The sequence below is a fragment of the Molossus molossus genome, unplaced genomic scaffold, assembly GCF_014108415.1.
Source record: "Molossus molossus isolate mMolMol1 unplaced genomic scaffold, mMolMol1.p scaffold_m16_p_6, whole genome shotgun sequence".
Taxonomy (NCBI): domain Eukaryota; kingdom Metazoa; phylum Chordata; class Mammalia; order Chiroptera; family Molossidae; genus Molossus; species Molossus molossus.
In genome coordinates this window covers 36,980,143-37,268,500 of record NW_023425399.1, presented here as the reverse complement: position 1 = coordinate 37,268,500, position 288,358 = coordinate 36,980,143, and the positions used below count along the sequence as shown (strand labels likewise).

Sequence of the window (288,358 nt, the reverse complement as noted above, 5' to 3'; positions counted from 1 at the left end):
CCTTCTGTTGTAATTGAGTCTTGGTTGCTGTTGGCACATCAATAGGAGGGATTTATTCAGGCTGATCAGCTGCAAGGACTGGCTCTGCCCACTGACCACTAACCTCTGATCAGCTGTTCAGGGGCCCACCACACAGAGCAAGACTTACTTTAGCAGAGCTCTGGTACTCACTGAGTCCATCCTTGATTGTGTGATGTGGTTGTGTGGTGGTGCTTTGATGTGGTCTGAAGTTGTTCACTGGGTGTGCTGGCTCTGGGGCAAGATCAGCCACAGCCTGTGTCCTACCTGGTACCACCAGGCATAAGCTACAAAGAAATATGTAGATGACTCCTTCTTGTGCTGACCTTGGAGGTGCCCAGGCAAAGCCAAGCTGTAAACCAAGTCTGGCTGCTTTTAGTGCCAGGCCTGGGGCCACTTAGTGAGAGAAGTATGTGGCTTGCTGAGGCCAGATGCTGTTTGTTTCAGATAATTTAGGGAAATCTGAAGCAGGAGCCCAGACAGACCAATACTATGGTAAAGCCACTGGAAACAGCTTAGGTGGGCTGAAAGTTGAGTGGGACAGGGCCTCAGGGAATCACCAGGGTGGGGCAAACAGTGTGAGCCAGGTTTCTGGAGTCCCAGATAGGATACCTGTCTGCCAGCCCCTTGGCAGAAGGGCTCACCAAAGGAACAACGGCCTCTACCAGCACATCTGCCCATGAGAAAGCTCCCTCTCTGGCTCTTGCCCCAGTGCAAAAAAACTCAGTTCTTCGTATGTCTCTAGTGCCTTTCAAGTTGCCTCCCCAGTGCTTGAGACTGGAGGGAGCAAGTCAGAGTAAGTCTGTGTGCAGGGCTTTTAAGAAGACCTGCCTGGGACTCCAGATGCCTCAGCCTCCCTCAGCCTCAATTCCCCGCTGGTTTTTATAGCCAGAAGTTATGGGGACTTCTCTTCCTGGCACTGGAACCCTGAGCTGGGGAGCTGGTATGGAAGGCTCACTCCTCAGGGAAGACCTTCACAGCTGAGGTATCCCACCCTGATTTTTATCCCCTACATGTTGGTGTGGGACCAGCCTGTCCACACCTCCACCCCTCCTACCAGTCTCAATGTGGCTTTTTCTTTTTGTAGTGGTAGGATTTACATTCTCCTCTATTTCAGGCAGATCTGAATGATGGTTGTTCTGTAGTTTAGTTATAATTTTGATGTGCTTGTGAGAGGAGGCAAATATCATGTTTACCTACACTACTATCTTGACCAGAAGTCAGAAACAGTGACTTGAAACCACACACTGGGTAAAATGGATTCAACTGATAGTGATAGAATATTTTATCCCAAGCTTCAGAATATACATTCTTTTCAAGTGCACATGGAACAGTCTCAAAGATAGACTACATGTTAGGACACAAAATAAGTCTTAGCAAATTCAAGAAGACTGGTATCATATCAAGCCTCTTATCTAGTCACAATGGCATAAAACTATAAATCAACTACAACAACAAAAAATATATATTCAAACACATAGAGGCTAACTAGCATACTATTAAACAATGAATGGGTTACCAAGGAGATCAAGCAAGAAATCAAAAATTCACCTGGAAACAAGTGAAAATGAATACTCAACAAGCCATAAACTATGGGACACAGCAAAAGTGGTCTTAAGAGGGTAGTTCATAGTATTAGAGGCCTAACCTCAAAAAGCAAGAAAAATCTCATATAAACAATCTAACCCTACACCTTAAAGAAACAGGAAAAGCCCTGGCTGGTTTGGCTCAGTGGTTAGAGTGCTGGCCCATGTCCCAGAGAGACCCGAATTCGGTTCCTGCTAAGGGCACGTACCTTGGTTGCATTTTGTCCCTGGCCCCGATTGGGATCGTGTGGGTGTTAGCCAGTTGATGTGTTTCTCTTGCATCAATGTTTTCTCTCTCTCTTTCTCCCTCTCTCCCTCTCGCTCTATCTGAATATGAATGCAAAAAAATTATCCTCAGGTGAGGATAAAAAAAAAAAAAAAAGAAGTAGGAAAAAATAACAAACAACACCCAGATAAGTAGAAGGAAAGAAATACTAAAGATCTGAGTAGAAATAAATGACATAAAAACTGAAGAAAAAAAAATACAAAAGTCAGTGAAACCAAGAGCTGGTTGTTCGAAAATATAAACAAGATGGATGAAACTTTAGCCAGACTCATCAAGAAACAAAGACAGTATACCCAAATAAAGAAAATCAGAAATGAATGAGGCAAAGTAAGAACTAACACCACAGAAATACAAAAGATAGTAAGAAAATACTATGAACAACCATATGCCAACAAATTGTACAACCTGGAGAAATGGGCAAATTACTAGAAATATACAATTTTCCAAAACTGATTATGGAAGAATCAGAAAAAAAGAATAAACCAAATACTACTGATCAAATTGAAGCAGCAATAAAAATTTTTTTAAAAAGCAATTCCTAGCAATTAGAAGTCCTTTACTGATGGCTTCACAGGTAAAATGTATCATTCAAATAAGAACTAGCACCTATGTGAGGAATAGTTTGAGGAATGCTCAAACTATTCCAAAAAAAAAAAAAAAAAAGAAGAAGAAGAAGAGGAAAAACTCCAAAGCTCTTTATATGAGGCCAGCATTATCCAAATTCCAAAACCAGATAAAGATACTAGAAAGAAAGAAAATTATAGGCCAATATCCCAGATGAACATAGATGCTAAGATCATCAACAAAATATTAGCAAATCAGATCCTGCAATATATTAAAAAGTTCATATATCATGACCAAGTAGGATTTATTCTGGAGATGCAAGGTTGTCACAATATTCACATATCAATAAATGTGATACATCATATAAGAAAATGAAAGGTAAAAATCACATGATAATATAAATAGATGTAGAAAAGGCATCTGATAAAATTCAGTACCAATATTAAAAACTCTCAGCAAAGGGTGAATAAAGGAATCATACCTCAACATAAAAAAAGCCACATATGAAAAACCTATAGCCAACATCGTACTCAATGAGCAAAAACTAAAAGTGTTTCCCTTAAGATCAGGAACAACACAGGTATGTCTGCCTTCACCACTGTTATTCCACATAGTACTGGAAGTCCTAACCACTGTGATCATATAAGAGGAAGAAATAAAAGGCATCCAAATTAAAAAGGAGGAAGTAAAGCTGTCATTCAGAAATGACATGATATTATACAAAGAAAACCTAAAGAACCCACCAAAAGACTACTAGATCTAATAAATAAATTCAGCAAAGTAGCAGGATACAAAATTAATACACAGAAATCAATAGCATTTTAATACACCAATAATGACCTATCAGAAAAAGAGAGCTAGACCCAAAGCAACATGAGAAGGGAGATGTTTCCAGAACATGAAAGACTGAATCATATCGAGCAGGCCACTCTAAGAGGAATGAGTATGTAGTGAATTTCCAAAAATGCAACAGACAACCATAGGAAGGTAACCTTTCAGGAGAAAGCCTGGGGAATAAATATACTGACCTCATTCTCTTCTCATCCTGCATTTCCTCTCTATGGTTCCTCCCCACTAGCCAAACTCAGTTGGAAGCCTGAGAGCACTGACCCCATTGATGTACTCCTCGCCCTTAGACTCCAGGACAGAGAGGAGGTTGAGAGTGGCCTTGGAGGAGCAAAAGAAAGACAATCAGCACAGAGGTGCCATGGAAAAGATGGTAATCATAGCTTCAGAGAGCAGACTAAAATTCACTTTTTAAATATAAATAAAAGTGCTTGACTTTGGGACATTAGCTAAGAAAACTGGAGATATTCTGAGATGTGATAAGATTCTAGAATAATTAGTTTTACAATCAATCTTTTATCTTTGTCTTGTGTATTTTGACTTGAACAAATACTTGATCATAACTGGTGGCATAAACTTTGATATTTGGTCTGCATTCATGTAAATAATTTATTTTTTATTTCTCTGTTTACATCCATGTTGTGTGAGCTACACATCTTGTAATATGAATGGTATCTTTCAACTGATATTGTGTTTTTTGTCAGAGAACTTCTGTCTTGTTTTTACAACTTGGAAGCTTCTAACTAAGCAGACAACAACAGCATTGTATGGAAGAAGAGAAAACCTTGGTTACAATATGTACTGTGTGCATAAACAGAGGATGTATTTTGTTACCTATAGAATCACTATTTGCAATTATTTATTTGTATCTTACTACACATATGAGCTTATGTTTCCAGATCTAATGAATTTGTTCTGCATAGGACAAATTTGTCTTTACTGAGTCTCACATCTCTAAGCTCTGGCCTACCAATACTTTGACATCTATATTGACTAGATTAACACAGATCCTAAATAGTACCCCCCAAAAAAACAAACAAAAAAAAAACCAAAATAGAAAAGATATAAAAAAAATTTTTTTAAAGAGAAAGAAAACAGTCCCATTTACCATTGCAACAACAACAAAATAAGGTACCTAGGAATAAACTTAACCTGTAAGAAATCTATACTCAGAACACCATAGGACATTGAAGAAAGAAATAGAGGAAGATACAAACAAGTGGAAACATATACCATGTTTATGGACTGGAAAAATTAACATACAAATGTCCATACTACTCAAGGCAATCTATAAATTCAACATAATTCCTATTTAAAATACCAATGGAATATTTCACAGATCTAGAAAAAATATTCCAAAATGTATATGGAACTAAAATAGACCCTGAATAGCCTCAACATTCTTGAGAAAGAAAAACAAAATTGGAGACATCACCATGCTGGATATCAAACTATACTACAAAGCCACTGTAATCAAAACAGCCTGGTACTGCCACAAGAAGAGGCATATAAGTCAATGGAATAGAACAGAGATCCCAGAAATTAACCCACACCTTTATGGTCAATTAATGATGTTCAACAAGGGAGGCATGAACATATAATGGAGTAAAAGCAGTCACTTTAATAAATGGTATTAGAAAATTGGACAGGTACATGAAAAAAAAAAAATGCAACTACACCATCAACTTATACCACACACTAGAATAAACTCTAAATAAATTAAAGACTTAAATGTAAGTCATGAAACCATAAAAATTCTAGATGAAAACACAGGCAATGAAATCTCAGACATCTTGCATAGCAATATTTTTACTGATATATCTCCTAGGGCAAGGGAAACAAAGACAAAAATAAACAAACGAGACTACATCAAACTAAAAAGCTTCTGTACAGCAAAAGAAACCAACAAAATGAAAAGGGCACCCTTTGTATGCAAGAACATATTTGCCAATGATACATCTGATAAGGAGTTAATTTCAAAAATATATAAAGAACTTAATACAATTGAACACCAGGAAGACAAACAGTTCGATTTTTAAAAAATGGGCAATGGACCTAAATAGACACTTCTCTAAAGAAGACATACAGATGGCCAATAGACCTGAAAAAATGCTCAACATCACTAATAATCAGAGAAATGCAAAGTAAAACTACCATGATGTTATCACCTCACACCTGCTACAATGGCTACCATCAACAAATCAACAAACAAGTGCTGACGAAAATGCAGAGAAAAGGGAACCCTCGTGTACTGTTGGTGGGAATACAGACTGGTAGAGCCACTGTGGAAAACAGTATGGAGTTTCCTCAAAAAAGTGAAAATGAAACTGTTTTTTGACCTAGCAATCACACTTCTGGGCATATATCTTAAGAATCCCAAAACACCAATCAGAAAGAATATATAGATTTTTTTATCCTCACCCGAGGACATTTTTGCATTCATCTTCAGATAGAGCGAGAGGGAGAAAGAAAGGGAGAGAGAAACATCAATGCAAGAGAGACACATCGACTGGCTGCCACCCAGATGACCCGAATCGGGGCCTTGGGGCCAGGGACAATCTGCAACAGAGGTATGTGCCCTTAGCGGGAACCAAACCCAGGTCTCTCTGGACTGTGGGCCAACACTCTAACCACTGAGCCAAACCAGCCAAGGCCAGAAAGAATATATTTATGCACCTCTATGTTCATAGCAGCATTGTTTACAATAGCAAAGATCTGAAAACAGCTTAAGGGCCCATCAGTAAATGAATGGATAAAAAAAGCTGTGGTATATTTATACAACGGAATACCACACAGCTATGAGAAAGAAGGACGTCAGCATGGATGGACCTGGAGATCATATGCTAAGCAAAATAAGTCAGTCTGAGAAAGACAAATACCATATGATCTCACTTTTATATGGAAACTAATAAGCAAAATAAACTGATGAACAAAATAGAACCAGAGGCATGGATACATGGAATGGTTTGACAAAGGTCAAAATGAAGTGGGGGTGGAGGTACTGGATAAAAGATGAAGAGTAGCCAAAGAACATATATACATATTCTATAGACACAGACAACAGAGTGGTGAAGGCCAGTGGTGGTGTGGTGGGACTGGGTGGAGGTGAACAAAGGTGTGGGGTGGGAGAAATGGAGGACATCTCTAATCATGTCAACAATAAAATAAATTAATAAAATTTTAAAATCCTACTTTGCAGGACTATTTTTGCATCTAAGTTCAGCAAAATGATAGATTTTGTGGGATATCTCATCTGTGTAGAGACCTTAGGTCACTTTTTATTGACATTGCTTTTTTTCCCCAAATGTAGGTTTGAGACTGTCATTTCTAAAACTGTTTTCTATGTTTTTGGTCTTCCTAAAGGAACTGTGGTAGTAATAATAGTAGTAGTAGTAGTAGTTTTATAGTATGATAGTTTATTTGTTCCTAAATGCTGCTATCTATGGGAGAAAAATGTATTACATTTATATTTTTATAATCCCAATTAAAAACTAGATAAAACAACCCTACTTTCTCATCCTCAGATACAGGAAAACCACATTTACATTTTTAACTTTATTATTTCTTCACTTTCACAAGCCTTAAGATTGATTGTTCACTACAAAATGCTATAAAATTTTATTTTTTATAGTATATCTTATACATTAATTAAACTATTACTACTTGATCTGATTAAACACAATGTAAATGTACCTGTCCTTGCCATGTTGGGATGGATACAGGAACAATTAAAATAAACAAATAAACTTTTTACTTTCCACTTTAAAATCATTTTTTGTTTGTTTTTAAATATGTTTTTATTGATTTTTTTAAAGAAAGACAGAAAGAAAGAGAGAGAAACATTGTTGTGAGAGCGAAACATCTATGGGCTTCCTCCTGCATGCCCCCTACTGGGGATTGAGCCTGCAACCCAGGCATGTGCCCTGACTGGGAATTGAACTGGGACCTCTCAGTCCATGGGAGGATGGTCAATCCACTAAGTCACATCAGCCTGGCCACTTTAAAATCCTTTTCATGGCAAATTGAATTAATCTTTAGCCAAAGCCCACCCATTAGATTTGGAAAGTTAACTGCTTTTTCATTACACCACCCATAATTCACAAATGAATAAAAATTATATCTCCTACAAAATATTTTTTTGTGATTGTTATACAAGTGAAAGTGTCTCTAAGAATATAATACTGAATTATAAATTATATTGATGTATTTTCTCCCAAGTTTTAGCAAAAAACAAAATTATTTTATCAATAGGCTTTATACAAAATAATACAAGAACCTAATCATAGTAAACAGATCATCCTATCTGGTACTACATATAAAAACCTGTCTGTACACGAATCTTTATAGCAACATTATTAGATAGCAAAATACTGAAGAGACCCAAATGTCCTTCAATGTATGAATGGCTGAACAAACTTTGGTATACCCCTGCAATGGACTGCTACTCAGAATAGAAAGGAATGAACTGCTGATACATGTCACAATCTGAATGGGCCTCAAGAGCTTTATGACTAGTAAAAAATCAATCTCAAAGTTTACATGCTGTATGATTCCATTTATATAAAATGTTCAAAGTGACAAACTATAGAGATAAAGAACAGGAGGAGGGTAGAGAGGTGGGTGACAGCATGAGAAAGTTCTTTTATAATGGAGCAATTCTGTGTCTTTTTGGTGGTAGTAGTTACATGAATCTATATATGGAATAAAACGATACACACAAATGCAAATTAACACTGGTGAAAACTAAATAAGGTCTATAGTCTACTTAATATTAATACACATATGTCAATGTCAATTTCCTAGGTTTGATATTGTATTATAGCTATATCATATCAACATTGGGGAAGGCTTACACAGGTGAAGGTAAAGGGTAGAAAGGATCCTCTGTACTAATTTTGCAACTTTCTATAATTATTTCAACATAAAAGTTTAAAACAAAAATTGGCCATTGGTATGAGAACCTGAATTCAAACCAGGGTCTGTCTGACTCTAAAACTTGTGCTACTTGCCCTGTGTACCCTACTGCCTACAAAATGTTTTATTAAAATACACCAAATATTCATTATTTTCTACAGAGAAGAGTATAATATATAGAAGGCTCATCTGGATCACATTTTTTTAAAAATCTAAGAAAATGCAAAGCACATTTTATTAAGAAAAAATTAAGACATTGAATCATTTCATTCATACCAACTAAGCCCAAGCATTCCAGTGTACTAATATGGACATAGAAAGAAAACTTTATAAGTCTGATAGAAGGTGATGCCTGGGCTGCTTTGGCACCTTGACTATAGCACTGCCTCTCTTCCCTTCTCACTTGAGGCAGCCCCAAAGTTTCCTGCCGTGTTGTCTTGTTCACTGGAAAGGTTAACAGCTGTTCCTCTCCTTACACACCAGGCAACCAAACTGCACAGCAGAAAACTATAAATAGTCATTATACTTTACATTTAAAATCTCTTTTTCATCTACCCGGGAACTTCCTAATGAGGTTTCCTTGTGAGATATAGAACATGGCCAAATTGTAATCATCTCAGCCAGAGAAGTGAGCTAAAGGTGCCAAATGGTTTTTGAGAGTAAGTGAAAGTTGCTTCCTGCCTTCATATTGATTTATCAAACCCTTGTACACTATATGGCAACTAGGAAAAAATTATACATACGGGCAATGACAAAGAATCAAAATAGTAATGAAATGTTTTGATATTAGTAATGTTTTCCTATTCCACATCATTTTATTTTATTTTGATAAAAATATCACTAAAAAGTATTTTTTTATTTTTATTTATAGATCAAATTTTAAAAATCAGAGCCAATATAGTTCATTGTATCAAGTCCCCAATGCTGAATGTACTACAAACAAATTAAATCTACAAATTCAGAGGTACTACAAATTCAATCGTATGTAGTTCATTTTAACAAATATACAGTATCAAGTGTTTATTAAGAACATAAGGGCAGGACATTGCTGTAGGAGGTAACAAAAATGAAAGACACTAGCTTATAGCCTCAAGAGGGAGATAAACAGATATATGTATAACAAACCCAAGAAAAACTGTAATTACTACTATTATTAAGTGTGCTAACATGGCAATTCAATATTATCCTAATAATAAGAAAGAAACAACTCATGAAAGTGGTATTTAAAAAGAAAATAAGTGTCATCAGTTGTGTTCCACAGGAAAAAATTAGGATCAATAGCTAAAAATTACAAGACTATACAAAAGTTGGTTACACACACACACACACACACACACACACACACACGTAAGAGCTTTTAACGATCTTGAGAATATCATACTAAATGAGATAAGTCAGACAAAAAATGGTGATGTACACACAATACAGTATTCAGATGATGTGTTGTAAATGGTGTATCTGAAACGTATAATTTTGATAATTGGTGGTCACCCTAATAAATTCAATAAAAAGGGGGAAAAAGAAATAAGTCAGACAGAAAAAGTCAAGAACCATATAATTTCACTCATGTGGAATATAAAACTGAAAGCAACAAATGAACAAATAAGAACAAGCAAAACTCATAGACACAGACAACTGCATGGTGGTTACCACAGAAAAGGGGGTGAGTACTAAAGGGTAAAAGGGAATCAAATATATGGTAACAGAAGATTTTGACTTTGGGTGGTAAATACACAATGCAATATACAGATGACATAACAGAAATATACACATGAAACCATAGAATATCTTTTTTATAAATCCTCCCTCGAGGATATGTTTATTAATTTTTAGAGAGAGAAGAAGGGAGAGAGAGAAAAACATCGATGTTAGAGAGAAGCATCAATCCATCACTTCTCACATGCATCCTCACTGGGGATCAAACCCACAACCTAGGTATGTATTCTGACCAGGAATCGAACCTGCAACCTTTTTGGTGTATGGGATAATGCTCCAACCAGTTGAACCATCTGGCCAAGGCAAAATCTATATAATCTTATTAATCAATAAATTTTTTAAAAATATAAAAATAAATAAATAAATGAATAATTTTTAAAAATTAAACTTCACATGTTTACAGAATTAATGGCATAATAAATCATTGATAACTTAATAACTACAGTGATATCTGGTTAAACCTCTGTACTGGAGAGAAGTTTATGACACTTTCCAAGGACCTGCCTCTTCCAGAGCCCCACACATCAGAGAAAAGCATCTAGATACCTAGGCAACAAATGAACAGTCTGTAGAGACTAGATATAGATATAAGGGAGACCTGTAGCCTGTTAGTTGAGTTAATCTGAAGCTGAAATTCTATCCAAAAGAAGTGATTCATTAATCACCAGAAAGATCCTCTCTCTTAAACAGTTTTACATTTTAGAGAGGTAGCAGAGGAAAAAGGAAGTACAGAGGTATCAGAAGAGAAGCAAAAAACTGAACTCTGATCATGACAAAGCAGATACAGTATAAAGCAACTGATAACCAATTCCGAGGGAAGAAAAACCTGACTAGACTTTCAGACTTCCTGCTAAGTTGCCAGAACTATGCTTTATCATGAACAATATTCCAGTTCTTCGTGATACCCTTCTGTTTACCTACCAATGCATGTTCTTACTATCCTGTGTAAATTTAATCATCACCAGGGAGAACTTTAAGACGAACGTGAACTTTACCTGAATCCTGTACCCCTGGAAAACAGAAATATTCAAGAAATTAGCCCCCACCATTCTTCCCCATATGACTTAGATAAAACTCACAGACAACCCCTTCCTTGTAAATTATGACAAAGCCAAAGCACAGACCTACAAATTCCCATTCTTTGACTCATAAATGATTAACTGAACTATTTGTCCCCATCAACCATTCTGGTTGGTAAATGCCTGGACTTGATCAAGTTTTAGTCAGGTTTCCCTCCTTCTTCCAAGCTTCTGAGCTTTGACCCATCTTTGAGAATGGACTATGAACAATCCCTCCTTAATGACCCCTATCAAGAATCAATTGACCTCAGGAAAAAACATTCCCTGATCAACTGTCTGACCATGCCGTCCAATCATCCAAATGCCCCACACCTAATTCTGTCTAGCCTTTTTTCTCTTCTCTGTAAAAGAAAAGCCCTATTTTGCTTGACCTTTGAAATGCTTATAGAGCTCATAGTTGAAGTGGTTCTTCCTATTGCAACATTCTTCCTTCTCTTATTGTGATAGTCCTCTTCCCCTTATTGAAACAATCTTTTTAAATAAAGCCAATATTCATTTTAAAGAATCACAACTATTAAATATTTCTTCAAATACAGCTACATAGTAAAATATATAGGAGATCAAGACCATCATAACTAACACTGTTATTTTTCCATGTTCAAACATGAAAATGACTTAGATACTTAATAAGTAAAGCATTTCATAACTAACATAAAAAGTTGAAACAAAACAAGTGAGGCTGCAAAAATCACAGAAAAAAATTTCTTTACATTTTACATCTCTTGGGTGTAATTCAATCATCTCTTTATGACCTATTCTAAAGAAAAGAGTTTGCTGAACTTGTTTTTATGTTGGTCAATTGTTACCTCAAGCATAAACCAGCAGCAATATTGCTGCTAAATTTCTTTCCAAAAAACTTTTTGCACAATCTGTCACTTCTCCAATGGTCAAGTATCTTAGTCTCAACTTGGCATAGATATGATACAGAGTTAGCACATTAACTGTGGCAGATACACAAAAATAAATCCTCAATGTTTTTAATCAGGAAGGGAAATGCATGACATTTCTATACCAGGAATGATATATTTTTCTAAAATACTCATATTCCTCTTTATGAAAAAAGATTTTTAAATAAGAAATATAACATCACAAAAAGATCAATTACTTACCCGCATTGACTATAGCATCTACCTCTAGCAATGTGATGTCACCTCTATAGAGAGAAACTTTTTCATTCAAATTTTTCTTCATCTGTGATGTTTCCTGAGTATTTTCTTCTGTAACAAGAAAGCAATATATATTAATAGTAATATTCTTAATTAATTTAATAAAGACAATTTTGATACAAAAGCCAATGAGTCACACTCTGATACATTAGACAAGTGGAAGTAAATATGTAAGCATCAGAGGTGTGGCTTCTTCTCTGCATATTGTGTATTCCTAAATACAAATGCAGTATCACATATATAATAAGCTTTAAATAAATGTAGGCATGTTATATTGGTCAACAAAAAATTCAATGTTTATTAATATCATTAAAATATCAATTTCTTTTCTTTTTTTATTTTTTTCTTTATTGATTTTTAGACAGAGGAAAGAAGAGGGAGAGATAGAAACATCAATAGGATCGGGCCCACAACCTTGGCATGTACCCTGACTGGGAATTGAATCAGTGACCTCCTGATTCATGGGTCGATGCTCAACCACTGAGCCACACAGGCCAGGCTAAAATATCAATTTCAAATTAAAATTATGTAGCACCAGTTTCACAAGGAAAAAAAAAAAGATGTACAAATACCAAGACAAAATAAATTTTCACAGTGAATGAGCTTATTTCTATTTTGTCACAGTCACCTAAAAGACATTATTGAAAAGAATATTTACTCAGAACAAAAACATTTAGGTTCGGCTCTGCTACTTCTAACTAACAGACTGTCCTTCAGAATAAAATGGATTAATAATATTTGAATATGTGAAACTACTCATTTATTAACAAATTATATTAACTTTTCACTCTAGAATGCACTGTTACATTTAAAAGAGAAGTAGCTGTCACACACACAACAGCCAGCAAGGTAGTATAATTAAAACAAACCAAACATTACATTCTATAACCTGACATATTTTTAATATTTTAAAATATATTAAAAAGCTATGTTTAAAAAGCTTTTTAATATATCTCTAGAAAAACTGATTTATGAACTCCAATTTTTAAAGTATTTATGATCTATGCAAATCTTTCAATGGAGAAGATAATACTATTAATTCACTAAGACACTCTCAGATGAGCATGAAATTTTGAGGTGTCTGGGTAATTAGAGGTGATAGGTTACAAGTCACTGTAATTATCTTTGGGCCCCAGTATCTAAAGAAAATGTATTTTTCAATCAAGTATCAATATATTTTTTATTATTTATTATTATCATCATCATCATTTTCTATCAGTGAAAAAGATTGAATTTTTAAAATCTTCATTATTGAAAGTATTACAGATGTCCCCCTCATTCCCCCCATTCACCCCTCCTCCCCAAAACTGCCCCTCTTCTGCCTTCCCCACACTATTGTCTGTGTCCATTGGTTATGCATATATACATATAAGTTATTTTCTTAATCTCTTCCCAACACACCCCCTTCTCTCTGAGGTTCATCAGTTTAACAACCAACAAAATGTTCTCCGTATCTATGAGCCTGTTTCTGTTCTGCTTGTTCATTTGGTTTGTAGATTCAATTGTTTATAGATATGCATTTATTGCTCTTTTATTGTTTATATTTTTTTATCTTCTTCAAGAAGACTCTTCAACATTTCATATAATATTGGTTTGGTCGTGATGAACTCCTTTCGCTTTTTCTTCTCTGGGAAACTCTTTATATGTCCATCAATTCTAAATGATAGCTTTGCAGTGTAGAGTAATCTTGGTTGTAGTTCCCTGCTTTTCATCACTTTGAATATTTCTTGCCACTCCTTTCTGGTCTGCAAAGTTTCTTCTGAGAAATCAGCTGACAGTCTTATAGATGCTCCCTTGTAGGTAACTAACTGCTTTTGTCTTGTTGCTTTTAAGATTTTCTGTTTGTCTTTAACCTTCTTCATTTTAATTATGATGTGTCTTGGTGTTGGCCTCTTTGAATTCATCTTGTTTGTGACTCTCTGTGCTTCCTGGACTTGTATGTATGTTTTCTTCACCAAATTGGGGAAGTTTTCTGTCATTTTCCAAATAGGTTTTCAATTTCTTGTTTTCTTTCTTCTTCCTCCAGCACTCCTATTATGTGAATGTTGATACACTTGAAATTGTTCCAGAGGCTCCTTACACTATTCTCTCTCTCTCTCTCTCTTTTTTTTTTTTTTTTAATTCTTTTTTCTTTTTGCTGTTCTGATTGGGTGTTTTTGCTTCCTTATAGAGAGTGGATTTTTTTTGTGCTCTTACCAGCTGCCAATGACTGGCCCAATGATAAAGACTTTGAGCCAGAGAATCTTGAATTTCACATCCAATCAGTTTCCATTCTTACTACATTTACCAAATTAGAAAGTCCTGTATCCAATTACAGATTGTTGGATGACAACAAATATTTGGTGGCTTTGTCAAAAATTTCTAAATATTTGAACAATTTTTATCTAGAAATTTAAACTAAAGAACATATATGCATACCCCATGAACACAGACAATAATTTGGTAAAGGCCAAGGAAGGGTAGGTGGGGGAGGGTAGAGGTGAGCAAAGGTGGTGAGGGCAGGTGGACTCCTGTAATAATGTCAACATTAAAAATGTTTTAATAAATAAATATATAAATTCTGGATATTTGGACTGTTTGATCCTAGAAATTTAAAGACCTCTCACTGATGATGAGTTTCAAAACTCCATCGGGCATTAAATTGATACACATATCACAAATGAAAGCGAAAGGTTAATTGTTTCAACTTGGGTAAAAAAGTTGAGAATTCCTAATCCATCCTCTAGTTTCATTTATTTTATTTATTTATTTATTTATTTATTTATTTATTTATTTATTTATTCATGTATGTATTTTAGAGAGAAAAAGGAAGGGGGGAAAGAGACAGAAACATCGATTTGTTGTTCCCATTATTTACGTATTCATTGGGTGATTCTTGTATGAGCTCTTGTTATCAGTGGTGAGCTCTCTGTGTTCCAATCTGTTGTGGATAGAAGTGGGCTTCCTGCAATGTCATGAAAAAAATAATTTTCTGAGACTTGCATGAGAGAATGAGGTATTGTAGAAAGCTTTATTTCTGTGGAATCAAACTCTTTAGTTTCCAAGGTCCCATTTCCCTCTGTCCTGACAAGGAAAAATTACCATTTTGCTTTCAGCAGAGCTAGGATTAAAGCCGTTGCCCAGCGTTTCCATTACATGTCTGCACAGTCTAATCTAGCATCAGGCTAGCTTAGTTTGTGTTCCCAGCTCTAGTCCATCAGTCCACTGCATGTGGGGTCCACAGGGCCAGATGGCTATGGAGAGAACATGGGTAGGATCAGGCCAGAGAAACAAGAGAGCCAAGAGAGAGAGCTCCTTTGCCTGGGGTATTATGTACTTCCAAGTTTTCACAGGCTTGCAGATGCCCCACCCCCTCTGGCCAATGATTTCTGTTCCCGGTTAGACTGACAGACACCTTCCCTATATAAACCTGACTTTACTGTGAATACATAAATTTTCCCCTTCCCCTAGTGATCTCCAGGGATAGGACCAGTGTTTCCCTGGGGAGTATGAAATTACAGCTTCCTGGTGAAGCTGCCCAGATGGCCATGCTTATAAAGTCTGGCCTCCCTTTTACTCTTTTCCTATTATTAATAACAAGCTAATTACAATGATATCACCCTGACCAGGGATTGAACCTGCGACCTTGGCCTATCAGAGGGACACGCTTACCCACTGAGCTACGTTACCTGGCCAAAGCTTCTGGTTGCATTTTGTTCTGAAAAGTATTTCTTCATTTTTTTCATGAAGCATAATGTATGTATTATTGCTTTAGGAGTAATGACTTCTAAACATATGTGACAATAAACCATGTATTTCTTTCTGCAAAGTTAAATAAATGTATTGGAAAACATCAGAGTTTAAACTATTTATACCACAGTTCAGTTTTCTTAAAACAAATCCTAATTTCTCATCTGTACATTTTAAAAAATGGAATATTTTGAACCTAAATAAAGGTTCAAGTAATTGAACATGTTAAATAAATATACTGCTGTGACATGTCAGTCAAGGAAGTTACTTAAACTGTTCTTATTAAATTATCAGCATCATGAAGAAATATATATATATTTTTAATCTTCAAATACAGCAGGAGGGAGAGTGGGAGGAAGAGAGAGAGAGAGAGAGAAACATTTATGTGAGAGACACACAATGAGTGGTTGCTACCCACATGACCCTAACCAGGGCCATGGACAAACTTCATCTGAGGTACGTGCCCTTAGCGGGAACCGAACCCAGGACTCTCTGGTTCACAGACTGATGCTCTAACCACTGAGCAAAACCAGCCAGGGCATAAAAAATATTTTTATCTTGCTCTTATTTTTAAAATTCACATGGCATCCTTGTTTCTTATAACCAGACTTCTACTTGTTCAACTCTTTACATGGTTTATCAAAAAGGCAGAAACATACCCAAAAAGTACAATTAATAATATTAATAATTATCAGTATTTCCTTCAACAGTAAACTAAAAAACAAATGGCAAATTTTTGACCACCATCTGTTTTCTGCAAATACAACAAGGTAAATTACCACCAGAGGCTCCCTCTTTTATTTGAATAGCAATGCTCTACCTTCCTTTTCACACATTTATGTTCCATCAATCCTGATCCCAATCTCTTTCCCATACCCTGGGTTTTCAATAATAAATAAGACAGAACACTGTCAAGTATCCCTTTCTCAGGGCATTCTATCGTACACAAAGCAGCAATTCATATTCTATATATCACTGGCTTTATACAACTGCAAGCGGAAATATCTGTCAGTGTGCATATGTGATAGTAATTGTTCTTCCATGTTGTATACCATTGATATTATATAAAAACAAAAACAAAGATAGTAAAGTGGTAAAAACAAATTTTATTCACAAATGGCTGCAATAGGAGAAAAGAGACCTCAGTAAAAAAAAAAAAAAAAAAAAACTGGGCTGAATAACAAATACAGTAAGAACAAGTGGAGATTTATAGCCAAGGAACAAAGTGGGAATCAATGGAAGCAAAATTACTGAGTCAACACTGGGGGTAGAGGTAAATTGTGGACAAACAGCCTCAGGATTCTTGCTGCAGGCAGGCCAGGGTGATCAGATATAACCTGGAGAACAGAGCAGGGTGGGGGATGTGGAATTTGATTGGATATTCAGGGTGAATAGATAGTACGGGTAGGGAATTCTCTCTAAACTGATTAGGCAGGATTCTTGCTAAAACTAGTCTATGCAGGTCTGGCAAGAATGGGGCCAAGTTGAGAAAAGAGCTTAGTGGAATCTCACTAAAGTTTAGTTAAGTAGAGAGTCTTTGTCAGTCTGTCTTCTCATTAAAGGAAAAAAGACATTCTCCTTTCCTTTGATCAATGTAAGACCATTTCTCATTAGGTTGCCTATTGTTCATTAAGGACCAAGTGAACCAACAATTAAGACTTGGTAGTAAAGTATATTGGCTAGGTGGTGTGAACAGTTAGGCATTTAGTGAGGGTAGTTCTATGAAAATAAGAAGAAAAATAAATATTAATGGATGGAGCTGCCTATAACCCCAGCTATGAGTCCAGAGGGCAGACAGTTGAAAAGATATCTTTATGTTGGGCTAGAAGCATCTTTTGCAGTTTTAATGCCCTTGATGATGGCATCAGGTGTTTCACTGAATTTTTCTGAAGAGCCCACACAACAGCAGGCATGAAGGTTGACCATACATGATCTGTTGTGATGATTTCTTTAAAGTTTATATCAGTTCATCCAGCTTCAGCTTGCAGGGCTTCAGAAAAAGGGCAGGTTCAATTCTCAGTGATGCCAAATCGAATGAGAGAAGAAAAATTCAAAACATTTCTATAGTTGTAGCCAAATATTGGAGAAAACTAGAATTAAAAGAAAAAATGTTCAAGACAATGAATAGGAGCAGAATTTAATAACCCACAGGGGTACACTATAGTTTTTCACTGAAACATAAAATGTCTCTCTAGAGCAGGGGGCGGGGAACACCTGACCCTCTGGCAGAATAAGGCCCTCAAAATCAATACCAGCAAAATCACATGCCTCACCAAATTAGCCTGACCAATTATAGCAGGCTAATTTATAAATTGATAATGTCATATGGCCTGCAAATGATGTTATAAATATCCAAATGGCCCTTAGCAGAAAAAGGTTCTGCTAAGGTGAAGCAAGAATGGTAATTGATCACTAAGGTATTTGGGTTTGCTTTCCTGGAACTTTTAATAAATAATTTCATATTAGACTTTTTAAAACTTCTCAAGGCTGGGAAGCCAAACCAAGCACTTACCACTAGATTAAGCCTGCAATACTATAATTTGGTGAATTCTTCTATCCTCAAGTTTTCCAAAATATCCTAAAGTTCCTGGGCTTGGCAGAAAGTGACTGTACTTACTTATCTGTAAGAAGGTAACCCTGTAAACCAAGTACAAGATTGATTTTTCCAAAAGGGCTTTGTGAAAATCATCAGGGAAAACAAACCTAAAAGTAACTGGAGAGATCCCTTATAACCAGGGACAGAAAGAGTACGCCAAATCAAGCCTGGTAGTAATGGCATCCCCACGCACCAGCGGGGGCTGTTTTAGCTGTGAGCAGTTCCCTCTGAGAAGACAGGGGTTAAAACCCCAATCCAGGTCCACAGCACAGAGTACAGGACAGGGAAAGGCGCCTGCATAACACCTGACTGAGATCACCAGAGATAAGGCTTTGTCCAGCAAAAAGAGGCGCAGGGAAAAATGGCACCTCCCTGAAGGGCAAGAGCACTAAGTCAGCTATAGCCACTCAACCTGGGCTCTAGCAGAGGAAGAATGGACTGGACTGGAACTTGTGAAGACAGTTGGGGGTTTGAGGCGCAGGGGAGAGAACTTGGAGTTATATGCTGAATCACTCCCCTCATAGGACAGTAGCCATATTACTCAAAGGGCCCCTTTCCAGATCCCTGGGGAGAATCAACAGCACCTCCCTCAGGAATTTAACAGCAACCAGCTGGAGAAATGCAAACTGAGGCTCATTAATAACTAGAGATTATCAACAAGCAAGGGGGGGACCTCCAAAAGATCTAAAATTTGGACCAGCTCTCAGTGTTGGGAGTCCTGTCAGTCTTGGGGGTCCTGGTTCTGAGTACTAAGCAATGAAGGATGAGACCTAGGTTCCTATGCTGAGCTCCTCCTCACAGGGCTTCAGTAGCCATCTCTATCAAGTAGCCATCTGTTTTAGCCCAGGAAAGAAGAAACTTCCCCTCCCAAGGGAATTTAGTACCACCCTGTGGCTCTTGGAACTAAGGTATGAAGTCAGAGGCCAATAATCCACACTGATGAAACCACTTTCTTATCAAGGCAACTTTAACCCAGGGGAAAGCAATTGCCCCACAAGCTGAAAATCCTCTTACCCTATACACCTGAGGGATTTCTCATTCAGATAAGGGCTACAACCAGAGGCTCATCAAGTAATTGAGACTAATAGCCTGCAGGCAAGAGCTAGAGGATTACTGAACCTTTGCTTGTCCAACAAATCCACCCAGGAAAGTAAGACATGACAGTGGTGTTTAACGTGGGTCCTCCCATACTCATCCAAACCTAGTATAGGTAGTCACAATCAGTGGAACACCAACACCCACAGAAAAAATTTGGTAGGATCAAAAACCCACTGAGAAAGCCAAAATGGTGAAACATAATGGTTAAACAAAGAAACAAATCCCAAATGAAATAACAAGAGAATTCTACAGATAATTAGATAAATAAAATGAAATTAAGAAAGTTATCAAAGATAGAGTTGAGAGTAATGATTATGAGGAAGCTCAACAGCATGAATGAAGAGCTCAACAGCATGAGTAAAGATATAGAAACAATGAAAATCAACCAATTGGAAATAAAAAAATAACCAGGAAGAAATGAAGAATGACATAGCAGAAATAAGGAACATATTAAAAGGAATAACCTGCAGAGTAGAGGAAGCTGAGGATCAGATCAGTGAATTAGAAGACAGGGTAGAAGAAAATCACCCAATCAGAGAACCAAAAAGAAAAAACAATTAAAACACAGAAAAACAGCTTAAGAGAACTGTGGGACAAATGAAATGCAACAACATCCACAGCATAGGAGTTCCAGAAGACGAAAATGAGCAAGGGTTAGAAAATATATTTGAAGAAATAGTGACAGAAAATTTCCCTAACTTGGTGAAGAATAAAGGCATACATGTTCAACAAGCACAGAAAGCCCCAAGTAAGAAGAACCCAAAGTGCCCACACAAAGACACATAACAACTAAAATGCCAAAAATTAAAGACAAGAGAGAATCCTAAAGACAGCAAGCAACAAGCAGCAGGTTACCTACAAAGGAATCCCCATAGGTTTCAGCATACTTTTCTACAGAAACACAACAAGCCAGAAGGAAGTAGCATGAAGTAAGGTAATGAAAAACAAGGATCTTAATCCAAAACTACTCTATCCAGCAAGGCTATCTTTCAAAATAGAAGGTGAAATGAAAAGTTTCCCAGACAAAAAAATATAAAAAGGCTAAGGGAAAATATTAGCACCAAACTAGCACTCCAAGAAATGCTATAAGGACTGCCATAATAAGGAGGAAAAAAAAGAAAAAGAAAATAATAATAATAAACAAAAATGGCAATAAGTAAGTACATATTAATAATCACCTTAAATGTGAAAGGTTTGAATGCTCCAATAAAAAGACACAGAGTAGCTGACTGGATAAGAAAGCATGACTCACATATATGTTGTTTACAAGAGACCCACCTCACAACAAAAGACTCACATAGGATGAAAGTGAAAGGATGGAGGAAAAAAACAACAACCATCAATATGAAAGAGAATCCACTACATGGGAAAGCATAATTGCCAACAATATATCAGATAGGGGGTTAATTTCCAAAAAGTATAGAGTACTCATACAACTCAACAAAAAGGAAGACAAAGAATCCAACTAAAACATGGGCAGAGGACCTAACTAGACGCCTCTCCAAACAAGACATACAAATGGCCAAGAGACATATGAAAAAATGTTCAACGTCACTAATCATCAGAGAAATGCAAATGAAAACAACTATAAAGTATCACCTCACACCTGACAGAACGCTGCCATCAACAAATCATCAAACAAGTGCTGACAAGGGTGTGGAGAAAAGGGGACTCTAGTACACTGCTGGTGGGAATTCATACAGGTGCAACCACTATGGAAATCAATATAGTGTTTCCTCAAAAAATTAAACAATGGAACTGATATTTGACCAAGTGATCCTACTTCTTGGAATATATCCTAAGAAGCCTGAAACACCAATCAGAAAGAATAGATGTACCCCTATGTTCATCGCAGCACTATTTACAATTGCTAAGATCTGGAAACAGCCCAAGTGTCCATCAGTAGATGTGTGGATGAAAAAGCTGTTGTACATACACACAATGGAATACTTTGCATGTGTGAAAAAGAAAGATTGCTTATCCTTTGAGATTACATGAAAAAACCTGAAGGATATGATGCAAAGCAAAATACAGTAAGCCAATCAGAGAAAGACAAACATCAGATGATCTCACTTATTTGTGGAATATATAAAATAAGCAGATGAACAAAATAGACCCAGACACATAGAAGTAGGGTTCAGACTGACAAACCTCGGGGGGTGGGGGTGAGAGATAAACCAAAAGAATTTATATGCATATATGCATAACCAATAGATATAGATAACAATACTGTGAAGGGGGGATGAGATCTGGAGAAGGGTGTCAATGAGGGAAAAAGGAGAAAAAGCACTAACAAAATTAAATTAATTTAAAAAATGGGGGGGAGTGTCCAAAATGGGGGGTGGTGGAGTGAATGGAAGCTACACAGACCATCTCCCAAAACCAAACTGGAATTACAACTAAAATAAAGACAAATCAACAGGAAAAAGCAAGAGAAAAGCAGCTTGCAAGGATCATATAACCAGGGACACTGACTCAATCCTGGTAGGATTGCGGAGGCAAGAGAGGGGAGCTGGGAGCCCACAGACAACAGTGGCCTTAGCTGTGAGTAGCTCCCTCAGGTTAAACTCCCAAGCAGCTCCACAGTGCAGAGTCAGGACCGATGCTAAAATAGCCACAGCCACTCACCTTGGGCTCTGGCAGAGGAACAGCAGACTGGACTGGAACTGTGTGGGGACACTCGGGATTTAGAGGGGGCTCAGAGCTTTTGCTGAGTTGCAGCCGGGCAGGATGGTGGCAATCTTACTCCTTCCCAGGGCTCTTGAGAGAGGCGGCAGCCCCTCCCTAGGAGATTCAACCCCACCCAGGTGGGCCATTGAAATGCAAATTGAGGCTCACCAACAACCGGCATCTGCCCCACCCTGGGGAAATCCCCTTATGTTGAGCACCAGAGGCAGTGTTTCATTCAACTGTGAACCCAAGGCTCTTCAAGTAACCACTACTGATAGCCTCCAGGCAAAAAGCCAGAGGATAACAGAACCATTCCTGGGCTAGCAACTCTAACCAGGAAAGTAAGACTTGACAGTGGTGTTTAATGTGGGTCCTCCCTCACTCATCCAAACCCAGGAGAGAAAGCCACAAACAGCAGAACACCAACACCCACAGGAAAAATTTGGCAGGCTCCAAAGCCAACTATGATAGCCAAAATGGTGAAACACAGAAACAAAAGCCAAATGAAAGAACAAGAGACCTCTCTTGGAGATGAGATAAATGTGGAGCAGTTAAGCAAGTTAACAGAGCTAGAATTCAGAGCCATGATCTTGAGGAAGCTCAACAGCATGGGTAAGAACATAGAGATGTTGAAAATCAACCAATTAGAAATTAAAAACCACCAAGAAGATATGAAGAATAATATATCAAAAACAAAGAACACATTGGAAGGACTAAACAGCAGAGTAGATGAAGCTGAGGACTGGATCAGTGAATTAGAAGACAGGGTAGGAAAAAATCAGCCAATCAGAAAACCAAAAGGAAAAAAAAATGATTAAAAAACAGGAAGACAGCTTAAGAAAACTGTGGGACAACTGGAAACGTAATAACATTTGCATCATAGGAGTCCTCAAAGAAAAAGAAAATGAGCAAGGGTTAAAGAATGTATTCAAAGAAATAGTGACAGAAAACTTCCCTAATTTGCTGAAGGAAGAAGGCATTCAAGTTCAAGAAGCACAGAGAGCCCCAAGTAAAAAGAACCCTAACAGGCCCACATCAAGACACATAATAATTAAAATGCCAAAAATTAAAGACAAAGAGAGAATCCTAAAAGCAGCAAGAGATAAGCAACAGGTTACCTACAAAGGAAACCCCATAAGGCTCTCAGCTGACTTCTCACAAGAAACACTACAGGCCAGAAGGGAATGGCATGAAGTAATCAAGGTCATAAAAAACAAGGATCTGAATCAAGACTACTCTATCCAGCAAGGCTATCATTGAAAATGGAAGGTCAAATAAAGAGCTTCCCAGACAAAAAAAAAAAAGGCTAAGGAGATACATTAGCACCAAACCAGCACTGCAAGATATGCTAAAAGGACTGCTGTAATTAGTAGAAGAAATAGGAAGAAAAATACAACCACACTACACAAAAATGGCAATAAGTAAGTACATATCAATAATCACCTTAAATGTGACTGGTTTAAATGCTCCAATAAAAAGACACAGAGTAGCTGACTGGATAAGAAGGCATGACTCACATATATGTTGTTTACAAGAGACCCACCTCACAACAAAAGGCTCACATAGGTTGAAAGTAAAGGGATGAAAAAAAATATTTTAAGCAAACGGAAAGCAAAAAAAAGCTGGGGTAGCAATACTCATATCTGATAGAGTAGATTTCAAAATGAAGGCCATAAAAAGAGAAAAAGAAAACCATTACATAATATTGAAAGGATCTATCCAACAGGAAGATATTACCTTGGTAAACATATATGCACCAAATATAGGGGGACCAAATATATTAAAAATCTTTCTTTCTTACAGCTGCATAGTATTCCATTGTGTAAATGTACCACAGCTTTTTTATCCACTCATCTACTGATGGGTACATGGGCTGTTCCCAGATCTTAGCTATTGTAAATGTGCTGCTAGGAACATAGGGGTGCATATATATTTTCTGATAGGTGTTTCAGAATTCTTAGGATATATTCCAAGAAGTGGGATCACTGGCTAAAGTGGCAGTTCCATGTTTATTTTTTTGAGGAAACACCATATTGTTTTCTATAGTGGCTGCACCAGTCTGCATTCCTACCAGCAGTGTACTAGTGTCCCCTTTTCTCCACATCCTTGCCAGCACTTGTTGTTTGATGATTTGTTGATGGTGCTAATCTGGCAGATGTGAGGTGATACCTCATAGTCCTTTTAATTTGCATCTTTCTGATGATTAGTGATGATGTTCATTTTTTAATATGTCTCTTGGCCTAAATTCTTGCGACACACCAGTGTGCCACGGCACACTGGTTGAAAATCACTATTTTACAGAGAAGACTAAAAAGTAAACATTTGTAAATTATTTGTCACATACCAGCATTCTGTAGCAGACTAGCTAATTGTATGATTATATCACCTCAATTTCTAGAAATGTTTCTATATAGCATAATTTTTCAATATGGCCAAAGAATACGTTCATTATCAAACTCAAATATATTTAGTTTCTCTATACCATATAAAAATTAAAAACCAAGAATATATAAATGTAAACTTATGTTCAGTAATGAGTGTTTCAGTAATTTAACTTAGAAATAATTTAATTCTTAATAGATATCTATTACTTTAATTTAATATAAGGTACTAAAATATTTTGGAACTATAAGCAGACATATTATAACATTAAACAAAGCTATGCATCAAGTTATTTTCCTGTTAACTATTTTTATAGCACACATTAGGCAAGCATCATAAAAACAAAAAGAGAGTTAAATACATGAATGTTTCTTTTATGGCTATGCTTAATACACAAGAAGTCATGTACATTAAACAATTAATTTTTACTGTATCTTTACTTATACATTTGGTCTTAGTTTATATTTTTTATTAATCTTAAATATATAATAGATATAAGATTATTTGGCTAGTAAACCCAATTACAACAAAAATGTATGCTCATACTTACTGCTAATAACTCAAAAGATATATGTATTTTTATTAAAACAATGATATTAAACTAATCTAATTTACCAAAAATTTAACCAAGCCATGTGGACTTGAAAAGTGTCAGGTTAGTTTCCACACTTCTGGGAGTTTTAGGAATACTTTATGGGATTTTATGGATTAATTTGGTAATAGCATCCAAAAGTAGAAAAATATTACATATTTATAACATACATTCATATATAAACACAGACATATGCAAACAGAGATCTTAAAGCTGTCAATCTAAAATTTAGGCATGAGTCAAATACACATAGTAATGCATTCTGGTCTTTTTTCCCCCTGATATTTTTATCCAAATTATATTTCTGGCAGAAGGTACAAGCTAAAGTTACTTGTTTGATATAGGTTAAATGTTTTTACTAATATTTTGGAGAAGACTGTCAAGATTTTTCATTTTCTTTGATATGTAATCCTATGGAGGCTGTGGACTAAATTTTAGGTGAGAAACTGACTAGGACACAAAGCAGCTGTCTGAATATCTTCAAAGCTTATTTGAGTAGATAAAACATCCAGTCTGTTTCCAATTAACTTTTATTCCTTTCAGCCTCAAGTAGTTTCTTTGGGGCTGGGGAGGCGGTGTCCCTGGTTGGGGGAGGGAGTGCCCTGTTTGTGGGAGGGGAAGGGTCTAAAGTGAAAGTGATTATAGGGAGTTGAAGAGCAAGGTGGGAAAGAAAAGTCTTGCAGAGGGGCAGAGGGATGGAGAAGGCAGAGGTTTGAAAAGGGAAGTGTAAAAGGATTCAAAGAAACTGAAGGAAACTGGTAAGAGGAGGAAGGAGGATTGGAACTAATGTAAGGGAGATTAGAGGAGTCAGTTTAGGGAGATCTTAAGTTTTCCAAAGAAGCCAATGAAGTTCTAAATTATTCTTAGTTAAAAGCATGCCAACAAGAAAGGAAGTAGACAGAGTTGGCAGAGCAGGGTCTTGAGAAGGGGGTTTTGGTGAACTGAGATGTTCCCATATGAGAAGGAGGGTCAAATAAATAAGAGACAACAGAGAGAGCTTACAAAGAACCAGGAAGAAAGACTTCCAGCCCATTAAGTACCTTTCAAACAAGAAAAGCCTGGACCTCTAACTCAGCTACATAGGGTATATTTAGAATCTTCAAGTTAAATATCTGTCTCTACTGTGCTTCAACTGTTATTCAGGGCACTGACTCTAGAGTCCTACTCAACAGTGAATCCCTAGTCAGTCAGGAGTGAAGAGAAAGGTTTCCAAGATCACATACAGAAGGTGTCCAGATAGCCAGGGTAAAAAAATTCTCTCTAAGCTGATTTAGCAGAACTTTCCCTAAAACTGGGTTATGCAGGTCTCACAAGGAAAGGGCTTAGAGAAATCTGACTAAAATTTTTTTTGTTTTGTTTTGTTTTAAGATAGTCTTTGTTAATTATCATATGTCATTCAAAAGTGATTAAAAAACTAATTGTTCCTTCTATTTCCTAGTCTGTGAATAATATGTTATTAACTATGCATTGGTTTTATAATTGTTTGTAATAATTTGACATGTAAAAAATGTGAAAGATATGGGGGAAAAATTATTACTGGGTATTCTGTCTAGCTTATCCATCAGTGTGCTCTCTACCTTTCATTGTTTGTGAGCTATTTTACCTTTCTGTAAATTGTAGAAAGCAAATAACAGTGAAAATGATTCCTGTCCATGGAAATGCAAATAAATTATTTCCCCTGAATGGAACTGATATTGTCCTGTGGATAATTTGCATTTATTTATAAATTTCTTTTCAGAGTTTCTTACTGCCTATAAATGTGTGGTTCTTTAAATGTTCCTATAAACCAGAGTTAAATAAAATTGTTGTGTTCATTTTATATTTGTATGAGTCATAACCTTATCTTTATAAAGACATTCCCTCTAATAGACATTTTTTAGTTCTAGTTTATTTATTTAACTAATAATTGTTAAATAAATACTTACTATGTACCAGATGCTGTTCTAAGGCTTAAATGTATTAGCTCCTATAGTCCTCATACCAAATCTATGTAGTACATATTACTAGTATCCCTCTATGTAGATAAAGAAGCTGAGGCATACAGAAATTAGGTGGTTTGACCAAGTACACATAGCTAGCTGGTAAGTACAAGGCTGGGATTTGAACCCAGACAGCCCATGCTCTTTCCTAACAAGCTATGCAGGCTCTCATTTACCTATTTTTTATTTCAAAGAGTCTAACTCCAAATGAGTTATCTGTTGTTTAGGTCCAATCTGTCCTTTTAGTTGTAAAATATAGCAATCTCACCCCCCTAAAAAACCATTATTTGGTTTTGCCTTAGAAAAAATTGTAATTCGTTTACCAGACTGGTTACCATACTCTGAAAATATTGCAAAAGCCTCAGCAGTCTTTTGCTACTACTTGACAAAGTTCCATAACATACCACACACTAGGAATTAGAGGACTACATAATAAAATCAAATAAGCAGATATCTTCTATTTGCATTTTCTCTTTTTCTATACAAAATCATCAAACTTACAGATCCATGTGCTCCAATACATCCTCTATTTACGCTGGGACTCTTTATTATTTACATTTATTTTGAGTTCTGGTATTTAAGTCGCTATGGTTACTATTTTACCTCTTTTTTAGGCATAGATAAACAACTTTAGAGATACTGGTCTATTTTATGAGGTAGAAAAACAATACATGCTATAATAACAACAACAAAATAAAGTTTAACCAAACATACATTAACACTCGAATACCATGAAGACATATAAGGAGAAACAAACTTTTAACTAAGATGAACTGACCAACATTCTTCCTTTTTTAAAAGCATAATTTTTAAGGCTTTAATAATTATTGGCTTATAGAATTTTCCAAAAAGTCATAAGTATTTAATTCTCTCTCAGGATTCTTTGAACATTATGGTAATAATTACTTAATTAATATAATTACTAATCTTAGTTTGTCTCTATTCACAAACTCCTTTCATGTAACTATCATTAGTATAATTGAGTTAACAGCTGAATTGCACTTGACACTGTGCCAGATATTATACAATTTAAACACCAAGCTGCTGCCCACCAAATACTAGAGAAAAAAAAAGTGATATATTTAATCAATAAGCAGAATTGGAAGGGAGCCTAAATAGAAACATAGATCTACCAGGAAATCCTTAAAATAGTTTTGGCTTGAACTAAAACTGTGGAAATGAAGACAGGAAAGGGCATATGCCAACAAAAATACTCAAGAGGAATATTTAACAGAGTGTTAAGGTTCTCACTGGAGGATTAAGGATAGGAAATTGCTGAGGTTGACTCCCTGGTTTCCGATTTGATGGCTATGAGAGGCAATGCAGTGGGAAAGAAAGTTTAGTCAGTTTTGGATATCTTAAATTTGAACTTCCTGCAGAATATTTAAGTAAAGGTGCTATACGTACTAGTGCTCAAAAGAAAGGTTTTCAGGCTAGAAATGTAGATTTTGGAGACATCATCATATGTAAGGTCACTGGCTGAGATCGTCATGGGTAGACATGAAATGAAAATGAGTCCAAAACAGAACATGAGAATGCCAACCTTTACAGATAAGGCAAAGGGAAAGAACATGAAAGAAGCACAAAAACAAATACAGAGACAGAAGAGAAATCAACAGAAGCCTATGGAGGAGAAAGTTTAATAAACAAGTTACCAGCACCTTCAAATGCCACAGAGAAGAAATAGAGGACTAAAAACATCTCATTAGCTATAACAATTATGTCACCACTGGTGACCTTAGCAATTACAGTTTCAAGAAAGTCAAAATATGGATGTGCCTACAACCGGGCTTAGACCATAATGCCCCACAAGATGGTGAAGAAATAAGCCAGAAAGAATCTCTGTCCCTGATGACCACATGGAGTAGAACTTCCAGATAACCTGAAAATTCTGCTTTGAAGTAAGAAATAAAGTTCAATCTTCATTACACCATGAAATCATTAATAGCTCTCCTTGTTACAACAGCTCAACCTTTCCTTAACTTACCCATCCAACAAAGAGATATTCCATAATTTGTCTAAGCAATCCCTTTGTGAGAACATTTACATCATTTCCCATTTTTGTTAAAAATAATATAATCTGAAGATTTGATTTATATATTAATCTTTGAATTCATCTCTGATTATTTCTTTGTTTTCAACTCCTAAAACAGAATTACCAAGTCACACACAGGCTTTTGGTGCAGACTGCCAAGATCACACTGCCTTGTTTGCATAAGGGTGAGGGGAAAACACAAACACGCATGGCTGTAGACTGAGAGAAGAGAGAAGTGCTCATATACTGAGTGACTTCAAAAAGCATAAGGCAATTGAGGGAATCCTTTCATAATGTGTACCTATATTAGCATGTTGTACACTTTAAATAACTTACTATTTTATTTGTCAATTATACATCGATAAAACTCTAAAAAATAAGCAAAAAAGATAACACCTGAAAGAAAGTCATTGGATTAGAGGTTCCCTGTTTATCCAAACATGGTTGAGAATTTTAGAAACTAGATTTCTTTGATTCTGCATTGTCATCAACTCTTCCAATTAGTTATCCTAAGTCCTCTAATTTTAGTTCAATTTTAAGTCTGTAACACATGTCCAATTAGTCTTAAATATTATCAATTCTACTCTTAAAATATCCCAAATTCATTTTCTCCTCTTGACATTTACTGCAACTGGCTGGGTGTATTAAGTTAAACATTAAAATAAATTAAATCCAAATATAATATCTCTTGTCCTAATCTATCTTATCAACCTCATTTTCCACGGATATCACTCTGCTCTCTAATCAAACCAGCCTCTTTAATGCTTCTATGTCTTTGCAAACATTGTTCTCACTAACCCGAATGTTATTCCCTTTCATCCCCTTGACAAACTCCTACTCACATCTTAAGAGCTACTACAAATGTCACATTTTATGAGTTCTTCTCCACTATTCTAAATGACTTAGTCATTCAATATATTATACAGTTATCAATTATTTTATTATTCTCAGTCTCAGAAATGACAATATCAAGGCTAGATTCATGTCTTTTGCATATTTGAGGCCTTCAGATTCTTAGCACAATGACTGACACAAATGATATTTTCAAATGCAAAGCTAATCGCTGTAAATACTTTGGTGAACAATAACAAAAAAGCTTATATTACAGTAATGTAAGCTTCTAAGTAAAAATGGTAATGACTTGAATATGGTATTTTAATTTCTCGCTTCACAAATCACTAACTTCCAAAACTTCTACTTTTTCATTCTTTAGTCTTCAAGGTAGTTTCACAAAGTATGTTCCACAGAACAAGGCAAAATCCCCGAGAAAAGTACTAAAGACATCTTTTTAGCAAGCTTCAAGATGATTCTTAAGTACATTAAAGTTGGAGAACCACTGCTCTAAATTATTATTTTATATATAAAACCACTGACACAATTTTAAAAATAATATAGGGAGCCCAACATACTTTTAAAAACTGTACATAACATTCAGAGAAGGTCAAAGCTGTTAACTTACGCTGTGTTCCTGAGCTTCTCCGTGTTGTGACAAATCTGGAAGAATATCTAAACTCCTAGCTATGCTTCAGATGCTGATAATGATAAATTCTATTACTATACGCACGATCATTATTTTTGAGGTCATAAATTTTCAGAATTTAAGGAAAATTATGAAGTCTGCAATTCAAGACTACATAAGGAAAATAAACACCCGAAACTCTGGGCTAGCACCCTCTCAACCTTTTCCTTCAGCACAGATATGTAAAATCATACGCACATCTGCATAATCACCAACTTGTACTAGAAGTGTCAGCCCAAATGGAGAAAAAAACATATAACAAAATTCAAACTTAAAAAACTGTATTATTTTTTAAAGTTATCTTGACAAAATATTGACCCGGCCCGCGGGTCAATCAACGAGGACTCTAGAGGGGGAGTGAGGATGAGGAGGGACAAGAGACACGAGAAATGGAGACAAGACAGGGCTCTGATCAAGTCTCGTTTATTCTGGGGAGATCCACAGTATATATAGGGCAAGGAGCAGAAAAACAAGAACATTTGTTGCCAAGCATGTCTGTGGTGACCACCCCAAAGCAATTTCAAGTAAATATCACATAAATATCACAGGTGGAACAAAAGACAAACAGCATAACTGGCTGAGTAAATGGTTACTTAAAGGAATGCAGAAACATTGTATGCAGAGATGCAGACAGAGATATCCTGCCTTGAGGCAGGTGATGGCAGAGCAGATTTTTGCAAAATGGATGCCATGCAAACAGTCTCCCACAAAATATATTACACATCACTTTTAAATCTTTTCATGCAATTTTTTAAAAGAATTTTTTAAAATCATCAATTCAAATAACTAATAAAAATTGAAAGAATGTTTCAACAACAGACTTTGCATCCAATTTCCTTCAGTGGAATCTTCTAAATCATGAAATCTAGATGCAAAAATATTTTTAAAAATAAATGTAGCAACTTTTTAAATGTGAGAGAACATAAAATTCATACATCAATGGTGTATATAAATATGTAAATAATGAGCTGAAACAGTGTAATAGCTTTAAGGAAATTGATGCATGTAAAATGTATAATTTCCCCTCTTTCTTTTTAGTCCTTTTTATTTATTTATAAGGATTGCAAATGATAATAATATTTTCTATATTATGAAGATACCAGGCACCTAAATAAGAATGTAAATCTTGAATAGTTAAAACTCTGTCAACTAATTCAAATATTAAAGTCAGTGAAACAGGGTTATTGAATTTTCAAGAACATGGACTCTATGCAATGAATTCATTAGCTGACAAGAGACACAAAGGCTCAACAGGTATACAACTCCTATACACATCCTAAAACACTACTAAAAGAAATGGTAAAGCCAATCTATATATACATGTCATAATAACTAAGAGGAAGAACACCATGGTATAAATGGGCTGGTAGGGAGCACTGAAACCATTTTTTAAAAAGTATGCAGATTCTCCTTAGTACATGGATGATTACACTTCCCTCATCCTCCAGCACAGATCTCAAATATTCCCACTGTGCACGTCTTCTGGAACTCCTACTCAGAGATAAGTCTCAACTACATCCTTAGCCTAGTTGCTAAATGTTCCCTTGACTTTCTGGACATCACTGAAACTTAGCTATCCCTCAAGAATAGCAATTCATTTCAAATGGAGGTTGTTTGTTTGTTTGAACTCTAACTACACATTCTTCCTAACTTTTGTGTTGGTGACTCCCTTTGGAGTAATGGCTCCCAAAATGATTATCAACAGCCCACATGTCCCAAGATCTTTCCTTCCACAGCAAATCCTTTTACTTCTAAAATATAACTCGAATCCACTTACTTCTCTACATTTCCCTTGCCTCCACCTAGACTAGGTCATCATAAACCACTCACCTGAACTATCTAGTCCTCATTTTCATTTGTTATCCTCCCCACTTCCCACAATAGTCTCTTAGCAAGCAATCTTTTTAAAAAATGAATGTTTACTCCACTGTTGAAAACACAGCAATGGCTTTGTGACAGAAATGACTAATTGTCCCTCAATATCTATTATCAATTTCTTCTGTTTAGTAATAACCCACACAAGTTTTAACAATGTAGGAGGCCAACCAGCTAGGGACTATACCTTCAAACCTCCAGGTTACTAAGGTTGACTAGGTGACTAAGTGATGACTAATGAAATAAAAGTGGATGCTACACTTAAAAAGAAAGTTGCCAGCTCTTTTCCTCTTTCCAAAGTTAGAAACATGGACATGTAGATGGTAATGTGGCTTGGACCACGTAGACAAGGGTAACACTTTATCTGATGGTTAAAAACTCAGAAAGAACCAGGGTTCTTAGACAACTTTGTGGAATAGTCAGCTATCGACTATGGACTAAGTTGTTACATGAGGGGGAAACTTCATTTTTATTTGAAGCCCTGTACTTGGGCGTCTTTTGTTACAGCAATTCAACCTATAGTTTCTCACTGTACTTGAAATAAAGTGTAAGCTCCTTACCATAGCATGTAAGGTCCTATACAATTTGACTTTAGTTGTCTTCTTCCTCCTAATAACTTTGCTCCAACCCAACTGAAATTCTGCCCTACATGCTCTTCCCCCTAGATTTTCATAATAAAAAATTAAAAACATTTATGAATATGAATGAAAATGAGTCAAAATTCCCCTGTAAAAGATACTCTTACAATGGGTGAAAATTTTACAAGTGGAAAATAATAAAAGAAAAAAGATATAACTGGCAAATAAAAATAAAAACAAATTTAGAATAGAATTCCTGGAGGAAAAAAGTTTTATTTTGTTTTGTTTTTTTGTGTGTTTTTTTTTTGTGAATGTACCCTGTAATATAGAGCAGGAAAGAGGAAGAGTTGGGATTGGATGAAAAAACACATAGGCAGAGGATGTTATTTATTTTAATTATTCAAAAAGTCAGTATATCCATGTAACCACCACACATGTCAAGAAACAGAACATTATTAACACCTACAAGTCCCCTTAATATCACTTTCCAATTAGTATCCCTTCTTCCTCTGCAAAAGTAATCACTATCCTGAGGTCCAATCCCTAGGTTAGTCTTGACTACTTTTGAATCTAATGTATATGGAATCATATACAATATGTATTCTTTTATACCTGGCTTCCTTCAATGAACATTATTATTTGTGTGATTTGTTGTTACATGAAGCTATAATTTATTAATTTTCATTGCTCTACTCATTACTGTATAATATTGGATTGATTATACCAATTTATTGCTGATGAACATTTTGTTTCCAGGTCTTTTTCTCTTTCTTTCTTTTGTTTTTGGTATGTGCCCCTAGTGGGAACCAAACCCAGGACTCTCTGGTCCGCGGGCCGACACTCCAACCGCTGAACCAAATCGGCCAGTGCTTGTTTCCAGGTCTTAACTAAGACAAATAATGTTGTTTTGAACATGACTGTACTTGTCTTTTAGTGAATATCTGCCTAAATACCTATTGAAATTGCTGGGATATATAGGTACCTATGAACCTATGTACAGGATAGTGCAAAAGGAGGTTTACAGTTGTGAATATACAAAACACAGAGTATATACTTTGTATTATTTATTAATTATTGTATTATTTTCCATTCGAAAAACTGTAAACCTACTTTTGTCCCACCCTGTATATCTGTGTAGACAGAGCTTTAATAAATGCTGTTAGAATTTTCCAAAGTGATTTTCTCAATTTATACTCCCAGCAGCAGTGAGTTTCATTGCTATCCACATTCTGACACTTGATATTGTCAATCTTTTTTAGTTTTAGCCATTCTAGTGAGTGTCACAATAGTATCTTTTTATGGTTTTAGTTAGCATTTCTCTGGTAAATAATAAGTTGAGCAGTTTTTCACATATTTATTAGCCATCTAAGTATCCTCTTTTACAAAATGCCTATTCAAGTGTCTCCCATTTTCCTAATGGATTGTCTGTCTTTTTCATATTGGTTTATAGGATTTCTGTACTCAATATGAATACAAGCCTTTTATTAGGTATAGGTACAGCAAGTATCTTCTCTCGTCTTTTGGTTTTACTTTTTATATTCTTTTGGCATCATTGATGACAAAAATTCTTACCTTGCCCAACTTAATTTGTCAGCTTATCAATCCTTTATTTTACTAAGTTGTGTGTCCAAAGAAATATTTTCCTACCTTAAGATAATAAAGATATTGTCTTATATTGTCCTCTAGAGGCTTCATTGTTTTACTTTTCACACGTAGATCTTTAATCAAATGTGTATGGTGGAAAGCAAAGATCAAGTTTCATTTTTTTCCCCATTTGGGTATCCAAATGGCCAGCAACATTTTATTTAAAAGATTAATTATTTTTAACTGATGAAAAGTAAAACCATCATGAAGATATCAATGACAAACTTTTAAGCATCAACTAACATAGCAATGAAATATGATGGTAACAATGAGAAAAAAAGATAAACATACAACAGTAATGCAAAACTTAATATAATTCTCATAATTATATGATGTTGAAGCAGTCAAAATATAAAGGTATCTGAATATATGTAATAATACCAATAAATATATAGAACTGTAAAGCCTGCAGAAAACTCACCTTCTTTCTCAGTGCCTATACTTTAAATATTGCTCTCATATGTATCACATGAACAAAATCTCAAAAAGTAGAAATTGTAAGTGCCTATTCTCTGATCACATTATAATAAAACCAGCAAGAAGTTAATATTTTAAACACACACACACATTTCTTAATTTAAAAACACCTGCCCAAATAACTCTTATGTCAAGAAGGAAATCACAGCTGCATTTATTGAATACTTAGAAAATAACAAAACCAGTGTATATCAAACTATATGGGACTTGGTCACAGATATAATTAGAAAAAAAAATTTTGAGTAATAAAAAATTTCACACAAAAAATAATGGGAGCATTAAATCATAAGAAAAACTTAGAAAAGAAAATAAAGATAATGTATTTTTTTTAGAGAGTAGAAAAACAGAAGAATTCAAAATAATCCCAGTGCTTCAAAAATACCAATAGTGATCCCAGCCTCAGGGCTACCAATGTGCAGGACTGTGAGCATGCAGAATGGTACATCAACACCTCACACTGCTGTTGGTGGACAGAGGAGGAGATGGGAGGGTCCCATAGGACATATGTGAGAGGGCTCATCACCACCCAGTAAAAGAGTTCTGTTACAACCCAGAGCTAGACTTGAGGTGAAACTGCAGAACATTCTACTTTAAAAACTACCTGAAAATGGTTTATTGGAAATACTGTGACCGGGGAACATGGAGAGGGGACAGAAAATGTGGAATGGGTCAGACAACTCACACAGCTACACAGCGCTGCTGGGAAGCCAGAGGGAAGGTGCAGCAGCGCAACTTCTGCCCCCAGGGAGCAGGGGGACTCAGCCCCACACAGAGAACCCCAGATGAGAGCAACAGAGAAGGGAAGGGGAACCCATGTAGCATCAGACAGTAGGAATTAGAGGTGACTCAGCCCACCGAGGGTGACTCAGACAGCACTATCCCAGGCTAAAAGCGAGTGCTTGGTTATACCACCAGCCTGAGAAGCTTGCCCTGATTGTGGTCAATGGGAAGGGCCACAAAGCAGAACTGTGAACCTGAGGAGGGATCTGAACAGATCACCCAGCAGTGAGTCTGAGGGGCCAATTATTCGCTGAAAGAACTTTGATGGGGGCAAGTCACAGTGTTGTGGGGGGTGGCGGTGGAAGAGATGCAATCCTCCCCACCTCCAGTGAAGAGGTGTCCCTTTCCCCTCCCATGGAACAGCTCTGGGCTGTGTCCCATAGAGTTTGTGTTGTCATGTGTTCATTTTCATTTGTTTCCAGGAAGTTTTTGGTTTCTTCCTTGATCTCATTGGTAACCCATCATGGTGTGATAACATGCTACTTAGCCTCCATGTGTTTGAATGTTTTTGAGTGTTTTTATTGTAAGTGATTTACAGTTTTATGTCATTGTGATCTGAGAGGGTGCTTGATATGATTTCAGTCTTCTTGAAATTGTAGAGACTTAGTTTGTGTTCTAACATGTGGTCTATCTTTGAGAATGTCCTGTATTCACTTGAAGAGAATGTATATTCTGCAGTTTTGGGGTATTATATTCTGTGAATATCAATTAAATCCATCAGATCTAGTCATCACTTAGCAGCGGTTCTCAACCTGTGGGTTGCGACCCCTTTAGGGGTTGAACAACCCTTTCACAGGTGTTGCCTAAGAAATAACAGTAGCAAAATTACAGTTATGAAGTAGCAACAAAAATAATTTTATGGTTGGGGGGACACCACAACATGAGGAACTGTATTAAAGGGTTGCAGCATTAGGAAGGTTGAGAAGCACTGATTTAGAGTTTCTGTTTCCTTGTTAATTTTTTGTTTAGGAGATCTATCCAGTGATATCAGTGGGGAGTTCAAGTCCCCTACTATGATAGTATTGCTGTCGATCTCTCCCTTGAAGTTCTCCAGAAGTTTTTAAACATATTTTGGTGCTCCTATATTGGGTGCATATATATTTACCAGGGTTATAGCCCCTTGTTGGATTGATCCCTTTAATATATGTAGGGACCTTCTCTGTCTCTTATTGTGGCGTTCATTATAAAGTCTATTTGATCGGATATGACTATTGTAACCACTGCTTTTTTTCATTTCCATTTGCATTGAAATTATTTTTCCTTAAAAAAAGTTTTTTTCACTGGTGATTTAGAGAGAGAGGAAGGGAGAGGGAAAGAGAGAAACATCAATGAGAGAAAACATCAATTGACCACCTCCTGCATGTCCCCAACAGGGGATTTGGCCCACAATCTGGTCATGTGCCCTGACCAAGAATCAAACCGGTGACCTCTTGGTGTATGGGTCGACACTCAACCACTGAGCCACAATGGCCGGGATGAAATTATTTTTCACTTTCATCCTGTGTGAGTGTTTTTTTCTGAGGTGGATCTTTTGTAGACAGCATATATATGGGTCATGTTTTCTTATCCATTCAGCTACCCTATGTGTTTTTATTGGAGCATTTAAGCCATTTACATTTAAGATTATCATTGATAGGTACTTTTTTTTGGTCACTTTTATTCTTTATTCTTTATGTCACTTTTATTCCCCTCTTTCTAGTTCTTCTTCTTCTTACAACAGTCCTTTTAGCAGTTCTTGCAGTGTTGGTTTGGTGGTAGTTAACTCCTTTAACCTTTATTTGTTGTTGTTTGGGAAGCTCTTTATTTCACCTTCAATTTTGAATGATTGCCTTACTGGATAGAGTAGTCTTGGATTCAGTCTGTTGCTCTTCATTATTTTAGATACTTCATGCCACTCCGTTCTGTTTCTATTGAGGAATCAGCTGACAGTCTAATGAGAGCTCTCTTGTAGGTAACGTTCTGTCTCTCTCTTGCTGCCTTTAAGATTCTTTCTTTGTTTTTAACATTTGCCATTTTAATTATAATGTGTGGGTCTTTTTGCGTTCATAGCATTACAGACTACCTCAAGGATCAAGAAAATATTTCTAATAAGCTACGTAACACTACAACTTAAAGAATTAGACAGAGAAAAGGAAAAACCCAGGGTAAGTAGAAAGAAGGAAATAATAAATAACAGAACAGAAATAAATGACCTAGAGACTAAATAAATAAATAAATAAGATCAATGAAACTGAGAGTTGGTTATTTTAAAAGTTAAAGCAAGACTGATAAACTTCTAGCCAGACTCACCAAGAAACAAAGAGAAAGGCCTCAAATAAATAAATTTAGGAATGAAAGAAGTGAAGTAACAACTGATATCACAGAAATACAAAGGATTATAAGAAAATACTATGAACAATTACATGCCAACAAATTCAAAATGTACAAATTCCTAGAATCATGCAGAGTCAAAAAACCTGAACAGAGCAATAACAACTAAGGAAATTGAAGCTATAATAAATAAACTCCCAGCAAACAAAAGCCCTGCTCCGAACACCTTCACAAGGGAGTTTTACCAAACATTCTATTCTCTGCAAACCATTACAAAAAATTCAAGAGGAAGGAAGAATTTCAAGCTCTTTTATGAGGCCAACATCATCCTAATTTCAAAACCAGATAAAGACACTACAAAGGAAAAAAATTACAAGCCAATATTAAAACCCTCAACAAAATATTTGCAAATTGAATCCAGCACTATATCAAAAAAATTATTCACCATGACTAAGTGGGATTTATCCCAGGGATGCAAGCCTGGTACAATATTTGCAAATCAACAAATGTGATACACCACATAAACAAGGTGAAAGATATAAATCATATGATCATATCAATAGATGCTGAAAAAGCATTTGACAAAATCCAACACCCGTTTTTGATAAAAAAAACTCTCAGCAAAGTAGTAATAGAAGGATCATATCTCAACATAATAAAGGCCATATATGACAAACCTATAGCCAATATCATAATCAATGGGAAAAACCTCAAACCATTTCCTTTAAGAACAGGAACAAGACAGGGATGTCCACTATTGCTACTGTTATTCAACACAGTACTGAAGTCTTAGCCACTGACTAAGACGAAAAAAAAAAGGCATCCAAATTGGAATGAAGGAAGTAAAACTGTCATTATTCGCTAATGACATGATATTGTACATAGAAAGCCCTCAATTCCACACACAAAAAACCTACTGGATTTAATACATTAATTTGGCTAAGTAGCAGGATACAAAATTAACATCCAGAAAGTGATGGCATTTTTATATACCAAAAATTAACATTCAGAAAGGGAAACTTAAAAAAATCCTATTTATCATTGCAGCAAAATAATTAAGATACCTACTAATAAACTTAACCAAGGAGGTAAAGATCTATTCTCAGAAAACAACAGGACATTGAAAAAAGAAATAGAGGAAGATATTAAAAAGTGGAAGCACATACCTTGTTCATGGATTGGAAGAATTAACATCATTAAAATGTCCATACTACCCAAAGCAATCTATAGATTCAATGCAATCCCTATTAAATAAACAACGGCATATTTTACAAATCCAGGACAAATACCCTACAAGTGTATTTGGAACCAAATAACAAAGTTGGAGTGATCAAAATTCTGCATATCAGGTTACACTACAAAGCCACACTAATCAAACAGCCTGATACTGACACAAGAACAGGCATATAGATTAATGGAACAGAACAGAGAACCCAGAAATTGACCCAAGACATTAGGCTCAATAAATATTTGACAAAGATGGCAAGAGCATACAATGGTGTAAAGACAGTCCCTTCAGTAAATGGTGTTAAAAATTGGACAGGTACATGCAAAGAAAATGAAACTAGACCACAAACTTATACCGTACAAAAGAATAAACTCAAAATGGATAAAAGATTTAAATGTAACTGGTCAAACTATAAAAATTCTAGAATAAAATGTAGGCAACAAAATCTCAGACATTACACATAGCAGCATTTTCACTGATATATCATCTAATGCAAGAGAAACAAAGGAAAAATTAATAAGCGGGACTACATCAAACTAAAAAGCTACCCAGCAAAAGAAACCAGCATCAAAATGAAAAAAGAACCCACTGTATGGGAGAATATATTTGCCAATAATATAATGGATAAGGGGTTAATTTCCAAAATATATAAAGTGCTCATACAATTCAACAAAAAGAAGGCAAACAACCCGATTAAAAAATGGGCAGAGGAACTGAACAGACACTTCTCCAAAGAGGACATACGCATATGAAAAAAATGCACATCATCACTAATCATCAGAGAGATACAAATTAAAATGACTATGAGCTATCACCTCACACCTTCCAGAATGGCTACCATCAACAAATTGTCATCAAACAAATGCTGGCAAGGATGTGGACAAAAGGGTACTCTAGTACACTGCTGTGGGGAATGCAGACTGGTGCAGCCACTATGGAAAACAGTATGGAGTTTTCTCAAAAATTAAAAATGGAATTGCCATTTGACCCAGTGATCCCACTTCTAGAAGCCAGAAACACCAATTAGAAAGAATATATGCTCCCTTATGTTCATAGCAATGCTATTTACAATAGCTAAGATCTGGGAACAGCCCATGTGTCCATCAGTAGATGAGTAGATAACAAAGCTGTGGTACATTTACACATAGTGGAATACTATATTACATAGTGGAATACTATGAAGCTGTAAGAAAGATCTCTTACCCTTTGAGACAACATGGCAGGACCTGGAGAATATTATGCTAAGCAAAATAAGCCAGTCAGAGAAAGATAAGTATAACATGATCTCACTTATTTGTGAAACATAATGAACAAAATAAGCTGATGAACAAAATAGATCCAGTGATATGGAAGTAGGGAACAGACTGACAGATCTCTGAGGGAAGGTAGGTAGGGGGGCAGGAAGAGGTAAACCAAAGAACTTATACGCATATCTGCATAACCAATGGCAAAGACAATAGTATGGTGAAGAGGGGATGGGAGCAGGGAGAAAGGTGTCAATGGGGGACAAATGGAGGGACATCTGTAATATTTTCAACAATAAAGATAAATTTTAAAAAATACCAGCCCTGGCCAGTGTGGCTCAGCAATTAGAGCATCATGCAGCAGTTCTCAACCTGTGGGTCACGACCCCTTTGGGGGTCGAACAACCCTTTCACAGGGGCCGCCTAAGACCATCAGAAAACACATATTTCCGATGGTCATAGGAATTGAGACACTGCTCCTCTATACATCTCCAGGCGGGTCGGCCCACATGCAGATAGGCCTACATACAAGAGGAACTGTATTAAAGGGTTGCAGCACTAAGAAGGTTGAGAATCACTGGAAAGGGTTATGGGTTTGACTCCCAGTCAAGTCAGGTACCTAAGGTTACAGGTTCATTCCTGGACCTGGTCCAGGCACAAGCAGGAAGCAACCAATGATGTGTCTCTCTCAAATCCATGTTTCTCTTTCTATCTCTTTCTCTCTTTCCTTCTTTCCCCCTTCTCTCCCTCCCTTCCACTCTCTCTAAAAGCAATGGAGATAATATGTTTGGGTGAAGATTTTTAAAAATACCAATGAAATATCCATGCCTCTAATCTAATTAAATATTTCTCAAAGGAAAATATAAGTCATAAAATTGGTAATAATAGGATTTATTTTTATTTTATTTTTTTATTTTTATTTATTTTTAATAACTTTTTATTAATTTATATTTGTTACAGATTTTTTTTTACAGATGTCCCCTTTTATCCCCATTGACACCCTCCTTTCCATCCCCCCACCCCATACCCAGCTTTGTTGTCCATGTCCATTGGTTATGTATACATGCATATAAGTTCTGTGGTTTATCTCTCCCCTCTTCCCCCAATCCCCTCTTTTGAGGGTTGTCAGTTTGTACCCTACTTCCATGTCTCTGGGTCTACCCAATTCCTCAGACTGTTATGTTCGTTATATTCCACAAATAAGTGATATCACGTGGTATTTGTCTTTCTCTGCTTGGCTTGTTTTGCTTAGGATAATACTTTCCAGATCCCTCCATGTCATCTCAAAGGATAAGAGATCTTACTTTCTTACAGCTGCATAGTACCCCAGTGTGTATATGTACCAAAGCTTTTTTATCCATTCGTCTACTGATGGACACTTGGGCTGTTTCCAGATCTTAGCTATTGTAAATAGTGCTTCTATGAACATGGGGGTACACATATTCTTTCTGATTGGTGTTTCAGGCTTCTTGGGGTATATTCCTAGAAGAGAGACCACTGGATCAAATGTCAATTCAATTTTTAATTTTTTGAGGTAACACCATATTGTTTTCCATAGTGGCCACACCAGTCTGCATTCCCACCAGCAGTATACTAGAGTCCCCTTTTCTCCACACCCTCGCCAACATTTGTTGTTTGATGATTTGTTGATGGCGGCCATTCTGACAGGTGTGAGGTGATACCTCATTGTTTTTTTAATTTGCATCTCTCCAACGTTTAGGGATATTGAGCATTTCTTCATATGTCTCTTGGCCATTTGTATGTCCTGTTTTGAGAGGTGTTTATTTAGCTCCTCTGCCCATTTTTTAATTGGGTTCTTTGCCTTCCTTTTGTTGATTTGTATGAGTACTCTATATATTTTGGAAATTGACCCCTTATCTGATGTATCATTGGTAATTATGCTCTCCCATACAGTGGGTTGCCTTTAAATTTTGGTGGTTGTTTCTTTTGCTGCGTAGAAGCTTTTTAGTTTGATATAGTGCCATGTGTTCATTTTTCCTTTGTTTCTGTTGCCTTAGGTGATGTATAATAATTTTTTTTTTTTTTTGGTACGTGTCCCTAGCGGGAACCGAACCTGATACTCTCTGGTCTGCAGGCCGACACTCCAACCGCTGAGCCAAACCAGCCAGGGCCTAATAGAAGCACTTTAATCAAATATGGGAGAGATCAAGTTTTATAAGACCATACTTGCTTGCTAATACTTATTTAAACTAGATAAAATTGACAACTTTCAGGAGAACACAAGTGATCATATTATCAAATACCTGAAGAGGCCAAAACTACAGAAGGAATTGGAAAAGTTATCAAATAAATACCTCTATGAAAGGTAAGGGTTAAAATCTAATTATGTCATGTAGTATTCATTTGCAATCTCTATAATACCAGAGAAACTTCTAAAATATACACCAGGATTTGTATTAAAAAGTGGTATCCATTTTTCAATCATTAATTCATTTAGTCATTCAACAAATCCTAATGTGGATCCTGTGTGTATTGGAGTGTGTGCTAAATACTAAATACAAACTTGCACAAGTCAAATATGATCCCTGGCCTCTAGAAATTACAAGTAAATAGGCAATTACAATATAGTGAGATGCTTTATAACAACAGAAAATGGGGGTGGAGAGAGAGAACTGACCCCAAGCTTCGTCACTGAGGATGGGGAGAAGAGAGTTGGAAGAGTGATCTGGCACATGTCAAATGCCTACTTTTTGCTGTGTTGGGTGCTTTAAAGAGACATTCTCCTCAGGACAACTCTAGATAAATAACTTGCCCTACCTGCAGTCTGATAAATGGAGCTATAATAATCACATGCACATTTTTTGGCTCCAAAGTTCCTGATCTTTCTTTAATGCCATTACAAGGAAATAGGAAGTCTAACTGGCTAAAAAAAAAAAAAAAACACGGCCCTGGCCGGTTTGGCTCAGCGGTTAGAGCGTCGGCCTGTGGTCCAGAGAGACCCAGGTTCGGTTCCCGCTAAGGGCACATACGTCAGTTGCAGTTTGTCCCCGGCCCTGGTCGGTCGTGCAGGTGGCAGCCACTCGATGTGTCCCTTTCACATCGATGTTTCTCTCTCTCTCTCTCTCTCTGTTCCTCTCTCTCCCTCCCACTCTACCTAAACAAAAAATGTCCTCGGGTGAGGATAAAAAAAAAAAAAACAACAACAAAAAAAACGTACATACATCTCAACTGATATGCAATAAAAGCAGACACCAAACAATACATGCTGTGGCAAAGGACCCATAGAATCAAAAAAACAGATTGGACAGTCTTGCAAGTTAATCAGTGCATTTGAGAAAGCTATCACTTGAGGGCAGCATTGCAAAGACTATGAATAACAAGTCAATGGGGAAAAAAAGGTCCAGGGTAAAACTAAAAGCACTTCAATGTTTCAGCCCATTTTTAAAGTACTGAAAAGGAAATGTTTTCCTGTACTCAGATCATTTTTAGAACGTTTAAAGCATGTATAAATCAATCAATCAATCAATCAATCAATCAATGCACAGTTTTATTTTTTTACCTAAAATGTGTAGAAAACATTCCCTTGGAGTTTCACAAAGATTACTATAACATTAATGTGGATAAATAATCCTATAAATATAAAAACTTATTTTCTAAATTAGTTTTGTTATAGCAGCTTTTCAGTTTAAACATAATCATATCTACCTTTACAGTCTTAGGATTTTTGTCAGCATATTTATATTAATAAATTAATTTATTCCATATAGAACTATTTTCATTCAGATAGGCAGCCTATAACTAGATCATTTAGTCATTAACTTAAACTTTGAGACAGTCCCTTTAAAAAACAGCTAAAGGAGAGTAAGAATTTTTCTGAAGGAAAATAGTTGTCTGGGCTTTCTCATCTCTCAGTCACTTCCATAACTCAGTTTTCTAGGGCTGGCCCCACTGAAATTGTTCTGGACAAATCTGCCAGTGGTTGCTCTGTAACAAACCTGAGTGACTCTTCGAATGCTTTGTTTCTGCACCTCTCTGTGGCAACTATCACAACCGAACAATCTTCTTTTCTGAAACACTGATTGCTATCTCTAGCAGTCAAATCACCAGACTCTGTTGGTTCTCTCACTGGTCATTGTTAAAGTTTAGAATTTGGGTTTCCATCCTCAGCTCTCTTCTCTTCCCATGACTTTTTTCCTCAGAGAATCTTCACTCTACTATATAGAGGACTTTTCAAATCTCATTATCTGTTCTTGTTCTGACAGTTGTATACTAGTTATCTTTACTTGGATAGTAATAAGCATCTTAAATCCAACATGTCCAAACTTAACTCCTTACTTTTCACCAAAAGTGTGCGATTCCTCCTACATCTTCTTGCCATAAGTAGGAAATATAACTGTCCAGTCACTCAAGATAGAAATTCTACTTCCCATTTTTTATTTCTGCCACCACTGAAACCACCTAGATTTTAACCAGAAATTAGTTTTAATGGTGCTTTATTCGGTATTTAAATATTTGAATGTGGGTTCGTTGGCGGGGAAAAGGGAATCCATGCTGCGTTTCCTTTCACCTCAGAACCTGCCCCTTTCTACGCCTCCCACTACTACCCACTTCCCAAATCCATCTTTCCCGCCTGACCCTATAAAGAATTTGAATTTGGGGCTTAATTTTATGAACTTAAACCACCACCTCAGACTTCTCTACCTGGGATTCAAGTCCCACATTTACCTCTCTCCAATTCGTCCTTCACATTGATACTAGAATTTTCCCTCTAAAATACAAAATGCAAAACTAACCACTTCAAATGCCCCTCCCCTCATTATCTACAGGTGAAGGGACTACAGGACTGCTTATAATCATACCCCTGCTTTTCCCTATAGCCTTCTCTCCCACCATCCTGCCTTCTACTTTGAATTGTTACAGAAAATGGTCTGCAACTTGCACTCAAAAGGTAACTTCCTATTCTGAGCATCTGGGGTATTCATCTCACCTCTCACTCTCCTATTCACCTTCTTGTGCTGGATTCAATTTGCTAATATTTTGCTTCACATCATAAAAAAACATTGATCTATGAGACCTTTCATTAAATGGTCACTGACTCCCTCTGCCACTGCCTCACTGGCCACTCTTCATTGACAGAGAGCTCTCTAAGTTTATAAACAAAATGGCTAAGAAGACTCTAGAATTCAGTAGTTCTTTAAGTCTTCCATCTTTTTTATCTACTTCCTGTTCCTCCTCCACCTACTCCTAAACTGATTCTCCTCTTTTAGGTCTTAGTTTTATCAAGGTTCTCCTAACCATATACCCTTCTCTTTTGTCCCTTTAGTCCCATAAAATATTATATTTTGGTCTGTAATTTAAAGAATCTTAAGGCATCAGAATTTTTATTTCATTCAACTTTGTATTCCAAGTACCTGAAACAAAGCTAGGAGGGCTTTAAAAATGTTAATTGAATTAAACTATAAATGAGGGCTCAACAGTCTTGATAAAATAGGTTGGTGTTTTCTGTTCTTTGCAGGTCAGTTTCTTCATACAGACAATAAGCACACACTTTTTCCTTTACTGCAATAATAAAAATAAATTGAAGTAAACAAATGAAAACTAAACACAGACCTCCTATTTCAAGAAATAATCTGGTGGTGACTCTGGCAATTTTATTTGAAGAAAGATTAATTCAACTAAAAAGCACTACTGAGTGGAAGAGTCGCCTGGAAATATTTCCGAAAAAAATAACTCATTGTAAAAAGGAATCATTAGACCAGATAAGTTTATACAAGTTTCAAAGTGGGAAGAAATTGCTATCTTGGATAATGATTTTGAGTGCCTGATTATGCACGCATTTGTGGAGGTAGGAGTGGGAGTAAGGGATTAAAATCTTTGCCCTTGTGAGCAGTTACTTTCAAAGTAGGATCTGCACAATGACCATGTAGTAATCTAGAAACCAAAGTTATCTCTATGGGTGAGAAAGTAGTAGAAGTACTACTGAAAGATTATTTAACTCTTTCAGAGAAAAAAAAAGTCACGTATTAATTCTCTACCTGCAAAACGATGAAAAGGAGGAACAGCTTTTAAGTGTTCAATTGGCTAATCTTGAAAAATTAATTTGTAGATAATATAGTTTCACTAAATCCCGTATCTTAATTTCAAAGCAAAATGTGCCTGAATGGAAGAAAGACTTTACCTTAAGGTTTATGAAATTGTTTCTCCTTATTTTTAAGAGCTATCAAGATATAATTTACATATCAATTGCACTTATTTTATTGATTAAATGAGGGACAAAGTGAATCTTGAATAATTCATGATATTCAAAATTAGTACCAACTGTAAACAGGAAAAGCATCTACAAACAGTGGTTAATAACTTTTCAAGTTTTTCAATAATCAAATCCCAGAGACTAATTCAATCTAAAATGTATCTAATACTCAGCCTAGTCAGAGAATCTAACAATTAGGTGTGACAAGTAATAGGCAATTTGAAAAATCAGCTATTGAAAAATAATGTATGCCTTTTACACATAGAAAGGAAGAGAAGCTTCTTTGTTCCTTTTCAGTGATTCACCTTGTCTACTTTAGATCTCCTCAGCTGAACAATGGCTCAAGTCATTTCACAGAGAAAGTACCCCTAAGCCACCTTTTATATTGGCTACGGGAAGAGACCAAAATGAAAGTTTACTGAGGAAAGCACACAAAAAAGAAGAACCAAAATAAAAACAGCAAAAAAGACCCTCATCTAAATGCTTACAAAAGAAACTGCCAGCCTCAGATGTGCAGTATATAATTTCCTTCTTCTCAACTATAGTAAAAACGGAATATGAAAAGTGATGGCATCTCCACCAAAACTACTATGTCCCATACCCACTGTGTATTCCATAATAAGACTCCAATTTTTATTTTAAATTTATTAATTCAATATTTATTGTGCACTTTACTAATTGGCAAGCACTATGCTAGGTGAAATAGAGACAACAGTCAATAAAAAAAACAGTGCTTATGCCCTGGCTGGTGTGGTTAACTGGTCAGAACACGGGGCTGTACTCCCAGAGGTCACCGGTTTGATTCCCATCTGAGGGCATGTGCTTGGGTTGTGGGTTTGTTCCCAGGGGTAGTGTATGGGAGGCAACCAACAGATGTGGCTTAGATGTTCCTCTCTCTCCCCTTCCCTTCCTCCTTTCCACTCTCTAAAGATCAATGGACAAAGATGTCCTCGGGTGAGGATTAACAACAAAAACAAAAAACAGTGTTTACAAAAGTTATTTAGGAAACCAAGTTACAGAATAATTTTTTACTATATATCGTATACTTCTCCAATCTCTCAGGATTTACAGGATTAATTCTTTCTGCCAATATTTAATGAGGACATACACGATACCAGGTGATACAAAGCATAGGGACTATAATAAAAAATAAGGCAGCTCATCTACCCTAAATAAGCTTTGAATGTAGTGGTAGAGACAGAAAAGTAAACAACCAATTACAATAAAGTACAAGAAATACTTTGGGTTAAATAAGCCAGGCAAAGAAAGACAAGTACCATATAATTTCACTCACATGTGGAATCTAATGAACAAAATTAACTAACAAGCAAAACAAAGACAGAATCACAGGTAGACAGCAGGCTGACAGCAGGGGGTAGGGGCTGGGGACAGAGGGATTGAGTAAAAAAGAAAAAAAGGGGGAGAAAAAACTCATGGACACCAACAACAATGTGGTGATTGCTTGGGGTGGGTAATAGAGGAAACAAATGGTGATAGAGACTTAACTTGGGGCAATGAACACATACAGTGTACAGATGATGTCTTGTAGAACTGTGCACCTGAAACCTGCATAATTTTGTTAACTGGTGTCACCTCAAAAAAAAAATGACCTTTAAAAAATTCATTCATTCATTCACTCATTTTTTTTTTAAAGAAGTAGTTTGGATAATACTATATACAGAGGAAGGCTAGAAAAGTAATCACAATAGCAGGTAACAACACTATGTGCCAACCAAAATACTAAGCACTTCCAAATATATAAAATCCCCACAGTAATCCTACAAGGGAGGTGATTATGATCAACCTCCTTTTATAAACTGAGAAATCTAAGGAAGTCTAAACTTAATAGAGGTCACAGTAAAAGGGTGAAGCAGGGATCTGAACCAGTTATGTGCTTCCAAAGATCTTGCAGGGTCATAAGAAGCCTTTTATATGAGTTCAGTCCTTTGTCAAAGAAGGACTTTTAAAGGTTAGTATGCCAAAAGAGCAATTTAATCAGATTTGCCTTTAAAAAGATGGCTTTGTGAAGGTATGGATAGAATGCAGCAAGACTTTAAAGACAGACAGATTAGTTATGAGGGTGCCATTATAATCCAAATAAAAGAATGTTTAGTCTGATCTCAGGGGTGACAGAAATAGAGGCATAAAAAAAAACGGTATTTGAAAGAAGAAATTTTAATAATTTAGGACCTGCTAGAAGTAGTTGTTACTAGAGAGTAGTATATGATACATTGAAACAACTCCAAAATAAGGGTAAAGATGAACAGGTTTATAGAAACCAAGATAGCAAGTTTAGTTTTGGCCAAGATAAGTTAGAAACAAAAGAGTAATAAATTTTCATACCTTATGGTCAAACACTGAAGTCTCAACTTTGAAATGATGTTGGGTATTTTTAGAGCCACTTTAGTTAACAAAAGTTTTAACTACTTGTGAAAGTCTATTGATTGAATTTGAAATTTTTCATATTTTTCTTAAATATTTTACATCTTATATATTTCCACATCTCACCATATAGGATTGATAGAGTCAGCTAATCATCTAGTAAAATCGTCTCAATTTTTCTCTCAGTAAAACAGGAATAGTGCTATTCATAAAACTGTACCATAAAACCACACCTAAGATAATTGATTTGCAAAGGATTTTCAACCCATAAGAACATATTTATAGGCCCTCTAATCTTTTTAAACCACTGAATAAAATAATAATTTGTTTGTATAATCTTGCTCATTTTCAAAGTGTTTCTATCCATAGTCTTTCAATTGTTATATTAATCCTATAAACTATAATAAAAGCAAAATAGCAGACAAGTCTTTTGAAATATATAGATATGATATACAGAGCCACAATTCATAAATCAGTTTATGGTTCATGCTGTATACAAATACATACTACAGACTTGATTATAATATTTTATAAAAGTGTTTGAAATTTGGAAATAACTGGGTTTCACAATCCTTTGATAATAATTGAAAGAAAAACATGATAATACAACTTATTTAAGTTCATAACAAGTAATAAGATAACTAGAGGAATTTATAATCAAGCTGGAAAGAGTTGGTAGAGACAAAAATGAAAAGCAAATACAGTTTCTGCCTGTGAATACTGGACATGAGAAGTTTAAGAGTAAAATTCATCTCTACACCACAGATATAAAATGTTTCTTCCTCAAGTAAACTATGATTAATTTTTTTAAAGTCAAATACAAAATTCCATGGCTACAATACAAAATAAATGTAAGGCTTTTGTTTCTTTCAATATTACAATAGCTGACTGCTTCCTAACACTTGCATATCTATTCCTGTCACTTTACTATATTTTAAATTGTTATATTTAAAAACACACCCTTTAAACTCACGATGATAACTGCACAAGCCTAAGATAGCCATAGACATTTGCTATTGTAATGATTTTCCTTATGTAGCAGTAAGCAGGTCTTAAAGAAAAAATATTCTAATATTCTAGTAGTTCAAAGTAATGCCCAATTTCACATCCACATGTATCACTATATGAACTCCGTTCCCCCAAAAAGGTAAAGCTCTTCAAATATCACATATGCAAAGATTCTTTATTAATGTAATCATATTTCCAGGAAAGCCCTCTGAATTTATGTGTCCAATTTCCTTATCTTACAGCTGAGTAAATAGAGGCCCAGAAAACTTTTGATCAGAACAGGTCCACAATACCTAATCAGTGTGTTCTCTAGAACAGTATTCAAATACCATTCATCTTTTTCCTCTGTATATAGCTGAGTGCTCCCCATTTGCCTGCTCCTTTCTAAGAAGGGGTACAGAGAAAGGATACAAGTAAATTCAATTTTGAGGGGCTACTTAGTGCCTCAAATGTAAAAGTATTGAGGTTAAGAAAGCAGGTTAAACTGAAACTAGTCCCTATAATAAGAATTTGGACCTCATTTCAAATGTGCACACTAACCCTGACTCATTATCTCCTATAGGTAAAGATGGCTTCTATCTCAGTGTTCTCATTGATCATAATCGATGCTGCATTCCTTAATTCATTTCACAGTAATGGCAGATTATGTATATCACTGACCACAATAAGTATTTTTATCTATCTCTATTAAATTATTCTATAAAGTTGTAAGATACAGTAAGATTGCATTTTTCCATAATTCTTAAACTGGTCCTCAAAAATTATAAGAGTAACACTTTCATTGAAACCAATATGATAATATAAAAATATGAAAAGGAAAAAAAAAGATCATCCCTATTCCTTCTTTATTTTCCATCCCACATATCAAGCTAATTAGACCCTTTTTATTTCAAATATATACAACATGTTTTATAAAAACAAGTTTATAAAAATAAGATTCTCTGAGTTATAATTAGCTTTCCTCACTTATTAAAACATCAGACATTCTTTTAAAAATGAACACACAGGCCCTGGCTGGCTGGCTCAGTTGGTTGGAGTGTTATTCCATACACCTAAAAGCTTGCAGGTTTGATTCCTGGCCAGAGCACATATCTAGATTTCAGGTTCAATGCCCAGTCAAGGCACGGGTTTGATTTGCAGTCGAGGTGCATACAGGAAGCAACCAATCGATGTTTCTCTCATATCAATGTTTGTTTCTCTCTCCCACTTCCTCTCTCTCTAAAACTCAACAAAACATATACTCAGGTGAGGATGAAAAAAAAAAAAAAGAACACACAGCACCCATTTTTTTTGTTATGAGCCCCTAGCAGAAACCAAACCCGGGACTTTCTGGTCCACAGGCCAATGCTCCAACAACTGCTGAGCCAAACCGGCCAGGGCATAGCACCCATTTTTTAAGAGCACCCCACTATTCCTGCTTTGCCAACCATTCTCCCTCTTGATGTACACTGATGTTATGTCAAACCTTTTGTCACTACCAGCAATGCAGTGATAAACATGTCTGTATAATTGTGTCATGTTGAAACAAATACATATATACATATAATCACTGAATTAACAATAGGGCACTCAGAAGACAACCCACTGTATAAGAAGGGCTTTCAATCAAGAACCCTCTTTGGAGAAAGGCTCAGGAGAACACGTTCTTGACAACTGAGATATTATATTCAAACTGTACTACAACCTGTTCTAAAAGTCCTTTAAATAAGGAAAGACTGAAGAATTAGGAACAAGGTTCAGAGTTCATATTATTAGCCTGGAGAACTGAAACAACCAATTATAGGTTCAAAAACAAAGTCCTCTTGTCTCCCAAAGAGAAGCTGCCTAAAACTATTATTACATAATTTAAAAAAGAATTATAAACAAATAAAATTTAAATACACACAAACAAAACAAATCCATAAGATGTTTCCTATATAACATAGATAAACACTTAATTTCCAATAATTGAAATAAATTCGTCATTTAGGATCAGGATTTATACCAAAGCCAAACATTTACTAGAAAATTAATATGCATATTCATATTACAACATATTTACTATTTTAAAATTTTCATTTTGTTATATACAGTAAAATAAGATCAGTTAAAATCTCAACAAAAACAGAAAATCATATTATTGCACACCATAAATAGCACAATTATTTAAGTGCAAATAATAAAACCTGTTTATCAAGCTCTCTATAGATATTAAATTGAAGAAAACTGACCAGAATATTTCATATTTCATCTTGAAAATATAATATTTATTGATCAAAAAAACCCCTACAATGGTTAGTTTTGAGCTCTACTGAGTTTTAAAAACAAAAGGGGTAACTTGTAAACTTCTAGTGATAAATAAATTTACTTTTTAGGTTTGGGTAGACACGATACATTTTTATTCATCCTTGGAAACACTGTTGGAACATTAGCAAGAGTGCCATCTCTCTCAGACAGTAAGGAGTGGTTCTGAAAGTAAAAAGAGTTTATGATACATGCACACAGCAGAGACAGAGAATCCTGGGACTGAAGTATCAACTGTCTTTCCGCATTAGTAGATGGCCAATGTTTTTCCATTGGGATCCACAAAATTCAGTCATTTCTTAATGTTCTTCCTTCTCAGCACTCCATGAAGTCATATTGGTGTTAAACACACAACAAAAGTACATGTTTCTATCACCCTTTTGGTCTGTTTGCCTTCTTGTCTGAACAGTTATTTCCTTTTCCTTCTTCAAAATAGATTCTTCTCAAAGGAGTCTTCAATGAATCTTTCTTGATAAAAAATGGATTGGAAGACAAGATGGGAGAAAAGAACTCTTTTCATTGTGACCAACCTAGAGGGGAAAAAAAAAAGAAGAGAAAATGATACAAAATTATCCAATAACACTTCTGATTTTCATTGGGGGAAAAAAAAAAAATCACTTGGTCAATTGTATTGGCATATCTTTGTTCATATCCTCTTAATATGTTCCAACTGCTCCAAGTTTTCAAAAACAACTTCCCCCCACATACTCATACATACTTCTTATATTATCACATAAAAAGCACAACACAATGCTCAATTATCAGAAATATAACTGAAAATACCATTTCAAAAACCTCAAGGAGTATGTATCTAGAAAATCTCTATGAAATTCCCTGACATATGGTTTGAAGAGGAGTATCTTTGAGCCATATTTCTAAGCCACACTGACACTAGAGCTATCTTGGAAGCCATTCACTGAGCTCTTGACACTTAAGTCTTAAAAAGCTCCAGTTAATTAACAATCTAACTGCTAGCAGTGTTAAACATTTTCATGCCTGAGAAGTCAGTATTAAATGGTTAAATAACCAAAGAAGAGGTCATCAAATTAATTACAAATAATAGGTTCAAACATAACCTCAAAATATTTAAAATTAAATACAGTTCACGGATCTAAAAAATTTCCGTTGGTTTCTAAAAGTTGCTGATAGCCCTGGCCAGTTTGGCTCAGTGATTAGAGTGTTGGCCTGTGTCCCAAAGGGTCATGGGTTTGATTTCCAGTCAAAGGCATGTACCTAGGTTGCAGGTTCAATCCCCAGCCCTGGTCGGAGCATGTGCAAGAGATGACCAGTTAATTGACTGTCTCTCTCACATCAATGTTTTTCTCTCTCTCTCCCTCGCCTCCCCTCCCTCTCTCTCCTCCTCCTCCCTCTCTTCTACTCTCTCTTTTAAAAAATCCATGGAAAAAAATATCCTCAAGTGAGGATTAACAACAACAACAAAAAGTTGCTGCTAGCTAATACTATTAGGTCATCATGCTATGTACCTAAGTGTTCCTGGTAAATCTTATTACCACAGAAGTGAGTCTACATACAACTTTCTTTATTGTGAAGCAAAAGCTGTACAAGAGCAGAAAAAGAAATACAAAAAGATGCTAGTATTCTTTTCTAATTATTTTATCACCCTTACAAAAGATACTTCCCATTTCCCCAACTAGCCACTCCCACTCCCTTCCAGAAAAATAATTATTTTATCTAACCAAAACACAGCAACTAAATAAAATACAAAAGAAGAAGAATACCTGTAAGATTTTTGTTCCCATGTATTGTCCCAGGCAAGGATCCTCAGGCACTCTCTCCATGTTATCCTCCACCACTTCTTCAACCATTAGAGATGCATCCTGAATGATGGTGGAGGGTTCAGATGTGGCATATTGAGATCAAGGATCATATCCATCTCCTCACAAAAAGGGATGGGCCTTTCAGGTGGTCCAGAATACCACTTCACACCTCAGTAATTATATTACATATTACTATTCTGATATTGAGCAATTTCTACTCTCAACTCAAAAAATCCCATCAGTATATACTTCAAAATCTTGAATATATCATGCTCCTTATTTTTCCCTTTGCTGTTATTATTTTAATTTATTTACATCCTGGCTCATTCAACAAAAGATGTTGGGTTAATATTATCCTTTATTAATAAAGCAACACCTAGAAGATATCTTTACTTTAAGGTATTCTCTACATATCTGACCACTCTCATAAAACTCATATGCAATGAAGGAATTAGCCACTCCTACTCCCGATATTCTGAGTAAAAAAGGTTAAAAGCAGTGTGTGAAAATACACTTCTGTGACAGCATAGGAATAGTGAATGGAGGAGATGATGTCTAAGAAATAAAAGAAAAGTATATGTTACAAAGAAAACTAGACTTGAGACTCTGTGCAAATTAAAGTGTCTTAGGTAACCACTGCTACCCTCATGCTGCTCTCCTCCCTTCCTCTCCAACATAACTTTAAATGCTTCGTTTTTAAATAAAAATAGACTCCATATAAAACATTGTTTTAAGAAAACCATATTAATATATCATGTCCTTTCATCTTTCTTGTGCATATCTGAACATGCATATATTTCTGACCACAAATAACACCCTGTTCTTACAATTTGCTTTTTTTATCTTGACCATTTTTTCACGTAATACATATCGATCTCACTCGTCTTTTCAAATATTCATATAATATTCCCTTGCATCTTGGCATTGTGCTCTACTATTTCTTTGATTATTCTCTCCCCTCCTACCTCCTCTGAAAATGGAAATACTTGACCTGTGAACAAATAGGGGCCTGCTAACCTTACAAGCTCAGGGAAGGCCTGCGCAGCAGCCTTGCAAACAATGATCTAAAATAATCACAAAGGATGATCTAAAATTAAAACTTTTTTTTAAAAAAAGCAATTTATGGTATCTATCATTTTACTTTTTATCCAATCCCAGCGGTTTCCCCACTTTGCTTTCCCCAGCCTCCGTAATCTATCACCAATGAATTTTATGTAACCCACTTATGTCTCTTCTTCTGATTGTAATGTATAAAATAAGGCACAAAACTGCCATTCTCTGAAGCATTATCTCAATCCACTGAGATTTTGCTTTCTGACAAGTGTCAGTTTGACTCAAATAAACTCACAAAAATTCTTCACAGGTTTGAATGTTTCTTAGGTTGACAATTCCATGCCCATGTCATTTAAACATTTACTCATATTTTCTATCTCGGCTTTTTTATCTTTAGGTTATAGGATGTTTCCCCAACTTTCCTTTTAAATCATTAATTCAGCTGAATTTCAGCCTCTTTTAATGTTTTTAAATTTTAACAATCAGATTTTTGTTTCTGAAAACGCTGTAGATTACTTTTTTCAGAGCAGCCTGATTTATTTTAGCTGTTTTATCCTCTTAAATCTCTCTGAAAATACAAATTACACTTATGAGAAAGTATTGGTTTCCTCACCATTACCATCTATTATTAAACTGCTTATTCTTTAAAAAAAAATGGCATCTTTTTGTAGTTTAAAATTAAATTTCTTTTATGAGTGAATCTGAGCATATGTTTATATTTTCAAAGACATTTATATTTCATTTCTAAGTCAATAAACACTTAACAATGGCCTACCATAAACAAAAATATTTATGTTACAACTACTGCCTGAATTATTCCCCTTCTCCAGGGATCAGTTTTTCTCTTCATATTCTATTTGTATTGTTGGTTTTCTGATGATCCTTGGTATCCCAAATTTGTGAGTGGTGTTCTAGAGCTAGGTAACTGGCCTAGTTTTCTCTAGTAGATAAGACTGTCCCTCTCTGAAGGCAACTTCCTGAATGAGAGCTGATTTCAGGATGAATGTGAGTGGGTAGAGCAAATCAAGAGGCATGTTTTATTTAATAATGTGTGGTCATAAAGCAGGTTGTAGGCTGGAAGCCCCAAGATTGCCAATATCAGGAAAACTCTACTTTTCAGGTGGAGTATTAATGCATTTTGCATATGTGGAACCATTTTCTCTTTCCCTTTCCTTCACCTCTACTCTGTCTTGGTAGAGTTCTTAGGCTCTGCTCTGTTACTCTCTTCAACCCCACTTACCAGAAGCCTTCTTCAGAATCATTATCTGTAGAACAGAAGCCACAACTCTATCTTAGACACAAATACTCTTCCCAGCTGGCAACCATTCTGTACAAATGAAAAAGGGGAAACCCAGCTGGTACAGTTTTTAAATTAACTGCTCTGATGATTACCCCACAGACTACTCCAAATCTTTGAAAATGTAACAACACAAATGGAGTTTCCTGAGGTCCACTGAGGAAAAACTTTCAGTTGTGGTTTGTTCTGCTCTGTTTCTGTGCTCCTTTCATCCCATCTGTTTTCTATACTCATGGAATCTCACCCCCCTCCCACAAATGTGCTACACCAATGTTACCCTTTCTTGCTGCCCAATGCTATTACAGGCCTAGGTTTGTTTGTTTTTTTGCTTGTTTTTTTAACAGAAATACATTTTTAGTTATTTCAAACACACCTGGAGAGTTGGGAGAGCTAACCTTTTTGCCATCTTTTAATAAAAGTCTCTTCACATTTTTTTTTTTTTTAATTCTCACCCAAGGACATTTTTTTTGTTGTTGTTGTTGTTGTTCAGATAGATTGGGAGGGAGAGAGAGGAAGAGAGAGAGAAACATCAATGCGAAAGGGACACATCAAGTGGTTGCCACCACATGACCCAACCAGGGCCAGGGATAAACTGCAACCGAGGTACATGCCCTTAGTGGGAACCGAACCCTAGTCTCTCTGGATCACAGGCCAACGCTCTAACCGCTGAGCCAAACCGGCCAGGGCTCTCTTCACATTTTTAACATGTATTTCCACCTATATACCTTCAAATATATCAACAAGTAAAAAGTATCCACTCCTATAATTCTGTAAGTAGAAATCTTTGCATAGCATAGTATGTGTGTTTCTCCCTGTGGTAAAGCTTGGGTCCTTATTTATTTATGTACGTATTTATTTAGTTATTATTACTGACAGTAATACAGATGTCCCCTATTTGTCCCCTCTTTACCCCTCTCCACCCAGCTCCCACACTACTCCAGGCCTTTGCCACACTACTGTTTCCATGGGCTATGTATATATGCATATAAGTTCTTTGGTTAATTTCTTCCTGTTACCACCCCTCTCTGCTCTGAGATATGTCAGTCTTTTCCATGCACATATGCCTCTGGATCTACTTTGTTCGTGAGCATTTTGTTTATTAGATTCCACATATAAGTGAGATCATACCATATGTCTTCCTGTGACTGGCTTATTTTGCTTAGCATAATAATCTCCAGATCCATTCATGCTGTCACAAAAAGTAAGAAATCCTTTTTTATAGCTGCATAGTATTCCACTGTGTAAATGTACCACAGCTTTTATATCCACTCATTTACTGATGGGCACTTTAGCTGTTTCCAAATATTAGCTATTGTAAATAACACTGCTTTGAACAAAGGGGTGCATATATTCTTTCTGATTGGTGTTTTGGGATTCTTAGGATATATTCCCAGAAATGGAATCACTGGGTCAAACAACAGTTCCATTTTTAATTTTTTTTTTTTTAATCCTCACCTGCAGATATTTTTTCCATTGATTTTTAAAGACAGTGGGAGGAAGGGGGAGAAAACAAGAAAGAGAAAGAAATATCAATGTGAGAGAAACACACTGATTGGTTGCCTCCCGCACCCACCATGACCAGGACAGGGATTGAATTTACAACCAAGGCACATGCTCTTGATCAGGAATTGAACCTTTGATGCTTGGGCTAAAGCTCTAACCATTGAGTCATACCAGCCAGGACTCCCATTTTTAATTTTTTTTAAAGACTCCACAGTTTTCCATAGTGGCTAAACCACTCTGCATTCCCAACAGCAGTGTACTAGGGTTTTCTCCCCATCCTCACCATCACTTCTTGTTTTATTGATGGTAGTCATTCTGGCAAGGGTGAGATAACTCATATAGTTTTAATTTGCATCTCTCTGATGATCAGTGATGTTAAGCATTTTTTTATATGTGTACAGGCCACATGCATGTCCTCATTGGAAAAGTATTCAAGTCCTTTGCCCATTTTTAAATTGGATTGTCTCCCTTGTTGAGTTGTATGAATTCTTTACATATTTTGGGAATTAACCCCTTATGAGATGTATCACTAGTGAATATATTTCCCCATAAGGTGGAATCCATTTTCATTTTTGAGGATGGTTTCTTTTGCTGTGCAGGAACTTTTTAGTTTGAAGTAGTCCCATTTGTTTATGTTTTCCTTTGTTTCTCTTGCCCTAGGAGATATATCAGTGAAAATTTTGCTCCGTGATATGACTGAAATTTTGCTGCCTATGTTTTTTAGTAAAATTTTTATGGTTTCACGACTTACATTAAGTATTTCATCTATTTTGAGTTTAATCTTGTGTTATGTTGTAAATTGGTGGTCTAGTTGCTTTTTCTTTAATGTACCTGTCCAATTCTCCCAAAACCATTTATTGAAGAGACTGTCTTGACTTCACTGTATTCTCTTGCCACCTTTGTCAAATATTAATTGAGCATGTTTTGGGTGAGTTTCTGGGGTCTCTGTTCTGTTCCTTTGCTTTATATGCCTGTTCTGTGCAGTACCAGGCTGTTTTGATTGCAATGTGTTTGTCGTATGGTTTGATATCTGGTACTTTCATCACTCCTACTTTGTTCTTCTTTCTCAAAATTGCAGGGCTTTTTGGTTCCATATAAATTTTGGGAATATTATTCTAGATCTGTAAAATATGCTACTATTTTAATAGGGATGGCATTGAACCTAGATTGCTTCGGGAAGTATGGACCATTTTTAAAAATGTTTTTATTGATTTTTAGAGACTGAGAAAGGGAGAGGAAGAGATAAAAACATTGATGAGAGAGAAACATCAATCAGCTGCCTCCTGCACACCCCCTACTAGGGATCAAGCCCACAACCCAGGCATGCTCCCTGACCGGGAATTGAACTGGTGACCTCTTGGTGCATGGATCAATGCTCAACCATTAAGCCACACTGGCTGGGCTGTATGGACATTTTAATGATGTTAATTATTCTAATCTATGAGAATTGTATGTACTTCCGTTTGTTTGCATCTTCCTCTATTTCTTTATTCAATGTTCTATAGTTTTCCAAGTTCTGGTCTTTTACCTCTTTGGTTAAGTTTATTAGTAGGTATCTTAATATTTTTGTTGCAATGTTAAATGGGATTTTTTTTAGTTCCTCTTTCTTCGTGTTCATTATTAGTGTATAAAAAATGCCATCAATTTCTGGATGTTAACTTTGTATTCTGCTACTTTGCTGAATTCATTTATTAAGTCAGTAGTTTTTTGGTGGAGTCTTTAGGGTTTTCTATGTACAATATCATGTCACCTAGGAATAATAACAGTTTCACTTCCTTGTTCATAGTGTATGATCTTTTTTAAAGTATTTCAGGATCCCATATGCTAATCTTCTGTTGAAGATTTCAGCATCTAAGTTTATCAGGGATATTGGCCTGTAATGTTCTTTCATTGTATTGTCTTTATATAGTTTGATATTAGGAAAATGCTGGCCTCATAAAAAGAGCTTGGAAGTGTTACTTCCTCTTGAAGTTTCTGGAATAGTTTCCAGAGGATAGAGGTTAGTTCTTTGAATGTTTGGTAAAACTCACCTGTGAAGGACTGTCAAACTGTCTGGATCAGGGCTTTTGTTTGGCCAGAGTTTACTGATTACGGCTTCAATTCCATTAGTAGTTATTAGTCTACTCAAGTTTCTCTGATTTTTCCTATTTGAGTTTTGTAAGATTGTATGTTTCTAGGAATTTGTCCACTTTGACTAGGTTGTCTAATTTTTTGTCATATAGTTGTCCATAGTATTTTCTTAACAATAGTTTGTATTTCTGTGGTGTTAGTTGTTGCTTCTCTTTCATTTCTGATTTTGTTTATTTGGGTCCTCTCTCGCTGTTTCTTGGTGAATCAGGCTAAAGGTCCATCAATCTTGATTATATTTTCAAAAAACCAGATCTTAGTTTAATTGATCCTTTGTACTAATTTTTTTAGTCTGTATCATTCCACTCTGATCTTTACTATCTCTTTCCTTCTTACTTACTTGGGATTTTCTTGTTGCTCTCCTTCTAGTTCTTTGAGTTGTGGGGTTAGATCATTTAAGATGTTGCTTGTTTCTTGAAGTCAGCCTGTAATGCTATAAACTTCCCTCTCAAGACTGCTTTCACTGTTACCTATAGATTTTCAGTTCTCGTGTGTTCATTTTCATTTGTTTCCAAGAAGTGTTTTATCTCTTGCTTGAATTCACTGATAACTCATTCATTGTTTAATAACATGCTATTTAGCCTCCGAGAGTTTGAATGTTTCAAGTGTTTTTATTATAGTTGATTTCTAGTTTAATGCCACTGTAATCCAAGAAGACGGTTGACATGATTTCAATCTTCTTAAACTTGTAAAAATTTATTTTGTGTCGAACATGTGGCCTATTTTTGAGAATATTCCATGTGCCCTTGAGAAGAATGTATATTCTATTGCTTTAGGATAAAAGTTTCTGTAAATATCAATTAAATCCATCTTATGTGTTGTTTATGGTCACTGTTTCCTTGTTGATTTTTTTGTCTGCAAGATCTATCCAGTGATGTGAGTGAGATGTTCAAGTTATCTACAAGGACTGTACTGGTGTTGATCTCTCCCTTAAAGTCCTCCAAGAGTTTGTTTGTTTGTTTGTTTGTTTTCATATATTTTGATGCTCCTTTATTGAGTTCATATATGTTTACCAGGGTTATAGTCATTTCTTGGATCAGTATCTTTATAATGTTGTGACCTTCTTTGTCTCTTGCTATGGCCTTTGTTGTGAAGTCTATTTAGTCAGATATAAGTACGGTTACCCCTACTTTTTTTCTCAATTCCATTTGCGTGCAAAAAGTTTTTCCATTCCTTCACTTTCATCCTGTGTGAGTCTTTAGTTCTGAGGTGGGTCTTTTATAGACAGCATGTATGAGTCATATTTTCTTATCCATTCAGCTACCCTGTATCTTTTGACTAGAGGACTTATTCCATTTACATGTAAGATTATTATTAATAAGGTCTTATTTATTGCCATTTTTTAATACCTGTGTTCCTCTTTCTATAGATTTTTATTCTTCTTACAGCAGTCCCTTTTAACATTTCTTGCGATGCTGGTTTGGTGGTAATAAAATCCTTTAGCCTTTTTTTGTCTGTAAAGTTCTTTATTAAACTTTCAATTCTGAATGATAGCATTGCTGGACAGAGTAGTCTTGGTTTCAGATCTTGCTTTTCATTACTTTACTTCATGTCATTCTCTCTGGCCTGTAGCGTTTATGTTGATAAATTAGCTGACACTCTTATGGGAGCTTCCTTGTAAGTAACTGATAAATCTGTCTCTTGCTGCCCTTAAGTTTCTCTCTTTGTCTGTAACGTTTGCCATTTTAATTATGATGTGTCTTGATGTGGGTCTCTTTGTGTTCATCTTAATTGGGACTGTCCATGCTTTCTGAATTTGTGTGACTTTTTCTTTCACCAGGTTAGGGAAATGTCTTCTCATTTCTTCAAAAAGTTTGTCTATTCCTGCTCACTGTCTTCTCCCTCTGGTACCTCTACGATGCAGATGTTGTTCTGTTTCATATTGTGCCAAGGTCCCCTTAACATGTCCTCATGTTTTTAAAGCATTTTTTCTTTTGAAAGTCTAATTGAGTGATTTTTTTTTACCTTGTCTTCTAATTCACTGACTGAATTATCTGCTTCTTTTAATCTACTGCTAATTTCATCCAGTATCTTCTTTATTTTAGCTATGTCATTCTTCATGGTTTCTAAGTGCTTTTTCATGCTGTTGCACATTCTAAAAACCATTACTTTATACTCTGTTTCTGATAAACTGCTTGCCTCCATTTCATTTACCTTTTTCTGTAGATTCCTCCTGTTGTTTCATTTGGGACCTGTTTCTTTGTTTCCCCATTTTTGCTGTTTCTTTGTGTTTGTTTCTGTGTATTGGGTAAGACAACTATGCCTACCATTCTTGGTGCAGTGGCCTTCTTCTTGGAACCGCTGATGTAGTTTCCTTGATCTTCTGAGCTGGGTGCTCTAGGAATGCCACTTGTGTTTGTTATATGGGCCCTCCTGTTGTATTTGGATCTTGACTGCTATTGTCCCATTCATGGATGGTCTCAACTCTCAAGTATGCTGACTGTGAGGCTCTACCCTGACCACGTTGTGCCAACTGTTATCCAGGTACTGACAGAATAAAACAAGACAAATCAAAACCAAACCGAAAACAACACACACAAAACCTACAACAATAACAAACAACCACCAAGAAAATTACTGGAAAAAAAAGAAAAAAATATGAAAAGACATGAGACCAGCCTTGCTGGTGTGGTTCAGTGGATTGCGCACCATCCCATGGACTGAGAGGTCCTGGTTGGAGCACATGCCCAGGCTGCAGGCTCAATCCCCAGTAGGGCCATGCAGGAGGCAGCTGATCGATGTTTCTCTCTCCCACCCTTCCTTTCTTTCTAAAAAAATAAACGAAAACATATTTTCTAATAAAGACACAAGACCAAAAGAATTAGAGAAGAAAAATAAAAACAAAAAAAGAGAATTTGAAAGAAAAAAAAAGAAAAGAAATAGAATAAGAGTAAAACAATATACATATAAAATGATTTTTAAAATAGTAATTTTTAAAAGTAATAATGAACCCAGCCAGTGTGGCTCAGTGGCTGAGTGTCGGCCCATGAATCAAGAGGTCACCAGGTCTATTCCCAGTCAGGGCACTTGCCCAAGTTGTGGGCCAAATCCCCAGTGGGGTCATGCAGGAGGTAGCCAACTGATGTTCTCTCTCATCAATATTTCTCTCTCTCTCTCCCTCTCTTCCTCTTTCTCTAAAAATCATTAAAAAATTTTAAGTAATAATAATAAATAAAATAAAATAAAATATAGAAGAGGAAAAGAAAAAGATTAAATAAATTAAAAATAAAAATAAAGCCCTGGCCGGCTTTGCTCAGCAGTTAGAGCACTGGCCTGCAGTCCAGAGAGACCTGGGCTCAGTTCCCACTAAAGGGCATGTACCTCAGCTGCAGTTTATCCACAGCTCTGCTAGGGTCATGTCGGTGGCAGCCTGTTGATGTGTCTCTCTCACATTGATGTTTCACTCTCTCTCTTCCTCCCTCTCTCCCTCTCACTCTACCTAAAGATGAATTCAAAAAGTGTCTTTGGGTGAGGATAAAAAAATAAAATAAAAATTTTAAAAAGAGGAGAAAGAGAATAAAAGAATAGATAAAAGGAAAAAAGAAAGGAAAGAAAGAAAGAAAGAAAGAAAGAAAGAAAGAAAGAAAGAAAGAAAGAAAGAAAGAAAGAAAGAGGGAGAGAGAAAAGGTATAAAAAAATAAAAGAAAAAAAATTTGGATTTGCTACTTGTGGAGTTTGCTAGATTTTGCTCTGACGTTAGTGAATCTGGTCCCTTGGTGTGAGTCCCAGGTCTCCCATGAGGTTCTCTAGTGCAAGCCAATGTGCATCATTGTCCTTGCCTGGCCCTCGGCAACCTTACTGAAGCACGGCAGGGCAGAGCCACAAGTAGTCTGGTGGGTGGGGCCTCCATAGCCCAGAGGCTAGGTCACCCTTGGGTCTTGTACCATGAATGCCCCTGTTCTGAATTGCTCTCCCTTCCCTCACAAACCTGCACTCTACTAGGGTATCTGGGTCCTGGCCAGGATGGTTTAAACAGCTTCCCATTGGTGGTGGTGCCTGTAATTTGTACCAGGCGGAATGGGTAATTCCTCTCCTTCTAATGCCTCAGCTCTGTGTGGCTTGCTGGCACCACCTCACCATTACCCCAAGCAGGAGGGGATTAAAAAAATACATCAGCCCTATTTGGCACTCTAATTTTTCAACATGGCTGGACCCCACTGGGCAGGGCCTCCATCTGGGCTCCAACCAAGCCAACTGTCCAAGAGTCCTTTGCCACCTGACCCAGCTACACAGCCTCAGATCACCACCCCAAAGCTGTTCCTCCTTGCCTCAGGTAACAGCAGGGTGGGGCAGAAACAGCCATTCTACAGGTGAGGAAAGGAGCAATCCCCTCTGCTTGAGGTGTGCAGGACCAGTCCTCTTTCCCTGGCTGCACTGTCTAGCCACCATCCTGCTCTGTGCCAAAAGTTCTTCTAGATAATAAAGGGTCCCTCAGATTCATTGTTGGGAGTACCAGTCAGACTCCTCCCTGACCCCAACGTCCTCTGCATGGTCCTTCCCTCAGACATAGAAGGGGGCAAACTTCCTAGGCTGGTGTTATAACAAAGCAATCACTCTTTGCCTGGGATGGTGCAGTCTGATTCTCCCAGGTGGACCAATTCATTACTGATTCCCACCAACCAATGCTACATGGCTTCCCTTCCCTTCCCTTCCCTGATCTAGATTAGGGATTCCTGTGTGGGTCTGAAACCCCATGCTCCCAGGGGGCTGGGGCTGTACTGCCACTCCTTCCCTCTGGCTTCCCAGCCAGGCAGCTGCTGCACAGCTGCTCAAGTTGGCTCACCCTCTCCAGTCTCTTCCAGTCACATCACCATGCACCCAGCTCATAATATTTCTGATCAGCTATACTTCAACTGGTTTTTCAAGCTGAATGTTCGGCAGTTTAGCCATAAGTCCAGTCCAGTGCTGGGAGCAAGTGATAGAGCTTTACGCTACCTTGCAGCCATCTTGGAATCTCCTGGTTTTGCATTTTATGCTTCATATACGTATCATACTTTATATATTCTTTTGTACCTTGATTTCTATACAAGGATTATATCTTTAAGTGTATCCACTGAATATGGGTATTATAATTCACTGATTAACTGTGATTCATAGTTAAAAGTCCTGCCATGGCAGGTTGCTCAATGGTTAGGGCATTGGCCCGCAGTCCAAAGGGTTTTGGATTTGATTCCCATTCAAGGGCACATATAGTCGTCCCTTGCCACTTCACACTTTGATTTTCACAGCTTCACTCTAACCACGACAGAGTGAAGCCTCGAAAGTCAAAGCACAAAGTGGCAAGGGACAACTATAAAGAATCCTACTTCGGGGAAATCCATTTATCGCGGTAGGGTCTGGATTTGATTAACCGTGGTAAATGAGGGCTGACTGTACTTGGTTTGCAAGTTCAATTCCCAGTCCTGATCAGCACTGTGCTGGAGGCAATCAATTGTTGTGTCTCTCTCACATCAATGTTTCTCCCTCTCTCTCCCCCCCCCCTTCCACTCTATCAAAAGTCAATGGAAAAATATCCTTTGGTATTAAACAACAACAAAAAAAGTACTTACATGAATATACTAGTTGATTTATCCTGTTCCCATCTATTATTGCTTAAAATTGCTTTCAATTTTTCACTGTTACAAATGATATTGTTGTGAACATCCTTATCCTTATCTCTTCACACTTATGTGTGAGTTTAAGGCAGTGTTTTTCAAACTAGTTTATAACTCAATAAAAGCACATTAGTGAGTCAAGGCCACAAACAGCTTTTTAAAAAGAGAGACAGTGAGTGGTAAGGAGTGAAAGGAAGAAAATGAACAAAGTGTTAAGGCACAAAAATAGATCAAAGTGTACTGTATACAGTAAGGGTAAATTTTATTTCCTGAAAGTTTGATTTCAGTTATGTCATGGTCAAAACAGATCAACAATGCTAAGGTATATATGTTTCCACACAAACATATATATACACACAGCATTCCTAGGTCATTGGGGAAATGAACATTCAAACTTAGTATATATTGACATATTATTCTTGAAAATTGGTTTATACTTTTACAAGCTAAGAGGTCTCACTATTACACATGCTGACTAACAATAATATAGCCAGACTTTAAATTTTTTATCAATCTCATGTTCGCCTAAAAATACATTTCAAAACCCTTTTTTGAGTGACTTTGCTAGTTATCATTTGTAGGATGACATTTAATTTCTTTTATTTAGTATTTGAAGACTGAATTCTGACTTTGGCATTCATTTTTGTAGTTTAGGAGTCTGCTGCCATTCTAATCTTTTTATTTCAGTAAATAATCTACTTCTGGCTACTTTCAGTTCTCTTTGTCTTCTGTATTACCCAGTTTATTTTCTTCCTCTAAATTTACTGTTTTATCAAGCTAATGATTCATATTTTTTAATTCTGAAAAATTCTCAGTCATTCCTTCTTTGGATATAGACTGTCATCAGTCTCTTCATTCTCCTCTGGAACTCCAACTTCACATATGTTAGACATATGTTTCTGCTTCTAAATATTGCTTTCAAAATTCCTTATCAGCAGGTTTTATTCTTTCAGATCTAACTTCAAGTTCATCAAATCTGTCTTCTGCTGGGTTTAATCTATTTAAGCCATTCAATGTTTTTCTGTTTCAATTACTGTATTTTTAATTTCTGAAAATTCTATTATTTTCCAAATCTTCCTGGTATTTCTTGACAATATTTCATTCCTTGCTCACATTTTTTAAAAAAATTTGTTTTCTTTATTGATTTTAGACAGAAAGGAAGGGAGAGGAAAAGAGAGATAGAAACATCAACGAGAGAGAACACTGACTGTCCACCTCCTGCATTCCCCCCACTGGGCATTTGGCACACAACCTGGACATGTGCTCTGACCAGGAATCAAACTGGTGACCTCTTGGTGCATGGGTCGACGCTCAACCACTGAGCCATACTCGCTGGGCTCCTTGCTCATATTTTTAATCCACCATTTTATTTCTTTAAACATTACATTTATACACCTATATTATTCCATACTCTTATCTACGAATTTCAATGTCTGATATTCACAACAGTCTAATTCTGCTGTTTGTTTTACCTGCTTACTCTTTGCTCATGATTGATAATTTTCTTCAAAGCATTTCATTCAGGCTCCACCAATGGGCATACTAAAGGGCTTATTGTGAAGGTGCAATCCCCTAAAGAGTATTAACTTTTGTTTCTGTTAGGTGTTTTGTAGCAATACCAACATTTAACTATTTTCAAATAATTTTCTCTGCCTACAGTTTGCTGAACTAGTCAGGAATTAGAAGCTCACGCCCAACATGCAGACAGACTTGAGCTCACAAAATTTTAGAGAAGACTTTTCAGTCACACACAAACATGCCGAGAAGAAAACTCTGATGTTCTCTGCTGAAAGTTAAATTTGATTTCTAATATCTCTTTCACTGTAGCATGATCTTGAAGAGTCTTGGCCTTATACAGAGGACTCAATTTCAACAGCCCATCTAGTGGAGGAGCTAAAATCTATCCCCTCAAACTGATGTGAACTTTCAATACAAACCTCTAGGCCAGTTAATGTTCTATGAACACCTTTGGAGTCAATTTAGCACTCTGAATTCTAGCATATTCAATAGTTTTTGGCCTCTAGGGATTTTAGTTAGCAATCATGTTTTTAATAATCTACAACATTTTTCACTGTTCCTTCCCAATACAATATTTCCTCAATTGTAACCAGAAATTTTCAGTTTGCTTTTTTCATATATATTAACTATGATTTCTCGGTTATTTGCTTTTAGTATGAGTCTTCTTTTTAGCACTATTAATTTTCTTCAAATATCCAGTCCCTCGCCACTTTGTGCTTCAACTCTCACAGCTTCACTCTATCACAGTTTTTTCAAATATAGTATAGTACGCTTTCTACTCAGAAATCCAGATATCTTCTTTATGTTAAGTTACAGATAGTTCAGTACTAGTGGTTTTTATAACCTGATCTTGTCAGACTTTTATCTTCCAGAAATCCCCCACATTTTCCTGTTCTCCAAAGCAGCTATAGATTTTTTCTTATTCTTTATATTTATCTTGTGATTGTAATTTGGACTCGCCTTGCTATCCCCACAATTGCAACCACAACAAAAAACTGAGGGGGGTATGTCCTCAGAAAAGTCTCAAACATTTACTATCACATATCTAGAAGCCTCAGTATATAGTTTCTTCTTTCTCCAACATTTTAGTAATATTCTTGTATCCTATCAGCAAGCCCCAAACCCCCCACCAACTCTTTAATTCCTACTTCTAGTTCACCTTACTAAGGCATAAGAAATTTGAATATAGAAGTTAAAATTTTTTTCTTTTATCGTGCACAATTAACTTTATTAATCATATTCTTTATTATGAAAGCAATTAGTCAAATTATAAAAAATTTGCAAGCTATACAGTTTTAAAGATGAGGTGAAGTAAACATGCTTGAATGACCAAATATAGAGTGATAAATCAAGAAACTCAGACTAAGGACATGAAAACCTGAGAATTATGCCAATTCTAACAATTGTTATTTTTCTTCTTCAGTCAAGTGTAAATGGCATAAAACCAAAAGAACAAAGTTATGCTTTTTTTTCTGATTTAATTTTCTAAACAGAGAACATACTTTACACTCCTCTCTGCTGTAGGACAAAAAAATTCCACACAGAAAATATACTCCAGGCAGCATGCAAACTATTTAATTTGCTGTCCTCATAATTACCCTATTAAAAGGTTCCCTGACACCCACAATTTCCATCTGGATACTCTAAAAATGCATTAATTTCACTCTAAGTCAAATGATTACTGTTTTAATGGTCACACTTTTTTTTTCTTGAGACCAAATACGCTTTTTAATTTTCTGCTTCAGAGAGGAAAAATAGGGGTAAAAATGTTTGGTAGGAGAGCAGCCACAAGCCTGAAAGTGACAGGTTTGAACTGCTCAGGCCAACTCATGCATCCGTCCTGCCCAGCCTCAGCAATTTGCATAGCAAGTACTTGGAAAACAGCCGTGTGGTTTCAGGTTAGGAATCACACGCTAGTCCCTATGGCCCATCTCATAAAAAGCTGCTGCTGAAGGTCATTAATCTATCCACAAAAATAAAACTTTCCATGATTCTTAAAAATGGGAAGAAAACCCACAGTGAATTCCCTGATCTTGTGAAATAGAAGAAAACGTCACCTCCTCCCCCTTTTCTTTTCCTTTTGTAAAAGAAAAAAAAATTTTTTTAATTTACATCATTTTATTATTAGTTATAAAAATAATGTATGCTATTATAAACCTTTAAATACTGCAGATATCTATAAAGTAACACATGAAAAGCTGGGGTAATTCCATTCTCTAGAAGCCAACCACTGTTGACAGTTTAGCGCCCACAAGTTCTTTTTTTTATATTATTAATTTATTTTTGTTACAGATGTTTCTCCGTTTTCCCCATTGACACCATCCTCCCTATCCTGCCCTCCTCCCCCCAGCACTGTTGTCTATGTCCATTGGTTATGCATGCATGCATATAAATCCTTTGGTTTATCTCTTCCTTCCCTCCACACCACCATTTCTGAGGTTTGTCAGTCTGTACCCTACTTCTATATCTCTGGATCTATTATGTTCTTCAGCTTATTTTGTTCATTATATTCCACAAATAAGTGAGATCATCTGGTATTTGTCTTTCTCTGATTGGTTTATTTCGCTTAGCATAATACTCTCCAGGTCCCTCCATGTTGTCTCAAAAAGATCTTTCTTAGAGCTGCATAGTATTCCATTGTGTATATGTACCACAGTTTTTTTTATCCATTCATCTTTTGATGGACACTTGGGCTGTTTCCAGATCTTAGCAATTGTAAATAGTGGCTGCTATGAACATAGGGGTACATACATTCTTTCTGACTAAAATTTCAGGCTTCTTAGGATATAGTCCTAGAAGTGGGGTCACTGGGTCAAATGGCAGATCAATTTTTACTTTTTGAGGAAACACCGTATTGTTTTCCACAGAGGATGCACCAGTCTGTATTCCCACCAGCAGTATAGTAGAGTCCCCTTTTCTCCACACCCTCGCCAGCACTTGTTGGTGATGGCAGCCATTCTGATAGGTGTGAGGTGATACCTCATAGTCGTCTTAATTTACATCTCTCTGATGGTTAGTGACTTTGAGCATTTTTTCATATGTCTCCTGGTAATGATCACATTTAATAATAAAAAATAAGTGGCACATTCAAGCCCTAATCTCAGTGTGGCTCAGTGGATTTAGCATTGTCCCATGGACTGAGAAGTCCTGGTTTGATTCCAGGTCAGGGCACATGCCCGGGTTGTGGGCTCGATACCAGTGGGGGGGCGGGGTGCAGGAGACAGCTGATTGATGTTTCTCTCTTACATCAATGTTTCTCTCCCTCTCTCCCTTTATCTCTCAAAAAAAAAAATCAATAAAAACACATTTTTAAAAAAAATCATTTCTCACAGCTCATGGCAATAGATTAGAGTCAAAATTTATTAAAAAAAAATAAAATAAAAGAGTAATGCTTTTATTGTAGAGCATTACTTGTAAAGACCCACAGATACCTTAGTGATCTGGTCTCAAAAGCAAGTTCATAGAGATATGGCTAAAAGTTACAAAATGTAGCCCTGGCTGGATTGGCTCAGCAGTTAGAGCGTTGGCCTGCGGTCCAGAGAGACCTGGGTTTGGTTCCCATTAAGGGCATGTACCTCTGTTGCAGTTTGTCCCCGTCCCTGGTTGTAATGTGGGTGGCAACCACTCAATGTGTCCCTTTCACATCGACGTTTCTCTCTTTCTCTTCCTCTCTCTCCCTCCCACTCTCCCTGAACAAAAAATGGAAAAATGTCCTAGGATAAAAAAAAAGTTACAAAACGTAGTTTATGTGCAATATGCAGTCCACCCTACTTAAAAAATGGGACTGGTTAAAAAATAATTAAAGAAACAGATTTTTTAAACTGTCAATATATTGTACATGCAAATTTGGAACACAGATGGAATTTTCAAAGAAATAATTTTTTTAAATGGTATAAAGTGGTATTTGTTACACATCTACTTGAGGAGACAAAGCGTTTCACCTCACAATATTCAGTGATTAGTGCCAATTTTACTTTCTACAATTTTACCTTTTTTAATGGTTGTTTATGTTTTTAATTAAAAATAAACATCTTGGCACTATAAATAATAATCTATAAAAAATTGTATAACGCATAGCATAAAATACATCTTTCCAAAAATCAAATATAATTAATAGTAAACACATAAACATATCAACAATGTTTTTAGAAAACAAAGGCATCTTAATCTCTTATAATATTTCTATAAAAATCCTACAGTAAAATTTTATTTCAGCAAATATTTTTATTGGTAAATAGAATCAGTTTTTTTGTATTTGCTTTTGTCTTGCTCATTTTTCTTCCATTGCATTTCTGTTATTTTAGAATGTAAATTTAAAAAATGTTAGTTGTAAGAGTTAAAAAAATATTTTCATAAAGTCCTATTTAGTAATTAATAAAAGCTCCTTTCATGTAATTATAAAACTGATACCAAATGTATTTCATCATGATGGGCATGTAAAATTTTATTTGTTAATTTTAATAAGAAATATATATTTTATTGATTGATAGTTTAACTGAGCTTTACTCAGCTTAAAAGAATCGATATTTCATTTCTGAATTTATGTAAGTGATGTTGCTAATCTGTGATCAAACCACCTGTGTTTGTCTGTGTGTGTGGAGATGAGATGTGAAAGTTAGTGATGATAGACTAAGAATTATTTAAAGTTACTGATAAGGGAAACAAATATTCCCTTGGAATTATGAAAGGTTCTTTCTTTTTAAAAACAGATACTTTTAAAGTGCTGAACATGTGTCAGATATAGTTCTAAGTGCTTTACAAATGTTAACATATGTAAAGCTTTTTTATTTTGGCCAAATCAATGAATCCAAAATTAGTAAATTCTACACACTTACAATCATGTTTCTATTGGCATGATTTGTTTATGTCTTTTAGTGTACATACAACAATATAAAAAAGGATATAACACATCTCAAGCAACTCATGTGCAATACTCTTTAAAATAAAGGTTAGATTTTTGTCATTTAAAAAATATATTAGGACCCGGCCAGGTAGCTCAGTTGGTTGGAGTGTCAGTCCCTGTACTAAAAAGGCTGCAGGTTCAATTCCTGGTCAAGGCATATACCTAGGTTGCAGGTTCGATTCCTGGTTCATGCGCATAAAGGAAGCCGTCTATCAATGTTTCTCTTCCATATCAATGTTTCTCTTTCCTGCTCTCTCTCTCTCCCCCACTCCCTTCCTCTCTTCCTCTATAAAATCACTAAACATATGTTGCATGAGGATTAAATACACACTGTCACACACATATGTGTGTATATGTGTGTGTGTGTGTGTATATACACCCGCATGTGAAATGCATAACTTTTTCAAGCTCTATGCACCTAGGCCATAATAAAGATCTCAGGGAAGATATGTACTAAATGGATACCAAGAGTCCACCCAGATTACTCTAAAATGAAAAGCTTAAAGTCTAAAGTGAAAGGTAAATTTATATTACTAAAGCATGGAAGATGACAGTGAGTGAACCTCTCTCTCCAAAATTTATTTTGTATGAGATACAATGGAAAATCTCTATTCAGAAAAAAATTTTGTACTTATGGGGAGTAATCACAGGAAAAAAAAAACAAAAAACCCTAAGATAGACTTGTTAATAATAGGTACAGGCTCCTGGGCCCTAAACATATCAAATGAATCAGAATCTGTATTCTAATCTGAATCAGATACTGAATACATTTCATAAATAGTAAATATAGTAAGCAAAATTATACTGAAAACTGAACAGATTCCAGTCATTGTGCCAGGAACTGAACATTATTAAAATATTAGTCTGAGTAAAGCTCGGCTGAGAAGACAAGTAAAGACTACTAAACATCATATAGAATTCAAAAGGCAGAAACTGTGTCTTATACACTATTGAATTCCTGTCAAATGTCTGATTTCAAAAATGGGTATTATATGCTAACCATTTTTTGTTACGACTTTACCCCTGTTTTCCTAAATAATGGATTTAAGATCTGACAGGAAAAAAAAAAAGTTTGAATAAGCTTTCACTCTATTATCTAATAAAAAATACAAATTACTTTTAAGATCAACAATATAGTGACTAAAATTTCAGAGCAAAAATTTTTGGTAATTCAGAATTATGCCCTATGTGTGAAGTATCAATATGTATTTGAAAAGAACTCAATAAATGGCAACCTGTCATATAATGATCCTTTTAGGTTTGCTACAATTATATTTTATATTTAGTAACTTCCTTATAGGAATTTTACATTACAGATTAATAATTATCCTCATTATACAAATAGAAGAGTTTAAGAATAAAATGTTTACACAAGCACAAATACTAAAAGTAAATGTTAGATTTCTTAACCTTCACAGTAATGTCCATTTATTAGATAGACTGCTTTCCTCAAAATAAGTGCCCCTAAAAGATGAGGTTATTATCCTATTAATTAATACATAAATAAATATTATTAAAGTCAAGAACATGCCTGCTATGAGCTCTATTAATTAACTCTGTAATGGTGACCTTAGGTCAAAGGAAAAGAAGAAAGAAATAAGAGGCACAAATATTAAGAAGCTACAAGAATATCATTTGAAGAAGGCTTTAATGTCTATCTAGAAAATCCAAGAGTATCTCTTAAAAGACTGTGATTAATAACAAAATTCCAGATCAGTATTAAAAAATCAACACTCCCTGATACCTCATCAATAACGAATTAGACAATTAAATGGGCATAAAGATCCCATTTGTACATTTTTAGTGTATAAATAAATATCTAGTAATAAGCCTGACCAAAACTAACAAAATAAGGTGAAGAATATTATAAAACATCGCCTGACCAAATAAGAATGTAAAATTGCGTATAAAATATATACATACACAATCATTAAAAACAGACAATAGGTAAAACAAAAAAAATCTGCAATACATATAACTAAAAGTAATTTCCTGCCCTGGCCGGTTTGGCTCAGCGGTTGGAGCGTCGGCCTGCGGTACAGAGAGACCCGGGTTCAGTTCCCACTAAGGGCACGTAGCTCGGTTGCAGTTTGTCCCCGGCCCTGGTTGGTTGTGCGGGTGGCAGCCACTCAATGTGTCTCTTCACATCGATGTTTCTCTCTCTCTCTTCCTCTCTCTCCCTCCCACTCTACCTGAACAAAAAATGGAAAAATGTCCTCGGGTGAGGATAAAAAAAAAAAAGTAATTTCCTTACTGTAAAATAAACTCTTAGGAAATTCATAAGAAAAAAATATCATTTTGTAAAATAAGCAAATGATATTAGAAAAGAATTCATTAAATAAATATGCAGTCTACTTAAAACAGTGCTTGGCCCATAGTAGGTGCATAAACAGAAAAACAAATGGCTAATAAACTTATTAAAATATTATTTAAATAATATTTTAAATTATTTAAATTTTTTGAACATAATTTAAATCATTCGTGGGAATATAATAATGGTTCAATACTTTTAAATTGGAAACTAAAAATGTATATCAAATGAAAATCTTGACCCTTCTGACAAAGAAATTTCATGGCTAGAAAATATTCTCATGAGATAAACATACACAAGAATACAAAAATAAATATACAAAGACATTCTGTAAATTAATAGTTATACTAGCTAAAACAAAAATTGACATAATCAAAATGCCCATCAATAAGGGAATAATTAAATAAAACCCAATACATCCATACAATATAGACTATGAAGCCTTTAAAAATAAAATCAAGTAAATCAGTAGATTTTCTTATGGGAAGATTTCCATAATAGATTATGAGGTGAAAAAATATACAAAAATTAACAGTATTAGAGTATGTAAAAAAGGATAGAAGAGTTCTAAACACAAATTTATATAAAGATTTTCTACAGCATAATCATGAACATGTACTGACCCAACAATTCTACTATTTTTATTCTATCTTTTAGAAATCCTAAAGCATATACACAAGGATTACAAACATATTCATGATAACCTTGTTTGCAATAGCAAAAAAAATGTTTCCATTAAGGATAAAATAATTTATGTAAATAAATTTAAGTAAATTATGGTAAAACATAAAGCCATTTGAAAGAAAACAAAACAAAACAAGGAAATGTCAAAATATAGTGTAAAATGGGAAAGCAAGCTCCAAAGCATCATGTATATGTAAAGTTACTTTCTATACTAAAACTACCAAAATATTATATATGAGTAACAAATAAAATAGTAAAGTATTTATAAAAACGTAAGAGGCAGCAGGATTAAGAAAACAGATACTACTACCAGATTTACTGGGTTGACCATTACATTTAACCTCTCAGCCTCAGTTTCCAATACTTATTACTTACTTCCTAGGGTTTTTAGGTCTTCATAAAAACTCCTTTTTATTTGTAAATGCTTAGAATAATGCCTGACACATTGTTGCATTCAATAAACTAAAAACACATAAACATCTAGAAAGATAATTATCTAAATACTATAATTACTTACCAGTTTGAAATTCTGTGTTTGGGGAAAGGAAAACTATAATTTTTTTAACTCTATAAGTTTTTATATCTTTTTAGTGTTTTTCAATGACCATGATTTAATGTATTCCCTTGATTTATAAAAATATAAATATACAGATATATAAATGTATAGTAGTGACTAACTCTAATAAAGTAATGCCTAGAATAAAAATTTGATTTATCATTAGTTTTAATATATTTTTAAATAATTATTTAATTAATATAAACATTTAAAGGAAAGTTACAAGTTATTTATTTTTTTTGTTTGTTTTTTTTTCCACATCTTTATTGTTGGATGTAAAATGTATTACAGATGTTCCACATTTTTCCCCCATTGAACCCCTCCTCCCCCCTCCCGCCCCCCTCCCACCTTTTCCCAAACTATTGTCTGTGTCCATGGTTATGCATAGAAGTTCTTTGGTTTATTTCTTCCCACCCCCCCAACCCCTTTCCCTTTGAGGTTTGTCAGTCTAGCAATGAATTTGTGCTTCTTAATCCCTTCACCTTTTTCATCCATTCCCCCAACCCCTTTCCCAACTGGCAACCAACAAAATGTTCTCTGTATCTATGAGAATGTTTCTGTTCTACCTGTTCATTTTGTTTGTAGATTCCATTGTTGATAGATATGTATTCATTGCCATTTTGTTTGTTCATATATTTTATCTTTTTCTTTAAAAAGACCCTTCATCATTTCATATAATAACGGTTTGGTAGTGATGAACTCCTTTAACTTTTTCTTGTCTGGGAAAGTTTTTATATGTCCATCGATTCTAAATGACAGCTTTGCAGGATAGAGTAATTTTGGTTGTAGGTTCTTGGTTTTCATCACTCTGAATATTTCTTGCCACTCCCTTCTGGCCTGCAAAGTTTCTTTTGAGAAATCAGCTGACAGCCTAATGGGAACTCCCTTGTAGGTAACTAGCTGCCTTTCTCTTGCTGCTTTTAGGATTCTCTCTTTGTCTTGAACCTTTTGCATTTTGATGATGATGTGTCTTGGTGTGGGCCTCTTGGGGTTCATCTTGTTTGGGACTCTCTGTGCTTCCTGGACTTGTATGTCTGTTTCCTTCACCAAGTTAGGAAAGTTTTCTGCCATTATTGTTTCAAACAGGTTTTCGATTTCTTGTTCTCTCTCTTCTCCTTCCGGCACCCCCAAGATGCGAATGTTGGCACGCTTGAAGTTGTCCCAGAGGCTCCTTACACTATCCTCATTTTTTTGGATTCTTTTTTCTTTTTGCTGTTCTGGTTGGGCGTTTTTTGCTTCCTTGTATTCCAAATCGATGCTTTGCTCCTTGGATTTACGTACTCTGTTATTGAAGCTATGTAAATTATTCTTTATTTCAGTTAAAGCCTCCTTTGTTTCTAACTGTGCAGCGATCATTTCTGACTGGTACTTTTTTATGCTCTTGAGGCCCTCACTGAGTTCATTGAGCATCCTTATAAGCAGTATTTTGAACTCAGCATCTGTTAGGTTGCTTATCTCCATTTCGCTTAGTTCTTTTCTTGGGGTTTTGTTCTGTTCTTTCATTTGGGACCTGTTTCTTTGTATCCTCATTTTGGCTGCCTCCCTGTGTTTGTTTCTGTGTATTACTTAATGAGAGGTATGGGGCTCGCTGAGACCAGATGCTGCTCGTTTGAAAGAATTTAGGAAAAACCTGAAGCAGGATCCAAGACAGGCCAATCCTATGGTTAAGCAAGTACAACAGCTTGGGTGGGCTTGAAAGTTGTGTGGGGCGGGGCGGGGCGGGGCCTCAGGGAGTCAGCAGGGCGGGGCTACCAGTGTGAGCCAGGTTGCTGGAGTCCCAGATATGGCGACTGCCGCCCCAGGGAAGGGCTCACCAAAGGAACAAAGGCCTCTGACAGCACGTTTGTCCCCGAGAAAGCCCCCTCTCCAGCCCTCGCTCCAGTGCCAAGCAGCTCAGTTCTTCCCTGTATGTCCCCTCGAGCTGCCTCCCCTCCGAGCTTAGAGGGAGAGAGTCCGATAAGTCCGTGCGTGGGCCCTTTAGGGAGCTGCCTGTGGCTCCAGCCAGGTCAGCTTCCCTGAGCCTCAGTTTCTGCTGTTTTTTTCAGCCAGAAGTTATGTGGACTTCTCTTCCTGGCACTGGAAACCTGAGCGGGGCACCCCTCAGTCCTCAGGAAGGACCTTCCCAGCCGCGGGAGCCTCCTGATTTTTATCCGCCACACTTGGGTGTGGGACCAGCCCTTCGCGCCGCTGCGCTGCTGCTGCCACCCCTCGCGCCGCCGCCCCTCCTACCGGTCTGGATGTAGCTGCTTTTTTTTTTTAATTCCGTAGTTGTAGGACTTCCGTTCAGCTTGATTTCAGGCGGTTTTGGATGATGGTTGTTCTGTAGTTTTGTTGTAACTTGGATGTGGTTGTGGGAGAACGCGATACTGCATTTCCCTACGCCGCCATCTTGACCGGAAGTCTCCAAGTTATTTATTTATAACTAATTAGAACTCATTTTTAGAAGTAATTACAAGCCTTAAATAAGTGCTAATGTCAACTTGTAGGCTCATTTCAGATATTAGAGCATTTAAATAATTTGTTATCAAAGAAATAGAGTTCAATCTATATGCACACTGAGATATTACACATTTACTTGTTTTTTACTTTTTTTTTCTTTATTGACTTGAGAGAGAGAGGAAGGGAGAGGGAGAGAGAGACAGAAACATCAATGAGAGAGAACATGTATTTGCCACCTCCTGCATGGCCTACACAAGATTTGGCCCACAACCTGACCAGGAATCGAACTGGCGACCTCCTGGTGCATGGGTCAATGTTCAACCACTGAGCCACACTGATCAGCACACACATTTACTTTTAAATAAAAACTACTTCATTTCATACCAGAGAAATCTAGAGAGGTCTCTCTCACAGAGAAAGGCACATATTTAGAGTAACAGTACAACCTACCTAGAAAAAAAGACATTTTTATCCCATTGTTCCCATTATCATGAAAAAGATATGTTTACCAAATATAACATTCCATGAGCACAGTTAAATAGTCTTTAAAATTCCACCCTGGAGCTATTAGAAAACTATGAATGGTTAAAACTAAACTGAGAGTATTATATCAATTATGTCACTTTTCAGTAAAAGTAAATCTCAGATAACTTGACATCTAGATTTGAGTATATGGAAGAAAATAAGAAAAAGAAGGAACTATGTCTATCTCTCTTTCTAAAAGCTGGCTGTTCTTCATCTATTTAATTTGCTCCTCAAAGGTATATAGCATTCCTGATAATGACCATTTAGGCCTCTAATGGGAAAGGTCACAAGATTCCTTATTTAGCTGTTTAACTACTAATAATTCCAAAGAGTTTGGCCACAAGTACTATCCTAACAATAAAAACAAAGAAAGGAGAAATGGAGAATTATTTTCATAAGCCTTTCCTTTAAATTAAAAATAAATTTCATAGTGGCCCCTTTCAGCAACTAAACCCTGAGAGAATCAACAATCAGAATTTTCCTGTGCCTCCAGGAAAATCAGGTAAATACATAAATTTTTTTTAAATCCTCACTAAGGATATTTTTCCATTTATCATCAGATAGAGTGGGAGGGAGAGAGAGAGAGAAGAGAAAGAAACATCAATGTGAGAGAAACACACTGACTGGTTGCCTCCCATTCGACCAGACCAGGGCTGGGACGAACCGCAACCAAGGTAACATGCCCTTGACTGGAATCAAACCCACAACTCAATGGTTCATGCCTGATGCTCTAACTGCTGAGCAACCGGCCAGGGCAAGGTAACAATATTTTGCAATGAAATCTGCAAAATAAAAAAGTACTAGTCCTTGAACCCATGCTCTCACTATGCCAATTAGGGCTTCAAAGTGATTAATCACTTAATTAGAAAAAGAATGTGATCTGCATTTAGTTCTATCTTACATTAAAAAAAAAAAAAAAATACAGTGGTTCTCCAATCACCAGCTGAAAGTACTGATAAATTACATTGTCAAGGATCAGAAAAGGAAAGACAACTTACACAAGATTACATTATTTTAGAGTAAGAATCTCACCCTGGCTGGTTTGGTTCCGAGGTTAGAGCACTCACTGACCCTCGGATAGAAGGGTCTCAGGTTCAATTCTCAGTCAAGGGCATGTACCTGGGTTGGAGGTTTGATTCTGGTCCTCATCAGGGTCATGCTAGAGACAACCAATGGATATGTCTCTCTCACATGATGTTTCTCTCTCTCTCTCCCTCCCTCCCCTCCACTCCATTTATAAAGCTAAATAAATGAGAATCTCAACGGTCAGAAAGACACATTAGAAAACCTTGTTCAATTACCACCCAGTAAAGAAAGTGCTTTTACTAAGTTTGACTGATTTTCATCCAAAATCTTTCTAAACACTTCCGATGGAAAAAAGAAAAAACTACTATGTCAGAGTTCTTTCCATTCAGAAGCAACTAATAGTGCTTATATGTTTTTTTTTTTACTCCAATAGAATCATTAATACAAGAGAATTATAAAATTTGGAAAATCTCTGTTATTTTCATATGGCAGACACAATCTCAAATCAAGTTTGATGACTACCTCTTTATTGAGGTAGTCTAGATTCTTGAAACACTGAATATACCTGAATCCTGTCTCTAGGGAACAATTAGCAATCTGAAATCCATGGCTTTCCCTAGAGATAAACCACACTAAACTTCACAATTACCAAACCTCCAAAGGCACATATATCTTCTGCCATGGCATGCACATTTCATGGAGCTCTATTATATATGTTTTAGTACTTGTTTCATCAGTAATCTTCAACTTGGTTCCAAATCCAAGACTTAGGTAAATAGTAAATTGTATTTTAATCCTTGTTTTGAATACTTACATGAAAATTCAATAACTATTTCAGAAAAGAAGACAAAGATTTTATGAAGATTCTTTCATATACAGGACAATGAGAGAGGGGAAAAAGAAAAAAAAAGGAAAAGGGGTTGGCTTTGGCTGCTACTAGTCTGTAACCTATCTCAAAGTATCTGTCTACAATGACCAAAATGTATTTAAGTAAAATCCATATTTATTAGTATTATTAATGTAATGCATTAAAAAGAAAACTGGTAGAATCTGTGGTGAAATTACAGTCTTAAAATACACAGTAAGAACTTCTCATCTTTTGGTCTCCACGCCAAGTCATGTTTATATATATAAAAAGATGTGTGGGTTCTTTTCCATTTCTGATACATTATTTTAAAAACAAGTTTAAATAGAAGGACAATTTACACAGCACTTAATAGTACACACCACAATGCACAACAAAACTTATTAATGGGTTGTTAAAATAATATTGGAAAGCACTTAAAAAGACTAAGAGTGAAATAAAAGCAGAGGGCAAACAAAGCTATGGAGTGAATCTTGCATTCTTCATTTTAGAAGTTAACCTTACTTCACAAATGCTTGACTAAACCAGTGCTCACACCTTCACACAGAATATCATTACACAAACCTTTTTCAATGGTACAGTAAATGCCAATTATTCTCAAAATTTTTATGTTATTTAGCCTATTAGCTTAATTCTTCCATGAGAAAACAAATTCTTTGTAGCCAAGTTCTTTTTTGAAGCAAACTGACTACACCTCAGCAGTAAAGGGCTTCAAAATGATATAATATTAAAATAATTTCTTACAGTTGCTTTACGTATCAAGAGACAATAATGCCAAAGTAAATGCACTCAGAATGGCAATACTTTAAGATTTTTCAACACTTCAAAATATTACTATATAACAGGCATAAATTTTTACATTTACACTCATTTAACTTAAGCTGTTGACATTTAAGCTCACAGAAATTGAAGTCATGAAATTTAGTTACTAAATATTATCAATAATATACGATACTGATGAATACACATAACACTTGAATGCTCGTCTTTGTCTCAATTTACCTATGTGATAGTTCAGTTGTCTTTATTGAAATTTATCACCAAGCTATCTAGTTTTTAAAACTTATTAAAATCTACCTTATATTACAGAGATGTAAAGCATTTGTTACCTACATTAAAAAGCATCTGGCTACATATTGCCACCAGCACTGTATGAGGGTTCCAGTGTCTCTATATCCTCACCAAAACTTGTTTTTATGTCTTTTTGATTCCAGCCACCTTAGTGGATGTGAAATGGTATCTCACTGTGATTTTGATTTGTATTTCTCTAATGGCTAATAACGTTGAGTTGTGTTTCATGTGCCTCATAGCCATTTGTATACCTTCTTTAGAGAAATGTCTATTCAGATCCTTTGCCCTGTGCACATGTTATTTTAACCTAAAAAATAGTATGAAATGTTTTAAAGCTTAATAAGTAAATACCATGTTGAGGATGGTAACCTGACTTAATTTGTAACCCTGTCACTTTCAATGAATCTTTAAAATACAATAAAGAAAAGGTAGGAAGAAAGGAAATAATGCATATATATATCATCAGGCAAATAATTCATCATTTGTTCAAGTCACACAGCAAATATTTCCTGAATATCTACTGTGCATCAAGCACAATGCTAGATGCCAGGAATATAAAGAAGAATTGAAACAACACCATTCCTATTTTCATGGTAATTACAATCTTACAAGGATATTGGCCATGATCAGATAATCCTAAAATTGAGTACATAAAAATAAATTGATATAAATGTTCTATGAAAAGGAACATAGCTCTATGAAAGCATATAACAAAGGAATCTGTTTCAGAGTAAGAGTGCACGGAAGACTTCAGAGAGAATAGAAGAACTATAAACTGAGAACTGAAAGCTGAGAAAAATCAGGAAGGTAGGAGAAGTAGTGAAAAAACTCAGAAAAAGACCCAGTAGTAGGAGGCAGCATAGTACATTTAAGAAAGAGAAAGGATAGTGTGGCTGGATGCACAGACCAAGAAAGGAAATGGTATAATAACAGGCCAAAGAAGAGAGGAACCAGATTAATTGTTCAAAGAAGTCAGAGTGGTCTCAGTTACTTGAGGCTAAATATCTTGTTTTTTTTATTAAATTAATTTTAAGATCATGTAAGAGGAGGGAAAAATCATTAACCACCCAAGATAAAAGATTTGTATCTAAAAAGGTGGGGTGTTTTGCTCTGAGTCTTCTGCTTCTGCAGATAATTTTACTTTTAAATTATAGTGTTGAAAACTGAGTATGAAAGTATAAAAAGGAATCAATTCAAATGATTAAATAAGAACCATTCCTTGCCAATATTTTTATCCCTACTGAGTTCCATCCTGTTTTAAATACCATTTTTCTAACTGTTCAGTCATTTTAATTTCAAATAACTCACTCTATCTGAAAACTGGTAAGAAGAAATCTAGCATTTCTGCCTTTTCTGTATAAATGTACTGCATGAAAGCAAAGTTGATTCAAAAAAATTTATTTACAGAAGTCCAACTAATAAATGAAGAATGAATGATAATATTAAAATAACACTATTTTATAACCTTAAAAAATAATTTATCTAAATTATTTAGGTGAAAAACTGATAGCAAACTTTGCAATGGATACATAGCCTGATAATACTTCAACTACTGATCAGTTTTATTAACACAGAGAGAAACAGACATTACATGCCTCCTAATATTATGCAAAAGTACAATAATCTATAAAGTATTCTTTTTTTTTTTTATCCTCACCCGAAGACATTTTTCCATTTTTTGTACAGATAGAGTGGGAGGGAGAGAGAGGAAGAGATAGAGAGAGAGAAACATCGATGTGAAAGGGACACATCGAGTGGCTGCCACCGCACGACCAACCAGGGCCGGGGACAAACTGCAACCGAAGTACGTGCCCTTAGCGGGAACCAAAACTGGGTCTCTCCGGCCCGCAGGCCGACGCTCTAACCGCTGAGCCAAACCGGCCAGGGCTATAAAGTATTCTTTTAAAAAAGTTAAATCCGCCCTGGCCGGTTTGGCTCAGCGGTTAGAGCGTCGCCCGGGTTCGGTTCCCGCTAAGGGCACGTACCTCGGTTGCAGTTTGTCCCCGGCCCTGGTCGGTTGTGTGGGTGGCAGCCACTCGATGTGTTCCTTTCGCGTCGATGTTTCTCTCTCTCTCTCTGTTCCTCTCTCTCCCTCCCACTCTACCTGAACAAAAGATGGAAAGGTGTCCTCGGGTGAGGATAAAAAAAAGAAAAAAAAAAGTTAAATCCAAGTCTGATCCAGCCTCTGTATTTACCAGCTCATAACAAACACAGGAAATAAACATGTTAAATGACACCACAAAGATGCAGTCAGCAAAATGTAAAAAATTCTATAAGACCAACGACATACTTTATTCATCAAATAAATTACAAAGCAGGGAAAGGACAGAGAAAAAATAAATTACAGATTAAAAGAGACTTAGGAAATATATCAATTAAAAGCTATATGTGGACCATTAGATTTTTTTTTTTTTAATCCTCACCGGAGGACATTCTTTCATTTTGTTGTTGTTGTTGTTGTTCAGATAGAGTGGGAGGGAGGGAGGGAGGGAGGGAGGGAGAGAAACATCAACATGAAAGGGACACATCGAGTAGCTGCCACCCGCACGACCCAACCAGGGCGGGGGACAAACTGCAACCAACCGAGGTACATGCCCTTAGCGGGAACTGAACCTGGGTCTCTCTGGACCGCAGGCCAATGCTCTAACCGCTGAGCCAAACTGGCCAAGGCGGATCATTAGATTTTGACTCAAGCAAACCAACTGTATAAAAAAAGCAAAACCCTTTATGACACAATGGGAAAAATATGAATGCTAATTGGATATTTAATTATATTAAAGAATTATTGATTTTTAGGTGTCATGATAGTATTGGGGTTATATTAAAACGACCAAAATGTGTCCCTATCTTTTAGAAATACATATATATATACATACTTACATATATTTACAGATTGATGTGATGTGCAAGAATTGCTTGAAAATTTTCTGGGAGAAAGGTACAGAGGGCTCTGGTCCAGATGAAATAAAACTGGTCACGTATTAACTGTTGAAACTGAGTAATGGATGCATAAAGCTTCAAATACACTCTATTTTTATATGTTTTTAAATGCTGATTTTAAAGTTTGAAAAAAAAATTAAAAATCAAGAATGCCCTCAGTAGACTGTAAACCTCTGAGGCATTCTTATTTAACACACTGATTGAGCCTACCTATGCATGAGCATTATTCAAGGTGCTAGAGACACAGTGTAATAAGAGAGACAAGTATTTTTAAATTCCTTACAACAAAGTACCCTACAAATAAAACAGAATTATGACATAATTGCTAATACAGAGGAAGAAGTAATTAGAAGCATATAATTCCAGAGATTTACTAATAGTATTTGATAAATATTAACATGAATAATAAACAAATGGAATTCTGTTTTGGCAGTTATCTCCCATTCTTTTCCACTTCTAATCCATAGCTTTCCAATACTATCAAAATAATAAGTCAAAATAAAAATACAGGATGTGGCAAACGTAGGTTTACAGTTGTTCATATGGAAAATATTAATAATACAAGAATAAACTGTTTTGCATACTCACAACTGTAAACCTACTTTTGTCCCACCCTGTATTAAATACTTTCTCCTTTCTACACAAACATTGATTTTATATGTTTGGAAAGTCAAAATATGACTAACACATTCAGGATCTTGTTAGGGAACAACAATGTCAGACGTTACTCAGTGTATCTTATCTGATCTAGGGGACACATTTTGGTGTATAGTATCTCTAAAAACATCTAACATTAGGTCTTAAAATCCCAATTCAAACCTACACTATTAAATGCTGAACGTTCAAATAAAAGCAGCCAACATAAAGGCCAAGGCTCTATGCAGAGGTGAGCTAACCCAACATTGGGCAATGCAGCCTAGGTATCACTACTACTTTGTTAATTGTTGTGGCAGCAACAGGAATCTATCCCTATATCTCAGGAAGCAATTTAAAAGAAAAAAAAAAGAATACCATGTACTGCATCCTTAGAAAACTGACCAGCTAAAACCATGACCAAGAAAGAAACCCAGATGAATGAAGCACTTGAAAAAGAGAGGTTTAGCAGCATAAAAAGTGAAGCTGAAGTATTCAATATCAATGTCTCAGAAACAAAAGAAGAAATAACTGATACCCAAACATTAAGAGGCACATAGCTCTAGGTCAGACAAGGCCCATAATCCCATCCTTTTGATCTCTAGCTCTGTATTCTTTTCATTACACAGCACTACCTACTCTTTCAATAATCTTAATTAGATCATTATTAAAACAACTTGTGTTTAGTTAAGACACTGGACAAACAGGTCAGATGTGTACATCTCAATCAGCTAATGACCCCATTAGAACTCGGGGGTAAACCCACTACCCCACTTGCCCAGGGGCACATGTTTCCAGGCAGAGAAAGGTCTAAAAGAACCCACATGATTTGCTTTCCCAGAAAAAATTCTGTTTAAAGCCCAAAATTCTCAGATAAATGTGTTTTCTTCACAGATACTAAAGTTCATTTGGCTGCTATTTTCCACAGATTTTATCCATGCTAATCTTCTTGTTCTGGGCCATAATACCCTGGATAGTTCCATCAAAGACCACATCCTGTGAAATCAGCATGTTCCAAATCCCTTTCTTTCTTAACTGTTAAGTATCCTAAAAATCACCCTATTTCTTCTAAACTTGACATTCAGAACATAAACACTAATAAATGTTAACTCAGAGATAAACACATTAAACATACATTAAATTTATTATGTTGTTTCTTAGAATTTTCTTCTATGAACCTTTATAATATTTTAAATTTCGCTTACATTCTAATATATGTATTTTCCTTCAAATAATCCTGACTCTCATTAAATCATAACAAGTTTGAGAGTAAATTTGTCATACAAACACTTTATATGTACACATAATACCAGACCACACAAAATATATACTCATCTCTAGAATTATGTGAAATATTATTTGGTTTTTCTCTATTCTTTTTGATGCACCGTCTTTGAACGATAAAAAATCCAATAGAAATAAACCAATTCAAAACAAACTCTAAGGTCCACACCACCAAAGCAGCAATCTCTAATGCCATTTGTTCTAAAAACTACTGCAAAGTAGTTTATTAAAAGTACCTATAAAAGAGTACCATAATATAACTGTGGTGTATTTCAGAATGTTTAGGATTAGAATAAAAATAAATAAGTAAAGAAATAATTTTCTAAGTTAAAATAATACATAATAGATTGCTAAAAACAACTAATTACAACCAGCAATGATTTCAAGTAGCAAAAAAAAAATGGCAACAGACCTGAAAAATATTCTGAGAAACTTACCATCATTTTGGCTCTTGCCCTTTACCTCCTCCTTCCACGATAGGATAGTGATCAGGGGAACATAATCCCTCATGTATTCTTTGCGTCTTTCCTCTAGGGTCATCTTCAATAAGCGCTCTTGCAAAATAAAAGCAGAATTTCCATTTGTACTTAACTTTTGAAATCAGAGATTATTTTATAATTTAAATATTAACCATGTTAAACCACCAAAAAAAAAACACCAATGTGGGCTTGAGAAACACCAAAATGCAAATCTAATGCTCTATATAAGTATTAAAAGGTGTCAAATTAATACTATATTAACAGGGGTTAACAAGGAAATTCTTTCAGTCAACATTTTTGACAGTCTACTGTGTATCAGGTGATATGTTTATACATTGCAACAACAAAGGAGATCCTTGAGAAGTTCACAAGACAAAAGAGGAAATGAATAAGAGACAAAATAACAGCTACATAAATAAAACACTAAATCCTAAAGCAGGTATGTAAAATACTAAGAGCACAAGAAAAGCAGCCACCAAGATATTTTAATTTGAAGATGCCATCAACAATAAAAGTGCACTTTTAACTTAACACCTTTGTGGAAGTGTAAAGAATACTTTAAATATACATCTCATCTTGATTATAAGATTAAAATATTTTTAAATGCATCTTAGAATTGTTAATAATTGGTGTCATTTATAAAAAATTCACTGTGTGCCAGGTACTTCACATGTATAATTTTATTGAAATAATCTTCCCCAAAACTCAGCAAATAGATAGTTTTAGTATCCTTATTTTGCAGATAGGGAAATAAATCACATCAAAATTCAGTAGCATATACAAAGAGAGCTTTCCATGAAAATCCAGTCAGATATCTCGATTAGAAACTATAGCCTATACAATTAGCCACTATACTGTAGTACCTTCTTAAGAAAAGTTCCCCAAAAGAGGTATTGTGTATGCTCGTTCCTAACAGGTAGAATTTTGCCATGAAGACTTAAGAAGTAAGGATATTTCAGACTAATAGAGCAATGTAAACACAGATAATGAGATACAAATATTTTAATGAAGCTGTAAAATATGCTATGAAAAGGGAAGTAGCCACAGAAGTGAAAAGGAGCTTGAAACAGAAGTTAAAACATAAAATGTATAGGAACTTGTACACCATACAGTTTGACCTTTATCCAGTAATGTATAACACTAATATTCAAAGTTGATCATGAACATCCCAGAAGGCATATAAAATGACCCACTAGGATATAAGGGGAAAGTTTATAAAATTATATTTATATTTTTAATCTGAAAAATAAGATATTAAAAATTACTAATATTCAATATATAAACTGACACAGGCATCCTCATTAATTCTGTATGTCAGCTCTCGTCTATTACATACTTTACCAAAGATTGTATTCTCACTCTCAAGTTCTCTCTCAGTATATTATAAGGTATTTAAGTTTGGGTGAATGGATTTAAAGATAGTACATAGTTTTAGGTAAACTAACACTCACAAAATAATCAATTTAAAAGACCCCTCCAGAGACATAAACTTCAGAAAGTATTAATGTAAGCAAAAGTGAACAAGAAATGGAGCCAATATTTCTTCCACCCCCACCCCCTAGAACTGGCTTTTCTTCAGCCACAGAAACAGACAGAACAACAACAAAAAGCCATGTTTTAATCCAATGTGATATATTCAAATCACAATACTACAATACTCAAGGGTTAACACCATACTAAAATCAAGATGCATACAAGGCATTCAAGTTGAAATCAAGAATCTGGAACTCATGGGTGAGGTCTTGCCCAGAGATTTTTTAAAGTATAACCTAAACTTCTGGTCCTATACTTCTGGCCCTATAGGAAGTTCACAAGGAAGGGTAAAGGAGGAGACCAAATCTCAAAAAACAACATTTAGGGAGTGGACACAAAGAAGGGAAAAATGAAATAACACTTAGATGTCACTGGGGACACAAAGTTAATCAAGGTCCCAGTGATGTGGAAACCAGCAGAAAGAAGAGTTTTAATATGTAGAAGAGGAGAGATATTACCAATTGCTTCAAGAAGATCAAGAAGAATAAAAATTAAGAAGTTATTGGTTTTATCAATTGGGTCATCAAAAGCACTGAATAGGGAGCAAAGTGGTTAACAAAATTGTATGGGTTCTCATTCCAAATCTGGCAAATCTATGTGATCTTGGATTACTTAAGGTTGTTATGTCTCAGTTTCATTTAAAGATAGGTTGGTAGGAACTATTATCAACTTATAGATGAGGCAACTAAAACAAAGAAGTTAAATAATTTGCCTAAGATTCTACAGATAGTAAGCAGTACAACAAGGATTCAAATCCATGCAAATGGTGTCCAATGCTCTTGATCCTAGAATATACTACCTCAGAGGGTAGTTGTAATTAAATGAGATCCCATGTAAAGTACCTAGAAAGTGCTGAGCAGGACTTAAATCGTAACTATTTTATACTAGTACCATCACTACTGTTATTACTGAATGACTTCAGAAACATTCGTTTTATTAGAGTGTAACTAAGATCCAGGAGGCTATGAGAAACTGACATAAAGAAAGTGAGAACAGCAAACTCCAAGGTGAAGCCCTGTGGAAGGCTACTTTAGGGTAGAAGTGATTTGAGCATTCTTATAGGCTGAGGAGAGAGGAACCTGAAAACACTCAGAAACTAAACATACCCAAAAGGGAATAAATGATATCACAAGATCTCAAAGAATTCAGAAGATGAGATAAATAGCACAAACTGAGAGGTTATTCTTAGAAACTCAGAAGAAAAGTGCTTTCTTTAAGCTAGAGAAACAAACCTGAAAAGACAAAGGACCTTTGAAGAAACAGACAAATAAGACCATGCAGTTGTTCATGTTATGACATGTATTTTTTCTCCATGAATTAAAAGGCAGTATCTGGCAGTTCTATGGAGCAAAACCATGCCTTTCCCCACCCCCTTCTTTCCCAGGGCACCATGCTCTCTCATTCTCATTCTCTCTTTCCCTCTCCTCCTCTCCCTCTATCTCTATTCAAATCTCTCCTCCCCATTTTGTCTCCAAAGGCACAATATATGTCTCTCTATCTCAGTATCACACAAACGAGGAAAAGGGATGACTAGCACTTACCAAAGCACTACTAAAAAAAACTCAGATCACTAATATGGAATTATTGCAACATCAATGATCAGGTTGAAATATATGAAGTAACTATAGTTTTAATAAATGTCATAAGATTCAAATGGGAATGCAAACTGGCCTCTGTCACTACATTTATTTAAAAGTTTAGGTGTGGTCACTTAGAACCAAACAAGACCAATAATAAGACAATAAGGTAAAATAATGAGATCATTTAAGTTTCAGTACTTGAAATGATAATACACACTAAGTAGTTTTGAATTAGGGCTGAAAATACTAGATCAATAACATCTAATTAACATATGTGGACTCGAGAACTCTTTATTTGTTTAAACAATAAGACATACTGAGTGCTACATACATATACTATACAGTTTATTTGGTATTACACAAAACTTTTCCTTAAAGAATGCTTCACCTTTGCAATAAATCCTTTATTTGTTAACCAAGCATATAAGTAGGCAGACCTACTTACTAGATGGTATACTGAGTTAAAATGTTTATACAATGCCTTGAAATTTCAATGAGATGCATATTTAGATTTAAATAACACTTGCAAAAATATGATGTCATCCTCTCCAGTGCAATAAAAGGAAAAAGGTCATGAATTCCATCAGCTTCTTTAATACTAGCTACTGTGCTGAAAATCCTTAGCTCCTTCTTGATGATATATATATTTTCTAAAAATATTAACTATTCCAAACATAGGCATCCTGATAAGACATAGACATATATTAAAGTCTTCAAGTCTCAATAACTTTTCTCTTTAACATTAAACTTCAGCCAAAATAGGTAAGTTTAGGACAAGAGAAATGTATTTTGTTAAATGCCTTCCTTAATTGTGCATTTGCTCTTTTATTTAAAAAATATTAATTTAGTTATATTTCCCCTATTATTAGAAGCAAAAAAAAAATATGTAAGACATTGAAGATTTTAAAATGCCTGCTTATCACAGTTCAACTGTGTAAGATGTTAAATGAAAGAAGCATTGTAACATCGTTACTCAGGAACATTATCTATTATGGCAGAAAAAAAAAACAGTTCTTAAGTAACCACTATAATTTCATCAATCATTCATGTATTAAAATCAATCTCCATGTCACTATTTCTCCTTCATTATCATCAATAATACAAAGCTAACATTTCAAGATCATCAATAAATATGAGCATAAATTATTTTTAAATGCTTACAAGGTAAATCCTTGTTGAAAGTAAACTGCTACTGCAAAAAAACAAAAAGTTATTTCACACTACTTTCTATATCAGACTATTATTTTCAACAAAATTTGCTGTGACACAAATATTAGTTCTATGTATAACTATAATCATTAAAACATAATTAAATGACATGCAACCTACTCTTTCAATATTTTAAAGACCATTTTAATCAGTTATTCAGTTATTACATTAAATCTTCCCAGTTGTTAATTATTTTTAAAAATTCCTTCTCATCCCTTTCCTTGTACATTTTTTAAAGTAGCTCCTATAGAGAGGATTCTTTTTCCATATTTAATTTATTTTCCACTATTTGCCTACTTGTTTACAAAGGCCAGGACTTGCAATAAAAATCTACAGGTTCTGGAGAGCTATTATCAAGGAAATCAACTTTCAACCTAGTCACTCCTTCATCCTTCTTCTATAAAGATGGGATACTTAGGAGAGATTTGTACTACCCTCACTGGACCTCAAGCCATACACAAGCTTAGTATATCTTAAATAGCAATGCGAGTAGTTTTTGTTCCATTTATGTAAAAAAGCTAAAGAAGAAAAAGGAGTGAAAGAAGAAAGAAAAAAAACCCAGAGTCAAATTTTATCTTAGAATATTATCTAACTATAATGCCAGAGAGAGAAGAGAAAAGAGGGTTGGATCACACACTTCTGAGTCTTACAGAAAATCAGTGCCACTTTCACTAATTTGGTTAAGCCTAGGAATGCACAAAAGTCGGGTGGGTTCATTAAGAGAGAGAGTGACATGAGTCTCACAAGCTTACTCTGAGCAACTTCAGACTATGAATGGGGATGGAATGTTGAGAAACACTGCAGAGAGAAAAGCCCATTTAGATTTCTCTGAAGGCACCTATCCTCACGGACAAGACGCTTGTTTTAGGTTTCCCCTAGAGTTCCATGTTTCAAGTCACACTGCGGAGCAAAAGTGGGGGACCAAGAGAAGGGTAAACACCCGAAGATGGGGACAGACTGCATGCTGGAGGAGTGGGGGGACAGAGGCTAAAAGTGAATGAATGAGGGGCGGCGGGGCGCCCAGGCGTGTCAGCTGCTGCGGGTGTGTCCGCAGGCAGGCATGTGTCCCTGGGACACGCTGGCCAGGCGAGCGAAAGTCCCAGCAGGAGTACGGAGACCAGGCGGGGAGACAGAGAAGTTGTGCGGGGCCCGGAGACTGCACGCGAGTGTCCACGCCACGAGTGAGGCTAAAGCAGCCCCGCCCGGGGAGGTGACCCGACGCGGCGGGCGGCAGAGAGGGGCGTGCGCCCACACGTGCGCGAGCTGCAGGTACCTACCCGGGGGCGGCGCGTGCACGCCGGTGGGAGCGCGCGTGTGCGCGCGTGTACACACGGACACACGAGGGAGGCAGCACTGGTCGAGCGGTCTCGAGGCGGGAGCTGGTGCGGGGGGCGCCGCGGCACACACAGCCCGAACCCCACCCCCACCCCACATTCACCCCCCACCCGCACCCCCGGGACTCGACAGGCCGGTTACCTTTCTCCTCTCTCCACACCTTTTTCTTCTTGTTGCTGGGGTACATGTTGCCGTGGGGGTGGCTGGCTTTAAGCTGCAAGTTCCCCAGGCTCACGGGCAAACAGGGAGGTGTGGAGTGGGAGGGGTAGGAGGGGGCACTCGGGAGGGAAAAAGTCAAAAAGGCTCCGCGTCCCACGCTGTTCGCAGCTCTCCAGTCGCCACCCTCCTCCCTCAGCCCGCGCTCGGCTTCGGCTCCCACCCGCCTCAGCCCCGCGGACGCCGCCACAGCAGCACCTCAGAGCCTGTCAACTAGGTCACGCCTCGCGCTAACCTAACACCCGCGCAGGCCCCGCCTCCCAGCCGCTAGCCATCGCCGCCTCCCATTGGCTGCACTGCCCGCCGCTCTCCGCGTTCCAGCCACCGCGCGCCCCAACTTCGGCCCTAGGGCGCACGCGCAGGCGCAGGCTTGAGCCCGACGCCGAGGACGTTGGGGAGGTGGAGGGGGCGGAGCCAGGGCGTGAGGGTGTTGGAAATGTCCTCGCGACGAGAGCGGGACGAGGAGCAAAAACCTGGGAGGGTTGTGAAGTGGTAGATGCGTCCCCCAGGCTTCGTGGAACAAGATGCACCCGAGGGCGTGGCCAGGTGCTTCCTGAGACTAAGGAGTGACCTGGGGATCCCCGCCTTAGGGACTGGAAGATGTAGAAGTGGGGGATGTGAGTCAACACACATTGTTCATGCTCACTCTAACTGCGAAGAATGTACCAGATAATCTGAAGCTTTCTTCTTCGTGGGCAAATACTTTATAACCGAAAGAAATGAAAAGATTGGGAAATGGTTCCAGATCATATACAATGGGTTCCCCTGTCTTGTAATAAAAATTACAAATTTCACTGGAGTTCGGTGACATTTGGAAAGAACAAAGGTAAATTGGACTACTCAAGTGTTTTAAGAACTAGTAAATAGTGTGCAACCAAACTGTTATATTGGAAACAGAAGCCTTACATTAAAGCAAATTCAAATAGGTGTTAACCAAGGTCCAGTCATTTTATTCCTCTACCAATTAATTGCTTCTGGTCAAGGTGCTGGTCCAAAGGACTGGCTTGATTTTGAGTAATACTAAAATCCAGTTCCAGTAGAGTCCGTCACACAAGTAGAATGACCTAGAATTTGGAACAAGTTTGGAAACCTTCCAAATTTATTGCATTTCTAAATATCAGACAGTCCACAGGACTGATTTCGTGATGCATTGAATCGGTATTTATTTGACAACTAGGGTGCTTTGTTATATGTGTTCTACTTAAGCAAGCTGTGTAACACCAAATGATTACTTGTAACACTTTTTTTTAATAATAAGAGAAAAAAGAAAGAAAGGGGCAGGCCCCATTAAAAATGATAAAGAATGAACTGTTTTGAGTAACAGGACACTCAAGTGAGAATAATTCATAACATGGTGAGGTATTAATTTTTATTTTGACATTGTTCTTCCTTCTGTTTTTCTTTTAATGCTAAGTACATAAAAATTTATTTTTCTGAGAGAAACAGGGAAAGCTTCAAGAAGTGACATTTGAGCTAGTAATAAAAATATGCTCTCATTTATTGGCAATAAAAAACAAAAGAGGGCTCTGTTTTAAGTTACATTACCAAGGTAAAATCAATAAAAATTGGTAATGGAATAGATTTTGTGAAGAGGTTAAGGATGAGAAAGATGATAAGGATTTCATGGGCTAGTTAAGGTGAACAGCAATATTAATATTAGGCAATACGGAAGCAATTACAGATTTTGTGGGGAATATATTCTCTTACTTAGAAATGCTAAATGTAAGGTATCTGTAGGAAAGTGAATCATACTGGACACTTCCCCTTCAGTTATAACGAACACTGTTTCCACACAACCTAGGTCCAATCCTTCTACCTGTGCTTTCTTAGGAACATTACACTATTGATTATTCTTTGCCACATGTCAATTCAAAGAACTAGAACCAGCCATCAACTTTTAAACTTTCTCAAGTCTCTGTGAGGTTTAAAAAAATCTTCCTCTGATCCAAAAACCCCCTTCAGCTACTGTTTCTTCCTTTACAAAAGGTTGACAATACCTACTGTATCAATTTCCTTACATGCCACTTTATGCTGTTCACTCCACTCTAATCTGAGTTCTATCCTATCATCTACTGTAGTAAGCTCTTACTAAGGTCACCAATGACCTTCTTGTGCTATTTAACTGATATTTGTCCATCTTTCTTTTACAAGATCTCTCAGTAGCATTTACACTATTAACCCATTGGTCCTCGCAGTATTCTTTAACTTTCTTATCATTTTAAATTTCCACCTCTCTGGCCATTCTTTCTTAGTTCCCTTAGCCAGCCCATCTTCCTTTTCAGCCATTATATTTTGAAGTTTGTTAAAACTCAGTACTACCCCCATGTCTCTTTTCAGTTTATATTTTTTCTTTTAATAATTTCATACATACTCATGGTTTTCAATGATTCTCAACCAGGGACAGTTCTGCTCCCCCCCCCCCATGAGACATTGCAATGTCTGGAAATAGTTTTGGTTGTCACAACTGGAGGAATAATGCTACTGGTATCTAGTGGGTAGAGGCCAAGGATGCTGCTAAGCATCCTACATTGTATAGGACAGCCCCCAACAACAAAGAATTATCAATCCCAAAATATTAATACTGCTGAGGTCGGAAAGCCCTGAGTTACACCTGTGATTCCCAAATTTGTTATCTCCAGAAAAAAATTTCTTCTTGAGCTTTAAACATATACATGCTACCATATACTGCATCTCAACTTGAAGAAGTTGCTGTTCTGTACATACTAAAAGGCATCTGGAGCCAGATTCCCTGGATTCAAATCATAAGTTACCCTTATTGACTATGTAACCCTTTGCAAGTTTCTCAAAGTCTCTGTACCTTGTTTGTTTTTTAAATATGTTATATGGAGATGATAATATAGTATATACCATATAAGATTGATGTGAGGAATAAGTAAGTTAAAACATATAAAGAATTTAGAACAGTAACTAGCACATGGTAAATGTGGCAGAGATGCTAACTAATGCAGTTTCCTCTCTCTTGGTCCATAGGAACTATATTTCCCAGCATCCCTTAAAATAGTTAGGATTTGTGACTACATTCTGACTGGTTTGTGGGATAAAAATTTTGCATGGCACTTCCAAGCCTGAATAGTATTTCCCCTATGTGCTCATTTATATTTTCCCTTTCCTTTCCACAGTGTTCTCAGAAGCATCACCTCAAGAAGGAAATTAGCTTGTATTTCTTTTTTTGTTTTTTATCCTCACCCAAGGATATGTTTTTATTGATTTGAGAGAGAGAGAAACATTGATGTGAGAGGTGGAGATCAAACCCCCAACCTGAGTATGTGCCCTGACCAGGAATCAAACCCATAACCCTTCGGTGCATGGGGCAACACTCTAACCACTGAGCAACACTGGCCAAGGCCAGCTTAGATTTCTGAGTCACTACTTGGTGGAGTATCTTAGGGATCTAAGGAGTACCAACCACATCAGGCTATGATATAAATAAAAAACTCTTATTGTATTAAGGCATTGATACTTAGAGGGTATTTGTTTCAGCATTTAGTATTATTCTGACAAAATAATATTTGATGTATCAAATACTTAAATATACCACATACCACCCTGAACTAATGATCTTTCCCCCACACTTAGACCTCTTTCATTGTTCCATATCTCATTAAATGGCTCCATCGCCCATTCAGCTGAGCAATCTAGAAACCCAAGCACCATCCTTAGTTCCTTTCGTAACTTGTCTCATTTTAAATGAATTGCTATCTATATCTTCTCAATGTTTTCTCCTGTATAACGCTTAAATCTCTCTCCTTTCCAATAGCACTTCAGTAAACTCAGTCTGAATTTAACTGAACTACTGCAGAATACTTCCTACCTGGATTTCATGTTAACTTTTGCCCCTCTTCTGTCCATTCTCTACCCTGCATCTAGAGATATCTTGTTAAATATGATCATGTCTCACTGTTGTAAATTATTCAATGACTTTCTGGTGGTTTTTGCTATGGACTGAATTGTGTTCCCTCAACATTTATGTTGGAGCACTAGCCCCAAATATGATTATATCTGTAGATGTGGTCTTTCGGAGGTAATGAAGGTTAATTAGCACATAAAGGTGGGATCCTAATTCAGAAGTACTGTGGCCAAAAAAAAAAAAAAAAAAAAGGAAGAGAGCTCTGTCTTCTTTGCTCAGACCCTCTAGATGTGAAGACACAGTGGAAAGGTAGTCATCTACAAGCCAGGGAGAGAGCCTTCACCAGAAGCAGACCATGCTGGAACCCTGGACTTAGATTTTCAGCCTCCAGAACTGTGAAAAAATTAATTTCTGTTCTTTAAGCCACCCAGATTATGGCATTTCCTTATGGCAGCCTGAGCTAACTAATATAATTTAATTATAAAAACTAAATCATTAAGAATAGAGTGAATGCCCTGGCCAGTTTGGCTGAGTGATTGGAGCATCGGTCCATGGACCAAAGAGTCGCCGGTTCAATTCCAATCAAGGGCACCTACCTTGGTTACAGTTCAGTCCCCTGCCCCTGGTTGGAATCATGCAGGAGGCAACCAATTGATGTGTCTCTTTCACATCAATGTTTTTCTCTCTCTCCCTCTCCTACTCTGTCTGAAAATAAATGGAAAAAATATTCTTGGGTGAGGAATTTAAAAAAGAATAGAGTAAATATCCCTAGCAATTCTGCTGTATCTTATACAACCCATTCTCTAGTTCCAATCATAGCAACCCTTAGAACTTTTCATTTTCTTGAACACATCTTATTCTTACTACATGGCCTTTTTACATGTTTTGGCCATTCCTGGGACATGATTTGTTTAGTTGACCCATTCTTCACAGTTCAACTTAAATATTAATTTCTGACAGAGCCTGTCCTGACTCTGATCCCACTTGACTTCTACCCACAGCTTTCCTTCATGTGCCTTCAGTGCTCATTTATTTTTCTGTAAAGTACTTTTTATGGCTTATAGCTATACATTTATTTTTGTGATTAATTTGTTAATATTTATCTTTCACTCTGGACTTATAAACTCTCTCAGGATAGGAAATAATATATTTTTGTTCACCATCACAGAGAATAGCACAATGTCTAGCACATACTGGACTTTGATAAATATTTATTCAATGAATAAAATAATAAATGAAAGTTAAATTAGGAGCCATAAAGAGATGTTGGCAAAACTAAGGAAGAGCACATGAAATCAAAGAGGTTACCATGAGGAGACTAAGATAAACTAAGAACTAAAATTAATGAACACCTCAAAGAGAATTACCATTCATATTTAGCATCTAGTAGGAATTCAATATATGAATTAAGGAGAAGGAGTAATAGAATAAGAATAAAAAATGTTCAAGACTATAAAAAAGAATTGCAATTCAGTTTTAGAGAAACCGATAATATATTTTCAAAAAGATGTTTTTGGTCAGAAATGTCAGATTTTTCACAGAAATCAGTAGGATGAGAACTGAGAAAAGATAATTAATTGGACTTATAGTCTATGTAAATTATTAAAAATAAAATCAAGTAGTTAAAGAATAAGTAGGAGGCCACAAGCCAGAAGCAGTGATTATGGACTATCCTTTTGAGATGTTTAGAAGCTAAAGGATAAATTGAGGAGATAGTAGTTGAAAGGATGCCAGAGTCAAAGGAATTTTTTTCTAGGAGAGGTGGAGTGAAGAATTTTTAAATTAAGAAGAAAGTTGGTGACAAAATGATTGAAACAGAGAGAGAGAGACAGAAGACAAATTATTGATAGACTGAAATACCAAAGAAAATAAATATGGATAGAAGGAAAAGCAAGAGTAGAAAGCTTGAACTCAGATGCTGAATATATCCAAAGAAACCCAAAACACCAATTCAAAAGAATATATGCACTCCTGTGTTCATTGCAGTGTTATTTACAATACCCAAGATTGGGAAGCAGCCCAAGTGTCCATGAGTAGAAGAGTGGTACATTTATATACAATGGAATACTACTCAGCTGTGAAGAAGAAGGAAATCTTACCTCTTGTGACAGCATGGATGCACCTGAAGAGCATTATGCTAAGTGAAATAAGCCAGTCAGAGAAAAACAAGTACCATATGATTTCACTCCTATGTGGAATCTAATGAACAAAATTAACTAATAAGCAAAATAGAGACAGACTCATAGAGAGTAGCCCGTCAGCTGTTGTGAGGGTTGGGGGCTGGAGTATGGAAGGATTGAGCAAAAAAGAAAAACCACATGAAAAACATTTCAAATCAAAAGGAAGAAAGTCGAGGGAAAATGGGTCAAATGACCTCACAGTCAGTAAAAGTAGAGGCATATCATCTTCTGAAAGATACCGAAAGATCCAAATGGGAACTGAAAAAAATATATATATTATTTGGAGAATGTGTAATGAATTATATTTAAAAGTTTAAATAAATTATATTTAGGCAATTTTTTAAAGTGCAGAAGTTAGGAAAGTTCCATTTTCAAGTCATTTGGTAAAAGGAAAAGACATTACGGACTCTGGTAGGTTGAACAGTGGTCCCAAAGATTTCCAGAACCTAATCCCTGGAAACTATGAATGTTATACTTCATTTGGCAAAAATCACATATCACTTTGCAGATGTGATTGAGGATCTTAAGATGGAAAGATTATACTGTGTTATCTTGGTGGGCCCTGAACATAATCATGTATCCTTATAAGAGGGAGACAGAGGGAAGTTAGAACATAGAAGAGGAGAAGGCAGAGTGATAACTGAGCAGAGATTAGAATGAAATGGCCACAAGTTGAGGAATGTGGGCAGCCACTAGGAGCTTGGAAGCTACCAGGTAAGGAATGGATTATCCCCTGAAGCCTCTAGAAGGAACTAGACCTGCCCTTGATTTTAGTCCTGTAAGAATTATTTGGACTTCTGACCTCCAAAACTATGAAAGAATACCTTTATATTATTTTATCCCACTATATTGATAATAATTTGTCACAGTAGCAATGGGAAGCTAATAAAGGTAGTAAACCTGTAAATTCAAGACAATTTCTGAAGTAATTACCTGGATACATGGTAAAAGTTGAATATATATATTTTAGGTTTAATTTCTCAACTACTTCCATTTTTGGGGTTTATGCTTAATATTACTGTGCTTTTACCTAAATATTAATTTTACTTTCAGGCCCTGCCTTGAGAGAACTCATTAGTGAAATGCCCATATTGTTTAGTATAAAATTCCTTTTAATGAAAGTTTTATGAAACACCATTTTTTAAAAGTCATAGATGACATAGGTATGTTTGTCTTTCTCCCAGTGATAGCTCAACAGTTCCTTACCTGAACAAAGGATGAATGTTTTCACCCAGATGAAGACCAAAGATTTGGTCCATATGTTTTGTGTCCACCATAGCCTTGAGATATTAAAGGAAGATGTCAGATCAGCTCATGTATTTAATTGTGTTTTCAAACGAGTGTAGCTTGCACTTCTGGAGGTAACATAAAAAGAACTTTCAAGCCCTAGCCGGTTTGGCTCAGCGGTTAGAGCGTCGGCCTGCGGTCCAGAGAGACCCAAGTTTGGTTCCCGCTAAGGGCACGTACCTCCGTTGCAGTTTGTCCCCAGCCCTGGTTGGGTTGTGTGGGTGGCAACCACTCAATGTGTCCCTTTCACATCGATGTTTCTCTCTCTCTCTCTCCCTCCCACTCTATCTGAACAAAAAATGGAGGAAAAAAAATGTCCTCAGGTGAGGATAAAAAAAAAGAACTTTCAACAACTCTGAACATTTTTTATTTTTATTTATTTATTTATTTACTTATTTATTGGTACCTCCCCCTAGCGGGAACTGAACCGGGGCCTCTCTGGTCTGCAGGAGGATGCTCCAACCACTAAGCCAAACCGGCCAGGGCTCTGAACATTTTTTAAACATTACTGTGAACATGTACAAATTGGACTTATGTGCCTTCCTTCAGTTTCAAAGAGCAACTCCTATCTATTTCAAGCCTACCCCTTATCTCCTGCCAAAGGAGTAGCAGACTAGATATGATTCCTTTCCACAGCCTGCTCTTCCAGAAGTTCCCTTTATTCCAGGTTGAAAGAAACTTCCTGGCAGCTCATTGGCCAAAGAGTAAGAAAATGGTTGCTTAGCAACCGGGTCCTGACACCACCACCCCTTTCAAACCTGAAAAGAAGAAGCTTGTGGGCCAGCCACATAGTTCTTACCTGTGTTACAGTGAGGAGGAGCTGCTTAGAAGATGAAGCTCTTGTCCCTGTTAATAGAGACACTGATAATACTTGGGGTCACAATTAAAAGTAAGTTTTTCTGTCCTTACTGTTCTATATGAGGTTCTTTTCTCCTTAATAGTACTAAGGCTATTTAAATCAGAAATAACCTTACTATATGCCCAATAAATAACATTTTGGGATATTCAATAAGGGTAGACAGTAATTATATTCTTATTAAGGATAATGGTTGGAAAGGATATTTGTGTGAGTGAGTGAGTGAGTAGGGAAGGGAAAGGAGAAAGAAATTGGGAGAACAGATTAAGCAAATATATGATGAAAGCATTAAAATAATTTTTATAGTGTAGGGATATTTGAAACAGTTAAGTTTTATTAAACCCAAAATACCATGAAGATCTAGTTCCAAGACTGTAAAGAAAAAATATAGGACTCAAAGAGTGGTAAATGTAGTAAGTCTATATTCTGATAATTTTTTTATTTTCTACAATAATAATTCTACTTCAAAAGTTTTCATGTTTCCTAACTAGTTACTGTCTTGAAATGAAAATTAGTTTTCAATCTTGTTTCTGTGGCCATTTATTGAGTTAACTTTTACCCAATCCTCAGATAATTTAATTGTCATTAATTCAATGTAGGAAGTATTTATTTGTATTAAACCCAGGAAACAAAGATTGGTGTAACATCCAAAAATTAATTACTATAACACACCACATCAATAGAATAAAAGACAAAGACTAGATGATTATCTCAATTGATAACAGAAGAAAAAGCTTTTGACAAAATTTAACATTCCTTTGATATATAAAAAAAAAAAAACACTCAACAGACTAGAAATAGAAATTTCCTCAGCCTTATAAAGGGCATCCTCAAAAAACCACACCTAATATATTTAATGGTGAGAGACTGAATGCTTACCCGCTAAGATCAGAAACAAAACAAGGATGTCCACTCTTGCCATTTCTATTCAATATTGTATTGGAGGTTCTAGGCAGGCAATTGGATAAGGAAAAGAAAAAAAAGACATCAATATTAGAAAGAAAGAAGTAAAATTATCTCTTTTCATTAATGATATGATCTTATATACAGAAAATCCTAAGGAATCTACTGAAAACTATTAGAACTAATAAACGAGTTCAGCAAGGTTACAGGATAAAAGATCAATATATAAAAATCAATTCATTTCTATATAGTCTCATTGAACAAACCAAAAATGCAGTTAACTATTCTATGTACAATAGCACTCCAAAGAATAATGTACTTAGGAATAATTTTAACAAAAGAATTGCAAAGTTCATATGCTAATGACTACAAAATTATTTAAAGAAGTTAAAGCCACAGTAAATAAAAATATTTCCCATGTTCATGGATTAAAAAACAATAGTAAGATGTTAATACTCTCCAAATTGATCTACAGATTCAATACAATCCTTATCAAAATCCCAGTTTACTTCTTTGCAGAAATTTTTTAATGATATGATATGAAAAGAAAAGAACAAAGAGGACTCATGTTTCCCCATTTCAAAACTTACTACAAAGCTAGAGTAATCAAGACAGTGTAGAACATGCATAAGGATACATATGTAGATCAGTGGAATATCATTGAGAGTTCAGAGATAAACCCTCACATTCATGATCTATTGACTTTTTGGCAAGGATGCCAAGTAAACTCAGTGGGGAGGGGAAAAAAATAATCTCTTCAACAAATAGTGAGGACTACAGGAGAGCCAAGTGCAAAAAAATAAATTTGGATGCAAACCTGACGCCATATACAAAAATTGATTCGAATAGATGAAAGATTTTAAATAAACTTGCTAAAGCTTGAAAAACTTTTAGAAGAAAACATAGGCATAAATCTTTGTGACCTAGAATTAGATGTGCTAACAAGGCATAAAGAAATATACAAAAAAAGAAAAAAAAACAGATAAACTGAGTATCATCAATATTTAGGACTTTTATGCTTCAAAGAAACTGAAAAGACAACCCAGTAAATGGGAGAAAAAATTTGCAAATCAAATATCCTATAAGGGTGTAGTATTCAGAATATATAAATAACTCTTACAACTCATCAACAAAATAACAAACAACTCAATTTTTAAAATAACCAAGGAAATTGCACAGATATTTCTCCAAAGAAGATGTATTAGTACATGAGAAGATATTAAAAGCCATTAGTCATTAAAAAATGAGAATCAAAACCACAATAAGATACCACATCACACCCATTAAATGGGTATAATTTAAAAAGTGCAAAATAACAAGTTTTGGCAAGGATATGGAGAAACAGGAATGCTCATCATTGCTAATTGGAATGTAAAATGATACAGCCACTGTGGAAACATTTTGGCAGTTCCTCAAAAAAGTACAATATAAAATAATCATATGACCCGTCAATCCCACTTTCATAGAAATGACTGCATGTGTCCAAACAGAAAACATGTACACAAATGTTTATAAAAACATTATTCATTATACTTAAAAGGTTTAAACAACCTAAATATACAGCAGCAAGTGAGTGGATAAACAAATTGTGATGGATATATATCCAATGGAATATTATTCAGCCATAAAAAGGAACAAAATACTGATACAGGTTGGATAGACCTCAAAATATTGTTAAGTGAAAAAATCCAGACACAAAAAGCCACATGTAATATAATTCTTATTATATGAAATATAATATAAAATTCTAGACTAGACCAATCCATACAGGCAGAAAACAGATTAATGCTTACCATAGGTGGGAGGAGGAAATGGGGGTTATTTAATGAGTACAGAGTGTACTTCTGGGATAATGAAAAAGTATTCAAACTAGTGAGAGATGGTGGTTGCACAACATTGTGAATGCACTTTTAAATGTCAATTGCACACTTGGTTTGTGTTTTTTTTTTTCTTTTTTAAATGTATCTTTATTGTTGAATGTATTACAGATGTCCCGCATTTTTGCCCCCATTGACCCCCTACTCCCCACTCCCACCCCTCTCTTGCCTTCCCCACACTATTGTCTATGTCCACTGGTTATGTAAATATGCATATAAGTTCTTTGATATATCTATTCCTGCCCCCCATCCCTTTGAGGTTCATCAGTCTAATACCAATTTGCACTTCTCAATCCCTCACCTTTTTCAGCCATCCCCCATACCCCCTTCAATCTGGCAACCAAAAAAAATTCTTTGTATCTGTGAATCTGTTTTCTGTTTTGCTTGTTCATGGTTTGTAGATTCAATTGTTGATTAATATGTATTTATTGCCATTTTATTGTTAATATTTTTTATCTTCTTCAAGAAGACCCATCAACATTTCATATAATACTGGTTTGGTGGTGATTCTAAATGATAGCTTTGCAGGATAGAGTAATCTTCATTGTAGGTCCTTTGCTTTCCATCACTTTGAATATTTCTTGCCACTCCCTTCTGACCTGCAAAGTTTGTTTGGAGAAATCAGCTGACAGTCTTATGGGAGCTCCCATGTAGCTTTTCTCTTGCTGCTTTTAAAATTCTCTCTTTGGCCCAGCTGGTCAAAGTGGATTAAGCATTGTCCCATGGACTGAGAGGTCCTGGTGGGTTCCTGGTCAGGGCACATGCCCGGATTTCGGGCTCAATCCCCAGTAGGGGGTGTGCAGGAGGCAGTCAATTGATGTTTCTCTCTCACATCAATACTTCTATCTCTCTCTCCATTCCTCTCCTTCTAAAAAAAATCAATAAAAACATATTTTTAAAAAAGATTATCTCTTTGTCTTTAATTTTTTGCATTTTGATGATGTGTCTTAGTGTGGGCCTCTTGGGGTTCATCTTGTTTGGGACTCTCTGTGCTTCCTGGACTTGTATGTCTGTTTCCTTCACCAAGTTAGGAAAGTTTTCTGTCATTATTTTTTCAAATAGGTTTTCAATTTCTTGTTCTTTCTCTCCTCCTTCTGTCACCCTCAAGATACGAATCTTGGTATGCTTGAAGTTGTCCCAGAGGCTCCTTACACTATCCTCATTTTTTTTTTTTTTATTCTTTTTTCTTTTTGCTGTTCTGATTGGGTGTTTTATGCTTCCTTATATTCCAAATCGACGATTTGCTTCTTGGCTTCACCTGCTCTACTATTGATTCCCTGTAAATTATTCTTTATTTCAGTTAGTGCATCCTTCATTTCTGACTGGTCCTTTTTTATGTTGTTGATGTTCTCATTAAGTTCCTTGGAGTTCTAAGTTCTTTGAGCATCCTTATAACCAGAGTTTTGAACTCTGTATCTGATTGATTGTTTATCTCCATTTTGTTTAGTTATTTTCTTGGAGTTTTGTTCTGTTCTTTCTTTTGGGACATGTTTTTTTGTCCCATCTTGGCTGCCTCCCTGTGTTTGTTTCTATGTATTAGGTAAAGTTGCTGTATATCTTAGACTTCCTAGGGTGGCCTATTGTAGTAGGTGTCCTGAAGGGTCCAGTGGCACAGCCTCCCTGATCACCCCCAGCTGGGCCCTTGAGGTACACCCTTCTGCTGTAATTGAGTCTTGAGTGCTGTTGGCATGTCAATGGGAGGGATTTACTCAGGCTGATCAGCTGTACCTACTGACCACTGGCCTCTGACTACCTTGGAGGATCACCTGTGGAGAGGCCCACCACACAGAGCAAGACTTACTTCAGCAGGGCTCTGGTACCTACTGAATTCACTCCTTCAGTGTGTCACTTGTGGTGGTGGGTGGGTGGTGGTGTTTTGATGTGGTCTGAAGCTGTCTACTGAGTATGCTCGTTCTGGGGCAAGGTCAGCCACTGGCTATGTTCTACATGGGGCCACCGGCATAAGCTACAAAGTGATCTGCAGATGGCTGTTTCTTGTGCTGGCCTTGGAGGTACCCAGAAAAAGCCAAGTTGTGAACCAAGATGGCTACTTCCAGTGCAAGGCCTGGGGCCACTTAATGAGAGCTACGCAGCTGTCTGAGACCAGATGCTGCTTGTTTGAGAGATTTTAGGAAAATCTGAAGCAGGATCCAAGACAGGCCAATCCTATAGTAAAGCCTTTGGAAACAGCTTGGGTGGGCCTGAAAGATGGATGGAGCAGGGCCTCATAAATCACCAGGGCAGGGCAAACAGTGTGAGCCATGTTGCTGGAGTCCCAGATATAGCGGCTGTCTGCCACTCCAGGGAACAGCTGCCACCGACAGCAAGTCTGTCCAGGAGAAAGTTGCCCCTCCAGCTCTCATTGTGATGCCAAAAAATTCAGTTCTTCCTGGTTCATCTCTTGCGCCTTTCAAATTGCCTTCCCAGTGCTGGAGCCTGGAGGGAGCAGGTCGGAGTAAGTCTATTTGCAGGCGCTTTAAGAGGAACTGCCTGGGACTCTAGAAGCCTCAACCACCCTCAGCTTCAATTCCCACTAGTTTTTACAACCAGAAGTTCTGGGGACTTCTCTTCCTGGCACTGGATCCCTGAACTGGGAGCCTTGTGTAGAATGGGAACCCCTCACTCCTCAGGGAGGGTCTTCAAGCCGAAGTATCCCTCCTGATTTTTATCTACTCCACATGGGTGTAGGACCATCCGGTCCACACCTCTGACCCTCCTAACAGTTTTGATGTGTCTTCTTTAATTTCATAATTGTAGGACTTCCATTTAGCTCTGTTTTAGCAATTCTGAATGGTTGTTCTGTAGTTTAATTGCAATTTTGATGTGGTTGTGGGAGGAGGTGATACTGCATTTACCTATGCCGCCATCTTGACTGGAAGTTTGAATCTAATTGTGCACTTTAAAATGGTTAATTGTATGCTATGTATTTCACCTCAACTTTATTTTTTTTAAATATGTATTGACTTTTTAGAGAGAGGTAGGAAGAGAGATACAGAAACATCGATATGAGAGAGGAATATTGATAGGCTGCCCCCTGCACGCCTCCTACTGGGGATCAAGCCCAAAACCCAAGCATGTGCCCTGCCTGGGATTTGAACTGGGACCTCTCAGTTCATGGGACGATGCTCAATCTACTAAGCCATACTGGCCAGGCTCAACTCAACTTTTATAAATAGTGCAATACTTTGGAAAATAATCTGGCAGTTCCTCAAAAGATTAAACCTAGAATTACCATATGATGCAGAAATACCACTTCTAGCTATATATCCAAGAAAATTGAAAACTTATTTTCACACAGAAACTTGTACACAAATGGCAGCAATATTTATAGTAGCCAAAAAGTAAGAGAAAACCAAATGTACAGGAACTGATGAATTGATAAATAAAATTGGATATATCTGAATGATGGAATATTATTCAGCTAAAAAAAGAAACAAAGTACAATAATGGATGAACATTAACATTATGCTGAGCAAAAGAAACCACACATAAAAAGTCACATATTGTATGATTTCATATATATGAAATGTCCTAAATAAGCAAATCCAAAAGAGAAATTTAATTACTGGTTACCTAGGGCTCGGAGTTATAGAGAAATGGAGGAGATGATGGCTAAGGGATACAACATTTCTTTGGGAGTAATGAAAATGTTCTAAGGTTGTGGTGATGATTGCACATTGAATTGTTCGGAAAAAAAATAATTAATAGAAGTTATGTGGCCATGTGTATTGGGGATACAAGGCTATCAATGATACAGTTTTTATCCTTGAGAACCTTAGAGTCTAGTTGAGAAAAACAAGTTAACAAGTTTTATTAATTGTAAAGTTTTATAAATATTAAAATAGAAGCATTTAGAGAGTACTGTAGGTTACAAATGAGGGAATGACCAATTGATCATAAAGACTTTATAAAGGAAATAGCACAAGTTGAATCTTGATATTTATTTATTTATTTTTCTATCCTCACCCAAGGATACTTTTACATTTATCTTCAGATAGAGTGAGAGGGAGGGAAGAAGAGAGACAGAAAGAAACATCAATGTGAGATTTGCCACCCGCACAACCCTAATGAGGGCTGGGGACAAACTGCAACCAAGATACATGACCTTGGCCCGAATCGAACCCGGGACTCTTTGGTCTGTGCCAACACTCTAAACGCTGAGCCAAATTGGCCAGGGCAATGAGTTGAATCTTGAAAAATTAGTGTTCACCAAGCAGAGAAAGGAGAACAAGAACATTTCACACAAAGTAAAGGGAACAAAGAGGAGAAAAAAGAGCATGATCTGTAAATAAGTATATCAGATTTTTGTGGTGTAGGATATAATAAGGACCACAGCAATTAGTGAGGCCGGAGTGGTAGGCAGAGACTTTATGTAATGGGCTATAGAGTTTGGACTTTATCCTGTTAGCAATGGAGAGTCATTTAAGGGTTTACTCATTGAAGAACATGAATAGAATTATGCTTTGACTTTGGCTGTAGAGAGGTGAATGGACTCTAGCTGTATAACTCTGGTGACCATATAACCAGTAGCGGACTATTAAATGGCTCAAACAAGAACAATGAGGACTTAAAATACAGCAATAGCAGTGAGAACTGACAAGAGTGGATGAATAACACGGCTACAGAGAATAGTGTCACTAGAGTCCAGGATGAGAATGTACCAAGAAGATGGGAATGGCCAATAGTGCTAAATGCCAGAGAGAGTGAGGATGTAAGGGCCAACAAGTGACCACTGGATTTAATAGCTGGGGAATCTGCATTTCCAGGACAGTTGTATGGGAGAAACAGGAACAAAACCAGATTTTAGTTCATAAGAATGAACAGGAAGGGAGAAAGTAGAGATAGTGATGATGACTACAGAGTTCTTCTTGGATTATGGTGATTTGCAGCATCAGACATGAGTTTTCAAAAGATCATTAATTGATTGCAGTTCTACAGAGTCCCATGGAAGTAGTAATGGAGGAGAATACAGTTGCTTTTCAAGCTAATGCTAAAACACCTAAGAAATATATATAAAATCAGCCTTTAAACCCCATTCTTTTTCTCTCTCTCTGGCCTTCCAACTCTCAAGGCAGAACAGACAAGTCTGCCCTATTCCACTTAACTATACCTCAAGCTTGCTTATTGCCTTTTTATGCATTTTTTCACTTGATGTTCAATATACTTTGATTTCACCTATATAAAAACATTAAGAGAAGGATGATGCAATAACTGCATGATTGTCTCTTACTGCATTCATCTAGGGAAAGGTTTTAAAAAGTTACTGACTTTTTTTTTGTAAATCCTCAGAATAAAGTAGTTGATAATGATGGAAAGAATAAGTAATGTGCCCCACAGTGTGGCTTAGAAAATGGAAGTAGAACTAATAGTGTATTTTTGCTCTGTCACCCTACCAACTCAGCTGCTGATTGAAGGTAGTGTAAGATGATATAACTGAAGCAGTGAAAAGATATTGCCAGGAATTTTTGGCTCTAGATCATCCAAGGTTTCTCTATCCTGACTTTATCTTTATAGTAGTAATTCCTCACTATCATACACTTCTACAATTAAAATTAATTAAATTAAATTTTAAAAAAAATCATGGCAACTCTCTCCCCTGACACTAAACCACCCAGCAACTCTATCTTGACAGAAAAAAGCAAGTAGCTCACCAGTCTCACACTAATCAGAGGTCAGAAAGCAATTTCCTAGCAATCATGTTTAGGTCCCTGTCATGTTCAGAGAGGCGCCTCATAAAGAATATTGCAGAAGACGCTGAGCTTAAGCAATACAAGCAGACAACATCCTACTTTAAAAATGTTCTTGTGCCCTGGCTGGTTTGGCTCAGTGGTTGGAGCGTCGGCCTGTGGTACAGAGAGACCCGGGTTCGGTTTCTGCTAAGGGCACATACCTCGGATGCAGTTTGTCCCCGGCCCTGGTTGGTCGTGCGGGTGGCAGCCACTCAATGTGTCCCTTCACATCGATGTTTCTCTCTCTCTCTCTACCTCTCTCTCCCTCCCGCTCTATCTGAACAAAACATGGAAAAATGTCCTCGGGTGAGGATTAAAAAAAAAAAAAAGTTCTTGCTATTACCAGTGATATTTTGAATAACTTGTGAAATCAAGGAGCTCTATGTTACCTTTGCTTTTTTTAACATTATACCTCCACATAGGGAAAGAATAAATTACAAATGTCTGGAGCAGAGGAGCAGCAGAGAGTAAGTGCTTTGTGGTGGGATTGTTGACTGCTGAAGAAGAGTTTGATTGCTGTATATTAGGGATTAATAAGGAAGTTAGCTCATTTCTCTATTATAAATTGTCCTGAAAGATGTAAGGCTTTTTCTTGTGTTCATATTCTAGATTTACCTGAAAAGTTTCTATATTAACCAGTTATTACTATTCTTTGGAATCATCCAGTAGCAGCCCTCAACTGTGGGAAAAGATCTAGGGAAACAGAACCCCCTGCTGAATCCATTAATGCCCATGTATCAGCTTCATTTTAGGTTACTCAGGCCGCTTCGAGGAACAGCTGTCTTCTGACATGTCCCTTTTTTTTTTTTGACATGTAATTACTCCTATGAATTCTACTCCATTTCTCCATTAAGGGCTCATATGTTTCTCTTATCACATATCCACCCCAAGTATTCTCTCTGCCAGAGATAGCCCACTTCTAGTTTCTAAATGATCCCAAGATCTACTCTTCATCTATTGAGACAGCTTTCTTAGAGAACACCAGTAAGCCATTGCTTACCAAGTCAGTGGTCTTTTACTGTTCTTGCTACTTACACTCTATGCAGCATTTGACACCACTCACTATCTTTTTTTGCTTTTTACCTCTGTAGAAACCTCAAAATTGTATAATCATATTAATGCCTAAGTGCCTTTTAATATAATGTTTTTGTAGATGATAGGACTGGGGCCCAGAGTATAAAATTGATTCCCCATGGTCACTCTGCAAAGCCAGATCTGGAGCCAGAATCTCCTAACCCTTTCGACTATTCATTCCTTTATTTCTTCACCAGATCCTGTCAATTCCACAGTGTTTCTCCCATCTATGCATTTTCATTGTCTCAACTTATTCTCATTTTTAGTATCTTTTAACTACATTACTAAACTTTTAACTCTCCCCTCTTATTCACAGTACAATACTGCCAGAAATAATATTCCTAAACCCCAGATCTGATTTTGATTTTTCTCCTGTTCAAGAACCTACTTTATACAGAATAAAGTTTTAGCATCTTTCCAGCCATCAAATCCTATGCAATTAGATCCCAACTTCCTTTCTGTTTTGTCTCTGCTATACACACATTTTATTTCAACTCTTTCAAATTATCAGCTACTCAGTATACCTACCTAACCCACTTCCATATCTTTCTCACTCTGTTCTGCAGATGGACTGTCTGCAATGATGGGCTGTCATCCCATCTTCTTTCCCATCACCACAATAAATCTACAGCAAAACATCTTGCTTATCTTTTAAGGTCCATCTCAAGTTCTACGTACTCCAGAACTTTCACAAGACCTTTGTCATAGCACTTTGTGCCTTTATTTTCTTATGCATCATAGTCTCAAAATTGAGTTTGTTTTAACTCTCTCATTAGATTGTTAACTACCTGAATGCAGAGACTGTGTTTTACTTACCTTTTCTATTTCCTATAATTCATTGCAGAACTTGGTACATAGTAGATGCTCAATTAGCACTTTTAAGATAGAATAATAGCTAAATAACATCTATATAAAATACATTCTGTAATCCTATGGAGTAGGTCATGCAGACATTTTTATTATTCCAAATTTAAAGAATTTTAAATTGCTGAAGTGTAGAATTTAGTAAGACCTGAATCCTCTAATGGAAAACAAGTTGTGCTTTGTTCTTTTTTTAACTCCATATCACCTGTTTGTTATTCTAAGTCTGAATTCCCCACAGTGAACTTCTCTGAGTATTTGCCTCATATTTAGTTACCTCAGGCTGTTTTTACATGCTATCAAACAGCCAGATGTAAAATAAAAATTAAATGAATCATGTAAATATTGTAAACTGTAATATTTGTATGTTTGCTTTTGTATAGAACAACAGCTAGGTATTTGATTAAGTTATTTACTTTTCAACCAGTTGTTTGGGCAGTATGATGATTATATAAACTCCAACAGTGGTTTTTTATTAGTTTTTCATTGATTTTGTAATTTTCCTGGCATCTGCAATTTATTTACTGTGTCTATCTAATTTTATCAGACAATGAGATGTGATAGATAAGAAAAACTTGTTTCTTAAGGTCTCTTTTTAAGTCTTCCCCACAGACTTGGAGCCAAGGTTACAGTGCTGGGATTAAAGAGAATATTCCCAGATTAGACAAAGTGATGTATATTCTGGAGCTTTCCTGATAGAAGAAATGTCTTTCTTTAAAAAAAGAAAATCAAGATTCTTCAGCCCTGGAGAATAAGCAAGAATGCCCTTGATAAAAAAGAAATTACAAATACTTAAAAGACAAAATAAGAGATGAAAATGGATTAAAATAAGGAAATTTTTACTCCAAAATGTGCAAAACAGTATATGGCTAGAAAAGATGTACAAATGGGTTCAGGAAAAAGAGAAGGAGTCCTTGAGGACCAAGCAAGAAGATGAAGAAAAGACCCCTCCTAGTTCATATGATCTCACTTATTTGTGGAATATAATGAACATAACAGTCTGAGGAATGGGGTAGTCCCAGAGACGCGGAAGTGGGATACAGACTGACAATCCCCTAAATAGGGGGATGGTGGCAAAGAGATAATCCACAAAATTTATATGCATGTATGCATGAACAGTGGACATGGACAACAGACTGGGGAAGGGGCAGGGAGGGAGGGGGAGGGGGGAATCAGTGGGGGGAAAAGGAGAAACATCTGTAACAAAAATTAATTAATAAAAATAAATAAATTTTAAAAAAAAGACCCCTCCTAAAAATAATGGTAAAATTTTAGAACTTCACTGATGAAAAAATTCTAAAAGCTTCTAAAGAAGAAAAATATATTATTTACAGAGAAAAATGTCACCGTATTAACTTCAAATTCATTAGCAACATTGGGTACAAGAAGACACTGGAGAAAATTTTTTTAAGTATTGACGTGAAATGATTTTAAATATAGAATTATATAATTTGACCAACTATCAGATAAGTAATGGCAAAATAAAACATTTCAAACATGAGGATTCAGAAAATGTATCACCCACAAATCCTAGCTGAAATATTGACCAGAAGATATGTTCCAGCAAAACAAAACACAATTTTAATATTAAGACCAAAAATCAATGGTAAGCAAAGAAATCATTAAGAGTTATGATAAATCCAGATACATATTTTTAATTTTTAAAAATGTAACACTAACAAAAATTTATTTTTCAAAACCCCTTTCACAATAACAACATAAATTATAAAATAGCTAGGAATAAATTTAATGAAATTGGAGCAAGACATATATAAATAATAAAAATGAAAATTTTCTGAAGAGCATTAAACAGATAACCTGAATAAATTAAAGATATACACCAAATGGATCTCAATACTGTATACATGCCAGGTCATTGTAAGTTAACATGTAAATCCAATGCAATCCCAGTGCAAATATCAACACGTTTTTTAAAATATCAACTTCAAGGATAGGACTACTTAATTCAAAGTTGTTACAGTGATGAAAGCATAGCAGTAACCAAAAATATATTTTGAAGAGGAATATGTACCTGTGTGTGTGTATATCTGAACAGATTCTTGCTCCATCAGATGGTAACACATGCAATTATAAATCTGCAATAGTTAGGATATTGGCAGAAGAAAAGACAAATAGATTAAGAAAAGTAGGACAGAGAGTTTAAAAATGGACCAATGTATGAATGAGAATTTATTCCCTGAAAGAATACTTTTCAATGCTATGAGCAAAATATGAACTATAATGAATACTATTGACAAATTGCCCATTCATTTAGGGGGAAAATGTCTGACTCCACTTCATTTCAATAACAATAATTGACTTCAGCTGGATTAAAAACAAAATTCCCAGACAAGGATACATACCTGGGTGGCAGGTTCGATCCCCAGCACTGGTTGGGGCACATGTGGGAGGCAACCAATCAATGTGTCTCACATCAATGTTTCTCTTTCTTTCTCTGTCTCTCCCTCCCTTTCCCTCTCTCTCTCTGTTTCTCTCTCTCTCTCTTTTCTCTCTTCCTCTCCCTCCCTCCCTTTCACTCTCTCTAAAACTCAGTGAAGAAATAAAAAAGAGAGTGACACCATAATCCCAGTTGGTATAGACTTTTCATAAACTGTAGTCTAGTGATAGAACTAGGATAGATCTAAGCATCAAGGGGTGATTTAGAACTGGAACATGTAAGGCTATATTAGAATTTTGGAGTCATGCCATAAAGTCCTAGCCTAGGTTAGTAGCAATAATAATGGACCAGAAGTTATCATTCAGTAACAAAACAAAGTTTTGTTTGGTCATGGGGACATCTGCATGAGGTGAATAAAAAATTATCCATGATTTTGAGCTTGGAAATTTGAGGGTCCCCCTGACAAGAACGAAAAATTAGAAAGGGGAAGCTGACTTAGCGTGGGACCACATGAGCAATAATGATTTAGTTTAGGGACATTGGGTCTTAGAGGTGATAGCAACATATCCAGGTCACCTTGCTTTCTATTTAATCATATTTCAGCCACTTCAATACTAATTTGTGACAACTAAACAAGTAGTTTGTTTCCACTTAAAAAAAAAAAACAAAAACAAAAACAAAAACCCTACTGGAAATTCTATTAATAGAAAAATTTCAGACTTTCAACCAAAGTTACTCAGTGTGTGACTCTAAGCTTAAAAGCTTTATTGTCCTATTTCTAAAGGACAAATCACATTTTACACTCATCATTAACAAAGGCATCATATGTTATGTGCATATAAATAATTTATCCATTATAAATTTTAGTGTACAAACTCAAGTGTGCAAGAAATACAATTTTCTTAATTTTTCAATAATGGAATTTAATTTCTGTTTCAAGATATCATACTGGAAACTTATCTTTGCTATCCCTCCAACTCTTTTCTTCCTCCTACTCCAGGGAATGGTTTCTTATTTTGGGAAGAAGGCACAGTAGGCCTTACTATTACCTTGATGTTATATATCAGGTATTCTACATCTATTCTGTTTTCTAGGTTGTAAGCTCTTTCTTTTTTCCTCACCCAAGGACACCTTCCCATTTTTTTGTTGACAAAGAGTGGGAGGGAAAGAGAGGAAGAGAGAAAGAAACATCGACCTGAAAGGGACACATCAAGTGGCTGCCTCCTGCACGACCCAACCAAGGCCGGGACAAACTGCAACCAAAGTACATGCCTTTAGTGGGAACCGAACCCAGGTCTTTCTGGACCACAGGTTGATGCTCCAACCACTGAGCCAAACAAGCCAGGGCTGTAAGCTCTTTCTTTACCCTCTAAAAGCCAAGAAATTCTTTTAATTCTGCCACATCATTCTGTTTTTCTGAAGCAATGAGGAATTTACTGGTTGAATGAGAAAAAGGACACAGGGTACAAGAAAATACCAGGAAGCATTATAAGTTAACATCACCAAATATGCTCTACTCTATTTTCCCATTTGTAATTTGCATTCCTCCCAAATTACTTCTTATCAAATCAAGAATTAATAAGAAAAATAACATTATGCACTTTCCTTGTGCTAGGGCACTATGCTAGACACATTGCATGAATTATCCAACTATCCTTCAAGGTTGCTGCTAAGCTCTACTTGGACACTATAGGAGGTAATTAGAAGACTTCTGGGAGGAACACTCTCAGCAATGCTGAGAGTTATTCAACTTTCTCTGCTCAATTAAAACTCATAGAAATAAAAATAAATAAAAGAACTATTCACTCACTACTTGCCTAGTGCCCCATAACTTCAGTATTATGGAAATGTTACCATTCTTGCACTTGAATAAGAAAGTTGAGGATGAGGAAAGAATAGAAAGTTATAAAATAATTATCCTTTTCAAGACATTGACATTAAACTATAGACTTTCAAAATATGTACTATTTTACTATATTAACTAAGTCATTAGTCTATTACCAAAATACAGTAATTCATCAAAATGTATTTATTGGTCAATTAAGTTACTACAGTATACTAACATTTTTATCATTTACTACAGTCCTCATTTTATAAATCTCAATTTCCTTTATATCTGTATTTAGAGACTGATAAAGTCCAAATCTGGTCTAATTATATAGAAATAATAATTGTAAATTATTCCTGTTGAGAAAGGAAAGGAATAGTTCCCTTTTACATAAAAAAAAAAAAAAAAAAAAATGCCCTAGCCGGTTTGGCTCAGCGGTTAGAGCGTCGGCCTGCGGTCCTGAGAGACCCGGGTTCGGTTCCCGCTAAAGGCGCGTACCTCGGTTGCAGTTTGTCCCCGGCCCTGGTCGGTCGTGCGGGTGGCAGCCACTCAATGTGTCCCTTCACATCGATGTTTCTCTCTCTCTCTGTTCCTCTCTCTCCCTCCCACTCTACCTGAACAAAAAATGGAAAAATGTCCTCGGGTGAGGATAAAAAATAAATAAATAAATAAAATAAAATTCTTCCTGTATTGATGTTACAATTTTATGATTGAAATGGGTCTTTGGGGGATTGAGCTACTCTCAGTACATAGAAGATGGAGTCTTATTTGAGGAATAACAATATGTAAATCACCTCAATCCTGTCAAGGATCAGAGGAAGAGAACTGAATTCCTCAGAATGGGAAGGCCTTAGGTGAGTGGCAGAATTAGAAGTTGTGTTCTTGCCCTTGATAACAAAGAAAACAAGGTATTAGGGAGAATATCCCTCACAGGGTAAAATGTAAGATGACACCTTTCCCAGGTAGCCAGGAAAGGTTCTCTTGACATTCTCCCAGAAACAGGAATGAGACAGAACCAGGGAAGAGTTAGTAGGGGTATTATAGAACTGAAGATTTGTCAGTTTACAAGGGTGGGCAAAATTAGGTTTCAGTTGTAATACAAATAATACAATAATTAATAAATAATAAAAAAATAAACTTTTGCATACTCACAACCATAAACCTGCTTTTGCCCCCATATGCTAGACTGTGTCTATGCCTTTTATATTTTCTTGTTCTTTCTTGAGATACTTAGCTTTATTTTGAAAATGCCAGACTGGTGTAGATGTGCTAAGAGCAACCAAGAGAAGGAATTTGAAAGGAAATGTAGCTGCATCAGTTACCAGAGTGAGAAAAGCTAAAGAGATGCTTCTTCTAGTACTTATATTTTATTTCAATAAGGGAAGTACTTTCCTCATAGATGCTAATATCACTTGCTTTGAAAAAGATAGGCCTTAGGAAAAGGAGAAAGAGAAGAGAACTAATATTTATTATTTAGCTACATGTATTCAATAAAATACCAACACTTTACACTTTAATTCTATTCTGTCTCCATATATATTTTGGGTTTCTTGTTTGTTTGTTTTTAAACTTATCTTTATTTATGAATGTATTATTGATGTCCCCTCCTCTTTCCCCAGATTGATCCCCTCCTCCCCAATCCGGACCCCCTCCTGCCTTCTCCACACTATTGTCTGTGTCCACTGGCTATGCATATATGCATAGAAGGTCTTTGGTTTATCTCTTTCCACCCCACCCCTCCCCTTCCCTTTGAGGTTCTTAATTCCTTCATCTTTTTTCACCCATCCTATGGCCCCCTCCCACCTGGCAAGCAACAAAAAGTTCTCTGTATCTATGAGCCTATTTCTGTTCTGCTTGCTCATTTTATTTGTATATTCAATTGTCGATAAATATGTATCAATTGCCATTTTATTGTTCATATTTTTGTTCTTCTTCTCCTTCAAGAAGACCTTTCAACATTTCATATAATACTGATTTGGTGGTGATGAACTCCTTTCTCTTTTTCTTGTCTGGGAAACTCTTTATATGTCTATCTATTCTAAACGATAGCTTTGCAGGATAGAAAAATCTTCGTTGTAGGTCCTTGCTTTTCATTACTTTGAATATCTCTTGCCACTTCTTTCTAGCCTGCTGTCCCTATTGGGTGTTTTATGCTTTCTTATATTCTAAATTGACGGTTTGCTTCTTGGCTTCACCTACTCTACTATTGATTCCCTATAAAATTATTATTTATTTCAGTTAGTATATCCTTCATTTCTGACTGGTCCTTTTTAATGTTGTTGATGTTCTCACTAAGTTCCTTGGGGTTCTCATTAAGTTCCTTGGGCATCCTTATAACCAGTGTTTTGAACTCTGCATCTAATTGATTGCTTATCTCCATTTTGTTTAGTTATTTTCCTGGAGTTCTGTTCTGTTCTTTCATTTGGGACAGGTTTCTTTGTCTGCTCATTTTGGCTGCTTCCCTGTGTTTGTTTCTATGTATTAGGTAGAGTTGCTATGTCTCCTAGGCTTCGTAGGGTCGCCTATTATAGTAGGTGTCCTGTAGGGTCCAGTAGCACAGCCTCCCTGGTCACCCCAGTTTGGCCCTCGAGGTATACCCCTGGTGTAGAATGTACACCATTCTGTAGTAACTGCGTCTTGATTGCTGTTGGAACATCAATGGGAGGGATTTATTCAGGCTGGTCAGATGCACGGACTGGCTGTGCCCACTGACCACTGGCCTCTGACTACCTTGAAGGATCACCTGTGTAGGGGTCCAACACACAGAGCAAGACTTACTTCAGCAGGGGTCTTGTGCCCAGAGTTCATTCACTGAGTGTGTCACTTGTGGCAGGGTTGGGTGGTGGTGCTTTGACAAGGTCTGAAGCTGTCCATTGGGTGTGCTGGCTCTAGAGCAAGGTCAGTCACTGCCTGTGTTCTAACTTGAGCCACCAGGCCTAAGCTACAAAGTGATCTGCTGACTGCTTCTAGTGCCAGTCCTGGGGCCACTTAATGAGAGGTATGGGGCTCACTGAGACCAGATGCTGCTTGTTTGAGAGATTTTAGGAAAATCTAAAGCAAGATCAAGACAGGCCTATTCTATGGTAAAGCCACTGGAAACAGCTTGGGTGGGCCCAAAATTTGGGTGGGGCAGAGCCTCAGGGAATCACCAGGGCAGGGCAAACAGTGTGAGCCAGGTTGCTGGAATTCCAGATATGGCAGCTGTCTGCCACCCCTGGAAGAGCTCACCAAAGGAACAAAGGCCTCCACCAGCACATCTGTCCAAGAGAAAGCTGTCTCTCCAGCCCTCGTCCAGAGGTTAATCAGCTCAGTTTTTTCCCTTATGTCTCGGATGCCTTTCAAGCTGCCTCCCCCACACTGGAGCCCAGAGGAAGCGAGTCGGAGTAAGTTCATGCACAGGCCCTTTAAGAGGAACTGCCTGGGGCTCCAGCAGCCTCAGTCTCAGTTCTGCTGGTTTTTACAGCCAAAAGTTATGGGGACTTCTCTTCCTGGCACTGGAATCCTGAGCTGGGAGACTAGTGTGGGATTTTTATCTTCCACATGTGGGTGTGGGACCAGCCCCTCTGCACCACAGCCACTCCTAAGTCTCAATGTGGCTTCTTCTTTAATGTTGTAGCTGTAGGACTTCCATTCAGCTCAGTTTCAGGCGATTCTGAATGATGGTTGTTCTGTTGTTTAGTTTTAATTTTGATGTGGTTGTGGGAAGAGGTGAGTACCATGTTTACCTATGACACCATCTTGACCTGAAGTCTCTATGATTTTCATATAGATTTTGAAATGTACAATATTACTATTCTCATTTTTATAGAAAACTGAGGCTCAGGGAGTTTAAATAATGTATCCAAGTCACATGGCTAAGTAAAAAGATATGAGATGTTATATTTTTTATTATAGCTAATGTTCCTGTTCTATTTTTTCATTTTAGTTTTCAATTACAGTTTAAATTCAATACTATTTTGTATTAGTTTCAGGGGTACAACATAGTGGTTAGGCAATCATATATTTTACAGAGTGATCCCTCGATATTTCAAGTATTCATCTGGCACCATACATAGTATATTAATGACTATGTTTCTATACTTTACATAATTGTGACTATTTTATAACTACCAATTTCTACTTCTTAATCTCTTCACCTTTTCACCTAGCCCCCCAACAGCCCTCCCCTCTGGCAATCATCAGTCTGTTCTCTGTATCTAAAAGTTTGTTTCTATTTTGTTTGTTTGTTTATTTTGTTCTTAATATTCAATATATAAGTGAAATCATATGGTATTTGTCTTTCTCTGTCTGACTTACATTGCTTAGCATAATACCCTCTATATCTGTCCGTGCTGTTGCAAATCATAAGATTTCATTCTTTTGTATGTCTGCGTAATATTCCACTGAATAAATGCACCACTTCTTCTGTATCCATGCATCCATAGATGAGCATGTGGGTTGTTTTCATATCCTAGTTATTGTAAATAATACTGCAATGAACATAGGAATACATATATTCTTTCAAATTAGTATTTTGAGTTTTTTGGCTATATCCCCATAAGTGGAATCATTGGGTTATAAGGAAGTTCCATTTTTAATTTTTTGAAGAACTCCATATTGTTTTTCATAGTGGTTGCACCAGTCTATATTCCCACCAACAGTGCATGAGGGTCCCTTTTTCCCACTCTTGCCAACACTTGTTTGTGGATTTATTGATGATAGGTGTGAGGTGATATCTTACTGTGATTTTAATTTGCATTTATCTGATGATTAATGACATTGAGCATCTTCTTACATGTCTATTGGAGAAGTGTCTATTCAGGCTCTCTGCCTATTTTTAAAACTTTTAAAAAATGTTAATTGATTGTAGAGAAATAGAAAGAGAGAGATTGATATGAAAGAGAAACATCAATCACCCACCCCACCTACACTCCCAAACTCGAAATTGCTGAGGCTGGAAATCAAACCAACAACCTGGTTATGTGCCCTGTCCAGGAATCGAACCACAACCCTTCAGTGCACTGGACAAAGCTCCAACCAATTGAGCCACACTGGCCAGAGCACTCTCTGCCTATTTCTTAATTGGATTGTTTGGGAGTTTTGGTATTGAGTTATATGAGTTCTTTACAAATTTTGGATAGTGACCTCTTAGCAGATGTATCACTGGCAAATACCTTCTCCCACTTTGTAGGGTTTTTTTTGTTGTTGTTCATTTCATTGGTGGTTTTCTTTGCTGTGTGAAACTTTTTAATTTGATGTAGTCCCATTTGTTTATTTTTTCTTTTGTTTTCTCTTGCCCAAAGAAATATATCAGAAAAAATATTTCTAAGAGAAGTGTCAGAGAGTTTACTGCCTATGTCTTCTAGGAAATTCATGGTTTCACTCTTACATTTCAGTCTTTAATCCATTTGGAGTATATTCTTGAATATGGTGTAAGAAGGTGGACTAGTTTCATATTTTTACATGTATCTGTCCAATTTTTCCAACATCAATTATTGAACAGACTATCTTTACCCAATTGTATGTTCTTGCCTTTTTTCTCATATATTAATGGACCATATGGGCATGGGTTTATTTCTAGGCTCTTTATTCTATTCCATTTATCTATGTGTCTGTTTTTGTACCAGTACTATGCTGTTTTGATTACTATAGTCTTGAAGTATAGTTTGATATCAGTAAATGTGATTTGCAAGAATTATTCTTGGTGTTGTCCAAAGCTAAGAATCTCACCAAACTAATGAAGGACCTAAAATTATATTTGTTTTCTACTGGAAAATTTAACACATAATATTATTATATTTTTAATTAATTAATTAATTAATTTTTGTTACAGATGTTTCTCCTTTTCTCCAAACTGATTCCCCCTCCCCCACCCTCACTGTCCTGTTTCATCTTTGTTGTCTATGTCCATTGTTCATGCACACATGCATATAAGATCTGTGGTTTATCTCTCCCCCACCTCCCCCTTTTTTGGGGATTATCAGTCTGTACCCCACTTCCATATCTCTGGGACTACCCCATTCCTCAGACTGTTATGTTCATTAAATTCCACAAAAAAGTGAGATCATATGATACTTGTCTTTCTCTGTTTGGCTTGTTTCACTTAAGATGATACTTTCCAGCTTCCTCCATGTTGTCTCAAAGGATAAGAGATCTTTCTTTCTTATAGCTGCGTAGTACTCCACTGTGTATATGTACCACTGCTTTTTTTATCCATTCATCTACTGATGGACATTTGGGCTGTTTCCAGATCTTAGCTATTGTAAATAGTGCTGCTACAAACATGGGGGTACATATATTCTTTCCGATTGGTGTTTCAGATTTCTTAGGGTATATGCCTAGAAGTGGGATCACTGGGTCAAATGGGAATTCCATTTTGAATTTTTTGAGGTAACACCATATTGTTTTCCATAGTGACTGCACTAGTCTGCATTCCCACCAACAGTGTACTAGAGTCCCCTTTTCTCCACACCCTCGCCAACACTTGTTAGATTATTTCTTGATGGCGGCCATTCTGACAGGTGTGAGGTGATACCTCATTGTTGTTTTAATTTGCATCTCTCTGATGATTAATGATGTTGGGCATTTCTTCATATGTCTCTCAGCCATTTGTATGTCCTGTTTGGGGAGGTGTCTATTTAGTTCCTCTGACCATTTTTTAATTGGGTTTTTTGTCTTCCTTTTGTTGAGTTGTATGAGTACTCTATATATATTGGAAATTAACCCCTTATCTGATATATTATTGGCAATTATGCTCTCCCATAGAGTGAGTTGCCTTTCCATTTTGATGATTGTATGTTTCGCTGTGCAGAAGCCTTTGAGTTTGATGTAGTCGCATGCATTCATTTTCTCCTTTGTTTCTGGAAACTTAGGTGATCTTTACGTGAAAAATCTGCTGTGTATGACGTCTGAAATTTTGTAGCCTACATTTTCTACTAGGATTTTTATGGATTCATGAGTCACATTTAAGTCTTTTATCCATTTTGAGTTTATTCTTGTGTATGATGTAAGTTGATGGTCTAGTTTCATTTTTTGCACTTATTAAAGATGCTGTCTTTACTCCACTGTATGCTCTTGCCACCTTTGTCAAATATTATTTGAGCATATTGCCTTGGGTCCATTTCTGGGTTCTCTGTTCTGTTGCACTGGTCCCTATGCCTGTTCTAGTGCCAGTACCAGGCTGTTTTGATTATAGTGGCTTTGTAGTATAACCTGAAATCTGGGAATGTGATGCCTCCGACTTTGTTCTTTTTTTCAAGATTGCTGTGGTATTCGAGGTCTTTTTTGGTTCCATATGGACTTTTAAAGTATTTGTTCTAGTTCTGTGAAGTATGTTGTTGGTATTTTGATGGGGATTGCATTGAAACTATAGATTGCTTTGGGTAGTATGGACATTTTAATGATGTTAATTCTTCTGATCTATGAACAAGGTACGTGCTTCCACTTTTTTATATCTTGCTCTGTTTCTTTTTTCAATGACCTGTAGTTCTCTGCGAATAAATCCTATATTTCTTTGGTTAAGTTTATTCCTATGTAACTTAATTTTTTTTTTCACAATGGTAAATGGGATTGTTTTCTTAGTTTCTCTTTCTGTGAGTTCATCATTGGTGTATAAAAATGCCGTCAATTTCTTGACATTAATTTTGTATCCTGCTACTTTGCCAAATTAATTTAAGTCTAGTAGATTTTTAATGGAGTCTTTCGGGTGTTCTACGTATAGTACCATGTCATCTGCGAATAATGACAGTTTCACTGCCTCCTTTCCAATTTGGATCCCTTTTATTTTTAATTCCTGTCTGATTGACCTGGCTAAGACTTCCAGTACTATGTTAAATAAGAGTGGTGAAAGTGGGCATCCCTGTCTTGTCCCTGTTCTTAAGGGAAATGCTTTTAGTTTTTGCTCATTGAGTATGATGTTGGCTGTATGCCTTTCATATATGGCCTTAATTATGTCAAAATATGATCCCTCTATTTCCACATTTCTGAGTGTTTTTATCAGAAATGGGTGCTGGATTTTGTCGAAGGCATCTATTGATATGATCATGTGGTTTTTATTCTTCATTTTGTTTATGTGGTGTATCACATTTATTGATTTGCGAATATTATACTAGCTTTGCATCCCTGAAATGAATCCCACTTGGTCATGGTGAATAATTTTTTGATGTGTTGCTGGATGCGATTTGCTAGTATTTTGTTCAGGATTTTGGCGTCTATGTTCATATAGTCCTGTAGTTTTCTTTCTTTGTAATGTCTTTTTGTGATTTTGGAATTAGAATTATGCTGGCCTCATAAAACGAGTTTGGAAGTCTTCCTTCTTCTTGAATTTTTTGAAATAGTTTGAGGAGAATGGGTGTTAGTTCTTTTTTGAATGTTTGGTAAAACTCCCCCGTGAAGCCATCCGGGCCTGGGATTTTAGTTGCTGGGAGAATCTTGGTTGCATCTTCAATTTCTTTGTTGTTATTGGTCTGTTCAAGTTTTCTCTCTCTTCCCGGTCCAGTTTTGGGAGACTATGTGTTTCTAGACATTTGTCCATTTTGCTTAGATTCTCAAATTTGTTGCCATATAATTGTTCATAGTAGTTTTAAACGATCTTCTGTATTTCTGTGGTATCAGTTGTTACTTCTCCTCTTTCATTTCTGATTTTGTGTATTTGGGTTATCTCTCTTTGTTTCTTGGTGAGTCTAGCTAAGGGTCCATCAATCTTGTTTATCTTTTCGAAAAACCAGCTCTTTGTTTTATTGATCCTTTGAATTGTTTTTTAGTCTCCATGTCATTTATTTCTGCTCTGATCTTTACTATTTTTTTTCTTCTACTTGCTCTGGGGAATTCTTTTTGTTTCCTTTCTAGTTCTTTAAATTGTGTGGTTAGATACTCTATTACAAATTTTTCTTGCTTCTTGAGGTAGGCCTGTAGTGCTATGAACTCCCTCTCAGAGCTGCTTTCGCTGCATCCCATAGGTTTTGTGTTGTTGTATATTCCTTTTCATTGGATTCCAGGAAGTTTTCAATTTCTTCCTTGATCTTCTCCTTGAACCATTTGTTGTTTAATAACCTGGTATTTAGCTTCCATGTGTTCAAATGTCTTTGCATGTTCTTGTTGCAGTTGATTTCTAGTTTCATGCCATTGTGATCTGAGAAGATCCTTGATATGATTTCAATCTTCTTGAATTTGTAGAGACTTCGTTTGGGTCCTAACATGTGGTCTATCTTTGAGAATGTCCCATGTGTGCTTGAGAAGAATGTGAATTCTGTAGTTTTGGGGTATAATTCTTTGTAGATATCTATTAAAGCCATTTGGTCTAGAGCTTCATTTAGAGTCTCTGTTTCCTTGCTAATTTTTTGTCTAGAGGATCTATCCAGTGATGACAGTGGGGTGTTGAAGTCCCCTGCTATGATTGTATTGGGATCAATTTCTCCTTTGATATCTTCGGGAAGATTTTTAATATATTTTGGTGCTCCTATATTGGGTGTATATATGTTTATCAAGGTTATATCATCCTGTTGGATAGATCCTTTCAATATTATGTAGTGGCCTTCTTTGTCTCTAGTTATGGCCTTCATTTTGAAATCTATTTTATCAGATATGAGTATTGCTACCCCAGCATTTTTTCCTTTCGATTTGCTTGGAAGGTTTTTTCTATCCCTTCACTTTCAACCCATGTGAGTCTTTTGTTGTGAGGTGAGTCTCTTGTAAACAACATATAGATGAATCATGCTTTCTTATCCAATCAGCTACTCTGTGTCTTTTTATGGGAGCATTCAGTCCATTTACATTTAAGGTGATTATTGATATGTACTTATTTATTGCCATTTTTGTTTATTGTGGTTATATTTTTCTTCCTAATTCTCCTGCTAATTACAACAGTTTTTTTTTTAACATTTCTTGCAGTGCTGGTTTGGTGCTAATGTATTCCCTTAGCCTTTTTTTGTCTGGGAAGCTATTTGACCTTCTATTTTGAATGGTAGCCTTGCTGGGTACAGTAGTCTTGAATTCAGATCCTTGTTTTTCATGACCTTGATTACGTCATGCCATTCCCTTCTGGCCTATAGTGTTTCTGTTGAGAAGTCAGCTGAGAGTTTTATGGGGCTTCCTTTGTAGATAACCTTTTGCTTATCTGTTGCTGCTTTTAGGATTCTCTGTCTTTACTTTTTGGCATTTTGATTACTATGTGTCTTGGATGGGCCTGTTTGGGTTCTTCTTACTTGGGGCTCTCTGTGCTTCTTGAACTTGACTGCCTTCTTTTTTCACCAAGTTAGGAATGTTTTCTGTCACTATTTCTTCAAATATATTCTCTAACCCTTGCTCAGTTTCTTCCTCTTCGGTGACTCCTATGATGCGAATATTATTACATTTTCAGTTGTTCCATGGTTCTCTTAAGCTGTCTTCCTGTTTTTTCATTGTTTTTTCCTTTTGGTTTTCTGATTGGTTGATTTTTTCTATCCTGTCTTCTAATTCATTGATCCAGTCCTCAGCTTCCTCTACTGTGCTGTTTAGACCATTCAATGAGTTCTTTATTTCTGATATGTCATTCTTCATTTCTTCTTCGTGGTTTTTACTTTCAACATTTTCATGTTTTTACTCATTGTGCTCATGTCCTTACACATGCTGTTGAGCTTCCTTAAGATCATGGCTCTGAATTCTATTTCTGTTAACTTACTTAACTGCACCTCATTTATCTCATCTTCGATAGAGGACTCTTGTTCTCTCATTTGGCTTTTGTTTTTCTGTTTCACCATTTTGGCTATCACTGTGGCTTTGGAGCTGGCCAAATTTTTCCTGTGGGTGTTGGTGTTCTGCTGTTTGTGGCTCCCTCTCCTGGGTTTGGATGAGACAGGGAGGACCCACGTTACACACCACTGTCAAGTCTTACTTTCCTGGTTAGAGTTGCTAGCCCAGGGATGGTACAGCTTTTTGCCTGGAAGTTATCAGTAGCAGTTACTTGAAGCGCCTTGGCTTCTCAGTTGAGTGAAAAACTCCCTCAGGTGTTCAGCATTTCCTGAGGGTGGAGCAGATGCTGGTGGTTATTGGGCCTCAATTTGCATTTCAATGGCCACCAGGTGGTGTTGAATATCTTAGGGAGGGGCCGCCCCCTCTCCCCAGAGCCCTGTGAAGGAGCAAGATGGCCACCTGGCCACCTTCCTATGTGGCTACAACTCAGTAAAAGCTCTGAGTACCGTCCAAATCCCGAGTATACCCAAACAGTTTCAGTCCAGTTTGTCATCTCTGTGCCGAAGCCCAAGGTGAGTGGCTGTGGCTATTTTAGTGTCTGTCCCAGCTCTGGGCTGTTGAGCTGCTTGGGAGTTTAACCCAAGGGCGTGCTGCTCACAGCTAAGGCCACTGCTCCCAGCTCCCCTCTCGCACCTCCACAAACCTACCAGTATTGTGTCAGGGTCCCTGGTTATATGGTCCTCGCAAACTGCTGTTCTGTTCCTTTTTTCCTGATGATTTCCCTTTATTTTCATTATAATTCCAATTTGGTCCTGGGAGATGGTATGTATAGCTTCTATTCACTCTGCCGCCATTTTTGTGTGTCTTAACACATAATTTTAATATAAAAATAGGATTTATTACAGAAAGTAAAGAAGAAACCTTTCAAAGTAATAATCAGTAACTAATGAAACAGATTATTTGGATTTGAAACAAATTTTTGTAAGTATAGTGTTAAACCTGATAATGGAGGGAACTGGAAGTTGACATAGGAAGATCGTCTTTGTGCAGTAAGCGACAGGGACTTAGAGGTTTTAAAGCAGATATGCGTCTTCCTGGAAATAGCAGTATGGTAAAATTATTCTGATGGTTAATATAAGCTAGGTTAAAATTAGAATAATCATGATTAAATCTGTTAGGAAATTTTTGTAAGAAAGCAGGTATGAAAAAAAAGATGGCGGAAGACAGGACTGGAGGGAGGGTGAGTGTGTGAGAGTGTGGATGGACGTGAAGGTGGACGACCAAACCTCTGCAGTGCAGAGACACAGAGCAGAAAATTCCTGTGCTGTGGACAGAGCAGCCGGCTACCACGGTAATCGGCCCTTCAGGGTACTTCTCCCTGCACCGAGGGGAGATTGCACCATTTTGGAAGATCCTGGGTCTTCCCTGGGAAAAGGCAGTGGGAGCAGCTAGGGCTCAGCAACCTGAGCGCATCAGCACACCTGGCACTATCGAACCAGTAGACACTCTGTGTCAACACAGACCAGTGCACAGTAGTGGAGTTCCCAAGATGCTGGTCACAGAAGCTGTGGATATCCAGGAGCCCAGCACCATCCCCCATAGTAGCAGCCCGATCAGAGTTCGGATATACCCCCAGCAACAGAGGCTGGGGAGCAGAAATCCATCCCCAGGCAACAGAAGCACAGACCAGCAGATGAGATCCATCCCCAAAATCTACAGCAAAAGCTGAGCAGGAGTTGAGCCCCATAGGGCAGCAGCACTTCCCAGCCACCAGTGGCAGGACCTGGGGCCAATGCACACCACAGAGGACTATATGGTCCAGTAGCTCACAAGTGCAGTGGCAAGCCTGAGCCCCAGAGAGACTGCTGCAGCTGTCCACGCCCGGAAACTGCAGGGTGCAGGGGCTCCAGAGAGGTCTGTGCCACCCAGCAGGACTGTGATCCAGTTACCTGCAGGACCTGTGTAGTGCTGAAGCACCAGAGGGTCCTGTGAGACCCAGCAGGAACTATGCTATTCAGTTACCCATGGGTCCTGCTGGGTGCTGAAGCACCTGAGAGGCCTGTGCGACCAAGCAGCCAATAACATAGGCATAGAGCCAGGTCCCCAGAGGGACAGTACGATCCAGTTACCCACAGAACTTGCAGGATGCGGAGGTACCAGAAAGGCCTGTGTGACCCAGCTGCACACAAGATAGGCTTAGAGGATTAGGAAAAGGAGGAGGAGTGAATAGAAGCCATGCAAATGATCTCCCAGGACCAAACAAGAATTACAACTAAAATAAAGACAAATCCTCAGAAAAAAGCAACAGATAAGCAGCAGGACAGGACCATATAACCAGGGACACTGGTAGGATCTGTGGAGGTGCAAGAGGGTGGCAGGCTGGGAGCCCACGGACAGCAGCAGTATAGCTATGTGCAGCGCCCATAAGGAATAAAGACCAAGCCCGCTCCACAGTGCAGAGAGCCAAAACAGAGTGCTAAAATTACCACAGCCACTCACCTGTTGGCTATGGCAGAGGGAGAGCAGACTGGGCTGGAACTCTGTGGGGACTCCCGGGATTTGGAGGGCACTCAGAGTTTTTGCTGAGTTGCGGCCACAAAGGACAGTGGCCAGTGTCCTCCTTCCCAGAGCTATGGGGAAAAGCAGCAGCCCTCCCCCTCGAAGATTCAGCCTTTCCCAGGTGAGGCAAAGAAATGAAAATTGAGGCTCATTAACAACCAGCATGTATCCTATTCTCTGGAAATCCTCTTATGCAGAACACCAGGGCTACATTTCAAGGCACTGAGTAACTGAGACTACTAGCCACCAGGAAAAAGCTAGAGGATAACTGAACCTTTCCTGGGCTTGGAAATCTACCCAGGAAAGTAAGACTTGACAGTGGTGTTTAACGTGGGCCCACCCAGGCTCATCCAAACCCACTAGAGGAAGCCACAAACTGAAAAACACCAACACCCACAGGGAAAATTTGGCAGGCTCCAATACACACTGAGATGGCCAAAATGGTGAAACAAAGAAACAAATTCCAAAGGAAAGAACAAGAGAACTCTATCGAAGATGAGATCAATCAAATGCAGCTAAATAAATTATCAGAGGTAGAGTTGAGAGCCATGATCTTGAGGAAGCTCAACAGCATGAGTAAGGACATCAGCACCATGAGTAAATATATAGAAACACTGAAAACCAACCAAGTGAAAATGAAGAATGACATAGCAGAAATAAAGAACACATTGGAAGGACTAAACAGCAGAGTAGAGGAAGCTGAGGACCGGATCAGTGAATTAGAAGACAGAGTAGAAAAAAAATCAACCAATCAGAAAACCAAATGGAAAAAATGATTAAAAAACAGCAAGACAGCTTAAGAGAACTGTGGACAACTGGAAACATAATAACATTTGCATCATAGGAGTCCCCTAAGAGGAAGAAAATGGGCAAGGGCTGGAGAATATATTTGAAGAAATAGTGACAGAAAACTTTCCTAACTTGGTGAAGCAAGAAGGCCTTCAAGTTCAAGAAGCACAGAGAGCCCCAAGTAAGAAGAACCCAAACAGGCCCACTCCAAGACACATAGTAATCAAAATGCCAAAAATTAAAGACAAAGAGAGAATCCTAAAGGCAGCAAGAGATAAGCAACAGGTTACCTACATAAACAACCCCATAAGGCTCTCTGCCGTCATCTCAACAGAAACACTACAGGCCAGAAGGGAGTGCCAAGAAGTAATCAAGGTCATGAAAAATAAGAATCTGAATCTAAGACTACTCTATCCAGCAAGGCTATCATTCAAAATAGAAGCTCAAATAAAGAGCTTTCCAGAAAGAAAAAGGCTAAGAAAATATATTAACACCAAATCAGCACTGCAAGATATGCTAAAAGGACTGCTGTAATTAGTAGAAGAAATAGGGAAAAAAAATGGAACCACATTAAACAAAATGGCAATAAATAATTACATATCAATTATCACCTTAAATGTGAATGGTTTGAATGCTCCGATAAAAAAACAGAGTAGCTGATTGGATAAGAAAGCAACACTCATTTATATGTTGTTTACACGGGACCCACCTCACAACAAAAGACTGACATAGGTTGAAAGTGAAGGGATGGAAAAAATCTTTCAAGCAAATGGAAAGCAAAAAAAAGCTGGGATAGCAATACTCATATTTAATAAAGTAAATTTCTAAATGAAGACCATAACTAGAGACAAAGAAGGCCACTACGTAATATTGAAAGGATCTATCCAAAAGGAATATGTAATGTTGGTAAACATATATGCACTCAACATAGGAGCACCAACGTATATTAAAAATATTTTGGAGGACTTCAAAGGAGAAATTGACAGCAATACAGTCATAGAAGGGGATTTCAACACCCCGCTGACATCATTGGATAGATCTTCTAGAGAACAAATTAACAAGGAAACACAGACTCTAAACGAAGTGCTAGATCAAATGGATTTAATAGATATCTAAAGAGAATTACACCCCAAAATTGGAGAATTCACATTCTTCTCACATGGGACATTCTCAAAATCAGACCACATGTTAGGACACAAACTAAGTCTCCACATGTTCAAGAAAATTGAAATCATATCAAGCATTTTCTCAGATCACAATGGCATAAAACTAGAAATCAATTGCAACAAGAACATGCAAAGACATTTGCAAACATGGAGACTAAATAGCATGTTACTGAACAAAGAATGGGTTACCATGGAGATCAAGGAAGAAATTAAAAACTTCCTGGAAACCAATGAACATGAACACACAACAACACAAAATCTATGAGATGTAGCAAAAGCAGTTTTGAGAGGGAAGTTCATAGCACTACAGGCCTACCTCAAGAAGCAAAAAAAAATTCTAACAGAATATTTAACCTCAGAAATTAAAGAACTAGAAAGCAAAAAAAAAAGGAAAACCCCAGAGCAAGTAGAAGGAAGGAAATAGTAAACATCAGAGCAGAAATAAATGACATGGAGTCCAAAAAAACAATTCAAAGGATCAATGAAACAAAGAGCTGGTACTTTGAAACGATAAACAAGATTGATGGACCCTTAGCTAGACTCACCAAGAAACAAAGAGAGAGAACCCAAATACACAAAATCAGAAATGAAAGAGAAGAAATAATAACTGACACCACAGAAATACAACGGATTGTTAACAAATATTAAGAACAATTATACGGCAACAAATTCGACAATCTAATTGAAATGAACCAATTTAGAAACACATAGTCCCCCAAAACTGAACCAGAAAGAGATAGAAAACTTGAAAAGACCGACAACAACAGAAGAAATTGAACATGTAATCAAGATTCTCCCAGCAAACAAAAGCCCAGTCTGGCTTCACAGGGGAATTTTATTGAACATTCAAAGAACTAATACCCATTCTTCTCAAACTATTTCAAAAAATTCAAGAAGAAGGAAGACTTCCAAACTCGTTTTATGAGGCCAGCATAATTCTAATTCCAAAACCACAAAAAGACACTACAAAGAAAGAAAACTACAGACCAATAACCCTGATGAACATAGATGCCAAAATTCTGAACAAAATACTACCAAATCAAATCCAGCAATACATCAAAAAAAGTATTCACCATGACCAAGTGGGATTCATCCCAGGGATGCAAGGCTGGTACAATATTCCCAAATCAATAAATGTGATACACCACATATACAAAATAAAAAATAAAAATCATTTGATCATATCAATAGACGCTGAAAAAGCTTTCAATAAAATCCAACGCCCATTTCTGATAAAAATGCTCAGCAATGTGGGAATATAGGGATCATATCTTGACATAATAAAGGCCATATATGAAAGACTTACAGCCAACATCATACTCAATAGGCAAAAATTAAAAGCATTTCCCTTAAGAAAAGGAACAAGGCAAGGATGCCCACTTTCACCACTCTTACTTAACATAGTACTGGAAGTCTTAGCCACAGCAATCAGACAGGAGGAAAAAATAAAACAGATCCAAATTGGAAAGGAGGAAGTGAAACTGTCATTATTCACAGATGACATCTTACTATATGTAGAAAAACCCCAAAGACTCCATCAAAAATTTCCTAGACTTAATAAATGAATTTGGCAAAATAGCGGGATACAAAATTAACATAAAAAAATCGATGGCACACTTATACACCAATGATAAAGACACAGAAAAAGAAACAACAACAAAAATCCCATTTACCATCGCAGCAAAAAAATTAAGATACCTAAAAATAAACTTAACCAAAGAAATAAAAGACCTATTCACAGAAAACTACAGACCATTGAAAAAGAAATAGAGGAAGATATAAAAAAGTGGAAGCACATACCTTGTTCATGGATTGGAAGAATCAACATCATTAAAATGTCCATACTACCCAAAGCAATCTATAGATTCAATGCAATCCCCATCAAAATACTGACGACATACTTCACAGAACTAGAACAAATACTTCAAAAGTTCATATGGAACCAAAAAAGACCTCAAATAGTCACAGCAATCTTGAAAAAGAAGAACAATGATGGAGGAATCACATTACCAGATATCAGGTTATACTACAAAGTCACTATAATCAAAACAGCCTAGTACTGGCATAAGAGCAGACATATAGACCAGTGGAACAGAACAGAAAACCCGGAAATGAACCCAAGGCAATATGCTCAATTAATATCTGACAAAGGTGCAAGAGCATACAGTGGAGTAAAGACAGCCTCTTTAATAAATGGTGTTGGAAAAATTGGACAGCTACTTGCAAAAAAATGAAACTAGACCATCAACTTACATCATACACAAGAATAAACTCAAAATGGATAAAAGACTTAAATGTACTCATGAATTCATAAAAATCCTAGAAGAAAATGTAGGCAACAAAATTTCCGACATTATACGCAGCAGAATTTTCACTGATACATCACCTAGGGCAACAGAAACTAAGAAGAAAATGAACACATGGGACTACATCAAACTAAAAAGCTTCTGCACAGCTAAAGATACAATCATCAAAATAGAAAGGCAACCCACTGTATGGGAGAACATCATTGCCAATGATGTATCAGATAAGGGGTTAATTTCCAAAATATATAGAGTGCTCATACAACTCAAGAAAAGGAAGACAAAGAACCCAATTAAAAATTTGCAGATGATCTAAATAGACACCTCTCCAAAAGGATATACAAATGGCCAAGAGACATATGAAGAAATACTCAACATCACTAATCATCAGAGAGATGCAAATTAAAACAACAATGAGGTATCACCTCACACCTGTCAGAATGGCCGCCATCAACAAATCATCAAACAACAAGTATAGGCAAGGGTGTGGAGGAAAGGGGACTTTAGTACACTGCTGGTGGGAATGCAGACTGGTGCAGCCACTATGAAAAACAATATGGTGTTACCTCAAAAAATTCAAAATGGAATTCCCATTTGACCCAGTGATCCTACTTCTAGGCATAAACCCTAAGAAGCCTGAAACACCAATTAGAAAGAATATATGTACCCCCATGTTTATAGCATCACTATTTACACTAGCTAAAATCGGGAAACAGCCCAAATGTCCATCAGTAGACGAATGGATAAAAAAGCAGTGGTACATATACACAGTGGAGTACTATGCAGGTGTAAGAAAGAAAGATCTCTTATCCTTTGAGACAACACAGAGCAACCTGGAATGGATTATCCTAAGTGAAACAAGGCAAGCAGAGAAAGACAAATATCATGTGATCTCACTTATTTGTGGAATATAATCAACACAATAGTCTGGGGAACGGGGAAATCCCAGAGATGTGGAAGTGTGATACAGACTGACAATCCCCTGGACAGGGAGGCGCAGGGGAGAGATAAACCACAGAACTTTTACGCATGTATGTATGAACATTGGACATGGACAACAAAGGTGGGGACAGGGTGAGGAAGGCGGAGAGGGGGAAATCAGTGGGGGTAAAAGGAGAACCATCTGTAACAAAAATAAATTAATTAATTAGAATGAAAAAAAAAAAAAAAAGGCCTTCTGGTCAAGATGGCAGTGTAGGTAACCACAGTATCACGTCCTCCCACAACCACATCAAAGTTACAACTAAACTATAGAACAACCATCATTCAAAACCGCCTGATAAAGCTGAATGAAAGTCCTACAACTACGGAATTAAGAAGCAGCCACATCGACACTGGTAGGAGGAGCAGAGGCGGACGGGCTGGTCCCACATCTATGTGTGGTGGATAAAAATCAGGAAGATACCTCGGCTGGGAAGGTCCTCCCTCAAGACTGAGGGGTCCTCATCCCATACCAGACGCCCCGCTCAGGGTTCCAGTGCCAGGAAGAGAAGTCCCCATAACTTCTGGGTGGAAAAACCCGTGGGGCCCTGGCCGGTTTGGCTCAGCAGTTGGAGCATCGGCCTGCAGTACAGAGAGACCCAGGTTCGGTTCCAGCTAAGGGCACGTACCTCGGTTGCAGTTTGTCCCTAGCCCTGGTTGGTCGTGCGGGTGACAGCCACTCGATGTGTCCCTTTCACATCGATGCTTCTCTCTCTCTCTCTTCCTCTCTCTCCCTCCCCCTCTATCTGAACAAAAAATGGAAAAATGTTGTCTCGTGAGGATAAAAAAAACAAAACAAAACCGTGGGAACTAAGGCTTAGGGAAGCTGAGGTGGCTGGTGCCCCTGGCAGCTCCTTAAAGGGCCCGCTCACGGACTTATCAGACTCACTCCCTCTGAGCTTGGAGGGGAGGCAGCTCGAGGGGCACCAGAGACATATAGGGAAGAACTGAGCTGTTTGGTATTGGAGCGAGGGCTGGAAAGGGGGCTTTCTCCAGGACAAACGTGCTGTCAGAGGCCTTTGTTCCTTTGGAGAGCGCTTCCTGTTGGGGTGGCCAACAGCTGCCATATCTGGGACTCCAGCAACCTAGCTCACACTGGTAGCCCTGCCCTGGTGATTCTCTGAGGCCCTGCCCCATCCAACTTTCAGGCCCACCCAAGCTGTTGCCAATGGCTTAACGATAGGATTGGCCTGTCTTGGATCCTGCTTCAAGTTTTTCCTAAATTCTTTCAAACGAGCAGTATCTGGTCACAGCTAGCCCCATACCTCTCGTTAAGTAATACACTGAAACAAACACAGGGAGGCAGCCAAAATGAGGAGACAAAGAAACAAGTCCCAAATGAAAGAACAGAACAAAACCCCAAGCAAAAAACTAAGCAAAAAGGAGATAAACAACCTAACAGATGCTGAGTTCAAAATACTGCTTATAAGGATGTTCAATGAGCTTAATGAGAACCTCAGTGAACTTAGTGAGGGCCTCAAGAGCATAAAAAAGGACCAGTCAGAAATGATGGATGCACAGGCAGAAATGAAGGAGGCATTAACTGAAAAAAAGAATAATTTACACAGATTCAATAGTAGAGTACATAAATCCAAGAAGCAAACCCTATTTGGAATATAATGAAGCAAAAAACACCCAATCAGAACAGCGAAAAAAAAAAAAGAATCCAAAAAAATGAGGATAGTGTAAGGAGCCTCTGGGACAACTTCAAGCATGCCAACATTCGCATCTTGGGGGTGCCAGAAGGAGAGGAGGGAGAACAAGAAATTGAAAACCTGTTTGAAACAATAATGGCAGAAAACTTTCCTAACTTGGTGAAGGAAACAGACATACAAGTCCAGGAAGCACAGAGAGTCCCAAACAAGATGAACCCCAGAGGCCCACACCAAGACACATCATCATCAAAATGTAAAAGGTTCAAGACAAAGAGAGAATCTTAAAAGCAGCAAGAGAAAAGCAGTTAGGTACCTACAAGGGAGTTCCCATTAGGCTGTCAGCTGATTTCTCAAAAGAAACTTTGCAGGCCAGAAGGGAGTGGCAAGAAATATTCAGAGTGATGAAAGGCAAGAACCTACAACCAAGATTACTCTATCCTGCAAAGCTGTCATTTAGAATGGATGGCCATATAAAGAGTTTCTCAGACAAGAAAAAGTTAAAGGAGTTCATCACCACCAAACCGTTATTATATGAAATGATGAAAGGTCTCTTTGAAGATAAAGATAAAATATATGAACAAACAAAATGGCAATGAATACATAGCTATCGACAATGGAATCTGCAAACAAAATGAACAGGCAGAATAGAAACATTGTCATAGATACAGAGAACATTTTGTTGGTTGCTAGATGGGAGGGGGTTGGGGGAACGGGTGAAAAAGATGAAGGGATTAAGAGGTACAAATTCATTGCTAGACTGACAAACCTCAAAGGGAAGGGGTTTGGGGGTTGGGAAGAAATAAACCAAAGAACTTATATGCATAACCAATGGACACAGACAATAGTGTGGGAAAAGGCGGGAGGGGGGAAGAGGGGATCAATGGGAGGAAAATGAAGAACATTTGTAATACATTCAACAATAAAGATTTAAAAAATAAAATAAAAATAAAAAAAAGAAAAAAGAAAAGAATGCAGGCATGACAAGATGAGGGTCTGATTTCCTTTGGCAGAATTTTCAAGTCCTTTGTAGGTGCTAACCCTCACTCTTACTCCTGCATTTCCCCGGTTGTCTACCCATTTCTGCTATCTTAGATTCATCTGCATACTTTCCAGCCTGGCCTGCTCCCTTAAATTTAGTCCTAGGTTTTGGAACTATCCTTGTTGCCAGGTTTGTCTCTAATCACTTGTCTCACTTCTGTCATATTGGATTTTTTTGGATGCTCCTGTGATTTGTGTTTTTCTGCTTTCAGTTTTTTGATTCTCAGGGTTCCACGTTGTAAGTATAGCTGCCTGTCCTGTAATCAGCATGTTATCCTTTCCTAGTTCCTGACCTCCTGCATTCACTGTTTACTCCAAAGCTCTTGCTGACCCAGCTCAACCCTTAGATCATGCCAGAGAGAAGAGGTAAGGACTGAGCATTGAGAAATACATGCTAATTAGATGATACAAAACCAAAGAGGAACTGTAGAATAGAGGCTTGAAAGAAAGAAAGACATCCAGTTTAGTGTAGTCACAGAAGCCAGTGAACTACACAGAGACTAAGAGAAAGGTTAGAAAGGATTTGGTAGTTCATATTTTTATACTTTTAATACATCTGATGGTCAAAACATATGAATCAGGTGAAGCCCTAAGTGAGTCATGAAGCACTATTTTGAAGAACTAAGATAGGAGAATCAATAAAAAACTTCTATTTAACTTTTTTAATAAATGTTTTGTGAACAAATAAACAAATGCATCTTCTTATTTGCCCATAGCTTCCTAGGCATATTCACCCATAAAGTAAGGTGTGTTTTTTTTTTTCAGAACCACAGTCAATAAAGGAACAGTCACATTACTCAGTGTCCCAATGTCCATTCAAATAAAAATGAAGCATGTCCTTGAAAAAAAGGAGGTGGGCTGCATTGGGGAAATGAATGGTAAAGTCAGGAGTTCATGTATATCAAGTCTTTCATGAGAACATGGATCTGAAAAGAACTGTGATCAAGGCAATTTTTTTAGATACTACTTTCTTCTAATCTTTTTAAAAATTCTATGAATATATTTCATATGATTTATTTTGGCATTATGTATTGATCTAACATAGCTTCTGAGAATTGAGAATTCTGTCTACGGAATTCTAGTAGGCTGATGAAAAGACTTGTTTAAGTTATCAATTGCTGCAAAACAAACAACCCAAAACTTAGTTATTTGAATTGACAATAATTTACTATTTCTCATTATTCTCTGTGGGTTGACTGGGTGATACTTTTACTGGTCTCACTGGGCCCACTCATGTAGCTTCACTCAGCTGGTGGTCAGCTGAAACAGCTGGGCCTCTCTCTCCCATGGTCTATTATCCCTGGCTCCTTCAGGGCTTGCTGATCTTAGGGCATTAGTCCAAGAGGGTAAAAGAGGCTGAAAGGCCTAAGGACTAGCCTTGGAAGTTAAGCAGTGTCACCTGCCACATTTCTGTTGGTCAAGGCAAGTCACAAGGGCAGCTCATTCTAAGAGAGGGGAAAATAGTCTCATCTCTTGATAAGAGATATGAGCACAGGAAGTTTTGATTCATTAGGGCCATTGTTGTAACATTTTAAAAGTCTATTTTTAGGGAAACTTTTCATTTTTTATTTTGAACTGTCTCAATCTCTTTTAGTCCAAGCTAGTGGTATTTTTGGGGTTCACTCTATGAACCTAAAACTGCATGGATAATTCTTTTGGAAGCAGTGGACTGTAGTGCTAGTTTCCTTCTCACTATGTCAAAATTATTCTCTCTCAGTAGGGGTTAGTAATTTAAAACTCTAGTGTATATAAAATAGTGTTTCACATTATGCAAATAAATGTGTTTCATAAAATTTTGCACAGAAGTCATTTTTTGTAAAGACAATGGAGTTTATGTCATTGTAGAAGCTTGCCATTTAAAACCAATCTATTATGAATCCTTTGGTAAAGTTTGGAGAGACAGTGGCATAGAAAGAGGGATAGCTCTGAAGTCAGATCTGCATTTGAATCTCACTGTGTCATATGATCTTGAACAAGTTATTCATTCTCATTTGGTGTTAGTTTCCTCATCAGTAAAATAGGAATACAAATATTCTGTGCTTGCAGTCTTGATGGTTGTTATGGAGAATGGAGATGAAGTATGTAAAACAACTGGCATATAAGGAATTATAGCTAGAGCTACAATTCTAGAGCTGAATAAAACCTGCCCAAGGCTAACTTCATATCAATCCTTTCTGATGAGATACTCTATTATATGTATATTCATTTATTCATTATGATGATGTATTGCTGATCTTATAAAAACAGACCCCAAAAGTAGAAATTTTAAAGGAGATTTCTTAAACTTCACATAAGTAGATTAATATTTTCTTCCTGTACTAGTGGCTTGTATTTTTCACAGGGAGTTCTGGAATTTATGGTTTTTCAGTATTCATACAGAGGGAAGTAATGAAACAGTGGAACAGGCCCCCAGCAATCATCAGTGTTTCTCAACTGATATAGAAAGCACTATACAATTTTGTAGCAGAATTTTTTTTCCAGTCGCCAATTAAAATGTTTTTATTAGATGAAAACCTAAAAGCCTGAAATTTAGAAAAGCAACACTATTTAAATGTTTTAAAACAGTGAGGTGTGTTTTTTGGTAATTGTGTATCTTCTGCAGAAGTGATGACCAGCTATCTTTATCTTCTTTCTATGTTTTAAGCTATTAGTTTGTTCCTTCAGTTAGATTCTTATACCTCCTCCCATTTTACTAATTCTTTGATCTAAATTTATCCCACATTTGATAATTGCTTTTAACCTTGTAATTTTCATGCTAATATTTGGCCACTGACAGCTTAATTTTGTGGTCCAGTGTATAATACAAACTTTATTCCATTTGACATCCATAATTTTTACCTCTTGCTGTAATACAATTGACACTTTATACTTCTTATTCTATGTGTATACATTCTATGCATACTAACTCTAATTTTATTCTGTATACTTTAGAAAATATAATAATGGGAATATAGAAAATATAATAATGGGAATATAGAAAATCACATTGCTTTTTCTACTTTACTTTTTCTAGTTGTGATAATGGAGTTTAAAAATTACTAAACATTTACTATGACTATAATTTCAGTCACACTGTCTGATTTCTAATGCACATATAATTAGGATAAGTAATTTGTTTTGAACAAAATACTTTAATTGAGAAAGAAGTCTTTTTATAGGCAAAGTATTAATAACTTTTAACATATGAAGTCTCTAATAATGCCTTATTTGCCATAGTCCTTTCAAAGTACTAATTTACATACATTATTATCTTGAAGGCATCTTAAACTTTTTAACAAAGTAGGCCTCATATAATCATAATAATATATATAGCTAATATATATTAAAAACTGAATATGTGTTAAGTACTGACTAAATACTTTACATGGATTACCTCATTTGATTAATGGAATAGTTACAAAATCAGGACTAGAACACAGGCCTATTTGACTCAAAGGCCACATGATGAATCATGATGCTATGTTGCCTCTTATAATGAGCATCCATGGCTCCAAAATGATCATTTGGCAAATGTGGGACAGAGTTTCATTTGTAATAACATTCTTATTCTGGCGTAATTTATTTTACATTCTGAAATTAAAGAGCAATTCTAATGAACATAACAGTATGAAATGTATATAATCTTTTTAAATTTTTCATATGCTTTATATTAATGTGTTTATCAACTTGCAGTTACTCAATTTTTATTTAGAATTCTCCAATTGTTTCTCTAATTTGAAAAATGACTAAATATCAAACAATCTGGGGCCAGTTTCTATAGAGTCTGACTTACAAAGTAAACAGGAAAGAATTGTGAGGACAAGTACTAAATTTTACCAGTCACAAAGAGAATAAAACATATTACATTAGTAAATACAATGTAGAGATAATATTTGAACATTTATAACCTGATCTTAAAGTACAAATTCATGATTTTTGGAAACACAAAATTTTGACTACCCCATATTTGTCTTGAATCAAATTCTTCAGTCTGTAAAATGTGAACATATCATGTTCATTCATGTTTTACTTCAGGAAAGTTTACTGTGCATCAAATAATTTTTTAGTCATTAAAAATTATCAATCCTAATAATGTAATTAAGTTGACATGCTATGATGTGTCACCCTGTTATATAGGTTTTCAGAGACTTATTTTTCTAAATATGTAAGTTAAGAAATTTTAAGTACTATATAGAAATGATATATACCAATGATTACATATGTGTTCTATATGGTAGATCTGTGCTATTCTTTATAAAAAGATTCATTAAAATTGCTTATGAAAATTTGATCAAATTTGGAAGCCTAATGTAATTATTCTAGTCTATATCTCTCAGATATTTATATCATCCAACTACATATATTAATTTTTAGTATTTCTCTGACATATGAATGAGTCTATGAAATATAAAAAGACTACATTCCATCTTCTCTATTTTAATATTCTCTACTAATAGATGGCATTTATTTACATAGATACATTTAAATTAAGTTCTAGCTCAAAAAGTTTTCCACTATTATAATTAACTATTATTTATAGAATTTTCATGTTAATTCAATTTCAAAATGCTTGATTAAAGTATTTAGATTATCATTGTGTCATTAACAAATAGCTTATCAGTAAAGGAATTGTTTTGTAACACACTATTAGTAACTTCAAATTACACATTATTTTCAACTATTATTCTTAGAGATCTAAAAATTAGCTAGAAAGTTTTTAACAAGAAATTGTACTTAGTGACATTTTTAAAAATGTTTTCAAATTTTATAGAAATGTTTTCTATGTTGTAGATATTGAAGCAGAAAGACATAATAAAAAGCAAAAACAAAGAAATGTCACCATACAGGTAAATATTTTGCTACATCATTATATTTTCCAATACAAAATTTAGGCTATAGGCACTATTAGTAGTATTGATTTGGCCTGCTCAGAATTCTTATACAAGTAAATATTGACTATTGTTTTTATTCTTATGTTTTTCATTCTCAATCCATATTTTTTATTCATTCATTAAACAAATATTGACTCATTCCATTGTGAAAAGATAAGACTGTTGTGAAGCCCAAGCACTCTCATGAGCCATGACCTATCTGAGGTCCTAAATCTTACAACAAAAAGGACAGAGGCTAGTCTAGCTTATAGAGTCACAGATGCTTATTAAACTTTATATACCTCATGATGTCTTCTGACATTTTGGAAGTAGGGGATTCAACATTTTCAGTCTATTCTCAGTTCAGCACCCAACATAATTCTGTAAATGTAAGTAATTTCAAATTGCTCCTGTACTTGAAACCCTTTAGTGGCTTCCCATCTCATTTAGAGTAAAACCAGTGTCCTGCTTATTACTCTGGTCTGCACCAGTTTTTATTTTATTTTATTTATTTTTATTTTTTTATTTTTATGGTATGTGCCCCTAGTGGAAATCAAACCCGGGACTCTCTGGTCTGCAGGCCGACACTCCAACCACTGAGCCAAACCGGCCAGAGCTGCACCAGTTTTTATCTCTGACCTCCTCTTACTACTATCTCCTTTACTCATACCATTCTAGACACACTGGCTCTACACTGTTCCTCAGAAACCCCAGGCATGTGCTCACCTTTCTGTTCTTTCTACTTGGAATGCTCTTGAACCCAGATATTCATGTAGCTCCCTTCCCTCACCTCATGAAGGTCTTTGCTCAAATGTTATCTTTTTGGAGGGTTTTTCCCTGGACACACTGTAAAATTTGCAATCACTCTTCTCAAATTTCAAACTCTATCACAGCACCTTCTGTCTCCCTTCCCTGCTATATTTTTTCTCTCAGAATTGTTACTGTGTACATATCATATTTTGATGTTTCTTGTCACTCCCCTTCCATTAGAATATAAACTTATAAGAGTAGGGGTTTTGTCTGTGTTGTTTACTTCAGTTATCCCAGCAACTAGAACAGTACTTAGCAACAAATGTTTATTCAATTAATGAATAAATCTAAATCAAGATTAAAGGAGTAAACTTTGGGAACAAAAAGTTTATATAAATCAAAAACTCCTTTCTACATTGCAGCATTTTCTAAATCACTCCAAATTTGTCTTCTTTACCATAACCATCACATTTCATAATTAACATAGATTATTATCTACAGAAATACAAGTGACCTTGGCATAAAGTTCACAGTTTGTCCTTAGGCAGGTGGAGATTAAAGGAACATGAGCTTTATCAGGTCATCTTGGTTTCCCTTGTGGGCTCTTAATGTCTTGTCATATATAATACCTGCCCCATAACATCTGAAAGATATAGTGAAGGCTTAAAGATTTAATTATGTGTGCTACTATCATTTACTCAAGATGTGGTTATATAATGGGTAGATTCTCCATCCTCTGAAATCTTTTTTTTTATAATCACTTATCTTGGTATCAACCTTCTCCAAATGTTTTTTGCCTTCATTTTTAACTGAAATCTAGTAAATCTAGTTGTCTCCTGAAAACTTTCCCTGTTACTCTCTCAAACATTTTTTCCCACATCCCAGTAATGTTGGTCCTAGTTGGGGTAGTAATTATCCTTCTCCCTTCTTATTGCCACAGTCTCATTGGGAGAGTAATAGGAAATAAGTAATTTATAGTCTTTCTCCCCAATTCTGTTATCTGTTTCTCTCTGTTTCCTGTTATCATTCCTGAAAATTTTGGTATCCGTGAATCCTAGCCTCTCATTTCCTATTCCTTTTTTCTTTTCTTTTTTTAAAATTGATATGAGAGAGAGAGAGAGAGAGAGAGAGAGAGAGAGAGAGAGAGAGAGAATTGTTGTTTCACTTATTTATGCATTCATTGGTTGATTTTTGTATGTGCCCTGACCAGGGATCAAACCTTCAACTTTGGTGTGTCAAGACGATGCTGTAACCAAGTGAGCTACCTGGCTAGGGCTTCCTATTTTCATTGTTTAAATCTTTTTGCTCTAATAATTTTACTCTCCTCTCTACTTTCCTGGTGATAACCTAGACTGTGTCTTTTCTAAATTAAAATTTCAAGTTTCCAAGTCTCTAATGGCCACTTGGTGCTTTCCAGAATACTCCATCACAGGATCTTAAATCCATTTACTTCTTTTACTGCTCATCATTCCCCTCAGAGAGTCACTTTTCTTCTTACTTGGCTTAGAGTTGCTGGTTCATTAATACAGGACCACAATCTCTTATCCAAAACCCTAGTGGACAATGGTGTTTCAAACTTCAAGGTTGGATTGTTTTTTAATGTAGTTAAAATATATATAATGTAAAATTTACCCTCATAACCATTATTAACTCTATAGTTTATTAAGGTTAAAAGTACATTTACATTGCTGAACAACCAATCTCCAGAATTCTTTCCATCTTGTAAAAGCGAAACTCTATATCTGTAAAACAATAACTCTTAAATTCTCCCCTCCTCCTAGCCCCTGGCAACCACCATTATAGTTTATATCTCTATGAATCTGATCACTCTAAGTACCTTACATAAGTGAAATCGTACAATATTTTTCTTTTTGTAACTGGCATGATGTCCTTAAACATATTACAGCATGTGTCAGAATTTTTCTCTTTTTTGAGGTCTGAATAATTTTCAGCTGTATGTGTATAACCTCATTTTGTTTTATCCAATCATCTGTGGATGGATGGATATAAGGGTTGCTTACAACTTTTGGCTGTTGTGAATAATGCTGCTATGAACAGGGTGTACAAATATCTCTTTGATATTCTGCTTTTGATTCTTTGGGATGTATACCTTAAAGTAGAATTGCTGGATCATATGGTAATTCTAATTTTAATTTTTTGAGGAACTATTATATTGGTTTCCACAGCAACTACATCCCTACCAACAGTGCACAAGGGTTCCAATTTCTCTATATCTGTGCTAACACTTGTTATTTTCTTTTTTAATATACTAACCATGCTAATGGAGGCAAGGTGGTATATCATTGTGGTTTTGATTAGCATTTCTCTAATGGTTAGTGACATTGAGGATCTTTTCATGTTCTTGTTGGCCATTTGTGTATCTTTAAGGAAATGGCTATTCAATTCATTTACCCATCTTTTTTATAGGGTTGTTTGGGATTTTTGTTGTTGTTAAGTTATAAGAATTCTTTATGTGCTCTGGATATTAACCACTTATCATATATATGATTTTTAAATATTTACTCCCATTCCATCAATTGCTTTTTTACTTTGTTGATAGTGTTTTTTGATGAACAGAGGTTTGAATTTTGATGTTTTCCAATTTATTTAGTTTTACTTTTATTGCCTGTGCTTTTGATGTCATGTACCAAATACAATGTCATAATGCTCTTCCCTAGGTTTTCTTCTAGGAGATTTATAGTTTCAGGTCTTATATATATATATATATATATATATATATAAGGTAAGAGAAAAACTTCATTCCTTTGTACATAGATGTCCAATTTTCCCAGCACAGTTTGTTGCAAAGACTCTTATTTCTCTATTGTATGGTCTTGACACTCTTGTTGAAGATCATTTGACCATATTTGAGAGGGTTTATCTCTTAGCTTTCTATTCTACTCCATGTCTCTCTTTATGCTATTTTTTAATTTGTTTGTTTGTTTATTATAGTTACAGATGTTTCTCCTTTTTCCCCCAATTACACACTCCTCCCCCTCCCTCCCCGTTCTGTCCCCAGCTTTGTAGTCCATGTCCATTGTTCATACACATGCATGAACAATGCATGTTCTATGGTTTATCTCTTTCCTCCCCCACCCTCTCTATTGGAGATTGTCAGTCTGTACCCTTCTTCCACGTCTTTGGGACTACCCAGTTCTTCAGACTGTTATGTTCATTATATTCCACAAATAAATAACATCATATGATATTTGTCTTTCGCTGCTTGGCTTGTTTCACTTAAAATAATACTTTCCAGGTCCCTCTGTGTTGTCTCAAAGGATAAGAGATCTTTATTTCTTATAGCTGCATAGTACTCCATTGTGTATATGTACCACTGTTTTTTTATCCATTCGTCTACTGATGGACACTTGGGCTGTTTCCAGATCTTAGCTATTGTAAACAGTGCTGCTATGAACATGGTGGTACATATATTCTCTCTGATTGGTGTTTCACGCTTCTTAGGCTATATTCCTAGAAGTGGGATCACTGGGTCAAATGGAAGTTCCATTTTGAATTTTTTGAGGTAACATCATATTGTTTCCATAGTGGCTGCACCAGTGTGCATTCCCACCAGCAGTGTACTAGAGTCTCCTTTTCTCCACACCCTCGCCAACACTTGTTGTTTGATACTTTGTTGATACTTTGCGGCCATTCTGACAGGTGTGAGGTGATACCTCATTGTTGTTTTAATTTGCATCTCTCTGATGATTAGTGATGTTGAGCATTTCTTCATATGTCTCTTGGCCATTTGTATGTCCTGTTTGGAGAGATGTCTATTTAGATCATCTGCAAATTTTTAATTGGGTTCTTTGTCTTCCTTTTGTTGAGTTGTATGAGCACTCTATATATTTTGGAAATTAACCCCTTATCTGATGTATCACTGGCAATTATGCTCTCCCATACAGTGGGTTACCTTTAAATTTTGATGGTTGTTTCTTTTGCTGTGCAGAGCTTTTGAGTTTGATGTACTCCCATGTGTTCATTTTTTCCCTCTGTTCCTATTGCCTTAGGTGATGTATCAGTGAAAATTCTGCTGCGTATAATGTCGGAAATTTTGTTGCCTACATTTTCTTCTAGGATTTTTATGAATTCATGAGTCACATTTAAGTCTTTTATCCATTTTGAGTTTATTCTTGCATATGGTTTAAGTTGATGGTCTCGTTTCATTTTATTGCATGTAGCTGTCCAGTTTTCCCAACACCATTTATTAGAGAGGCTGTCTTTACTCCACTGTATGCTCTTGCCACCTTTGTCAAATATTAAAGGAGCATATTGCCTTGGGTCCATTTCTGGGTTCTCTGTTTTATTCTATTGATCTGTGTGACTGTTCTTGTGCCAGTACCAGGCTGTTTTGATTACAGTAGCTTTGCAGTATAACCTGATGTCTGATATTGTGATCCCACCTACTTTGTCCTTCTTTTTCAAGATTGCTGTGGCTATTCGGGGTCTTTTTTGGTTCCATATGAACTTTTGAAGTATTTGTTCTAGTTCTGTGAAGCATGTCATTGGTATTTTGATGGGGATTGCATTGAATGTATACATGGCTTTAGGTAGTATGGACATTTTAATGGTGTTAATTCTTCTAATCCATGAACAAGGTATGTGCTTCCACGTTTTTATATCTTCCTCTATTTCTTTTCTCAATGTACTATAGTTTTCTACAAATAGATCCTTTACTTCTTTGGCTAAGTTTATTCCTAGGTATCTTAATTTTCGTGCCACGATGGTAAAGGGGATTGTTTTTTCAGTTTCTCTTTCTGTGAGTTGATCATTGGTGTATAAAAATGCTGTCAATTTCTTACGTTAATTTTGTATCCTGCTACTTTGCCAAATTCATTTATTAAGTCTAGTAGATTTTCAATGGAGCGTTAGGGTTTTCTATGTATGATATCATGTCATATTCGAATAATGACAGTTTCACTTCCTCCTTTTCCATTTGGATCCCTTTTATATTTTCTTCCTGTCTGATTGCTGTGGCTAAGTCTTTCAGTACTAAATTAAATAACAGTGGTGAAAGTGGGCATCCTTGTCTTATTCCTGTTCTTAAGGGAAATGCTTTTAATTTTTTCACATTGAGTATGATGTTGACTATAGGTCTTTCATATATGGTCTTTATTATGTCGAGATATGATCCCTCTATTCCCACATTGCTGAGTGTTTTTATCAGAAATGGATGCTGGATTTTGTTGAATGCTTTTTCAGCATCTATTGATATGATCATATGATTTTTATTTTTCATTTTGTTTATGTGGTGTATCACATTTATTGATTTGGGAATATTGTACCAGCCTTGCATCCCTGGGATGAATACCACTTGGTCATGGTGAATAATTTCTTTGATGTATTACTGGATTTGATTTGTTAGTACTTTATTCAGGATTTTGGCATCTGTGCTCATCAGGGATATTGACCTGAAGATTTCCTTCTCTGTAGTGCCTTTTTTTTCTGGTTTTGGAATTAGAATTATGTTGGCATCATAAAACGAGTTTGGAAGTCTTCCTTCTTATTGAATTTTTAGGAATAGATTGAGGAGAATGGGTGTTAGTGCTTTGAATGCTCAGTAAAACTCCCTCTTGAAGCCATCCGGGCCTGCTCTTTTGTTTCCTGGGAGAGTCTTCATTGCATCTTCAATTTTATTAGTTGTTATTGGTCTGTACAAGTTTTCTATCTCTTCCCAGTTCAGTTTTGGGAGACTATGTGTTTCTACAAATTTGTCCATTTTTACTTAGATTGTCCAATTTGTTGCTGTATAATTGTTCATAATATTTGTTAACAATCCTTTGTATTTCTTTGGTGTCAATTATTATTTTTCCTCTTTCATTTCTGATTTTGTGTATTTGAGTTCTCTCTCTTTATTTTTTGGTGAGTATAGCTAAGAGTCCATTAATCTTGTTTATCTTTTCCAAAAACTAGCTCTTTGTCAGCCTGTGGTCCAGCAAGACCCAGCCAGGTTGGGTTCCCGCTAAGGGCATGTTTGTCCCCGGCCCTGGTTGGGTCATGCGGGTGGCAACCACTCGATGTGTCCCTTTCACATCAATGTTTCTCTCTCTCTCTCTTCCTTTCTCTCCCTCCCACTCTATCTGAACAAAAAAAAATGTCCTCAGGTGAGGATAAAAAATAAATAAAGAAAGAAAAATAAAGAAAAAAACAAAAACCAGCTCTTTGTTTCATTGATCCTTTGAATTCTTCTTTTGGTCTCCATGTCGTTTATTTCTGCTCTGATCTTTACTATTTCCTTCCTTCTACTTGCTCTGGGGGTTTCTTTTTGTTTGCTTTCTAGTTCTTTAAGTTGTGAGGTTAAGTAGTCAATTAAATTTTTTTCTTGTTTCCTGAGGTGGGCCTGTAGTGCTATGAACTTTCCTCTCAGAACTGCTTCGCTGCATCCTATGTTTTCAAATGTCTTCACATGTTCTTATTGCATTTGATTTCTAGTTTCATGCCATTGTGATCTGAGAAGATGCTTGATATGATTTCAGTCTTCTTGAACTTGTAGAGACTTAGTTTGTGCCCTAACATGTGGTCTATCTTTGAGAATGTCCCATGTGCGCTTGAGAAGAATGTGAATTCTGCAGTTTTGGGGTGTGATTCTCTGTAAATATCTATTAAATTTATTTAACCTAGAGCTTAATTTAGAGTCTCTGTTTCCTCTGTTAAATTTTTTGTCTAGAGGATCTATCCAGTGATGTCAGTGGGGTGTTGAAGTCCCCTGCTATAAATATTGCTGTCGATTTCTCCATTGAAGTTCTCCAGAAGATTTTTAATATATGTTGGTGCTCCTATATTGGGTGCATATATGTTTACCAAGGTTATATCTTCCTGCTGGATAGATCCTTTCAATATTATGTAGTGGCTTTCTTTGTCTCTAGATATGGCCTTCATTTTGAAATCTACTTTATAAGATATGAATATTGCAACCACAGCTTGTTTTTTTCTTTCCATTTGCTTGGAAGATTTTTTTCCATCCTTTTATTTTCAAACTATGTTAGTCTTTTGTTGTGAGGTGGATCTCTTGTAAACAACATATAGATGAGTCATGCTTTCTTATCCAGTCAGCTACTCTATGCCATTTTATTAGAGCATTCAAAACATTTACATTTAAGGTGATTATTGGAATGTACTTATTTATTGTCATTTTTGTTTAGTGTGGTTATATTTTTCTTCCTATTTCTTCTACTAATTATAGCAGTCCTTTTAGCATATCTTGCAGTGCTGATTTGATGTTATTATATTACCTTACCCTTTTTTTTTTGTCTGGAAGCTCTTTATTTGACCTCCTATTTTGAATGATAGGCTTGCTGGGTAGAGTAGTCTTGGATTCAGATCCTTGTTTTTCATGACCTTGATTACTTCATGGCACTCCCTTCTGGCCTGTAGTATTTCTGTTGAGAAGTCAGCTGAGAGCCTTATGGGGGTTCTTTGGTTAGGTAACCTCTTGCTTATCTCTTGCTGCCTTTAGGATTCTCTCTTTGTCTTTAATTTTTTGCATTTTAATTACTATGTGTCTTGGTGTGGCCTGTTTGGGTTCTTCTTACTTGGAGCACTCTGTGCTTCTTGAACTTGAATGCCTTCTTCCTTCATCAAGTTAGGAAAGTTTTCTGTCACTATTTTTTCAAATATATTCTCTAACATTTGCTCATTTTCTTTTTGTTTGGGGACTCCTATGATATTTATGTTATTATGTTTATAGTTGTCCCACAATTCTCTTAAGCCTCCTCCCGTTTTTTAATTGTATTTTCTTTGGTTTTCTTATGGATTAATTTTTTTCTACCCTGTCTTCTAATTCACTGATCCGGTCCTCAGCTTCCTCGACTCTGCTGTTTAGTCCTTCCAATGTATTCTTTATTTCTGCTATGTCATTCTTCATTTTCACTTTTTTGGTTTTCCGTGTTTCTATATCTTTACTCATGGTGCTGATGTCCTTACTCATGCTGTTGAGCTTCCTCAAGATCATGGCTCTCAACTCTACCTCTGATAATTTGCTTAGCTGCATTTGATTGATCTTATCTTCGATAGAGTTCTCTTGTTCTTTCATTTGGGATTTGTTTCTCCATTTTGGCTATCTCAGTGGGTTTTGGAGCTTGCCAAATTTTCTCTGTGGGTGTTGGTTTTCTGCTGTTTGAGGTTCCCTCTACTGGGTTTGGATGAGCCTGGGTGGGCCCACTTTAAACACCACTGTCAAGTCTTACTTTCCTGGGTAGATTTGCAAGCCCATAAAAGGTTCAGTTATCCTCTAGCTTTTTCCTGGTGGCTAGTAGTCTCAGTTACTCAGTGCCTTGGAATGTAACTGTGGTGTTCTGCCTAAGAGGATTTCCAGAGGGTGGGATAGATGCTGGTTATTAATGAGCCTCAATTTTCATTTCTTTGCCTCACCTGGGAAAGGCTGAATCTCTGACTGGAGCCAGGCAGCTGCTTTTTCCAATAGCTTGGGGAAGGAGCACACTGGCCACTGTTCTTTGTGGCTGCAACTCAGCAAAAACTCTGAGTGCCCTCAAAATCCCGGGTGTCCCCACAGAGTTCCATTCCAGTCTGCCCTCCCTCTGCCACAGCCCCCAGGTGAGTGGCTGTGGCTATTTTACTGCTCTGTCCTGGCTCTCTGGGCTGTGGAGCCGGCTTGGTCTATTCCCCAAGGGTGCTGCTCACATCTAAGACTGCTGCTGTCCTTGGGCTCCCAGCCCGTCACCCTCTTGAGCCTTCGCAGATCCTACCTGTGTCACTGGTTATATGGTCCTGCCCTGCTGATTATCTGTTGCTTTTTTCCGAGGTTTTGTCATTATTTTAGTTGTAATTCCCGTTTGGCCCTGGGAGATAGTCTGCATGGCTTCTATTCACACCGCCTCCTTTTTCCCATCCTCTAAGCCTATCTTGTGCACAGCTAGGTGGCACAGGCCTTTCTAGTGCCCCTGCACCATGCAGGTCCTGTGGGTAATTGGATGGCACAGTCCCTCTGGGGACCAGGCTCTATGTCTATGTTAGGGGCTGCTGGGACGCACAGGCCTCTCTGGTGCTTCAGCACCCCACAGGTCCCATGGGTACTAACTGGGTGGCACAGACCTTGCTGGGTCGCACAGTCCTCTTTGTTGCTTTTGCACCTCACAGGCCCTGTAGGTTACTAGATTGCGAAGGCCCTGCTGGGTGGCGCAGGCCTCTCTGGTGCTTTAGCACCCCACAGGCCCTTTGGGTAACTAGGTCGTGCAGTCCCTTCTGGGTCACAGGGGCCTCTCTGGAGCTTTAGCACCCTGCAGGACCCATGGGTAACTGGATCGCACAGTCCCTGCTGGGTGGCACAGGCCTTTCTGGTGCCCCTGCACCCTGCAGGTCCCACGGGCAGGCAGCTGGATGGCACCAGTGTCTCTAGGGCTCAGGCTTCCCACTGCACTTGTGAGCTACTGGACCACTGAGGTGTCTGTGGAGCCCCAGGTCCTGCTGCTGGTGGCTGGGGAGTGCTGCTGCCCTGTGAGGCTCAACTCCTGCTCAGCTTTAACTGTAGTTTTTGGGGATGGGTCTCAGCTGCTGGTCTGTGCTTCTGTTGCCTGGGGATGGATGTCTGCTCCCCAGCCTTTGTTGCTGGGGGTATATCTCAAGTCTGATCGGGCTGCTACTGTGGGAGATAGTGCTGGGCTCTGGGCTGTTCATGGCTTCCATGACCAGCACCTTGGGAGCTCTACTTCTGTGCACCGGTCTGTGTTGACATAGGGTGTCCACTGGTTCGATGTTGCCAGGTGCGCTTGTGGGCTCAGGTCGCTGGGCCCTAGCCGCTCCCACTACCTCCTCCCAAAATGGTGGGACCTCCCCTCGGTGCAGGGAGAAGAGCCCTGAAGGGCCGCTTGGTCGCCGGCTGCTCATGTCACAGTACAGGAACCTTCTGCTCCGTGTCTGCACTGCTCCAGTTTGGTCATCCACCTTCATGTCTACTCACACTCTCTCATACACTCGCTCACTCTCTCACATACTCACCCTCCCTCTGGTCCTGCCTGCTGCCATCTTTTTTCTCTGTTGCTTTTTTCTGACAGTTTGTCTTTATTTTAGTTGTAATTCTTTATTTTATTATTATTTTTTTCTTTATTGTTTTTTAGAGAGAGAAAGGGAGAGGGAGAAAGAGATAGAAACATCGATGAGAAAGAACATTGATTGGTTGCCTCCTGCATGCCCCCCACTGGGGATTGGGCCCACAACCTGGGCATGTGTCCTGACTGGGAATCGAACTGGGGACCTCTTGGTGCGTGGGTCGATGTTCAACCACTGAGCCACACCGGCCAGACTTAGTTGTAATTCTTGTTCGGTCCTGGGAGATCATCTGTGTAGCTTCCGTTCACTCCGCCGCCATTCCCCTTCTCTCTATGCTATTTTAATTACTGTAGCTTTGTAAAAAATTTTGATATCAGAGAATGTGAGACATATAACATGTTTCTCAAGATTGTTTTGGCTATTCAGGGCTCCTTCAAACTCCATATACATTTTAGAATGGCTGTTTCTATTTCTGAAAAAATAGTGCCATTGGAATTTTGATAGGGATTGCATGAAATCTGTAATCAGTTTGGGTATCACTGACATTTTCAATATTAAATCTTCTACTTTGTGAGCATATGGTGCCTTTCCATTTATTTTTGTCTTCTTTAATTTCTTTCAGCAATGTTATATAGTTTATAATGTGTATATATATCTTTCACTTCCTTGACTAAGTTTATTCCTAAGTACTTTATTCTTTTTGATACTGTTATAAATGGAATTGTTTCCTTAATTTCTTTTTATGATTGTTCATTGTTAGTGTGTAGAAATGCAACTGATTTTTATGTGTTGATTTTATATGTTGCAATTTTGCTAAATTTATTTATTAGTTCCAACAGACTTTTTGTGGAATCTTTAGGTTTTTCTACATATAAGATCATGTCATAAGTGAACAGAGATCATTTTACCTCTCCTTTCCAATTAAGATGCTTTTATTTATTTTTCTTGCCTGGTTGCTCAGGCTAGGACTTACAGCTGTGTTGAATAGAAGTTGTGAGAGTGGGCATCCTTGACTTGTTCCTAATCTTAAATAAAAAGCTTTCAGTCTTTCACCACAGTGAATGATTGAGTATGTTAGGTGTGGGTGTTTCATACATAGCTTTTGTTATGTTGAGGTTGTTTCCTTCTATTGTTAGTTTATTGAGTGTTTTGATTATGAAAGGTTGTTGAATTCCAGAAAGAAATCCCACTTGGTAATGGCATATAATCCTTTTAATGTACTGCTGAATTCTATTTGTTAGTATTTTGTTGAAGATTTTTGCATCAGTATGCATCTGGATTATTGGTCTGTAGTTTTTTTATAGTGTACTTGTCTAGCTTTGGTATTAGGGTAATGCTGGCCTCAGAATGAGTGTGGAAGTGTTCTCTCCAATTCAATTTTTTGGAAGAGTATTCAGGTTTTTTTAGATGTAGTAATTTAATACTATACACACAGAGAGAGACATTATACATATTTATAGAATATCTCCAGCAGAGACTGGGAAAATAGGTTGATTTCAAACATATTAACATTTATGCAGTAAAACACAAATATTCACATTAAATCAGAAAAATAAAGAACATAACCTCACGTAAGGTACAGGCAAATTTTTCCACCAACTGAATGTGAACACCAAACTATTTAAAAGTTTTCAGTTTTTAGATATTTTTGGATTTTGCAATTGCAGATAAGTATTGATGGTCCTATGATTCTCTCTCTTGCAATAGAACCTCCATTTATTTACTCCTCTTTATTGGTAAAACCTCCACTTTCTTGGTAAAACATCAATCCTAATTGAATGCAATTCTCCACATATCAATTCCTGCACCTGAGTAGCTGAATGTGGCTGGAAATAACAATCAGGCAACCAGTCTCATTTCAATTTTATGACCACAAGCCTCAAGTAGGCCTTCAATGTGTTCCTCAAACCTTAACATTTCCCTAGTCAAATTTATTTTTCTCCATCTCTAATGCTACTGTTTCATATATTCTCCTTTATTCTCAAAATTCAGTACATCTCTTCTGCACTCTCAGCTAATTACTTTGCTGGTTTTTTTTTTTTTTTTCCTCATTGGAAAAATAGACACAGTCTAATGAGCAATTCTACATCCTCCCACACCAACCACTCTATCAATCTATCAGCATCTATAACCATCCACAGTGCCTCAACCTCAGTCACAAACTCACATCTCTAGTGGGATGTCTAAAAATCAACACATTTGATGTGTTGATTACTGAGCTTTTGATTTTTCTCAACCCCAAACCTGTTCCTTCCCGAGCATCTAGTCATACCAGTAAATGGCTCCTTCATCCACCAGATGCTTGAGATAAAAATCTTAACTCCTTTCTCTCATGATCAATACAACAGCTAGTTTGGTCTTTAAAATATCTTCTGAATCCCATCACCTAACTACTCCACCACCAGCCACCGGAATCATCCACCGGCATCACCCACCTAGATTCTGTGTTAGTCAACTCCCTGGTTCCCTGCCTATATTCTTGCCCTTCAAAGTATATGTTCTATTACACAGAGAATGTAAAGTCTTTATCATGTCCCACAGAGTCACACATGACCCGGTCTTTGTTGTTTATCTGAGCTTTGATCACGCTTCCAATTACTCGCTGCATTCCAGCCATCTTGGCTTTCATCCTATGTTTGGAATACCAAGGATACCCCTACTTCAGTGCCTACTGTTTCGTCTGCCTGGGATGATCTGCTAAACAATCACATGGCTTTTTTGTCCTCAATACACTATGTATTTGAGTATCTACTGGTATGTTTACCCCTCGAAAGTTTTTTATTTTTTCAAAAAATTAAAACTTTTTTTTGATTAACTGATTTTACTTATTTTTTATCCTCACCCAAGGACATTTTTGCATTTATCTTCAGATAGAGCATGAGGGAGAGAGGGAGAAAGAGAGAGAGAGAGAAACATTGAGTGGCTGCCACCCACACGACCCCAACCAGGGCCAGGGACAAACTGTAACCGAGGTACATGCTCTTAGTGGGAACTGAACCCAGGATTCTCTGGTCCATGGGCTGACGCTCTAACTGCTGAGCCAAACCAGCTAGGGCTGCTTATTAACTGATTTTAATAAAGTGACATAAAACCTCTACACTTGATATAATTGCTATACAAAATACATCGGTGAATGCTGTCTTCTTTTAAAAATATAAAATAAATGATGTAAAAATAGACAAGATTCTATTAAAAAATGAAAAATGTTTGTATTTACTGTTGACACTATTGCAGATGCCCCCATTCCCGCTCTCTCCTTTGACCACCATCACCCACTTCCCACAAGCCCTCGCCTGTCCTTCACCACACTGTTGTCTGTGTTCATGGGCTGTGTATATATATGTTCTTTGGCTACTCTCATCACCTTCTTTTACCCAGTCCTCCCAACCCCCTCCTCCCTGACATCTATCAGTCTGTTCCATTTATCCATGCCTCTGGTTCTATGTTGTTTGTTAGTTTATTTTGTTATTAGATTCCACATATATTTATTATCATATGGTATTTATCTTTCTCCAATTGCCTTATTTCACTTAGCATAATAATCTCCAGGTCCATCCATGCTGTTGCAAAGGGTAAGAGTTGTTTCCTTTTTATGGTTGCATAGTATTCCATTTTGTAAATGTACCACAACTTTTTTATGATAGGCACTTAGGCTGTTTCCAGATCTTAGTTATTATAAATAATGCTGCTATGAACATATTCTTTACCCAGATTGGATTTTCATGCTTTATCACCATGTGCTAAAATATGTAATTGTTCATCTTTCATTCCCATACAGCTCTTTAATTTTTTTGTTCACTTCTATATCACAGAGCCCATTTCAAAAATATAGTGATTAATAAATATTTGTAAATGAAAGAATATCATTGTTTAGCAATGTTTGTCTCAGGGACAGAACAAAAACTGTCAGTAACGCTAATGAAAGTAATGGAAAAAAATGTGCTTAAATTTATGACAAAAACCAGGTTTCTTGGGTTACATTTTTATTTTTATAACCCACTTATTCCCAATGACATAAATAATTAATATATCTATATGTTTAACAATGATTTTCTGCTTCTTGCCTGTAAAAATGCAGAATATAAATATCCCAGTATATAATGTTCACTAAATTTCAGAAAGCTACCATTATAATGCACTTAGCAATGAAATGTTATATTAACATTATGTTATTAGTATCACTAATGCTGTTTTATTTTATCTTCTACTTCACCATTTTCACACTGTTAAGAAGTTATCCTTGAATAGCTGTCTACTATAGTTATTTGGTGACTTTAGAAGGTAGATGTACAAATACACAATAAAATAATTAGCTTTGTCTTTGCCAAGAGAATGATATATATTTTTTACTGATGAATATGTTATTTCTTCTCTGTAACAGGTGCTATTCTTTTAAGTTAGGGGTGGCTATTGCCATACTTGACTTGTCTTTTAGAATCTTAGGCATGTTGGAAAAAGTATTCTAATTGTTTTATATTCTTACCTGAAAATAGTCTAGGAAAAATGAAAAACACTAAGACCATTACCAAAAATACTTTTCCTTAAATTTAAGCATCTAATAACAAAATTTTAGTTTAAGGGAGAATCACTATTAAAGATACTAAGTGAGATTTTCAAATTCAAAAGTTCCAGTCCTTGCCCTGGCTTGTTTGGCTCAGCAGTTAGAGCATCGGCCTGCGGACTGGAGAGTCCCAGGTTCAGTTCTCACTAAGGGCACATACCTCAGTTGTAGTTTGTCCCCGCCCTGGGGTTGGTTGGGGTCGTGTGGGTGGCAACCAGTCACAGTGATGTTTCTCTCTCTCTCTCTCTTCACTCACGCCCCTCCCTCCCACTCTATCTGAAGATAAATGCAAAAATATCCTTGGGTGAGGATTAAAAAAAAAAGTTCCAGTCCTTTTTTCCCACAAATATATATATACATTATTTAAGGCCTAAACAAGCTTGAGCAATTTGATATCTCTTAAATTCCCAATTAAAACAATAATTCAAACAACATCCTCTTCAATGTGAATATTGTCTGTATGTGTACTATTTTATTTGTGTACTTTAATTCTACATCAGTTTGCTGGCTACCTTCTTCAATATGATCCAGGGCAGAGGTTCCCAAACTTTAGCATTCATCAGAATTACCTGGATAACTTGTTAAAACACAGATTGCTGGACTTCACTCCCAGTGTTTCTGATTCTATAGACATAGAGTGGTGCTTAGAATTTACATTTCTAACAGAATCCTTAAGATACTGAGGCTACTCTTCCAAGGACCATACTATGAGAACTATTGACCTTGGGAAATCTGATTTTCTTATACACAAACTCATTTTTTTTTCTCCACTTCCTCCTGGCTTTCTCCTTAACCTGACTTTTCTCTGATGATGTCTGGGGCACTAATGTTCATATTCTTTGGAAATATAGTGGCCTAAACATAAATTATGGAATACACATTTATACATAGTGGGGAAGGTATAAATTCATTTCCTCTTTTTAATTTTTTAAAATTTTATTGCTGAAAGTATTATAGATGTTTCCCCCCTTCCGCCACTAACACCCTCCTCTCTGCTCCTGGCCCCCTCCTGCCTTCCCCACACTGTTGTCTGTGTCCATTGCTTACTCATATATGCATATAAGTTCTTTGGTTTATTTCTTACCTCTCCCTTCCCACCTTCCCTTTGAGGTTTGTCAGTCTAAGGACCAATTCTTCTTAATCCCTTCTACTTTTTCACCTATCTCCCCAACCCTTTTCCCATTTGGCAACCAACAAAAAATTCTCTATATCTATTAGTCTGTTTCTGTTCTTATTGTTCACTTTGTTTGTAGATTCAATCGTTGATAGATATATACTTATTGGCATTTTATTGTTCATATTTTTTATATTCTTTTTCAAGAAGATCCTTCAACATTTCATATAATACTGGTTGGTGGTAATGAACTCCTTTAGCTTTTTCTTGTCTGGAAAACTTTTTATATGTCCATCAATTCTAAATAATAGCTTTACAATCCCTGATGAACATAGATGCCAAAATCCTGAACAAAATACTAGCAAATCCAATCCAGCAATACACCAAAAAAATTATCCACCATGACCAAGTGAGATTCATCCCAGGGATGCAAGGTTGGTACAATATTCGCAAATCCATAAATGTGATACACCACATAAATAAAATGAAGAATAAAACCACATGATCATATCAATAGATGCTGAAAAAGCCTTCGACAAAATCCAGCATCCATTTCTGATAAAAATGCTCAGCAGTGTGGGAATAGAGGGATCATATCTAGACATAATAAAGGCCATATATGAAAGACCTATAGTCAACATCATACTCAATGGGCAAAAACTAAAAGCATTTCCCTTAAGAACAGGAACAAGGCAAGGATGCCCACTATCGCCACTCCTATTTAACATAGTACTGGAAGTCTTAGCCACAGCAATCAGACAGGAAGAAAAAATAAAAGGGATCCAAATTGGAAAGGAGGAAGTGAAATTGTCATTATTTGCATATGACATGATACTGTACATAGAAAACCCCAAAGACTCCACCAAAAGTTTACTAGACTTAATAAATGAATTAGGCAAAGTAGCAGGATACAAAATTAACGTCAAGAAATCGATGGCATTCTTATACACCAATGATGAACTCACAGAAAGGGAAACTAAGCAAACAATCCCATTTACCATTGCGGAAAAAAAAATAATAAGATACCTAGAAATAAACTTAACCAAAGAAATAAAGGACCTATTCGCAGAAAACTACAGGTCATTGATAAAAGAAATAGAGCAAGATATAAAAAAGTGGAAGTACATACCCTGTTCATGGATTGGGAGAATTAACATCATTAAAATGTCCATATTACCCAAAGCAATCTATAGATTCAACGCAATCCCCATCAAAATACCAACGGCATACTTCACAGAATTAGAACAATTACTTCAAAAGTTCATATGGAACCAAAAAAGGCCTCGAATAGCCACAGCAATCTTGAAAAGGAAGAACAAAGTTGGAGGGATCACAATACCAGATTTCAGGTTATACTACAAAGTCACTATAATCAAAACTGCCTGGTACTGGCACAAGAACAGGTATATAGACCAGTGGAACAGAATAGAGAACCCAGAAATGGACCCAAGGCAATATGCTCAATTAATATTTGACAAAGGTGGCAAAAGTATACAGTGGAGTAAGGACAGCCTCTTTAATAAATGGTGCTGGGAAAATTGGACAGCTACTTACAGAAAAATGAAACTAGACCATCAACTTATACCCTACACCAGAATAAACTCAAAATGGATAAAAGACTTAAATGTAACTCATGAATCCATAAAAATCCTAGAGGAGACTGTGGGCAACAAAATTTCAGACATCATACGCAGCAGAATTTTTACTGACACATCACCTAAGGCAATAGAAAGAAAGGAGAAAATGAACTCATGGGACTACATCAAACTCATAAGCTTCTGCACAGCGAAAGATACAATCATCAAAACGGAAAGGCTACCCACTGTATGGGAGAGCATAATTGCCAATGATATATCAGATAAGGGGTTAATTTCCAATACATATAGAGTGCTCATACAACTCCACAAAAGGAAGACAAAAACCCCAATTAAAAAATGGGCAGAGGAACTAAATAGACACCTTTCAAAACAGGACATACAAATGGCTAAGAAACATATGAAGAAATGCTCATCATCACTAATCATCAGAGAGATGCAAATCAAAACAACCATGAGGTATCACCTCACACCTGTCAGAATGGCCGCCATCAACACATCATCAAACAACAAGTGTTGGCGAGGGTGTGGAGAAAAGGGGACTCTAATACACTGCTGGTGTGAATGCAGACTGGTGCAGCCACTATGGAAAACAATATGGTGTCACCTCAAAAAATTAAAAATTGATCTTCCATTTGACCCAGTGATCCCACTTCTAGGAATATACCCTAAGAAGCATAAAACACCAATCAGAAAGAATATATGTACCCCCATCTTTGTAGCAGCACTATTTACAATCACTAAGATCTGGAAACAGCCCAAGTGTCCATCAGTAGACGAATGGATTAAAAAGCTGTGGTACATATACACAATGAAGTACTATGCAGCGGTAAGAAAGAAAGATCTCTTATCCTTTGAGACTACATGGAGGAACCTTGAAAGTATCATCCTAAGTGAAACAAGCCAAACAGAGAAAGACAAATTTCATATGATCTCACTTATTTGTGGAATATAATGAACATAACAGTTTGAGGAATGAGGTAGTCCCAGAGATGTGGAAGCAGGGTACAGACTGACAATCCCCTAAGGAGTGGAGAGGTGGGGGAGGGATGAACCACAGAACTTATACGCTTGTATGCATGAACAGTGGACATGGACAACAATGTGGGGAAGGGGCAGGGAGGGAGGGGGAGGGGGGAATCAGTGGGGGGAAAAAAGGAGAAACATCTGTAACAATAATTAATCAATAAAAAAAATAATAATAGCTTTACAAGATAGAGTAATCTTGGTTGTAGGTCATTGCCTTTCATCACTTCGAATATTTCTTGCCACTCCCTTCTGGCCTGCAAAATTTCTTTTAAGAAATCGACTGACAGTCTTATGGGAACCCTTTTGTAGGTAGAGACCTGTTTTTCTCTTGCTGCTTTTAAGATTTTCTCTGTCATGTATGTTTATTTCCTTCACCAAGTTAGGGAAATTCTCTGTCATTATTTTTTTCAAAAAGTTTTTAATTTCTTGCTCTCTCCTCCTTCCAGCACACCCATGATGTGAATGTTGGTATGCTTGAAGTTGTCCCAGAGGCTCCTTACACTATCCTTATATTTTTGGATTCTTTTCCTTTTTTGCTGTTCTGATTGGGTGATTTTGCGTCCTGAGTCTTGAGTGCTGTTGGCACATCAGTGGAAGGGATTTAGTCAGGCTGACGAGCTGCAAGGACTGGCTGTGCCCACTGACCCTTGGAGGATCAGCTGTGTAGAGGCCCACCACACAGAACAAGACTTACTTCATCTGGGCTCTGGTATCCACTGAGTCTATTCCTTGAGTGAGTCACTTGTGAGATGGTTGGGTGGTGATGCTTCAATATGATCTGAAGCTGTACACTGGGTGTGCTGGCTCCGGGGCAAGGTCAGCTACAGCCTGTGTTCTAACTGGGGCCACCAGGCCTAAGCTACAAAGTGATTTGCAGATGGTTGCTTGTTGTGCTGGGTTTAAAGGTGCCCAGGAAAAGCCAAGCTGTGAATCAAGGCTGGCTGCTGCTAGTGCTGGGCCTGGGTCCCACAAAGTGAGAGGTATGGGACTTGCAGAAGCCTGATGCTGCTTGTTTGAGAGATTTTAGGAAAAGCTGAAGCATGGTCCCAGACAGCCCATTCCTATAAGTAAAACCAATAGAAACAGCTTGAGTGGGCCCAAAAGTTGGGTAGGGTAGAACCTCAGGAAACCACCAGGGCAGAGCAAACAGTGTGAGCCAGGTTGTTGGAGTTTCAGATATGGTGCCCATCTGCTGGCCCCATGAGGGAAGGGCTCATCAAAGGCACAACAGCCTCTGCCAGCACATCTGCCCAGGATAAAGCTGCCTCTCCAGCTCTCTTCCTGATGCCAAAACATTCAGTTCCTCCCCATATGTCTCTGGTGCCTTTCAAGCTGCCTCCCCCATGCTGGAGCCTGAAGGGAGTATGTCCAAGTAAGTCTGTGTGCAGGCCCTTTAAGAGGAACTGCTTGGGACTCCAGAAGCCTCCGCCTTTCCTCAGCCTTAATTCCTGCTAGTTTTCACAGCCAAAAGTTATGGGGACTTTCCTTCCTGGCTCAGGTCCCTGAGCTGGGGGACCTGGTATGGGATGGGGACACTTCAGTCCTCCAGGAGGACCTTTACAGCCAATGTATTCATCCTGATTTTTATCCACCACACTTGGGTGTGGGACCAGCCCTTTTGTGCTTCTGTCCCTCCTACTAGTCTCCGTGAGGCTTTTTCTTTAATTCATAATTGTAGGACTTCCATTCAGCTCAATTTCAGGTGGTTCAAAGTTATGGTTGTTTTGTAGTTTAGTTGTAATTTTGATGTTGTTGTGGGAGGAGGTGAGTACCATGTTTACCTATGCCACCATCCTTATGGGAGGTCCATTTCTTCTCTCTTGCCAAACCAATGACCTGCCTGAGTTGCTCTTCCTGCTACAACCCTGTAGCACCTCATTCATCTTGACAAGGGCCACTAATCAGGAAGTGCTGAGCTAATCTTAGTTTGTCATTCCTATTGTGCTCACTGATGATGCTTTCAATAAGTTCTTACTTTTCATGTACTCTTTTTCCAGAGAACTGTTTCAGCAGAATTTAGGGTATAACCCAATACCAACAAATACTGACTATTTTGAGGCATGTGAGCCAGGAAAGAAAAAGACACAGATCATTAAAGAAAACAAGAAATGACTTTGATTGTTGGGCACTAGGGAAAATAAGTCATAGACAGGCTAAGAATGCTTACCTTCTAGTTCTTTAACTTCTCAGCTTTCTCCTATTTGCAAAAAATGATACTCATTTTCTGTTCCACAGCAAATATCACTCACTTACTCCCTCTCAGACGCACACACAAAAAATTGTTTTTTCTATACATATAGTCACACAATTTGGAGACATTCCACAAATACAATTTGTATGTGTAGGGTGAGACTGGTGCCCTCCTCCAAAATTCCCCCTTGCTCCCCATTTTCTTCACCCCTATATCTGGAATCTCCAATCGCTCAGATGGCTAGCCAAAAAATCAAAGCTATCTTTGACTTTGTCCTTTATTTTACCCATATATCCAATGCATATCTAATTCCTATCTGCACTACTTCCAAAACATATTCTAAGTATGCCCATACAGTTTATCTCCATTGCTTCTGCACTCACCTAAGTCACAGCATGCCTCATGTGGTTAACTACAATAGTCTCTGAACTGTTCTTCTTGTGCCCACTTTTTTGTGCAATCCCTTCCTTACACCTCAGCCATGTTCCTTCTTTTTAAAATGTTAAGTCAGAGCATGCTACTTAAAACCCTCTAGTGTCTTCCTCTTTCAAATAAAATACTTTGTACCTATGTGATGTGACCACTACTCCTTTGTCTTTTTCTTTTCCATCTTTCCTCCTAGCTCACATTCCTTCAGCCATTGGGCCTTATTTCCATTCCTAGAACATACAAATTTGTTCCCATTTTAGATCATTGGTACTTGCTGTTCTTTCTGCCTGGGATGCTCTTACCCCATATCTATGCAGGACTGCTTTCTTGTCATTAAATTCTAGTAACCTCTTCAGTGAAGATTTTCTTGGGTATCTAATCTAAATTAATTGTGCACAAACCCATCTTTACCCTGCGTTTCATTCTTTTTTACATTTTGTTTTATTTTCTTTATAACATGTATTGATATCTAATACTAACTTGTTCATTTCTTATTTGCTGGTTATTGTCTGTCTTCTCACAATGAATGGAAGCTCCATATGGTAAGGAAATTCTTCTTTCTTATTTGCCTCTGTTTCTTCAATTCTAATGAATGTTCAGCATGAATGTGTTGAATGAATGAATCACTGATTTGTATAGCTCTCAGAGAACATGGTTAGTTTGTTATTTAATTATTTCACACTTGCTCCTCCCAATAACCATCTAAGAAGACTACTAAAGTCCTATTAACATTAGTCATGTGCTGTTATTGAAATTCTGTTAAAGAATAAGCATGAGATTTGGGGGTTTGCTTATATTCAGCATCAAATACATCCTGGGCAGCAATAAGAGCTTGGGATATGATAAAATTACCATACTGTCTTTAAATAAAATTAGTCCAAAAATGTATAAAAGTATTTTCTAGTAGTAAAAAGGTTTTTAGACATTCTGCTTGCAAGATGAAAAAGCAAAAATGTATCAAAAACCCAAATAATATTTACTGATTTCCCAGGCTCGAAATATTACGGTTCACTGATGAACAGAGCGAATTAAATAACCAGAGTACCTAGGTCCTAATAGAAACAAAAACATTAATTTACACAGAAAATATATGTAGCCAATATAATATTAACAATAATAGCTAATATTTACTGAGTGCTTAGTATGTACAAGGCTCCTCATATGTTAACTTATCTGATCCTCACAACCCAATGAAGTAGGCAATATTATTACCTCCATTTAAATTTACATTACTTTAAACTGAGTCACAGAGAGGTTAATTAACTTGCTCACAGCTAGATACAGCTAATTATTGGTGAACAGAAAATAATATGAAGTGAATGTATATGAAATTTTTAAATTTGGGTGTATAAGCAATTAGGATGGATGATTTTGAGCAAGGTGTCTGTTTATATGTTAACAAGTAATCAAACTCTCTTATATTTAAAAAGTAAAATTGTGCATTGTTTTAAGAGTAAAACTATCCAAACAAAGCAAAACCCTTAAAGACAAACTTCTAGCCTTAGAAGACAGACTCTTTTAAATAAGGAGCTATTTAAAATGGGTTCTGCTTTTCAGTACTGTGTGTGTGTGTGTGTGTGTGTGTGTGTGTGTGTGTGTGTGTTTCTGTCTTCAAGCAAAGTACCATAGGACTGAGTCGTACTTTGTAAATGTATCCTTGTCTCCTGGCACTGGAAGCATGATTTAGTCACAAGGTAGAATTAAATGTACAGTGAGATAAATTAAAACCATTTTTCCTCCAAGCCCACAGATTGTTTAGTTGCTTTTGTAAGAGGATACTCTTGTCTCTTCTGTATTTTAAAACAAACAAGGGATTGTCCAGCTTATGTGGCTCAGTGGATTGAGCATCGTCCCATGGACTAATAGGTCCTAGTTTGATCCTGGTCAGGGCACATGCCTGAGTTGCAGGCTCTATCCCCAATAGGGAGCGTGCAGGAGGCGGCTGGCTGATGTTTCACTATCCCATCAATGTTTCTATCTCTCTCTAAAAAATTAAAAAACAAAAACAAAAAACACAAAGGATTTCCCCAAAATGAAGAAATGTACACATTCATTAGTCTCCCCTCTACTTAAGACTCTACTCAAAATGAGAACTACACGAAAATGTTTATAAAGCATTTATAGCTGAGTACATAAAACATGAACTGTATGATATAGAATGATCTAAGCTTTAAAGACTATAGAGCAGTCAGTTACTGCTAACCAAGAAGGGAAGAAATTACAAAATCAGAGGAAAGGAAAGTCCTGTGGGTCAGAGAGATATGGAAGGGCTTTGGGGAGAGGAACTTAAGTTGGTCCTGGGAGCAGGAATGACAGTTGGGATAACAGGAATGACAGCACAGTGAAAACTATAAAACAAGGGCAAGGAAATAAGTAGAAAAGAGCCTACTCTATTTGGGGAACAGGCAGAGGAGTTTAGCTGTTAAATATATTTGTGTAGGCATGGGAGTAGTAAGAAATAGGGTTACTATGATATGTTCAGGACAGACTGAAGAATCTTAGACTCTGTGCAAAAGAGTTTCAGCTCTGTGCCTCAGTTGCAGTTTGATCCCCAGCCCTAGCTGGGGTCATGTGGGAGGCAACCAATCGGTGTGTCTCTCTCACACCAATGTTCCTCTTTCTCTCTCTATCTTCTTCCCTCCCCCCCTCTATCTGAAAATCAATGGAAAAATATCCTCAGGGGATGATTTTTTTTTTTAAGTTTCATTTCATTTCATTGTCACCGAGGACTGAGGGCAATGATATGTTCATAAGAATGCTTGAGGAAACCCATTAGTATTCAGGATACAGGACAGTGAAAAGGCAGGAGGGCTTGGTAAGAGACTGTCAAAGTACCATGTCACTCTGATAAAGAGCTATAGCTAGTCTATAAATAACCCTTGGGAATTTAAAAACATACTTATAAAGCATGTACTATAAATTTGGATTTTAAAAATGTACTTCCATTGGGTTTGCTGTTTGAAAACTAAAATACATATTATAAGATCTTCAATAAAAATTCCTGCCAAGCCCGGCCTGTAGATCACTGGTTGAACATCAACCCATGAACCAAGAGGTTGCCAGTTCGATTCCCAGTCAGAGCACATGCCCAGGTTGTAGGCCAAATCCCTAGTGGAGGGCACGCAGGAAGTGGCCAATTGATGTTCTCTCTCATCGATGTTTCTCTCTCTCTCCCTCTCCCTCTCTCTCTAAAATCAATTTAAAAATATTTTTAAAAAACTCCTGCCAATAGCCTGGGCTGGTTTGGCTCAGAGGTTAGAGCATCAGCCCAAGGACCCAAGGGTAGTGAGTTTGATTCCTGGTCAAGGGCACTTACCTGGGCTGAAGTTTCAATCACCAGGGCAGGTAAACACGGTACTCGCCTCCTCCCACAACCACATCAAAATTACAACTAAACTACAGAACAACCATCATTCAGAACTGCCAGAAATCAAGCTGAATGGAATTTCTACGACTGAAATTACAGAAGCCATATCCAGACTGGTAGGAGGGGCAGAGGCACTGAATGGCTGGTTCCATATTCAAGTGTGGCAGATAAAAATCAGGATGAATACCTTGACTGTGGAGGTCCCTCCTGATGAGAGAGGAATCCCAGTCCCACACCAGGTACTCAGCTGAGGAGTCCAGTGCTAGAAAGGGAAATCTACATAACTTCTGGCTATAAAAACCAATGAGAATTGAGGCTGAGGGAGGCTGAGGCTGAGGGAGTTCTAGGCAATTCCTCTTAAAGGGCCTGCACATGGGTTTTCTCAGACTCACTCCTCCTGGGCTTCAGCCCAGAGAGGGTAGTTTAAAGGCACCAGAGACATACAAGGAAAAACTGAGTTGCTTGGCATGGGGGCGAGAGCAGAAGAGGTAGCTTTCTCCAGAGGTTGTTGTTCCTTTGGTGCACAGTATGTGGGACTTCAGCAACCTGGCTCACACTGTTTGCTACTTCCTGGTGATTCTCTGAGGCCCTGCCTCACCCAACTATTGAGTCAACACAAGCTGTTTCCAGTGGCTTTACCATAAGAATGGCCTGTCTGGGCTCATGCTTCAGATTTTCCTAAACTCTCTCGAATGAGCAGCATCCAGCCTCAGCAAGCTTCATACTTCTCGCTAAGTGGCCCCAGGCCCAGCACTAGCAGCAGCCAGCTTGGTTTACAGCTTGGCCTTGCCTGGGCACATTGAAGCTCAGAACAAGATGCAGCCATCTGCATATAACTTTGTAGCTTATCTCTTGTGGCCCCAGGTAGAACACAGGTAGTGGCTGGCCTTGTCCCAGAGCCAGCATACCCAGTGAACAGCTTCAGACCATGTTGATGAACCACCACCCAACCACCTCACAAGTGACACACTCAAGGAATGGACTCAGTAGGTACCAGAGCCCTGCTGAAGTAAGTATTGCTCTATGTGGTGGGCCCCTGCACAGCTGATTCCTCAGAGTAGTCAGAGGACAGTGGTCAGTGGTAACAAGCTGTCCTTGCAGCTGCTCATCCTAAAAAAATCTCTCTCACTGACCTGCCAACAGCAATCAAAACTCAATTACAACAGAAGGGTATGTAGTCCACACTATGGTTGCATCTGAGGGCACAGGTGGGGTGATCAGGAAGGCTGTATCACTGGACCCTACAGGACACCTACTATAATAGGCCACTCTAGGAAGCCTAGGAAACATAGCAACTTTACCTAACATAGAAACAAACACAGGGAGCCAGCCAAAATGAAGAGTCAAAGAAACATGTCCCAATGAAGGAACAGAACAAAACTCCAGGAAAATAACTAAACAAAAGCAATCAATCAGATACAGAGTTCAAATCAGTGTTTGTAAGGATGCTCAAGGAACTTACACCTTCAAGAAACTTAGAACTTCAAGGACATTAATGAAAACTTTAAGGAACTTAGTGAGAACACCAACAACATAAAAAAGGACCAGTCATAGCTTGGTTTGTGTGGCTCAGTGGTTGAGCATTGACCCATGTACCAAGAGGTTGCTGGTTCCATTCCAAGTCAGGGCACATGCCCAGGTTGTGGACCAAATCCCCAGTGCAGGGCATGCAGGAGGCCGCTGATCAATGTTCTCTCTCATTGATGTTTTTATCTTTCTCTCATTTTAAAATTAATATAGAAAAAATAATTTTTTTAGAAGGACCAGTCAGAAATAAAGGATGCACTAACTGAAATACAGAGTAATTACAGGGAACCAATAGTAGAGTAGGAGAAGCTGAGAAGCAAACCATTGATTTGGAGTATAAAAAAGCAAAAAAAAACACCTAATCAGAACAGTGAAAAGAAAAAAGAATCCAAAAATATGAGGATAGTGGAAGGAGCCTCTGGGACAACTTCAAGCGTGCCAACATTTACATCATGGAGATACTGGAAGGAGAAGAAAGAGAACAAGAAATTGAAAACCTATTTGAAAAAATGACAGAAAATGTCCCTAACTTTGTAAAGGAAACAAACATACAAGTCCAGGAAGCACAAAGAGTTCCAAATAACTGAGCCTCAAGAGGCCCATAGAAGACATATTATAATCAATATGCAAATGATTATAATCAATATGCAAATGATTATCATCAATATGCAAATGATTAAAGTCAAAGAGAATCTTAAAAGCAGCAAGACAAAAGCAGTTAGTTACCTACAAGGGAGTTCCCATAAGATGTCAGCAGATTTCTCAAAAGAAATTTTGCAGGCCTGAAGGGAGTGTGGCAAGAAATATTCAAACTGGTGAAAAGCAAGGACTTACAACCAATTTTACTCTATTTTGCAAAGCTATCATTCAGAATCAATGGATATATAAAGAGTTTCCCAGACAAGGAAAAGCTAAAGGAGTTCATCATCACCAAACCAGTATTATATAAAATGTTGAAGAGTCTTCTTGAAGAAAAAGATAAAAAATATGAAGAATAAAATGACAATAAATGCATATCTATCAAAAATTGAATCTACAAACAAAATGAACAAGCATGACAGAAACAGACTAATAGATACAGAGAACTTTTTGTTGGTTGCCAGATGGAACAGGGGTTGGAAGATGGGTGAAAGTGTTGAAGGAATTAAGAAGTAAGAATTTGTTGTTAAACTACCACGCCTCAAAGGAAGCGGGGGGTGGGGAGGTTGGTAGGAAAAAAGCAAAGAATTTATATGCATATATGAGTAACCAATGGACACAGACAACAGTGTGGGGAAGGCAGGAGAGGGATAGGAGCAGGAAAGAGGGGGTCAATGGGGGAAAAATAGGGGGCATATGTAATACTTTCAACAATAAAGATGCTAATAATACCTCTGAAATATATCCAGAAACCAACCACCATCACCACTTACTTTTTACCATCTTCTTACTTCACTTCCACCATCATCTCTCACCTGGTTTATTTTAATGATATTCTTTCCCCCTACTCTTTCTCCAACATGTAGTCTTCTCCACACAACAGCCAGGATGAGCCTTTTGAAATTTAAATCAGCCAATATCACTTTTCCACTCAGAACCTTCCAAGAGTCTCTTCTTCACAAAGAACATGATTCACACTCCCAACACTAACCTCAGAGCTGCCTCTCTGCCTCAACCTGTACTACTCTCCACCCATTGTTACCATTCCAAAGTGTTTCACCTCTTCTTTTTTTTCTTCAATTTTTATTAATTTATTTTTGTTACAGATGTCCACCCCCCCACCAGACCCTCTTCTCCCCATCCCCCCCACCACCACCTAGCATTGTTGTCTATGTCCATTGGTTATGCATACATGCATATAAGTTCTTTGGTTCATCTCATCCATCTGCCCTGCCCCACTTCCTCTGAGGTTGTCAGTCTGAACTGTACTCCTTTAATATATTTTGGTGCTCCCATATTGGGTGCATATATGTTTACCAAGGTTATATCTTCCTGTTAAATAGATCCTTTCAATATTATGTAGTGGCCTTCTTTGTCTTTAGTTATGGCCTTCATTTTGAAATCTATTTTATCAAATATGAGTATTGCTACCCCAGCTTTCCATTTGCTTGGAAGATTTTTTTTTCCCCTTCACTTTCAACCTATGTGAGTCTTTTTTTGTGAGGTGTAAACAACATATATATGAGTCATGCTTTCTTATCAAGTCAGCTACTCTGTGTCTTTTGATCAGGGCATTCAGTCCATTTACATTTAAGGTTATTATTGATATGTACTTATTAATTGCCATTTTGGTTTATTGTGCTTATATTGTTCTTCCTATTTCTACTAATTACAGTAGTCCTTTTAACATTTCTTGCCATGCTGGTTTGGTGCTAATATATCCCCTTATTCTTTTTTTGTCTGGGAAGCTCTTTATTTGACCTTCCATTTTTAATGATAGCCTTGCTGAATAGAGTAGTCTTGGATTCAGATTTTTGTTTTTCATAACTTTGATTACTTCATGCCATTCCTTTCTGGCCTTTAGTGTTTCTGTTGAGAAGTCAGATGATAGCCTAATGGGGATTCCTTGGTAGGTATCCTCTTGCTTATCTCTTGCTGCTTTTAAGATTCTTTCTTTGTCTTTAATTTTTGGCATTTTAATTACTATGCATCTTGGTGTGGGCCTGTTTGGGTTCTTCTTACTTGGGGCTCTCTGTGCTTCTTGAACTTGAATGCCTTCTTCCTTCACCAAGTTAAGGAAGTTTTCTGTCACTATTTCTTTAAATATATTCTCTAACCCTTGCTCATTTTCTTCTTCTTCTGGAACTCCTATGATGCAAATGTTGTTTGGTTTTCAGTTGTCCCACAGTTTTCTTAAGCTGTCTTTCTGTTTTTTAATTGTTTTTTGTTTTTGTTTTTTTATTTTCTGATTAGTTGATTTTTTTTCTACCCTGTCTTCTAATTCACTGATCCTTTTCTCAGCTTCCTCTACTCTTCTCGTTATTCCTTCTAATGTGTTCTTTGTTTCTGCTATATCATTCTTCATTTCCACTTGGTTGGTTTTCAGTGTTTCTGTATCTTTACTCATGGTGTTGAGCTCCTTACTCGTGCTGTTGAGCTTTCTCAAGATCCTGGCTCTCAACTCTACCTCTGATAACTTGCTTAACTACATTTCATTTATCTCATCTTCAGTAGAGTACTCTTGTTCTTTCATTTGGGATTTGTTTCTTTGTTTCACCATTTTGGCTATCTCAGTGGATTTTGGAGCCTGCTAAATTTTCCCTGTGGGTGTTGGTGTTCTGCTGATTGTGGCTCCCTCCACTGCAGTGGTTCTCAAACTTTCTAATGCCATGACCCTTTAATATAGTTCCTCATGTTGTGGTGACCCCGAACCATAAAATTATTTTTGTTGCTACTTCATAACTAATTTTGCTACTGTTATGTCTTAGGCGACTTCTGTGAAAGGGTCGTTTGACCCCAAAGGGATCACAACTCACAGGTTGATAACCATTGTTGTACTGGGTTTGGATGAGGGTGGGAGGACCCACATTCAACACCACTGTCAAGTCTTACTTTTCTGGATAGATTTTCAAGCCCAGGAAAGGTTCAGTTATCCTCTAGCTTTTTGCCTGGAGGCTATTAGTCTCAATTACTAGATGAGCCTTGGGTTGTAGCCCTCAGCTGAATGAAAAAATCTCTTAGGTGTTCAGAGTAAGAGGATTTTCAGAGGGTGCGGCAGATGCTGGTTGTTAATCAACCTCAATTTGTATTTCTCTGTCCCAGGTGGGTGGGGTTAAATCTCCAAGGGGAGGGGCTGCTGCTTTTCTCCAGAACTCTGGAAAGGAGAAAGATGGCCACCGTCCTGTGTGGCTGTGACTTGGCAAAAACTCTGAGCACCCTCCAAATCCCAGGTGTCCCCACAGAGTTCCAGCCCAGTCCACCCTCCCTCTGCCAAAGCCCAAGTTGAGTGGCTGTAGCTAATTTAGTGCTCTGTCCCAGCCCTCTGGCTTGGGATTTTAACCCCAAGAGACCTGCTCACATCTAAAACAGCTGCTGTTCGTAGGCTCCCAGTCTGCCTTCTTGTGCCTCTGCAGACCTACCAGGCTCAATTCAATGTCATTTTTCCCTCTCTGTGGTTATATGGTCCTCTCCAGCTGCTTTTCTGTTGCTTTTTCCTGACAATTTGTTTATATTTTAGTTGTAATTCCAGTTTGGTCCTGGGAGATGGTCTGTGTAGCTTCCATTCACTCTGCTTCCATTTTGTAATCCTATCCCAAAATGTTTTACCTCTTGAGGTGTTCTATTCAAGAATAAGACATGATTGTCATTAGGTAATTTTTATTTACTTGCAGCAAGTAAAGAAGGCAGGAGATTCTTATCCAAAGCTGTCTGCCCAAAGGGATGCATAGTCATTGCTTATATACACTATCTGGTCATTACACGTTGATTTTCCTCTTGCAGTTGGCCACACTTATCAGTGTTCCTAGGTTCCTGTCAAGCTCTTCTTGTGTACAGCTTCCTCTACAAAATACTGTGCTACATTTTAATATTTAACAAAAATAGCATTTAGTAAGAACTGCCCAGATGTTAAGACCCTTGTTTTATCTAGCACTACCAATCATTCTGCTGCAGCTACACTATCTTACCTGCATACCTATGTGCCCCTGCTTCAGGGCCTTTGCATTTGATATTTCCTATGCCAGAACTCTTTATCCTGAGGTATTTTTATTGCTAACTCCCTCTTTCCCTACATAAGGGTCTACTCAAATGTTATCAGAACACAAACAAACAAACAAAAAACTAAGCATTATCAGAGAACTTGTCCCTAACCATCCTATACCAAATGACACCTTTTATCAGTTTCATCCCCTTACTCTTTATTAAAAACCTCCTTTTATTAGCTGACTATTATCTTTCCCACAGAACATCAGCTTCATGAGAGCAAAGACATTTTTGTGTGTACGTGTCTGTCCCTCTAGCTCTGAGAATAGGGCCTGAGTAAGACACTCAAAAAATATCTGTCATTAAATTATAAAATTGTTGGATGCTTTTGAGAGTCTGCCGGAGCTCCACCATACTTGCTCCAGCTGGCTGTTCTGCCCACTCCCACTGGGTGAGAGAAGAATCAAATCAGGAATTAATGGCCACTGTAGAAGGAGGAGACAGAAACACTAGACTATCAGAGGCATTTTACAAGTTTGTACTGCATGCTTAACTTAGCTATTGGCTATTTTTTAATTAAAATTTTGTTTCTTTAATGACAATACCCTTTGATAATCCAGAAAGCTCCTGAGGCAGTTGGGTACAGCTATGTGACAGTTTCACCCAATGGAAAGTGACTTAAAGCACTGTGTGCCACTTCTAGGTCTGGTCTGTTGGAAAGGAGAAGGCAGGGGAGGGGAGGGCAGGGGAAGGGAGAGGAGGGGGAAGGGAACCCTTTCTGTACATTACCTTCTATGCTCTTTCCCCTTCTGACTACTAGATATCAATACTTGGTAAAACCTTGGACTCTATTTGCCTGAGTCACTGAATAACAATGTGGAGCAGAGCTGCCACTAACTTGAACACCTGCCTATTGATTTTGAGCCATTATACATTGTGGATTTATTTGTTAACATGTAATATTGGGCACATAGTTATTTTTTTCCACAATCTAACTTTCTTTATGTTTTTTAAATTTATTTTTAAATAAATTTATTGGAGTGACATTGGTTAATAGGATCATATAGGTTTTAAGTGTACATTTCTATGATACAAGATCTGTGTATGGCACACACTTATACTTTTTTAAAAAATTCATTGCTTATATGCAATTCAAATTCAGTTAGGCATCTTGTATTTTTATTTGCTGAATCTGGCAACCCCACATTAAGAAAAATCACACTCAAATCTTACATATCCACACAGAATCTTGAACATGAATGTTTGTAGCAGCATTATTCATAACAGCCAAAATGTGGAAACATCTAAAATGTCCATCAGCAGACAAATGGATGGACAAAATATAGTATATCCATATAAGGAATGTTATTTGGCCATAAAAGGAATGAAATACTGATGCATGCTACAACATGGATTAACCATACTCTGATTTCTCTTCAGATCTTCGCTTTTTACAACATGGATCAACCTTGAAAACATTATGCTAAGTAAAAGAAATCAGTCACCAAAACCCATATATTATATCAATTCCAGACTAGGGGAATCTATAAAGATAGAACATAGATTAGTGGTTGCTTGGAACTGGGAGTAGGGAAAATGGAAGAATAGAGAGGGGAGGCTAATAGATAAAGGATTAATGGTTTCTTCTTGAGGTGATAAAAATGTTCTAAAATGGACTCTAGTAATGGTTGCACATATCTGTGAATATTCTAAAAATCATTGAATTATATACTTTAAATGTACAATTCACTTTAAGTGTATAATTATACATTTATAACTATAGTATGGGAATTATATCTCAATAAAGCTGTTTAAAAATAGAAGTTCTTACATAGCATCGTCCCTGCATGTTCTAGCCTCTGGTGTCACTGCTCTGATGTGTTTGCTACCACATTAGAAGGTATTAAGCAGTCCAGAAAGTGACCTTTGAAAGAAGGAATTTAAATTGTGATACTGAAGAAAAAAGTTAACAAGCAAATAAAAAATCTTGACTCTTTTTGAAAGTAGTACTTGACTAAGAATTTACTTTCAATCTTCAGTATAATTTTCCCTGAAAAAGTATATATGTAAGTTATGAATATGTATCTCAATAAAGCCTTTCAATTTTCTCTTTTAAAATTTACATTATTTTTTATTACTCAAAACAACTCCTTCAAATTCCTCTCCCTAATTAAAATAAATTAATTATACAACTTCTGGAAAGTACTTTGGAAAACATCTTGTGTTACATTTTTATTCTGGCCAGTCACAGGATTTTCTTACTTTCTATTCATTATAAATTTGTTTTAATGTGTAAGGCAGTAGCAACATCTTCATCTTTTTTTAAGCTCACGCAATTGATATTACCATGACAAGTCACCAGTAGAAAAGTAAAATGGGTTAAATTCTCCTACTATTTTATTTAAAATACTTAGGTTTAATGCTTGGCTCTGCAGTTCAGATAACAGTGTAATCATTTTTAATGTTTTTATTCATAAAAGATATGAATTCTTATCCTGGCTAGGTGGCTCAATTGGTTGGAGTGTTGTCCTGTACACCAAAAGGTTGTGCATTTGATTCCTGGTCAGGGCACATACCTAGGTTTCAGGTTCCATCTCTGGTTGGGGCATATACTGAAGGCAACTGATCAGTTTTTCTCTGCTCTCTCTCTCTCTCTCTCTTTCTCTCTCTCATCAATTAAAAGACAAACAAACATGTCTTCAGGTGAGGATTAAAAAAAGATGAATTCTTGAAGTAAAGAGTGATTGCTTTAAGCTAGTATTTTTCCCATGAATAGATGAATTTTTTCTTTCCTATTTTATTTTTTTAAGTTAGACAAAAAATAAGCAAAATCTTTTTCTTTGTAGATATCAGTGAACGAAATCAAACAATTTTTATCACATATATTGGAACGAAGAAAATTGGTCAAAGTAATGAATAAAAGAGAAAATCTCTTAGAAAAAAAGAAGAGTCAACATAAATTAAGAATAAAAGGAATTCAAAATAAAGATCTCCCAAAAAGAAGTCAAAATTATTGTAAGTTGAATTCCCTTATTTTAGAGCTACCTTTTGAAAAATCTTAGGATATAGCAATAAATATTTATATACAGAAAAGCCTTAAATTTGGCAGTTTTTGACCCTCATTTTAGAATCAGAATTTGTACTGATGATAATAAGTAGCATTGATAATTAGAATTCATGGGGGGGAAATCTTCAAAATTATCTGGCTAAACCATTTATCAGCTATTCTGCTAATTGAAACACCTATACTTTGAAGAAAACCAAAATTAATGCAATGCCCCCTTTTTCCCCAGCTATCTGAAACTCTCTCGAGTAAAAGCATACCTGATTACTATGGATGCAAGAATGGTCTAGAAAATATAAACTATGTCTGCATAGATTCTGTGTATAGGAGTTAAATAATGCTCAATTATAAAGTTTAAGAGTTAATTTCAACATTTTTATTTAAGTCTGATGCATGAAAGAATTTTCTTTTCTAACAGATATGTTTGAATTTCTATTTTATTAACATCTTATTTAAGAGGGGTAAACTTTGACAGAAAAAGTTAAGATCAGTTTTAATGGCATAATATAAATTATATATACATATCTTTAACATTTTAAATCTAAATCATATACATTGAAACATGTCATCGGACCACTTTTTGACATAGAAACATGGCCTACCTTTTATTTAGCATAAGTCTACTGATTGGCATTTCTCTAGTATAAACTTCACTCAGATTGCATCATCTATAATTTCCCATCTCAGGTTTTTAATACAGTGAAGAACTAAAGACATTTATGGAGCAATCTGTGAGTAGAATCCTTGCAGATATGCAGATTTTCCTCCCACTCATTTATAGATGCTTCACCCACAATTAAATTGGCTAACTTTTAGTGGCTTTCTTTTATCAAGTTTTTTCATAGTATTTCAATTACTTTACACAGAAACACAATTTCCCTTTGCCCTTATATTTAATCAGTTTATATATTGTTTTATTAAATTCTATAATTATGATAAAATTACAACTGGTACAAACACATTTAGGAACAAGCACTCCTGATTTTTGGTAAGCAAGGGATGGGAACAGAAGTTCACACATGTACTAAAGAAAATCCCACTTGCTGCAAGCATTCGGTATCCTGTGAACCTCAGTAAGTTGGGTGGAAGAAATGAAAGCATTGATTAATTTGGCAAATAAGGTAGGTACAGGTTGTTTAAGAGAGCTTTTACTGTTTAAAGGAGTAAATAATGTCACCCTTCAAATGAGGTTTCTTTCCCTTATATGCAAGTGGTTATATTATGTCTAATACTAATAAATAATAAGCTAACTCTAATTGTGCATTTTCTATTTTATTCTAAGTGCTTTATCCAATTTAAGATAGGTTACTATTGTCTCCACTTTTTAAGATGTGAAACTTCAGCACAGAGAAATAAAATAATTGGCTTAGCATCACAAAACTAATGATTTAGTAGGGAAACTGTGATTTGAACTTGGATGATCTGGTGCCAACGTCCTCCAGCTCTTAGCCATTATGCCATATGCCTTTCACAAAACTAAGCTGACAATATGAAGAAAATTTAATCCCATTTATCTCAAAGGAGTTTGAGGTAAATATTGAACTTACACAATAAAAATGCTGTAATTTCCTAAGCACCAAATTTATTTTACGTTTTTAAGGGAAAATAAATAATGATAAATAATTGAAAACATTTTTATTTTAGAACTAATAGCTATAATGTATTCAATATTTGAATGATCAAACCTAAGACTAAAAAATGTCTTCCTATCCCCCAGACCTTTAGGGAGTGTACATGCATTCATTGCTCTGTATCTAAATCTTCTAAGGACGTTTGAAAAGCCCTGTCTTATAAGTCATAATATCCATTCATCAAGCTTTACATAAATTAGAAAATGTGTCCTTCTGACAGAAGTAGAAAAGTTATTACTGCTTGTTTTTTTTATGAAAAGATTTTATAAATTTTAAATCTTAATACTTTAAGAGTACTTTTCTCCAAAAGACCGGCTCACTGCTCAGTTGAAGATTTGGTTCTAGATATGATATAAAAATGTTGATGTGTGTGTTACTCAAAGTATCAGGTGGGTTTTGATAAGAAACAAATGGCATGTTTAAACTGAGTCATTTGAGAAAAGTTTAATAAAGAGATTATGTCTGAAGGTACAGACATAGAGGGAAAACACAAAGTATTCACCAGGTTGGAGCAGTAATGGCGTTACCACCCCTAGACCTGAAGGGTCACAGTGGGATTCTGAGAAGGAAAGCAAAGAGATATGTGGAGAGGGCTCTCTGACAGAACTATGACCTCAGGTCAAGGGACAAAGCCAGCCTGCCGCAACCCAAAACGAGAAGGAAGCCAGGGAATAAAACACTCCTACCTCATGCTCTTCCTACCCATCATCCCTCTTAATGGTGCTTTTCAGCCCAACCTAACCAAGAGCTGGGAGGAGAAAGGAGTCCATTGATGTAGTCCATGTGGGTTAGTGCCCCAGGGCACAGAACAGGGAGGAGTGGATCTAGAAAGGCAATCAGAAGAGACGTCTCAACACACCATGTTTTCCAGACAAAGACATTGGATGGCATGAACTATAAGGATGAAGGACTTTTAGTGGTATGGAATAGTAACATAGTTATTAAAAGTAAAATTTCAGAATTATAGGATTAATTAGGAAACATTGTAGGTCATCTAATCTAATGTCTTCTTTCATCAGGTATTCATGGCAGATGACAACCAGCTCCTACTTATATAGGTGTGACGTGTGACTAAGCTCACTACATCATACAAAACAGCTTATAACATTATTTAATATATCTCTTTCTTATGACGTTCTTAACTTAGATTAAAGCAAAATCACTTGCCAGCAGTGATCTTAAATAGTAGTCTGTGTTTGTATTAAATTATGCCATTTGAAATTAGACATAATCATCCTGTTATTGATTGCTCCACACAGAGTACAGTGGAACTATTTCCCTCCCTCACTGAACACTGTGGCTTGTGAGTATTGTTTCTAAGATCCTCCTGTTCATTGTTCTTGGCATCACTTATAGTGATGATGGATAATGAACTTATAGCAAATTGAAATATTTGCTCACCTAAAGTACTAAACCAGTGTATCAGTCAGGGCTCAAACAGAAACAAAGAACCAATAGGAGATATATGTTAAAATATTTATTGCAAGGCATTGGCTTATATAATGTGGAGGCTGGCATAAGATTTTACATTTATGTCTATTAATTTTGTTGTGTTCATTTCATACTGCTGTTCTAACATATTGATTACATTAATCAATTCATCAGCTATTCTTTTCTAGTTTTCTGTCATTCAAAATGTTGACAAGCATGCCTTCCAATCTTTTGCTCGAGTTCTTTTTAGAGAAGTTACCAAGACAGGGCCAAATTTAGAGCCTAGAATCTGTAGTAATCCACCATAAAATTTTAGAATTATATTTACCCACTAATCAACCAGATATAAATCTGCATGTAATGAGGCTGAGAACATAAAATTTTATTAACAAGAATGCCTTGTACAGTGACCACTGCCCTTGTTTTGGAAAATGGCTTAATACACATTGTGGATAGACTGTAGGCAAACACCACTTTCTGATCCCCCGCCTCTAACCCCACACAGAAGCCTGCTGTCAGCTGTTTCCAAGTATTCAGGAAATTGCACTGCAGAGCCAGAAAGAGAAATCTTGAAATTTTGTTTTTGCAAGAGTGAGAATAGAAGAAGAAACATGGAGAAAGGGGTGAAAGTCAGAAAGATGGTTATTGGCTGTGCCAATTTGAGAAACCAATAAAACGTCAACTGATATTTTAAACTTATTGATGCCTAATATAACCATTAGAGTTTTGTTGTTGTTGTTGTTGTTAGAGTTAATGATTTCATTCTGCTTTATAAAATCTTTGATAAAAATCAACATTCCTCATAAATGCTTTGTAAGAGTGAATATTTGGGGGGAACAACTTGAAGTGATATTGAGTTACACTATGTGTGGATATGGGACAACCCAGGATAAGTACCTATGGAATCAAGAGTTAAGAAAGTAGAGAAAGACATGGAGAAGTAACCTTCCCTAGAGGGAGTGTTTAAATTTGACAAGCTGTGGAATGAACCAGGAATATGGGCTAAACATGGTTGTTGGACTGGCTAAAACCATGCTAAATTCTATTTTCATTCAAAATTTTGTACAAAGGATATCATAAAAGATGGGGATATAAGTGTTCTGTATAAATGCTATTCCTCAGACTTACTTGTCTTTCAGAACTGAGATTTAACCTGACATTCTCTAAAAATTCTTCCTAATTCTTAGTGATCACATCTTAATTGAAGGCTTACAAACCATGTATAATAATCTACTCTAAAAATTAAAGAGATTGCCCTGCCCTATATGACCCAATTGGTTGGTGCATCATCGTGTACACCAAAAGGTTGCGGGTTCAATTGTGGTCAGGGCACATACCTCGGTTGCCATTTCCGTCCCCAGTTGGGGCACTTAAGGGAGACAACCATTTACTGATTCGTTCATATTCTCTCTCTCTCTCTCTCTCTCTCTCTCTCTCTCTCTCTTCTTTCCCCTTTCGCTAAAATCAATAAAAATATTCTTGGGTGAGGAATTTTTTTAAAGAAATTAAAGAGATTAACATCAAGCTGCTTCTTGACTATTAGTATGTTTCTCCACATCTTGAAAACAGATACACTATTTATCCATTTTCAGTTCTCTATCATTGGTACCTTAACCTAGAATTTCTCAAATATAACCAATAAAATTTTTACTCCCATTACCTCAAGGCAAGATCCGTGCCTGGCTTTGTATCTGTTACATAGTTAATATGAATAAATATTTGAATTAAATTGGGTTGAATTATTTCTATATAGAGCTAGAATGTAAACTCAGATCGTCTTACTCTGAGCTCACCATTCTCAGCAATATACTACAGTTTAGGTGCTATATAAAAATAACAAAGCCTGGCCAGTGTGGCACAGAGGCTGAGCACCAACCCATACACCAAGAGGTCACAGGTATCTCTCTCTCCCTCTCCTTTCCTCTATCTCTAAAAAATATATTTAATATATATATTAAATTAATAAATAAAAAAATCTTTGCACTGGTCGGTTTGGCTTAGCAGTTAGAGTATCGGCCCACAAACTGAGGAGTTATGGGTTCAATTCCGGTGAAGGGCACGTACCTCAGTTGCATTTCAGCCCTGGCTCTGGTCGAGGTCCTGTGGGAGGCAGCCAATCAATGTGTCTCACATCGATGTTTCTTTCTCTCTCTCCTTCTCCCATTCCATCTGAAAAATCATCCTTAGGTGAGGATTAAAAATATATAAATGAATAAATTAATTAATTAATAAATAAAACAAAGCCTTAAATTGTTAGATTGCATTTTAATAATTTTACAGTTGAACACAATGCTTTCACTTCCATTACATTTTTTAAAATGGCATGTTCGGGGGGATCAAAAAATGGCGGCGGAGTGAACAGAAGCTACACAGACCGTCTCCCAGAACCAAACTGGAATTACAACTATAACACAGACAAATTGACGGGACAAAGCAACAGAAAAGCAGCTTGCGAGGACCATATAATGAGGGACACTGACTCCATCCCAGTAGGCTTGCGAGGGCATGAGACGGGGGCTGGGAGCCCACGGTCAGCAGCTCGGCAGCGGCCTTAGCTGGGAGCGGCTCCACAGCGCAGAGCCGGGACAGAGGCTGAAATAGCCACAGCCACTCATCTTGGGCTCAGGCAGAGGGAGGGCAGACTGGTCTGGAACTGTGTGGGGACACTCGGGATTTGGAGGGCGCTCAGAGCTTCAGCTGAGTGGCAGGCACACAGGACGGTGGCCCTATTGCTCCTTCCCAGGGCTCTGAGGAGAGGCAGCAGCCCCTCCCTCGGAGATCCAACCCCACCCTGTGGGCCATTGAAGTGCTAATTGAGGCTCATTAACAACCAGCATCTGCCCCACCCTCCTGAAAGCCCCTTGTACTGAGCAACTGAGGGAGTTTTTCAATCAACTGAAAACCCAAAACTCATCAAGCAACCTCGACTGCTAGCCTCCAGGCAAAAAGTTAGAGGATAACAGTACCTTTCTTGGGCTGGCAACTTTAACCAGGAAAGTAAGGCTTGACAGTGGTGTTTAACGTGGGTCCTCCCTCACTCATCTAAACATAGGAGAGGAACCCACAAACAGCAGAACACCAACACCCACAAGGAAAACTAGACAGGCTCCAAAGCCCACAGTGATAGCCAAAATGGTGAAACACAGAAACAGAAGCCAAATGAAAGAGCAAGAGACCTCCACCAAAGATGAGATCAATGTGGAGCAATTAGGCATGTTAACAGAGCTAGAATTCAGAGCCATAATCTTCAGGAAGCTGAACAGCATGAGTAAGGACATAGAGACACTGAACATAAGCCAATTGGAAATTAAAAACCATCAAGAAGAGATAAAAAATGACATATCAGAAATGAAAAACACATTGGAAGGTTTAAAAAGCAGAGTAGAGGAAGCTGAGGACCAGATCAGTGAATTAGAAGACAGGGTAGAAAAAATCAACCAATCAGAAAAGCAAAAGGAAAAAACAATTAAAAAACAGGAAGACAGCTTAAGAGAACTATGGGACAACTGGAAACGTAATAATATTCGCATCATAGGAGTCCCCGAAGAAGAAGAAAAGGAGCAAGGGATAGAGAATATATTCAAAAAAATAGTGAAAGAAAACTTCCCTAATTTGGTGAAGGAAGAAGGCATTCAAGTTCAAGAAGCACAGAGAGTCCCAAGTAAGAAGAACCCAAACAGGCCCACACCAAGACACATAGTAATTAAAATGCCACAAATTAAAGACAAAGAGAGAATCCTAAAAGCAGCAAGAGATAAGCAACAGGTTACCTACACAGGAAACCCCATAAGGCTCTCAGCTGACTTCTAACAAGAAACACTATAGGCCAGAAGGGAATGGCATGAAGTAATCAAAGTCATGAAAAACAAGAATCTGAATCCAAGACTACTCTACCCAGCAAGGCTATCATTCAAAATAGAAGGTCAAATAAAGAGCTTCCCAGACAAAAAAAGGCTAAGGGAATACATTAGCACCAAACCAGCACTGCAAGAAATGTTGAAAGGACTGCTGTAATTAGCAGTAGAAATGGGAAGAAAAATAGAACCACACTAAACAAAAATGGCAATAAAAAAGTACATATCAATAATCACCATAAATGTAAATGGATTGAATGTTCCCATAAAGAGACACAGAGTAGCTGATTGGATAAGAAAGCATGACTCATCTATATGTTGTTTACAAGAGACCCACCTCTCAACAAAAGACTCACATAGGTTGAAAGTGAAAAAAGGGAAGAAAATTTACCAAGCAAATGGAAAGCAAAAAAAAGCTGGGGTAGCAATTCTCATATCTGATAAAATAGATTTCAAAATGAAGACCATAACTAGAGACAAAGAAGGCCAGTACATAATATTGAAAGGATCTATCCAACAGGAAGATATAACCTTGATAAACATATATGCACCCAATATAGGAGCACCAAAATATATTAAAAATCTTCTGGAGGACTTCCAAGGAGAAATTGACAACAATACAATCATAGCAGCGAACTTCAACACCCCGTTGACAGCACTGGATAGATGCTCTAGGCAAAAAATTAGCAAGGAAACAGAGACTCTAAATGAAGCACTAGACCAAATGGATTTAATAGATATCTACAGAGAATTACACCCCAAGGCTACAGAATACACATTCTTCTCAAGTGCACATGGGACATTCTCAAAGATAGACCACATGATAGGACACAAACTAAATCTCTACAAGTTCAAGAAGATTGAAATCATATCAAGCATCTTCTCAGATCACAATGGCAAACTAGAAATCAATTGCAACAAGAACATGCAAAGACATTCCAACACATGGAGACTAAATAGCATGTTATTAAACAATGAATGGGTCACCAAGGAGATCAAGGAAGAAATTAAAAACTTCTTGGAAACCAATGAAAATGAACACACAACAACACGATATCTATGGGATGCAGCAAAAGCAGTTCTGAGAGGGAAGTTCATAGCACTACAGGCCTACCTCAAAAAACAAGAAAAATTTCTAATTGATTGTCTAACCTCACAACTTAAAGAATTAGAAAGCAAACAAAAAGAAAACCCCAGAGCAAGTAGAAGGAAGGAAATAGTAAAGATCAGAGCAGAAATAAATGACATAGAGACCAAAAAAAAACAATTCAAAGGATCAATGAAACAAAGAGCTGTTTTTTTGAAAAGATAAACAAGATTGATGGACCCTTAGCTAGACTCACCAAGAAACAAAGAGAGAGGACCCAAATACACAAAATCAGAAATGAAAGAGGAGAAGTAACAACCAACACCACGGAAACACAAAGATCGTTAACAACTACAATGAACAACTATATGGCAACAAATTCGACAATCTAAGTGAAATGGACAAATTTCTAGAAACACACAGACTTCCAAAACTGGACCCGGAAGAGATAGAAAACTTGAACAGACCAATAACAACTAAGGAAATTGAAGAGGTAATCAAGACTCTCCCAGCAAACAAAAGCCCAGGCCCAGATGGCTTCACGGGGGAGTTTTACCGAACATTCAAAAAAGAACTAACACCCATTCTCCTCAAATTATTTCAAAAAATTCAAGAAGAAGGAAGACTTCCAAACACATTCTATGAGGCCAGCATAATTCTAATTCCAAAACCAGAAAAAGACACTATGAAGAAAGAAAACTACAGGCCAATATCCCTGATGAACATAGATGCCAAAATCCTGAACAAAATATTAGCAAATCGGATCCAGAAATACATCAAAAAAATTATTCACCAACCAAGTGGGATCCATTCCAGGGATGCAAGGCTGGTACAATATTCGCAAGTCAATAAACGTGATACACCACATAAACAAAATGAAGAATAAAAACCACCTGATCATATCAATAGATGCCGAAAAAGCATTTGACAAAATCCAGCATCCATTTCTGATAAAAACGCTCAGCAATGTAGGAATAGAGGGATCATATCTCGACATAATAAAGGCCATATATGAAAGACCTACAGCCAACATCATACTCAATGGACAGAAACTAAAAACATTTCCATTAAGAACAGGAACAAGACAGGGATGTCCACTTTCGCCACTCTTATTTAACATTGTACTGGAAGTCTTAACCACGGCAATCAGACATGAAGAAAAAATAAAAGGGATCCAAATTGGAAAAGAGGAAGTAAAACTGTCATTATTTGCAGATGACATGATATTATACATAGAAAACCCTAGCCCTGGCTAGTTTGGCTCAGAGGTTGGAGCATCGGCCTGCAGACCAGAGAGTCCTGGGTTCGGTTCCCGCCTGGGGCACGTACCAAAAAAAAAAAAAAAGAAGAAAACCCTAAAGACTCCATCAAAAATCTACTAGACTTAATAAATGAATTTGGCAATGTAGTAGGATACAAAATTAATGTCAAGAAATCGACGGCATTCTTGTACACCAATGATGAAGTCACAGAAAGGGAAACTGAAAAAACAATCCCATTTACCATCGCGCCAAAAAAATTAAGATACCTAGGAATAAACTTAACCAAAGAAGTAAAGGACCTATTTGCAGAAAACTACAGGTCATTGAAAAAAGAAATAGTGGAAGATATAAAAAAGTGGAAGCACATACCCTGTTCATGGATTGGAAGAATTAACATCATTAAAAGGTCCATACTACCCAAAGCAATCTATAGATTCAGTGCAATCCCCATCAAAATACCAACGACATATTTCATAGAACTAGAACAAATACTTCAAAAGTTCATATGGAACCAAAAGAGACCTCGAATAGCCACAGCAATCTTGAAAAAGAAGAACAAAGTAGGTGGGATCACAATACCAGATATCAGGTTATACTACAAAGCGACTGTTCAAAACAGTCTGGTACTGGCACAAGAACAGGCATATAGACCAGTGGAACAGAACTGAAAACCCAGAAATGGACCCAAAGCAATACACTCAATTAATATTTGACAAAGGTGTCAAGAGCATACAGTGGAGTAAAGACAGCCTCTTTAATAAATGGTGTTGGGAAAATTGGACAGCTACATGCAAAAAAAATGAAAGTAGACCATCAACTTACACCATACACAAAAATAAACTCAAAATGGATAAAAGACTTAAATGTCACCCATGAATCCATAAAAATTCTAGAAGAAAATGTAGGCAACAAAATTGCGGACATCATAGGGAGCAGAATTTTCACTGATATATCACCTAAGGCAACAGAAACAAAGGAAAAAATGAACACATGGGACTACATCAAACTAAAAAGCTTCTGCACAGCAATAGAAACAATCATCAAAATGGAAAGGCAACCCACTGTATGGGAAAACATCATTGCCAATGATACATCAGATAAAAGGTTAATTTCCAATATATATAGAGTACTCATACAACTCCACAAAAGGAAGACAAAAACCCCAATTTAAAAATGGGCAGAGGAGCTGAATAGACACCTCTCCAAACAGGACATACAAATGGCCAAGAGACATATGAAGAAATGCTCAACATCACTAATCATCAGAGAGATGCAAATTAAAACAACAATGAGGTATCACCTCACACCTGTCAGAATGGCCGCCATCAACAAATCATCAAACAACAAGTGTTGGCGAGGGTGTGGAGAAAACGGGACTCTAATACACTGCTGGTGGGAATGCAGACTGGTCCAGCCGGTATGGAAAACAATATGGTGTTACCTCAAAAAATTAAAAATTGAACTTCCATTTGCCCCAGTGATCCCACTGCTGGGAATATACCCTAAGAAGCCTGAAACACCAATCAGGAAGAATATATGTACCCCCATGTTCATAGCAGCACTATTTACAATAGCTAAGATCTGGAAACAGCCCAAGTGTCCATCAGTAGAGGAATGGATAAAAAGCTGTGGTACATATATACACAATGGAATACTATGCAGTGGTATGAAAGAAAGATCTCTTATCCTTTGAGACGACATGGAGGGACCTGGAAAGTATTATCCTAAGTGAAAGAAGCCAAGCAGAAAAAGACAAATACCACATGATCTCACTTATATACGGAATATAATGAACATAACAGTCTGAGGAATACAGTAGACCCAGACACATGGAAGTAGGGCACAGACTGACATCCCTCAGAAGAGGGGGTGGGGGGGGTGGGAAGAGATAAACCACAGAACTTATATGCATGTATGCATGACCAATGGACATGGACATCTTAGCCGGGGATGGGGCAGGGGTGGGGTGGGGAAGGAGGTTCCAATGGGGTAAAAAAGGTAAAATATCTGTAACAAAAAAATAAATAAAATGGCATGTTCACTTTCCCTCAGGGTATCTTATCACTATAACTTCAACAACTAATTCTTTATGAATCAGAATTGAGTCTAATAGGGTAATTATATTTATTAAATTCTTCATAAGAGAAATCAATAAATAATCATCTAGTGGAAACAATGGAGCCTATTCCTATAGGCCACTGAATCAGTACCTTCTACATCCATCCTGACAAGGTCCTTCCTGGCATTTCTTGGATTTTACCACTATTAATTTTGGAGATAACATCACTATGCTCTTGATTGGAGGGTGCTATCATAGAATATTTGGTTAAACCAGTATTGATATTCTTTTTCTTGTTTCTGGGGTCTATGACAAGCCAGGCTAAATTGATCACTTGTTTTCCACTTGATTGACTTGGAATGTATGTGGAAGAAATTGTGCAGTGCTATTCAGATCCTCTCTTCAGTGAAGGGCTTGGTGCCCAGGTGCTGGCACTGCTGTTTCCAGATAGCCTTCAGCACAGGCCCTTCAGGGACTGTCTCAGGTGCAGAGTACTGCATAGCCAAGGTTATGACTTTTCTCTGGGGCAGCCTACTTCCCATAACTAGTCAATCCAGGAGCATAAAGGCTTGACCATCTCAGCCTAACTCGGGGTGAGTTAGAAAAGCCATTTTAGCTCTAGAGTACCCTGTGTGGTCAGGGGAGGGTTTAATTGGGCCTGAATCAACAGCTTCTCCCTCTGCACAATCCGTCTTCTTCCCCAAGTGTTGTTCTCAAGGATACTTTTTAATAACACCATGAACTCATAGAGTCTGCTTACCAGGAAACCCAGTGTGCATACCATTTAACACCTTTCCTATTAGTAAAAGGTTTTCTTTAAATCAACACAAGTTTTATGTAAGTTAGTTGTTTTTAAAAGAAAATTACTAAAGATATCCCATTCTAGCAAAATAGTGGGCTAGTCCAATATGAAAATCCTGATGCTACAATATCTAAAAATGATGCCAAAAGTACACCAAAACTTTTATTTTTTATTTTTTAATAAAGAGCTGGGCTCACAAGAAAATCCTCATGTGCTAGAAATGATTAAAAATAAGCATGTAAGTTGATGTTTTGGCAAGCTATGATCAGAAATGGTAATGGGCCCTGGCCAGTATGACTTAGTTGGTTGAAGCATATTCCTGAACACTGAAAGGTCGTAGGTTTAATTCCCGATCAGGACACATACCTAGGTTGTAGGTTTGATTTCTGGTTGGGATGCAGACAGGAAGCAACTAACTGATTAGTGTTTCTTTCTTACTTAGATCTCTTTCTCCCTCCCTCTCTCTTTCTCTCTCTCTCAAAACAATAAAAACGTATCCTTGGGTCAGGATATAAAAAAAGAACTGGTAATCAATAATCCTTAGATTTAAAATCCCAGGCTGGGAAAGTTAAAATGACATCAGGAGATTTGAGAATGGAATTGGAGTTATGAGCTCTGAATAAAGCTAGGAGTCTCACAGAGCTATACATGCATTGAAAGGGGAGATTAGGAGAATCAATCACCCACCCACCCACCATTATAGACAGATACCAAGGAAGTTCTTTCTCCACTTTGGTTCACAAGGAAAAACATCGTCCTGTACAATATTTGCAAATCAATAAATGTGATACACCACATAAACAAAATGAAAGATAAAAATCATATGATCATATCAATAGATGCTGAAAAAGCGTTTGACAAAATCCAGCACCCATTTCTGATAAAAATGCTCAGCAATGTGGGAATAGAGGAATCATATCTCAACACAATAAAGGCCATATATGAAAAATCTACAGTCAACATCATACTCAATGGGCAAAAACTAAAAACATTTTCCTTAAGAATAGGAACAAGACAAGGATGCTCGCTTTTGCCACTCTTATTTAACACAATACTGGAAGTCTTAGCCACAGCAATTAGACATGAAGAAAAAATAAAAGAAATTGAAGTTGGAAAGGAGGAAGTGAAACTGTCATTATTTGCAGATGACATGTATTGTACATAGAAACCCTAATGACTCCATCAAAAATCTACTAGATTTAATAAACAAATTTGGTAAGGTAGCAGAATACAAAACTAACATCAAGAAATCAACAGCATTCTTATATACCAATAATGAACTCACAGAAACAGAAACTAAAAAAACAAACAAACAAACAAAAAATACCATTTACTACTGCAGCAAAAAAAAAAAAAAAAAAAAAAATTAAGATACTTAGGAATAAACTTAACCAAAGAAGTAAAGGACCTATTTGCAGAAAACTATAGTACATTGAAAAAACAAATAGAGGAAGATATAGAAAAGAGGAAACAACTTGTTCATAGATTGGAAGAATTAATGTCATTAAAATGTCCATACTACCCAAAGCAATCTATAGATTCAATGCAATCTCATCAAAAAAAGTTCATATGGAATCAAAAAAGACCCAGAATTCCAGAGCAATCTTGAAAAAGAAGGACAAAATAGGTGGGATTACAATACCAGATATTAGGTTATATTACAAAGCCATTGTAATCAAAACAGCCTGGTACTGGCACAAGAACAGGCATATAGATCAATGGAACAGAATAGAGAACCCAGAAATTGACCCAAGACATTATGTTCAATTAATATTTGACAAAGGTGGCAAAAGCATACAGTAAAGTAAAGATAGCCTCTTTAATAAATGGTGTTGGGAAAATTAGATCACTAACATGCAAAAAAATGAAACTAGACCACCAACTTACACCATGTACAAGAATAAACTCAAAATGGATAACAGACTTAATTGTGACCCAGGAATCCATAAAAATCCTAGAAGAAAATATAGGCAACAAAATTTTAGACATCGTACATAGCAGAATTTTTACTGATTCATCACCTAAGGCAACAGAAACAAAGGAAAAATGAACACATGGGACTACATGAAACTCAAAAGTTTCTGCACAGCAAAAGAAACAACCATCAAAATGGAAAGGGAACCCACTTTATGGGAGAGCATAATGGCCAATGATACATCAGATAAGAAGTTAATTTCCAAAATATATAGAATGCTCAAACAACTAAACAAAAGGACGACAAAGAACCTAATTTAAAAATGGGCAGAGGACCTAAATAGACACCTTTCCAATAAGGACATAGAAATGGCCAAGAGACATATAAAGAAATGCTCAACATCACTAATCAGCAGAGAGATGCAAATTAAAACAACTAGGAGGTATCACCTCACACCTGCCAGAATGGCTGCCATCAACAAATCATCAAACAACAAATGCTGGCAAGGGTGTGGACAAAAGGGACTCTAGTACACTGCTGGTGGAAATGCAGGCTGCTGCAGCCACTATGAAAACAATATGGAGTTATCTCAAAAAATTAAAAATTGAACTTCCATTTGACCCAGTGATCCCACTTCTAGGAATATACCCTAAGAAGCCTCAAACACCAATCAGAAAGAATATATGTACCCCTGTGTTCATAGCAGCACTATTTACAATCACTAAGATCTGGAAACAGCTCAAGTGTTCATCGATAGATGAGTGGATAAAAAAATTGTGGTACATACATACAAAGGAATACTATGCAGCTATAAGAAAGATCTCCTATCCTTTGAGACAACATGGGGGACCTTGAGAGTATTATGCTAAGTGAAATAAGCCAGGCAGAGGAAGACAAATACCCCTTGATCTCACTTATTTGTGGAATGTAATGAACAAGGTGGGCTGATGCAAGAAATAGACCCAGAGAAATAGAAAGGAGTATGGTTCACACTGACAGACCTCAAAGGAAGGGAGCAGGAGGATGGATGAGATGAACCAAAGAACTTATATGCATGTAAAGTCGGCCCATTTATCCTAGTTAATCAGTTCCAGACTCTACCGCAATACATGAATTTCCATGATGTATTTTTCAAATACAAAAACTGCGATAGAATGAAGCCTCAAGAGTAGAAGCATGAAGTGGTGAGGGATGACTGTATGCATAACCAATGGACATAGACAACAGTGCTGAGGGGTGGGAGAGTGGGATGGGGAGAAGGATGTCTGGGGGTTGGGGGGAGCAGAAACATATATAACAAAAATAAATTGATAAAAAATGGGAAAAAAAACATCTTCCTGGAAAACCCTACAACACAGCTCTGCATCTCATACAGATTTGAATTTATGCCACCTGATACTTTTAGTGAACATTTCAAGCCAATATGTTAACATAAAATTTTCTTTTAATCAGTGAAATATTAAGTCTGGAAACCTGGCAGAAGCAACACAAAACCACTTTAGAGAAGCATTTCCAAAGTCCCTCTATTTTAAAAAGCCTTGTTGGAGATGAGCTAATAAGAAAAGATTATAAAATACCCCAGTTAAAACAAAATGTACTCAGTGCAAGTCAATTTGCACATACATGCAACACATACACATGCACACACAATACAAAGCATACACCACAAGTTTTGATATAGTAGAACAACAATGTGAAAAAAAATCTATGGAATAAATATATTTTAAGATGGTTGAGAAACTATAAGAAGAGGATTCCAAAATGGCGGCAGAGTGAATGGAAGCTACACAGGTCATCTCCCAGGACCAAACCGGAATTACAACGAAAATAAAGACAAATTATCAGGAAAAGGCAACAGAAAAGCAGCTTCGAGAACCACATAACCAGGGACACTAACTCAATACTGGTAGGCTTGCAGAGACACGAGAGGGAGGCTGGGAGCCCATGGTCGGCAGAGGACTTAGCTGTGAGCAGCAGCCTTAGCTGTGAGGAGTGGCCTTGGCTGTGAGCAGCGGCCTTGGATGTGAGCAGCGCCCTTGGGTTAAACTCCCAGGTAGCACCACAGTGCAGAGCCGAGACAGAGGCTAAAACAGTCACAGCCACTTAAGTTGGGCTCCGGCAGAAGGAGGGCAGACTGGACTGAAACTGTGTGGGGACACGGGATTTGGAGGGCGCTCAGAGCTTTAGCTGAGTTGCAGCCACACATGACTGTGGTCATCTTACTACTTACCAGGGCTCTGGGGAGAGGCAGCGGCCACTCCCTTGAAGATTCAACCCCACCCGTGGCCATTGAAATGCTAATTGAGGCCCACTAACAACCAACATCTGCTCCACCCTCGGGAAATCCTCTTATGCTGAACACCTGAGGGAGTTTTTCACTCAACTGAGAAGCCAAGGTTCTTCAGGTAACCACTACTGATAGCCTCCAGGCAAAAAGCTAGAGGATAACTGTACCATCCCTGGGCTAGCAACTTTGACCAGGAAAGTAAGACTTGACAGTGGTGTGTAACATGGGTCCTCCATGGCTCATCCAAACCCAGAGAGGGAGCCACAAACAGGAGAATATCAACACCCACAGGGAAAATTTGGCAGGCTCCAAAGCCCACTGTGATAGCCAACATGGTGAAACACAGAAACAAAAGCCAAATGAAAGAACAAGAGACCTCTACTGAAGATGAAATAAATGAGGTGCAGTTAAGCAAGTTAACAGAACTAGAATTCAGAGCCATGATCTTGAGGAAGTTCAACTGCATGTGTAAGGACATGAGCACCATGAGTAAAGACATGGAAATGTTGAAAATCAACCAGTGGGAAATTAAAAACCACCAAGAAGAAATAAAGAATGACATATCAGAAATAAAGAACACATTGGAAGGTATAATAGCAGAGTAGAGGAAGCTGAGGACTGGATCAGTGAATTAGAAGATAGGGTAGAGAAAAATCAACCAATCAGAAAACAAAAAGGAAAAAAACAATGAAAAAACATCAAGAGAACTGTGGGACAACTGGAAACGTAATAACATTCGCACCATAGGAGTCCTTGAACAGGAAGAAAATGAACAAGGATTAGAGAATATATTTGAAGAAATAGTGACAGAAAACTTTGCTAATTTGGTGAAGGAAGAAGGCCTTCAAGTTCAAGAAGCACAGAGGGCCCCAAGTAAGAAGAACCCAAACAGGCCCGCAGCAAGACACATAGTAATCAGAATGCCAAAAATTAAAGACAAAGAGAGAATCCTAAAAGCAGCAAGAGATAAGCAACAGGTTACCTACAAAAGAAACCTCATAAGGCTGTCAGCTGACTTCTCAACAGAAATTCTACAGGCAAGAAGGGAATGGCAAGAGATAATCAAGGTCATGGAAAACAAGGATCTGAATCCAAGACTACTCTACCCAGCAAGGCTATCATTCAAAATAAAAGGTCAAATAAAGAGCTTCCCAGACAAAAAAGGCTAAGGGAATATATTAGCACCAAACCAGCACTACAAGAAATGTTACAAGAACTGCTATAATTAGCAGGAGAATTAGGAAGAAAAATATAACCACACTAAACAAAAATGGCAATAAATAAATACATATCAATAATCACCTTAAATGTAAATGGATTGAATGCTCCGATAAAATGACTCGGAGTAGCTGATTGGATAAGAAAGCATGATTCATCTATATGTTGTTTACAAGAGACCCACCTCACAACAAAAGACTCACATAGGTTGAAAGTGAAGGGGTGGAAAAAATCTTCCAAGCAAACGGAAAGGAAAAAAAAGCTGAGGTAGCAATACTCATATCGAATAAAATATATTTCAAAATGAAGACCATAACTAGAGACAAAGAAGGCCACTACATAATATTGAAAAGATCTATCCAACAAGATGATATAACCTTGATAAACATATATGCACCCAATATAGGAGCACCAAAATATATTAAAAATCTTCTGAAAGACTTCAAAGGAGAAATCGATAGCAATACAATCATAGAAGGGGACTTCAACACCCCACTGACATCACTGGATAGATCCTCTAGACAAAAAATTAGCAAGGAAAAAGAGACTCTAAATGAACCACTAGACCCAATGGATTTAATAGATCTCTACAGAGAATTATACCCCAAAACTACAGAATTGACATTCTTCTCAAGTGCACATGGCACATTCTCAAAGATAGACCACATGTTAGGACAGAAACTAAATCTCTATAAGTTAAAGAAGACTGAAATCATATCAAGCATCTTCTCAGATCACAATGGCATGAAACTAGAAATCAATTGCAACAAGAATATGCAAAGACTTTCAATTGCAACAAGAATATGCAAAATCAATTGCAACAAGAATATGGAAGCTAAATACCATGTTATTAAACAACGAATGGGTCAATGAGGAGATCAAGGAAGAAACTGAAAACTTCCTGGAATCCAATGAAAATGAACACACAACAACACAAAACCTCTGGGATACAACAAAAGCAGTTCTGAGAGGGAAGTTCATAGAACTGCAGGCCTACCTCAAGAAGCAAGAAAAATCTCTAATAGACTACCTAACATCACAACTTAAGGAACTAGAAAGCAAACAAAGAGAAAACCCTAGAGCAAGTAGAAGGAAGGAAATAGTAAAGATCAGAGCAGAAATAAATGACATATAAACCAAAAAAAAAAAAAAAAAAAACAATTCAAAGGATCAACGAAACAAAGAGCTGATTTTTCGAAAAGATAAACAAGATTGATGGGCCCTTAGCTAGACTCACCAAGAAACACAGAGAGAGAACCCAAATACACAAAATCAGAAATGAAACAAAAGAAGTAACAACTGATACCACAGAAATACAGAAGGAGTTAACAACTACAATGAAAAATGATATGGCAACAAATTCGACAATCTAAGTAAAATGGACAAATTTCTAGAAACACAGAGTCTCCCAAAACTGCATCAGGAAGAGATAGAAGACTTGAACAGACCAATAACAACAGAAGAAATTGAACATGTAATCAATACTCTCTCTGCAAACAAAAGCCCAGGCCCAGATGGCTTCACAGGGGAGATGTAAGGAACATTCAAAAAAGAACTAACACCCATTCTCCTCAAACTATTTCAAAAAATTCCGGAAGAAGGAAGACTTCCAAACTCGTTTTATGAGGCCAGCATAATTCTAATTTCAAAACCAGAAAAAGACACTACAAAGAAAGGAAACTACAGGCCAATATTCCTGATGAATATGAAAGCAAAACTCCTGAACAAAATACAAGGAAATCGGATCCAGCAGCACAGCAAAAAAATTATTGACCATGACCAAGTGGGTTTCATCCCAGGGATGTAAGGATGGTACAATATTTGCACATCGATAAAAGTGATACACCTCATAAACAAAATGAAGAACAAAAACCACATGATCATATCAATAGATGCCGAAAAACCCTTCGACAAAATCCAGCATCCATTTCTTATAAAATGCTCAGCAGTGTGGGAATAGAGGGATCATATCTAGACATAATAAAGGCCATATATGAAAGACTTACAGTCAATATCATACTTAATGGGCAAAAACTAAAAGCATTTCCCTTCAGAACAGGAACAAGACAGGGATGCCCACCTTTGCCACTCTTATTTAAGTACTGGAAATCTTAGCCACAGCAATCACACAGGAAGAAAAAATAAAAGGGATCCAAATTGGAAAGGAGGAAGTGAAACTGGCATTATTCACAGATGACATGATACTATACACAGAAAACCCCAAAGACTCCATCAAAAATTTACTAGATTTAATAAATGAATTTGGCAAAGTAGCAGGATACAAATTTAACATCAAGAAATCGATGGCATTCTTATACACCAATGATGAACTCAGAGAAAAAGAAACTAAGAAAACATCCCTATTTACCATTGCGGCAAAAAAAATTAAGATACCTAAGAATAAACTTAACCAAAGAAATAAAGGGCCTATTCACAGAAAACTACAGGTCATTGAAAAAAAAAAAAAATAGAAGATATAAAAAAGTGGAAGCACACACCTTGTTCATGGACTAGAAGAATTAACATCATCAAAATGTCTATACCACCCAAAGCAATCTATAGATTCAATGCAATCCCCATCAAAACACCAACGAGCCCTGGCCGGTTTGGCTCAGCGGTTAGAGCGTCGGCCTGCGGTCCTGAGAGACCCTGGTTCGGTTCCCACTAAGGGCGCATACCTTGGTTGCAGTTTGTCCCTGGCCCTGGTTGGTTGTGCGGGTGGCAGCCACTCGATGTGTCCCTTCACATCGATGTTTCTCTCTCTCTCTCTCTTTCTCTGTTCCTCTCTCTCCTTCCCACTCTTCCTGAACAAAAAATGGAAAAATGTCCTCGGGTGAGGATAAAAAAAAAACAAAAAAACACCAACGACATACTACACGGAACTGAAACAAATACTTCAAAAGTTCATATGGAACCAAATCAGACTTCGACTGGCCACAGCCATCTTGAAAAAGAAGAACAAAGTAGGTGGGATCACATTACCAGATTTCAGGTTATACTACAAAGCCACTGTAATCAAAACAGCCTGGTACTAACACAAGAACAAGCATATAGACCAGTGAAACAGAACAGAGAATCCAGAAATGGACCCAAGGCTATATGCTCAATTAGTATTTGACAAAGGTGGCAAGAGCATACATTGGAGTAAAGACAGCTTCTTTAATAAATGGTGTTGGGAAAATTGGACAGCTACATGCAAAAAAAATGAAACTAGACCATCAACTTATACCCTACACAAGAATAAACTCAAAATGGATAAAAGAATTAAATGTGACTCATGAATCCACAAAAATCCTAGAAGAAACTGTAGGCAACAAGATTTCAGACATCATGCGCAGCAGAATTTTCACTGATATCACCTAAGGCAACAGAAACAAAGGAGAAAATGAAAACATGGGACTACATCACACTCAAAAGCTTCTGCAAAGCAAAAAATACAATCATCAAAATGAAAAAACAACACTGCATGAGAGAGCATAATTGTCAATGATATGTCAGATAAGGGGTTAATTTTCAAAATATAGAGTGCTCATACAACTCAACAAAAGGAAGACGAAGAACCCAATTAAAAAATGGGCAGAGGAACTAAATAGACACCTCCCCAAACAGGACATACAAATGGCTAAGAGACATATGAAGAAATGCTCAACATCACTAATCATCAGAGAGATGCAAATTAAAACAACAATGAGGTATCGCTTTACACCTGGCAGAATGGCCGCCATCAACAAATCATCAAACAACAAGTGTTGGCGAGGGTGTGGAGAAAAGGGGACTCTAGTACACTGCTGATGGGAATGCAGACTGGTTCAGCCACTATGAAAACAATATGGTGTTACCTCAAAAAATTAAAAATTGAACTTCCATTTGACCCAGTGATCTCACTTCCAGGACTATACCCTAAGAAGCCTGAAACACCAATCAGAAAGAATATATATACCCCCATGTTTGTAGCAGCACTATTTACACTAGCTAAGATCTTGAAACAGCCCAAATGTCCATAAGTAGAGGAATGAATAAAAAAGCTGTGGTACATATACACAATGGAGTACTATGCAACTGTAAGAAAGAAAGATCTCCTATCCTTTGAGATGACATGGAGGGACCTGGGAAGTGTCATCCTAAGCGAAACAAGCCAAACAGAGAAAGACAAGTATCATATGATCTCACCTTTTGTGGAATATAATGAACATAACAGTCTGAGGAATGGGGTAGTCCGAGAAACGTGGAAGTGGGGTACAGACTGACTATCCCCAGAAGAGGTGGTGGGGACGAGAGATAAACCACAGAACTTATATGCATGTATTCATGAACAATGGACATGGACAACAAAGAGGGCAGGGAGGGTGGGGGAGGGGAGAATCAGTGGGGGGAAAAGGAGAAACCCCTGTAACAAAAATAATTTATTTAAATTTAAAAAATAAAATAAAAGAAAGAAAGTATAAGAAAAAATGATAAGGCAATATGAAAATAAAGAATAGGCATCTATGTACAAAAAACAAATGGAACTTAGAAAAAATGAAATGTTCATATAAAGTAAGTGAGTTTGTGCCGGGACGGTGTGAATCAGTGGCTAAGAGTCGACCCATGCACCAAGAGGTCGCTGATTCAATTCCTATTCAGGGCACATGACGAAGTTGTGGGCCAGATCCCCACTAGGTGGCATGTAGGAAGTGGCCAATCAATTTTCTCTTTCATCAATGTTTCTCCTTCTCCCTTCCTCTCCCTCTAAAATCAATAAAGAACAAAAAAATTTAAGTAAGTGAGTGTATAGGTTAAACAGAATATTAAACACTGTGGAAAAGAACATTACTGCACTAAAGAAAAATCAGAAGAAATTGCCCTGAATGCAGCCCAGAAAAAAAATATGACTAAGAACAGAGACTCTTAGATTAAAATAAAAATATCATATTCAGATATATACTGTTTGCAAGACATATCCGTAAAACATGACACAGAAAGACAAAGTAAATGGATGGAAATGATATCCCAGGCAATACTAAGCAAAAGAAACCTAACATTAATTTTCAGACAAAATAGACTTCAGGATAAAGGCATTAATAGGGAGAAAGATTATCATCACATAATGTTCAAAGGAATAATTCATCACAATGATATGTTGAAAGATTCAGGAAAATCTATTAAACCATGAGAATTAATTCAATTTGGCAAAGTTGCTGGATTTAAAAATTAGTATATAAAAATAAAAACATTACTGTATGTGAAATTAAAAAGACAAATTAAAATGAAGTACTAAAATATTATTTAAAATAGCAATGAAAACTAAAAAGTGCCTAAGAATAAATCTAACAAAAGATATACAAGATGTTTGAGAAGAGGGAAAGTGTAAACTTTATTGAAGAATAAAATATACCTGAATAAATGAGGTGTTATTATGCTTATGAATGGGAAGACTCAAAATCCTAAGATGCCATTTCTTGCCAAAGTAATTAAAAAATTAACCAAATGGGAATTCCGGTCAAGATGGCAGCGTAGATAAACTCAGTATCGCGTCCTCCCACAACCACATCAAAGTTACAACTAAACTACAGAACAACCATCATTCAAAACTGCCTAAAATCAAGCTGAATGGAAGTCCTACAACTATGAAACTAAAGCAACTGCCACATGGAGACTAGTAGAAGGGGCAGAGCCTCCACAGGCTGGTCCCACACCCACCTGTGGCAGATAAAAATCAGGAGGACACCTCAGCTGGAAAGGTCCTCCCTGAAGAGTGAGGGGTCCCTGTCCCAGACCAGATGACCTGCTCAGGGTTCCAGTGCCAGGAAGAGAAATCCCCATAACTTCTGGCTGAAAAACCAGCAGGAACTGAGGCTCAGGGAAGCTGACATGGCTAGAGCCCCAGGCAGCTCCTTAAAGGGCCGCGCACAGACTTATCAGACTCACTCCCTCTAAGCTTGGAGGGGAGGCAGCTCGAGGGGCACCAGAGACATACAGGGAAGAACTGAGCTGTTTGGCACTGGAGCGAGGGCTGGAAAGGGAGCTTTCTCCAGGACAAACGTGCTGTCAGAGGCCTTTGTTCCTTTGGTGAGCCCTTCCCTGGGGCGGCAGACAGCCACCATATCTGGGACTCCAGCAACCTGGCTCCCACTGGTAGCCTCACCCTGGTGATTCTCTGAGGCCCCGCCCCACCCAACTTTCAGGCCCACCCAAGCTGTTGCCACTTGCTTAACCATAGGATTGGCCTGTCTTGGATCCTGCTTCAGGTTTTCCTAAATTCTTTCAAACAAGCAGCATCTGGTCTCAGATAGCCCCACACTTCTCTTTAAGTAATACACTGAAACAAACACAGGGAGGCAGCCAAAATGAGGAGACAAAGAAACAGGTCCCAAATGAAAGAACAGAACAAAACCCCAAGAAAAGAACTAAGCGAAATGGAGATAAGCAACCTAATAGATGCTGAGTTCAAAATACTGCTTATACGGATGCTCAATTAACTTAGTGAGAACCTCAGTGAACTTAGGGAGGGCCTCAAGAGCATAAAAAGGACCAGTCAGAAATGATGGATGCACAGTCAGAAATGAAGGAGGCATTAACGGAAATAAAAAATAATTTACACAGATTCAATAGTAGAGTACGTAAATCCAAGAAGCAAACCATCGATTTGGAATATAAGGAAGCAAAAAATGCCCAATCAAAACAGCAAAAAGAAAAAAGATTCCCAAAAAATGAGGATAGTGTAAGGAGCCTCTGGGACAACTTCAAGCATGCCAACATTCACATCTTGGGGGTGCCAGAAGGAGAAGAGCAAGAACAAGAAATTGGAAACCTGTTTGAAACAATAATGGCAGAAAACTTTCCTAACTTGGTGAAGGAAACAGACATACAAGTCCAGGAAGCACAGAAAGTCCCAGATAAGATGAACCCCAGAGGCCCACACCAAGACACATCATCATCAAAATGCAAAGGTTCAAGACAAAGAGAAGATCTTAAAAGCAGCAAGAGAAAAGCAGTTAGTTACCTACAAGAGAGTTCCCATTAGGCTGTCAGCTGATTTCTCAAAAGAAACTTTTCAGCCCAGAAGGGAGTGGCAAGAAATATTCAGAGTGAAAGGCAAGAACCTACAACCAAGATTACTCTATCCTGCAAAGCTGTCATTTAGAATGGATGGCCATATAAAGAGTTTCCCAGACAAGAAAAAGTTAAAGGAGTTCATCACCACCAAACCATTATTATATGAAATAATGAAGGGGCTTTTTGAAGAAAAAGATAAAATATATGAACAAAGAAAATGGCAATGAATACATATCTATCAACAATGGAATGTACAAACAAAATGAACAGGTAGAACAAATATTCTCATAGATACAGAGAACACTTTGTTGGTTGTCAGATGGGAGGGGGGTTGGGGGAATGGGTGAAAAAGGTGAAGGGATTAAGAAGTACAAATTCATTGCTAGACTGACAAACCTCAAAGGGAAAGGGGTGGGGGGAGGGGGTGGGAAGAAATAAACCAAAGAACTTATATGCATAACCAATGGACACAGACAATAGTGTGGGAGAAGGCGGGAGTGGGGCAAGGGTGGGGAGGAGGGGGTCAATGGGGGAAAAATGTGGAACATCTGTAATACATTTTACATCCAACAATAAAGATTTAAAAAAAAAAAAAAAAGCCATTGTGGGAGGCCTTGTATAATGGTAAGCTCTTCAATAATGAGAGGGAATAGAAGGGGCAACAGAAAAGAAGTGACACATTATACTCATGGCCCTCTGTGGGGCAAGAGTGCCTACAGAAAGTGGCTAGATGACACAGCTGCACCTGTTTATTTGTACCCTTAGGTTACTGTTTTCCAAAAGGTACATAAGATAGTTTTAAGTGGCACATATATAAACTTTACATTTTTGATAGTTTTATATTTAATATATTCATATATAGATTCTGTTTGTGGCAAGTGATACTAATCTCCATTTTTTTCTTTAAAAAATTAACCATGAAATATTTCAATCATACAGAAAAATCCCGGAAAGTAAAATATAATCCTCTCCTTTCACATATACTATAATACATGGTAACATTTTGCCTTGCTTATTTTAGGTATCTTTGTGAGGAAACAATGTTAACAGACACACCCAAAGCTTCCTCTCAACAGTCCTCCCCCTTGCTCCTGCTTAGGAGGTAGCTGTCTTCCTAAAGTTGCTACGTAATATAGCTCTTTTGCTACATATATGTAACTAATATGATTTTCTATACTTTATCTAAATTGCATCAGACTGTATATACTTTTGCAAGTTGATTTTTCCCTTTTTGAGACTTATACAACTGGATACAAGTAGGCTTCATTCATTCATTTTAACCAGTGCCAGTTGTCTGGTCAAAATTCTTTGTATTATAATAGATCAGTTTATTAAATCATTCCGCCATTATTTATCCTACCCATTCCAGAGACATTAGTTTTTTCCACTTCTTTGCTGCCAACACCAATTCTGCAATGGAAATGCTTGTACATATTTCTTATAGTGATGTGTGAAATTTTCTCTAGGATATACTTCTAAAAATACATGTGCTTAGTGTGGGGTATATGCATTTTAAATGTTACTAGATATTACAAATTGTGCTTCAAAGAGTTGTACCAAACTTATACTCTAATCAATGGTGTGTAAGGCTTCCCATTTTGCCACATTCTGTATCACTCATGGGGTTATGTGATAAATTTTTGCAAATCTGTGTAAAATGAGAAAACATTGCTATTAAATTTGCATTTCTAAGTATCTTTATTGGCTGTTGATTGTTTTCTTCTTGTAAGAATTGCCTGCATGTATCCTGTGCTCATTTTTAAATTTGGTTTTCCTACTGATTCTATTTTAATTGTTCTGTGTTTTGTTTTGTTTTCCTGTTAATCCTCACCCAAGGATACTTTCCCATTGATTTTTAGATAAAGTGGAAGAAACAGGGGGGGAAAGGGAGAGAGACACCACACAAGTCGGATTGGTTGCCTCCTGCACAACCCAGACTAGGGCTGAGAGTCAAAACCGCAACCCAGGTATGTACCCTTGACCTGGAATCAAACCTGCAACCCTCTGGTCCAGGGACCGATTCTCTAACTGCTGAGCCAAACCAGCCAGGGTGGTTTTCCTATTGATTTGTAGGTGTTCTTTATATAACCAATACTAATTCTTTGTTGACCGTATTTATTTCAATACCTTTTTGTAGTCTGTGGGACATTTTTTCACTTTATACAATAATTTATTTGTTGTAAGATAATATAAAAGTTATGGATTTTGCCTTTATGGTTTTATTTTTGTCTTTTCTAAGAATTTCTTTCTTATGCCAATATTATTTATTTATTTATTTATTTATTTATTAAAAATGAGGACACTTTTCCATTTTTTTGTTCAGATAGAGTGGGAGGAAGAGAGAGAGAGAGAAAGATCAACGTAATGACTACATTAAACTCAAAAGCTTCTGCACAGCAAAAAGTACAATCATCAAAATGAAAAGGCAACCCAATGTAAGGGAGAGCATAATTGCCAGTGATAGATAAGAGGTTAATTTCCAATATATAGAGAGTACTCATACAACTCCACACAAGGAAGACAAAGAACCCAATTAAAAAATGGGCAGAGGAACTAAATAGACACCTCTCCAAATAGAACATACAATTGGCTAAGAAACATATGAAGAAATGCTCAACATCATTAATCATCAGAGAGATGCAAATTAAAACAACAATGAGGTATCACCTCACATCTGGCAGAATGGTCGCCATCAACAAAGCATCAATCAACAAATATTGGCGAGGGTGTGGAGAAAAGGGGACTCTAGTACACTGCTGATGGGAATGCAGACTGGTGCAGCCACCATGAAAACAATATGGTGTTACCTCAAAAAATTAAAAATTGATCTTCCATTTGGCCCAGTAATCCCACTTCTATGAATATACCCCAAGAAGCCTGAAACACCGATCAGAAAGAATATATATACCCCCATGTTTGTAGAAGCACTATTTACACTAGCTAAGATCTTGAAACAGCCCAAGTGTCCATCAGTAGAGGAATGGATAAAAAAGCTGTGGTACATATACACAATGCAGTACTATGCAGCTGTAAGAAAGAAAGATCTGTTATCCTTTGAGGTGACATGAAGGGACTTGGAAAGTATTATCCTCAGCAGAACAAGCCAAACAGAGAAAGAGAAATATCACATGATCTCACTTTTTTGTGGAATATAATGAACATAACAGTTTGAGGAACGGGGTAGTCCGAGAAACGTGGAAGTGGGGTACAGACTGACAATCCCCAGAAGAGGGGGTGGTGGGGGAGAGATAAACCACAGAACTTATATGCATGTATGCATGAACAATGGACATGGACAACAATGCTGGGGACAGGGTGGGGAGAGGGGGAGGCAGGAATCAGTGGGGGGAAAAGGAGAAACATCTTTAACCAAAATAAATTAATTAATTTTAAAAAAAACATTATCGACGTGAAAGGAACACATCAAATGGCTGCCTCCCCCACGACCCAACCAGAGCTGGGGATAAACTGCAACTGAGGTACGTGCCCTTAGCAGCAACCGTACCCAGGTCTCTCTGGACCACAGACCGACACTCTAATCGCTGAGGCAAACCAGCAAGGGCCAATATCATATTTTAAAAAAATAATTAAAGCTTTGATATTCACATTTAGGCCTTTAATCCATCCCACCTGGAATTTACTTTTGTATATGAGAATGAGGTCTGACCTTAATCATTTTCCAAATGAGAACTAATTGCCTATGTGCAACTGGTTTATCTTATTTCAGTTAATTTGTAATGTCACTTCTTTTATATACCAAGTCCCCCTGTATATATGGGATTGATTCTAGATTCCTTTCTATTTTCTAATCCAAGTGTCAACACCAAACTGTGTATTACCATTTTATAGTAAGAATCTAGTAGTGCAAGTTACTCCTATCGTTCTACTTCAGAACTATCTTGGCTATCTTCAGACTTGTTTGCATATTACTTTTAGAATTAGTTTGCCAAATTCCATGAGAACCCATCTGGTTAATTTGTGTGTGATTTTTTAAAAAATCTTTATTTTTGAATGTATTACAGATGTTCCTCATTTTTCCCCCATTGACCCCCTCCTCCCCACCCCCGCCCCCCTCCCGCCTTTTCCCACACTATTGTCTGTGTCCATTGGTTATGCATATAAGTTCTTTGGTTTATTTCTTCCCAACCCCTAAACCCCTTCCCTTTGAGGTCTGTCAATCTAGCAATGAATTTGTACTTCTTAATCCCTTCACCTTTTTCACCCATTCTCCTAACATCCCTCCTATCTGGCAACCAACAAAATGTTCTCTGTATCTATGAGAATATTTGTTCTACCTGTTCATTTTGTTTGTACATTCCATTGTTGATAGATATGTATTCATTGCCATTTTCTTTGTTCATATATTTTATCTTTTTCTTCAAAAAGCCCCTTCATTATTTCATATAATAATGGTTTGGTGGTGATGAACTCCTTTAACTTTTTCTTGTCTGGGAAACTCTTTATATGGCCATCCATTCTAAATGACAGCTTTGCAGGATAGAGTAATCTTGGTTGTAGGTTCTTGCCTTTCACTCTGAATATTTCTTGCCACTCCCTTCTGGGCTGAAAAGTTTCTTTTGAGAAATCAGCTGACAGCCTAATGGGAACTCTCTTGTAGGTAACTAACTGCTTTTCTCTTGCTGCTTTTAAGATCTTCTCTTTGTCTTGAACCTTTGCATTTTGATGATGATGTGTCTTGGTGTGGGCCTCTGGGGTTCATCTTATTTGGGACTTTCTGTGCTTCCTGGACTTGTATGTCTGTTTCCTTCACCAAGTTAGGAAAGTTTTCTGCCATTATTGTTTCAAACAGGTTTTCAATTTCTTGTTCTTGCTCTTCTCCTTCTGGCACCCCCAAGATGTGAATGTTGGCATGCTTGAAGTTGTCCCAGAGGCTCCTTACACTATCCTCATTTTTTGGGAATCTTTTTTCTTTTTGCTGTTTTGATTGGGCATTTTTTGCTTCCTTATATTCCAAATCGATGGTTTGCTTCTTGGATTTACGTACTCTACTATTGAATCTGTGTAAATTATTTTTTATTTCCGTTAATGCCTCCTTCATTTTTGACTGTGCATCCATCATTTCTGACTGGTCCTTTTTATGCTCTTGAGGCCCTCCCTAAGTTCACTGAGGTTCTCACTAAGTTAATTGAGCATCCGTATAAGCAGTATTTTGAACTCAGCATCTATTAGGTTGCTTATCTCCATTTCGCTTAGTTCTTTTCTTGGGGTTTTGTTCTGTTCTTTCATTTGGGACCTGTTTCTTTGTCTCCTCATTTTGGCTGCCTCCCTGTGTTTGTTTCAGTGTATTACTTAAAGAGAAGTGTGGGGCTATCTGAGACCAGATGCTGCTTGTTTGAAAGAATTTAGGAAAACCTGAAGCAGGATCCAAGATAGGCCAATCCTATGGTTAAGCAAGTGGCAACAGCTTGGGTGGGCCTGAAAGTTGGGTGGGGCGGGGCCTCAGAGAATCACCAGGGTGAGGCTACCAGTGGGAGCCAGGTTGCTGGAGTCCCAGATATGGTGGCTGTCTGCCGCCCCAGGGAAGGGCTCACCAAAGGAACAAAGGCCTCTGACAGCACGTTTGTCCTGGAGAAAGCTCCCTTTCCAGCCCTCGCTCCAGTGCCAAACAGCTCAGTTCTTCCCTGTATGTCTCTGGTGCCCCTCGAGCTGCCTCCCCTCCAAGCTTAGAGGGAGTGAGTCCGATAAGTCTGTGCACGGGCCCTTTAAGGAGCTGCCTGGGGCTCCAGCCCTGTCAGCTTCCCTGAGCCTCAGTTCCTGCTGGTTTTTCCAGCCAGTTATGGGGACTTCTCTTCCTGGCACTGGAACCCTGAGCGGTGCACCTGGTGTGGGACGGGGACCCCTCACTCTTCAGGAAGGACCTTCCCAGCCGAGGTATCCTCCTAATTTTTATCTGCCACACTTGAGTGTGGAACCACCTCTGCTGCTGCCCCTCCTACCAGTCTGGATGTGGCTGCTGCTTTAATTTCGTAGTTGTAGGACTTCCATTCAGCTTGATTTCAGGCGGTTTTGAATGATGGTTGTTCTGTAGTTTAGTTGTAACTTTGATGTGGTTATGGGAGGACGCGATACCGCGTTTACCTACGCCGCCATCTTGACCGGAAGTCTCCACAAACAATGGCTTTTTATATAATATTTTCCAAATTAGATACTATCAGTCATGTATAATGATTACCTGAATCATTAAGACCAGATTAAAGCATGTTCATTATCTTCTGTTGGGCAAAGTAGAGGAATATATTGTATTTCTTATACAGATTTATATCACAAAACAGTCACACAAAAAAGGTAATGTGAAAAATGATTTATATGAAACATTTCTCAATAATGTCAGATTAAGTATTACTATAAATAACTAGTTGTTTAAAATGCTTATAACAAATTACAATAAATTTATTTTTTAAATATATTTTGGACCCACTTTGCAAGTTTTTTACTACTTGATAGTAACTTCCTGTTTAGCACATGGTTCTGCATGTTATATAGCTCTGAGAAGCAGTATTATGAGCAGAGATTCAGCTGTCACACTGCCTAGGTTTGAATCCTCATCTGCCAGTTGCCAACTGTATGACCTTGGGCAGGCTACTTAATCTCTCTGTGCCTACATCAACTCATAAATAAAATGGAAATTATAATAGCTCCTTCCTTTTACAATCAATGAGAAAACTGCCTGGTGCCTAAGTGTTTTTATAAATGTTAGCTCATATTATAATATAATATATATTGATTTTGATTCTTCACTTGTTTAGTAAATCTTATTTTGTTCTACTAAGTGAAGGGTTTTAGATACTGAGTTAAATCTTTCTAAATCAGAATCTTGTTATTATTTCAAGTTTTGCTTAGCAGATTTTTGAAGAGGAACATTCTATTTTACTTATACTATAATTTGTTTATAAGTATCTAAGTGACCTAACAATACCAGTGGAGTTATTTATGTTTGAAAACAATGATCTGGAAACAGTGTGAATAAACCTGATTTTTGTAAATATCTGTGCCCTTATTCAAGTGTATTTGAGTTGATCAATCTTTATCTGACTAGATTCTTTGCTGCGTCATTCTTTCTAGGATAGGATGTTATTTTTAGTAATGGATCATTATTCTTCCTCTTTATCTGGGATTGTGTCTTCCTGGCACACATTAAAGGCAAATGTGAAGATCTCTTCTGATGCATTATTTAGAAAATCAGAAGCTGAAGTTGGTTTATATTAAATACAGTTGTATTTAGATAATAAGGATGCAGGATCTATACAGGCAACATTTTTTGCAGGGTAAAGACTTTGCCATTTTTATCACTTTGGGTCATTTTAATGGTGAAAGCACCTGATTTTTGTTTTATTTTTTTTCCATCATAATTTATTACCCCTATACCCTCTTCCACCTCCTCCCACCCCCTCCCCCCAAAAATCACTACACTGTTTTCCATGTCCATGAGTTCTTTCTTTTTTTTTTTTCTTTTTTGCTCAATCACTCCATGACCCCCGCCCACCCTCCACCCTACCCAGAGCTGTCAGCCTGTTCTCTATGAATCTGTCTCAATTTTGCTTGTTAGTTCAGTTTGTTTATTAGATTCCACATATGGGTGAAATCATATGATACATGTCTTTCTCTGTCTGGCTTATTTCATTTAGCATAAATTATTATTTCATTTTTTGAAATAATTTATTAAATGAAATAAAATAATTGATAATAAAGTGAATAAAATGAAATAATTTATTATTTCATTTATTATTCCAGGTCCATCCATGCTGTCACAAATGGTAAAATTTTCTTCTTTTTTACAACTGAGTAATATTTCATTGTGTAAATGTACCATAGCTGTTTTATCTATTGACAGACACTTGGGCTGCTTCCTAATCTTGGGTATTGTAAATAATACTGCAATGAATATACTGGTGCATATATTCTTCCAAATTAGTGTTTTGGGTTTCTTCAGATAAATTTTCATAAATGGAATCTCTGGGTCAAAAAGCAGCTCCATTTTTAATTTTTTGAGGTAATTTCATACTGCTTTCCACAGAGGCTGTACAATCTGCATTCCCAGCAACAGTGCACGAGGGTTTCCTTTTCTCCACATCTTGCCTACACTTGCTGTTTGTTGATTTATTGATGATAGCCATTCTGACAGAGCCGATATCTCACTGCAGTTTTAATTTGCATTCCTCTGACAATTAGTGACGGTGAGCATCTTTCCATATGTCTATTGACCATCTGTATGTCCTCTTTCAAGAAGTGTTTATTCAAGTTCTTTGCCTATTTTTTAATTGGATTGTGTCTGTGTGTTGAGTTTTATAAGTCCTTTAAAAATTTTGGATATTAAGCCCTTATCAGATGTATTGTGAATATGTTCCCCCATTCACTGGGTTGTATTTTCGTTTTGTTGATGGTTTTCTTTGCTGTGCAAAAACTATTTAGTTTGATATAGTGCCATTTTTTAATTTTGTAGATATATCAAAAAAAAATATTACTACAAGAAATATCCCAGATTTTACTGCCTATGTTTTCTTCTAAGATTTTTATGATTTTGAGTCTAACATTTAAGTCTTTAATTCATTTTGAGTTTATTCTTGTGTGTGGTCCAGTTTGTTTGTTTTGTTTTGCATACAGTCGTCCCTCGTTTATCGCGGTTAATCCATTCCACACACTAGCGGTTGCACCTGGCGTTGAAGGATTCCTGGGGTGCTCGAATACATAGGCCTACAGTCCATACGTACAGTCATTTTACTTTTTTTTTTTTTTTGTACAGATAGAGTGGGAGGGAGAGAGAGGAAGGGAGAGAGAGTGAGAAACATCGACGTGAAGGGACACATCAAGTGGCTGCCACCCGCATGACCACCAGGGCCGGGGACAAACTGCAACCGAAGTACGTGCCCTTAGCGGGAACTGAACCCGGGTCTCTCCGGACTGCAGGCTGACGCTCTAACCGCTGAGCCAAACTGGCCAGGGCATAAAGTTCTTTTTTTTTTTAATCCTCACTCGAGGACATTTTTCCATTTTTTGTTCAGATAGAGCAGGAGGGAGAGAGAGGAAGAGAGAGAGAGAGAAACATCAATGTGAAGGGACACATCGAGTGGCTGCCACCCGCATGACCAACCAGGGCCGGGGACAAACTGCAACCGAGGTACGTGCCCTTAGTGGGAACCGAACCCGGGTCTTTCTGTACCGCAGGCCGACGCTCCAACCGCTGAGCCAAACCGGCCAGGGCCATTTTACTTTTAATTGTAATACAGAAGTGTATAATTGACTCAGACAACCGAGCACATGCTGTATCATTTTCACTGTCTGGAACAACTTTTTAATGAATATATTTGAAAAAAACTGCGATAGAGTGAAGCCACAAAAGTCAAAGCACAAAGTGGCGAGGGATGACTGTATACCTGTCCAACTGTAGAACACTGTTTTTTTACTGTATATACTATATTTAACCCAATGAATGTTTTTGCCTCCTTCATCAAATATTGACTATAAAGGCATGGGTTTATTTCTGGGCCGTCTATTCTGTTCCATTGGTCTATATGTCTGTTTTTATGCCAATACCATGCTGTTTTGATTACCATGCCTTGGTGTTAGGTAGCATGATTCCTTCAACTTTGTTCTTCTTAGGATCACTGTTGATTGGGGTCTTTTGTGGTTCTGTATAAATTTTTTGAATATTTGTTCTAGTTCTATGAAATACACCATTGGAATCTTGATAGGAATTGCATTGCATCTGTACATTGCTTTGGGTAGTATGAGCATTTTAATGATGGCATTCTTTCTATCCTTGAACACAGTATATGCTTCCACTTATTTGTACCTTCTTCAATTTATTTCTTCAGTATCTTGTAATTTTATGAGTACAGGTCTTATACATCCTTGGTTAAATTTATTCCTAGGTATTTTATTCTTTTTGAAGCAATTGTGAATGGGATTGTTTTCTTAGTTTCCCTTTCTGAAGTTCATTGTTGGTGTGTAAAAATACAACTGATTTCTGGATATTTATTTTGATCCTGCTACTTTACTGAATCCATTTATCAAGTATAGTAGTGTTTTGGTGAAATCTTTAGGGTTTTCATATACAGTATCATGTCACTGCAAATAATGACAGACTTACTTCCTCCTTTCTAATTTGGATGTCTTTTATTTCTTATTCCTGTCTGATTGCTATGGTATGACTTCCAGTACTATGTTGAATAAGAATGGTGAAAATGGACATCTCTGTCTTTTTCCTGATCTTAAGGAACACTTGTAGCTTTTGCCCATTGACTATGATGTTGGTTATGGATTTGTCATATATGGCCTTTGTTACATAGAGGTATGTTCCCTCTATTCTCACTTTGCTAAGATATTTTATCGAAAATAGGTGCTGGATTTTGTCTAATGCTTTTTCTATATCTACTGATATGATCATGTGGTTTTCATCCTCTATTTTATTTATGTGGTGTCTCATGTTTATTGATTTGCAGATATTGTACCAACCATGCATCCCACTTGATCATGGTGAATGGTGAATGGTCTTTTTAATGTATTGCAGAGAGAGAGAGAGAGAGAGAGAGAAACATCAGTGTGAAAGTTAAACATTGATTGGCTGTCTTGTACATGCCCACCTTCCTACCCCCAAAGATTGTCATCTCCTAGTCCAGTTGTTAATTTCTTTAACTCTTAATCTTTCTTTTAAAAAAAATATATTTGTATTTATTTTAGAGAGAGGATAGGAAAGGGAGGGAGGGAGAGAGAGAGAGCGAGAGAGAGAGAGAGAGAGAGAGAAATATTGGTGTATGAGAGAAACATCAATTGGCTGCCTCCTACATGCCCCCTACTGGGATCAAACCTGCAACCCAGACATGTGCCCTGACCAGGAATCAAAGCCACAACCATCTGATGTATGAAACAATGTTCAATCTACTGAGCCACACTGGCCAGGGCTCTTAATCATTCTTTATGTAGTTCATGATGTAATTATAACTTGAGAGTCCAAATAATAAATTGTTCTTTTTTTCTTTTATTTTTCTGGATGATTTTAGATGATATTTATTAAGGTTTTAGATTTTGTGGTAAAACATCTAAAAGAGGGAGGACTGAAGGATATGGCAAAGGAAGGAAGGAACTGAGCAAAAATAGTGTTTCAGAAGTTTAGAGGTTTGAAGAGTAAATTGCCCTAAGGGATTGTCCCCTTCCCATAGCTAAAGGGTTTGGACTCCTTTTACCCCACATTAGTCAATGACTATAGGCCACCGACACCTATGGGGTTAAATATCCATGTTGAAGACCTTCCCTTATTTCCTAGACCTCTTCAATTCCAATCGTTATTGTCTCTATGTTCCTCAGTCACTTAACAGCCACATGTAGAGCTATTTCACTAATATGATTTCAAACTTCAAAACTGTCTCTTATAAACCCCCACTTCCTGCCACTTCTCTCTTTCTCCCACCAAACCTGCCTTCACCTTCACAATGACCTCAAGTCCTTCTTCCCATTCCCTCTTTACTCCTCTGTGGACTCCCTGAGTAGCACTTACTTCCAAAGCCAGCCTTCCCTGCATGACCGACAATGTCATTCAAGCCCCCACTCTTCATTTAAGCCACATTGACACACAAACCCCCTCATTGTTTCACACCCATGATTCATTTGCACAGATTGTTTCCTCCAAGTGAAATGCTAGTTTCACCTTCTTGGCCTGACAGACTTCTACCCACCTTTCAAAAACTATGCAAAATGTTACTTCATCTGTGAAGATTACTTCGCGTAGCCAGACTAAGGAACCTGAAGTAGGCATTTGCTGACTGGGGGCTTCCCATCATCCATTTTACCTTTCTCACCATCACAATTTTATTTTAATCAATTAGGTCTTCCCCAGTAGATACATTCTGAGGAATATAACAAGAAGCCTTGTCGTCCCTAACTAGACCCAACAGATTTGTCCACTGTGGAGTCTGGAACAGAGAGGGAAAAGACTTAAAAAGATTGAACTGTAGTCTATCCCCATAGTAGCATCTGTCTCTCTGCTTCCAGGGGTTCTTTGATTCCTGACCAACCCCAGTGATTCTATGAGCCTTCAACATCCTCCCAATAAGTTGCTTTTACTTAAGTTGATCAGATGAGGTTTGTGTTATTTACAAACAAGAAGGCTCCTATACTCCCATAGTGCCTTATTACATAATGCATACCACATGGCATTGTAATTTTGGTAAACATGTCTATCTCCACTATCATGATGAGGCAGTGTCTTGATAATATATGTGAACACAATATCTAACACTATATCTAACACATGGTAAGTGTTCAATTCATGCTGACTGAATGAATGCGTAAATGTATGAATGACAGAGAACAAATTATCTCCAGCTCTCCTCTGAAGCAAGCAAGTGGAACTTTTTGTAAAGATTTGTTTCTAGTCATTATAAACAAGAAGAGTCTGCATGAATTCCAAAAGGACAAGTGATAGGGATTAAGGAATAGACTTGATTAGGGAAATTTAGTTGAAGGGACAGCATGAGAAGGCATAGGGTCCCAGTTCTCCCATCATCCCTCAGAGAGGTGAGCTGGGTCCAGGGATTGCGGCACTATGGAAAGTGTACCAGCTACACTGCCTACTTAGAGTACAATCATGAAAAAAAAATAGCCTTCTCAGAAGTGAGCAACTTGGGCATCTAGCTGCCTGGGAAAGTCAGATGTCTAGCACTGGGAAACCTTAGGGGCCCATGGGAAATTGCAGTCCCTCCTGCATTTAGAATGTAGCCACTGATCTGACAGAAAGTTGAGTTTGGGTGCACTCCTTCGCATGGGGAGAATGGGAAGCTTGTTTTTCATGTGATATGGAGTTGGCATCTTTATTAGTTTGCTAGAGCTGCCGTAACAAAATACAATAGGCCAGGTGGCTTAAACAGCATAAATTTGTTTTCTCACAGTTCTAGAGGCCAAAAGTCTATGATTAGCAGGGTTGATTTCATTCTATAGCTTAAATTCTTGGCTTATAGATGACCATCTCTGAGGGCTTCCAACTCATGTAGATCCTTTACATCAATTCAGGATGTTCTCAAATCATTTCCTGACTGTGCTTTCCCTAAATTTGGAAATCATTAATCCATAAATAAGAAATTAAAGTATTGTCAAGATAGCTTTATCTGATAATTTAGCCTTCTTGTAGTAAAAAAAACTTGTATGTTGATAGGAGTAATTACTATTGCAAACACAGATTAGTAGGCTTTTCCCATTCATTTTCCTTCTTAATCATGAGTATGGATGACATATAACTCAAAGCAGAAATTAGATGCTAAAATGTCTGGTATTACTAAATTGATTAGATAATGTGAAGCACTCAATTGTGCATTAGCTTTAAATTTAAACATTAGTTTAAAATGTTTAAATTTTTAAAAGAAAGTGAACAACTCTGATAGCTTATCAAGAAGAAGAAAGACAAGAGCCACTTAAAAGTATTTTTTCTGTTAGTGAAGCATCAAATCCCATAATGCCCTCCTTTAAAATGGCTTCAAAAGAATTAATCTAATAAGAGGTTTCATTGAGTGTTGTAATGGACTTCAAGAGGCACTGTGAATTTGTTTAAGGGTGTCTGCGTATGTGTGTGTGTTGAAGTGGGATGGAGAACTCTAAAACTAGCCAACTTTTCCTACCTGTAAACTGGTGATAATGTTTTGAAATTGTGAAGTGTTATATAAGTTTGAGAAATATCATGATTGTAGCAGGTAAAATATTATTTATTTTCATTAAATTCTACTAAATTTACTCTGAGTCCCCATCTACAAAGCAAGGTATTATTGATATTCTTTCTGTACGTCTTCTCTAAGCCTCTAGGTGTGGCACACTTACTCTGCCCTCTTTTATTCTTGATGCTCATCCCCAACAGTTTGCATACAGTCTAGAAAGGTTCAGGAGAGGAGGAGGGATCCTTGGGAAAACCTAAATTTTTGCCTCCAATCTCAGGTGCACACCTCTCATCTTGGAGATGTCCATTGCCTATGTCCTTCCTTATGTCCTCTTGAAATCTTAGGCTCTGAGCTTTATGGTTCATGCTTTAATAAGAGAGTCTGAGAGCTGAGAGCCTGATGTCTAAGACCTGGCCACTAGGGTGTACCAGGCAAAGCTTCCTCTTAGAGATCTAGCCAGCTGCCTTCTACTTGTAGGACTTTGTATCTCTTTTCCAGGCTGGGAACATCTCTTTCCCTTCTATCAGAAGCATTTCTCTGTCTCTTCCACCCTCCAGACCCTTTCACAAAAGACAGGAAGGAGGGTACTTTTGTAAGCAGTTTCTACCTTCTTACCAAAAGTAAGGTGATTTTCTTGAAGTGCAGAGATTAAAAAATAAGGAGCACGCCTGGCCAGTGTGTCTTAGTGGACTGATGCCATCCATGGACTTAGAGATTCCAGTTCAATTGAGGGCACATGCCTAGGTTGCGGGCTCAATCCCAGGTAGGGGGTGTACAAGAGGCAGTTGATCAATGTTTCTTTCTCACATCAATGTTTCTATCTCTCTCTCTCCCTTCCTCTCTCTCTAAAAAAATCAATAAAAATATATTTAAAAAATAAGGAGCACAAAACTCAAGCTAATATGCCAGCACATTCTTTCTTTTTTTTTTTTTTTATCCTCATCCGAGGACATCTTTCCATTTTTTTGTTCAGATAGAGTGGGAGGGAGAGAAAGGAGAGAGAGAGAAAAACATCAACGTGAAAGGGATACATCGAGTGGCTGCCACCCGCACAACCCAACCAGGGCCAGGGACAAACTGCAACCGAGGTACATGCCCTTAGTGGGAACTGAACCCGGGTCTCTCTGGACTGCTGAGCCAAACTGGTCAGGGTGCCAGCACATTATTTTAAAATATAAAACACAGCCCTGGCCGGGGAAGGATGAGGATGAATGGGTGAGGATAAAATATATATATATGTATAACAAAAATAATGTTACGTTTCCTTGTTTTTCTATGTGTAGTGAAAAAGCAAGCAAAGAAAAATATCACAGATGAAGGAGATCAGCTGTTTAAGTTGGGCATCAAGATTCTCCAGCAGTCTAAAAGCCAAAAACAAAAAGAGTAAGTCTTTATCCAGTTAATAAGCCAACTTAACTGTTGAGAAAAAGAACAATCCAAATTTTAGTAGTTGTTAAAATGTTATTGAAATAACAAATTGCCTATGTCCTTTTGAAATCTTAGGCTCTGAGCTTTATGGTTCATGCTTAAATAAGGGAGTCTGCGAGCTGAGAGCCTGGTGTCTAAGACCTGGCCACTAGGGTATACCAGGCAAAGCTTCCTCTTGGAGGTCTAGTCGCCTGTCTTCTGCTTGTAGGACTTTGTATCTCTTCCAGGCTGGGAACATCTCTTTCCCTTCTACTATCAGAATCATTTCTCTGTATCTTCCACCCTCCAGACCGTTTCACAAAAGACAGGAAGGAGGAAGCTTATTTTCCCATAAGCTTTTGTTTTTGGTCGGATCAAATCATGTTTAAAGAATCCTAAAAATTTCCAGCATAAATAAATAGAACCATATGTGAAATTGTGGTTTCTATACATTAAGTAAAATACAGAATTAAGGCACTTATATGAGCATTCAGGTAAAAATATCTTTTAGCTTTTAATTAGATATTCCAAAGGAAATTAAATATGTATTATTTAAATTACAGTGATTGTTTTAGAATGATTTATTCTGCCTAACTAAACATTTGTTTCTGGTTTTAAAGCACTTTCCTATATGTGATTCCATTTTACCCACAGAACAGACTTAGGAGTTACGAAGAGCTTTCATTCTTCCCCAGTAAAAAGCTGAGAACAGAGAATCAAGGATGTTAAAGTGAGGTGATCACAAATACACAGCTGGGACGTGATGAAGCTGTGCACGTCCATTTTTTCACTTGTCTACTTTGTCTTCAGGGGAATCAGAAATATCATCTCCCCTCAGTAGAGGGCACAATTTGAGGTCATCCTTCAAGTCTTTAGTTAAAACTTTTGGATCAAATCCTAGCTCTACCATTTACTGGCCATGTGATCCGGGGCAAGTTATTTAACCTCCTTTTGCCCTGAATAATACAGTCAAAGTCTTAGAACAAAGACTGATGCACAGTAGCCAGGAAATAAGTATTTACTGTTTTTATCTCTAGTCTTCTAACCAGTAAGTAGAAAATGCAAAATAGGCGAAAACAAGTGTTCCTTGAACCAATAATAGAAAGAATGGGCTCTGAACTTCCAACAAAGAGACATCTTTTGTTCTCACACAAATTAAGCATACCTAATTATCCCTGGAGGAAGCATCCCAGAGCTGTATTAGACAGCCCTAGATAGGACAACAGCAGAGTCCATGAATTCTTTCTTAAAACTCAAAGTGAGAAGGGTGTAAGGGTATATATAGAGGATGGGGGCACTCAACTATGAACCTGGCTATAACAACATCAGCAACTTCCATTTATAAGCACCTATTCTCTGCTAATTAATGTTCTAGGCATTTATTTGTGTGATATTTTTTGCTTACCATTATATTGTTAAACATAAATTATTATCTCCAGTTTACAGAGTAGGAAATAGAAGGTCAAAAGGATTCTGTAATTCTTCCAAAGTCAAAAAGAAAGAAATAAGGGAGTTGGTTCTTTCATTCATTCACTCAGCTTCTTTGTATGTATCAGAGGAAATTTGTTGAACAAGTTAGTGTTATTAGAAATACAGATATTAATCAAGCATGTCAAGGAAGTACAAACTTATCTAAAGGAATCAAGAAGCTTCAGTGATAGCCCTGGCCTGTTTGGCCCAGTGGTTAGAGCATTGGCCCGTGGACCAAAGAGACCCAGGTTTGGTTCCCACTACAGTTTGTCCCTGGCCTCGGTTGGGGTCGTGTGGGTCACAATCAGTCGATATGTCTCTCTCACATTTGATGTTTCTCTCTCTCTCTCTTCCTTCCTCTCTCCCTCCCACTCTATCTGAAGATAAATGCAAAAAAATGTCCTCGGGATTTTTTAAAAAAAGAAGCTTCAGTGACAGCCAGGGTTAGCCGTCATTAAGAATTACTTCCCATGGAGCCTCACACCAAGTTTCTGATATGTTCTAGAGATACACTTAGCCTCCCCCTTCCCCAGAACCCACCTTAGCATCTAATACCAGATCCTTTAGAGATAATCCAGATACCTAATTGAACTTTCCTTTTTGATATGTTCATTTGTTCAGTTTCTCCTCTTGGGGATTGCAGCCCAGATCTTAGTCCTATCTAATTTACCAACAACTTTCTCCAGCCCTGAGTCCTGCGTCTAGTATTCCTTATATCACCTTGGACTTCCCTGACAAGGGACCTAGATATTCATCCCAAACACAGTGGGATTGGTTTCGCAGCCCATTGTTGCACCCAGAACCAATTGCAGCAGCAAGCCATGTAATAGAAGGGCTTTAGGAAGTCTGTATTCTGATGTCAAACCTATCCCTGGATGCCAGGCATTTGCATTCATTGACTTTGAGATCTTCTATCTTATTTGCTTTCTGTTTCCCAGAATCTCAGCTTGTTCTGACAATGTCTTGATTAACCTTCTGGCTTCTTTTTGTTTCATTGGAGTATGTTCTCTGTTTTGCCATCCAGAACACTAATGCCTACCTGGTTATCACTCAGTCCCATTCCTTTTTGTCCATTCTACTCTGCTCCAGCCTTTTACAAAAAGCAGGTTATTTTAACATCTGCATGGATGTTAAAGCTGAATCTCCTAATCCGTATGATCTAGTAGCAATGGTAGATGTGTGTGTTTATTCCTACATTTGAGTCAAATTCTTTTTTTCTTTTTTTTTATGAATTTTTATTTATTTTTTTGTTACAGATATTTTACCTTTTTACCCCATTGGCACCCCCCACCCCACCCCACTTCCGCCCTGTCCCCGGCTTAGTTGTCCATGTCCATTGGTCATGCATACATACATATAAGTTCTGTGGTTTATCTCTTCCCACCCCCCCAACCCCCATCACCTCTTCTGAGGGATGTCAGTCTGTGCCCTACTTCCATGTGTCTGGGTCTACTGTGTTCCTCAGACTGTTATGTTCATTATATTCCGTATATAAGTGAGATCATGTGGTATTTATCTTTTTCTGCTTGGCTTCTTTCACTTAGGATAATACTTTCCAGGTACCTCCATGTCGTCTCAAAAGATAAAAGATCTTTCTTTCTTACCGCTGCATAGTACTCCATTGTGTATATGTACCACAGCTTTTTTATCCATTCCTGACTGATGGACACTTGGGCTGTTTCCAGATCTTAGCTATTGTACATAGTGCTGCTATGAACATGGGGGTACATATATTCTTCCTGATTGGTGTTTCAGGCTTCTTAGGGTATATTTCCAGCAGTGGGATCACTGGGTCAAATGGGAATTCCATTTTTAATTTTTTGAGGTAACACCATATTGTTTTCCATAGCGGCTGCACCAGTCTGCATTCCCACCAGCAGTGTATTAGAGTCCCCTTTTCTCCACACCCTCGCCAACACTTGTTGTTTGATGATTTGTTGATGGCGGCCATTCTGACAGGTGTGAGGTGATACCTCATTGTTGTTTTAATTTGCATCTCTCTGATGATTAGTGATGTTGAGCATTTCTTCATATGTCTCTTGGCCATTTGTATGTCCTGTTTGGAGAGGTGTCTATTCAGCTCCTCTGCCCATTTTTTTAATTGGGTTCTTTGTCTTCCTTTTGTGGAGTTGTATGAGCACTCTATATATATTGGAAATTAACCCCTTATCTGATACATCATTGGCAATGATGTTCTCCCATACAGTGGGTTGCCTTTGCATTTTGATGATTGTTTCTTTTGCTGTGCAGAAGCTTTTTAGTTTGATGTAGTCCCATGTGTTCATTTTCTCCTTTATTTCTGTTGCCTTAGGTGATGTATCAGTGAAAATTCTGCTCCGTATGATGTCCGAAATTTTGTTGCCTACATTTTCTTCTAGAATTTTTATGGATTCACGGGTCACATTTAAGTCTTTTATCCATTTCGAGTTTATTTTTGTGTATGGTGTAAGTTGATGGTCTAGTTTCATTTTTTTTTGCATGTAGCTGTCCAATTTTCCCAACACCATTTATTAAAGAGGCTGTCTTTACTCCACTATATGCTCTTGCCACCTTTGTCAAATATTAATTGAGCGTATTGCCTTGGGTCCATTTCTGGGTTTTCAGTTCTGTTCCACTGGTCTATAAGCCTGTTCTTGTGCCAGTACCAGGCTGTTTTGGTTACAGTCGCTTTGTAGTATAACCTGATATCTGGTATTGTGACCCCACCTACTTTGTTCTTCTTTTTCAAGATTGCTGTGGCTATTCGGGGTCTTTCTTGGTTCCATATGAACTTTTGAAGTATTTGTTCTAGTTCTATGAAATATGTCGTTGGTATTTTGATGGGGATTGCATTGAATCTATAGATTGCTTTGGGTAGTATGGACATTTTAATGATGTTAATTCTTCCAATCCATGAACAGGGTATGTGCTTCCACTTTTTTATATCTTCCTCTATTTCTTTTTTCAATGACCTGTAGTTTTCTGCAAATAGGTCCTTTACTTCTTTGGTTAAGTTTATTCCTAGGAATCGTAATTTTTTGGCGCGATGGTAAATGGGATTGTTTTTTCAGTTTCTCTTTCTGTGAGTTCATCATTGATGTACAAGAATGTCGTCGATTTCTTGACGTTAATTTTGTATCCTGCCTCTTTGCCAAATTCATTTATTAAGTCTAGTAAATTTTTGATGGAGTCTTTAGGGTTTTCTATGTACAATATCATGTCATCTGCAAATAATGACAGTTTCACTTCCTCCTTTCCAATTTGGATCCCTTTTATTTTTTCTTCATGTCTGATTGCTGTGGCTAAGACTTCCAGTACAATGTTAAATAAGAGTGGCGAAAGTGGACATCCCTGTCTTGTTCCTGTTCTTAATGGAAATGTTTTTAGTTTCTTTCCATTGAGTATGATGTTGGCTGTAGGTCTTTCATATATGGCCTTTATTATGTCGAGATATGATCCCTCTATTCCTACATTGCTGAGCGTTTTTATCAGAAATGGATGCTGGATTTTGTCGAATGCTTTTTCAGCATCTATTGATATGATCATGTGGTTTTTATTCTTCATTTTGTTTATGTGGTGTATCACGTTTATTGATTTACGAATGTTGTACCAGCCTTGCATCCCTGGAATGAATCCTACTTGGTCATGGTGAATAATTTTTTTGATGTATTTCTGGATCCGATTTGCTAATATTTTGTTCAGGATTTTGTCGTCTATGTTCATCAGGGATATTGGCCTGTATTTTTCTTTTTTCGTAGTGTCTTTTTCTGGTTTTGGAATTAGAATTATGCTGGCCTCATAGAACGTGTTTGGAAGTCTTCCTTCTTCTTGAATTTTTTGAAATAGTTTGAGGAGAATGGGTGTTAGTTCTTTTTTGAATGTTCGGTAAAACTCCCCCGTGAAGCCATCTGGGCCTGGGCTTTTGTTTGCCGGGAGAGTCCTGATTACCTCTTCAATTTCCTTAGTTGTTATTGGTCTGTTCAAGTTTTCTGTCTCTTCGGGGAATAGTTTTGGGAGACTGTGTGTTTCTAGAAATTTGTCCATTTCGCTTAGATTCTCGAATTTGTTGCCATATAGTTGTTCGTAGTCGTTGTTAACGATCTTTTGTATTTCCGTGGTGTTGGTTGTTACTTCTCCTCTTTCATTTCTGATTTTGTGTATTTGGGTTCTCTCTCTTTGTTTCTTGGTGAGTCTAGCTAAGGGTCCATCAATCTTGTTTATCTTTTCGAAAACACAGCTCTTTGTTTCATTGATCCTTTGAATTGTTTTTTTGGTCTCTATGTCATTTATTTCTACTCTGATCTTTACTATTTCCTTCCTTCTACTTGCTCTGGGGTTTTCTTTTTGTTTGCTTTCTAATTCTTTAAGTTGTGAGGTTAGACAGTCAATTAGAAATTTTTCTTGTTTTTTGAGGTAGGCCTGTAGTGCTATGAACTTCCCTCTCAGAACTGCTTTCGCTGCATCCCATAGATTTTGTATTGTTGTGTGTTCATTTTCATTGGTTTCCAGGAAGTTTTTAATTTCTTCCTTGATCTCCTCGGTGACCCATTCATTGTTTAATAACATGCTATTTAGCCTCCATGTGTTGAAATGTCTTTGCATGTTCTTGTTGCAATTGATTTCTAGTTTCATGCCATTGTGATCTGAGAAGATGCTTGATATGATTTCAATCTTCTTGAACTCGTAGAGATTTAGTGTGACCTATCATGTGGTCTATCTTTGAGAATGTCCCATGTGCACTTGAGAAGAATGTGTATTCTGTAGCCTTGGGGTATAATTCTCTGTAGATATCTATTAAATCCATTTGGTCTAGTGCTTCATTTAGAATCTCTGTTTCCTTGCTAATTTTTTGCCTAGAGGATTTATCCAGTGCTGTCAATGGGGTGTTGAAGTCCCCTGCTATGATTGTATTGCTGTCGATTTCTCCTTGGAAGTCCTCCAGAAGACTTTTAATATATTTTGGTGCTCCTATATTGGGTGCATATATGTTTATCAAGGTTATATCTTCCTGTTGGATAGATCCTTTCAATATTATGTAGTGGCTGTCTTTGTCTCTAGTTATGGTCTTCATTTTGAAATCTGTTTTTATCAGATATGAGAATTGCTACCCCAGCTTTTTTTTACTTTCCATTTGCTTGGAAAATTTTTTTCCATCCCTTCACTTTCAACCTATGTGAGTCTTTTGTTGAGAGGTGGGTCTCTTGTAAACAACATATAGATGAGTCTTACTTTCTTATCCAATCAGCTACTCTTTGTCTTTTTATTGGAGCATTCAATCCATTTACGTTGAAGGTGATTATTGATATGTACTTATTTATTGCCATTTTTGTTTAGTGTGGTTCTATTTTTCTTCCCATTTCTACTGCTAATTACAGCAGTCCTTTCAACATTTCTTGCAGTGCTGGTTTGGTGCTAATGTATTCCCTTAGCCTTTTTTTGTCTGGGAAGCTCTTTATTTGATCTTCTATTTTGAATGATAGCCTTGCTGGGTAGAGTAGTCTTGGATTCAGATTCTTGTTTTTCATGAATTTGATTACTTCATGCCATTCTCTTCTGGCCTATAGTGTTTCTTGTGAGAAGTCAGCGGAGAGCCTTATGGGGTTCCCTTTGTAGGTAACCTGTTGCTTACCTCTTGCTGCTTTTAGGATTCTCTCTTTGTCTTTAATTTGTGGCATTTTAATTACTATGTGTCTTGGTGTGGGCCTGTTTGGGTTCTTCTTACTTGGGACTCTCTGTGCTTCTTGAACTTGAATGCCTTCTTCCTTCACCAACTTAGGGATTATTTTCTGTCACTATTTTTTTGAATATATTATCTATCCCTTGCTCATTTTCTTCTTCTTAGGGGACTCCTGTGATGCGAATATTATTACATTTCCAGTTGTCCCATAGTTTTCTTAAGCTGTCTTCCTGTTTTTTAATAGTTTTTTTCCTTTTGTTTTTCTGATTGGTTGATTTTTTCTACCCTGTCTTCTAATTCACTGATCCGGTCCTCAGCTTCCTCTACTCTGCTTTTTAAACCTTCCAATGTGTTTTTCATTTCTGATATGTCATTTTTTATCTCGTCTTGTTGGTTTTTAATTTCCAATTGGCTTATTTTCAGTGTTTCTATGTCCTTACTCATGCTGTTCAGCTTCCTCAAGATCATGGCTCTGAATTCTAGCTCTGTTAACATGCCTAATTGCTCCACATTGATCTCATCTTCCGTGGAGGTGTCTTGCTCTTTCATTTGGCTTCTGTTTCTGTGTTTCACCATTTTGGCTATCACTGTGGGCTTTGGAGCCTGTCAAGTTCTCCCTGTGGATGTTGGTGTTCTGCTGTTTGTGGCTCCCTCTCCTGTGTTTAGATGAGCGAGGGAGGACCCACGTTGAACACCACTGTCAAGTCTTACTTTCCTGGTTAAAGTTGCCAGTCCAGGAAAGGTACTGTTATCCTCTAGTTTTTTGCCTGGAGGCTAGCAGTCTAGGTTAATTGATGAGTTTTGGGTTGTCAGTTGATTGAAAAACTCCCTCTGGTGCTCAGCCACGGGGCTTTCACGAGGGTGGGGCAGATGCTGGTTGTTAGTGAGCCTCACTTAGCACTTCAATGGCCCACAGGGTGGGGTTGGATCTCCGAGGGAGGGGCTGCTGCCTCTCCTCAAAGCCCTGGGAAGAAGCAATGTGGTCACCGTCCTGCGTGGCTGCACTTCGCCAAAACTCTGTGCACCCTCCAAACCCTGAGTGTCCCGACACAGTTCCAGTCCAGTCTGCCCTCCCTCTGCCAGAGCCCAAGGTGAGTGGCTGTGGCTGTTTTAGCCTCTGTCCTGGCTGCGCTGTGGAGCCGCCTGGGAGTGTAACCCGAGGGCGCCGCTTACAGCTGAGGCCGCTGCCGAGCTGCCCACCATTGGCTCCCAGCCCCGTCTCGCGCCTTCGCAAGCCTATTGGGATGGAGTCAGTGTCCCTCGTTGTATGGTCCTCGCAAGCTGCTTTTCTGTTGGTTTTTCCCGTCGATTTGTCTGTGTTATAGTTGTAATTCCAGTTTTGTTCTGGGAGACAGTCTGTGTAGCTCGTTCACTCCGCCGCCATTTTTCGGTTCTGAGTCAAATTCTTGTCTTACCACTACCAAAAAGGAAATTATAATAGTCAAATTCAATCCCAAAACTACTCCTGCCTCTGACACTAGTTTTGACTTTGAATGTCTCTTCATCACTACTGTTACACTGGTGAGGTCCAAGTGACTTCTGACCCCTCAAAAATCCTATGACATTCATATTTGGAATCACTGAACTTTCACACCATTTATTCATTAATTACAAGAGAAAAATTACAATGTCATAAAACTTTAAAATCTAGGCAATAGTAGTAGCAGTAATAGTAATAATAATAACAATAATAATAATAGCTAAATGTATTGAGTGCTTACTCTGTACCAGGTGCTATACCAAGCACTTCCTATGGATTATTTCATTGAGTCTTCCCAGCAACCCTCTGAAATAGGGTTATTATCCCCATTCCACAGATGAGAAAGGCACAGGGAAGTTAAATAACTTGCCCAAAGCTCTCAAACTAATAATTTGTAGAGCCAGGATTTCAACACAGGCAGTCAGACTCTGGAGCCCTTATACCACTAGGTTTTGTTTGGTGGTTGTTTTCCCAGAGTCTGGCTTTGATCTGCTGAAGATCTGTTGTGTTTTTTTTAATTATTTCAAAATATTAAGGGACTTTGTTTTCATGATAGTAACTTCCTAGATGTGACAATCCAGTTTTGATTACTTTAATTGATTTTGATTATTATACATTTATTTTTCTGCATTTCAGAGTTTATTTTATAAAATAAATACTAATAGTGAATGTGAAGTTCACTATTTTAGGACAAGTGCCTCAATTTTGCATTTTACTTGGTATATAAGCTTGAAGCATAATGTATTCTATATATTTCTCCTTTTTATGAGCTTTACTATTTGTCAGAGATATTAAAATTATAATCTTAGACTAATCTAAGGATAAAAAAAATCTACTGGTCTAGGGATATAATAGACTTCAGCTAAACCGTATTGTTAACAGCAATGACAAATGACAACTGGGTCTTTTTTTTTTTTTTTTTTAATCCTCACCTGAGGACATTTTTCTATTTTTTGTTCAGGTAGAGTGGGAGGGAGAGAGAGAGGAACAGAGAGAGAGAGAGAGAAACATCGATGCGAAAGAAACACATCGAGTGGCTGCCACCCGCACGACTGACTGACCAGAGGACCAGGGCCGGGGACAAACTGCAACCGAGGTACATGCCCTTAGCGGGAACCGAACCCGGGTCTCTCAGGACCGCAGGCAGATGCTCCAACCGCTGAGCCAAACCAGCCAGGGCGACAACTGGGTCTTAATAAAGTAGTATGATGGAAGGAATAGAAAATTTCATTTTTGATTATCAACCTTCTAATTTTATATTTTTGAAACAGAGCCTACACACTCTTTGCCAAAGCAGCTGACAATGGAAACTTGAAAGCTATGGAGAAAATGGCAGATGCTTTGCTATTTGGAAACTTTGTCATGCAAAACATAACAGCAGCTATCCAATTATATGAGTCCTTAGCCAAAGAAGGATCATATAAAGCCCAAAATGTGAGTTTTTTAAAAAATTTAATCTTAAATAGCTACATCCTAAAATAACTATAGATAGGTAACATGTAAATGGAGTTGGGCAATAGTATTCTTACTCTACTGGGTGAACCCAGACCTAGGAATGTTGTTGTAATGCACAGAATAGTTTAGTGTCAGGGCAGGGAAACAGCAATAGCCCTGGGCAAATCCTTACAGTTACATGGATGACCTTTAGTAATGGAATAAAACTACTCCCTAATCCACCTTCTCATGTCCATGGGAGTGTTATGAGATAATTTGAGAATTCTGAATTCCTAACAAATTTTATATAAAGAGTATTCACCTATACAAAGAAATATAGAACTAAATCTACTACCTCTAAGATGATGTTTTCCTGGTTTTTACATTTGAAATATTTTATAAGCTAAATATATTTTCTTCTGTATTTTAAAAAATGTGTTTCATTTTATTCCAATAATAACAAGAGCATTACACAGAAAATCTGAGAAACAGAAAAAATAGCCCTTTATAAACCAACTTGTATTTTGACTCAATTATTGTGTTTTCCATTGGCTCCTTCCTCTCTGAATCTGTCTTTTTACATCATCCTAATCACAATACCAGTGCTTATATTATTTGTTTCTGGCTACTTTCACTTAATGCTGTAGCAAAAACTATTTTTAAGTTGTTAGTCTTCTTAGTGAAAATATTTCTTCCTAATAACAAAAGAAATTAATGGAAACAAAATTAACCAAGGAGGTAAAAGACCTGTTCTCAGAAAACTACAGGACAGCCCTGGCCAGTTTCGCTCAGTGGTTAGAGCATTGGCTGCTGTTCGGAGAGACCTGGGTTCAGTTCCCACTAAAGGTGCATATCTTGGTTGCAGTTTGGCCCCGGCCTTGGTTGGGTTGTGCGGGTGGCAGCCACTCAATGTGTCCCTTTCATGTTGATGTTTCTCTCTCTCTTTCTCTTCCTCTCTTTCCCTCCCACTCTATCTGAACAAAAAATAAAAAAATGTCCTTGGTGAGGACAAAAAAGAAAACTACAGGATATTAAAAAAAGAAACAAAGGAAAGTATTAAAGAGTGGAAGCAGTCCAGCTGGTGTGGCTCAGTGGTTGATCATTGACACATGCACCAAGAGGTCACCAGTTCGATTCCCAGAATGGGTACATGCACAGGTTGTGTGCCAAATTCCAAGTGGGGGGTATGCAGGAGGCAGCCAATCGATGTTCTCTCTCATTGATGTTTCTATCTCTCTCTCCATCTCCCTTCCTCTCTCTTTAAAAATAAATAAAGAAAAAATTTTTTTTAAAAAGATAAGTGGAAGCATATACCATATTCATGAATTAGAAGAATCAACATCATTAAAATTTCCATACTGTACCCAAAGCAATCTATAAATTCAATGCAGTTCCTATTAAAATACCAAAGGCATATTTCACAGAAGTAGAAGAAACACTCCAAAAGTTTATATACAGTTGTCCCTCACCACTTCACGCTTCAACTTTCACAATTTCACTCTATCGCAGTTTTTCAAATACATTCATTAAAAAGTTGATCTAGACCTGGCCGGTTTGGCTCAGCTGTTAGAGCATTGGCCTGCGGTCCAGAGAGACCCAGGTTCGGTTCCTGCTAAGGGCATGTACCTCGGTTGCAGTTTGTCCCCAGCCCTGGTTGGGTTGTGCAGGTGGCAGCCACTCAATGTGTCCCTTTCACATCTATGTCTCTCTCTCTCTCTCTCTCTCTCTCTCTCTCTCTCTCTCTCTCTCTCCCCCTCCCACTCTATCTGACCAAAAAACAAAAATGTCCTCGGGTGAGAATAAAAAAAAAAAGTTGATTAAGCCCTGGCCAGTTTGGCTCAGCAGTTAGAGCATCGGCCTGTGGTCCAGAGAGACCTGGGTTCAATTCCCATTAAGAGCATGTAACTCAGTTGCAGTTTGTCCCCAGCCCATGTTGGGGTCATGTGGGTGGCAGCTTGTTGATGTGTCTCTCTCACATCGATGTTTCTCTTTCTCTCTTGCTCCCTCTCCCAATCTCACTCTATCTGAAAATAAATGCAAAAAAATGTCCTCGGGTGAGGATTAAAAAAAAAAGTTGATCAAGACAGTGAAAATGATACAGCATGTGCTCGGTTGTCTGAGTCAATTATACACCCCTATATTACAATTAAAATTAAAATTACTGTACATATGGACTGTAGGTCTATGTATTCGAGCACCCCCACAAATTCTTCAATGCCAGGTGCAACTACTCAACCACTCCTTGTGTGTGGGCAATAACTTTTCCCAAAAAATCAGGTGTGGTGAAACCAGGCCAATCAGAGCATGCTCTTCACTGATTGGTTGTCCTATCCTCTTCCTACACTGGCCACTGATTGGCTCAGTCTCATGCAAGTTAGTTTCTCTCATACACTTTTCTACATTGCTACACATCAGAAGCATCTTTGCTCTTGTAAGTGTTTGTGATATCTGAGAATTTTTATCTAAGCCCCACGATGGCTCCTAAATGTGCTGCTTCTTCTAAGCCTTCTGACAATGAAACTAAGCACCGGGGGAAGATGTTTACCATCCAGGAGAAGGTGAAACTCTTGGATATGATCAAAGATGGCAAGAAAATCATGGAGGCTGCCCACCATTATGACTTGAATGAGTCTACCATTCACTCCATTTGTAAAGATGAAAAGGACATCCATGCAACGGCTACTCTCATTCAACAATGAAGCAAAGCGCATCATGACAAGTCGTAATAAGTTCATAGTGAAAACGGTGTCTGCCCTAGCCATTTGGATTAGTGACAGCTGGAAGAAAAACATTCCATTGGATTCACTGGTCATCCAGGAGAAGGTGAAGCAGCTCTATCAGTGCTTTACAGTGGACAAACCTCAACCAGGACCTTCTTCTGCAACGTTCATGGATTTCACGGTGAGCAAGGATTAGTTTGAGAAGTTTTAGAAGAGGTATCATCTGAAGAGCGTCGTTCTCCACAGAGAAGCTGCCTCTACTGACCAGCCTGCAGCAAAAGACTACATTGAGGAGGGTGAATATCATCCAGAACAGGTGTTCAATATGGATGAAACAAGACTGTTCTGGAAAAGAATGCCTTCCTGGACATTCATTTACAAGGATGAGGCCAAGGTCCATGGCTTCAAGGCGTATAAGGATCATGTGACTATCATTATGTGTAAAAATGTGGAGGGATTTTTGCTCAAGCCTGCCCTTATCTACAAGGCCAAGAACCCTAGGGCCCTGAACAACAAAAACAAGAACCTGCTGCCAGTGCATTGGATGCACAATGACAAGGGCTGGATCACGAAGCAGCTGTCATCGGACTGGTTCCACGAGTACTTCATCCCCCAAGGCAAGCTGTATCTCATGGAGAAGGGACTCAAGTTTAATGTCCTTCTCCTCATGGACAATACTGGAGATCATGTGTAAGACCTATTGTATGAAAGCGTGCGGATCGAGTTCCTTCCTCCCAATACCACGTTGCTGATCCAGCCCATGGATCAAAGTGTTATTCATGCATTCAAGGCCCTCTACATATGAAACATCCTGCAGCACCCTATCACTGCCATGGACCTTGAGGAGAACTTCTTGTTGAAGGAGTACTGGTGGCAGTATACCATCGCAACCTGCCTGAAGAACATCCAGGCTGCATTGAAGGACATAAAGACAGACACCACAAAGGCCAGCTGGATGATGTTGTGGCCTAAAATTGTCCACGACTACAGAGGATTCACCACAGATGATATAAGCAAGTCGGCAGTGGATTAGGAAGTTAGGCTAGCCTGGATGCTGGGATGAGAAGATTTCGTGGATATGACCTGCAATTATGTGGATGAGTTGCTGGAGACACATTAGGGTCCCTTAACTGACAAGTATCTGGTGGAGATGACTAAGTCTGTGAGTCCTGAGGAGGAGGAAGAGTAGCCAGAGATTCCTGGGGGTCAGGAGGAGGAAGTTGGCCTTACACTTGAGCATCTCTTGCAAGTTGTGAGAACTATTAAGGTAGAACAGGACATGATTGGCAAATGGGACCCACAAATGATCTGTGCATTGCGGTTCCAGAATGCACTTGATGGAATGACAGAACCCTACAAAAGCCTCCTCATGCATATAAAAAGACAGCTCCAGAAGCTGCCTATCACAATGTTCTTCAGCCGCGCACCCAGATACCCACTGCCTACTCTTAGTACTCCTTCAGCGGAAGAAGATGACAACACACCTGTTGAAGATACTGGTTCCACAAGTGGAACCTGAAGACTCTCCTACTGAGGTCATGCCTTCAGAGGAACAGTAATCTTGCCCTTCTTTGCTGTGCAGTACACATCTTCATCTTCATCACTTCATTATTGAACACATTGCACTATTTTCATAGGTTAGTGGTTGTGTGTAAAAGCTGTGTGTGTGTGTAATTAAATGTACAGTAATAATAATATGATATTTGTAACATCTAATATGTCTTATTTTCTCTTATTTTATCTAATATATTGGGTAATATGAGTGTAATTGTGACTAAAGGGTGTTATTTCATGTCTAGAGGGCTCTAATAATGTTAAAAAACATATTTAGAAGGTCGTAAACAAGTTTTCTATGCTCTAACTGAAAATATTACATTTATAAATAAAGAATCCTACTTTGTTGGGGTGTGGGAAGAGATAAACCACAGAACTTATATGCAGATATGCATGAACAATGGACATGGACAACAAAGCTGGGGACAGAGTAGGGAGGGTGGGGAAGGAGGTATCAGTGGGGGGAAAAGGAGAAACATCTGTAACAAAAATAAAATAAAACAAATAAATAAATAAAACCAAGAATTAAAAAAAAAAAGAATCGTACTTTGTGGAAATTCATTTATCACCGTAGAGTCTGGAACTGATTAACCACGATAAAGGAGGGCCGACTATAGAACCAAAAAGAACTCTGAATAGCCACAGCAATCTTGGAAACGAACAACAACGTAGGAGGGATCACAATACCAGATTTCAGGTTATACTGCAAAGCCACTGTAATCAAAACAGCCTGGTGCTGGCACAAGAATAGGCAGATAGATCAATGGAAAGAACAGAGAACCCAGAAATTGATCCAAGACACTATGCTTAATTAATATTTGACAAAAGTGGCAGGAGCATACAGTGGAGTAAAGACAGCCTCTTCAGTAAATGGTGTTGGGAAAATTGGACAGCTACATGCAAAAAAAATAAAGCTAGACGAATATCTAACACCATACACAAGAATAAAACTCAAAATGAATAACAAACTGAAATGTGACATGTGAATCCATAAAAAAACCCTAGGAGAAAATGTAGGCAACAAAATTTCAGACATCACATGCAGCAAAATTTTCACTGATACAAAGCCTAAGGCAAGAGAAACAAAGGAAAAAATGAACACATGGGACTACATCAAACTAAAAAGCTTCTGCACGGTATAGGAAATAACCATCAAAATGGGAAGAGAACCCACTGTATGGGAGAACATAATTGCAATGATACATCAGATAAGGCATTAATTTCCAAAATATATAGAGTACTCATACAACTCAACAAAAAGAAGACAAACAATCCAATTAAAAAATGAGCAGATGACCTAAAGAGACACCTCTCCAAACAGGACAAACAAATGGCTAAGAGACATATGAAAAAATGCTCAAGTCACTAATCATCAAAGAGATGCAAATTAAAAGAACAGTGAGGTATCACTTCACACACCTGTCAGAGTGGCTGCCATCAACAAATCATCTAACAAGTGTTGGTGAGGGTGTAGAGAAAAGGGGACTCTAGTAATCTACTGGTGGGAATGCAGACTGGAGCAGCCACTATGGAAAACACTATGGTGTTAACTCAAAAAGTTAAAAATTGAACTGCCATTTGACCCAGTGATCCCACTTCTAGGAATATAGCCTAAGAAGCCTGAAACACCAATAAGAAAGAATATATGTACCCCTATGTTCATAGCAGCACTATTTACAATAGCTAAGATCTGGAAACTATCCAAGTATCCATCAGTAGATGAGTGGATAAAAAAGCTGTGGTACATATACACAATGGAATACTATGCAGCTATAAGAAAGAAAGATCTCTTATCATTTGAGATGACATGGAGAGTATTATGCTAAGCAAAACAAGCCAAGCAGAGAAATATCACATGATCTCACTTATTTGTGGAATATAATGAACTAAACAAACTGATGAACAAAATTGACCCACAGACATAAAGGTAGGGTACAGACGGACAAACCGCAGAAGAGGTTGGGGGTGAAGAGATAAACCACAGAACTTATCTGCATGTATGCATAACCAATGGACATAAACAACAAAACTGGGGAAGGGTTGGATGTGGATAGGGAGGAGGGTGTCAATGAGGGGAAAAGGAGAAACATCTGTAACAAAAACAAATTAATAAAAATAATTTTTAAAAAATCTGTGGTACACAATGGAATACGATGCAGCTGTAAGAAAGAAAGATATCTTACCCTTTGAGACAATGTGCAGAGACCTGGACAGTATTATCCTAAGCAAAATAAGCCAGTCAAAAAAGACAAATACCACATGATCTCACTTATTTTTGGAATCTAATGAACAAAATAAACTGATGAACAAAATAGATTTAAAGACATGCAAGTAGGGAACAGACTGACAAACCTCAGAGGCTACAGGGGTGGGGAGGCAGTTAGAAGTAAACAAAAGAGCCCTAGCCAGTTTGGAGCACCTGCTTGTGGACTAAAAATTCATGGGTTCCATTCCAGTCAAGGGCACATTCTCTGGTTGTGGTTTGTTCCTCAGCTCTGGTTGGGGTCATGCGGGAGGCAGCCAATCGATGTGTCCCAATCACATCAAGGTCTCTCTCTTTCTCTCTCTCTCTCTCCCCCCTCTCTCTCTCTTTCTTTCTCTTCCTCCCTCACCCCAGCCCCACAATCTATTTGAGAATAAATGGAAAAATATCTTTGGGTGAGGACTTTTAAAAAAAAGAAATAAACCAAAGAATTTATATGCATCTATGCATAACCTGTGGACACAGATAGCAGTGTAGTGAAGGCACAGTGGCAGAAGCAGAAAGGATGGTGTCAATGGGGGAAAAAAGGAGGGACAGTTATAATCATTTCAACAATAAATTTAAATTTAAAAATAAATTAAAAGTCACGTAAAATAATAATAAAAATAGAACAAATGAAAACAACTAAGACCACCTTTTAGATTAACTACAAAAACTGAATCAATAAACTATTCTTATTTTTTTTCTGCTACAAAAAAGGAAAGAAAAGGAAAATAGATCATTCACATTTTACCGCCTTGAAACTTAAATTAATCATTGTAATGTCTAAGTGGTAGCATTATTTGTAGCTATTTTTTAACATATTTTTTGGTGTTTTTTTTTTTTTCCTAAATGTTCTATTTATGGTTATGTATTATTTTGATACCAGAAAAAAATTATTTAACTTAGATGCATGTACTCTCTTGGTTACACAGTGTAAAATTGTTTTACTATGACTAATAAGGAAATCCATTTTATTATGTAAAAATTACTATAATATATAAATGAGAAGGGTTTTTAGCATGCTTTGTGATTCTAGAATAGTTCTGCCACAATGACAGATTCCACATATTCTTCATTAATTTCAGATTTGAATTATGGAAGTGTTTCATAGAGAGACTATAGTTATTAGCACTATACTGCCCATAGAAGAATATTTTAGTATGAATCTAATAATCACTTAGATAATTCAAGGATTATCTGTGTAGATCATGTCATCTTGACATTAATGCTCTTTTTGTTGTGAGGGTACAGACAGGCTCTGAGTTGTTTACTAGGATTGATTCGCATTTTTGTTTGGTATGCAATTTGAGCTAAAAGTAATGATTTCAGATGCTTTTAAGCCTTGTACAACAATGAATGGGAATTTGCTTAATCTTTTTTCTCCTTTAATAATAATGTTTTATATAAAAAGTCAGAGGAGGGATACCTAGTTTTTAAATTGTTATTGTGGAACATGAGCAATTTGTTTTGAAATATAATAAAATATTCTCTATGCTTAACTCTTTCCATTCAAATCCCAGCTACTATAACAGTTTCTTTTAAAACACAGCAGAATGGTTGAGTTCAGAATCAAGTTTTATAAGCAAATCTAATTTGCAGAGCTTGACCTTTAAAAACCACTGAAAGTTTCATTGATGTCATCACTGTTATGTAGCTTCTCTTTTCACTCATTTTTTTTCTGAATTAAAATTTAATCATTCTATAATCCATCTCATTTCATCTCAGCCCTTACCTCAGATAAAGATCAAACACCAAAACCTGATTTTTGTAAAGTTGTTAGGGGACAATGCTCAAGTGTAAAGGAATAGTATAGCACTGACTATTCTAAGCATACTTACTACATGAGTGCCCAAAACATCTTTTGTCTTCCTCTAGCACCTGCCATGCTTTAAGGAGTATAAAAAAATAATAATCAAAATGAAAGTTGATCCCTCCAGAGAATCAATTCAAAATCACCCATTGATTTTTTTCTTGCTAAAGAGAAAGGGAGTGTGTCTCTGGGCTGGTTCTTTGCAGCTGGTAAAATGATGGTTTTAGTCCTTACTTTCTAGAGTGAGCTTTATACAGAGGAGAACTCTTCTTCACAGTCAAAGGATAGAAATTTAATTTCCAGACAATTCACTTCACAATTTTATGACCTTCACAATTCACTTCATAATTTCTCAGAAGGAGCAAGCAAAAATGTATGGCAGGCTCTGTGCAAAATAATATACTCATGGTGCAACATGTTTTAAAATACAAGCCCAACTGAATAGCACAGTATCTTAATTTTCTTATATAAAGGTCAGTATATTTGTTTACTAGCAAAGTTTCTACATAAGTAAACCAGATTCTAAATTGAGCATTACAAGAAAAATTGCTAAGCATTACAAGAAAAAATAAAATCGAATATTGGCTAGAGAGATCCTTAAAAGGAACCAACTAAATCATTTTGAGTATAAACTTATAAGGGTTAGAGAAATATCAGGATTCCAGATGCCATCCATTATTAAAAGTAGCGTTATGGTCAATTATCCTAATAAGGGAAGCTTGGAGACTAAAAATGAATTGGCTAAATCATATTTTATTTTAGTTTATGGACTAAGTAGATTATACAAATTATACTTATAAACCACATGTTAGAGCTATAGTGCTTTGGGGAACTAAACTCTGTAGTCAATTCCCTAGTTTAAAAAGTAGCATAGTTCTTTGTCCTTGAAATTGTAATAAAAGTCTATAAATTATTCATTTTCTGTTTTGATTGAATTATCAGATCTTGTTGTATCTTGATTTTAGGGAGACAGTTAATGTCTTGCATGATATTCTCATGAACTAGATGGAAAATAAAAATGTGGGCTTTGGTGATGGTAGATAGAGTGTAGACTAATGGTTTGATGACAATGTAAAAGTCTCTGGCAGTCTGCCACAGGAATCTGCCTATGACCCTGTGCTTTTCAAATATTTCATCAACTATTGAGTTGAATGGCTAATACCAGATTTAATATAAAGCATGGAAAAAAGGCATATTACCAATGATATGCATAAGAGTATGGAATGAACTTCTAAAAATGCTGACAGGAATGATAAAGCTCCAATGATTAGAACCTTGAAAATATTAGAAACACAAAAACAGATTTTACAATTTTAGTTGGACAAAATACAGTGTTATTACTCTATTAAGAAAAGGAGTGAGGAGAAAAAGTGAGAAAGTGATATAGATTATCTAAATCAATATCTATCATATGGCGAATCTATAGATAATGTATGAAATAAATAAAATAACAGCTAGTAGCACCTTATCAGGAGTCATAACAGTGATAATATCAGAAGAAAAATGCTAAAATAATTAAAAGTTGTTGTCTATGAAAAGAATAAAGAGTGACCTGGAAAGGAGCAGGGAGGGTATTGATGTTTATATTATAAGTTCTTGGAAGTATTAGAATTTTAATTTTTAATACATTTACATCTATTAGTTTGATAAAATAACATAAAATGTTAAATTTATATGTTAACTCTTCCTGCAAAAGAAACTGTGTTTAAAATCAAACAAGGATACTTATATTTAGAAATAAAAGTTAAAATGTACTTTTCTCAGAAGCACCTAACGCAGAATGCAGCAAGCATCTGTTTGCAGTAAGTTCAGGTCTCTTGGCCCAATTCAGTTCCATCCCTGGATACTGAGAGAATTTGTAAATTTTTATGTCACTGCAAACTTGACAGTGACTAAGGAAGGCAGGAAAGGAACCACAAACCCTGGAGGCTGGCTGCAAAATTCTACAAATCACACATGGTGGTGATGAATTTAATGGGTAAGATTCCCCATCATATTTTCATGTTTGTTTATGAAAATCCCATAAATATACTATTTGTCAAGCAGCATGAGTTCATTAAGAACAATTTGTATTAAGCAAGCTGTTTTACAGTTATATAATTGTATCATATAAAAACTGTCAATAAGCCCTGGCCAGTTTGGCTCAGCGGTTAGAGCGTCGGCCTACGGTCTGGAGAGACCCGGGTTCGGTTCCCGCTAAGGGCACGTACTTCGGTTGCAGTTTGTCCCCAGCCCTGGTTGGTCGTGCGGGTGGCAGCCACTCGATGTGTCCCTTCACATCGATGTTTCTCTCTCTCTCTCCCTTCCTCTCTCTCCCTCCCACTCTATCTGTACAAAAAATGGAAAAATATCCTCGGGTGGGGATAAAAAAATAAAAAATAAAAAAATAAAAACTGTCAATAATATAAATCAGTGTTTTCTTATTAGAATTTGTTTTATTTCTTGTAAAGTGCTGTTTTAGACATTTTAGACATGGATTTTTATCAGATGTCAGTCTTTGGTTATAAAAACATAACTATAAGTTAAATAAATTAAGGTGTTCCAAAATTTTTCTGAGTTCAACTGAATCAGTTTTAAACTTAGAAAACTTAGTTGATAACTGTCTTTGTCCAACAAGATATCATTCTCTGTGTCATTACAACATCATTAGTGCAACATTTCTAAAGGGAATGCTCCTCCATTACCTCCAGAATTGCTTCTAAACTACTGACTCATTCTGCTATGCTGACTCTTTACAATATGACTAAACATACTTCTTTTTTCTTCAGTTGAATCATATGTTGTTGGAAGTTCAGTTCAAAGTCAGCAAGAAGTATCTGACAATATCTGATGTTGAACATCTTAATCATAATGTATCATGATAAATAAACTGGTCACAACAGCTTCTCATTGTTCATTAGTTTCCATCTGTTCCTTAGGATTGGCCATTTCTCGTGCTTTGAGTTGCAAGGCTTGGCTTGTAGCCATTCATTTTGCACATAAATTAGTAACAGAAAGTAACACAGTTTTATCTACTTTGGGATACCTTCCCTTTTCAAGGAACTTGTAACTACTTTATTTTGACAAGGCCATGACAGAAATATGGCATCCACAATGTAGACCAGATTTAGAGAACACACAAGATGGTGAATATAACCCAAAATATATCACATGAGGGAGGCAGAATGGGGAATCTTTGTAAAGGAGAACAACTAAGGTATCAGACAGTTGCCCTCAAATGTCTGAAATGTAGAGAGTGTTTCAAAAAAGGAAGTGATTTGTTGAGCACCAAAATACTATACAGTTTAAGGCAACTAAGTACTAAGGCAACAACTACTATACAGAGATCAATTTTGCTTAACTATCTATTAACTTAATGAACTTCCCATCAAAAGAGATATCCACTTGTATCAGTTAGGATTTTGAGTTTCAAGTACGGAGAATACAACCTAACTGGCTTAAACAAAAGTGAGATTTATTGGTTCATGTAACTGTGAAGTCTAAGTTGTAGTTGCCTTTAGATTATCTGGATCAAGAGGCAAGAATGAAGATATCAGGACATACTTTCTTGAGCTCCTTGCTTTGCTTTTTCTCTGTGATGATTTTATTTTGAGCAGGATGACCCCATGTGGAGGCAAAGATGGCCAACAACAACCCTACGTGTTCTTTGCCCTAATACCTGAAAATCTCTGAAAGAAGCCAGTTTCTTTCACAATGATTTCATCACAAACACTGGATTAGATCACAAGCCCACCCTGAATCAATCAGTGCATCCAGAAACCTAGAAGGTAGTATATGCTAAGTGAAATGAGTCAGTTAAAGAAAGATGAATACCATATGATTTGACATATATGTGGAATCTAAAGAACAAACAAAACAGATAGGTAGATATGGAGAACGTCTAGACTGATGGTTGCCAGAAGGGAAGAGGGTTGGAGGACTGGGTGAAAAAGGTGAGGGGATTGATAAATACAGATTGGTAGCTGCAACGTAGTCCTGAGGGTGTAAAGCATAGGAAATATAGTCAATTGTTTTGTAATAACTATGTATAGTATCATGTCTAACCACTATGCTGTACACCTGAAACTAATACAAAGCAACATTGGATGTAAATAGTAATATATATATATATATATATATATATATATATATATATATAATTGCCAAAAAAAAAAAGCACTGCATCCAGAAGAATAATCTGATTGTTTGAGCCTATGTCATGTGACCTCCCCTAGATTTAGAAAAAAATGAGAAGCCCATTAATTCACTGAACCAAATGAACAGAGAATAGAAGGAAGGTGGTTTCACAAAGAGAATCAGGGAGACAAAAAGTATACACTGACTACATCTACATGCAAAATACAAACAAAATTAAAAATCTAAAAAAATTTAAGTTATTTTCAAAAAACAATTGCATAAATAAAAATGTTAATTTATTTTTAAAAATATAAATGATACTATATTCTTTCACTAGAAGCACTAAAAATTAATGAAAAAATATACCTTAAAATTTAGCTTCTTATAAATTCCAAGCCTTCTAATTTATTTATTTTATTTTTTTATTAATTAATTTTTGTTACAGATGTTTCTCCTTTTCTCCCCACTGATTCCCCCCTCCCCCTCCCACCCTGCCCTTTCCCCAGTTTGTTGTCCATGTCCACTGTTCATGCATACATGCATATAAGTTCTGTGCTTTATCTCTCCCCCACCATCCCCCTCTTTAGAGGATTGTCAATCTGTACCCCACTTCCGCTTCTCTGGGACTACCCCATTCCTCAGACTGTTATGTTCATTATATTCCACAAATAAGTGATATCATATGAAACTTGTCTTTCTCTGTTTGGCTTGTTTCACTTAGGATGATACTTTCCAGGTCCCTCCATGTCGTCTCAAAGGATAAGAGATCTTTCTTTCTTACAGCTGCGTAGTACTCCATTGTGTATATGTACAGCTTTTTTATCCATTCGTCTACTGATGGACACTTGGGCTGTTTCTAATTTTTAGCAAAAAAAGCTAAAATAGAAACTGAAATAACACTGACAACACTACATAAAAAGTTACTGAATACGGCTAACACCAGATGCAGAGGAAAATATACTGCTTTAAATGTTTTAATAAATAAGAAACACAAGCTTATATCTCAAAAAGCTGAAAGAAAAAAAACAGCAAAATATAATAACAGTAGAAAAGAAAACAATATTTTAATAGTTTTTTTCAGATAACTGTATATATTCTTTAGTTCCACACCAAAATTCAATAATGATTGATAACTTCTTTTTTTTTTAATCTTCACCCAAAAATATTTTTCCACTTATTTTTAATTAGGGTGGGAGAGAGAGAGAAAAAAAAAACATCGATGTGAGAGAGACATATCAATTGGTTGTCTCCCACACGACCCTGACCAGGGTCAGTGATAGAAGAACCAAAACCAAGGTACCTGCCATTGACCGAAATCAATCCCCCCACTGTTTGGACGGATGTTCTTCTAACATCATTCATTGATCATTTACAAATAATTGGTTCACCGAGTTATACAAATCTTCGAAATTTGACACATTTTATTATATCATATAAAAAAAATCACATTTGCTATTATCACCATTAATCTCACCAAAAGTCTTTAACAAAGTATCAAGCTCACAATACCAGATACAAGTTTTCCAAAATTCTAATATTTTTTCTTAAAAGTTTGAACTTAGTGGCCTGCTTGCTTTGTTCATTTCCAGAAAAATGTTTGCCAGTTTAAATGAAAATAGTTGGTACATTGTTCCTTCAAGTGAAAATGGTGTTCCATTCAAAAAGTGGCTAGTTCGGGAGGACTTCCAGTCAAGATGGTGGCTTAGGTAAACGGTATCGCATCCTCCCACAACCACATCAAGGTTACAACTAAACTACAGAACAACCATCATCCAAAACCGCCTGAAATCATCCTGAATGGAAGTCCTACAACTACGGAATTAAAGCAGCAGCCACATCCAGACTGGTAGGAGGGGAGGAGGGGCGGAGGCAAGATGACTGGTGGTGAGACGGGCTGGTCCCACATGTGGCAGATAAAAATCAGGAGGATACCTCTGCTGGGAAGATCCTTCCTAAGGACTGAGGGGTCCCTGTCCCACACCAGGTGCCCCGCGCAGGGTTCCAGTGCCAGGAAGAGAAGTCCCCATAATTTCTGGCTAGAAAAACCAGCAAGAACTGAGGCTCAGGGAAGCTGATGCAGGCAGCTCCTTAAAGGGCCCGTGCATGAACTTATCGGACTCTCTCCCTCTAAGCTTGGAGGGGAGGCAGCTCGAGGGGCGCCAGAGACACACAGGGAAGAACTGAGCTGTTTGGCACTGGAGCGAGGGCTGGAGAGGGGGCTTTTTCTGGGACAAATGTGCTGTCAGAGGCCTTTGATCCTTTGGTGAGCCCTTCCCTGGGGCAGCACACAGCCACCATATCTGGGACTCCAGCAACCTGGCTCACACTGGTAGCCCCGCCCTGGTGACTCCCTGAGGCCCCGCCCTGCCCCACCCAACTTTCAAGCCCACCCAAGCTGTTGCCACTTGCTTAACCATAGGATTGGCCTGTCTTGGATCCTGCTTCAAGTTTTTCCTAAATTCTTTCAAACGAGCAGTATCTGGTCACAGCTAGCCCCATACCTCTCGTTAAGTAATACACGGAAACAAACACAGGGAGGCAGCCAAAATAAGGAGACAAAGAAACAGGTCTCAAATGAAAGAACAGAACAAAACCCCAAGAAAAGAACTAAGCGAAATGGAGATAAGCAACCTAACAGATGCTGAGTTTAAAATATTGCTTATAAGGATGCTCAATGAACTCAGTGAGAACCTCAGTGAACTTAGGGAGGGCCTCAAGAGCATAAAAAGGACCAGTCAGAAATGAAGGAGGCATTAACTGAAATAAAAAATAATTTACACAGATTCAATAGTAGAGTACGTAAATCCAAGAAGCAAACCATCGATTTGGAATATAAGGAAGCAAAAAACGCCCAATCAGAACAGCAAAAAGAAAAAAGAATCCAAAAAAATGAGGATAGTGTAAGGAGCCTCTGGGACAACTTCAAGCATGCCAACATTCGCATCTTGGGGGTGCCCGAAGGAGAAGAGAGAGAACAAGAAATTGAAAACCTGTTTGAAACAATAATGGCAGAAAACTTTCCTAACTTGGTGAAGGAAACAGACATACAAGTCCAGGAAGCACAGAGAGTCCCAAACAAGATGAACCCCAAGAGGCCCACACCAAGACACATCATCATCAAAATGCAAAAGGTTCAAGACAAAGAGAGAATCTTAAAAGCAGCAAGAAAAAGGCAGCTAGTTATCTACAAGGGAGTTTCCATAAGGCTGTCGGCTGATTTCTCAAAAGAAACTGCAGGCCAGAAGGGAGTGGCAAGAAATATTCAGAGTGATGAAAAGCAAGAACCTACAACCAAGATTACTCTATCCTGCAAAGTTGTCATTTAGAATCAATGGCCATATAAAGACTTTCCCAGACAAGAAAACGTTAAAGGAGTTCATCACCACCAAATCGTTATTATATGAATGATGAAGGGTCTTTTTGAAGAACAAGATAAAATATATGAACAAACAAAATGGCAATGAATACATATCTATCATCAATGGAATCTACAAACAAAATGAACAGGTAGAACAGAAACATTGTCATAGATACAGAGAACATTTTGTTGGTTGTCAGATGGGACGGGGGTGGAGGGATGGGGGAAAAAGATGAAGGGATTAAGAAGTACAAATTCATTGCTAGACTGACAAACCTCAAAGGGAAAGGGGTTGGGGGGGTGGGAAGAAATAAACCAAAGAACTTATATGCATAACCAATGGACACAGACAATAGTGTGGGAAAAGGTGGGAGGGGGGTGGGAGTGGGGGGGAGGGGGTCAATGGGGGAAAACTGTGGAACATCTGTAATACATTTTACATGTAACAATAAAGATTTTTTTTTAAGTGGATAGTTCAGCTTGCAATACAAATATTTCATAAATTTATTTGAAACCCTCAACATATTTTACTATAAGAAGTGTTTTATGCCTACTACATATTTTCTCATATAGAATACTTAAAAAAACATGTATTCAAGAATTGAGCCTGTCTGGCCAGTGTGGCTTAGTGGTTGAGTGTCCACCCATACACCCAGAGGTCACCATTTTGATTCCCAGTCAGGGCACATGCCCAGGTTGTGGGGTGCATAGAGGAGGCAACCAATCGATGTTCTCTCTCATTAATGTTTCTTTCTTTTTTTTTTTTTTTTATCCTCACCTGAGGACATTTTTTCTATTTTTTGTTCAGGTAGGGTGGGAGGGAGAGAGAAGAAGAGAGAGAGAGGGAAACATCGATGTGAAAGGGACACATCGAGTGGTTGCCACCCACACGACCGACCAGGGCCGGGGACAAACTGCAACCGAGGTACATGCCCTTAGCGGGAACCGAACCCGGGTCTCTCCGGACCGCAGGCCGACGCTCTAACCGCTGAGCCAAACCGGCCAGGGCCTCATTAATGTTTCTATCTCTCTCTCCCCCTCTCCCTTCCTCACTCTCTAAAATCAATAAAGAAGAAAAAGCTTTAAAAAAACAATTAAGACAATAAAAATAATGCTTTGACTGCATCACAAACATTCTTAAATAAAACTAGTATGTTTACTTTTCCTTTGTGTGTAATGTATGAAGAATAGAGTAACAATATTAATGAAGGTTTGGAACGCTTCCTTGATTCATGCTAACATACCACCAGTGTTAATTAGCATTGCTTTTCACCATTAGTGCTAATGTCAACATGAGGAGAAACCCAAATAATATCTTGGAAGTATAAAAATCATTTTGACCTTAAAGAACTGCCGAAAGGTCGTGATGTTCCAAGTGATCACAAACTATACTTTGATAACCAGAGTTAGGATATAGATGTAGCTGAATATGACTGAGACCCAAAATAAAGTGACTTACACAAAACAGAATTGTAGTTTTCCCTGCTGTTCAATTTGAGTGGAGAAGGCGGCTCTGCTCAGTAAAGTCATCAGGATCAGACTCCTTTTATTTTGTGGCTTTGCCATCTTTAGGTTGTTGCCCTTTTCTGCCTTGTTTAAATTGGCTCACCATTACGTCAGCATTCCAGCTAGCAAGAAGAGGAAGAGAGGAAACGGAAGGCACTCCTTTAAGAGCATGACCTGGAAGTTGTCCACATCACTGTTCCTCATGTCTGTTGATCATGACTTAATCACATGGTCACACTTGATTGCTCAGGAGGCTAAGGAACATACTAAGTTAAACCATGACATTGTTATTATTTCACCTACAACACCATCAAACTCTTATGGTTCAAGGTTAGTGCTTTTGGTTGCCACATCCTCAGCTGTAAATCAGTTATTTCACTCTAGAAGAAGCAGGATCCCAAGATACAACCAGCAATCCCTGCCACAGTTTCTCTCAGTAAGAGGAATTTAATTTCATTTTTTGAGAGTTTATTCTTGGTGGTGGAGATTTTATGAGTTTGGACAAATGTATAATGACGTGTCTACCATTATGGTATCATACAGAGTATTTTCACTACCCTTCAAAATCCTCTTGACTGCATCTACTCATTCCTCCCTCCCCCAGCAACCACTGATCTTTTTACTGTCTGCAGTTTTGACTTTTCTAGACTGTCTTATAGTTGGAATGATAGAGAATGTAGTCCTTTCAGATTGGCTTCTTTCACTTAGTAATATTCATTTACAGTTCCTCCATGTCTTTCTGTGACTCAATAACTTATTTTTTTTAGTACTGAATAATATTTCATTATCTAGATATATCAGTTTATTTACTCATTCAGCTACTGAAGGATGTGTTGGTTGCAAGAAATTAAATGGATAGTAAAGAAGAAAAGATGCTCAATCTCAGCAGTAATTTAGGAAATCCTAATTTAAACAAGATTTTTTTTATACATTAGATTAGTAAAACTGAAAATTTGAAGATCAGTGATATCCACTATTGGTGAGAGTATGGAGGAATAGGTAATTCACCTACTTTTGGTAAGAGCATAAATTTGTATAACACTGTGGTAGGGAATTTGGCAGTACCTGTTAACATTTTCACTGCATAAGCACTTTGACTCAGCAATTCCATTTCCAGTTATTTGTTCTAAATATATATATACCTGAGCATGTACAAGAATTGCAATGTTTTTAGTGAGAGCTGAAAAATTTAAATGCCCTAAATGTCTAACAGTAGACGAGTGTCAATGTTATGAAAATATGGCATATCTACCTGTAAGTATCGGCAGGAGGAAATCTTCAAAATTTATTTAAAAAATAAAAACATTTATTTTATGAAAGTTTGGTGACACTTGGAATACATACACTAAAATTTATCTCAATGATTAAGAATAGTAAACAAATTGAGAGTATGATAATGAGGGGACACTTGCTCCATGAGATATCAAGACATACTTTAAGCTAAAGTGATCAACATAATTGCACATTTTGCTTATCCATTCATCCACTGATGATGGATACTTGTGTTGTTTATAACTTCAGCTATTGTGAATAATGTTGTTATGAATGTGGGTGTACAAATATGTATTTGAGATCCTGTTTTCAATTCTTTGGAGTATATACCCAAAATTGGAATTGCAGGATCATGTTGTAATTCTATTTAACTTTTTTAGGAATCATCACATTGTTTTCCACAGTAGTTGTACTGTTTTACATTCCTACTAACAGTGTACAACAGATTCAATCTCTCCACATCCTTGTCAACACTTCCTATTTTCTAGTTTTGCTTGTTTGTTTATTTTGACAATAGCCATCCTACTGGGTATAATGATATCCTATTATATTTTTGATTTGTATTTTCCTGATGGTTAGTGATGTTGAGTATCTTTTTATGTGCTTATTGACTATTTATATATAAAAAGGCATTTTGTTATAATATAAGAAATAAGTTAAAAATACTAATTATTATGAAGCAGATATTTAAAATATCCCTTACCAATATAGATAAGAATAATTGTGAAATAAGTGTATCTATTGACTTTTACTTTTGGGCTTTAGGCATTAGGATTTTTGTCTTCTTATGGAATAGGAATGGAATATAATCAAGCCAAGGTAAGGTCATTCTATTTTTTTTTTTTTCTTAAACAAAACTGATTTGTTTAAAGGAACATTAAACAGAGTCTACTGTTTGGGTAAAGGGGCTAATGGTAGTACAGTGATTAAAGATTCCAGCTCAACAGTCAGAGAAGCTTAGGGTTAAAATACCATAACTTTCTTAATTTCTCATATTTCAGTTTCCTCATTAAAGATAGATAATATATACGTCATAGGGATTTTGTGGTGATTAAATAAAATTTCATGTACAATGCCCTTTTCACAGACTACAGAGCTAAGATCCACTCCCCTGCCAATGTCAGCTGCCTTTACAGAGGAAGAGAATGAAATTTGGAATTTATTTTGTAGTTTTTAAGATTCATTTATAGGCTAGGAATAAGAAAAGCAATGATTATTTTGAGTTTCAAATGTAGAATACATATATATATACATATATATATATATATACACACACACACACACTTTTTTTTTTTTTTATTGTAGGCACTGATATATTATACCTTTGGAAGTGCTGGAGGAAGCTTGATGTCCCAGATGATATTGGTTTGTAAATTAAATATTCTTGGACTCAAATAGTTGTTATAAATACACTATTGTCAGAATATTAAGAATATATATGCCTGTGTTTTAGGGGTACAGATATTTGTCAGGAATCAATGTTCTACAGAATTGTGAAGTTGCCCTGTATCATTACAAGAAAGTGGCAGATTATAGTGAGTAATCCACATGATTTATTTTAAGATAAACAGACTTGCCAAGCAATTTAAAAAATAAATCAATGCCAATTGACATATTTATGAAAGTATTTAAAGACTATGCTTTTAACCTCTGTAATAATACATTTCTTTTAAAGCAATGTTGTTTTCTGATTTCTTAATAGTTACTTTTCAAAAGTTTTAAATGATCGTGCTCATCTTTTTTTTTATTAGTACATGGCCCCAAACAATTCTGTTTTACTTGTTCTTGTCATGTTCTTTTCTTCTATTTAGAATTGGAATGTAGCATCAATAAATATTACCATCTAGAATATGGGATGACATTTAAAATTCCTGGAGAAATGGATGTAGGTTACATACATTGGTGATCTCTCTTACTGCACTTGAGAACAATTTAAGTAATCATTATTCTATCGGCCTATCCTTTGTCTACAAAAAAATAGAGCATGACATTAATATATATTCCTAGAATAATTTTCAAAGCCGTAGGTAACATTTCATCTCGCAACATCACTGAGAAAGAGTATGTAATAGAGTTTTAAATAAGAGTCTGCGAAGAAGTGAATAAGGTAACGTCCATTTGCTTAATTTCTATAATCAGTGCAATATTTAAATGCACATTTTTTACATTATTAGGATCTGAGAAAAGAAGAAAAATAACTACTTTTAAATTTAAGATGCTATATATAACAAGATCACTTCATACATTAATGAATTACTCTATGTATAGTTCAAATTGTATGCTTTGTTAGTTTATTCAAGCATAGCTATCTTTATATTTATTTTTAGATTATCCATAGAAAATAAGGAGCAATTGTTGCTTTTATATTGTAGTTTCAGTCTCTGAAAAAGTCAGTGGTGGAAAGGGTCAGTTGCCTGCTCCTAAAATCTGCAAAAGTCTTTTTTTCTTGAAACTACATGACCAAGATCTTGAGTAAAGTCTGATATATGTTGATACAAGATTTGCATAGGTTGCAAAGCTTTCTTTCACTTTTCTCAGAACTGAATAAATTTAGCAAATTTATATCACTTAAGGATATTTCCTTTCTGTTAATAGACCAGATCTCTACACAACTTTTTTTCAGGCCTCTTTGTTATTGTTAATGTTGTTGTTGAAAGTATTACAGATGTCCCCCTCTTTTTTCCATTGACCCCCTCCTCTCCACTCCCACCCCCTCCAGCTTTCCCCAAACTATTGTTTTTGTCCATTGGTTATCTCTGCACAATTTAAATAGGTGGTGATTTTTCTAAGTTGACTATTAGCTCTTGCAACCTTGTGTATTCTGGTTATTCTCTGGCTTGTTTCTATTCACAGTTGCTGACAAATTGGAAAAAAGTGAAGGTATTCCAGTGGAAAAAGTGAGACTAACTGAGAGACCTGAAAATCTGAGTTCTAACAGTGAGATTCTGGATTGGGACATATACCAATACTATAAATATTTGGCAGAAAGAGGAGATGTTCACGTACAAGTAATGTATACAGACAAGCTTGAATTTTAAGAACATGCAAATTACAAGAAGCTTAGTGTGCTGCATCCTAGAGGGGTGAATAATGCTCCATCTTAAATGAGAAAGGGGAGAGGCCCCCTGTTCTCTGTCCTTTATGTCCCCTGTCACTTGCAGTTTCTATGGCCTATAGAAGAGCCAGTTGACATAGTAATAGCAACTTTTTCTACATTTAGTCTTAAAAACTTCATTTTTAAAAAACATAGATTTTAATTATAGATAAAAAGCAGCATTCAACGTTGGTTTTAATATGACTGAACTCTTTTTTCCCAGGATCCCAAAGTGTTCTGTCTTTGGGAGTGAGAATGGGATGGTGTTTGTGACCTTTCAGAGCTAAGAGTTAAAGCCTCTAGGTTTATGTGCCCAGATGTTGCTATAAATGAGCAGGCCACTCACTAAAGAAGCCCTATGCTCAGCAGCCACTAATTACCAATAAAACATATAGTCTAGAATGTTTTCCTAATTCATTTTTTCCACTGTTTTTTTTAAAGAGCATGGAAGGGAGAGGGGAACAGGAGAGAGAGAGAAACATCCATGTGAAAGATACACATCAATTGGTTGCCTCCCACACACACCCAATCAGGGCCGGGGATGGAACCTACAACCCTGGTATGTGCCCTTGACTGGGAATCAAACCTGAGACTTTTTGGTGTGTGGGCCAATGCTCTAACCACAGAACAACACCAGCCAGGGCTCCTGCTTTTTTTTTAAAGACATGTCAACTCGTCAAAGTGGATCAACATACTATAGTAAAATCACAAGTAAAATTTTTGTTTTCATTTTTAAGTTAATATAACTGCTAAAATGATTTTCAAAAATAATCTTTCCTAGGTATCTCTTGGACAATTACATCTAATTGGGAGGAAAGGTCTAGATCAGGATTACCAAGTAAGTCAATCTAAAGATTCCATCATGTGGGATGAGAGAATAGTGAGGCAGGATAGTGAAACGGGGAAGGGGGTGTGGAAGAGTTGCTGGGGAAAGCCCACTGCTGCTTCCTTAGTCAGATCATTTTCCAGCTTTTGAGGAAGAACAAAGTTCACCAGAGAGAGCATTCTTTTTACCTGCCCCCAAGTACAAAGGGGTAGAGGCTTCTGAAGAAACATTTGGGGCAGGGGAGTTTCCATGCTCTGAGCCCAGCTTCTTTCCATCCAAGCATACTTTTGGACTGGGTTATGGTGAGGAGGATACCCCATCCGTTGGCCTTGGACTTGCCCATTCCCCAAAGGCCAACTATGGAAAGTCCACCTGGCAGTTTCCTACTAAGGAGCCTAAAGACCAGCCTCAATCCCATTTGGCTAGGTCAGAAAACATGCAGCTTTCAATATAATTAGAAATATTATTAATCATATTTATGAATTTGCAAAGTTTCTTTCAGTCATTTTGCTTAACCTTATCCTTATCCCAGTGAGGTTAGAAGATAAATTAACAATTCAAATTTAATGAAGAAAGAGCAAATAAACTTGACCTACACAGGATTCTCCTCAGTTAAATGTCAGAGCAATGGATGACATGAAGTCTTGTCTAGATCCTGACTATGATTTCAAGGCCCTAGATCCCCCACAGACCTGGGAAAGCAACTAGGATACATTCTAAAAGATGATTTAGCAGACTTGTCATTTTATAGGAGCCACATGCTCATTGTCTCAAGGGAACACATACCCTATTTTAACATGGTCCCAAAAGCTGAGCAATACAAATTACTTTCTAAGGTAGTTACATAAAAGACTGATCTGTTATTACTTCCCATCTCATTTTATATTGGTATGTTATGAATATGTCATTGGTATTATAGTTTATTTTATATGAGATATAGTATATATTTAGTATATATCAAAGTTAATTTCATAAAATGAGATAAAAATAGGTAGCAAAAATAAGCATATGCAGGCCAAAAGAGCTCAATTGAAGGTCTTCAGATTATATTATCTTAATCATTAGCCGAGGTTTTAGCTCCTTAGATGGGAAGTTCTGGATTCACAATATTACTCCTGTGTCAGATTTCAGCCTGCAATGAATTTCTCATGCTAACCATAGGATGTATAAGCTGGAAAGAATTCATCATCTTCTGTAAATGTGATGTTTGATCATGAAGGCACTCAAATCTCAGCTACAAGGAATATCCACCAATCTTTGCAGAGTACATAAACCCCCACAAAGCTAGGTACTTCTGGTCAGCTCCAGCCACTGTGAACACCAGATGGGAGGTAGCTGCCTTCAGGTTAGGATGGAGTGCTAGCTCAAGGCTGGCACTGAAGGATTCTGCTTCTGTAGTGGCAACAACGAAGCAGCTGCACATCCCCCAAGAGCTCAATCCAGCCCTCCCATAGGCTCATCCATGGGGTTTTTTACATCTCTATTTTACAGATATGGAGCTGAGGCTGGGGAAATCAAGTAAATGGCTTCAAGTCTCACAGCTGGATAGTAAGGTTATTATGAAGCAGAATTTGAACATAGGGCTTCAGCATTCAAAGCCTGTGCTCTTTCCATTAAAACTTACTTCTTTTTGACCTGGGCAAAAAACGAAAATAATTTTTTTTGTAAAAATGGGGCTTCTAAAATCTAGTTTTCTCTCTTATAAAGCAAGAAGAAGGAATGACATAATCTCTTAGGCTGCGTCAGCTCTTTACTTTCTGATGGTGGGTGGGGCCTCATGCTTCCCATCCATACATCTCAAAATAGCTGGTTTAGCCTGACTGGGGTGGTACAGTTGAATGAACATCATCCTGGACACCTAAGAGTCATGGGTTCGATTCCCAGTGAGGCCACATACCTAGGTTTTAGGGCTCATACGGGAGGCTACTGGTCAATGTTCCTCACATTGATGTCTCTCTCTCTCTCTCTCTCTCTCTCTCTATCTCTCTCTCATGCATGTGCTCTTTCTCTCTCTCTCTCTCTCTCCCTCTCTCATAGTCTCTCTCTAAAATCATTTATATCCTTGAGTGAGGATTTTTTTTTTTAAAAGAGAAGCTGGTTTAATTTCAGAACATCCCCCTGGTTCAGTAACATTCTGGGGCATGCACAGGCTTGTCCTTGTTGCTTCTCTCAGCCTAATAAACTGGAATTTGCATGGGAGGCTCCAGTCAAGGAGCTCAAGACTGATTGGCTTATGTATCAGCTAGCTTAGGCTTCATCAGAAACCCTCCCAAACTTAGGTAGCTTAAAACAACCAACATTTATTTAATTCATAATTTTGGCAGGTCAGCAGTTTAGGCTGAGCTCAACAGAGTAATTCTGGTCTGTGCCAGCCTCAATTAATGTTGGCTGGGGTTATTCATGCGTCTATGGCTAGTTAGAGCATTATTGGCCAAGGCTGGTTGGTTTATGATGGCCTCATCTGTGACAGTTAGGATGGCTGGGTCTCTCCATATGCTCTCTTTCTCTAGCCAGTTGGCTCAAGCTTTCACATGGCAGTCAAACTGCTTTTGTTTTAAGGTTATAAAAACACAGAGCAGAAAGTCTGTTGAGTCATATGGTCAGAACTCACAAATTGCTTCTGCCACATTCTTTTAGCCATAGCAAGTCACAAGGCCAGCCAGGTAGGAGAGGTAGGAGAAAAGACATCTCTTAATAGGCAGAATTGCAAAGTATTGTGGTGGTCATTTTTGCAACAAGCCCAGTTGCACTAGAATCAACTTGGAATGGCATAGGAAATGCAAAGGGAGAGAGAAGATCAAAGTATAAGTCCAACTTCTGAAAGATTGTTACTACAGATCTCCCCATGGCTAACTTCTCATCCTTTAAGTCTTACCTCCTCAGAAAAGATTTTGTTGACCAACTCGATTCTTCTATCACTTTTTATATCACACTGTGTTTGTTTACTGTCTTCCTAAAATGGAATGTAAGTTCTTATCTGTCTTGCTCACTACTATGTATCCTGTACTCAGATAAGTACCTGGTACATATTAGGTTATTAGTAAGTGTTTATTGAATAACTGTATGAATGATAGCATCCTAAGCATTCTATGTTGCTCCTCAGTGTGAGAACGACTACATTAGCCAGTATGCTAATATTTCATACCACTAAAGAAAATTATTAATGTAAGGCTCTTTATAAATGTAAGTGATGCCCAGTTTACTGCCAAGCAAACTAAATATCAAAATACCAGGAAATAACTAGCTTGCTTTTTTTTTTCCTTCTCACTGTTGATTGAATTAATCTCTCATAAGTTGTCACCACAGGAAACATTTTCATCTCTCCACCCACCACAAAATTCTTAATTATCAAAAAGTATTGCATATGCAACTCTTGATTGCATTATCTTTCATTTCTACAGATACATTTTAATGTTGTTTGCATTTATAAATATATGCAGGTCAGAATTAATGAAAATCTGGGTGTTTTGGTACATATTACTAAAGTGGGTAAGCATAATTAAATTAAACATTGCAGCAGAATAATACAAAATATGTTAGGGCAACTGCTTTGTCTACCCTGTCATCCATTGAAAAGAAAAAGGCTAATATTATCCCTTTCCAAGATGATTTATAAAGCCTAGTATAAAAGAAGTATTCGTATATGTTTTTAGAACAATACATTTTCATGGCATTTCATTCCAGAAGAAATGTTACAAGCTGATTATAATAGGGGTTTTCTTGGGACCAGTGAATAATCATGCTCATTAAAAAAAAGAGAGAGAAAGATGTGCAATCAAATAATAAAACTTTACTTAGCATAATACCTGAGACATACTATATTTTATCCCAAGAAACCATCAATTATAAGACACTATTTTATGTCCAACCGAGAAAGAAAAAAACACTGCCAATATAAATTATATGATGCCATTGATGATAAGAAACGTATTGATTGAAATGGGGATATACATTTTAAAATCAGTAAAATATGATGATAGGTGCTCAGGAAATATTTGAAGGATGGACTAAGATAAGTCTGTTTGAGCTACTATAACAAAAATACCATAGACTTGGAGAGTTAAAACAACAGAAATTTATTTTTCACAGTTTTGGTGGCAGGAAGTCTGAGAATAGAGTGCCAGCATGGTTGGGTGAAGACTCTCTTTCAATTTGCAGACTTCTCATTGTATCTTCCAATAGCAGAAGGGGTGAACTAACTCTCTGGGGTCTTTTTTATGAAGGCAATAATCCCGTTCACAGGTGCTCTGTCAATCACCTCCCAAAGGCCTCACTTCCTAATACTATCACCTTTGGCATTAGGTTTTCAATATATTAATTTGGGGTGGGAGGGAATACAAATATGGAGACCATAGCAGATGAACAGATAAATGGATGGATGTTTGCTCTTGACACTTTTTTTTTTTTCATCCTCACCTGAGGACATTTTTCCATTTTTTGTACAGATAGAGTGGGAGGTAGAGAGAGAGAGAGAGAGAAAGAGAGAGAGAGAGAGAAACATCGATGTGAAGGGACACATCAAGTGGCTGCCACCCGCGCGACCAACCAGGGCCAGGGACAAACTGCAACCGAGGTACATGCCCTTAGCGGGAACCGAACCCGGGTCTCTCCGGACCGAAGGCCGACGCTCTAACCGCTGAGCCAAACCAGCCAGGGCGCTCTTGACACTTTGAAAGCAAGAACTCAGGTTGGTTCATGCATATCCATTAAAATAACTTGCATGGTATTTTCACACATATTTAATAAAGTGTTGAAATAATAGCATTAAGGACAGGTTAATTTAAATAGAAAGAAAAGAGAATGGAAATGCCAAGTAAGCCATGAGAGTGGAGGAGTATGAAACAGGGAATTACAGAAAGCCTCAATTCCTTTGGTCTTTTGGGGATCATTATATTGAAGAATGGGGACAGCTCTGGGATACTTGTTTGCTTCTGAGGAATAGATTATTATCTTTTAACAGTTCAAATCTAGGTTTTCAGAGTGAAAGTCTTTTTCTAGAACTTTCTATTGCCATATTTGAGATCCAAAACCTGAAACTGGACTTTGAAAATGGTTGCACAGAATCATACTAGAGCTGGAATGGGCCTTAAAGATTAAAATCCAGTCCCTTGTTTAAAAGATTTATAGATTTATCCTTTCATTCACTTATTCATCATTCCAGAAATATTTCCTTAGTGCCTACCATACAATAGACACTGTTCGAAGTACAGAGGATTCAACATTGTAGAAGACAAGCAATTGAGCAGACAATTACATCAATGAACGTATGCCCTGATAGGGCAGGAGGGGAGCCCCAGGAGCACACCGAAGAAAACATGAATGAGGAAACGAATGCCTGGAGATACTGTGACTTTTACAAATGATAGTAATCTAGGGGTTTATTTGGGTCTTGGCTTAATAGAGACATTAATAGGAAATACCTTTATGTTTATATTAATGAACTCTGATAAATGTAATTGGTAAATCATACATTTAATTTATTTACCAATAAATAATTGGTAAATCATACATTGCTACAACTTGATCCTACCTAATTGACACATTATTTTTGACATTTTAGACCCTAATTTTTTGAAGATTCCCTCATGTTCCTAAGTCTCCAGTAGCTTCTCTTTTCTACCAAGTAAAATAAAAGTCCTTAGCCTAGTATTCGAGACTATTTATAATATGGCCCCATCATATTTTTACAAGCCTTGGGATTTAGATATTTTATATAAGCCATACTGAAATAATTACTATTTCCTGGACATACCTTCAAAATTTCTATCTCCATTCTTTGCTCATGTAATTCCTCCAGCCTACAATGCCTTCGGTACTGGTGAATTCTTTCCATCTTTCATGAGATCTTTATCATTTAAACCCTCCTTTTTTAATTTTACTTTTTTTTTTTAATATTCACCTGAAGATATGTTTTCAATGATTCTAGAGAGAGAAGAAAGGTGAGGGAGAGTAAGAGAAACATCAACGTCAGAGAGAAACATCAATCAGTTGACTCCTATACATGCTCCAGTGAGGGTTCAAACCTGCAACCAGGGTATGCGCCCTGACTAGGAATCAAATCCGTGAACCCTCAGTGCACAAGACAATGCTCCAACCAACTGAACCACACCAACCAGGATCCAAGCCCTCCTTCTTTAACTGACAAGGCAGAATATCAAGTACTTGAGAATTGGGTTCAGGCTTGTGGTACTCCTGTACCAGCTGTATGACCCCTGAGTATCACTAAAATAGCTTAGATATTAATAATACCTTCCCTATAGTGTTGTTGTGAAGGCTATGTAAGAAAAAACTTGTAAAATGTCACAACTGGTTACAATATGTATTATTCTATAATCCCCTAATTCTTTTTGGTGTTCTTTTTATCCCACTTATCACCTATTATCTTACTGCTATTTACAAGCTGTAATATTCACATCAGTATTGTTAGGGAGCATATGTGGCCACAGTGCTTTTTGTTCATCTGTGAATCACCTATAATCCCTAGCATACTTCCATATATACAGCAGGTTTCAATCAAGAAAAACAGAAGAGATGGATGGATGAATGGATGCAGCTCTGGTGGAATTTGTATTTATGTCCACTAGGTAGACCGACTTTACTACCAAGCCTGTGGTTGTCAAATAAGTTGGCAATATTTCTAGAGTAAATTTACATATAAAAGAACTACCTACATTTCTTCCTTAAACATTTTCTCCTCTTTGAGAAGGAGCATACCCTGGCACTTCAACTGAGTCAAGGGATTTTAATGAGCAGAAGAGTTGTGTCCTAATAAGACACTTTGGAGAGTGTCTTCACTTCTCATTCCCGGGGCTGATTTTTTCATCACTACATGTGGTCTCTGTGGAGAACTTCTGGGTGTTTAGGATGAGGCAGCAAGAAACAGGGCAGCCCTTATGCATTCTAGACAGAGTTTCATTTAATGCTATGACCAAGAGAGAATCAGAGGCCTTGCAAGCCTCCCTCAGTTTGATTTAGAAAGATGAGGCTCACCTCTGCAGAAAGATCTGGTCTCTGCAGGCAGCCAAGTGTGTCTGGTCCTAATCACTCTCCCTTATAAACATTAGGATATTGCCAGTGGTATAAACTGTCTTATAAGTACATAGTATCAACATAGAAGCTACTTTTTCAAAACTGTTCATTGTTTGGTCTACAGCTGAGATTCATCTGTCTTCCACTAAGTCACATCCCCATCAAGCCATTCCAAATGTGAGAAGTCCTCATATTCTAAATATATATATGATATACATGTAATCTCCAACTCTTCAGGTTTATGGTTCAAATAGCATTTGGAATAGTGCCTTGAAGAAAGTAGGCATTTCATATATTTCTTTTTAAATGCATATTGAATGAAATAAAGTTTGTGTTGAGAAAACATTTTGTAGGATATGTTCATGACTGTCAATAATACTGTTCCTTTTCTCTCCAGAAAGCGTTATACTACTTCTTAAAGGCAGCAAAGGCCGGGAGTGCAAATGCCATGGCATTTATAGGAAAGGTACATGCTTCATCTTGATCAACAATTTTCATTTCTTAAAGACCTAAGAAATTCATGGTATCATCTGGTTGAATCCAGAGTAGAATACAAGGATGCAGGCCTCTTTCAGATAAGCAGCTGAAAGAGGCATTTGGCTACAAACTGAGGGTGATATTCCTGAGGTGATAGTTTGGGAAGAAGCTCCACAAAACAGCAGCTTTTATCTGGGATACCAAAGCACTCTTGAAAGTACACCTGTCTCAGGGCTTCTTGACTGAGTATAGCTCAGAATCCCTCCTATGACCCCCCTCTCGCAGTTTGTAACAGGAGGTCCAGGCTAGTTGTGCACCAAAGACTGGTACAGTCCTCAATTCGATAAGGTGCCTCCTTTCTTAACTCCAAGAATGAGACCCAACTACAGGCTGACTGAAGCCCTTTTCCTCTAGAGAGGTATGTTCTCTCTTCAAAGATCATTCACTCTGCCAAGTGCTGCCAGTTTGCGTTCATTAGTAACTGTGAAGACAAGTGCACTGCTTTCAGAAGTGCTACATACAGTAAATTTAGATGCAAGGAAACATGAAAAAACATAAATAGGGCACATCTTTTTGGTCCTTGGGCAAGGTTACTCTATAATTTTTTTTTTTTTTGGTACGTGCCCCTAGCCGGAACCAAACCAGGGTCTCTCTGGTCTGCAGACCGATGCTCCAACCCCTGAGCCAAACCAGCCAGCAAGGTTACTCTAGAACATATGCAGTAGATCGTTTCTTTAGTTTTTCCTTTTTAAAACAGTGAAGTGAGATTCATATAACATAAACTAACCATTTAAAGCTATACATTTCAGTGGCATTTAGTATATTCACATTGTTGTGCTACCATCACCTCAAATTCCTTAGTTTTTACATCCTCTTCTCATTTTTTCCTAGATGTATTTAGAAGGTAATGATGCAGCACCACAAAATAACGCCACTGCTTTCAAATACTTTTCCATGGCAGCCAATAAGGTATGTCCTCAGCCCATTTCAGCAAACATATAAGGACACTTGGCTTTTATAAGGACACGGTGCTGAAGAGTTGACTCCAGAGCCTCACGACTGGCTGACAGGCCTGGGAGGAGGTTTGCGTCCAGGAAAAGAAGAATATTGTTAATTAAATATGGGGTTCAGGTGGGTGGGAGACATGTCTTGTCTTCTTGGTAATTGAAAATGCCAGTGACTTGTGCTGTCTAGCAGGAGGCCAGACAGAAGTTCAGCTTTCTCCTCTCCTCTCCTGTGAAGTAGATGAGGCCATCTAGCTCAGAAAACAAGGGGGAAAAGAGACAAGGGCAGAGGAAGAGAAAACTCAATCAATAAAGTAGTAAGTTCAGGATAAAAACTACCAAGGTTGTTGGAGAGGCAGCCAGGACAAGATGATTAAGAGCAAGGCTCTGGAGACATTTGGTTTGAATGCCAGCCCTTTTACTTATTAGCCATGTGACTATGAGCAAGTTACTTAACCTTTCTTCCTCAATTTCCCCATCCATAAAATGGGAGTATAAGAAGATTAGCCTCATGTTGTTGTTGTCAGGATTTATTGAGTTGACATTTCTGTGCCTCCTATTATAAAGTAGCTAAAGCAATGCCTGGCACAATTCTATGTACCAGCTATTATATTTTGCAGGCTGAGGACAGTTAGATAGAGTGAGCTTCAAAGCATATCCAAGGCAAAATGGATTGGATATGTGAGGGAATATGGAAACGATGTTATATGACTCCTGCCATTGAAGCTTTTGCCTTGGTTCCTAGGTTCTGTGAGGCTGATCTGTCAGATAAAACTTAATAGACTACTCTGAATCCCTTTAGTACATAAAGAGCTCCTAATCACAATACCCATCAACCTGCTGTTGGTGAATGGTCTTAATAAACTTTCTAACCCTGCACAATGAAAAACATTTTGTTGTCTACATCATACTGCAACACTAGCAGTAAAGATGTGCTCAAATTGGAGAATATTTTCAACTGTTCTTTTTTAAAAACTCACATGCTACTTGAGGAGCCAATTTATAAATAAATAGCACTTAGGTGCTGCTGTTATTGTGGTGTAAATTATGGAGAAGGCTGATGATACTCAGCTCCTCTCCCTTGTAATTTATATGAAATTGTTGTGCAGTGAGACAGTTATATGAAGTACCATTAGATGAGGATGACAAGGGAGAGCCAACTGAAAAAGGGGTAATGTAATAAGAAGATCTCTTGTAATCTAGCAAATAATGCTGATTTGTCAGCCCAAAGGAATAATGCCAGGAAGTGGAGTGTGTAAATTAACCCAGCTCCCAAACTGTTGAGGGCTGTACAGCCAGCAGTGACCTGAGCTACCTTCTAAACCTTAGCTACCTTCATTTACAGAGGAAATCTGACATTGTATTTAAGGTAATTGCTCTGAATGGCATCAGGTGGACATCACCAGCTATTCCTTTATCATAACCTGCACAATTTATCAGATTTCTCACTTCGGGTCACTACTATAGTAAAAGGTTCTGTCTTCTACTCTTTGTATGTCCATACTCATTTTTACTAATTAAACAAGCAAACAAACAAACATTGCTTTTTAAACTTGTTTTAAGTCATATCAGAACCAGGATGCAAAGATACAGACTTCTCTTTGGTCTCTTATTTACTCAGAAACATGAACATTTATCCTATGTGATATTGGGCCCAAATTATTCTGCTTTTCTCTCTCACACCTCTGAACACATCAGGTCCATCCCCATCTTCATACTTTTGTCCTTCCTCCTCCCTTCCCAGACTCTCCCATTCTAAATCCTACCCATTCACCAGAGCAGAACTTAATCCTCTCTCTCTCTTCACAAAGCCGTGCTTACCTTCCTTGACTGACAATCTTTTCCCTCTCCTGAACTTGCCCTGCATTCATGCTACATATTACTGGAACTTTACTGCTTCTACCTTTACTACTTCTCTCCTACTGTCTGAAATCATGTCTCTTCCACTAGAGAAGGGCTACAGTCTTAGTGCATATTAAATATTTGCCTAGTAAATGATGGTTTGTTCCCTAAGTTCATGTCAGTGAACCTAAGCAAGAGTCCTAAAGTGGAAGTTATATATGGGGCAATTGCCTACACATATGTAATATTTGGCCCAGAAAGTGTTTGTAAAATTAGGAAATTTCACATCAAAATCTAAATATCCATATTTTCTTGGAACATGGGGAGAGCTGAACATATAAGGCTGCTAGTACATGTAACAACTGCCTAGAGAGGATCCAAGATGGTAGCACAGTCAGTGGGTGTTACATTCACCTCCTCCCAAACTGGAATTGCAATCAACCTGAATAACCAAATAAAGACTGGCTGAAAGAAGGATTTACAGGAGAAGCCGCATTGAGACTGGTAGGAAGGACATAGAAGTGAAGGCCTGGCCCCGCTCCCACAGGTGGCAGCTGAGATTCTGGAGGGATGTCTCAGCTGAAAAGACTCCCGCTGAGGAGCGTGGGGTCTCAACCCCAAACCAGGCTCCTCTACCCAGAGCACCAGAGCTAGAAAGAGGAGCCCATATGCCATGTGGCTGTGACAATCAGCAAAGATTCTGTCTACCAGGGAGATATAGGAGTCTGCTAGAAACACAGGCACCCTCTTAAAGGGCCAACACACAAAATCTTGTTTTCAGCCACTCACCTTGGGCTCTGGCAGAGGGAGGGCATCTCTGAGCAGACTAGAGTCGTGTAAGGAGAGACTGAGTTGTGTGGCTCTGGGGAGAGAGCTGGAGGAGGGAGCTGAAGGGACAACTGCCAGGGTGCCCGTACTGAGTCCCTTTCCCACACTGCCCACCAAGGCCATCATTTTTGGGTCGAGCACTCCCCTCCATAGGGCATCAGCCTGGGGAAATTCAATAGCCCCACCCTCCTGACTCCCTGTCACCACATCGTGCTGAGCTCATACTCTGCAGAGGATTCAGCTGCCTGCACATGTGATGTAGAGGTCCAGGTGGACTTAAGTATCAGAGACTGAGTTGTGTGGCTCTGAGGCATGGGTCATTTCTCCCCTTCCTGAGAGCCTGACAGGCACAGCCATGGCCACCCCATGAGAGGTCCACTAGCCCCACCCTCCCGACTCCTTGCCACCCATACTGCCAAGCTCAGGCTCTTGAGGAGGTCTCAGCAAAATCCAGGACAAAGTGAGCTGTGTGACTCTAGGATTGAGGCCGTTTTTCCCTCACAATATTTCTGTGCAGAGTCCTCCCTTCACACGACCAAATTGGTCTGATAAACTCTGCAAACCTCACTCTGATGACTCCCTGAGACCTTGCCCCACCACAGAGGTCTGCAGGGACCTGGTGGGTGATAGCTGCCATTGGTGTATTTTGAGACTTTTGCTGAGTGGCATCAGACCCTGCTCTGGCACAAAATTTGAATCTTTATCAATCAGGTGGCTCTGAGGCATGGGTCAACACCACTTGCCCCTACCTGATGACTCACTGAGAGCCTACCTCATGCAACTTTAGTACTGCCAAAGGCTTTTTCAGTGACTGAGCCTAACAGACAGCTGGCAGATGGAGGAAAGCAGAGGCAGATGTTAGGATGCCTTGAGCCTTTTGTTGACCTGCCCTCCAGCTTGATGCAGGAGGCAGCTGGCCTTCATGCACAGCTTGACACTTCCAATACACACCCAGGCCCAGAAAAGGTAGCCACAAACTATTGATCACTTTGTAGCTCCAAATAGGTTGCTTAGGGCCAGTCATAGGCAGCATCTGATACTGATTTGCACCTGAATCCCTCCCAAGAGGCCCCAGAATCAATACATCCTGTAGCAAATTTAGACAATATCAGAACAGGACCCAATTAACTCCACAAGCAGTGCACCCAAAGGGAGATCTTAATAGGTGCCAGACCTAATTGAAGTTAATTCCACTTCATGTGGACAGTACCTGCATAGCAGCTCACACACTGTGGTTGGGGTTAATCCTCACAGCCAGCCAGCCTGAGAAAAGATCTCATGCACAAAGGGGCAAACAGCAATCAAAACTCACAACAGAAGGGCTTACATTACCCAAACAAGTGACATTCCTGAGCACCCAGCTCAGGTGATCAGAGAGACTGCTCCACTGGACTTAATAGAACACCTACTACATAAGGCCATCCTGCCAAGAGTGGAAGACATAGCAAATCTATCTAGTACACAGAAAAAAACACAGAGGGTCAGCCAAAATGGAGACACAAAGAAGCATGACCCAGATGGAAGAACAAGAGAAATCTCCAGAACAAGAACTAAAGGAAATGGAGGCAAGCAGTCTATCAGATATAGAATTCGAAACAATGGTTATAAGCCCTACTGATGTGCCCAGTGGTTAGAGTATTGGCCAGAGCACCAAAGGGTTGTGGGTTCAATTCCCAGTCAAGGGTATGTACATGGGTTGTAGGTTCTATTCCCAGACCTAGTCATGGCATTTGTGGGAGGCAACCAACTGATGTGTCTCTCTCACATTAATCTTTCTCTCTCTCCCTCCCTCCTTCCTTTCCACTCTATCTAAAAATCAATAGAAAAAAATATCTTCAGGTGAGATTAACAGCAAAAGAAAACAACAACAAACAAACAACAAAACAATGGTTATAAGAATGCTCAAGGAATTTAGGAAGAACTTAAACTGCATAAAAAAGAACACATAGCCCTGGCTGGTTTTGCTCAGTGGTTAGAGCATCGGCCTGCGGTCCAGAGAGACCCAGGTTCGGTTTCCGCTAAGGGCACGTACCTCGGTTGCGGTTTGTCCCCAGCCGTGGTTGGCCGTGCGGGTGGCAGCCACTTGATGTGTCCCTTTCATGTCAATGTTTCTCTCTCTCTCTCTCTTCCTCTCTCTCCCTCCCACTCTATCTGAACAAAAAATGGAAAAATGTCCTCAGGTGAGGATAAAAAGCAAAACAAAACAAAACACATAAACTATAAAAAAGAACCAGTCAGATAAAGAATACAATATCTGAAATGTAGAATACAGTAGAAGGAATCAACAGTAGGTTAAATGAAATGGAGGATCAAATCAGTGATTTGGAAGACAAAGCAGCAAAAAACACCCAATCAGAGCAGGAAACACAACAAAAAGAAAGAATTTCATAAAATGAGGATAGTTTCAAGGGGCCTTTAGGACAATATGAAGTGTAACAACATCTGCATCCTAGGGGTACCAGAAAAAGAAGGGAGCCATCAAGGGATTGAGAACCTATATGAAGAATGAAAGAAATAAAGCTGTTATTATTTGCAATGACATGATACCGTATATCAAGAACTCTAAAGAGTCCATGAAAAAGATGTACTAGAAACAACAAATTAATTCAGTACAGTAGCCAGATACAAAATAAATATTTAGAAATTGCTTGTATTTTTATACATCAATAATGAACTATTGATAAGGGAAACTAAGAAAACAATCCCATTTACAATTGCATCAAAAAAATAAAATATTGTACCTAGGAATAAATTTAACCAAGGAGATAAAAGACCTATACTCAAAAAATTATAAGATATTAAAGAAAGAACTTGAAGAAGATACAGATAAATGGAAGCATATACCATGCTTTTGGATAAGAAGAATTAGCATTGTTAAAATGTCCATACTACCGAAAGCAATTAATAAATTCAATGCAATTTCTATCCAAATACCAATAGTGCCCTGGCCAGTTTTGCTCAGTGGTTAGAGCGTCAACCTGTGGACCAGAGAGTTCCAGGTTCGGTTCCCACTAAGGGCACATACCTCAGTTGCAGTTTGTCCCCAGGCCCCAGTTAGGGTCATGTAGGTGGCAGCCACTCGATATGTCTCTCTCACGTCAATGTTTCTCTCTCTTCCTCACTCTCTATCTAAAGATAAATGCAAAAATGTCCTTGGGTGAGGATAAAATATATATATATATATATATATATATATATATATATATATATATAGCATTTTTCACAGAACTTGAACAAATAATCCAAAGATTTTCATGAAACTACAAAAGACCCTGAATAACCACAGCAAACTTGAGAAAAAAGAACAAAGTTGGAGGCATCATGCTATCTGATATTAAACTATACTACAATGCTATAGTAATCAAAACAGCATGATACTGGCATAAAAACAGGCATATAAAAGAACATAATAAAGAGCTCAGAAATAAACCCATGTCTATTTGGCCAATTAATATGTGACAAAGTTGGCAAAAACTTACAATGGGGTAAAGACAGTATATTCAATAAATGGTGTTGGGGAAATTGGACAGATACATGCAAAAAAATGTTACTAAGACCACCTTGTTACACCATATACAAGAATAAACTCAAAATGGATTAAAAACTTAAATGTAAGACTCAAAACTATAAAACTCCTATAAGAAAACATAGGCAGTAAAATCTCTGATATTTCTATTAGCAATATATATTTTTTCAGATATATTTCCTTGGACAAAGAAAACAACAACAAAAATGTAAACAAATTGGATTACTTCAAACTAACACACAGAGGAGACCATCAACAAAACAAAAGACAACCTACTGAATGGGAGAAAATATGCACTAATGATACATCCAATAAAAGGTTAATACCCAAAATGTTTAAAGAGCTCATACAGCTCAACATACACACACACACACTCACACACACACACACACATACACACACATACACACAACCCAATTAAAACATGAACAGAGGGCTTGAATAAACACTTCTCCAAAGAGAACATACAGAAGCCCAATAAACATATGAAAAGATGCTCATCATCACTAATCATTAGAGAAATGCAAATTAAAACCACAATGAAATATCACCTCACACCTGTCAGAATGGCTGTCTGCAATAATTAAACAATAAGTGTTGGTGAGGATGTGAAGAAAAGTGAACCCTTTGCACTGCTGGTGGGAGTTCAAATTGGTACAGCCCCTATGAAAAACAGTATGGAGGTTCCTCAAAAAATTCAAATGGTACTACCTTATGACCCAGCAATTCTACTTCCGAGTATTCAAAAATATATATGTATTCCTGTGTTTGTTGCAGTGTTATTTATTATAGCCAAGATAGGGAAGCAACCCAAGTGCACATCGGTAGACTAGTGGATTAAAAAATGGCGGTACATATATACAGTGAAATATTACTCAGACATAAAAATGAATGAAATCTGACCATTTGCGACAGCACGGATGGACCTAAAGGATATTATACTAAGTGAAATAGGTCAGTCAGAGGAAAACAAATACGATATGATACAGTGTATGTGGAATGTAAAAATCAATATAAACAAACAAACAAAATAGAAACAGACTCATTGATATGATCTTGTCAGAGGGAAGGCAGGTTGGGAGAATTTGTGAAAAAGTGAAGGAGTTGAGAAATACACATTTGTAGCTACAGATTTGTCAAGAGAATGTAAAGTACAGCATAAGAAATATAGTCCATAATATTGTAATAACTATGTATGGTGGCAGGTGGGTACTTGAAATATCAGGGGAAACACTTTGTAAAGTATACAATTTTCTAACCACTATGCTGTACACCTGAAACTAATACAAAATAATATGTAATAGAAAGTAAACTGTAATTGAAAAAAATTTTAATTATAAAATAGAAAAGATGAAAATAAAAAAAATTCTGATAGCTTCTTGGAAATTGAAATTTCTCATAATCTCATAATCACAGTGAAAATATGATGTATATTTTCTTGGAATTTGCCAATGAAATATATATTTATTTTTTTAAAAAGCTTCCTGCTCCCTTTAGATAGGGCAGGCACACTACGGCTTGCCTCACTCCCCACCACTTCATAACCTGGTTTAATATACTTCTTACATTTCCTGCATGGCTACTTCTGACCTGAAAGTTCTAAAAAGGTACTCTGGGCCTTAAACAATCAGTGAGTCATCCAGTGAGCCTCTGGTTTTCCAGAGGCTCTCTTAGAGAAAGAAAGTAATTTGTCTCCATTATTCTAACCTTTCTCTTTCTTCCCTCTTTTGTCTCTCCCTTCTCTATTTTCCTTCCTTTCCTTTTATCTCAACCCCTAAATGAGGATAATTAGAAACAGACTCACTAGACTTTATCACATCCATTACACCAGGCCTCACTATCCCCAGACCAGACTATTCCAGTACCCCTAGGACCACAAGTAGATGTTGTCAGGGAGAAGAAAGAAGAAGAGAGCAGACATACACTGCCTGCTTTAAATACAGGTGAACTATCCTTAGAAACTCTTACAATAGCTGACCCTTTGATATTCACAGGCCCAAACTTTGGAGTCTTAAAGTAGTCTTTCAATTATGCCTTCTCTATTTATGAGCTATCCCTTTATCACTGAGGGGTACTGTGGCTCCATCCACAACAATTATGTTTAGGTGGTAAGAAATCTGGAGAGTTTTCTATTAGAATTAAAGTTCATGATGAAATACTATAAACCAATAAAACAAACCTACAGATCTGCTGAATAAAAGCCAAATGTCCAAATGTAGCACCTTAGTCACTACAGGGTGAAATGCATGATGGTAGATGGAACTAAAAAGTGAATTTTCTGGCCAGGTCGGTGTGGCTCAGTGGCTGACCGTTGACCCATGCACTAAGAGGTTGCCAGTTCAATTCCTGGTCAGGCTACATGTCCAGATTGTGGGCCAAATCCCCAGTGGGGGGCATGCAGGAGGCAGCCAATCAATGTTCTCTCTTATTGGTTTTCTATCTCCCCTTCTCTATTCCTCTCTCTCTAAAATTAATAAAGAAAAAAAATTTAAGTGAGTTTCCAGGTGGAAAGTTACTTTCAAGATTTACTTTCAAGGATTAATATGGTAAATATCAATATATTTGAATGTGTGCTAAATGCTAAAGTGCTAAATACTCCCTTACCTAGACAATTCAGAATACAAATAAAAAAAAGAAATGGTAATTAATCATCAATTGGGAAAGAAAACATTGGTGATGTTATAAGCAGTAAAAGTTGCATAAAGAAACATATACCATCAATGTTTGACCATCCAAAATGACTTGATTGAAATTCACACTCTCTAAAATGTTATTTGGCCATTTGTGGTAACCTCCCTTAACCAAAGCAGGTAACAAATCTAGATAGACTTCTCCCTTGTGGAAAACTCCTATATATAGTTCAAGACCAAACTCAAATGTAACTACCTCTGACAACTCAATGTCCTCAGACCCTAGCTTTATCCAGGCAGTGGAGTGTCCCTCTTCTAGGTACCCACACCATCCTCTATAGGACTTACCACATTTGACATGATCACTTTAAGATAAGAAGTCCTACCTAGTGAGTCAGAGCCCATTAACCTGTAAACTTTCTAAGGCAAGGGTCATGGTTTATTCATCAACTTTCACCTCTGTCCTCTGCCCCATGCCTTTATGAAGTCACACACAAAGTGAGCAATAAATAAAAGCTGAATGAAAGAATGGAGGAAAGATTTGACTTTCGTTTCCCTCTGCTTGTTTTTAGTAAGAGGTAGTTGTGAAGATATGAAAGGAGAAACTAGAGAGGGTCAGAATTACTTGCCAACTGCCTGATTAAACTGTCTTGATTAATCACCTACTGGGTGAATTTCAAATATATTCAATAATTTTTTCAGTATTTTCCTTACCATAAATTCTTCTGGAACTTTAATTGGATTTTAAAACTGTTTTAGGGGAATGCAATTGGTCTTCATGGACTTGGTCTTCTTTATTTTTATGGAAAAGGCGTTCCTGTGGTAAGTTAAATAATTTTATTATATTTTCAATGTTTCTAGCAATTTATAGGGTAAAATTCATGGTCATTGATTAATTTAAAGAAATTAGTCTCTCTATTACCTGATTTGTCAAACTATCACATCTGATAATAGAGAATAAAATAATCTAGTGAAATGTTTGCCAAAGAGACATAAAACAAGCTTGTGACATTACCCAAAAAATAATAACCTAATGTAATAGTAACCTTAGAAATCATCTAATGAGAAATTTACCTTTTAGTGTAACCTCTGTCTTTGCGTGACCTTCCTCAATATCTAACAAAACTTACTGTCAATGTAGGAAAAGACATAATTTACATTGACAATGAGATAATTATTGCCTACCATAACCTAATAATGAAATAAAATGTATAATACTTCTGATACTATTTTAATTAGCCTAAATCACATAGGGCACTATCTATACCCTTTTTTTAATGTAAAGGCAATTTTTTACCATGTAATTATACATATACCTCTGAATAATAAAGTGTAATTATCTTGCAGAATTATGCTGAAGCACTTAAATACTTTCAGAAAGCTGCAGAGAAAGGATGGCCCAACGCACAATTTCAATTAGGCTTCATGTACTACTGTGAGTGCTATGAATATGATTATTAAGTCTGCCCCCTTTAAAACAAAAAGGACAGGTATATGTGGTTTACATAGAACATTCAAGCAGCAATTTGAGTAGGAATTTAAAGAAGACTAAAGGAAAGAACACCAGTTGGGAGAGGAGGCAAGGAGGCATCCAGTCAGAAAATGCAGCTTTGGAAAGGTTAAGTTAAGGTGCCAGGTGAGATCCAATACACATACCCAGAAGCATAATGATCAACCTTGGAGAAAAACATTTGGGGCATGACAAACATCAGCTTGTAGCCATTTGTTAAGAATAGCCAAGGTGGGGGACTTCCGGTCAAGATGGCGGGTAGGTAAACACGGTATCGCGTCCTCCCACAACCACATCAAAGTTACAACTAAACTACAGAACAACCATCATTCAAAACCGCCTGAAATCAAGCTGAATGGAAGTCCTACAACTACGGAATTAAAGCAGCAGCCACATCCAGACTGGTAGGAGGGGCGGAGGCGCGAGGGGCGGCGGGCTGGTCCCACACCCACGGGTGGTGGATAAAAATCAGAAGGATACCTCGGCTGGGAAGGTCCTTCCTGAGGACTGAGGGGTCCCTGTTTCACACCAGATGCCCCGCTCAGGGTTCCAGTGCCAGGAAGAGAAGTCCCCATAACTTCTAGCGGGAAAAACCAGAGGGAACTGAGGCTCAGGGAAGCTGAAGCAGCTGGAGCCCCAGGCAGCTCCTTAAAGGACCCCGCACAAACTTATCGGACTCTCTCCCTCTAAGCTTGGAGGGGAGGCAGCTTGAGGGGCGCCAGAGACATACAGGAAAGAACTGAGCTGTTTGGCACTGGAGCGAGGGCTGGAGACGGGGCTTTCTCAAGGACAAACGTGCTGTCAGGGGCCTTTGTTCCTTTGGTGAGCCCTTCCCTGGGGCGACACACAGCTGCCATATCTGGGACTCCAGCAATCTGGCTCACACTGGTAGCCCCGCCCTGGTGACTCCCTGAGGCCCCGCCCCACCCCACCCCACCCCACCCAACTTTCAGGCCCACCCAAGCTGTTACCACTTGCTTAACCATAGGATTGGCCTGTCTTGGATCCTGCTTCAGGTTTTCCTAAAATCTTTCAAACGAGCAGCACCTGGTCTCAGTGAGCCCCATACCTCTCATTAAGTAATATACTGAAACAAACACAAGGAGGCAGCCAAAATGAGGAGACAAAGAAACAGGTCTCAAATAAAAGAACAGACCAAAATCCCAAGAAAAGAAATAAGCGAAATGGAGATAAGCAACCTAACAGATGCTGAGTTCAAAATACTGCTTATAATGATGCTCAATGAACTTAGTGAGAACCTAGGTGAACTTAGGGAGGGCCTCAAGAGCATAAAAAAGGACCAGTCAGAAATCATGGATGCACAGTTAGAATTGAAGGAGGCATTAACTGAAATAAAGAATAATTTACACAGCTTCAATAATAGAGTACGTAAATCCAAGGAGCAAACCATTGATTTGAAATATAAGGAAGCAAAAAATACCCAATCAGAAGAGCAAAAAGAAAAAAGAATCCAAAAAAATGAGGATAGTGTAAGGAGCCTATGGGACAAATTCAAGCGTGCCAACATTCGCATCTTGGGGGTGCCAGAAGGAGAAGAGCGAGAACAAGAAATCGAAAACCTGTTTGAAACAATAATGGCAGAAAACTTTCCTAACTTGGTGAAGGAAACAGACATACAAGTCCAGGAAGCACAGAGAGTCCCAAACAAGATGAACCCCAAGAGGCCCACACCAAGACACATCATCATCAAAATGCAAAAGGTTCAAGACAAAGAGAGAATCTTAAAAGCAGCAAGAGAAAGGCAGCTAGTTACCTACAAGGGAGTTCCCATAAGGCTGTCAGCTGATTTCTCAAAGGAAACCGCAGGCCAGAAGGGAGTGGCAAGAAATATTCAGAGTGATGAAAAGCAAGAACCTACAATCAAGATTACTCTATTCTGCAAAGTTGTCATTTAGAATCGATGGCCATACAAAGAGTTTCCCAGACAAGAAAACGTTAAAGGAGTTCATCACCACCAAATCGTTATTACATGAAATGATGAAGGGTCTTTTTGAAGAACAAGATAAAATATATGAACAAACAAAATGGCAATGAATACATATCTATCGACAAAGAACTTATATGCATAACCAAAGGACACAGACAATAGTGTGGGAAAAGTCGGGAGGTGGGGCGGGAGTGCGGGGGAGGGGGTCAATGGGGGAAAAATGTGGGACATCTGTAATACATTTTACATTCAACAATAAAGATTTAAATAAATAAATAAAAGAATAGCCAAGGTTGCAAAAGAAAAGAGAGAGAGAGAGAGAGAAGCAGTGACCTGTGGCTAGAAATCTGGTCATCCTGGTGTCATTAAACAGATGGGCAGAGAAGAGTGGTCACAAGAAGACTGAAAAGACATGGTCAGATGAGTAGGGCATGGCAAATAATCTTAAGGAAGCCAAAGGACAGAACTTTCTAGAAAGAGTAAATAAATGAGCACCCTTCTGAATACAGCAAGAAGCCTGGTTCTCCATTTTTAAAAAAAGAGGGGGGTAGGGGGTTGAGTATATATGGGACTAGTCAATATTGAGGATGTTAGTGAGGTCATTGGACTAGTTGGTGTAGAAGCCCGATATAGTGGTTTGAGGTATGAGTGGAAAGTGAAGAAGTAGATGAGTAAAAATTATTATTGGAAATACTACATCTTTATTTATTATTTATTTATTTAATTAATTTATTTTAGGCCACCAAAAATTTGGTTGCCTCCCACAAAAAAAAAGTGGGGGGGGGAGAATATGGAAGTACTATATCTTTAAATAGAAGGAGATAGATATAATGGTAGTATGAAGGGGTCCAAGAACAAAGAGGGACTTGTTTTTAAGATGAGACATGAGTATAATTTTTGACAGAGGAAAGAAAAACAGTGGAGATGGTTAATGAATCATGGGAGAGATGAGATAATTTATGAAAAGGTATTCTGGAAAAAGTTGGGTTGCATTAGAATCTGTATTCTTGATAGAGAGGAAGGACTTTTCATCCTCAAAGATAAAGGCAGAAAAGAAAGGATGATGCATATGTAAATCTGGGGGTCAGGGGAAAGAGGCAAGTGAGGAAAGACAAAGCGAGTTTCCTCAGTGAGCTACGAGGTACATAGTTGTCTTCTAAGAGCAAAGGTAGAGCAATTGGGGCAGGAGGTCTCAGAAAGCCGTGGAGATCTGTAATAATCATTGTGGGGACTGAGAGAGGGCGTGATTAAGACAAGTACCTGGAGATCTGAATATACCTGAATCTCCACTAAATCCTGCCTGTCAGAGGTGGGGCTGCGTAGCAGTAGACTACATCATCAAGGAGGTCAGATCTGGCCAAAAAGTCAACTAGCATTTTCTACAGAAATCCAGGGGAGGACCAGTTCTGTACTATTTTGGGGGCTTGCCTAGGATGGCCTTATTCTTCTAGTTCATTCCAAATCACAGGCTCAGGATCTATCAGATTCCTTAAGTTTCTAGAATAACAGTAATAGTAACAGCTAATGTTTATTAGTCTTTATTTGTAGTAACTCATGTAGTTTTCTCAAAACATCTAGTGGTTACCTACAGTTTATAGTTGAGCAAACTGAGTTATCTTGTAGGTAAATATCTTGGCCAAGATCACAGTGAAGCTGGGATTCAAAGCCAAGCAATCTGCCTCTAGAGCTTTTGCTCATAGTTGCTACATGGCATGCTTCTGAAGGCTATTAAATGTTAATGCTGGAGGGGAATTTAGGACCAACTAGTGAAAGCTTCTCCTTTTGCAAATGAAGAGCCTAGAGGTGCCCAACTCACAAAAGAAAGCCAGGACAAGAATTCCAGCTGCTGGGAGTATGTTTATTCTCTGCCCCTTGCTCCAAGCATGAGTGAAGTCCCAGCAGAGACTCCTAGAGCTGGGATTTACCTGCTGCAAACTCCATAGTTATGGGTGAGAGGAGTTATACTGGTCTTCTGGTATAAAGGATGACAAGGATGGAGAGACACATCATAATACGGCTCGGTTTCTCAGAGACAAGCATTTGGTCTCCTTTTCATTAACTTTAGTTATGCTGTATTGAGGAGATATTTTCATGACACTAAACAGTCTCCTTCAGTTTTCTGAATGGGTCAAGAACAAGTATTTCTATATTCTTACTCATAATCAAACTCAACTTCACCCCATCCCCAAAACAGTGGAATTAGAACAGCTTAACTTTAGGTTGGCTTTTCCCATCCTATTTAAAATAGTAGGCATCACTATGACCATTATATCCATAGATTATAATGTTAAAAAAATAAATAAAGGATGTCTTAAAATAATTTTAATTTTCAGCTGGCTCTGGAGTATGGAAGGACTATAAACTTGCCTTCAAATATTTTTACATGGCATCTCAGAGTGGGCAGCCCCTCGCCATTTATTACCTGGCTGAGATGTATGCAACAGGAACAGGAGTGTTACGATCATGCAGGACTGCTGTGGAGGTAAACAATGAGATGGTGAGATGTTTTTAAAGCGCTTTTATTTTATTTTTATTTATTTATTTTTTTATCCTCACCCAAGGACACTTTTGCATTTATCTTCAGATAGAGAGGGAGGAAGAGAGGGAGGAAGAGAGAGAGAAACATCGATGTGAAAGAGACACATCGAGTGGTTGCCACCCACACAACCCCAAATGGGGCGGGGGACAAACTGCAACCGAGGTACATGCCCTTAGTGGGAACCAAACCCAGGACTCTCTGGTCTGTGGGCCTACATTCTAACCACTGAGCAACTGGCCAGGGCTTAAAGCATTTTTCATTTATCATGCAGAAGTGGTGATACTGCCCTTAGATTGTTGGTGCCTTTGATTTCATAGAGATCACCTCGTTTCTTCCAGTTGATAATGTGAGCACTGACATTTGTCAGGGAGGAACAGCACTGATGTTACTCAGATTGGGAAATGGAGGAAGAGAAATGATCCCTCTTCTCTTGCATTTGGCCTTTCATCAAGGTCAGAGCTCCCTCAGAATGCAGTTAAGGAGCTCTGTTTCAGCCTTTAGTCAAATTGCCAGGGCAATTTGGGACATTTAGTGGGACTGGGCAATGTGACTTGGGAAACAAAAGGTTTGATCTGGCCTAGAAAATGTAGTTCACTTCTTCCCAAAAATCAGGACCCTTAGGTATTTGATGATTTGGTTGACAACGGAAAAAATGAATTATTTCAGCCTGAGCCAGTGATGTACTTTTCAAAAGAATACTTTTAAGACCTTAATACCCTTCATTGATTTATTAAATACTTCCGCTGCACCAATATAAATACCTCCATGTTGCAATCTGGCCCCTCTGAAACTCATTTTAAATGCTGCCTGCTAATAGTCTATCTTTAGATTTGCTCCTTTGCCAACTTCCTAATGAATTATTTATGGCTAACCTCTTTTGGTTACATAAGGGCTATTCAGCTAAGTTGACATTTGTCCCCATAGAACTCTCACAACTCCCTTGTGTCACCTACACCCTCGGGCATTGTCTTCCCTTCATTCTCTTTCTACATCAGCTGTGACCTTATAACTCACAGTCACAGAGGAGCAAGAGCCAAAAAGGCCCCTTTTTAAAAACAGAAGTCAGTACAGTCTTTTCCTGCCAAATAGCCTGTAAGTCAAGAAAGTTTATTACAAAACATAAAATAAGCTGCAGGAAGTTTCAGTTCAAGACAAATTATATATATATATATGCATATTAACTTTTAACCCTAAATAATTTGCAAATAATTTAGACTGGAAATGCTTGCCCGAATGAGCCAGCAGGAGCTGAAGACTGATGTCATTTATCTTTTACCTGAAATGAAGTATATTGACTAACTACTCTGCTTGATATCTCTTCCCACAAACAGCTTTATAAAGGGGTCTGTGAACTAGGCCACTGGGCTGAGAAGTTCCTGACAGCATACTTTGCCTATAGGGATGGTGATATAGATTCTTCTCTTGTTCAGTACGCACTTCTTGCAGAAATGGGGTATGAAGTAGCCCAGAGCAATTCAGCATTCATTTTGGAATCTGGTAAGATAAGTTAAAATCCCCTAATCATACATATTCATATATGACTTTACTACAGGGGTATTTTAAGCCTTTCTAATGGAATGTCTCCTTTTTTTTAGAAAAGGTTAAAATTATTGAAAAAGAGAAGATGTATCCAATGGCACTTCTCCTATGGAATCGAGCTGCCATTCAAGGTATAGAACCTAGATAAAAATGAGCACATAGTTGTTCCCTGTCCTCCACTATTATTCTTCTGTTTTGCTCCAGCTGAGTTCTTGAGCACATAGGCAGAAAGGTGTAGAATATCAAGCAGGTGGTATTTCAAATTGTACTGATGTCAGGGTCAGCCTTTGCTTAAAGGTCATTTCCCCAAATTTCTTTGCTTTGTATTCTCAAGGTCCCCAGTTTAGCAAACCATATAAATTTTTCTGTCGCTCTGTCTCCATGGCACCAGAATAGGTATTTCAAACATGACAGTTTTAATCAAGAAGCCAATTTTCTTGGTCTGGCTTCAGTCACTCATTTGTTGAGGTTTTTTCTGAACTTAATCATAAATATGATCGATGTCTCAATGAGTTTATAGGTAAAAATGACATACAGATTAAGACCTGTTTGATTTCTCTTTTAATATCACATTGATGATTACCACAAACTTTAAATCTTTATTATAACCATTAGCATGTTAGCATCAGAAAGAAAAGACAACCAGAGTTAATTGGCCAGATCCTCTCCCCTTTCCTGGAGTTTCCGTGCAGGCTCGTAGGGATAAGGAATGTTAAGATAGCATTGGTCGGAAAGCATGACAAGTGGCATTTGCATCACTATGTTTAATTCTATTCTTTCCCTAGAATTATATTACTAAGAGCAGAGTGGTACTACAAAACTGTCACTGTTGGCATTTGGATATGTGAGGAACTCCCTTATAGTAAGAGAGCAATTTTACTTCCAATTAAGTTTCTTAAAATCATCTCATGCTGAGTCCGGCACCCTTTTCTACAAGAAGTGAATGGGATAAAAAATGATTCTCAGCTGGTGCAAATATGAGGCAGAGGAAAAGGGCACATTGGTGCCTTCTCACACCCAGCTGACTGGTAACACAGCAGCAAGTATCCAAGAAATGTTAGTGAGAAATTCCCTAAAAAAGACATTTATGTTTTCTAAATGCAGTAAAGACCTTGCTTGGAGGAGGGAAACACCGGCAACCTCTCAGCTATGGCAAATTAGCCCAATTGCAACAAACACTAGTTAATTCCAAGTCAGGAAGTTGTATGGAAATTGCACCAAGGAAAAGAGCCATTGAAAATGAGGGGAGGGAGGATACATGGTGAAGGAAGAAGACTTGACTTGGGTGGTAAGCACATGATACAGTGTACAGGTGTGCTGTGGGATTGTGCACCGGAAACCTGTATAATTTTGTTAATCAGTGTCACCCCAATAAATTCAATAAAAAAGAAAAAAAGTCACACACACAAAAAGAAAATGAGGGGACATTAATATTAAACAGCATTCACCAATATAAGAATGTTAGGCTGCTGGAAATAATTAAATGTCACAAGAGAGGTCAGGCAGGAGTGACCCCAAAGATGTGGCTCACTTGAGGTTAGGAAATCTAATAATGAAAGTTTCTAGTCAATTACTGGTGGTGTTTCTTTCCTCAGTTACTGTGTGTAAGGAGGGTGCTGAACTACCAGGACTCTATTACCATCCTGTGCCTGTGTACTTGAAAGGGAAATCCCTACCACTGTCAAGTGACCCGTGGGAGCCTATCAGAATCCCCACATGCCTCCAGTTAGTTCCCTAATTAGGGTGGAGCCGAATCCTCTGGAGACCCTGCTTGTTCACTGCCTTCTATTCTCAGAGACTTTAGGGGTACTGCTTACTGTGTGTACAGTTCAAAAATGTACAGAAGTCTGTCCTTCGTGGTCATGGCCCAGAAGGAATCTTGGGGTCAAAGGAAGGCAGCTTTGGGCAAAATTAGAGGTACAGTGGGTTACTCTACATGGCTTCTGGGGCCTCTTGCTTCTCCAGGTCCCTGCAGGCCCCTTTCATGGGCATCACTTCTATGAGTTCTTCCTGCCAGTTACCTATACATATTGAAGCACCTGGGAAGCAAACCCTAATGACTAATGTCTTGGCAGCTTAAGGGTTTTATGACATTACCTCTATGCAGAGAGAGCTAAAGATGGCTCACAGTACTACATTTTAATAGAGGATTCTAAACGATTAAAATAACTTCAGTACCCAAAATAATCAATTCCAAAGGATTTTAGGCATTGTTCTAGGCCAAATGGAATTTGGAAGGAATCCTATAGCTCTTGATGATATACCACAGACCATACCACACAGGGGAGTTCCTCCTTTTCCAAGCAAGTCTAGACTGTGTGAGTGGCATTGGCCACAGCTGAGATAAAAATCCTAGATGAGCATTCCCTCATCTTTTTAAACAACATTGTCCTAGTGAATGGAACAGGTATCTCAAAGAGATCCTTAGAGGTCATCCCTAAGAGGCCTTCAAAAGACCAAAGTCTCCTATCATAAAATGTCACATGAATTTTTTCTATTCCTGAATTTATTCATGTTTGTTGGAAAGTAAGGTACCAAAACACTTAACATCTAAGGAAAGCATTTTCTAAAATTTTCCTACCATGCCTATCCATTCATTTCATAAATACTTATCAAGTGCCATTCTAGTTCTAGGACTGTATCAGTGGTCAAGAGCTTCCAAGTTCTTGCCCTCATGACAGAGAGAGAAAATAAACGAGTAAATAAAGTAACTGTAATATAGGCTGTGAATGAAATAAAACATGGAGATGAGCTATATAACTGTTGTGGTTGGCCTTGGGGATGCTTTAGACAGGTAGTTAGAGCAGGCCTCTAGGAGGGAAGTGGCATTGGTGGTGAGGCCTGAGTTATGAAGAGTCAGAGAAATTCCAAACATGCCAGACAGAGGGACCTGCAGAATCTTAATTCAGAGATCCTAAGGCAAGAATGAGCTCGGGGTGTTGAAGGAATATTAAGACTAGAGCACAGCCCTGGCTGGATTGGCTCAGCAGTTAGAGCATCGGCCTGCGGTCCAGAGAGAGCCGGGTTCGGTTCCCGCTAAGGGCACATGCCTTGGTTGCAATTTGTCCCTGGCCTGGTTGGTCATGCGGGTGGCAGCCACGCGATGTGTCCTTTTCAGGTCGATGTTTCTCTTTCTCTCTTCCTCTCTCTCCCTCCCACTCTGTCTGAACAAAAAATGGAAAAATGTCCTCAGGTGAGAATAAAAAAAAAAAAAAAAGACTAGAGCACATTTAGAAAGTGATGTGTGATAAGGCTTGTCAGGGAGGCAGATAAAGCATGACTCGTAGACCAGGTAAGGAGTCTGAAAATCATTCCAAGTGCAAAGTGAAGCACTCAGGGGATTTAACACAGGGGAATAACATGATTTAATGTTACATTTTTAAAGATCATCTTGGCTGTCATGTGGAGAATATATTGATAAAAGGACAGTTTGGGTGCTATTGCAGTATTCCAGGCTTGGACCATGGTGGAAGAGAATGCAAGAAACAGTTGTGTTTTAGAGGTAGAACCAACTTGCAGATAGATTTGATGATAGAAGTCAGAGAAAAGAATTATAAATAATTAGCCTGGATTTATGCCCTGAACATTGGTGGTGCTGGCCGTGAAATAAGGAAGAAACGGATTATTTTGTTTGAGGGAAGGGATAACAGGGTGTTAGGAATCTGTTGGATGTTTTAAGTTTTAGATCCAATCAGAGAAGTCAATAAGGGCAATTATGAGTCCAGGACCTGGGGAGAGACAGAACTATAGATATAAGTTCAGGGATACTACACATAAAGATAGCCATGGAACTAGACGAGTTACCTAAAGGAAGAGTTGAGTTGGAGGAGAGTGGTGGAAAGAAGGGCAGAGGAGGAGAGAAAATAGAAAATAAGGGAGAGGAGTCAAATAACAAGCCCTTGATATTCCAAAATTTAGAAGTTGGGTAGAGGAGGAGTCAAGCAAGGGTTTGAAAAGGGAGGCTTATGAAGCAGGAGGGAAATCAAGAGGATGCAGTGTCATTGCTTTCAAGAGAGAAAAGTGCTTGGGAACATAGATCAGTGCTGCTTAGAGGTCCAGTGAGATCAGGACAGGGAGGTAGTCAATGTATTTGGATGCATGGACGTTACTGGCTACCTTAAAAAGTAGCCGTTTCGTGAAGGAGGAGGGCAGAAGCTAGATTGGAGTGTGTTGAAGAGTATATGGGAGGTGAAGCTATAGAGATGGTTAGTGTGAAGGGAATGAAGAAATGGGAGTAGTTAAAAAGAGACACATGGGATAAAGAAAGAGTTTTTCTGCATAGAAAATGCCAAGTGTGTTTGAATGACTGAAGGGATTGATCTAGGAAAGAGGAAGAAACTGATGATGCAGGAGAGGAGAGCTTCAGAAGTGAGATTTGAACAGGAGGGGTGGGATCCAGTTTCCCAAGAGTGACCTACCTTAAAAAAAAAAAAAAAAAAAAATTAAAAGGGTAAAATCACAATTTTTTATTTTTTAAGAACATTTGTACTATACCATGGAAGTTATCCCACAGTGAAGATGACTAGCATTAAGTATATATTGTGTTCCATAAACTGTATTTAATCCTGATTCTTGGATTCTTAGTATAATTTATATATAGATATATTCTGAGTATAATTTATATAACTTATATATATATATAAATATTAGTTGAGTTACTAGAAACTATACATGAATCATTTGCTTTCTTTCTAATATATATATATATACACATATATATATATAAAATCATTAGTTGAGTTACTAGAAACTATACATGAATCGTTTGCTTTCTTTCTAATATTTCTGTCAGGCAATGCATTTGCTAGAGTGAAAATTGGAGATTACCATTACTATGGCTACGGGACTAAGAAGGACTATCAAACAGCAGCCACACATTACAGCATTGCAGCCCACAAATACCACAGCGCACAAGCCATGTTCAATCTGGCCTATATGTACGAACACGGTTTAGGTATCTCAAAGGTAACTGTGTTGGTAATAACCCAAACCTAGTAATGGCGGCTATATGGGAAGGGAAAATTTACAAATGTTTTGCATTTCATTAGTGTCATCAAAATGTAGACAAAGGAAGGAAAAGACTTAACACTTGCTAAGTCCGTCCCATGTGTCAACACATATTACTTACCTTAATTAGAACTCTATGAGGTAGAAGTTATGTTCTCCATTTATGCCCCAGGACATAACTAATGAGTAGAATAAATCTAACCTAGGCCAATTTGTTTATAAATTCATGCTTCTTTCCAGAAATACTGGTAGCCCCTCACTCTTTTCTACCTTCAGGCCTTTTCCATTGACTGTCAAGCTCTCTGTAACATGGAGAAAGTGGTAATGAGGTTAGAGGGGGATATAAAGTGACATTAATCCAGAAATGTCTTATGAAACATCCTCTGTGTACATGACACAGTGCTGAGCACTCTAGAGAGGCCCAAGAAAATAGATGGAGATCCTTCAAAGATTACATGTCACTTGAGTAGATGAGGCATATTCATTAAGAAAAAGAGCTAACAGAGCATGAAAATATTGGGTAAATCCCTTAGACAGTAAGTGTAATTAAGGCAGATGATGGCTTTGGTATCTAAAAGGGTGAGAAAGGTATTAAATATCAATAATGATAATAGCCAGGTATTGACTTGTTATCTATACAATATCATTTAAATTACAGAACCATTCAATGAGATAAGCCCTACAAATGTCCTCAATGTATGCATCAAGAAACTGAGGTAGAGAGAAATTAAATTACACAGCCAAGTTTGCAGAACTTATCAGCAAAAGTGTCAGTATTTGAACCCAGGGCTGTCTGAACTCATGTTTTTGGGGAAAAAGTAAGCCTTGCATTGAGTCATCCTTAGTGCTTACGAATATATGTATCACTTCAGTGTTTGTATTCCAGGCTGCATTTCCAGAGCCAAATAATGAGGCGTCATCAGCTTTTCTATGCTCTTTTTTTTTTTTAATGATCTCTTTTTTCTTCCAGTTGTGCTAGTAAGTGAGAATTAGAGGTAGAGAATGTCCTATCTGACAACTGCTAATAGTCCACATTGCAACCAAGGATGTCTTAGTCAGACCCTGACAACCCAGCAGTGAAGGCCCCTGCCTTTCTGTGCTCCCATGTGTCCTGTTTCTGGCTGATCACCTTTCATCAGCCCAGGCACCTGAAGCAGTGGAAAGAATGTCAACCCCAAATTCAGTCTGTGTTCCCCATTTCTAGCAGCTGCAAGCTTCCTGTGTTATTTGGGAACTGAAAGGTAATGGGATTGGATCATATAGCTAGCTAGCGATATGAGTGATTCTTTGGATGTCATTAGCCATACCCAACTCCCCTCCAACTATCACCACATCTGTAAAACAGAATAGTGATACCTGTCCTGCCCCAGGAGGCTTCAAAAAGATTAAAGCTGCAAAACAATAATGATGAGAGGAGCGTTGTCTGTATAAAAGATAAAAGTGACGCCACCCCATAGGTTAAACTCAAATGAATTCTCCAGCCCTCCCTGTGATTCAAGAAGGTCTCAGGACACTGTCAACGATGCAAGAAAGGACACTGTCTCCTGGCCAGCTGTGTCAGAGGGTGTGGTTTTCCTCCCTGGAGTCACCGCTGATGCTGATGGCTCTCCTAGGCACTTTCTTCACAATGTTAAATAACAAGTGCTGAGACATACATTTAGAAAAAACCTCTGAAGTTTCCCTCTGGCCACATTTCTCTTCTTTTCTGTTTGGTTTCTGTTTGATCACGGGTCATTTTCATCAGTCTCTCTCAGGCAGACATATTTTCTTCTACAGAAAGTCTCTACATGTAAATTAAAAAAAAAAAAAACAAACACAGGTACACCAGGGCTGCACTTAACCTCAGACTTGGATATGGACATTTTCGATTTAGTTGATGAGGGAGCCATTGCCCTTCGTCTTTATTAATTTCTTCTGTTTAGCAATTACAAAGTAATAACCAAGTACTTTACTCGGGTGCCAAGTTCATTAAACTTGTTCTCTCGTAGTCAGGTTAACAAGGAGATCCCACTTTTTCTAATCCTTAAATGAATATGCTGATAATTAAAAGCCTAGAGCTTGTTCCAGGGGTAGTTAGTGAAAGCAACACAGTGAGAACAGGCTTCCACAGCACTTAAATTACCCAGTGACTAAGCATTTCTTCAGCAAGGCACTTCACATCTTCTCTATTCATTAATCCTCGTGCAAGCCAGTGGGGAAGATGAGTATAATATTATTACTAGGATTTCTCTGAGAATCAAACAGGGTGTAGTATAAAATCAGATTTTGTAAATTCTGTATTTAAGCCCACTAGGGGAAGAAAGTGAAATATAAATCAACTCTTAGTAAGTCAGTGTAAAAATATGGGCCATTGTTCTCATCTATTTTTAGGAAAGAACACTGGGAGTGGGGTGATATAGGAAAGTTATCTTAATAGATTCACCAAGAAGCATCTCACTCCTCAAGTTCTGACTTTTGATTAAGCTCAATAAGTTTTTGACTGAAACTGTGGCCTAGAAATGACTGCACCATTGTTCTGAGAATGAAAAATAACTAACTGGGAAGAAATTGGGAGATGACCTCCCAATTCTAAATTCTGTATATAATTCTATATTCATCTCTCAAATTGTTGTGAAACTCTTTCTCAATTTTTATGTGATTCAAAAGTACTTCAGAAATTTCACCAAGAACAAAACCTTCCGTCCATATCCTGGTTCAGCCTGAATTTCTACTCACATAGGCTTATTGTAAAGGCTTCTCAGGGGTCTCCCATTCTAGCGTTGTTCTTTAAATCTGTGGCAGAGATAGGTCTGCCCACCAGCTGTTTGTGATGCCCGTCCACAGAGGTCTTGCTCCTGCAGTGTGTCTCCTAGTCAGGGCTACAGATCCAGGCTCCTGTCACATCCAGGTGAATAGTTCTTACCAAAGGAAAGAAAGTAAAGGTGAAGGTGTCACTTCTGGTCTAAGGTAGCTCAGTAGATGGAGCTTCTCTCTAGTCTTTCCTCTTCCACTGGTGGGATGCAGAGATGCAGAGGCTTTAGGGAACAGGCACAACCAAGTAGTTGAAGGAGCTTGAGTCCCTCAGTTATCATGTGAAGAAAATTCCCTACCAGACTGGAATGTTGAATATGTTAAGCCACGGCAATTTGGGGGTTATTTGTAACAGATATTAGCATTACTTTAGTTAATCCATATGTAATCCATCTAACAATACACTATCAGATTATTCTTTTGTTTGTTTGTTTTTTGTAAATCCTCACCCTTGGATATTTTTTCCATTGATATTTAGAGAGAGTGAAAGGGGGGGGAAGGAAAAGGGGAGAGAGAGATCAATTGATTACCTCCTGCAGTAGCCCCAACTGAGGCCAGGGATGGAACCTGCAACCCAGGTACATGCCCTTGACCTGAGACCCTTTGGTGAGCAGGCAGACACTCTAACCATTGAACAATATCAGCCAGGGCTATCAGGTTATTCTTGATAAAGAATAACTCGGGTACTATTATTTCTCTACCTTATTCGCCCCACCCTAAACATGTAACACACCTGCGTGCGCACACACAAAAAAAATATAAGCAAACAAACACAAAAATAAATCCTACTGACTTTCTATAGCCTAATGAAGTCCAAACTTGTTACCCTTACACTTCATACTTTGACCTAACCTACACTGATCATAATGGCTTGATATTCCCTATATATCTTCTAGACCACTTTTCCTTCCCCTCAAAAGATTTTGAACTAAGCCCTCCTGACCTTTGGTCGTATCATTGCATTTGCTGTAATGATCTTTTCCCACAGTTTTGGCCATTGAAAACCAATCCATTTGTCAAAGAATAGTTCCAATATCATCCCCTCTAAGAGCCCTGCAGTGAACCCCCAAATTCAAAAGTATCTGCTTCCAAACTACCATAACACTGTGCCTTGCTTTCCTTTATTTATTCACTCAAATATTTATCAAGTAATTGTTTTATGTTGAGAAGCACTGTGCTTATTTCTAAGGATACAAGAGGAGCAAGACAGCCTTCAGAGAGATCACAGTCTACTGTGGAAGAGACATGTCCATAGCTTTGGTGAAAGCCTAAAATGGCATGAGTGCATGCTCACACAAGAAAAGTACTATACGCATGTCAAAGGGGCAACAGTTAATACAGGTGGAGGAGTCAGTTCTGTCAGATCCAGTTCTAAAATGTGTTCATAACATGGAGTATGAGAAACAAATGACAGTCTTTTTAAATGAAAGAAATCATGTATATATTTTAAGATAATGATGAGGAAATCTATCCTAATTTTAAGACAACAGGTGTGTAGGGATAATTATCCTTTGGAGATAGTTAGACCTGTCTTTAGAGTGCTCTGGGACCCAATTTTCAACATGGGTGGGGGGTTCCCACAACAACAAATAATTCTCAGACGCTAGCAGAGTGTTCAAGAATTTAGCTCAATTCTGATACTTTCTACCCAGAGATAGCATCAGATTCCACAGGTTAAGGGTGACAACTTCAAACACCAGTCACAAGCCCATGCTATTACCTGTGCTTCTGACCCACTGGCTGTAAATTCGATGTTCCCATGACTCCCTCCTCAGCTTTGATTAACTTGCTAAAGCAGAAAATCAGAGAAACATTTTTCTTACTAGAACACTGGTTTATTATAAAAGGTTATAACTCAGAAACAGCCAGCTAGAAGAGATGCATCGGCCAAGGTATGTGGGGAGGGGTGCAGAGCTTCCATTCTCTCTTTGGTGCATCCCTCTGCCTGTGCCTCCATGGGTTTACCAGCCCAGGTGCTCTCTGAACCCTTTGGGGTTTTATGGCGGTTTCATTATATAAGCCCAGATGATTAAATCATTAGTCTTTGGCATTGATTCAACTTCCAGCCCCTCTCCCCACCCCAGAGGTCTGGGGTGGGACTAAAAGTTTCAACCCTCTGATAACATGATTGGTTCTCCTGGCAGATAGCCCCCATTCTTAGGTGCTTCCAAAAGTCACCTCATTCAAAAGACACCTTTATTACTCTAAACCAGCGATTTTCAACCTTTTTCATCTCATGGCACACACAAGCTTATTACTAAAATTCTGCAGCACACCAAAAAATATGTTTTGATGATCTGACAAAAAAAATAGGTATAATTTTGACTCATTCACACCAGATGGTTATTGTGTTGACTGTTGTCATTTTTTAATTTAACAATCTAAGGGAAAAGAGGTCAGTGCCCCTGACTAAATAGGGGCATGTTTTAAATTTTTTGTAGCACTCTGGTGGTCCAAGGTACACGGTTTGAAAATCACTGATCCAAACACTTAGAAAATTCCAAGTGTTTTAGGAGCTGTAAGCCAAGAACTGTAGATGAAGGCTAAATATAGATATAAAAATATATTTCTTATAAATCAAAATGTTGCATCCTAGCAGATAACACATTTTTTGGTATCCTTCCAGGAAAACAAAACAGCATATACTGAATAAATTATAAATAGTTCTGTCAAAAATAAAAGTCATTATGGCACAAAACATTTTTATTTCTCCTTTTTCTCGTCTGACCTCCTATGGAGTGTTAGAACTGTAGTTTTAAACCACAGAATAGAACTATTTTCTGGAAACAACAAGTTAAAGTTAGATATTTAAAGTGATCCTCTCATGATTATGATAGGACAGAATATACATCTCTTAGATATGGTCACAACCTTTTTTGAAATAAATATCTCGCCTAATGAAATAAGAAATGTGTGTGGGAGGGAGGGGATTGTGTATGTAAAACTTTATTACAGAAAGACAGACTACAAACAACAAAAATACTTCCTAATAGAAAACTTGTTATTTAAACTACTGTGTGGTAATGTATGATTCCAGTCAGTATGTTAAGTGAGCAGCCCAGAAGCAGACTGTCTGGATTTGGATCTCAGCTCTGCCCCTTACATATCATAGGAATTTGCATGAGAGGTTTAACCTCTCTGTGCCTTAGTTTCTTCATCTTTATAATGGAGTTAATAATATCATCTGCCCTATAGAATTGTCATGAGATTTAACTAAATGACAGTGATGATTAGCATGCAGTAAAAGTATCTAATCATTAGCCCTAATTATGAAACACTATGCAACCATTAAAAATAAAATTTTATAGACTAAAGGAAAATCTTAGCACATAATTGTTTGAAATGTATTTAAATATATTGAAAGCAGAAGACATAATATTACCCAAAGTGAAAAATTTCTGAATTAAAAGTGTATATAGCCCTGGCCGGTTTGGCTCAGAGGTTGGATCCCCGGCCTGCGGACCAGAGAGTCCCGGGTTCGGTTCCTGCTAGGGTCACATACCAAAAAAACAAAAAAACAAAAAAAAAACAAAAAAAAGTGTGTGTGTGTGTGTGTGTGTGTGTGTGTATGTATATTTATTTGTTGGAATGCTAGAGGGATGTATATAAAATATTATCAGAACTTACCTCTGAACAGTGAAATTGTAAGTGATTTTTAAAATTTGTTCACTTCTGTAGTTTCAAAATGTCCTTAAATTAGCATATAATATATTTATAAGCAAATAAGAATAAATGACTCAAAAAATGACCTGTCTCAATATAAAAATTTTTGATGACACCCAAAGATTCAGGGCTAGAAAACTCATGCAATTAAACAATTTTCATAAACCAGATGCTTTGTTGCTGAAGAATTCTGTATCTTTAAATTATAAAAAGCTATTTTGAATATGTGAAAATTGGCACACCTGACATTGTAGTTAGAAAAAGCGTATTCAAGAAGAATCTGTAGATTGCTTTACGTGCTCTCTTAAATCACTGAAGTTAAAGCAAAACAAACTTAAATGTACCACAGAAATGTTAAATGTAAGTGGGTTAGGAATGCAATGGACTTATTTACTGAACCCTGGCCATCATCAAAACACTATATAGCCGGCTGATGTGGCCCAGTGGTTGAGCATCGACCCATGCACCAAGAAGTCACTGGTTCGATTCCCGGTCAGGGCACATGCCCAGGTTGTGGGCCCAATCCTCAGAGCTGGAGGCAGCCAATCTATGTTCTCTCTCATTGATGTGTCTATCTCTCTCTCCCTTTCCCTTCCTTTCTCTCTAAAATCAATAAAGGTAAAAAAATTTTTTTTTTAAAACACAACCCTATCTAGAGGAAATTTTTCATTTGAGCTATTTGAATTTTTTACCAAATAGAATAAAGAACAAGGACTCTTTTCTAGAGTCTAGTAATAAAAGTTTTCAAATAGGTTACCCTAATTAGCCACAAGCATTCAGGAATTTCTCTCTCTGGAATTTTAAAGAAAGACTTTTCTATCCCACTGTGAATTATGAGGCTGCCTAGGCATTAAAGATACTTCTCACTATTTTTATTATAAACCTAGTGACTGAATTGTGATGTTTGTGCCTCAAGAAATAAATAACTATTGCCTGCCTCAGATAAGAATGAATGCTGAGCTATTGACAAAGGCTGCCTTTCCCCGAACTATTCAAGTCAATATGCTTTTCACGTTTGGGGTGGGTGACACAGCCATTTAATCTGCAGGGTGCTTTCAAATGAACACCCACTGAATTTGTTGGAATTAGAGACACAAATTTTTGTGTGTGTGTGTGTGTGGTTTTTTTTGTTTTTTTTTTACAATATCCATTTTCTCTGTTGCCAGGAAGATTTGCTCAGAACAGTCTTCTGAATTTTAAGTATTTTAAGCAAGAGCATTCCTCTTTCTCCAACAAACCAATTTACTGGACCACAAAGCTTTGGGAAAACCTAAGAAATGACAAGCAGAACACAGCTGAGAGCAGACACTACCCAAGAAGTGATTTAGCAGAGGTCTCGAGGATTCATAACTATTGAACTCTGAGTAATGAAATTCTGGGAGATTGAGGGGAACAACAAAGAGATACTGGATGACCACAATTTGTGAAAAAAAATCTCTTCTTCCCCTTCTTTTGAAAATTATCCACAGGCACCCAAGCAAAGTACATTTCTGGGACTGTCCAGGGCACTTCAATCTTTAAGAGCAACTCTGCTTAGCCTTTTCATTACATTGCTTTGGAAAACAAAGTAAAAATAAAGCAAACAAGCCATAATAGGTGAAAATTAAAGAAAAAAATGTTTATGTGTGATCACATATGGTAATGGTGAAAAAAAAAAAGTCCTGAAAAATATATGTCCTTTGAGGAATCAAATTCCAGCCTGAGAACCCAAATAGTTTATTCATTCTTTCTATAAATATTATCAGAGTTTTATTATGTACTCAGCACTGCATAAAGCACTGGGAATTCAGAGGTAGTCCAAGTTCTTGTCTTCAAGGACTGGAAAACAGACTAAGGAATAAACAAATTCTATAACTTCAACTATGATACATACTCTGAAGGAAACTAGAAATTTTAATGCTTGTTTTTATCTGTATTGTTATTTTTTAGGGGACTGTAGCGTTAGTGTCTAGTACTCTCCTGCCCCTTTAATTAGAATCATACCTAATTATCAGGTCTAGGAGTATCCAAGAAAGTGTTTGGAAATTGCATTAGTTTCCTGTGGCTGCTGTGACAAATTTAGTAGCTGAAAGCAGAGTAAGTCCTTTGCATGCCTAAAATTTCTGACTTCTTCTGCTACAGCTCTCTGACTTTCTGTTCTGCTTTCAGCCCAGAAAACCCTGTAGTTGGGGCTTATGTAACTATATTGAGTCTACTGGATAGTCTAGGATCTGTATTAAAATGTGTAATGTTAATCACATTTGCAAAGTCCCCTTTGCCACATAACATAACATATTCACAGGTTCCAAGGAATAGGACATACATCTTTGGGGGAGTCAGGCTGCTTACCAAAGATAAAATACACTATTTTAAACAACGGCTTCTGTTTATTTACCCCTAAAGCATTTGTACCTACTGAGTATGAGCTGTTCTTCTCTTTCTTTTCTTTTTTTTATCCTCACCCGAGGACATTTTTCTGTTTTTGTTGGGAAAGAGTGGAAGGAAGAGAGAGAGAAACATCGGCTTGAAAGGGACACATCGACTGGCTGCCACCCACACGACCCCAACCAAGGCCTGGGACAAACTGCAAGGTACATGCCCTTAGCAGGAACTGAACTGGGGTCTCTCTGTACTGTGGGCTGATGCTCTAACCGCTGAGCCAAACCGTCCAGGGCTGTTTTTCTCTTTCTAGGACATCCACTTGGCCAGGAGATTATATGACATGGCCGCTCAAACAAGTCCCGATGCTCACATGCCCGTCTTCTTTGCTCTCATAAAATTGGAAACAGTGCATTTGCTCCGAGATATCCTGTTTATTAATGTAAGTTTGTCTCAAATAGGTCCCAAATGTCTAAAAAGTCCTGTGAGCAATTTGGGGTGGAGGGATGGGGGGGGGGCAGGGTGGGGAGGAGATGATGGTTCTGAATAGAATGGAAGGCTTGGATTTTTTTTTAAACAGAATGTCTCTTCCCAGCAGTTTACAATGAGATGGAAATGGATACAATTGGACAATACCCTTGGACCATACTGGGATTTATTTGCAATTGGCTTAATTGTTGCTGTGCTGATCTACTTGCTTAGAAATCGCTACGGGTAGGCTCTGGATCCTAGGAAAACCTGCTCATGGGAATCAGTTCATTCCAAGTTATCCTCACTAAATAAAGAATTTCCTCTTCAACCTTGAGTCTGCTGCGGATTTCCCACACAGACCAGTGATGGAAGATGGACAAAGCTTGAGAAATCATTCACTTCCTGCTTAGTTGAGGTGACCACTCAAGGGATACAGGAGACTAGTCACCTAAGACTTCATTACAAACTTTTCATCTTGGTGATCTAGTTCTGGGTCAGGGACAAAGACGACCAATTTTCATGTTATTATACCAGCCTTTCAAGAGGACAAATGGGTGTCTTGGCTCCTATAGACATACTGAGGTAGGGAGAAGGACAAGTTCTGGGAGGGCAGGAACACATCCCTCAGCATCTGATAAACACAAAAATTACACAT

At 37.5% G+C, this 288,358-nt stretch overlaps 2 protein-coding genes across 2 annotated transcripts in view; one reads left to right on the top strand and one right to left on the bottom strand.

Annotated features, from left to right (window-relative positions):
- The window catches only part of MACROD2 (mono-ADP ribosylhydrolase 2), a 2,341,201-nt gene extending 2,247,885 nt beyond the window's left edge, over positions 1-93,316 (bottom strand). Inside the window, exons 1-3 of the mRNA XM_036245484.1 lie at positions 93,180-93,316; positions 87,340-87,456; positions 12,119-12,226 (exon numbers count right to left, since the gene is read on the bottom strand). Of these exons, the coding sequence (XP_036101377.1) occupies positions 12,119-12,226; positions 87,340-87,456; positions 93,180-93,225 (271 nt within the window). The 5' untranslated portion in view covers positions 93,226-93,316. The remainder of the gene's footprint in view (positions 1-12,118; positions 12,227-87,339; positions 87,457-93,179) is intronic.
- Positions 93,317-127,846: 34,530 nt separating this feature from the next.
- SEL1L2 (SEL1L2 adaptor subunit of ERAD E3 ligase) lies at positions 127,847-287,950 on the top strand. The gene is made up of 20 exons (XM_036244828.1): positions 127,847-127,873; positions 176,138-176,306; positions 215,878-215,977; positions 216,130-216,132; positions 225,879-226,041; positions 245,388-245,441; positions 245,928-245,987; positions 246,076-246,157; positions 247,476-247,630; positions 248,498-248,554; positions 255,969-256,037; positions 256,940-257,017; positions 266,638-266,700; positions 267,226-267,313; positions 271,670-271,818; positions 273,207-273,372; positions 273,471-273,545; positions 278,207-278,379; positions 287,546-287,674; positions 287,831-287,950. The coding sequence occupies exons 1-20, from the start codon at positions 127,847-127,849 to the stop codon at positions 287,948-287,950; spliced, it is 1,980 nt and encodes a 659-aa protein (XP_036100721.1).
- The last annotated feature ends 408 nt before the right edge of the window (positions 287,951-288,358 follow it).

Bases quoted from the DNA above. Each gene is read 5' to 3' on its own strand.
- SEL1L2 (XM_036244828.1), top strand. From the start codon at position 127,847: ATGCGTCTTCCTGGAAATAGCAGTATG. The intron at 248,555-255,968 runs GTAAGTCAATCT...TTTTCTCTCCAG, and splicing joins GTCTAGATCAGGATTACCAA to AAAGCGTTATACTACTTCTT. The intron at 273,373-273,470 runs GTAAGATAAGTT...CCTTTTTTTTAG, and splicing joins AGCATTCATTTTGGAATCTG to AAAAGGTTAAAATTATTGAA.